Below are 256686 nucleotides of genomic sequence, written 5' to 3' on the forward strand. Positions count from 1 at the left end.
GCAGGACAGAGGCCAGCAGAAAGTCTTACCAAGGATAATGAACAATGGTGAGGAATACTGCTACTGACTCAGCAGCACTGCCAATATGCCCAGCGACAAGGGAGAGGTAGCAAAGACTGCATTACTGTAACAGGCTTAGTACAGCAGTAGTAAAAACAAATATGCAAACAAACAAAAAGGCCTAACAGTTTATTAAAACCTTGCTACTGGAGTCCACTGCTCAGCTGGGCTGAAGTTTGCAGGTCTAGTGCTCTATGAAGGATCATAACTTCTCACATCTGTTACTGCTAAAATCCTTTTTAATTACTAAAGTAAATTTCATGTCAGAAGTGCACATCAGAAGACAACCAGGAAAAAAAACAAACAAACCACAAATAAAAACAAACAAAGAAACAAACCCAAAACAACCAAGTAAGAAAAACACAAGGCATTTTCTAAGAAAGCTTCTTATACAAAAGTAGCAACTCATTTCACAGAGCTCTTAATTTATGTTTCTAATAGCCATGCAGGGGAGAAAGGAATACAAGTCTGATCTTTTAGCTTCTGGTGGCAAGTTCTTCAGAAAAGATTTTACTGACTCAACTGCATTTTCAAATGAAAACAGGAGGCTGAAAGCTGCCGGCCAATTGCATGGATTAAAAAAAAAAAGTTTTGAAAAAAGTTTTCACGAGCTACAAAACCAACATGAAACACACGTGCAAAGCCAGCTCTATTTATTCACATCTATCTTGCTTACGAAACTTAGAATATACTGTTTAAGAACCTCCGTCACAGAGACTCCTTGAAAATTCAAAACGTAGCCCCAAAGAAAGACCCCGTAGTTTCCAGGCAGAGCATTTCCCTCCTGCCTGTTACACCTTAGGCCAAACGTGGGAGCTTCAGGTACGGCTGGGACCCCCCCGCAGCCGCTCCCCGAGGCCGCCGTGGGTCCACCGTGATCGGAGGGATCCCAGCGCCAGCCCCGGCCGTGCGGGCGGCACAGGCCCGACGGGGCGAGGCGGCCCCTCGCTGCCCGGCTCCCAGGGCTGCTCCGGGCGGGCCCCGACACCGCCCGCCCCACAGCGCCCGGCCCCGCTCCCCGGCGGGTACCTTGATGGGCTTGGTGTCGGGGAGCAGGCTGCGGCCGTGCATCTCCTCCATGGCCCGGCAGGCCTGCGAGCTGCGGGCGAACTTGATGAAGGCGATGCCGCGGGACTCATTGGTGCGCCTGTCCCGCAGGAGCCAGATGTTCTGGATGTCCCCGAAGGGGGAGAAGCGCTCCCGGATCAGCGTCTCCTCGGTGTCCTTGCCCAGCACCACGAAAATGCGGCTGTTGGGCGGCTCGTCCAGGCACTCGGCCGAGAGGCGGACGCCGCTGCTCTCCTCCATGACGAGTTTCCCTGGAGGGCCGACAGGGAAGTGCCGCTGCGCCCTTTCCGCCGGGGAGACAACGCGCCCGCCCCTTCCGCCACCTCTTCCTCCGCGGCAGCCGCGCCCCTCCCACCCCCAGCGCCGCTCCTCGGGCTCTGCGCTGTTACCGGGGGGCGGCTCCATCACCCAGGGCCGGCCCCGCTACCGAGCGGCGGCCCTGCGCCGGGTCCTCGCTGCTTTGCAGTGTCGTTAGGGATAGAGACTCCACAACAGCTCTGGGCGGCCTGTGCCAGTGCTCGGTTGCCCTCACTGTAAAAAAAGTGTTTCCTGATATGCAGAGGGAACCCCCTGTGTTTCAGTGCATGCCCATTGCCTCTGGTTCTGTCACTGGGCACCGCTGGGAAGAGTCTGGATCCTTCATTCTCTCCCTTCAGCTATTCCTATATATTGATAACATCCACCCTGAGCCTTTGCTTCTCTGGGCTACGCAGTCCCAGCTCTTGGCCTTTCTTCATGTAAGAGAGGTTCTAGTCCCTGACTCACTTTTGTGGCCCTTCACTGGACTCTCTCCAGTAGGTCTTAAGGTGCCTCAGCAGTCCTGAGTAGAGAGGAAGGGCCTTCTCCCTTGTCCTGCTGGTAGCACTCCTAATGCAGCCCAGGATACTGGTCACCCTCCTTGCTGCACATTGCTGGCTCATGTTCACCTTGGTGTCCACCACAAGACCTTTCTGCAAAGCTACTTTCAGCCAGTCACCTCCCTCCTCTGGTTGTACTGGGTCGTGCGGTTGTTCCTCCTCTGGTGCAGGCGTCTTGCACCTTGTTGAACTTCTGGGTGCTCCTGTCAGACCATTCTCAGGTCTGTCAGGTTCATATGGATGGTATCTGGTAGGACCACTCCTCCCAGGTTTGTTAGCATTGTAAATAAACAGCATTGTAGAAGATACTTTACAGAGTGTGACTCCATTCTTACTGGGATCATAATGGACAAACATCTCCTGGTGCAAAATGAAGCTCAAAGAAGAAATCAGGGGATCAGGCTGTACACATTCTGTTACTTTTCACAAGCAAATTAAATATGCAGAAATGCCCCTTTCACGGAAGCTGATGTAGTTGTCAAGAGGAAGAACGTGATAACTGTGACCAACATTTTAGATTTTTTCCATAGATCAAAATGGATGATGTTGAAAAACGTAAAAATATCTTTATCCAGAAATGTTCTTAGTGCCACAATGTTGAAAAAGATGGAACGCATAAGACAGGACCAAACCTTTGGCGTTTATTTGGCTGTAGAACAGGACAAGCTGCAGTATTTTCTTACTTCGATGCAAACAAAAACAAAGGAGAAACTAACAGATGGCATGGATAAGCTGCAGTGTTGGAGGGGATATATTTGCAAAAAACCTTTTTCTTTAGAGCTATGACAGAAAGCCTTACTCGCAAGGAGTTACTCTCACAACCTTGCATTACTGCAGGCAAATTTCAACTAGTTTTGGAAACAAAAATCCTCATTCCCTGTATTAAAATATTAGTAAGATTTCCAATACTCAGTACACCAAATTAGGTTTATAGCTTTCCCAGAATTTCCTAGTACCAACGGGCAGATTTTAATTTCTGTTCCCGGAGTGTTTTTAAATTTTGTTTGCTGGTAACTACCCTCTACTGGCATCATGGTATGCTACAGTTGTTTTGCTTGACTAAATACTGTCTCCTACTAGTATGTTATGACTTTTGGTTTTTCTTGTGTTTTTCATACAGTCTTGAAAAGCAGTGGAACAACTCCAGTGGAAAGTATTCTGTGAGAGTTTCACTGTTTTTATTTCTATTATTTGAATATAAATTATATTATTTGAATCGAACTATTAACTACAAATACAGTCCTGGTTTGGTTTTTTTTCTGGTTACTAAAGTGCTTTAGAATTGGCTGACTTCTTTATTTTTCTGTGATTTCTAGGAAACATTTTGTGACATTCACTTTATACTAGGACTTCCTTCATACAAAACATTGTCAGCACATATTGACTGTTTTTCCCATTAAAATTGTGTGAAAACATCATACAACTTTTAAAAGAAAGTCAACAAAGCAATATCTAAATCCACTTTAGACAATGGGAAGTCAGCTCTGGAGGACAGAAGAAAAACGTGGACATGTCATTTATAGGTCTTGCAGTAGTTTTAAGTACAACAGCAGGCTTCTGTTGACAGAGACAGGTTTTAGCAGGTTTGGAAGGAAACACTAATGGCTTTTCAACTTGTCAAGAGATTCCAGGAACTGACCATTGACAACCCTTTTTCTAATGCCCCTCAGTGGAGCAGAGCTTGATGAATTTCATGTCAATCTGCAAGATCTTCATTTTCAAAAACTGTATGAAATTAGGTTGGATCCTCTGGATATTGGAATTACAAAGATACTGACATACTCTAAAAGTAGTAAGTAGTTGTATGTGAAATAGTGCAAAGAACTGCAACTTCCCATGATGCAAAAAGGACTTATATTTTACTTAATAAAGTGACATGAAGACAATGTATACTTTGTGCATTTTATATTATCATTTATCATTTATGCTCACATTCTCTTGGATTCTACATGGACAACGTTCAAAAGCATCATACCTTTGATTTGAAACCATTGATATTTTCATACATATATGATGTTGTGCCAGCCTTGTACTTTATTATATTTTTTTTTCGTGAGTTGTTTGAAGTGAGAATACACTGACAAGAGTATTTAGAAAACCCTAAGAAATACCTTCCTGGTTCAAAAATTATTTTTGCTGCAATTAAAAAGCAGAATGAAAGAGCTGATGTTATTTGCATACCTGAAAAAAAAGCAACTTCACTGAACATTGCTTCAGCAGCTGCAATGTTAGTGAAAGACGGTTTTAATTTTGACTAGCTCCTGTGTCAAGTTTTAGTATTTTGATGTTAATTATTCATTAGGGACTGGCCTTAGCAAAATCAAATAAGGATATGTTTTAAGATGTTGTGTCCTAGTAACATTGTGAGGTGGGCATTATTTATATGGTGTTATACACTTCATATAGAGATGTCTATAGAAATAGAATACAAATAGTGTTCCTTTCTATAAAGACGTGAGAACCTGATTCTGCAACTAGTTATTCAAACACCCACTGAAACTATTAGTCAATTATGGCTATGTAAAGCTACAGTGTCTATTCCCAGGTGCTCATTTTATCGGTACTGCTTCAATGCTTACCCACCAGGGGCTTTAACTGGTTGTCTTCTGCACTCCACAGAACTGAACTGATGGTTTGAAGGAAGGGAATAAGCAAGCATCAGGTAACAACTTCTCTGACACAACTGGGTGAGCACTTGCTTCTCTTTTCTTTTGTGCTGTAGTTTTAAGATAGTTCCCCCTTTCAGTTTAATAGTCAGGATCTCTTCTGTTGACTGTTTAAACAATTAAAGCATCTGCCTGAATAACAAAAACTTTCTCAAGTGCTTTTCTCATTTTCATTTTGAGGAGCATTCTATCACTGCCCTTCTGAACAGAGAAACACACTCTGCCTGAAAAATGCACTGATATTTCTGCTTGTGATTCTTTTAGGGCACCTCTGTATGTCTGTACCCAAGGAAACCAGGTGAGACTGGCTAAAGCTTTTCTTGCTGTTTGAGTTGGCATTGTGCATCCCTGCTAACTAAAGGTGCATCATATGTAAGATGCACCAGATGTAAGCTGCCTGTACCTCAGTACAGCATACTTGTAGAATTACGAAGGCAGCACAATCTCATGGCATTGAAAAATCCATTTTTCTTTTGGCCCTCCCACAAAAGGCTTAAACTAATTATCTCAGGCCCACACATGAAGCTGCAGCCCAGTATACAGTGTGCTTGGTTTACTCATCATACAAACAGATGTGTAGTTTGATGTGTGCCAGACAGACCTCAGTTTTCTCCTAACATCCACCAATGCACAGGACACCAGGCTGGGCTTCTGAATCAGGTTTTATCCTGACACCACATCCAAAGAACAGTCAAGCCACTGTGATCATCTTTGTCACATTTCATCCTGAAGAGCTTCTAGTTTATACACAGATTTAAGGTTGCAAACTTCTTTACAATTAAGGTGTTACAGTAAGGCATTCACTATGTATTTTATGCAATGGAAATAACTGCAGTTTTACTTTCTTCAGTCTTGACTCTGCTATTTTGAGAGATTATCAATATCCAGATTTTTAATGTAATGAATCCCATGCATAAAGTCCCAGAAAATAAACTATGCCACTTGAAGAAACGGTAAGGGAAGACACTGTTTATAACTAGGCTTACAGAAACACTAAATTGCTTTAAGTGTTTACATACAGAACTGCTACACAGTAACCACTTCGTAGTAAACACGGGTATGAGTGCTCAGACCAAACCTTACTGCAGCGAGATAGTAAAAATTATTTCCATACAATTATTTCGCACCCAAAGCAAGGTCCTTGCTTGAGAGCTGGGGGTACGCGCCAGACTGACCTCCAACAGCTCATACGATTTCTTTGTGTAAGGGGAGTGTTTGTGCCAGCGCTGCAAAACCGCAAATGCGGTTCGGGGCGTGTGGCAGCGGCGCCCTTGGCGGGGACGGCTCAGCGGCGGCCCCGGCAGCGCGGGGGGCGAGGGCGGCCCCTCGGCTGCGTCCTCCCGAAAGCGGGGCCTCCGCGGACGATGTGACGGTCGCGGCGCAGTCTGGAGGGCTGCGCCCGCTGCCGCGTGTGGAACCCCTTTGCGTCACAGCTCCGGCGGCGCGTCGGCAGCGCGCTCGGAAACGCTTCAAGAGAGCAGTGTTTCAGCCGCCCTTGCCCCCGCGGAGATGCGCTGCCATTTCATACCCAAGCCGCCTGCATGGAAAGAGCTTCATGAGAGGTGCGAGCAGCTCGGGGACGACCCCCTAGAGCGTGTCCTCCGACCCCCGCGCTTGCCGCCCCTCGCCCCGCACGCCGCGCACCCCGCAGCCCCCTCGCCGCGGGTTCTGCAGCCGGGTGCGCCCCTTCCCACCGCCACGGCAGCCCGGGGCCAGCCCGGCTCCCTCCGCTCCCCAGCGGCTGGGGCTGCTGGCGGGGACGGCCCTCGGCGCCCCCCGCCTGCCCCATTGCCGAGGGGGTGCCATGGGCGGCGGGGTTTCTCAATAGAGAGCCCGTCCTCCTGCGGCAGCATCCCTGTGCGCCGGGGAGAGACGGAGGGTTGCACAGAACCCCGTCGAAGGCGGGGGGCAGGCACGGAGCCCTGCCGCCACAGCGGCCCGGGACCGGCGGCAGGGAGGGGACGGCTGCTCAGCCTGCAACAGTGCGGGCATACCGAGACTGGGAGCCAAAATCCTTTGTCTGTGGCTTCCTAAGCAGTCTCCTAGCTGCGGAAGCCGCAGCATCTGCACAGAGTCCCTTGTCACCCCCGACTGCTGCGGGAGACACGGCAATCCTTCGGGACACACACGTAGCCGTTCCTCTCCGGCTGACACCCGCGAACCCCCCTGAGCTACCGACACCTGTCCCAAAAGCGCTCCCTCCCCTTGCACTGCCCGGACTCCGCGCCGTAAGGGGCTGCTGCAGGAACAGGGTCCTCGGCAGGTCGGAATCCCGTTTGGGCGAAGATTTGCCCGTGTGTTTTCCCAGCCACCCAAACTCCCATTCATGAATTTCTGAAGCAGCCTTCATTCAGTCTTTGGTGAGCGCATGAAAGGCATTTTTCACGTGTTAAGATCCATGACTCCTGGTTTTTTTCAATCGCTTACGCGTAGGCATTGATTAAGCAATGAAACGTGCTCCACGTGCGCATAAAAATAACCCCGGTCCGTCTGCCGGCGATGGATGCGGTCGGATTCCGTCTGGCAGCCGGTGATGCCGGAGCGGACACTCAGGAGCGCCTCGGCGGGCCCGCTCCCGCCGGGCTGCCCTGCGGGAAAGCAGCTTTCGGCAGAAAGCCCTGGGCGGCTCCTGGCAGGCAGAGCCCGCTGTGCTGCCCGCACGCCGCGCCAGGAGGGAAGCGCCGCGGGTGCAGTGCGCACCGGGCAGAGCTGGGTCTCCGCACGGGTGAGGCTGTAGGCAAATCAACTCAGAGATTCAAGAAACGGAATTCATTCGGGATTCTTGAATGGGCTCCGTTTTTCCGCCTGTCTCCTGAAGTACTGAATCAGCTCAGATAATGCTATAAATTAGAGCTCTTTAATGTGACCGCTCGCATTACCTCCCGCCGCCTTTCCCGCGGCCCACAGCCCGGTTCGTCTCTCTTCCCCAAACACGCATCACAGACAAAAGGCCCCTCCCTCTCCCCCCGATGTTGTTGAATGAAGCTCCCTAGCGCAGCTCCCCACTGCCGGGGGTCCTCCTGCTGGGGGACCCTGCGCGCCCCGCCCGCTCTGCTGAGGCTGCTCTGGCCAGGCGGGCGACGGTACCCCCTCGTACCCGCAGCGGGGCTTGCCAGCCCTCCCTCCCCCCCGCCTGCCCCCCCGCCTGCCCCCCCGCTCGGCTCACGCGTCCTCCCCTCCCTCCTTCTCAGTGGTCTGCCGCCTGGCTTACGCAGCAGCCGCCGCCAGCACTGACAGCACTTGGCAGAAGGGGTTTGCCCGAGCGCTCCCGGAGCATCTCCAGAGGCGCGGCGGCAGCGCCTGCCCGACTCACCAGGGGAGCGGCCCGAAACCGAGGACCGGGGCCAGAGCCGGAGAAGGACTGAAATCCGAGAAGCAGAAAAATATATAGAAAAATACGAATAATACTACTACTAATAAAAAGTGGTGGGCAGGAAAAGGAGGTCGCGGGGGGAAAGTAGGTGGCGAGAAGAAGGCGCGGCTCTGAGCAAGGGCCCGGGCAAGGGGCAGGAGCGGCCCTTCGCCGGGGCTGCCAGCAGTCCCCCCGGGCCCCGGGGCGGCCGTCGGGGCGGCGGCAGCACGTGGCGACGGCAGGGCATGGCCTGAGCCACCCCCGCCGCTGGCACCATGGCCACCGCCGGCGATGCCGGCCTCGACGTGGCAGCCGTGGAAAGTTTCCTAGAGAGGCACCCGGAGCTGGTGGAGAAGTGGCTGAAGAGGAAGAACTCGCTCCCTGGAGCGCCTGCCCAACCCGCCGCCCCCGCTGCCGGCCCGTCGGAGGAGCGACGGAGCAGCGACGGCCCCGGCGGCGGCTGCGGTAGCGCGGGCGGTCCCGGCGGTCCCGGCCCCGGCGGTCCCGGCCCCGGCGGCGGGGGACTGCAGCGCCGAGCGTCCCAGAAGGAGCTGCGGAAGAGCTTCGCCCGCTCTAAGGCCATCCACGTCAACCTCACCTACGACGAGCATGTGCACGCCCGGGCGCAGGAGCCGCTGAGCAGCGTGCGGCGGCGGGCGCTGCTGCGGAAGGCCAGCTCCTTGCCCCCCACCACCGCCCACATCCTCAGTGCCCTGCTGGAGTCCCGCGTCAGCCTGCCTCAGTATCCCCCCACCGCCCTGGACTACAAGCGCTACCTCAAGGAGCACAACGAGCGCCAGTTCTTCCTGGAGCTGGTCAAGGACATCTCCAATGACCTGGACCTCACCAGCCTCAGCTACAAGATTCTCATCTTCGTCTGCCTCATGGTGGACGCGGACCGGGGCTCCCTTTTCCTTGTGGAAGGAGCCGCCGCCGGCAAGAAGACCCTGGTCTCCAAGTTCTTCGACGTGCACGCCGGCACCCCCCTGCTGCCCTGCGGCTCCACCGAGAACAGCAACGAGGTGCAGGTGCCCTGGGGTAAGGGCATCATCGGCTACGTGGCGGAGCACGGAGAGACGGTCAACATTCCCGACGCTTACCAGGTACGAGCCGGGCAAACTCCCCCCGCACCCCGGCAGTGGAGGTGTCTGCTGAGAAGCCCCGCCATCGCCCGGCCCCGCCGCCCCCCGGGGCGTCCCTCCCCCGCCCAGTCTCCCCCGGGGTGTCCGTCCCCGCCGCCCAGCCTCCCCTGGGGTGTCCCAGCCGGGGCGTCCCAGCCGGGGCGGCGGGGATTCCACGGAGCAGCCGCGGGGATGCTCGGGGCAACTGTTGACGGGGCGAGAGGGGGCTCCGGTAAAGGCGAGAGAGAAAGCCCCTCCCAGTTGGCCGATGAGGCTAAAGTAGCCCTGAAATCGGTACAGCAGTGCTTCTCAATTTCGCAGGAACGATAGGTGGCTTCATGTGTTTTGAAAACATGCTTTGGAGTCGGCTGAAGAAAAGTTTCAAAACATGCTCATGACAGTCCCAGTGATAGTGTTAAATCTGTCTCAATGTTCCCTGCCTGTCCACTGCTGAAAAAAAATCTCATTGCTTTCAAAAGGGCATGTATTTTCACCTTTGCATATGCCCACTCAGCCCACGTGGCGTGTGTTTTCAAACCTATTCCTAGGAGTGGTATAACCAGTCCTGTTATTCTCCAACAAAGACTGTTCCCACTTTTTACTCTTTTAGAGGCTTCAGTGTAAATTGTGAAAATGTAGCTTTGGCTTGAAGGCAAACATTACCTTTGACTTCAGCAGGGACAGATGAGCCCTTGCCTGAGTGTGTTATTGCAGACAGAGCCTTCAGTTTCCTTGCTTGAAATGTACCTCTTTTTCCAGGGGTCTATTTCCAGTGTTTATTTGTGTGAGTCACTATCAGCAATTTGAGGTTCTTGAGAAAATTAAGAACCACAGAGTGACAGATCGTCTCAATTAGGATCATGGAAAGCATTAGAAAGGTGGGAGATGTATGTCTTTAAGAATTTTAGTAACAATCATTGCCCATTGTCTTATTTTGCTCTACAGTAATAACAAAAATAATAAACATTAAAAAACTGGTGATGCTTTGTAGCAAACTACAAGGAAGAAACTTGAAAAACAAGATTTTTTTTAAATACAGATATTTGAAGCTGAATATTTATTTATTTGTCAAGCAGTATTTGAAAAATACTGGACACCTCACAGATCCAGACTGACAGATGTTCCCAACCCACAGAGTTCAAAGGGAATGAAAAGAGCTTGGTAAAAATGTTCAGACTAAAATGAGTATTGGATTACTTTTGAAAGAAAAACATCAACTGGCTTTCTTCCGTTGTTTTTCCCTTTCTCCATTATACACTTTCTCTTGCAATCTGTTTTCATCTTCACTACTAAAAACTCTGCAGTTCCCAGAATATCTGCTGCTGCAGGTGAAGCAGTATGTTCTCAGTAGTGTCAACTCACTAAACAGATAAAGGATGTCTGAGTTTGGCTGGGAAAGAGCTTGATCCCTCTTTTTAACTCGGGATAACTCCAGCTATCTTTTTTTGGAGGTGAAAATTCCACTAGAAAGGCAGTGTGTTTTCTGGTCCTAGGGAACTGTATTATTTTTTATTCAACATTTGTTCACGTTGTGTTCATTTCCCTGTGAAAAAGTCCAGCTACTTTAAACAGTTTATTGTCTGTTTCATTCGCAGAGGAAAGTGAAAAACAATCCATCCAATTGTCATTCCCAGTGCTATTTATGTTATACTTTTGTCTGGCTCTTATTAAAGTCAATTTAAATATTATAAATAATAAAATTCATTGTGTATTTAAGCCATAAGTACTTTAGTTGCAGTAGATGAGCAAGTTCTAATTCAAGTCCATCTTGTAATTACATCAATTGCAACTTCCCTGCTTTCAGTGGAGCTACTTCTGATTGACTTTAGTGCAAATGAAACTTAAGATCTTGCAACATTTATGAAAGTTTTGCTTGATAATAACATGGGGGATCTGCTTTCTGTTACATTTCTGAGTTAGTAACAGTTTATCTTCTCTTACATGGCAAGTGTATGTATCCATTGTGCATCATTAAAAGAAGACCTTTCCAATTAAATAGTAAAAAGAGCTCTATGGAAGCCCAGGTACGTGTGTGTGAAGAAGAGACAGCTGTTCCGTTTCAGGTCATTGTAGTGCTCACAATAGAACACTTAAAAAATTAATAAATATGATGATAGGATTTTTGCCAGTATTGCCACCGATGATGAAAGTGTTAATCAACTGTCAGGTAAAAAACAGCACCACCAGGAAACTCTGTCAGGTGGAGTTGGAGAAAAAGTGGTGACAGCACAGCACCATTTTTTGTCCATTGAAGAGGGTTTCTACATTAATGCTACTCATTTGGTAAGAAAAGGCCTTACATTAGGTCAGAGGAACACTTTTAGATTAAAGTTCTTTTGCTTGCTTTTTAAATTAACGACCTTGTTTAAAAAGAGGTAAATATACTTCTATGTCATCAATTAGCTAGTTTACAGTATTGGGTAATTTATTTTATTATCATCCAACCATCTCCGTTTTCTCAGAGCCTGATCAAACACCAGTTGGAATTCTACCACTGAGTGGAAAGTCCGTTGCCTGCTTGTATTGTCAGCTACTACTGGCATTAATGGTACTTCAGTGCAATCAGCATTAAGTCCTGTCATGTCTTGCAGTTTGTTTCATGCAGGAAGTCAGTCCCTTATCCCCATACACACAATGACTGCTTTAGGAAGTATTTGTAAATGCCTGGCTGTGTAATTTTCGGAGACAGTGTAGTTTTTCAGCTGCACATTTATTTTTCTAAAAAGAAAAAATACTAAAAAATTAAATCAGTAATAGACTGGGGTTTTCCCACAATCCAGGTGATTGTTAGTGTTGTTGAGTCTGACTTTCTAAATCTGCTCATGTAAACAATCTTTCTTAATTCAATAAACATACACATATGTAAGGGTTAGAATTAATATTATGTATTGAGGACTGTATAATAATCACTTCTTTTAATACTAAACAATGACTATATAATATCTCACAGTAATTTAATTTGTAAAGTTTAGCTGTAACTGAACAAACTTCTTGGAAGCTCACAGCAAAAAAGAATTTGACAAGTAGTTTATGGAAAGGTTTAGATTAATGTTATATGACTGATTCAAAAGTTGCACAATTTCATTCATGTCATTAAAAGCTTTATTTATTACATTTCAAAGTCATGTGATGAAAGAGCGTTTATAATTAGTAACATATACGATCTGATCTGCAAGAGTTAGCACTACAGAGGATTTGAGAACAAGAAAGCAATTAGATACTTTCTTTGCATTTTGGAGCCAGTCTAGAACTCTTTCTCCTAAAATTAATCCAGTTGATTTATAAATTGAACTTTTAGTCATTTTAAGTTCTGTTATAGGGCCTTTGGTCTTGCCATATGTTAATTTTGGGAAGCATTTCTGACTCCTTATTCTTATGTGAATAATGCACTATGTCTTGAGCACTCATTTGGAAGAATTTGGTTATACTGGCAAGGAAATTTGTGGCCTAAATGTCCATTGAGGCTCCCCTTAGGAGAGAATAGATGTAGGTTCTGTAGTCATATGTGAATACTATTAAACATACTGTAATATACAGGCAGAGAGGCCATTATCTGTAGTTCTTAGGAATTGTTTAAATTTTTTTTTCCTATTTAAAGCTATGGATTTTTTCATGTCATCCCTCCTTCTCACAGGATATCTATGATGTTTGGCCAAAATTACTGATAATTTCAATTTTTTTCCATCTTTTAGAGCAGTATTTAAATAATAAACATTTAAAATCACAAGTAACGTTTGGTTATTGCTATACTTTTAGCTGTGCAAAAGTTGGGAAATAATTTAATAGCATCCCAAATTCTTCTAACTAGTGGAAAAAATATTACCCTCTAGAATAGTAAGCATATATCAGAAAGGGGTGAAAAATACGATCTGCCATTTTCTAATGTCAGCTGAATAAAGTTTCTGTACATCTTACGTTAAATTTGGAATTTAAAAAGTAGCTTTAAAAGACAGAAGACAAAAATGTCTTACCAGATGGATGTTTTAATAAAATGTGTAGCAAAGAGAGGAAAAATCTTAAATGGAGTCGTGCTAAGAGATGGGTTTTGTAAGTTGGAGAAAGTGCTATAAAATACGATCAGAATTATCTTTCAGTACAGCTCAAGTCTTCAAAAAGAAAATGTAACCACATTACTGGAACTAAAATGAAGCAAAATAAGAGACAAATTGAGCTCTCTTTGTGCTGGACTCTCCTGTTACCTCTTTCAAGCTTATGCCAAACGTGTTACGCACACACATCCCTTTACAGTAAGTTTTAAACATCCTTGAATACCTAGGTACAGGAATGGATGTTGTCTTTTTCATGCCCTCCTGGTGAGCTCTGAGCATTCACTGGCTCCTGCTGTGCCAGGACAGCATCACAAAGCTACAGCTCAGGGATGCAAACCTTTCAGCCTGGGAGTACCCGTGTGGGACTGGCTGTTAGTGTAAAGGTCAGGAAGAGGCATGAGCCACATTTTGTTAGGCAGGGTAGCTGTTTGTCATCATCAATATTAAGTGTGTCTCTTTCAATTTGAAAGAGCAGTTAAAGCATTAAAACCCTGGGCCCTGGGAAGTTCAGCTCTGCGAATGAGAAGCATTTGAGCACTGTTTTATTCAGCAGCACTGGGCAGCTGGCACCGACAACAGCCCTATTCATTTCAGTGCTGACTCTTAACAAGGACAGAGGTTGCTCTTTAGAGAGCAAAGAGAATGAGACCTGGCAAGCAAAATAAACAGCGGTTTAAAAAATTCCTTGTAATAAAGAAAAAACTGTTAAAACAAATTTTTTGCTCTGCATTAAACATGACTAGGAAGTACCATGGGGAATGCAGGAGATAATTGCAACAGTAAAGAACTAAGCTGCCCTGATGTGCTTTGCACGAAAGGGCACTCCAGCCCATCATGCAAAATTTGGGAAAGCTTGAAATTCTAAGTGCAAGTCAGTAAATTGGTGAAGGGCTGTTTAATTATTCCTGAATCTGTATAATTATTCCTGAATCTGTAACCCAGTGGCCATGAACACATCCTTTGTGTCACAGTGCAGGACAGCAGCTGTGGAGGTCTCCTCATCTTCTGTCACTTCCCTCACACCATAAGTCTTTGTCTTAGGGAGCAGTTTCTGACTGATGTGTAAAACATCCTAAGACCTTTTCAGGTCACACCACCATCACTGTCCCCTTAGAGATCCTGACAGGGGCAGGAGCTCCAGGGACACATAGACTGGCATGTGTCCAAAGCCACCCAAAGGCTCAGTTGTTTCATGTCTCCATGCTGCAGCTCAGGTGGATCACCAGGACAGGCAGGGCTGCACAATGCAGTGTACACTGCTGGTGACAGCCCTCTGGTATCATGAGGAATCACACCTGACCCTCCATGCTTGTGTGGGGCAGGCAAGCTCACCCACCATGCAGGCAGTGGCCTGTCCTCCTGGGTTGCTCAGCCATTACTCCATAGATCCTCACCTCCTGCTTGCTGCCCGGGTGTGCCCACCATGGATGTGATGCCTCCTCTGTTTGGGATGAGCAGCAGGTGAGCTCAGGGTGCTGAGGTGGGGCTTGTTTGCTTCGAGTCTCTGCACCGAGAGCAGCAGGGTGGCAAGGGCTGGGGTAGAATGAGCCTGACCAGACTCACGTGTAATGAGTTTTCTCTACTTCCCACGGGGGCTGTTGGGTAATTCTCAGCCATCTTGTGGGGCTTGCACACTTAAAATCAGTGCTGAAGGAGAGTAGGATGTTTTGTTTTGGTATTGGTGCAATAGGATGCTAAAGGTGGGCATGGGCTCCCATGCAAACAGAAGCATTACTAGGTTAGTAATTTTGTGGGAGTTAAAAACAAAAAAAATCTGTCTCCCTTTCTTAGTTGCCCTACTCTATAGAACAACTACTCAGTACTCGGTGTCTGTGACCTCTCCAAAGGGGCAGTGATAAGGCCTGGCTCCCCAGCTCTCCCTGCACTGCTGGTCTTGCAGAGTTTGTGCAGGAAAAGCCTTTTGAAGAGCTGCAGTGGTTTTCCTTTTGGTAAGCTGACAGACATTAACTAGTGTATTGCTCAGCCAGTCTGTCTGAAGAGTACAGACATTTTAAGGGTTTTTTTCCCTCAGACACTAAAGAACTTCCTTGTGGAATAGATGTGAAACTGGTCAAACTCTGCCTAGAGCTTCCTCATGAGAAAGTAATACTGTATATTTCATTATAGTGTGTCAGTGACTGTGAGAAGGGACTGCAGAATTTGGTTGTTCTGATTTTAGCTGAAATCCTGTTGCAAGCACAAGACTAAGTAAAGTTGTAGTTTCGTTTGGTAAATGATTTTGTTGTTCTGCTTGATTGGTTTTCGATTTTTCAAAACAAATGGATATTTCATTTTGGTTATTTACAGTCATGTGTGCTGTTGTATAGCTTTTCCATAGGATAACTAAGGTAATAAACAGGCCTATATGCATCATTACATGAGTTAATTTGTTTTACGTTTCTAAAATAACCCTATTGACAAACTATGAAAAATAAATGACTTGAGCTACTGGGTCAGCAGAGTTGTGTGTTAACAGGGTAACAGCAACAGTGTGCAGTCTGAGCTTCATGTCTCTACAGTGAGCACTTAAAAATGAGTGTTGTTTTGTTGATAACACTACTGCTTTGTTACAATAAAATATTTTTAATTTATTATTCAAGAATCCTATTATACTGGTTCTGTAGTACTTGAAACCATCTGTTGCCCACCTGAGTAATCTCCTGCAGGTGCTGGGGTTAAACCCATACATAGATTTCTGTTGTGAAACACCCAGGAGTCTTTGCTCAAAGGAGTATCAGCTTTTTAAAGCCACCCTCCATGTGTCTATGTTTCATATGAGGAATCATAAATATTTAGGAGCTCAGCATTAAGCCTTGTCTCAAAGCAAGTTTGAAACAAGATAAGAGCATGGACATGGTTGCAGTTGGTTCTCAGTGGGGCTTCAGTCAGGTCCAGTATATGATGGGAGAGCTGTGATGGAGCAAACAGGTGTTGATCTCAAAATACTTAAAATTAGAGAAAAAAAAATTTTTCTTTGTAAATAGCTTCTTTAATAGTGATACATGCAAAATAGAAGTGCACAGAATCTGCTGTACATAAGACCACAGCTTGGCTTATTGTTGTACTATTGGTGATCTAACAGGAGTTTGTTTTGAAGGAAGAAAAAAAACCCTTATGTGATGGATCTGGGTAGTGTCCTACAGGAATATTTTCTGATCCCTGCTGTTGATCATCTCAGACTATGAAGCATGAACTGGTTTTATGCTTATTAGCTAGGCAGTTATGTCTGCAAACTTACTAGTGCTTGTATACCAATATACTGTTTCTTCGTGTCAATTTTGTGCCAGTTTTAAGTTGACAAGATGCATTGTTATTTATATCCATTGTCTAACTAATAAGTGAAACAGTGGTCAGAAAAAGGATCATATGAGACACTCCCACCAATCAAACTCAACAAAGCCCCAAGCTACTGACATGTGGGGAAGAAAAAGGAAACACTAAAACTTTAGTATTGCATTGTTGTGAATGAACACCTTTTTTTGTTGTTGTTGGTTTTGTTTTGGTTTGGTTTTTTTCTTTTGTTTTTTGGTTTGGTTTTTTTTCAAAGTAAGCTATCTTAGAAGTTCAAACTACATATTCTTAGTTTTAAATCTGGAAATTGAAAATTTTTTGAGCATCAGTGTTCCCTACTTTAAGAATTGTTTTGGGAAGGACAGAGAGTTCTGAGCTGTTTTGTGTGTTCTTATCTATTTTATTTATTTTATCTTGTAAGAAATATTGTTGTCACTATATAAATAGTCACAATATAACTGGACTGTGCTTATTTACTTGTGAAAATTAGGTTTGAGATGATGCTGCCTGGTACTAGTTTGTTCTCCTGCTGCCTCTGGGGCTTTAGGGATTTTGGGGGAGATAACAGGAATAGCTGCAGCAATCCCTATATGGAAGTCTCCATAGAGATTTATTACTTGTGTTTTGTGTGTGAATTTCTTCTCTACAAGGTTTCTCCATTACTGTAGAGGTTTGCTGCTTGGTTTCTGTTTCCTGTTTATGCACAGTGTAGTTTGTACCATATGTGATTTTTAGAAAAATGCATCTAGAACAGACTGCAGGCCCTAATTTTTTTTTATTTGTATTTAACTTTTTTAATGTTATGCTTTGAATCTAGATAACTTGCTGTCTTTTGGATTGCTCTTTCTGTTTTCTATAAAAGTTTGTCATAGGAAGCATGATTAAGAAATTGAATTGGTATGAACTCTTCCAACTTCAGTTTCTTTATTTCTGTAAGTATAAAGGTTCTTGCAGGATGGCTTCCTATAAATCCAATCATTCAAGTACATTAAATCAACTTGTCTATCCCATGCAGTTTGGTAGTACAGTAATACTCAGGTTAACAATGTTGTCAAACATACTACTGATATTACTTATTTTTTATGCAACTTTGCAACTCAATCAGTAATTTAAATACAGTATATTCATGGAAATTTTGATGCAAGCTTATTGTGCATTCGTTTTAATAAAGACCTTTCTAAAGAAAAAAACTACAAAAAAATGGTGCAGTGAATGGTAAAATATAGTAGGCCAGACCTGTTAATTGAACACCTTTGGTAGTGTTCTCTTCGGTGTGATTAAAAAGTAGTGTTTTCAAATCATTAAATAAAATCAGAAATTACTTTTTCTTGTAGCTGTTAGCTTTGGCTGAGGCACTTAGTGGGTTTCACTGGATTCAATGCTTTCTCCTTGGACATTGGAGAAGGAAAACAGTGTCTTTGTCATGAAGACTTAATTCCTGGGAATATATTCAGGCAGGTTTCATCCTCCATTAGATTATTTGATTTTTAGCTAACTTGGGTTAGGATTATATTTTTTCTTCTTTGTTCTAAATCATGCTAATAACGCTTACATAAAATGTACCTAGTTTTCTTAAGGCTGTAAAAAGACTTACTTTCTTTCCAAGTTCAAAGAGCTGTCCTATGTTAGGGGAAACAAACAAACAAACAAAAAAAAAACAAAACAGAAAACCCCAATGAAACTCATACCTTTACTAAAAATGTATGAAGTACCTTCTTAAACTGAAAATCAACACTGAAATGCAGTTGGTGAAACTTCCTTCAGGAGCCAAAACTTTTTGATTTCTAACATAATCTACTACCTCAAATGTCTTGGGAAAAGAAGAAATGTAGACTTTAAGTAAGGTATAAAAAACCCAAAATACTTGTTTTGGTTCTTTCATGGGAGTTTCAGAGACCCTCCATAGTCTCCTGTGAAATAGTGCATATCTTTCAGAATTATTTGGTTGGAAATGTTAAAATTATTTTAGTAAATGACAGAAATAGTGACCTTTTTAAATGAGGTTTGTCTCTTCTTCCTGGTCACCATGGATTATTTTTTGTAGGCCTTTAAGTGTAGCTGTTCAGGTTTAATCGTGATCAATGAATGTTCTTTAGTGAATTCAGATACATGGTGAATTTGCTACTGACATCAAAGAAAACAGGGATGGGCCCTAATGGATTTTTTTCATTTACCACTTCTATCAATAATACAGCTGATTTGACTTTTAACTGCTTACCCAATAATTTGTGTAACTTTCATAGTCAAATTTATGGACTAATTTTATGAATACAGTAGTCAATCCAGAGGACTCAAGATACAAAAGATAGGCATCATTTGGTTAGATCCTGATTCAAATTGACTGAAATCCTGGGTACATCAAGCTAATGAGTATCATATGGAATCAGAGCTTGCAAGCACAGTCAATATTTTGAGTTTTCATCTCATACGTTGAATGTACAGCATCTAAAAAAGTGAATTTGAATATACCAGCTCAATGATGAGAATTCATGCTGCTCACAACTGCTGTTCCAAGGTCTAGCATTTCTGATCCCTCTGTTACTGATTACTTTCAGATCATACTTAATGTTATCCTCACAGTTACAGGAACTAGATTTTATTTTTTTTTAAGAAACTTGAGATTCTGATAATGTTATATAATTCCAGAACTTAATCTGGTCTTCTATAAAATAAAACCATGAAGATGTTTGTCTGTTCTCATTTATTGATAGTCTTTAAATATGCCTAAAACAAACTGGACTAGTGTCCCTGTACAGGCAGCTGAAATACCAGCACTTGGATTGATCAATCAAGACTTCTCTCTTCTGTGTCTTTACTTGACTGAGTATCACATTTTACAGGGTAATATTTCCCTAATAAGAATTTACAATCAATAAATATCCTTGAGACAAGGATAGGGTTTCTCCTATTGAATAACTTTTCCTTGTTGGCAGTTCTGAAATTCCAGTTAAAACTGTCTCAGTCTTCACATTTTTCATGTCTCTGCTATGTAGAATTCTTACTATATAGAACCAAAGCAGTAAAAACAGCTATGTTTGGGTTTAGTAATGTTTACCACCGCCTGTTTAAAACTTTAGTTCATGAATGTTCTTGCATGAAAATACTGTCATACAATTAAAATTACGGTGAAATCTCTCTCAAATGTATCTAGTCTGTCCCTCATTTCTTGATGTCCCTCATATGTCTTGATGTAAAAAAAATGAAAGCAAGTGCTTCATTGGTATCATAAACACTGATACTCCTTACTGCCCAGGAGCCTGGTCAAATGAGGACCCTGTTGTGCTGCAGGCTGTTCTAACATGTGGGATAACACAGTTTGTGTCTCAAAATGTTCACAGTCTGACATAACCCATCTCTCTGACTTACCAGCTTCGTTATCAGCTGCTAAACAGGCCTCCTTGCTCAGGGTTACTACCCTGTGAGGAGAGGTAGGCATGAATTTTTGTCCAAACTTTTTGACCATCACAGCTCAACTGATGATCTCCATTAGATCCTGCCATGGACATTTTGACAATAAGTGAATAAAAGAAGAGTATGGGGATAACAGGTTTGGAACATAATGCAGGTTATTGGGTCTTTCTGTGTGTATTGCATGGTTTAACAATATCAATGTTGCCAGAAACAGTATTTTATTTTATTTGCTTTTATCTCTCCTCATCACTTTCCCAAATGTCACCAAATTTAAATTCCTGCTTGCTTTTCTACAAAAGATTAGGGATAGTTTCACTTCACATCCTGATGATTCTCAATTTTTTCCAATTAACTGCATTAACTTTCTTATACTACTGTACCTTTAATTTCTGCTCTGAAGATGTAATACCCTTCTGCAAAAGTTAATCCAGTTCTCCAGCATAAGTGGATAATCTGATATCAGATGGTAGGGAAGACCAAAACCTGTTGGTGCATCTCTGGAATGGCACCCTTCTGTCTGCTTCATGGTGCTCTGTGATTGCCATCTCCTGGTATGGAGGTCCCAGGGGGAGATACAAACTTCCAGAATTTACTTGAAAGGAGAAGCAATAGAGCAGGAATGAGCTGTACATTAAAGAAAACACCAGCACTTTTCAGACTGCTAATCCCTCCTGTGTCTGCCGCTCTGTAGCGTCTGTTAAGGAACACAGGCTTGATAGCTCATCATTAAATCTGTTACTGACGCTGGCACCTGTACTGTATATATCTAATTTGGACAGGTTCACAAGCCCCTGTCCCATGTGCCACTGTGCACTGCAGATCAAACAGCACTTCTTAGGTTAATCTTGAGGCCTGTTGAAAAGGCAATGACTGCATATGCCACCCGTATCACTTAATGGAATGTATTCAGATAAGAAAATCACAACTCATGGTCTTTTTTCAGTTAAACTCCCTGTCCAAGGTTTACTTTTTTATAAGACGAATCAGATGTAAATCAACAACAGCATTACTGCTCAAGGCATTCTGTAGTTTCAGTGTTCTCTCCATGTACTCTGTTTTGCTTGCAACAAAATTAGTAGAGCAGGAATTGTTTCTTCAATAGCACAAGGCATATTTTCAATATTTCAGCAACAATAGCTAATTCCAAATAGTTGTTCAGACATTACCAACAAGTAGTTGAAGAAATAATATTTAATTTATTAATTAGTGAAGCCTAATTGCACTGCATTTCCCTTTCTTCTGTTGTAGAAGAACCATAACTTTCTAAACAGGATTCTCTACTCTGCAGAACAGTTCAGCTTCTGTTAAAGTTGATATAAGTGTTTAAAAGCCTGTGGAAAGATCACAAGATCACACAGATCTGGGTCCTTGATGCTGTTATTAAAAAACTTTCTCAGTAGGGGTTCTGGTTCTCCTAAAGAAGTTGTTAGGTACAAATAGTTCAAGAGAATGTTATCAAAGACTGTATATTAGTAATCTGGTCTTTATGGAAGCAAAGACTGTTTAATACACTCCAGAGGCAGAAACAAGTCTAAGGAGGAACAACTCCTAATGAAGTTGTAGAATTGAAACAGAACAAAATAAAATAGCGTGATGAAAAAAGAACCAAGAACTTGATATCCTCTGGCAGAAGAGGGCCATAAACTGTTTATAAATACCATGGTTGGTATTGTTTCCTTGTGGTTGAAATGTATGAAAATGTGCAATAAGTAATAAAGTAGCTAAATGTATGTTAATTTTTATGATGGATGAGTGTAGAGCACTTCTAAATTACATCTTAAGGTGACTAGAACAGTCTATACCATCTGGAATTTACAATGGAAATAAAAATAGATATAAAATTGTCAGGAAAAAAACTTTGTCAGTTTTTAGCATCATTAAAAATTTAATGAATTCTCTTCCTCATCACAATCAACTCTTAGATTAAAGACTATGGATTGTTTTCATCACTTGAGACAAATATGGGTATTAATTCACAACCAATGTTTTCTAAACTTTTGAGAACTAAAGTTGCACTTAGTTTTGTACAACAGCTCAGTTCCCTCGGGGGGTCTGAACTGGCTGTAACTGTTGTCTGTAGCGTAAATGCTCACTTCACCCTGGAGGAACAGAGCTTATGCCAGTAAACAGCATTATTTCCCTTTCTGGATTGTAGAAGAGCTGTTGAAGAGTATTCTCTAGCAAGATGAACAAAAGTGCTGTTAGCAATCTCTCTTCTCAACTTTTTAGCCTTCTTTGAGTTACTTTATGATCTGCAGTTTGAGTTTTACAGTTCAAGAGAATGGTTTGCTGCACAGTGCTTTTTTTGAACAGAGACATTCCTGTACTTTGTTTTCCAGAAAGACCTGAGGTTTCTGTTGGTTTTGTTTGTTTGTTTGTTTTAAAAGTGTACTGCGTTGGAATACTAGTCCACATAACCAATCTTATTTCTGCAACAGATAGAAATAGGGCCAAAAATAGTCTCCGTTTACTTGACAGAAAAATTGTGAGCATCTACAAAATATGGATGTGAAGTGGCAGCATGGCCTAACATAAGTGTTTGTGTATGACCATACCAATCTTCACTGGGTGTTATTCACAAGTGTTCTATGAAGTGATGGCATTATTTCTTAAGCAGTGACCAAATGTAATTTGATCTCAAGATGTAATATTGTCACCCTGTGCATATTTTATGCAATATAAATTTGTTTTTGAAAATGGTAATTTATAGTATTTTACATTGCATTATTGCCTTAGGAAATTCTACAAGTATTATAGTATCTGTTCTCACCAAGACATAAGATGCTACCTTTAGTGCTTTATTGTGAAATGTGTTATGGCAGTTGTCCCTAAACCGTGTTTCAGATCTGAGGAAAGAAATGTCTAAATGAAATTTAAGTAACTTTTTTAATGCATTGGGGTTTGCAGTACTATGACTAAGACTTTAATAATTTTGTAGTTTTGGGTGTAGAAATATACTCTGTGCAGCACTGTGGCCTCACACAGAGTAGGAATGACAAGGAGTATGAAGCAATTCTAGTTTTATTTATGATTTAGATTGTACTGACAAGTGAAGTCATCTTTGACTGTGTTGGAAGTATTTATTTCTTATGTACGTTCCTCAATAAATGTGTAACCTCAGGCACATTAATTGCCTTAGAAAACAAATAACAAAATACTTGCTGATGTTACTTCAAAGAGAATCTTTTAATTAGTATATTTATTCTTCAGCATACATGATCCATATTTTCCAGTATTTGGTTGTACAAGATTGATTTCTGTCATTCTGTTGTAAGAGGGGTCCTATGCTCACAGTACACATTCTGTATTTTTTTGAGCAAGAGTATGCTTTATGATAAATAGGATTACATTGCAAGCTTATTCAATCATGATTTAGGGACTTTATATAAGAACTAATTAAAATAAATCAAAATCTTTGTAGTTAATTATGCATTAACACTGCTCAAAAAACCTAAATATAAGCGGATGCATAAGCATATGAAATAATCATGCCTAAAAAATGTTAAGTAATAATAAAAAACCCTGTTGATTATGCTAGATGAAATTCCTGACCAGCAGAATTTGAAAATAACCAAAACTACAAGAAGTTGTACTTGAAAAATTCTTGAATAAATGATTGCTACTTGTCAGGGAAAGCTTAAGGGTAAACATCTGTTGTGGGGATTCAATTGCTCTGTTCTGTTATCACTAATGAGAGTTGTGGTACATTTGCCCCTTAGAGCACCGCAGATTAATGAAAAAATACTCTAGTTCATGTATACTACATTTTAGGAACTTACAGACTACCCAGATATTTGCCCATACCATTTCAGCCTACTTAACAGTGGTTTTGTTGAATGTTAATATTGTGAGACAGTCTCCATGAAATCTTTCATTTCATCTTTATTTAGTGTTAGTATAGTGACTTCACAAACATAAATTTAAAGCATCACAACTTCATAAAGCACTTCTGTCTGAAATTGATTCTTCCTGGTATTTCTCATGTACTCATTATAAGATTGTATAACATAATATATCCCTGGTGACTTCCCAGCCAGGGATAATCTAGAAATTAGTACATACCAGACCTGCTCATTCTCCTCCACTGCGTTCTCCATTAAGGTAGCACAGCATTCCTTCCAGCTTGTTATCCTTTTGTACAAACCCCAGCATGGGCATGCTTCACACACTCTGTGAAAATACATCTGGTGAACTGCAGACAGCTCTTTCAGTGCCTTGGAGGGCTACAGTGTGTGCACAGAGGAGCTCCGGGACCTCACCAGTGTCTGCAAGGGCCGTGTGGTTACCCACAGCTTGACTGGTAGGAAAATTTATTGGCAGTAATATAGAGATAGTAAAGCAAGCAGTATTGGTTAAGGTTGAAGAAACTGAACACTGCCTGTAGCCACATGGTAAGCAGGAACTCGATGACCACTTTAGCTGCTGGTGGTTTGCTTATCTGTGTTAAAACATGTGAAAGCTGTGGGCAAAGTGACTCTGACCGTCTGCGGCCAGGACCAAGGACTATGACCCACCTCTCAAGCCTGTCACAGTCCCTCTGGATGGCATTCCTTCCCTCCAGTGTGTCAACTGCACCACACAGCTTGGTGTCCTCAGTAAACTTGCTGAGAGTGCTCTCAATCCCACTGTCCATGTTCCTGACAAAGATGTTACAGCGCCAGTCCAAATACCAACTTCCAAGCAATGTCATTTGTCACTGGTCTCCTTGGATATTTAGCTGTTGACTGCAACTATTTGAGTGTGACTGTCCAGCCAATTTGTTATCCCCTGAGTGGTCTATCTGTCAAATCCACGTGCCTCCCATATAGAGACAAGGATGTTGTGTGGCACAGATGTGGTGCTGAATTGTGTGTGTCTGTAAGGAGTCTGTGCTTTGTCAAGGTCCACAGCGTGTTATGCAGATTCCCTTTTCTCATATTTATGTTCCTCGTACATTTATCTTCATTTTCCATGTTCTCCTGGTAGCTGCTTCGGTAGTGATTCTTTAGTTATGTCATTCTTCTAATTGAGGCATAAATGTGGGACTTCAGTGAATGCAATTATGTAATGGTAAACCTTGTACTGATTTTCTGAGTGAGGAAAAACAGCTAATAAAGAAGGGGGTAGTAATAACAGAGAAACAACAGCATAATACTACTGAGAAATACTATATCAGACACTGAGAAAATAACTTTGCTGCCTGAAGAAAGCTTAGACATATGAAATGTGTGTTAATATTTCTTTATTTTCTTTTGCAGGATCGACGCTTTAATGATGAGATTGACAAACTGACTGGATACAAGACAAAGTCACTCTTGTGCATGCCCATAAGAAACAGTGATGGAGAGATTATTGGTGTTGCCCAAGCAATAAATAAAACTCCAGGAGGTGCCCCTTTTTCTGATGATGATGAAAAAGTAAGATTATATATACTATATATACTTTTGTATAGTTTTTTCATTCTTTTCTGTAATTAAGTAGACTTGTCTAAAGACGCTTAATCCAAATAAGTAAATAGCACAGCACTTGTGTTCATGATGTTTTTGGAGATGCATAACATAAAATGTACATTTTTTTTTTTTGTTCTCAGTAAGAAATGTATATCTGTGCTGTAAATGTGTGAGTTCTTGTGGCTGAAACGTCAACTTAATCTTATGTAGACTTTTTTCATGTAGTAGACCTTAATGGGAAGACTTTTATTTTTTGAAAACTCTACCTGTAAGAATTAGTTTGGGGTGAAGGCTATCACAGAGATGTTTCTAAGCTTGTTGACTTTAAAAATCAACATATTCTCTTAGTGCTTCCTGTTGGATAAATGCCTGTAGCATATGTAAAAGAAATTTTATTTTAGAGGAAATTATGCATATACAATTCTGTGTTATTCTAAAATATTGCAGACTTTTAAATACCCATGAAAGGAGAAAGAGGGAAGAATATATTGAATGAGTTCTGACATGTTGCTTTTATGGAAAGGTAAATGAGAACATAACCATCATTGTGGCCTGTAATAGATCTCAGATTTAATGAGGACTGGCAGTCCATGTGCTGTTGTTTCCAGATTTGTGCTTTTAAGTTTCTTCACTCGCTTGATAACCTAGAAAGCATGATATACCTCTGGGAAGCAAGAGAGTACAAACTTTCATGAGAACTGCCTAGCAGGATTAGCAAATAGGTCTCTTATCGTAATATCAGCAAAAGTGGTTGTGAGGAAAGGGAGCAAGTGAAAACTGGGAAACCCTCTTCAAAATAAGAAAAGAGCTGCCTGGGTATTAAAGTAGTTTGTGCAGAAAAGCTTGATGAGTAAGTGGTAGAAGGTATACTTTCAGCTTTATGTTGGTGTTACAGTTTCTGACAACCAGCAACTTCAGAATGGTTAGAAGATGAAAATCTAAATTACTTGTGTTTTTCCTCCCCTCCAAGCCCTCTCAAAGAAATGTCAGTATCATTTAAGTCTGGCTCTTGTTTGCAAGTGTCTATCCTTTTTTAGTATTGTGTGAAGCAATTAAAATAATGTGTGGGGATTTTTTTACAAAACAAGAAGACTATATTGTATAATAAAATGTCTCTTGGGGACACTGCTGTCTTGACTCACTAGGAAACAAAGAATTATGTTTTCAATTAGAATTAAGTAGCTGCTAGCATCATTTTTATGTACTCTTAGTTATTTTCAGGAAGTTAATAGCAAATAAAATATTTAAGATTTGAGGAGGTTTTAGTGTTCCCGAGCTGTAACCAAGTTTATATTTTGCAATATCTAAAATGGAGTATTATATTTCAAAGTTTTTCTAGTTTTGTTTTTCATGGCAAATTCACAGGGTTTTCTTTACATCTCTGACCACAGTGTTAAAAGCACAGTGCTAATAACGAATATAAGAGAAGTTTCCACGTTTAATAATTACTTCCTACTGCCAAATTTCTTTTCTCCTGTAAGGGATGTTTCAGCCAATTCATTCTTTAAGTGCAGAATTAGATGACAGCCACGGGCATGAAGGAAAGATGTTCAGTGTCACAGTGTGTATTGTCACCCCAACATTAGTGGCTCAGTTGCACAGACTGATTTTGGAGATTTCCACTTGATACAAACAATAGTGGAATACCTTACTTAGAGCCATCACTATTGCACTATGTTGTGTAGTTGGTAACTCTTTAGAAAAATAGACAGGTGATGTACTCGTACATGTATTTTGCAAGTGAAGAGACCAGTTCATTTGCACAGACACAGAGTAGAAAGATAAAGCCTCAAACCCTTGAAAAGAACTGTCTACTGTACATGCATTGCCAGCGCTGTGCTTAAGATTCATTTGAGTATATGTGCTGTTTGTTGGTGAGTCATACTTGTTCCAGGACTGGAGAGAAACTCAGCCTAACCAGAGTTTGACAGTCTGTGGTTTAGATTATTGTATGCCCTTTAGAGTCTTCTGAAGTGCGGTGCCAAAACAAATCTAATACTCCATCAGAGAGGCTTAACGAACAGCAGCAGCAGCTCCACGGTCACTTAAATTGGCATCCTGTTTCTCTCAGCCTCTGACGTCCTCCTAGACGGAAAGAAGTGAATTAACTGAGGGGAGAATACCCAGGGCAGCCATCTTGAACTAAACCCTGTTTGTTTTACTGAAAACCAGTAGTTTGAATGCAATGAGATCTCTCTGGGGTAAGGGGGGGGGGGAAGGGGAGAACTATATTTGGTTGTCTGTGCTCTGTGGGTAGTTTTATTAAAAAATATATCTATATATTCCAGGCTTCATCAGATGTATATATGGGTTGTGGGGGCTTGAAGATTGCAGTGTTCTCATGCTCCAACATCTGAATTTCTTATATTCCTAATAGAAGCCCTGTGATTCTAAATTGGCCAATTTTTTGTACTCTTCTTGGTCCATATTAGTTAAAGCTTAAATATATTCTATACCAGATCTACTATAGATTTTGCTATGCCGATTTTCAGGGATTTTGCTATACCTACTAATTCATTTTCTGTGAGTTTTTGCATGATGAGCTTAGAACCATGCTGGCAGTAAGGACCATATCTTGATCTTAAGGAAGTAATCAACTGTAAATAAAACTACTAGGAAAGGAAGTGATCCATAACAGGCAAGCATCTCTGGCTGTTGTGAAAATGATGACCCCAGCTCTGCGAATGTGTGGAATTTACAAAAAAAAAAAAAAAGTCACCTGAAAATAATTGGTGGTTTCACTAGAAAGGAACATGAGAAACAGATAAAGATTTATTTATTTTTTAATGTTTCATATATTGCAGTATATGATGACCTCTTGCTAATACTTACCTTGGTTCTTTGGCATGGCAGTGAGACTACAAAACCTATTATTTAAAATTGGCATAATCCTCAAAGGTATCATGTGGCCTATATGTCATTTACATCCCAACACAAGAGACAAATTTGGTGAAAGAAGACAGAAAATAACAAAGACGTTTGAAGGATGAAGGTGCTGAAGCACTGCAACTATCTGGGAAAACTCTAATGGTCTATTAGGCACAGTTCTCAAAAAGTACTTGTTAAAGAAATCTAAATTAAAATAAATCACAGTAAATGAACCGTCTTGCTGGAGGAATTTAAAGCAACTTGCCGTTGGAATATTTGCTTTATCAAGGAAGCTTCATATTACTGGTTTGCAACCAACAGCACAAAATGACTGCCATGGCTGCTATTTGCATGGACTTCTTTCTGTCTTACATACATTCAGTCATGCTTTCAAGTTAAGATGAAAGTGCAGATTTCTTTTTAATTACAGAACTTTAAATGTACTTGAAACTTATGAAAAGCATAACTGTATCAATACCTCTGTTTTGAGACTGGTATTTAATATTTGAATCAGATATCTTTCTTTCTGAGGTATGAAAACATGTCTTAAGATGTTTCACAGTGATATTTCAATGAACTATTTTATTTTTTTCAAATATAAATATATATATTTTCCTAGATTCAGGGAAACCCTGTAGCTGGGTGTTTGTGTTTATATTACATTAAATCCTTGATACCTGTTTGATACCTCTAGATGCTATCATAAAAGAAGCACACTGTCAGGTTTGGTATCAGGAAGGGATTCCTGCAATTGCCAGCAGGAATTGGAACCTATTGGTTCTTCCCATATTTCCTGTGCTTGTATCTTCTTAATTATTATGGAGAGACTTAAGCAAATAAGAGCTCCTGCCTATAAACCTAGACTGTCATTTGGCTAAGGTTTGTAGTATGACTCAAAGCTCAATAAACTAAATGGAAGGATCTCTGCTTCCTTCGTCTGCTTTAAAGATCTCTGTTAACTTCTACCATAGGAACATTTAATTAAATGTAGACCCCCAAGTCTACTTTATGAAGTTTTAAGTTCATTCATCTGGGTCAGAGCATTGTAAAGAGATCAGTTTTGGCTTCTGTTGCCTCTACTGGGTGCAAACAGGCTCCCAGAGTCTGAGCACAGTAGACTGTGCTGCTTTCCTTCATGCTTAGTTCAGTCATGCTATCAAAACCTATTTTTATTAATTACATTTTGTTAATTACATCCCCATTCCCCAATTCCAGAGGAGTTATGGGGATAAGTGATCCATCAGAGATGTGAATTATGAAGCATTCAGTAGTACCTAGGGTCTAAGTCTTATTAAGAGAACTCTGGGTCTTCCTGCAAATTCCTTTCATTAGTATTCACAAAGCATTGCAGCAGGCCTGGAGAAAGAAACCCAGATCTCTACTGGTCAAACACAAGAACAAACTTCACAGGAATACTGGTAAGGCAACAAAATGTCATGATCATGGAAGCCTTTGTGCAACCATACTATGTTATTCAGTGAGAAGCAGAATAAATTTTTCAACAGGAAGCCTGGAAGCCAAGAACTCTGCAGTTCTGATGATAATTTTCAGACACCTCAGGAACTTGAAACAGTGATACTAATATTACTTTTTTTTAATTAAAACTATATTAATAGAATTTTTGCTTAAATGCTTTGAATGCTAAAACAACAATAATGAAAGATCTCAGGAGGATTAGAATTTTGTTTGATTCATCTGTCAGCAGAAAGATCTCCCCATCTGAGAGCTGTAATGTGTATTTGTGTTACAATAAAACTCTTAGGTACTGCCTATATAAGGAATTGATTAGAAAAGCTTGTTTTTGTTGGATTTTTTTCTGGAGAAACCGCTGCTCTTACATTACCTAAAGAATAAAGTTTTTACTTTCAGCTGTCTTTTCTTGGTGAAACTCCCTTAAACCACGTAAATTATTTTGATCAAATGTCTTATTAGGAAAATCTTGATTGCTTGAAGTGAAATCTGCCCTGGGGCCTTATTACAGAAGCATGTAAGAGAGAACCTTTGTGGTCAACAGCTGGTGAAGCCTTTATTTCTGACAGTTACTGGAGATGAGCCCTGTGGGCTGGATGGGAGGACTTTGTCCCTAGTGAAGTGTTTTCTGAACTTCTGTCAGTCTATTCAGTTCTCCCTAGCTGTTCTTCATAATAACTTCAAGGCTTGATATACTTTTAGAAAATAGCATTTTGCATCTCCTGTGAATTGCTTATCTTTCCTGAAGCAGAATGAAATGTTCATACAGCAGTTTCTGCCATCAAAAGTATTTCCCCCTGGAATAGTGATGCTGAGCCTATCTGTAGCTACAGGTTACAAGATGAGATATTGAAAACTGCTTAGCAAATAATTTTGCTAAAAATTAAGTCAAGCTCTGACCTTCAGCATATTTATATGGGCTTCCTAAGAAACTGTAATTAAAAATCCATATGTGCTTTCAGACTTTCACTTCTATGTATTCTTACTTTATAATAAGGAATTTACTCTCCTTTTTGAGCTCAGCCTGAGCTTTTGAAGCCTTGTGGAATGCTTTCTTTGCATGTAGCATACATTATTTGAACAGATCTGGTTAGAAAACACCAAAACAATTTTGCAAAAATCACTTTCAGCTTTTTTTTTTTTTTTTTAATAGTCCCAACTTTACATATAGTATTTCTCATCTCTATCCCAGCTTTACCTATAGTGTTTCTTATCCCCATGAAAATTGTGCCACCCTGCTGTCCTTGATTGGTTTGTAAAAGTGTAGCTGGTCTGTAATTGGCAAACTCCTGATTGTACGTTAGAAGGAATTCAGTTCTCCTCCGTGTTATCTTTCCAGCTGTCAATCTGAGAAATTCCCGCCTTTGGCCCAGCAGCTGGAGTAGCATGTAAGCAGCAATGTAGCTGTAATGCCTGCTAGGAGTATACAGGAATGTGTTTCCCCTGTATCTGGGAAAGGGCTGTTTAAATCTGTGGCCAGAAATGAGTAAAACCCTTGTCCTTGTCTTTTGTAGGACCTTTCTCTGTCAGCAGCTGAAAGCAAATGCCTGGGATGAGGCAAGCACAGGATGGTATTTCTCTCATATGGTCCACCAGTTTAGTCTTATTTGCAGCTCAGGCCCTGACATGGTATTTTTGTATTTAATACAGCCCCAGGGATTTTCTACTTAAGAATTTATTCAGGCATTTCTTGAGGCAAAATAAACTTATAGCTTTCACAACATCCTGCATGTTGTGTGAAGAACTGCCATGTGACTTCAATTAATTTAATGCTATTCCCTCTTGTTTTGCTTTTAGTGAACACAGTGAAAAGTCAGTCCCTATTGTTTTTCACCCCAGTTGTTTTGTCCTAAGAATCTTCAGCAGTTTCCACCTGGCGCAACAGTTTTTTCTGCAGTCATCTGTCTGCTTTTTTAGGAGAGGTGCCTGCTCCCCAGAGCCCCTGGGCAGTGCCTCAACACTGCTGTGACAGTTGGTACTTTCCATGTCTGGAGAAGTAGAAGGCATTTGAAACAATTTTTTTATACACTCGAACTTGGAAAACCAAACGTGCTTTTCTTAGTGTTTTAAAACTACCTCTTAGTTATGCCAAAAACTGTTTTTGAAAGCCTGGGCAGGTCTACATTGCTTGTTGTCATCTTGATGTTATTTACTGCATTACCATGAAAAAAAAAAAGTTTTGTTCTTCATTTAACTGAGCTAGCCCACTTTGCTGCTGAGCTAGCCCACTTTGCTGATTGTTAATTTTAGCAAAAACTCTTTGTATTCTTATGAAAGATTCCAGAGCTCCCCGAATTGCTGTGGACGTTGTTTTGTGTTTTTAATAAAAACCCCTCTGAACTAAAAGCATGTAAAACAAGTCAGGTTACCAGTGAGGGTTAGTCAAAAAGATTAACAGTTACTGTGCTGCCAGATTATGTGTTCCAGAGTAGAGCTGACTAAATTGTGAAAGCTAAAGTAGTTTAACCAAGTAATGATAGCAATTTCACATCTCTTGCATAGCTGCCAATCACTAAACTGGGGTTAAGGCAATCAATATTATGATGACTTTTGTAGTTGAAATGTTGTTGGAGCTGTAAGAGATAATTGAGCCACGTTGGTCCTAATAGTGAATGGTGGCCAGAAGTTTCAGGCAGGAAATTATGCAGTGCAGTTCAAGTAGCTCTTAACAGGGTTATCAAACTGTGTTTAGAAAAATATTTCCTGTGAGCATCATAGTGATACAGGCAGGGGCACCAGGAAGAATACTTCATGTAACAGTGCTTTGTGAAAGCTGTGAGTAGGATCCTTAATTGCTAATTAGGTCTATGTGGAATGCTATTACTTAGCATAATTATCCACATACATTTTTAGTGAAACAAGAAAATATTTATACTGGCAGCTATGTAAGGCTACAGGCTTTGGACTGAACTTGGCATGAATTTAACCTTAGTATTAATTTACTGGCAACTTGCTGTCCATGTAGTAGAATGGATAAAAACAAATCTTGGTTTTTTCTTTTCTATTTAAAAAAAGCAAAAGGTTTTGCTGTATAAAAACAGACTGGCATTTTGTGATGCTGGTGTCATGGTTACAAAGCAAATTCAATGATAATAGCTATGCAGTGTTGTTGCAGGTTTTAAACTGGGACGTGAGTGGAAATACCCTGGAGCTGTCGTGGACAGGGCCCCATGTGTGTGATGAACTTGTGGAGATCCAAGAGCTGAGGCTGTCCTAGCTGCCATGTGGTGAGGTGTTAGTGGGATTTTTTGAAGGACAGTGGGCCATATGTTGTGGTCTGAGCTGGAGCAGCCCTTGCAGACTTGTCCTACTGAGCAGAATAGTTATGAATACAGTACTGCTTCCTGGAGTAGTAGAAGAGGAGGCTTTGAAGGGAAGAAGCTTGCCAAGACACATTACCATAAGCACAATCTGAATTTTCTTTTTCTGTCACCCAAAGCGGAAAATGTGGTTAGTGGGGCCTCTGTACTTGCTTCTGTGATTGAATTACAAAGGCTGATAATCTGCACTAGCCTAGAGTTTTAGGGCTTCTCATTCAACTCAAGGTGTAAAGTCATGGGCTTTTAATCCTGTGTGGCCAGAAATTTTGATTCTTGGTGATGGAAAAGATTGTTGCTACCCTAGTGGACATGCATAACAGCTGAAATGTCACCTCTGTAATACAGCTCTCCCAAAGGTAAACTCTGATATCTAGTCTCTTAAACAATATCAAATAATGCCAAATTTCAAGAAGTTGGTAAAAGTGGACAGAGCAGTGAAGGTGTGGGTGACTTACAAAAGCTGAAGTCTGCCTGCAGAAGTGTTAAACCAGCAGATTAACAAGAAGCTTCTTACAAACAAATTAAAGCAACAAGATACTGCATTTAATCTAAGTTCTGAAAAAACATATAATGTAGAGACTGTAATTTGCCTTATAAATGGAGAGAATATATCTGGTTTTCTGTCATGAACATCTGACAAAATGTGACCACTGGGTGATAAACTCAGTAGTTGCTGCCAGACCAAGGAGTTCATATACAAATCGAAAGCATTTTAGTTTTCTGAAGTGGGTTTTGGGAAATCACTGTACATAGGAAGCAGAAGGCATTCCAGTGAGATATGAAAAGCCACCATAAGAACCTATAGGAATGAGCTTGAGCTTTTTATGTGGTCAGCTATCAGTGTAAAGTTTTTGCATTAATGCTTACTTTTGGAAGAATAAAAAAATGGGGATTGTTCATTGGTTGTTTTTTTCCCCCTCAACTATTACAACTTTTAACATATTCTTTACTAATTAGGATCCATTTTCAGAGTAGAAATGGTGGGAAACTTATTTTATAAGCCTCTGTGTTCTGTGTACAAGGAGGATTCAATAAAATGAATTCTTCCACTGAGTAGCTACAGTGATCATGTTTCTGACCTATTCATACTAAGATAGTATGTCCTGAACATTAAAACAAAATACTTCAATTATTGTTTCATCAGGTACTTTTAATGAAAACTGAACTGGAGATGAATAATCTGAATATATTCTAATTTAATTTATTATAATTTGCATGGGCTTCTGTTTTGCTTCTGCTGTCAGTTTTTTGAATTCTGTTAGAATAGATATGTCAAGTCAGATACTAAAATCTATTTTTGCTTATATAAAAAGATTAAATGTTAGATATTTGTAGTGGAATGTGATGTTGAAGCAGGAAATATCTGTTAAAAATATCCAGGAGGTAGTGTTTTAAATGGAACCTGCTTTTCTTGGATGACTGCTGTTCTTCTGATGTGAAGTCAAGCAGACAGTGTGATTTTTATGTCAATATGATTGTGAAAGCGATGAAAGTATAGGAACAATAACCAGAATTTTGTGTATCTGGGTGCATCTTTTACAATGGCAGAGTTCTAGTACCAGAACTGTGTTGGTTTTTTTTTTTTTTCTTTAATGGAATTATTTTGCATTTCCTTTTCTCTCAATATTTTAATTTCAGGAGTTGATCCTCCTTTTTCTGGAGGACAGAGGTTCTGCTGCTGTATATGCTGCCCTGCCTAATGGCATGGTTATCATTTTCCTGTTGTCTGGCAGTGGGGCTACTAAATTGATACTCAGATTTGTAGTCTTGTGATTGGTACTGTTGCATTAACCAGAGCTGTGTGCTGATAACTTTTCACTTTCATTTGTCACATAAAAACTCCTCTCGAGAATAGGCTGATCGTTAAATGTCATTTAGAAGCACACATAGGGATATAGAGACTCTTGTCTCTAAGGCAGGTTTTTGCAGCAGGGAGAGGGGAAGTGGAGGCAGGAAAGGGCAGGGCCAGGGGGTGAAAAGCTGTGGCAGACCCAGGCTGAGGGCACAGCCACAAAGTGATGGAGAAAGCATCCTGCACTCCTGCGTTTGAGGCTCGCGCTCGTGTGCCACCAGAAGAGGGTCTCACCCCCTCTAGTGGCTTGCATTCCTGCCTGGTTGTGATAGTACAAACTTGTATAGCTAGAATAGTGCATCCCAACGATAAATGGTGACCCTCCTATAGCTTAATGTCTCTGCTATTTTTTGTACGTTTTTAGCACTGAAAGATGGCAGCATGTTTTGCAAATGTTAATTAAATAGAAATCAAGTTAGCAATCCTCATGCTGCTTCTGTGCTTCGTGATAGACATTTACTCCGTATGAGCGCAGCCCAACTAGGCTAGGAAGGCTGCCGGTGTTTGCAGCTCTCCGTGTCAAACCAGCGCTTTACCCCTCGGGACGCGGGTTGAGCCCGTTCGGCGCTGTCCCCTTATGTAAGTGAAGTCGCCTGTTCACACTGCCATCAAGTGGATGCAAGGCACTATGGCACCAGCCTGGCACTTGGAAGTTTAGTATCCCCTTTATAATACTTCAAAATCTTATTTTTGCTTACTTGCATGTCTGACTCTGACACCTGCCTGGGAGAGGCCTCTCCTATTTGCTTTAAATACAGAAGAAGCAAAGTCAGTTCCCTAAAACTATGTGTTTATATGGAAAGATGAATCAAGATTTTATTGCTCCATAGTTTGTCTGCGATTGACTTGTCATTTGAGGGTGATTTTGATATTGTTAGCCTTATCAAGTGTTCATAAGTACTTCTTTTGATGTAGACTGAAGTACTTGAACATTAATTACCAGAATCAAAGTCGTGTTCAGCACTGCATTCAGATATTTCCGTGGGTCACATTTGCTTTATAAGAAATTTTTTTGCTATTTCTTTTCCTGTGACTTTATTGCATAGCCTCAGACCTTATTTGCCTGCCACTTTTCAGTGTTTTTCCAAAGACAAAAAGATAAGGAGATAATCAGATCCAAAAATGGGAGACACCAAAAGCAAGACTTTAAGTGTACTTCAGACATCTTCACTCAAAAATAGTCTTTTGACTACTCGATCCAAGACATACCTTGCAGTCTATAGCTGCCTCCCTGTTCATCCATAAAAGTATCCAGTGTGTCTGCATATGTTGGTGCTTCAGTCTGCCATCTCATGTCCTGCAGAGGACTGCTACAAAGAGATCCTGAATTTAACTCCATGCTTAGATGTAATCACTGTGTCTAAATGGGATTCTTAGCTGGCTTTTGGATGCCAGAGAGTGCTCCAAGTAAAACAGACTGGATAAAATGCACTAGTCAACTAATAACTTGAATTCAGGATTCAAGCCTAGGTGTTGAGCTGTGGCAGCAGTGAGAGTGGGGTCTGGTGTAGGAGGCATAGGGGGCAAGGTTTCATTTCTGGGCAATGCAGCTCCTTCTCAGGTGGCCACAGTACACAAGTTCCAAGCCAAACCTGTTAGTAAAGATATTGTGTGTTTTGCATCATCATTAATATGTGCTGCTCTTGAACAGTTCTGAACTAAATTCTGTTATATGTTGTGGTTTCTCTTTAGGAAATCATATATAATACATTGAATGACTTAGTTGATTATTTACTTTCTCTGAATAGAATAGTAGGAGTGGTAAATCTAATGAGAAATTTTTTCAGTACGATTGTTATGGAGATAATAAATCCTCTACTTTTTTAGGTACATTATAGGTTTATCTTACTTGAAAGTGTGCCCTTATTTCATGTGTCCATAATCCAAATTTTTTTTTTTTTTTTTTAACTTAGAAGCCCAACTCAAGGGTCCAAGACTCCAGTACAGTAGGTGCTGGACAGACAGTGAGCAGGAGGCAGCTTCTCCAAAAAGATGGTAGGAAGTATTACAGAAATGACAAATGGGTTGTCATAAGTACTTATCTGATGATCTTTTAGTAGGTTTCTGTAGACCTCTTGGATGCTTTGAGGGAATTTAATTTTTGTGCCTTATAAATTTTTTATCTGAAAGTATGCTATAAAAAGGAAAGTCAAGGGAAGAAGAAAAATCATATAATAGTAGTCATAGTCGAAAAACTGTAGAAGTGGCAAACTCTTCACCTCTAGGAACTAGACTAGGGTTACTTATCAGGCCAGTTCAGGTGGGTAGAAGCATTAGCCAAAAGTTGTTTCTAGTCTTTTCAGGGACAGAATGATAAATAGATACCCTTGTTTGCCACATTTTCATTAATGCAGTTGTATGTTAGGGATTACAGTAAAGTAGAAGGGTACTGATACAATGCTCAAGATTTTTTTTATATCAAAACCGTGCTTTGTGTTTTCCTATTTTTTTTTTCCTAATTTTTAACATTAGTGAAGGGAATGGGTATGTAGGTATACCTCTCTCACATTGCTAATAAAGACATAATAAATAACCAATATTAAAATTATGTTCAAGGTATCATGCAACTGAGAGAGAGTTATACAAAACACTAGACTCTTGGAGGACAAGGTTTTACAGGTGGTTTTAAGCCTTGAGTATAAGCAGCCTGTTTACTTCTAAACTCTACTGACTTCAGAGCATACCAAGCACAGAGTTTTGTTCAAACCTCTTGTCCTTGGCTGAAAATCTGTTGTACCTGACAGAAGCATCATAAAGAGAGCTCAGCCTGGAGGTAGAAAAACGATGTGTTGTTTCAAATTTTCAAAATAATTTTGAAAAACCTTGTCTCTAAGAACTAGACTAGGGTTGCTGATCAGGCTAGTTTAGGTAGCTCCAAATGCCATCTTGCACTTTGTGCTGCTGTCCGATCTGTCTCTTCCATGAATTAAAGAGAAGAGGACATGTCATTGGTCTCCCAAGCTGGGACTGAAGAAGGAAAGGTCAGAATTAATCCCCTTTAACTACAACTCCATCTTTTAATTTCCAGGGAGCACTACATTATTCTCTGTTAGAAATTCAATTAGTTTTCCACATGAGGTTTTAATTCTCTGTGTAGTCTTTTAATGCTATTGAATTAGGACCCCAATTGTATTTTGTATTATACAGGATAACAGAAATAATTGGGTCTAATACCGTTAGCCAGTTGTATTAGCAACTGTATGAATGGGCAGCAGCTCATGCCCAAGGAGTTATCACTGAGATTATAGACTTCCACGCAGCTGGAAGTAAATGAATGTGGTGTTCTGCAGTACAGTTCAATCAAAGGACTATTTATGCAAGATGACTCACCTTAAAACACATGGAGATGATCACAACACTCTTTTTCGTGTCTAAACCAAGGAGAATTACAGAATCACAGAATGGATAAGGTTGGAAAGGACCACAGTGGGTCATCTGTCCAACTTCCCTGCTGAAACAGTCATCCCAGAGCACATGGCACAGGATTGCATCCAGACAGTTCTTGAATATCTCCAGTGAGGGAGACACCACAACCTCTCTGGGCAGTCTGTTCCAGTGCTCAAACACCTGCACAGTAAAGAATTTCTTCCTCATATTCAGATAGAACTTCCTGTGCATCAGTTTCTGCCCATTGCTTCTTGTCCTGTTGTTTGGCACCGCCAAGAAGAGCCTGAATCCATCCTCTTAACACACCACCTTCAAATACTTATAGACCTTAATGAGGTCCCCTCTCCATCGTCTCTGCTGAACAGGCCCAGCTCCCTCAACCTCTCCTCCTGAGAGAGATACTCCAGTCCCTTAATCATCTTTGTAGCCCTCTGCTAAGCTCTAGAAAGCTTCATGTCTCTCTTCTACTAAGGAGCCCAGAAGCAGACACAAGAAGAGAGTGCTCTTCGTTTCATTGTTCAATGGCATAGTAAGTGTGTTATAACCGTGTGTATTGGTATTGTCAAGCATCGGGCTAAACCTTAAAGTCAGTAGCAAGGGCTTGCAGTAACCTTTCAGGTCAGTGACAGACCTGAGAAGGAAACCACAATGCTCTGACTGTTTGCTTCTGTGTGTCCTGGCTACTGGACCTAGTCTTCTCTTCCATTTACAGAGAGAAAATAATTTATGCCGATTGTATTGTGAGTGAGATGGTGATGAAGGCAGCATAAGTGCTGCTATCATGAGGAAAACTGAATTGTTGAATTTAGTTAAAGGAAATTAAGAACTTAGTGTAATTGTGAGCAGACAACTGAATATTTGGAGGAGAAGTAAAGCAACTCTACACAGATGATTAAGGACAAGTCTCTTAGAGCAGTGAGGGATTGTGATCTGGCCAGGTCAGTCTGGGGAGAGGGAATAAAGGCATCTCCACACAGGCTTTTAGGCTGGATTTGTTTTGCAGTTCATGTTGCAGGCCAGCAGGAATATGCCCTGTAGTCCATGTGTGCTGCCCTGCATAGCTTGTCAACTGCTCTACTACCAGCGAGACTGTGTGGTTCTGCTGGTGGGTGCAGTGATTGCCTGCTAGACATATGGATGAAAGCAGATAAAGCCAGAAATACTCCAATCTCTGGAGCCTCATAACTCCTATCAGTATGGATGCAGTCTTTGGCTTTCCATGAATCTGCCCAGGGTAAAAATGGAGAGATGGGAAGGAAGGAGTGGCAATACCAGTGCAAGAAAAGGCTAATTCTTTCCATGTTAGACCAGCAACTGTGAGAAATAGGAGATTGAATAAGTGTGCATAGTTTCTTTGGTTGGTTTTCTTTCAGTGTTTTTTTTTTTTGGTTGGTTGATTGGGTTTTGTTTGGTTTTGGTGGGGGTTTTTTGTTTTGTTCTTGGTTTTTTCCCAGCATATGAAATCAGATTTACAGTTACAAATTAAAAATTAACTGTTTTCAGAATCGATAAACTCTTTGTACAGAAAAAGGAACAGTAAGCCCTTTATTTTTAAACTGCCTCAGGCAATTTGTATAAGTATATAGAGCTCTTTGATACTTTGGATTTGATAGTACTGGCACCACCTATTGGTCTTTTGCACTGAAATCAATTTACACTTTGTGTTCAGTTTCTGAAAAACACCATAAAATTCACTGTCACATATAGGTACTGGTAAAAAATTTTGTCATGAAAAAGTAGCAATAATAAATCCTGTTTATGTGACCATGTAGTATTTCAGGACAATTGACAGGCAAACCTGCAGAATTCAGTCATTTTTCTTCGGTTGTTCCAGTCCATGATTAAGAAAATACTTTATGTATGGGAAGCAGTGAATTTCTTACTATTAAAAAAAATCACGTCAAATGAACTAAAACAAAGTAAGAAGACTTTTTTTTTATTTTAAAGTTCAATAGATAAATTAAAATTGGTTTGGTCCATAAGCAGAGGTGAAGTAGGAATAATAACTTTGAGAAGAGAATGAACTAAAAATAGGTAGAAAGATGGAGAAATGAGTGGGCTGCAAGGACTGCAACAAGACTGAATACATATCACAAGATAATCTACGCTAAGAATATTTTTTTGCGCAGATAAGATAAAAACACTGGGCATTGAGAAAATATTTAAACTCATAATAAAGGAATAAAAGCAGAAGGAGAGCAAATGTGGACAAATGTGCAGTGAGATGAATTTGAATTTTTCTGTTGTGCTTCTACTCAGCTGTAAGAAGCCAGGATGTATGACCCAGGGCACTGCCCTGATCATTCAGCCTTGCCTTGGTTAGTATTCATTGCTTGACTTATGGCAACTTTTGCAGTCCAAAATTATGGAGGTAAAAAAAGAACAAGCCTACTCAATCCTAATCAAATCAAAGAACACTGTTCTATTCTCGGACTTTTAATAAAATATCTATGAGGGGAGGATAGCCTATGTGATGAAAGGAGAGCCTGTTTTCCTGTTATTTCAGTAGCTTAAAGACCAGATATCCTTACTGAGTTTCTGAAGTGTTTTACCGCCTGGTACTACAGAATCAAGCTGAATTAACTGTGATACTGCTTAAAGGCTGCAACTGCAAGCGAAGGCTTGTTTTGGTGAGCACCCTGTAAAAGTTTAAATAATTTGGCCCTGTTATTGAACTGTTAATAACGTAGGCAGAAGCAAGCTCTTAATGTCAGTAAATTTGCACCAAGGAAGACAGCAGCATATTGATTTTGAACACAGCTCAGCTACCTGAAATCAAATGCTCTCCAGTGTGCAGTTCAACTGCCATATTAATACCTTACAGTTTTTCTTCTGAGGCATGCAATGAGAAATATACATAAGTATATGCCTGGAAGAACCTTGTTTTGCTGGAAGCAAAATGTATGTCTGTATAAGTAACTGTAACAGGCTTGCTTATATACCTGATTTTCTGTATAGAGGCTTAGGGTTGGTTTTTGGTTTTTTTTTCATTTAAATAGAACTTTGTTTAGATACACGATCACTTCAGTCTGAGATTCAAAACACTGTGTGATTTTCAGTATTAAGGGGCAGGATGCTGTGTGCTTAGTAGGTGTAAGGTTAATATCTTTGAACATTTACAGTGCAGCAGATCACTGTTTTATCTCTCAGGACATAACCCATTGTATGGTTCATAATGCTGTTTTCACTGAAAGGTCGTTTAGACAGTTGTTCTGAACTGGATTTTTTTCTGTGCCCTTCACCAAATTACCCCAAAGAAAGACAAATGGCCTCATTTGAAGCTGTAGTAAAAACACTTCATGGCCAGTTGCAGAGGAAGGAGAAAGAGATACATAATTGATACCAAACACTGATGGTTCTGCAACCATAGCTAGTAAAAGACTGAGCACTGAGGAAGAACGTCTGAAAGCAGAGACTGTAATGTGAAGGTTCGAATACTTCCTTGGACCAGTGAGTGAGACACTGCAGGCAAGATTGTAATCATAAGCTTGGGACAACAGTATTTTTGGTTGAATAAAATATCTTTTGTCTGCAGTGGCCTGCAACATATAAGTCTTCAAATATAAACAACCCATATAGCAAATAATTCCCATACCTGCTGTGAGAGAAGATAGGATTTTTTTCTGTGTGCAGAGGACCTCAGAAGCCTGTGATTGTATTTATCTGGCAGCCATGTGAAAGGTAGTGTGTTAACACGTCGGATCCGTAGAAATCTGCAAGATAAAATTGCAATGTGGGTTTTACTGGGGAGAACCTGCATCCGGTTTTCATGGCTCCTCAAAGAAAAATGAATTCACTGTCCCCAAATTACCTGGGCTTTGCAGACAAGTACTTTAGGTAAATAATAATGGATATAGTTATACCACCAGAATTTGGCACTGCTGTTCCAGTTTATAAATAACTTTGCCTAGAAATCAGATAGCAGCATGTGCAGGTGTGAGTCATTAGTGCAGGAGACACAATGATGTGTGGAAAAAGAATGGCTCACATCCAAACCAGCCCACACACTTTCATCAGCCCCTTGAAGTCTGCAGCACGGAAAATAAATTTTTCAAGTCAGGCTGCTAAAGCCCACCCAATCTTAAAGCTCAAAGGTGCAATAATATGGAATGCAATGCTTCTCCCAGTGCTTTGTCAATCAGCCATGCTCAAAAGGCAGTTTTGTAAGACACTAGTTTCTGAGTTAATTATCACAATGTCAGCTGAATAAATTAATATCCCCCACATACGCACACAAAAAATGTGTGTCAGAGCTGCTTTCTGTAAATCATTGTTTTAGAACGTGGTTTTTTAAGTTCTAAGGAGTTAAGAAGATAACAAAATTATTACTTGATTTTATTTTTAAGATTTCATGAGCTGAAACTGGAAACAGCTAATTATACTGACCTCCCTGCTTCCAGAGTTAATGGAGGGTGTAATGAAGAATCAACAAGCACCAAATAGCACTTATGATAAGGTGCTGGTTTTGGAGAGAATTCAGGGAAAGAAAAAATGGTACTTTTAGTTCAGGAATATGCCTGACTTAATTCTAACTGGTCTGGCAAAGTTTGTCCTTTCAAGGCTTAAGTTAAGCTGAAGGGGGATAGACAACTTTGGTATCAGGTGAAGGTTCTCGGCAGAACAAATTGAATTCAAACAGGATTCAAGTTATTTTTTAACTGAAGATTAAAGACAGAAGCAAGTGGGTTCTTTTTCATATGAAAGCACATTTGCATTCTAGATCTGGTATGTTTTCAATATTGCAGATTGAATCCTTGTTTATTTTAATAAGGTGCACATTTCACTATTTGCTGAACAATCCTTTTTTGCCATATGTCTTCTTTTTCCTATTTTTGCAGTGAAATAAAGATAGGAAATTGAAGCACAAGTTTAGATCACTTTCGCTAAAATTTTGGCTTCAGATCTTATCAAAAGATACTCTATGGTTTTTCTTGCTTAGTGTTTTGAAATTATGATTAGGATTCAAAGTTCTGTGCAGAGATGATCATCTCCTTTCCTGCTTCCATTGGCATATTCTTGTGCATGGATTGAACAGTCAAGTATGAGAATTGGACATCCTAATAGACATAGAATAACATACAGAAAGAGCAGAGGATATCAAACTATTCAGGCTCTATTACAAATTACATGGTTCTGCAGGAATTGTGTAAATATTTATGCTCAGCCTCTCCTGACTGGCATCTGCTTGGAAAGGGTAAAAAAAAATTTTAATGTCAGTCTGCCTTCTGTGATGTTAATACAGCTAGAGCTGATGAAAATGGCCCGAGGCATCAACCACCTTTCCACATTTTTAAAGACAACAAAATTCTGTAAATTACAAGCACATAAATCCAAATTAAGATGTCAGAGGTATTACTGCAGGCTCACAGTGACGCAGATCAGAGCACTATTTGGCTCAGCTGCTTTTCTGCTCGTTTCTTTCCACTGTGCTCATAATGAAGGAGAGGTAATATATAATTGCTGAACGCACTTTTCTGTAAATAGTTTTATTAAGAAAGCAGTTAAGGAATTTTTCTATACTTTGTGATGGTTTGAAAATCTCATTTCATTTAAAACTAATAAGAATTAGCCTTTTTGTTCCTTCTCGTGGTTTAAGAAGTTATTCTATTGCCTTGTGTTACTTTTCATTTGTCCCTAGTTTAATAGTTACCAACCTCAAACCACTAAGAACAACACTATCTAGATGTATAGATAAGTTTTCCTCCAGCAACTTCTCTGTCACTTACACAGAAACCGTTCTAAAGATGATATTATTACTATACACTACTTTCTTTTTTCTCTCAGATATGTATTTAACATGAGGGTTTGAGCTGTTTTCTTAAAGACAAAGGTTTGTAGAGTTTATTCCCCTACTTCCTTATGTAAAACATTAACACAGTGTAATAGGTAGAAATTACAATGTATGTTAGAAGTGCTTTTAGCCAGGTTTGAAAATACTATAACAGATACTAATTCGATTCCTAATTGGTATAATCAGGTTCAAATAACAGTATTGTTAAGTGGTCCACTGTATAATCAATTCTGCTAGAATAAGATTCTGCACTCCTGCAGAAATATTGTATTTCTAAGGAAAATATATGGGTAAAATGATACATTAAAAACACACTGCATGCCTTATCATTATTTTCATCTTAAAAACTGGAAAAAAAGGATAAGAGCAACTTCTCAGGAGAAATATATGAAGAGTAGACAAATGTCACCAGCATAAAGTGCTCTGACATCCAGTAACAATTATATTAGTCACTAGGTATACATAAACTCAAAATAGGCAAATGTAGAACACCCAGGGCAAATTTCCCAATGTTGAGGAGAAATTCAACAAATTGACATAAGAGTATATGTCAAAAATATGATGTGATTATGTTGTGTTGTGATGCTTCTATGTATTATGGAACAAAAGGTCACAGTACAATGTATTCTGGTTGGAAGAAGATACATAAAATGGTGTGGTGAAAGGAAGGGTCACTTATGCTGTGGATCTCACTTGCATAAGAAAACTTGCATCACTTTTTTTTTTCTAGTTGAACAGAACCAACCCTTTTCATCCCCTTGGGACTGATGCTGCAGACAGGGGGAAGTCAGGGGAACTAAACTTATTCACACCAGGCACAGTGTAACCTGACTGGTTTATGTGTCAGATTCAGGATTTTGTGTTCCAGTTGGAGTTTCAGTTAGCAGGAAAGATTCTTGGTGACATTGGCTCTACTCAGGCAAAAACACCCACCTTGCTGAAGGAGAAGCTCAGCATGGCAAAGGATCAGGCTTCAGCAGCAGTAAGCTCTGCCAGAAACATTCTCTCTCTGTTAAACAAAGTCCAATATGAAAAAAGGCTACTGTTCAAGTAATTTCTCCTTCAGAAATCACAAAACACTTTTCGAAGTATGTGACATAAGAACCTGAATAGAAACTTCTTAATGTCACAGTAATCTTCAGTGCAGACTGCTGTATGTAAATGTGCTAACTTCTTTCTTGTTAAAACTGCAACAGCAGTATTCAGGCAACAGCAGGATTAATTTTCACTCATGACTCATAACAACATGTCCAGATTTCACTTCCCAGTACAAGGGAGACATGGATGTACCTGGATAGAGTCCAACAAAGGTGTCAGAAAGAGGATTAAGGGAATGAAACATCTCCTCTACAAGGAAAGGCTGAGGGATCTGGGACTGTTTATCAAAGGAAGGAATGCCGTCATGGGGGGATTTAGTCACTGTTGTATAAATAGAGGAGGTACGGTTACAAAGAGGACATAGCCAGACTCTTTGCAGTGGTGCCCACTGATAGAACAGGAGGGCAAGTGGACATACACTTCAACAAAGGAAGCTCTGAACAGTCAAGAAACACTTTTTAACTGTGAGAGAGGCTGACATGTTGCTTCAGAAGAGGGTTGTGAAGTCATCCTAGGAGATATTTAAAAGCTGTCTAGACACAGTACTGAGCAAACAGCTTTAGGTGGTCCTGCTTGAGGGCAGGGGGTTGGACTAGGTGACCTCCAAAGGCCCCAACCAATCTCAACCAGTTTGTGATTCTGGTCCTGTGCCTGCACTCTGGCTCTAAAGACAAAATTTAATTTGTACTAAAAGTGAAAGAAGACATCTTCATTCAGTTATGGCTAAATCAAGAATTAGTAGAAGTAGTTTGTGTACTCTAATACTTAAAATCTGCAGCACTGTGTAAATGAATAAATCTATTTCTCATCATTAACAAGAATTGGGAGTTGGTAAGTAGAATAGCATAACAGTTGTAGGTAGAATTGTGACTTGAAGATGACATTCTCAGTGTACAGATGCATATGGAATTTATTCTTGGTTTCAATACCACTCAATTAGCATGATCAGTTATTATGGATAGTATCTGCCGGAGGTCAGATATGTGGAAGTTGAAATGATAAAACCAAAGTCTGCAACTGTGTTTCAGGAAAAATCAACTTTGAGGTGATAATTATTAATTTTCCTATGCCAGTTTAAAGTTCTGATCTGCAACTCTTGTTTTTAGCATTGGTATTATCAGTCTTCACAGCTCTCACTCTGCAGTGCCAATACCAAGATCTTCCCATCTCATACAGTGACATTTATAAAGCTTTAACAGTGTCTTTGGACTGGCTGGCTCCACTGATTTAAGCACAGTAGGAACCAGGAGCTTTTCCAAAATTTTGACAAAATTTTTCTTTGTGACCTTCTTTCTCCCCTCAGATAAATCAGTTAATCTTTCTTTGGCTCAGTTTTGCTGTCTCTAGACAAAAATTATGACATGATGTTGCTGCTGTAAAACTTTGTTCATGGTCTGCCAAAGTGCTTTGATATAGTGAGGTTTAGGCACTGCAGAACTGCCTGCCTTACACAACAGCTACAGGCTCCCTGCAGGCTGGGGACTGGACTTTAGTGGCTCTTCTTTAAACAGGGGAGAGCACCCAGGCAGTAACAGCCCCTCTTGGTCTTTCTGGAAAGCATTACACAGGTAAAATGTCCTCCGTGAACCATCTCAGCTTGATTTTTTTTTTTTTTTTTTAAGGTGATGATATAATTTTGATGTGTCAAAGATGACCAGCGCTCAACCTTTGAAGGAAAGTTTATCCGTGGGTAGAGTTGTGGTTTTGAGGATTCATGACCTTTTGTAATGTTGCTTATCCATATTATTTCAGATGAACTAGTAAAAGCTGCCTAGCACTTCTCTGTAAGACTTTGCTACAAAGGATGGAGTCCTGCCAACTTTCCAAATCAATGGATGGAAACTCTAGAGTTGGTAAAGTAAAATCATCTGTAATTGTTGGGTTGATTTAATGGCCTTCTGGCTGCAGGTGGTCACACAGATATAGTCAGTACCTTCACCGTCCAGATTTGAGAGCCCTCAGTAGCCCTTGCAATGAGGAGTCTCCATGACTTTCAGCTTTTTTACAATATAGAAACATGTTGGTTTACTGGTTGATCACATTACTTTAACTTTGCAGCCCTCATTTGGGCTGCCTGCAGGGTGAGTTCTTCCTTGCTTTCAAGCTTGATATGTGTTTGCTGAATGCCCAGGATGAAGTGCTGATGCCAGACGTTGGCCTTACAGCTGCTTACACTGGCATGGTGATGCTCCTTGTCTGCTACCTCTACTCTTCTTCTGTTTATACACTTCTGATTTTAATAAAACCACTGTTGTTCCTTGTGTAATTTTTCTCCTCTTGTTCTAATTTTTCCTGCTAGAAATCCTGGCTTAATATCACATGTTGAATAACGGAGTGGCAGTTTGAAGTGTTTGCTGGGACAGGGCTTATTAGTGGCTGTCACTGATTCAGGTTTGGGTAAAATATAGAGAAGTTTGCAGTGAAAATAACTGGATTTTGCATGTAGGAGATCAGGCAATTGGATCATAGAATAGTAGCCTTTTTTTCTTTTACATATATTTAAATTATTTTTGGCTTTCTAGTCTTTAGCAGAATTTTTTCCTATTTCAGATTCATTTGGAGCAACAGCATTTAAAATTAGATGCTCTATGGAAATTTACGGTACAATTTATTGTCCTTTCTACTTTATACTGAGTGCTAAATTTAATCCAATGTTAAAATGTTTAAATATGTCTTACCGAATATTTTTAAAAATAGATTTAATAGACACTACCAATGTTTTCGTTTGTGTAACAGAATAATTCAGCATGGCTTGTTTAGATTTTTTTGGGCTTCACCCTTTGCTAGTGAGGGGAGTTATGAATAAGAAACCTTCAAATACCTGCCATAAAAAAAGATATGATTGGTAGATGTGTATAGTTCTGACTGTATAAACAGTTTTACAAGTGTATTATTGTAAATCAAATTCAATTTGTTCATTTGTTTTCCCAGTTTAAAGATCTTGGGTGCACAGCAGAAAAGAAAGATGGGGTTTGTGTTGAGCAACCAGAGGGCAGTGATGGGGCCTGCAGAAAGATGAGAGGCTGAGACTGAACACATTTAAGCTGCACTCCTGCCCTTTCCTGCCCCTTGGTCCTGCATGTGATAGTCTCCCTGTGCCATGGTTTGTGAGGACAGTGACCTACATAGGATTCAGGTTTTAAAACTGTAACGGGTCTGCTTCTACCTGAGACATGTTTTGTAATCTGTCTGGTGACGCAGTTATCTAGTTTGAATGTGTGCCAGTGTTTATCCGAGACAGGCAAGTACAGAGTCAGTGCTGAAGGATTGCTCCCGTGGTCCTTTTCAGCTGTTTGCAGACACCAAAAGCTTCCATAGTTAGATAGTGAGCTTTATAGGTCAGAGATGATGCTGTATGTTTGCGAGCATTAGCACTCTGTTTTGGTACTGCATAAATAACACATGCAAATGACAACTAATAAATAAATAAAAATAAACTCAGAGGCAGTAGAAGATTGGCCCGGGAACCTCTGCAGGTTCACTGATAAAGATAGAGCTATGCACCCTGTTTGGGTGCCCAGAATTCAAGGGGTGTCTCTACCAACCATATTCTTTCCATGCTTGAGATGGAAAAATAATTATGGAGAATATTTCTTGAGAATTGCAAACTTAAATGACAATTAGGTTTTATCAGGTGTGTGGATAGCCAGACCCTGCACAGCTGGCAGAAGGTAAAGGAATTTGGATGAATGCTTGTGCTTAACCATTTTGCGATTGAATTTGGTTTATCCTTCTCAGAATTCAGTAGAATATTTCATTCTCTGAATCTATTTTGAACACCTTAGGAAACGTTTCAAAGGGCAGCTGGCTTCCCTGACTGCGTTTAAAGTATGTCCACAAAACATTTATCATTTTAAACTATAGCAACAACATTTACTTTGAAAGGGCTTCTTTTCTCTTTCTAGGAAGGCTGTTCTAGCTTCTTTTCCCCCCAGGCTTCCCGAGCAAGCTGTGTAAAGAGAAGTGGCTCCTGTGGCCGCTAAAGAAAACAACTGAACCAGACAGGCCTTTGCTGAGAGCTTAACCTGGAGTTTGTGCCAGAGTGAGTACACAAGCATTACTGAGAGGCTTCTTTCTTCCATCAGACATCAGAATTGTTTTCCTTTGTGACCACGGGCAAGCAGGTGCTTGGAGTAAGCCAGAATCCGTGAGTTAGACTGTATTGGATAGTTATAGCAGCGTGTACTCCTGGAGAGTGCTCGGTGAGGGCAAAACTGCAGGAGGGGAGGCAGGGTAAATGTCATTGCACTTATCTGAAGTTGCTTTCCAGCCAGCAAGCGTGAAGCTAACATCCTCTGCCTCTGCAGTGTGCTGCCATTGCAGCACTGGCTGTTTTTCATGATTAGCATTGCAGATCTGCGTGCATGCAGCTTTGTTGCTTTTACACCTTCTTCTCATGAAGGGAAATTTTCAAACTTGCTTCCCATGAGGTACACAATTCTAGAAAATAGCCTTCTTTTGAACTTTTTTAAGTTGTAACCAGTAAGGGCTTTTCTTGTGCAAGGGAGAGTTTGCAGGTTCCATAAGGACCTTCATCCCCAGACTGTGTGGTGAAGGGAAAGGTGGTATCCCTTGAGGACAGGCATTGGCCAAGGTCTACTCCTTCCTGTTTCTGATGATAAAAAAAAAATTATATAATGTATGAAGTTACTGTGAAACTTAAGACCAGATCATGAGAAGAAACCCTTAACTTATTTTTAGCAGTTCAGAGGAACACTAATAAGCATTTTTATTAACTTATGTATTCTATGTCCATCATCTATGAAAAGCCAGATGAAAGGAAATGATGTCACACCTCAAGACACTGTGATGCTCTAGTGTAGGTGTCCAGATGCTGATGTGCCCAGACAACTCTGCAATCAGGTATGAAACTTTTGGCCTGTAAACTGTGATTATGAAGAGGAAACATACAGAAACCTGCACTTTAAAATTCTGAGAGAGAACTGTTTTGTTTCCTATGGATTTCAGAACTGATGCCATTAAAACAAACAACAACAAACTCAGTGAAACATGGACACAGTTTTGTAGCTTTCTTGTCTGAGCAGTTAATACTGCAGAATCTATAAATCTTTATAACTTCCAAATTTTAGACTATACTGCTTTAGGTAGTTTCTTATTCATAGTCTATCTTAGGCGTACAGTTTGGAGATGTGTGGAGATCTAAAGCAATGGGAGTATATCCTTCTGTGGGAAGGACAAAGTAACTATCATCAGGCATTCATTGATCAAACTGGTGTAGTTTTGCAGTAAAGATACTCATCTTCAAGACATAGCTGGAAATAAAGGTACTACATAACTGATACGAAAACTTCTTCCAGTAATTATAACTATTTGTTTCCTTGGTAGTTATGTTTTAATACTCCTACCATAAAATAACTCCATAATGAAATAATAGAATTTAGAAGAGAGTGAGATATTGAAGCAGTGCCCATTACTTCATCTTCTTTTCATCAAAGTTTCCTGCCCTGATAAAATATTGAACAGTTTGTGAGAACAGCTTTTTAGCTTTTGTGTGCTGCTGTGAATTTGTGACGTGAGTGTAGTTGCTGCCCAAGGACATAGTACTTACTGGAGGGTTAGGTATGAGAATCTTGTTAACCTGCAGTGACTGTATCTGAATACCTTATAGTTGGCACAAAAAAAAAAAAAAAGGAGTAGTATCTTTCAACATCTCATGAGATTCATGAGATTGTTATTCAGCCTGAACATAAATTATAAAATATACTTTTACATACTTATCTATATTTATATTGTTTTTCAATATGTGAAATAGTACTTTGATGAATCATTACAACTAGCCTTATTAGACAAAATAAATGAGCTATATCTGCTAAAACTGTGCTTTTGATTTTTTTTTTTTATTCTGTCTATTTGCTTTCTCAGAAAATTGCTTAGTTTGATAAAATTGGAGGCTCTTTTCCTGTAATTAGTTTAAAATAGATGTGGAAGGAAATTTTCTTTCAGATATATTCCATTTTGCTTCAAAACTATTTTTTAATGACCTTCAGTGTAACAAAGGGAAATTACTTTATGTACTTCCGAAGGTTATATTGGGTGTTTTTCCATGAGTTTCACACTAATATTTTGTGCGTTGATGTAAAGGAAACATGTTGCATATTCAACCTTTGGACCCAGTGTCAGAACACAGTTGCTGCATCTGGTCAGCCTCACTTTAATAAACTGTTTTGTAAAACCTGTACAGATGTTGGTTGGTAGAGACAAGCTGTCGTGGCCTGTTCAGTGCTACAGGAAGAACAGCAGATAGAGAAAAACCCAGCTCCTTCTTAATGAGGTCTTGTCTCACCAAGACAATTTGAAATAACCATGTCATTTATAATTGTCATTTCCCGTCATGTGATGCTTAACAGTGTGTCTATGGCCAACCATTCAATACTCTCTCCTTACTATACATTTTAGTCTTTTGTTCAATTTATTTGCTGTTACCAAAAGTCATTATTATATTATTGAAGCATATCCATGCTGAAGAATTAAGATAGTAAAATATGGACTGTGCTTTATGCTCATTACAAGTTACATTCTTCTATATAAGGAGAAATAGTAGTAGTCACCAGGAATGGAAATAGAATTACAGTGCATTATGGTTTAGTGACACAGTACGTTTTTACCTTGGAGCACCAGAGAATTAGTAATTATGTACCTGTCACTTAAAAGGAGGGAAAGAGGCTGTGACCAGTTTATGGTGTTATGTGCCATTTCCTCAACTTTTTACATTCTCTTTGGAGGGAAAATCCTTGAAGTGTGAATCTGGCATAACAATACCAGCTCCTTACAGTATGTGGCTCAGACAGATAAAAGTTGAATATTACATTATTCTATGTTTGTATGGAGTGTCAACAGCCATAACATCAACATGTTGGAGGTGCTTGTAAGTATTAGTACTGCAGATTTAAATCTGTAATCCGAAATCAGGACAGGAAAACTGCTTTCTACTCCATTCTACAATTTTGATTAAAAAAATCTTATTTAAAATGCAGTTAAGTGTCTTCATTCTTTGTTTACTTGGTGCTGTATTACAGTTTGCCAAAAGTGGTTTAGGTAGCAGTCACCCTCAGAGTTCAGAAAGTACGAAAGAGGAATAACAGTGGGTGTTTGTTTTTCCAGTTGTTCTTAGGTAAACAGGGATAATTGATGTATCTTATCACAGGGTGGTTTCTCTCTACCTGACAGGAGTGTTTTTCTTGGGTTTTTTTCCTTCACAGATGTTGACTGATTATCTTAAACAGCTTTGTGTCTCTTTTCTTAGTTACACTACGCCTTACACAATTAGTTTGAGTGATGAAAAGAATGATGTTATGTCAGTGGCTTTCCAGACTCTTGCCAATTCATAAAGCAGTGGGTTTTGGATGTTAATTTCTGTATAGAGCCAGTGCCTTGGAGTTTGCGTTCCAGGGAGCAGTGTTTTTAAATATTGCAAAATTATATTTTCTTATTGATAAAAAGACTTTTTTGCTAGATGTTTTTGCGATGGTTGAAGGTTCATAAACTTCTTGTATGCTTTCCATTGTCACAGGGTCACATTAATGGTTGGGAATAGAGGTTCCAATGGGAGGTCAATAAATAGTAGTATTCACTTATTTTTAGTAAGTAAAAATGTATCCTGTCTCACTATGAGATTCAAAATTGCACTAAATGTCAGATTTTTCTCAAGTTAACTTTTTGGTTCTGCATCTCTTATTTGGATGTGTTTTTAGTATCATTACAAGAAAATATGGATAGGTTTTCTGTTTTATTTTGGAAATAAAAACTAAATTGAAAGATGCAAAATTCTCTCGGAGAAGTTCTGACCACCAAAAAATTAATCCCACTTGTCAGTTTGTTACAGTCTAACGTTTTCTTTCATTTTGTGTATTCTTTCCTGAAGATCTGGTTGTTTTTAGAGTCCAGAATATATAATTTTCCTTTAGAGGCAATCATGATGGAAAGAAGTTGAACGTAAAATGTTCCCAAATTAGCAGCATAGGTGTGCACCTTAAAATCTGCAGTTATTCTGACAGAATGCTAGCTGTGAAGGCACAAAATTCAGAGGATCTGAAAATCCTTTTCAAAACCTTGTCATTACTTAAACACAGACTAGATGGGTATACAACCAGTGGAGTGTTTAAAGCAGATCAAGTATAGCAGCAGTTGCTGCTGTTTCTGTTCTTCTGGGTTCTTTCCTCAAATAGCCTCAATAGCCCCTTTTCCTGGGTTAACAGTATTTTTCTAATTAAATATGATTTCAAAGACAAATGCCCTCTTAATGCCAAAGCTTGCTACAGAAAGGATTCCTTAGAGTAAACAGACAACAGACCAAAGAGAAGAAAAGTTAGCTGCTGCAGCATTCTTTTGGCTGTGCCTCAACTCCCACTGGCTTTGCAAATGTTAAGGCTATTCAGCACCTGCAAAATTTACTAAGTGTCTCAGACCTAAGCTTGGGAACCACTCAGCAGTGGCAGTATGTTACAGACTTGTTACCCAGTATGTGGCTTAAAAATGCTGGGTTTGGACTTTGATCCATTGTCATCCTCATGAAAGTGCCGGTCCTACAGATATTTAAAGTCATTTCGTGCATCTCAAAATATGTTCCCAGTCCCTCTTTTCCAATCTTTCTTCATGTGTGATGATGCATTAAGGCCCAGTTTTTCAAGCACGTTCTTTAACTATTTCTTTTTTAGCCTTCATTGAGAAGACAATCAGCTTTCTGACTAATAGTTTTGGATCAATGTGCTGTGTTCCACTGTGATGGTATTCTCCAAAATCTACGTCCCCTAGAAATCAACAGGAATGTGATTCAAGCTTGCTTCTTGAGCTTAGAACAAAAAATGGTCCAAAAATAAAGAATATTTTTCTCGGGAAGCTGTAATATCTACAGAAGTTTAATGTAGTCTTCAGCAGACGTTTTATGGAGTTGAGGATCTGCAGTTTTCCAGAGAAATTACAGAGGACACTCACTGCTGGGACCCATGAACTCAATTGCTTTTGTTCTTTCCTAGACATTTGATCTCTCTTCCACCCATTTTATGTGCCTTGCCCATGACAATTTTGTTTTGTGTTCAGAGTTCTGCTGAAGAGTGAGTGAGCTGAGACTCTCCTGGGACATGTCCCCTAAGTTTAGGTCTCTTTCCTATAAACAGTTGCAGTTGTTTTTAATAACTGTGAGTTTCTTTTCATACTAGGTGATGCAGATGTACCTCCCGTTCTGTGGGATTGCCATATCCAATGCCCAGCTATTTGCAGCTTCAAGAAAGGAATATGACAGAAGCAGGGTAAGTAAAAAACGTATAGTGGACCAATATCAAACTTTGGTGTTTTGTTCCTTCAGGGTCCAGCTACGTGTACGTGTTTGCTAAGCAGACAGTTTTAACTACATTTCGTTTCAAAAACTGTGTTTTCAACAGATCTCTGTCTTGATTGAAGCAGCAAGCAGAGAGCGTGGGAGGGAAATACACTCGTGGGGGTGGCTGTTGTTTCCTGATGTCAGTTCCATGTTTTGTAGTGCTGAAACAATTGCATTTGTGGCATAGACAGTGCAGGAGAGAGTGTTGCTTTGGCAGAGATTCAAGTTCTCATAAAATTCTAGTAATATCAAGACTTTTCCATCCTGAATTTTTAATATTCAATTCATGTGCAAATAATGTGGATATATCTTTCTAAAAGTAAGCAGGAAAGAAACCCCTATATATGAAGGGTTTTGACAGCACGTGTCTGCAAAGATGCATTACTCATGATTGCTAGTGCCGTGCATGAGTTGGGACAGGAGGTTCTGAAGTGAAAATAATGCTGAGCTCTCATGTCATTTACTTGTCAGAGAGGTTTTTTAATTTTTTTAATTACCTCAGAGAGGTAATTTAATTTTTTCAAGAAATAAAATGGTAATTTCGAGGGGTTTTTTTTAAATCGCCCTTCCTGCAATGATGACAGGAAGTTATACTTTTGTTAGCATGGATCACAGCTCCAAAGCTTCAGTAAAAATACACCTGACAGTGTTGAACCTATTCTTCCTTCACAAAATAGGGGAAAAACAGTGGTCTGGGCCTGTATATTGAGCTCTGACATTTTTATATTCATGATTTTGGTGCTTTCCATATGCGAAAACTAATGCTTTGCAATACTTTGAAAACTAATAATAGCCCTTTCTAATATTTAAGGGTTGTGAGGAATCTGAGCTTGTCTTCGGTTCAGATCTGACAAGAGACCATTATATTTTGGGGTGGAGATGCGGAGGAGACTTGGGGAATAAAAAAGATTGTATGCCAGAGTTCTTTTCTTTGTTTGATGTTCAAATAAAATAATTGTTTGACTACACAGAGGCTTAAAATTTGCTGCAGATTGCCAGACTGCAGGGAACTACACAGAATTTTGAGAAATCAATGTTTAATCTTCCGAGAGAGACATTCAGCAGAAAAGCGTTAGAGACATCCTCATTCTTTATTAGAAAAGGGTAAATTCTGGTGGTTGGATGTATCAGGAAGTTGGGTTAGAGATACAGATTCTTTGTTTCTTGTTGCTGCTCAGCCATGCGAAGCAAAAATGTCATTGCCATTTGACAGCTACATGGTGACCCGTACATGATTGCATTCTAGCCTATTGGGGGTCTTTAGCTTTGCCTAGTCCAAGGCTGAAGTTAGTTGGCAAGTACCAAGTGGTGGCTTTGCCTTTCTCATCACACTGGCCCTCAATGGTGGCAACTTCCAATTTTGCTGAGGACCACCTCGTTAGAAGAGCTAAGACCACTCCAGTTTATAAGCTTGCCTGTATCGATGTTCTTTATCTTTATCGATGTCCGTGCCCAAAATGAAAATAAAGGAAAAAGCACACTTCTTTTGACCCATGGTAAGAAAGGACAGGGCTTATTTTTTTTAAAGTTGATGAAATGAGAGGGGAAGCCCTCAGTTTTAAAACACTATATTTTACAGACATGTTGGTGGTAAAGGCTGGATCAGAGTGCTGTTAGAATGTGAAGTATTGATGTGGGTTTTTTTCCTTTCCAGCTTTGAACATGAAAATTGGGTAATAAAAGAATAAAATGGAGTTTAAATGCCCTAGCAAATTTGATATAGAAAATCAAGTAACTCAATCCATACTTCATTGCATTATAGCCATTTTTTCTGGACCAAAGAGAAATAGTTTGAAAGATTGCCACTGTTTGCTAGGAGTTGGATTGCACCTAGTTATGAACTGAGAAATACTTCTTTCTTTCTTCAGTTACCCCCATGCCAATACTATTGCCATAACCATTAAGAACATTTTTGAATGAAGATTTCAATGGATCATTCATATTAAAATCAATCCCAGGGATGATACCTCCTTTGCAATGCTCCGTGTACTTATTAATTCTACAGCCAATATAAGAGTTTTCTGTCCCTGTATGCAGGCATTACTGGAAGTAGTGAATGATCTCTTTGAGGAACAGACTGACTTGGAGAAAATTGTCAAGAAAATTATGCATCGGGCCCAGACTCTGCTGAAGTGTGAACGGTGCTCAGTATTACTTCTGGAAGATATCGAATCGCCTGTAAGTGTAGCTGCACATTCTGTAGAAAGACTAATATTTGAGTGATGGAGCACTTTTTTATTGTAGTGGAGCTGTTGCCAGTCATATAAGTACTGGACAGCAAGAATTCTTCCAGCATGTTGTTCCTAAATGTGAGTTAGGTACAGGTCAAATCTTTATCAATAACCACTGTTATGTTTTAATCCCAGTAGGCAGCTAAGTCCCACACAGCCCAGTAGGATGGGGAAGGGAGTTGGAAGTCTAGAAGTGTGAAAGCTTGTGGATTGAGGTACAGACAGTTCAGTGATAGTCCCACTGGGAAAGAAGGGTTTGCTACTCAGGGAGTTTGGTACAAAATGGCCTCTTTATTAACATGGCTCCTGCCTTATATAGGGCAGGAGCAGAACTTGCCAGAAAAGTGGTGTAACCGGGAAGGAGCAAGGGCGGAACATACTAAAAAAAGCATGTTCTCCAAATAGGGAAGGGATGGCCGTATAAGGAAAATACTGCAATGCAGCAATAACTGACCAATAAGATAACAGGACATAAGAACATATGGGCTAAAGGGGATTTTTAGGGAAAATAGGGTACAATAAGTGGGAAAATACAATAAACCGTGAACACAAATTCATAACCCAAAGTGCAACAGTTTAATTAGTTTAAGTCATCATAAAGGGGTTTTGTTTTCACATGGTCTCCTCTTCCTCAAAATTCCTCCTCCAGTCCTCGTAGTTTTCGTCGTTCCCACCTCCAACGGTTCAGTAGGTAAAGCAAGAGCTATATACACAAGCAAAGCAAAATAAAGAATTGATGATCCTTCCAGTCACAAGCAGGTGATGTGTCATTTCCAGGAAAGCAGGGCTTCATGTGCGGTGGAAAACTCCCTCAGATTTATTGCTGAGCATGACGTTGTATGGTATCATAGTACAGGATACCCCTTTAATTAGCTGGAATCAGCCCAATCTATTGTGCACCCATCAAGGTATTCCCCAGGGTGGCAGAATGAGAAACAGAGAAGGCCTTGACACTATGTAAGTACTGTTGAACAGTAAAACATCTCTGTTATAAATGTTTTAACATCTGTTATAAATGCTGTTTTCATCACATAACTTAAACGTATCATCACTACAGGCTACTATGAAGAAAATCAATGCCACCTGAGCCAAAACCAGTATAGGTACTTTTTTCAGATGAAAACTGAAGATACCATTGTGATTCCTTATGGCCACTTGAAGGCATTTAATGGATGTCTGTAAGCTGCTGATGGATCAAACTATCACTGGTGTGTGATCCAGCTGATATTCTGTGATTCTCAGTAGTCTGTGTGATGGAATTAGTGCTTACTACAGAGCAACTATGACTTAGCTTAGAAGCAAACTGCTCTTGTGGTCTGCTTAAAAAGGAAAAATTACCTAATTTGTTATCAAATATTTATTTGCTCAGTTCCTTTCTTTTATGATACAGCCACAAGAAAGAAAGAAAAATCCTGTCTATAGCTTCATTTACATTTATAACCTTGCTAACATTGTCAGGCCATTGACTTATCAAATGGGTGGTGCTTGCAAGCAGTTTCAGAACCAGAAACAGTTGCATCATCAACCAAATCTTTAATGCTCATTTTTACAGCTAACCTTTTCTGCATAACATCCAGTAAGTAATTATCAGGTATCTTTGTTGATATTGCTATGGTGTTCATAATTTTGCATCTGTTGTTGAAGTGTTGAAAACTGAAATAAGTAATTTCTATTCTAGTATGTAAACATGTTATATCTTCAGTCAGACTACTGACCACTCAGAAATCACAGCTAAAAATAAACTCATCAAGACTTTGTTAACTGAGATACTGTGTATTCAGCAACTCAGCAGGATTTACAGCAGTCTAATAAGTGTCTTCACAGTAATCAGCTTCTGAACTTGTCTCATTAATATAATTTTGTGGAATCTAATTCTTTAGTGTGGAAGAACAGCAAGACGGTGAGGGCTGAACCTGCAACACAGGGAGTTTTCTCAGCTACTTTTGGTGACCACTGGGATTTTTTCCTTCCTGAAACTTTTCTGATCACTTTAGGTTGGCAGGAGTCTGTTTGGAAATAGCTGTGTTTGCCCCTTTTAACAAGTTTCTTTACTACTTTGCAAAATAAATAATGAGAACCAGTTTCAATTCCTAAATAATGAAAATGCTGTTTAAAGATAAGTCCTCTTGTAACACAAAATCCATTGGAAAAGACACATTTGTATACAAATGCTGAGATAGTCATGTTCTAGTGATAGGAATAAGCTTTTACATTGAGCAGATGAAATGAAAACACAAATTTCAGCATTACTGAAGTAGGTTTGGTTTTTTGCAATTGCTCTGTCCACTTGACCAGTGAATAATTATTTCATTGCAGAGCTCTGTTAATTTGAACAGATAGATGTTTTGACAGGGGCTTTCACTGAGACTTTGCAGTACTGATATTTATAGGGTACGAAAGCCTCTTTAAAAATGCTTAACTTTTTTATGAGTATTGTTAGTAGTAAAATAAGTGGCTGCCTTCATATTGGTAGCTCCCTCCAGTGTTTTCAAACTATTCGGCACAAACTGTCCTCCTTTCTACTGATTTGAGAAGTAGTTGAAGGATAAAAACGTTGTTCGTAATATAATTTTTTTTCTACCCAAGTATTACTGGATTCACTGACTCTGCATTTGATTATTTGTTGCTAGGCTGTGACAAGTCTAAATGATTATCAGAGACAGACTCATAAGTTTGTTTGTATGGCAGAAAAAAACCCCATTCCTTTTCCTTGGAGGAAAGATATGATTCTCATTTCATTTAAGTTAACAGAAATGAAGTCATTTCAGTGGAGCTTGCCCTAAATTTTACTAGCTTTCATAAAAGCAAGATCAAGGTTTGTATTTCACTTATGTATTCTCTGCTATAGAATTTTAACGTTTCTAGTTTATTTTTTCTTTCAAAATTCTCCTGCCCCTCCACCCCCAATCTTATAATTGCAGTAGACAGTTCTACTCCATTCCTATGAAATGTCACTGTGTTTACAAGTATAATATGATTTTTATTTTCCACTGAACAGTGCATTGTGTTAGTGACTTCTGAGTGGCTTTGTTCAGTTCATTTTTCTGCTCTTGGTACTATTTCTGCCTTTGACCTTGGAGGGTTTTTTCCTCAAACCATAAGCAATGAGTTCTCATTCGTCTAGACCAAATTATGAAATGTGGCCAAAAAGTCTAAACTTTTTCTAAATGGTCATAAATCTTAGGTTAATTTGGAGTAGGAGAATAGCATCTTGCCACCCATTTGGTAATTTTTGCAAGTACCAAAACTGTTATTTTCCTGATTTTCCCCCATTTTGGAGGCTTAACCTATATATCAAAATAAATCTCCGTAGAGTAACTCAATATTAAACCATGTCTAAAATGTTGTCATTTGTACATTGTGCAAAAAGCTTTTACAATACAGAACCGAAGCAAAGTTGGGGACTCATCCAAAACAGTGACCTCTGTTCTGTGCCACATTAGCCACTCTTAAAAATGTTTAATATAGGTGCTGTTGGCACATACATTCAAGTGCAATTGGTTGCAATTAGTAATGCAAATGGGTCTTTCTGTATATTTTCCTATATAAAACAAGTGAATTTTGGGTAAAGCTCCATAACTCACATTCTGAAAGCCTTTAAAGGGAAGCATATCCTGTTTTAGAAGATAGTTTCCTGGAATTGAAAGATATGATTTGGTTTTATATTGTTTGTTAGTGAACTGTGCACAGTGTGTATTTTGAACATGAATTCTCCGTTGGAGGAATACAGATTGTATTTTTATTCTAAGACCATTTGATAAAAATACTGTTTAAATATAGGAACCTCACATTACTGTTTTCTTAGATATTAATCTTAATAACAATCTTAAGTTACTTTTTTTGTGACAGGTGGTGAAATTTACAAAATCCTTTGAGTTGTTATCTCCAAAATGCAGCGCTGATACTGACAACAGGTTAGTGCTCATGTCTTCTGTGGTTATAGATTACTTTCTTTTTTGCAAAGTTTTAAATTTTTCTTCACCAAGCTTTTATTTGCTTATGGAACTTTAGGTAGATTTGATTGAAGATTGTGAGCCTACAGTTTTTACTCAGATGAGACTCCTGCTTGCTTCAAGTGGAGAATTGCTTGAATAAATATTTATATATATATTTTATATATGTGCATATCTCAGGCAAGAAGCCAGGAAAAAACTGACTTTTTATTGTTGAACTTGTGGATAACACACATATTGTTTTGCATGGTTAATACTGAATTAAAAATTACAAAATTATTTTAGATCTCTTACAAAATGCCTCTGTACAATGTGTTGAAAAGCTTCCAGTAAAATTTTATTTCTGCTCTTGTCACGTTGGAAAGCCTAGAAGCCTCAGAGCATATACATTTCCTAGAAACTGTGTTCCTGTGACTGAATCTCATTTGGGAGCCCGGACAAAACGGAAGTATATGTTTTGCTTACTAGGATCTGTGTAAACATTTATAAAAGGCTAATTTTAAGTAGTTAGAGAGAAAGCTTTTTCTTCATGTGGGGTTGCTATATTAATTCCTATGAGATTATACCAGTGGTAACAGTTCACATAAAATGCCCTACATACCTGATGAGGGGAGGAAGATTGAGGACTCTAATGAGCTTTGTTCCATCTTTCAGGGCTCAGTGTTTATCATATTTTGCAAATATGATAATCATATAATGTAAAATATAATACATTTTATGCAGATTAATTCATACTGATTCTCAATGAGAATTCTCCATATCAAATGGTTGTCATAAACCTTCTCATGGATTGATCTTGCATTAAAAAGATGGGTAGTGTTGTTTTTAAGATCTGCAAACTGACAGCAGAGTCGAGGGCCACACAGAAAGATGGGTAGAGGCTAGATCTCTCTCATGTCCTGTCCACTACTTCAGATATGGGAATGGTGAGGCAAATCGAAAACAAGTGATAAGAAACAGGAAGATTTAAATATGAATAAATAATCTGTGATTCATCTGAGAATCACAAGTTGCTGCTTTTGAAAGAGTTTCAGAGTAGCAGTTGGTCTTTCCTAGGGGGTGAAAATACATTTCTTTTGTTCAGGGACAGGAGTATGAATCAAGGGATGTGGCTGTTATTCCTGTTTTTCTCAAACTTGATCTGTAGCCAGATTAGTCAAAACAATGTAGAGTGGTGTCAAGATAACCAAGCTGGCTCGTTTCTTGTTACCATAGTTATATTAGCATGTTTCCACAAAGCAGTTTGTAGTAGCCTGCTCCACATGTAGTCAAGATTATTTTAACTTTAGTCCAAGACACGAATAAACACATGCAACCTAGTAGCTACTGTTTATAAGACTTATAAAGGTATATTTCTGTTTATCTTAATATAAAGAGGTATTGCTTTTTCTTGGTTTTGTTTTTTTTTTCAATCCAGTGAAGAGTGAAGTTGATTTTACAATGACCAAGGTTAGACTGGAAGATATGATGTCACATTTGGATCTAGCACAGGCACAGCTTGAGTTACTGGCACTGTAGTGGGAAAATAAAGGTTATTTAGGATACAGAACAATGCCGTGAGCTCTTGACATTTGAGTATTTTTCTAGTGAGTTTTGCCCTTTTCATTCTACATTCTGCAGCTGTAACTGAATATAGTCATGAGACTTTACATGTGGAAAAAAAAATGGCAAGATGAATTTCTTCATCATTACAGCAGTTAGGATAAATATTTTCATTTGAAATTTGATGGAAATTCAAAGAAACTAGGCTGAGAACAGTTCTAGTTATAAGTTTTACCTGAATGAGAGAGAAACTCCTAGGACAATATGACTTTGCATGCCCTAACGTACTTTCTCACAGAGTTGGAAAAGAAGTTGGCTTTTCTTTTGCACTTCTTACATGTGTCTGATAGCATCTCACCTGTTTAATGCGTAAATATTAAATACTCATAGCTTTTTTCTTTGCTGTTAGTTGTAAAGAAATACCTTGCAATACCACACTTGAATTTACCTGTTCAGTTTGCAATTTTCCATCATACCATAATCAAGTTTGTTTATTATGTGTGCACACTGATGGCACACTGATGCCTGTTTTTGACAGTGATTTTGTTCTTGAATACAGATTTGCCAAGTCTCCTAAATTTCCTCTCCCTTTGAAAAAATAATACATAAAACTTAGATGTCTTGAGGTTTAAGTTCTGATATATTCTAGATGAAGATGAACCTGATGGAATGTGCTGTGGGTTGTGTTTTCCCTGCACAGAAGCAGCCATTTTCACAGATGGGATTACATTTTAGCAGGTAGCTGAGATTACAGTTCTCTAACCTGAGTTCCACTGGTAGTGGACACGTCAGCTGCCTGGGCCAGAGTATGTGTTGTGTGGGCAAAAATATCTGTGCTCCTTCCCATTTGGGCTGGTACAGAGGAATTGCTGAAATCCCTCTACTGATATTTCACCACCACTGTCCCTGGAATGTTGTGCTCTCTTCCAAAGTATAGGTGTAAAGCACTTGTTAGGAATGGAGACAACAAAATAGAACCTACTTTTAAAACTTTTTCATGGATTTTATCTTGTTTATTTTACTTGAATTCATTTGCTGCTTAAAGTGCTTGACACCCATAAGACAGTCCTGACTTATGTGTCTTATATTATATGATAATACCATTCAGATTTTTAAGTTATGAACTGGGAACTACGCATTTGAAATTAGATTCTTATACTTAAAGATTTTTGCTTCTCATGTATTGATGTCCTGAAATAAATTTTGAGTTATGAATGTGACTCTTCTACTTAGCTCAAGACCCCTTATATTATATGTAAAAGCTCATGTCAAAGTACACACGTAGCATTTATTATAGTCACTCAAAATTCTTATCCCAAATGAAAGTTGATACGCTTAGATTTGTGTAAATCATTATTATTACCTTTATTTATAGTCTTTTAAGTATATTAAGTTTTCTTTCAGATGAGTGACATAGTTGAATTAGTCTCCAGAAAATCAATGCAGTTGACAAAGTCAATCCTTTCACTTTGATTGAGTCTTTCAAGGATTTTACTGTGCATTCTTCTTTCATTCATGAGCATTACTTTGAAGCTTCAAGCTATTGTACTCTTCTCCGTAGCTTCTTCATTGCTTTTTTTCTAAGTAATATTTCTCAGGTGTTGAAAATTAATCAGTTTTCTTCTCAAAACTAAGACAACATGCATTTGTTTACTCATACATGAATAGCTAGACCTTACCAATGTCAAAAACCTGCCTGCAATAGGTCAGTGAGAACTTTCCTGCTGATTGGATGGGGTATAGGGAGAGGACTTTAAGGTCTGTGTAGATACTGAGTTTTCTGGAGAAGCTGTAGTGGGGTGTGGTGAGTTGAGCCCATAATTTGTGTCTTATGCTCATTTAGTGATAGCTCTCTAGCCCCTCTGTAATTGTGGCAGAAGCTGAACCAGGTAAAAAAAAAAACGGAAACCTTCACATATTGTGTGACTGCTTGGATCCACCTGCTGTAACATACCTGAAATATTGATTTTAAGACTTATTTCGTGATTCCTTCTTCAGCCATTCAGGTGTGTCATTTCAGACCAAAAGAAAAAAAAAAAAGGCATTTTGACAGGAAAATTATTAGAACTAAGAAATAAAAATACCCTGATATTGTTTAGAACTGTTCTAAATATTATTTAGAGCTTTAGGTGGGCAGGCCTATATCCCACAGAAACCTGGAACGTAATCCACACTGAATTCATAGGTAAATGCATATATTTATCATATATTTTACTTACTTGGGATGCTGATGCTGTTTTCAGTAGAAAGAGTTACTTAAAGGAGGGAATTTTTGAGGTACTGTTTCAATAAATACCAAATTACTGTTCCACAGTTAATTCTTGGTAACTATTAAAAATTGTGAGTGGTTCTGCCTTTCCTATGAATATGCATGTAAGACATGCTGGACTTGCAAGTAACACTGATTGTATTCTTTTTTTCCCTTGCTCTGCATTTTGATAGTTTCAAAGACAGTGTGGAAAAATCATCTTATTCTGACTGGCTAATAATAATAGCATTGCTGAACTCGTCGCTTCCACAGGTCTCCCAGTGAATATCAGTGATGCCTATCAGGATCCTCGCTTTGATGCTGAAGTAAGAGATTTTTAGAAATGTAAATATTGTTATCTTTTTGGCATTGCAACTAATATAAAAATTTTGTCATTATATCCAAGTAGCTCTAAAACATGTGAATATTATTTTGAATTTTTTTTCTAACCAGTATGTGCTCCTGATGGTCTTTCTGGTATTGACATGGCTTTACACAGTAGACACAGATCACTGAATTATTGTATGACTTTAGGCAGTTACTTTGTCCATCATTCTTTTATTCCTATTTATAAGTGATAACTTCATCTGTCATGTGCTTTGATATTTATGCAAACTGATTTTATTGCTGAAAATTTATTGATGTTCAGTGTAGCACCACCATCAGTGTTAGCTGTTGGGGCCACAGGGGCTGTACACACACTGCTTGTAAATAGAACTGATATCAAGGCAGAAATGTTGTTTGTGATTTAACTTAACCAATTAACCTTTTAATTTACTCAAATACACATTGGATTAGTTACGTCTTCACGATACATATCGCTTTCAATAAGAGTTGTTTGTGTATCTTAAGGTATCTTATTGTGTTGTTTGTGTGTTTTATTCATTCCAACCTCAGTTAGAAAGCTGTAGATGCAAATAAAAGTCTGTGTGTATACTTAACATCTAAATAAATGTTAGAGGCATACAGAAGGACAAAATCTTCACTGAATTCTGTCCAGTGAAACAGTATTACTATGGAGGACTTAGCCAGCAGTTGGGCAGCACATTAATCAGTGGACAGCCTTGGTCAGAAAGCTTCCCAAACTATATTACTACAATAAGTGTGCTTGGAAGTGTTTCATGTTGAGAGTTGGCTTGGTTCGAGTTTTATTCCATGCATCATTAAAGGGATTATCTCTCAAACCCACAGAGTTTTTTGAAATAAGAAAAATAAAAGGGACCTGCTGTAAAAAACTACAAAAAACTATGTTGATGCTAACATGTTCAGAATTTCTAAAAATACAATTAATGCCTGGGTTTTTTAGACACTCTAGCATAAAGCATGCCAATCCTTGATGTTTGCAATTGTACTTTTATTATATCACATCCTGAATAATTCAACTGTCTCTTATTTGTTTCACAGTCCTTTCCAAGCTAGTGACACTGCCCAATTTATGTAGAGAAAAAGAAAACCATACAAAGGGCAACAATTATTCTTTTGATGGGTTCCTGTGAAAATTTAATTCTTAAAGTCAGGTTTTGCATTCAATTATTTCTATAGTCAAGTGTAGTAGGAGGAAAATACTATCCCTTCTGACTTAGATGGAATCATACATACGAACATTTGTAGTTATGAACAGGTATTCTGTTCTCTGCTTCTGTTGAAAACACTATTTTTTTCAGAACACTAATTGTCATTTTCAAATGTTTATGCTCAACTTTCAACTCATTCACCAGGAACTTAATGCCAAAGTATTTTTGAGTTCATTTTAAGGCATATATCTGTAACAATTGTTCCCCTGCTTCTATGGATTTTAAGTGTCACTGATTTCAGTGATGAGTTCTGAGTATGCAGAATAAGCAGAAATCCTGTTAAAACCTGAGTTATATCTTTTGCTAGCTAGGAGATCACAGTGATCCCCTCATGCTTCCGGTATATGAATTATTGCTGGTCTTTTACTTTCCTTTTATTACAGATTGCCTGTAGCACTGGCAGTTTTAGTAAGAGAACATCTCCTGATCTTCTGTGGGAGGGTTCATGCCACTCTTACTCTAATCTCGTAAAAAAATATTTTCGATTCATCGGATTTTGCAGCAATGACACTAAGGAATAAAGCTTATTAACTGTAGAAAAGAGGGAATCAGTGACACTTATGATAAATTGTGAAGTCGTCTACTATTAGATAGAAAACAATAAATAAGGCAGTAAATTGTCATCAGAACAAAAGGAGCAGTTATCTCAAATATTGGTTTTTACTCCATCCTTCCATTCTTATTAACTTCACTTTGCAATTCCTCCTTTACAGCTGCATTACTAAGTCCAATTTCAGTTTGACACTTGGGAACAGTATTTCTAAGGCACACTTGTTCAGTGGAAGTTGTCTCCATTAAACCACCGGTGTAAGTAATCCAGGATTTGTCTGGATATTGCCTCAATTGCAATTTGTCTTCAGTGCCAAATCACACTCAAATAGTATAAGCTTTGTGTGTCAAAGATGCCAATGTTTATATTTTCTTTGGCAATTTTTAGAATAACCCTTATGACCTTTTGTTACTGTGAATGAGGTTTCAGCAGAATTTTTTCTGAGTGAGGGCCAATCCATACGGAATGACATTTTTAAACACATACTTACTCCTTGACATTTCTATTACTATAATTTAAAAGGCTGCAAATGGTACCTACCACTAATGGAAGCTCTCATTTCTACATTTCAGGCTGACCAAATTTCTGGCTTTCACATAAGATCTGTTCTGTGTGTTCCTATATGGAACAGCACCCACCAAATAATTGGTAAGACCTTCCTCGTAGATGCATAACTTTTGTGCTAATGTAAATTTAGTTCTGTCTTTTTAATTCTGTGTTCCTTCTCTTCTTTTTCACAGCTGAATATTGTTAAGTTATGTTATCTAGAATGCATGCTGAGGGTACATCCAAGAAGGGATGTTTTGTCTTGGATACTGCATGGACTTTTTCAGCTTTCCAGTTGTGTCACTGTTAAGTTATATATTGAACTGAAACATTAAAACTAATGCGATGAAAACAAAAGTTCTAACAACCCTAGTAAAAAATGTTTGTCTTTCTTGGGCCTCTCTCTTTAGTACACAACTCAGGCAACTGTTTCTGCAGTCAAGCAAAATGGTCATTTCCCTCTAATGATACACAGTCAGGGAAGACTTACTGGAGGGGCTGTGGCAGCTGTCAGAGTTGCCTGTTGCAGTGGTGTTTGCCGGATCAGGATATGAAAGGGTTTTATTGGATGTTTGGTAGGAGACTTCCCAGCTATGCTACACCTGGTTGGCGCGTTATTACCTACTCTTGGCACAAAAAAAAGGTTCTGTTTGTAAATAACAATGCCAGATTCCTCTGCTAACTTTCCACAGTAGAACTGACGTCAAAGCCATAGCAATTTAAATTATCAGGGCAAGAGTTAGATCCCTGTGTTGTGGCTGTCAGTAGTGCGTCGGTGAAGGCACTGGATATCATGCAGGATATTTGAGCTTCTTTAGTAGAGATGAGGTGGGAATTGAGTCTTAAAAATACAGCTTGTTGCTGCTGTGAAGTGTGTATTATCTTAAAGAAGTAGAAAGAATCTGATTCCTTGCTGCTGACGACTCTTAAAGGATTTTTCTAAGGGCATGTTGTAGCTAAATGAAATAGAAATGGTTTGTTGCAGTAGAAATCAGTATTACTTCAGATACAGACAAGAGCTTTGAACACTTTTTCAAGTGGTTTAAGGAAAATGCTTTTTTTTCATTGGTCCAGTTAATTAATGGATCAGTCATGAGTTAAAAAGGACTTATATACCCAGGTGATGCTAAACCAACCAAGATTTTAAGAATGAAAGTACTAATTCAGCACATTCTATTGCTGACTCCAAATTGCTAGGACAACTTACGTGATTGTTGTTAGCAAAGTGCTCAAGTTCTTACTCAAGCAGATCTTTGACCTTTTGTGAAAAGCACTGTGAGTGACTTATAGATTTGCAGTATTATAACATAGGGGGTAAAGAATAACAATTCAAAGTAAACTGAGTACTGGTATCAGTACAATCAGACTTTTGCGTGTTTATGTCTGTTTAATGATTTTCAGAAGAAATATTTGCAATTTTGCTTTTCAGTTTGAAATATGTATTTACTTTTTACCAATGAATAAAACACTCTGGGAATTAATTCATATTAACTCTTTCTAAAGGGGTAGCTCAAGTGTTGAACAGGCTCGATGGGAAATCCTTTGACGATGCTGACCAGCGACTGTTTGAAGTAAGAGGCATTTAGTTTCTTAGCATTAACATACTTTTCAGCAGGATTTGGTATTTCTGAGTAATGCTAGGGAGGGAGGAAAGAATATGTTGTCTATATTTGCAGTTTGATATTAATTCTCAGAACTCCTCACTTAATAAGGTTGTATCCTAATTTTTGGTATCTGATCTCTCTTATCTGGAGGCCAGTCACTTACCTGCATTCTTAAGATAACCTGTCTAAGCATGATTATTCCTAATATTTTCATACAATTTCTTTTAATGATTAAGCCAGCACTCATCTTTGTGTTTGTATTATAACTGATTTTAATTTACTTTCTTTTTTTTTTTCCTCTTTTTTAATTTTAGGCTTTTGTTATTTTTTGTGGCCTGGGTATCAACAACACAATTATGTATGACCAAGTGAAGAAATCCTGGGCGAAACAGTCTGTGGCTCTTGACGTACGTGTACATCTTCATGACACCTGTTCTTACTCCTAAGTATCACATGTAAAGGAGCCTACTGCTTCTGAACTTATTCAGTTATTTATTTATATATTTATTCAGTAGGTAGAATAATCTTGTGTATCTACCTCCCTGCACTTCGGTTTGTCTTATTAAGGTAATGCTGAAAGGAAAGTTTCTCGAGGTACACTTAGCTGTAGAGCGCATGCATAGCTTCAGTAATTTTGAACCTGGATATCTCATTGGATGCCTGTGCTTTTTACATCAGAAGGTGCAACAGTGGTGGTGGAGAATCTAGTTTCTTAGAGATGTAAGTGTAGGAATTAAGTTACGTGTTACGTGTATTTCCTTGTCAGTAGGATTTTTAGTATCAAAAGTAACATCTGCTGATCCCTTATCAGATGTATGTCTTGCTAGAACAGAGTCAAAGCAGGATGGGTGACTGCTCAGTAAGAACTCTGCTGTGGGCCAAGGCCAATACATAATGCAAGGTCCTGGCATTCCAACACATTATGTCTTTCTGTAAAATACTTATAGAGGAGCTAAATGGATGGAAAGCTTTCTATTTTTTGCTTATTGCTCTTCCTGTTTCAGCTCCCCCCAGTTAATGATACCTACCAGCTCCTGTGAAGTAAATTCTAAAATGCAGAACATTTAAAAAAAGCCATGATTATTTCAACTTCTATAAGCAGATTCAACAATACAGCACTATTCTCTGTCATGTGTCTGGAGATTTTAATTGTAATCATATTAATAATAATCTTGGCAAGAACAAAGCTTGGAGTTTTGAGGATAGCTTTACAAATTTGCATTACTTCTACTAAAATAATAATTAAGAACAGCTTGAATTAAATTTCATATCTTTTAAAAAGCATCAGGCAAGACCAATTAATCTTAAAACGTTCCCTGAAGAAAGGGTAACTTTGCTAAGACTTCAGTATCGTTTCAAATTCCACATGTGCTAAGTGAAGAAAATCATCTAGTGACTCTTGGGGATGATCCTGTGCAGGCTTAAAAGCTGGACTCAGCATATTCTGTAATCCCTGATGTGTGCACCCTTTAACTGTGTACCTCCTTTTTATTTATACAGTACCCACCATTACAATAAGAACCACAAAAATAGATTTGAGTATTTCTCCAGTAAAACAAAAACTAAACTGGATTGCTATGAAGAGTCTTTTTTTTCCTCTGCTTTAGGGTTGGAAATATTAATCTGTGTTCTATCATGTGGTCGACACAGGCATATTAAAGCTTTTTGAAGTCAGTAAGACTGTTTGTGTTAGAAAACTTTATAAGCATAAGTGGCTTTATTTATTATTCCTCTGTATGTATTCATTTAGGAGGAAAAGAGACCTTGTCAGACCTCCTACAAGATCTCTCATTCTTTAAATTATACAGTCATGAATTAGTATAAGCCCTCATATGTCCCAGATATTTGTGCAATATGACACCTTAGAATGAATACTCCTCCTGGCGAGAAAAACAAGCAGTGCCAGATATCGCACTCAGATACATAGGGATGAAAGTTAACATAGACACTTGTTATTTATTTGCTACTGAAAGAAAAGAAAATTAAATTTTTTTTGTTTAAAATACAGCTTCTTTCTTAGATCTAAAAAAAACTAGTAACCAAATAGTTTCCATGGAGAGTAGAGGTTTGATAAATGGCCACTATTCCTTAATAAAGAGTAATTCTTTCTATAATGAGCAACAGTGCTGGATAATTTGTATAAAGTGATGGAAGAGAGCAGAAAAGTGTTTAACAGTAGAATGGTATGAGCTGAAGGACTGTGAATCCATTTTTCTGGAATAGAATACTTCATTAGTATTTATGTATTTAGCGAGAATGGCAATGAATGGCACTTGAAAATGACATTGATATCAGATGAAAAATAAATCAATTTGATATATACCATAGTAAGATTCTTATCCAGATATACTGATACAGGTTTTTATATAGTATTCTCATAAGACTGACTAATAAATAGAAGACCAAAACTTAAATAAATGATGGGGACAGTTTAGAGGAGTATACCGTATAATTCAAAACCAGGCTAAATGGGTTTTTTGTATTAAGGATACAAAATTTGCAAATGATTAGAAGATTAGAATAATAAATATTAAGGAAGAGTGTAAAAATCTAGAGGGATATAATGAATGCAGATAAAGGAGAAACTTGACGAGAATTTTGGTATTAAGTGTAATCTGTCGTAGCAGAAGACATAATTTTACTAATTTTAACAATTTCTGAGCATAGTTACAATACAATTGGAGAGAAAAATAGATACTACTTGAGAAAGGACATGATGTGTAGTTATAGAAAGTAAAATGTGGGACAGAAAAAATGAATTGGTGTTTGTTATTTATTCTTTTATAGTGCAGGAATGAATTCCTGTTACTGTAAAAGGTGACATCTCTAAAATTGATAAGAGTAACTACATCTTGGGACTTATTGCCACAAGCTATTGTAAGTCAAAGGACTTTGACATTCATAGATGAAAATTATTTCAAAATGAGAAGCATACATCAAAGCTTTGGCACATAAAGCAGATTGGGTGTTGCTGTGTGGTGAGGAGGACCTGTCCTGGCTGGGAGTGCTCTGGCTCTGTGAGGTCCCCCATGGACCAGCACCTTGTCCCATGCACAGTCAGGACTGGTGAGTCCAGTACACAGGCTGGCTCTTCCACCTTCTGGAGTGCTTGTTCAGTGCTAGTGTTGTCACATAAGATAGAACATATTCCATATAAATGGATGAATACTAATAGGTAATGAGAGGAGGTTTGTGATACTTTGTGCATTTTGTTTGATGCTGTCATCTCCAGAAGGGTATTGAAAAGAATGTCAGGTGTAGCATAGAGGTGCAGTGATGTGCACAGGCATTACAGCAAAAGACATTTACGTTCTGTGAGTCTACTGTGATTTTACATTAAATTTTTCTTTTGATTGTAGAACTCCAGGAGAACAATGTAGGAATCCTTGTAATATTGAATTACTTATTGTCCATGATTCTCTATAAAATTCCCTGCAACATAAATGCCAAAAGCATGCCTGATAACCTGCAATTAGCTATTATGTGCTGCCATTCGGAACTGAATTACTACGTACAAATATTAATTAAATTTGCTTTAAACATAATTGATTAGACTGTAGTACAAAGCCCTGATAGTTCTATTTGTCAAGTGTACAAAACTGCTTTTTATCTTTTCTTCTGGGGCAGGTGTTGTCTTACCATGCAACATGTTCGAAGGCAGAAGTTGATAAATTTAAGGTAAGATTTGAGTTTTTAGATATTTCTGAAAATATAAAAATAAATTAAAATGGATGTGGATTATCTGAGAGAAAATTTTTACATCAAAAGCAGAAAATCTTAATTAACAGTGATTTATAAAGGATGTATCACGTGTTAGGCTGTTAAGCAGGGAAGGTGGAAAAAAAAAAATCTTTCCAAGGATAAAGACCTGCAGTGGTGGGTGCAGAGTGGCCCACCAAAGTTCCATTGAACTGGTTGAACTGCTGCTGGAACTGCATGTCAGTGTGGTTTGGTGGCCTCCTCAGCATGGACCACTATAGGGAAGTCAGACCATGTAGGAGATAAGGAAGAGACTAGAGAAAATAAGAGGGACTTGAGACTTTATGTGCTTATAGTGTGGAAGCTGTTCTGTGTTTACTGAAAAAGCAGAGCATTGACTGTCAAGATTGTGTGTAGGCTCACAAGGCTGGGTGGGAAGGTGAGGAATCCCTTAACTTCTGTAAGCGCCCTGGGCAGAATGTTAAAGTGATGTGTTCTGAATGTAGCATTGCTAGGGACCAATAATTACATGCTCTCTCTGAATCCTACCTTCCCATAGGATAGAAAGTAGGGGGAGCAGTGACCTTGCTCTTCCATTGCTGGCAGCACTGCGGAGCTGCTTTTGTGATAGACTTAGTTTGTCTTTTTCTGCTTGAGGAAACACGTGGGGTTGACACTTCCCTTGGCTATGAGGAGGCAATGTTGTAGAGAGCTCCTCAAAACTGTTTGGGAGGCTCTTGTGGAGTGTATCAGCGTTGGTTTCCTGTACATAAAGTGCATCAGAGACTGTAGCGAGGTCTGGGCAGGAGATCTGGGCTATTGTGACCCTGCACTGCTGGCATTCCCTGCTCTAGCACCCTGGCACCTGTCTGACTGAAAAATAGCTGTTGGGTCATTATTTTCACACTTGGCTGTCAGGCTGGAACCTGCTCTCTGCACCATGGGGATGATTGTGGTGGAAGGGGAAAGACATGGGTGACTTCACAGAGCTGATACTGATGAGTTACCTGGGCTGAGGAAGGGCAGCTCTTGCTAGTTAATTAGTTTGTAAATTATTACCCAAATGATGGCTGTGCCTTAAGACTGTATCGACACCTGGTGATAAGGGTGTAATATTCGCCCTCCATTGTAGTTACTGGTGCAATTACCCACGCTTTTGTAAACTGAAGATTAGATTACTGAATTATTACTGGAACCCAACACTGCAGCCAGGGGAAAATACTTTTGTGTGCATAAGTTGTATTCTGTGTTTGGCAAAAAGAACACTGAACACTGTTGAGAGAGAGAGGAAAGAAAGGGATAGAGGACCATTCAGGTTTTTTATTTTGTTTTGTATTTTCATTTACCTTAGAGTAAGCACCTGTAATAGAGTTTCTATGACTGTCAGGATTCCACCAGTATCTTTGTACACACCAGAAGGCCATCCTTCTTGATTGCTGTCAGCCATTGAAAGACGTTCTCCTTCATGGTCTATGTAGTTGAAATAACAGCCTGCTATATTACTCTTTGGACTTAGATGCTAGTGTGATGAAAAGCTATTCTACTTGTTTTCCCAAGTGACTTCATTAATAGATATGCCAGTCTCCAACTAAGAAATGTCTTGTCATTATCCATTTACCTTGAAGGCATGCAACTATCCATTTAATGGTAATGATAAGGTAAAAGGAAGTGAAAAGCATTTATTCATTAATAACTCCAAAAGATACAATTTTAAATAAAGAACATAGATGAGAAAAGAAGGAATATAACCAAGCTATCCTTAAACTAAGCTAAGCTATTTTTTCAGAAAAATTTTCCCTTTCCTATATCGTTGTCTCAGTTTCAGCTCCTGACAAAATGAGACCCAGGTAGTCTTTGTTAATGCTTCACACCACTGGATCTAAACAAATAAAAAGAACAAAAACCCAGAGATGACCAGCACATCTTGTGGGCCTGTGACAAGCTCATCCCCAGAGAGGGCCATCCATCTGTGGGATGAAATTACTCCCATCTCCCTGCTTGCAGAGCTCTGGCAGCCAGTCTCCCTGCTGAGATCTCCCGAGGCATCCTACCCTAAAATCATTGCTCTTTTCTCTGTTTGTTGCATTGTTATATTTTGTATAAGCCCTTTGTTATATTAGGGTCATCTTCTAGACTTGACTGGCTAATAAACCATCCCTCCCTCTGGGGGTGTTTGGGGCTAAAACTGTCCCCTCTCTCCTTGGTGATTTATTGGCAGATGTCAGAGGAAATGTCTGTTACGATTTACCTGATGTTCTAGTTCAGGCAGAGCAGTAACACACAATGATAGAAACATCTAAATGAGAGTGATGCCAGTAGTTCACTATTGGCTCCTGACTGACATGAGACCCAACAGTAATTAATGACTTTGGAGTGACAACACATTTGAGTTGACAACTTTTCAGCATCTTGCCCCACACATACTGTAACTGGACCCCAGCAGCTTGGAAGTAATTACATATTCCTGTAGTACAAGTTGTTTATTTTCCTCTTTGTAATCTTATTTTTTATGGTCTTAATAAAATACTTTTCCACTAATATTTTATTTTCCTAAGATCTTAAGAATATTCTGATAAAAACTGAAAAATTGCAAATGTACTTTAAGTTTATTTTTCCTCTGGCCAGGAGGATTATACCAGTAAGTTATTTTATTGCATTATAGAAAGCCCAGCAAGACTAGTTAAAGTTGATTTTTTTACTTGAAATTCTTTCAATAATCTCTTGTTAGTGGATGGATTCACAAATATACAAATTCACAAATATACAAATTCACAAATACCTATCTTTTTAAGAATTAAACATAATCACTGTGACCAGGTTCTGTAAACTAAGTAGCATTTATTTCTGTTTCTTCTAATTCCATCTAAGAATTAATTAAAAAAAAAATAAAAATAAAACAATAAGAAACCTTTACCAGAAAAATACCTTTCTCCAGATGCTCGACTGGGAAAAAGTGCAAAGCACTGTTGGTTGTGAAGCTGGAAAATACATAGGGAAGTTCACAGTATGGAACAATGAAACATGAATGTATGAAAATGAGCCATGTCATGCAATTGGCCAATTCCATATCTGATTTCCACAATTGTCTAAAAACAAAGCAGCAACGTAGATTCACACGGAACATTGAAATGATTTTGCACATTTTTGAAGGGATTCCATTTCTGCTGTTTCTAAAATATAGCTTTCATAATAAAAATCTGAAAGCCAAGTTTAAAAATGCTTATATGATTAGAAATTGTTCTATTAATGAATGGATGGAGTTTTTTTCTCAAAAGAGAATCCAGTTTTGTGAGTCATTGCTGTAAAAATCCGTGTCACCAATCCTTTCCATTATTTGGGGATTCATTAGCGCTTGGGATTGCAGGCACACACTTCTCTGGAGGGCATTGCGAGCAGGACCAGTGTGAGCTCAGACACAGTGAGGGCAAGTGCTGCTCTGCTGACCTGGGTGGGGCCACTCAGTCTGCTTCCCACGCCCAGGGCGAGTGGGAATGGAAAATTCAAGGCCTTAACCCAGTGTGAGCTTGTTTTAGTGATAAGAGGGGGCTTAGCTCTCCGGGTAGATGCAAGACTGCAAAGACCTGGATTCAGAGCCTGAGCAAATCCTTGAGTCTCTGTAGGTGATAATCTGGCCCCAGGGGAGGTAATGGGAGGTTTGCCACTGATTTCAGCAGGATGCTGCTGGTTTTGGCTTTGTTTGGCATTTGTAAAACTGCGTAGTAATGTTTCCTCTGCCACCTTGCCTCTGTTTATTCTTGGTAGCCAGTCTTTTGCAATGTGTTTTCTGACAGAACAACATCTCTGAAAAAAAAAAAAAAGGTAAAATTTTAAGATCTAGTCCTCTTTTAATGCTAGTTTAAAATACAGGCTAAGTGAAAACTTGAGTTGTCATGCAGTAGAAAACGGGTTGCTTTTCCTGATAATGTGTAGGTTTTTAAAGTGGGGGAAAACATGGAAGCTAAATTGATAGAGTTTCAGTAACAGGCAGTTGGATCTGAATTAATGATTAATCAGAATTACTTTTCTGGTATCTATGGTTATTCTTGTATTTAGAATATGCACTTTACTTCCAGGTTCTAAGAAAGAGGGTGAGACTTTTGTGAATGTTTTGTGGGATTAAAACAAGAGCAATGAAAACATAAAATTTGTAGCAAGTATTATACATAGACTATCTGTTGCCAGATTATTTTACATTTCTTTGCTTCTAAAGATTTTTCAACTTTCATTTTTTACTTTTGGATTTGGATTATTATGACTTCAAAAAAATTATTTAAATCCAATATTCTGTTAAGTTCATACAAACTGCATAATATTTTTTAGGTTTTATGATAAGTGCTGCATTACTGTGATAGGGAGATTTCTGATACTAGTCCTCCAGATACAGGAAAAAAAAAAACTACTTTACATGGGCAGATGCAAGTAAAACAAAAAAATCCACCCTGAGTGCAGACTTTTCTTGTATATCTGAGAATGTGTGAAGTCTTCATCCTGATTTGTCACAATGCTTCTCCTCATTTGAATCTACGTAACTATGCTAAATTCAAACTGAATTTTGGCAGGATAAGCTAAAGTAACGTACCAATGAATCATACCTGTATCAATAGTATTCTTATTCAAAATAAGAACTGAAAAAATTCTTATTTTTCAAGAAGTTAGAAAGGTATGATTTTAAAAACTCTGGCAACTCAGTTCTCCCTTGTATTTTAGCCTTAAAAGACCGTTCTGTTATTTCTGTTGTGTACTACACTTAGTGCTTAGCTATAAATAGTTGTATGATTGGAATAGAAAGATTTAAGACTAGGGAAGTCTGATTAATCTAAAATTGATGCTATCCTATGACATTGACCTGTAGTGCCAGGTTTCTTCTTCCTGAAATTCAGGCTTTCCAAGCCTAAATATAGTTGTGTGAATGTAGAAAGCCAAGATACATGAGTAAAGAATGCAGAATTATGTCCAGGGCAGAACATTTATAGCAAGAGTTACTGACTTCTGAGACAGTAGCGAACAAGTCCTGTGACTTAGCAAGCAATCCCACAAACACATATCACCTTTAAATTTAACTAATGTAGTTTCCAAAGGGAATATGTAAACACTGTGCTATTATGGGTAATGTACAAGAAGCTATTTTTAAGAAGCAAACCTAATTGTGCAGCTGTGACTGGTGTAAGCCAGATCAATATTTAATGACTGTGATGCATTATTTATAGCCCTTTGAGAGATTCCCTTTTTTAGGTCAAACAGCACACAGGAGAGATACACAATGAAAAATAATGTATCACCTGCTTTACACAATCTTCAATTCAAAATGTAGCATGAATAACAATTCCTGCATTTCTCAGTTTTGTAGCCCGAGGTGTGACTATTTAAGTCCTACTTTGACATAGGGAGGCTTTTGTGTCTCTCTTGAAAACACTGTTAACTGAAAAACAGTGGAATGAGTTGATCCAAAAAAGAAACAACTTTGACTGCTACAGTATATGACAATGTAAACAGTTGAATTAATGAAAAATGATGGATCTAAGTGAATTTGATACTTGAAGTGAGTTACATGTGATTGAAAATGAACTTGTTACTCATGTCTTATGCACCCTTAAATTCCTAAGAGTGCACAGCACAATGAAAAAATTGAATTTTTTTTATACTAATTTTATCTCCAATCTCTGAAAGGATTGGGAAAGCATTCCGTGGCTATGTTATTCTCTGCTGTGACGCCATCTTTCAATTTAGAACTATTTTAGTTACTTTTATATCCTTGTAATCAAATCATTTGTAGTGGTTTATAATAATTACTTTATAGTCTTCCTTAGTAATTAAATTTCAGAAAGGCAATCTGGCCTTTGTGTTTCAGACCATTTATGAAATATTGTCATAGAATATGAGGTTTTTGCATTGCTGACTGCTGTTTCAATCTGTTTGGTAACCTGTGTTTACCAAAAACCAAAGGCGTGTAGTCACACTGCCAAGTCAGTATTGCAAGCCACGGTCCCAGCCACGTGTGAGGTGAAACATGCACAGTTCTATAGAGACTTGCAGTTCTGTGTGAGTGTGAAGCTCTTCACACGCTTCAGTAATTTCCAGATTGTCCTCCAAGGCTAATCATACAGACTCCTCTTTGGCTGTCACAGAAGGGTGTGGGCTGGCACTGAGCTTTTCCCCAGTGCTATTCCAGCTGCTCAAGTTCCACTGAGAATAGAAACAATTAAAAAAAAAAAAAGGGAAAAAAAAATACGAAAAAAACATTGAGAGTAAACAGGGCTTAAGTGTTAATATGTTCCCTTTTTCCCTTTTGAGAAGGCTCAGGATCACAAGATGTAAAACACAGTTTATTTCTCTGCTTTTCCACGTCCACTGCCCACATATAAGACAAGACCTAAAGCACCATGTTAAGAGTTTCATAATTCATGACATTGAGGTCTTTATTGTATTACATAATTTTTTACACTTTGACATGTGCCTATGTCTTCAGTTGTCATGGTAATAAGAAGTCAGGAACACATTGCATACACTGAAAATTATTACAGATAATAAATAATTAAAAATAAAATACTGAGGGTTTATACTAGTTTCTGAAATGTGAGGCTGTCATCTATTGACTTCAGACTAGTGCTCTGTAGTTCAATTTTTTTCAATTTCAGTGAACAAGGAAATGGCATTTAGGAGTAGGGAAAGATTGCTCATGGTCTTTTCTCATGCAATGTTTACATTTAGAGACATAAAATGAAATTATCAGGGTGCAGATTTTAATCTGATTAAAGATCTCTCTTCAGCAAGCATGTAGCTAAACTATATGACCTATCACTGTAGATGTTAATGAGTTGAAGTGCTTAATTAACAGAAGGAAAAGGCAAATGGAGACCGATGTTCTCTGGGTCAGGAAATCTCCAAAGTGCAGCTGGCCAAAGCAGAGAAGAGTGCACCAAGGGAGTATGTTTTCTCAGTTCAAATAATATTCCCTAAGGTTTTTTGCTTTAATTTCTTCCATGAAATAAAGAAAGTGGGATGTCAGACACAAGAGGCACCTGTTCAGGAATTACTTTTGAAGCTGTCCTGCTGGGCTAGTGTCATACTACAGTATGACATAGTACGTACTACTGCCCTAATTGTAGGGATAGTTAATAGAAAAAACTAGTGGGAATTCTGAATTGGGTTTCAAAAATTTAAACATTCCGTTTTATTGAAATCAAGATGAGATTAAATTGCTGCAAAAGGTCACAGAAATTATTCCTCTTGTATTTCTAAAATTACCATATTTATTATTTCAGGTGAAAACTTAAAGCTCCCAGAGTAAAATGCTCCCTTCACTACAAAGCAAATGAAATATGAGTTTTCCAGGATATTGTGGAGGGAAGGCTTACAAAGAGTACTTTAAACTGGTGGGGCTCAAGCACTGAGCTGCCTGCTGGAAGGGGCCAGCCATCCCTGCTTGTTGGCTATGTAGGAGTTAAAGGGAGGTCACACTGGTCATGAGGAGACATCCACCCACCTCTGAATATTTATGGTCTGACTGGGCACCTTTCTTGCCCTTGTCGTATCATGCAAGCAGGGCAGGACACTTCTTCATGTTTTGCCTTCCCATTTGCAAAGAGGGTACAGAAATATTAAGACATCTGTGAAAAATTTCAACAATTCTGCTTTCTGACTACAAAAGATTTGTGTGACACAACTATGTTGCATTTTTATGATAAACCTGCACAAAACCGGTTTATTTTCTAGTGTAGGAGATAAGTAAATCCTGTTTTAAAATAAATTTTTCTCTTGAGGAAACACTATCTATGATTAGAGATTTAAGACAAAAGAAAGAAGCCTGTGCCTGAAAGCTAAATAAAGCCCACAATTTAGTCATATACCAATGCCCAGACAATTTTTTCTGTTAACTTAAGAGTTTAGCACAGGTCATTAAGTGAATTTTTGAAAGGGATAGGCTTCTTTCAGCAAGGAATAGATTCTGGTCTGTGGATTACATCAGGACAAGGGCATAATGCAGAAGTCAATAAGTAACTTCATGAGGAATTTTTTGAATATGTAAAGGCAAAATGTATTTGTTCTTAAGTGTTAATGCTATACGTAATAATCCTTGAGTACATTTACATTGTAGGTCAAAAAGAAGGATCTTAAGGGTTATTATTAAAAAAAAGTGAAAAAACAGCATTAGTATTCTGACTGCAAAATGAAGACATACAGTAACTAGAAATATTAAATAATAAATGACTGCTTCTAAGATCAGCTCCTTCATAGTAGAGATTCAACCAGAGCTTGAATCTCCTGGTTAAAGACCTTAGCAAGTAATAAACTCCAATCAATTAAAATAACAGAAAACTAAAATGTATGCATGGGCAAAACATAGTCTTTGTACTAGTTGTTTTAAAAAGTCTTTTTCTTTAAAGCTGAAATAGATTTCAATTGAATTAGATAAATTGAAGGATTTCTGCTGTACTCTAATATTTACAGTACTAAAAAAATAACATTCTAAGTAATTTAAAATACTACTGACTTATTGCCCTTAATAGTGACTGCTTTTCAGTTTCTTAGTAATCAAGCACAGTAATGTTGTGGTTCTTAAACAATAGACATTTTCATCAGAGGAGTAATTAAACACAATTATTAAGTTATCCATACTAAAAAAAGTGGGCTGCTACTTTGCTGCTCTCAAATGCTGCATTTTGTTATTTACATGGGAAATTTTGTTTCTTGCATCTGTTTTCATATACAAAACCACAATTGGGCAGGTCTTGAGAATGCTTAGAAAATCAAGTTAGAAATAGCAATTGTTGGGGACATAGTATTACCCACAAGTGAAGGTGAAATGATTTATTATCCAACAGACCTATTGTCTGTCCTTCAATCCGATCAGCCGTCATACTCCATAAGAATCTCTTGTCAGCTGGAAAACATTGGGGAATAAACACAGTTCAGCATTGCTACACCACTTAGCCAATGACCATGCAAAAAAGTGATAAGGCATAGAATACGTTTAATATGCCATGCAAGCCAGAGGGATGTCTGATGAATGGTAATAAATCCAAATTATAAGAAATCCATAAGAATGGCGTAATATTTCACATTTAAAATTATTTTTTATTTACCTGTGCTTGGATTTCTTTGTAGTCCCAGCAGACTGACAGTTAAAACTAGGAATTTTCTGGTCAAAAAGATCAAGTTGTTTTTCAACAAACTATTTAGATAGAAACTTTCTAGTTGGCATTAATATTATAAATCTTAATTTTAAAATAAACAAGTTCCCTGGTTGTTGTACTGGCTTTGAAACTAGGAGAAAATTTTTTTTCCCTTGGCACGTATGCTACAAGAAGAAAAACATCTTTCTCTGTTTATTTCTTCCTCTATACAATGTTCCAGCTGCAAACAGTTGTTTGTCATAAATATTTACTTGTGTTGATTTAAATTACTAATGGAAATATTTCTTTAGGCTTTTTGAAACAATATTTTTATAGAAAGAAGCATAAATGTTCTCCAAAGGAAGAAGGCAGTGTTCTTTATAGGCTTTTCACATTTCCAACAAGTTGATATTAGAGCTAGAACCTTTTTATAACTAAAACTCCCAAAAGTGAAGAGTGGGAAATAGACATGTTTTTCTGAGATGAATCTCTTTGGCCACTGGGTGCCATCCTTGCTCCACTTTAAGGCTGGTAGCCTAGCAGCATTTCTGTTAAGCTGTAAAATCCTGAAAAAAAATGTAATGCCAGTGCAATTTCACACCATCATAATGTTTGTGGATGTGCATGTGGTAGAATATGTTAGCAGCATAGGCAGCGTGTTCTTCCTGCATGAGTCGCTGAGAGACTTGGGAGAAATATCCTCACAGGTTCAGCCATGTTACATCCAGTCTCATATCCAGCAATTTTTTAATTTTTCTTTTGCATCCCTCCATCAGCTGATGAGAAGGAGGTTGTGCTGAAAGAGCTGTTTCCCCACAAGTGTGTGAGCTACCATGCTCCTGTGCAGTATTAATTTAGGCTCTGGGATTATTTGAAAGAAAAAATCACATGCACACTTGTTTTCTAGATCAGTTTGGGATGTGTGGGCCTGTGCCATCCGAAGAAAACATTATCTAGCATATATTATGTAAAATATATTTGTGATTGCAATCTTCTACAGATTATTTATTACGTCGTTTCATTGTCTGCCTAGGGGGGGTTCTGTTGGTTTTAGTCTGGGAAAAATCCCAGGCAGACTGAATATGGTTTCTAACAGAGAAATTATGTCAGTAGTTCTGTGTTTTTAGTCTGTCAAATCTAAAGTGTAATCCCTTCACATGTATGAGAAATATACTGTAGCACACACACACGCCATCAGAATCTGCCTGCCCATAGAGCATTCTGTTTGGTTAAACATAGCTCAACTAACACTGCTTTCTGTGCTGCCATGTGGCAGTGTGCCTTTTGTCCCTGCAACAAGCTTATGGGCACACAAAAAAACTCCACCCCAAAAATAACAAAGAACCAATTTCTATTTATAGCCTTCATAAACTCCGCTGTTAAGCTGATTCCAGGTATCTACTTGTGTTACTTGTACTTTCCCTGAAGGAAACCTGTTGCTGTGAGGAGTGGTAACAGAAAGTTATAAGCAGCATAATAGATACATATATTCAAAACATGACAGGAAACAAGTATTTATGGCTATGTTGCAGCCTTCCACCCCAAGGTAGTGACATATGAAAGCAACTTTTCTTTAGAGAAAATGTATAAAAATATAGGTAGTAAGTAAGGAGCTAAATAAATTTGTTATTTGTTATTGTTAAAAGAATGGGATCTGTAGATTTTATTTTTTTGTCAGAAAGCACGTGGTGGTGAGGCTGTGAGCTGTGTATGAACTAGAGCTCTGTGCTGCTGTGCAGTTGGGTGCTCAGGCTTTCTCTGCTGGTGTGCTTTGTGAGATGAAGGGTGCCGTGTACATTCTGCCACTGGGAGAGGAGCTGGGCTCAGTGTTCAGCCTACCCTGCAGAAGCCTCACACAGGTTAAGCCTTGGCTTGTTAAACTGTAGTAAGATGAACCTCTGGTTTTGGGAGAAAGCTCTTTTGGACAGTCCAGAATGCTCCTAGGGAGTGATTTATGGGTTCAGAATAGGATGGTTGGATTTCTTTTAAACCTGCAATCGGAACTTGATAAAAACTAAGGAGAAAAAGACGAAGATAAAATATGCATTAAGGATAATCACTGAAATTTTCTCTGTGGCTTTTCTGTAAATGTATGTTGGTAAGTTTGAGGGTATTGTCAGTATTATTTATTGTCTACCTGACAGGCTTCTGCTATAGCTGTCACTCTAGCAGATCTGAAATAGGACTTTCTCCCCAGTGGAGCAGTAACCCACTCATACATTTGCATAACTTGAACCACCAGTCACTGTACTGCCAGCCTGATTTGTCACAGCTGCTCAGAAAGAAAATTTCAGTGGCTCACAGGAGTCCTGTTCCAGTGCCATTGTTGTGCACTCCAGCAGCACTGCCACAGCGCCAGGATGGCACAAGACTAGTGGTCCTGCAGGTTGGCTTGAGTGCAGTGAATGCTGCTGGAATATACTGGGATTGAAAAAATAGTGTAATACCATTGGATGTACCATTGTGGCAGTGGTGGGGTTTTTGTGGTTCTGTTTTGGGGTTTTTCTTAGTGTGTGTTCTTGGCAACACCCTTGCTTTTTTCATATGCTCTCTTGCACCATGTGTCCAACTGAGAATTGCAGGGCGTGGTTTGGGCTGTTTGCCACCAAAAGAGCAAGTTCTTCCTTGTGCCTTCACACCATGTTCTCTGTGAGAAGAACTTGTCCCCGTACCTTCCACCCTTAATTAGGTTTTTCTTCTTCTAAGTCTTCAAGGAAGGAACCGGAACCTTTCCTTCCCTTTCTGGGTAGGAAAAGGCTACATTGTATCCCTCTTTTCTCACCCTCCAAAATTTACAGGCGTGAGGGGGGGTCAGTCCACATTACCCATTCTAATCTTCATCAGAGCAACAAAGCTGACTTTCTGCTACCAAAACCAAGTGAAGCTGTTGTGGGAAATGGCAGCCTGCATGCTTGACACTTTTGTATTACAGAGAAATACTTGCCCTAGGTTTGCTGCTTGTGTTTGTTTGAAATTCTGGAACAGAGACTGAATAGACCCTTTTGTACCAACTTCTCATCTGCACTAATGGTCATAAAAATTCGACAGTTGCTAGCCTGCAGTATGTGACACACTGGTTATTTCCCAATCACCAAAAGCCAAAAGGACGTGAACACTCCCCTGCGCGCCTCGGGAGATCATTGTGTCGAATGTGCATGCCCTGTAAAACTCCAGTCCTAGGCTGCTGTGGTTATGGACTTTGGCCTTAAGAATAATAGATGCTCAGACCATTAATTGCTTCTATTTTATGTCTCTGTTCTTTTAAAATCAAAATTTCTTGTTCCTTTTATAGGCTGCCATATATTTTGTTTCTGTGTACTAGGAAACGACTTTAGCATCAAGGATTGATTCTTAGCAACATAAAAAACATATTTTGTGTCTTTTCTATGAGTTTGTAAAAAAAACATAGTATTTTTATCTTGGAAATGTATTTTTCCTTTTTGATGGGTCCCAATTTCATAAAGTGACATGTTCAGACAGGATTGATTGACTTGTTAGAAAAATTCAGTATGCTTTCTGCTTTTTAGCTATAATTCTGGGCCTACCATTCTATGTAATACTGTAATGTACCTTCCCTTGCCCTTTTAAAATGAAAATTATAGGAAGACAAATCCTTTCCTTAGGCACATACAGGTTTATCCCAAAAGCAGAAAGTAAATACCATATTTTTGTCCTAAGCCCATGGTACATGATAATAATAATAATAAAAAAATCCTAAATACTATATTTGATAGTGCTGTACTGCTTAATGGCTATTGTTTTGTTCTAATAGAAGGAGGAGAATAAATAGCTTTCTTAATGCCATGAAATTTCTCTTTTAATTAAAATAAATACCAGTATTCATACTAAGTAGTTATGTTGGTAAATGATCAAACCAAATACAACTTTCTGAAACGAGACTAAATTCAACTTTCTTTGTTCCACATTTCATGTCTTAATTACATGTTACGCTATTAATTTGCCAGTTGAAGATGGAGCAGTTGCACCACATATACGTGCTTTGACTGCAGATTTTGAAGCTGGGTACAAGAACAGCATTATTCTTGGTTTACACGTGTAAAACCTTGACTAAAGCAAGGAATGACCTTTTCCAGCAAATGGCTCAGACATCTACTGTGGGACTTTGGGCAGAGTTTGGGCATTTGATTTCACAATTGCAACCCTCTGTTTATCTGTTGGGTTACTCTGAAGAGGCTTAAAATACACAAAACCTGTTCCAGGATGTCTTTTATCCAACAGCCGTTCAGATGTAAAACATTCACAGAGACTGGAATATAGAAGCAAGGAGTCATCTGGTAGATCTGAGTGGCAGAGAATGTTTATATGGCAGCGTGAGGTCTCCTTATGTCATGTTTACATCCAACTGCCTTCAGAGGACTCCGAAGCCCCACTTCTGTCTCATTCAGAGAATTGGAATTTGGTGCAAGTTGTTGAAGGGTAAATTAACCTGGGGTTTTGACCTGTCTTGAGCAAGGGCATAGGACGGGCTGGTCTCAAAAGCTCCTTTCCAACGTAAATGAGTCTGCGTTTCCGGGCGATTTCACTATTGAAGTCAGCAGCAATGCTACTGTGATGATCACATTAGAGAACTATTAGAATCAAAATCAAGAGGACAATATGCACGCACACTTTGTCTCTTCCACGCCCACTCCTTTTTACTGTAAATACTGTAAAGTTCCCTTTAAATGCTACTGTCTTGCTTCTGCTTCAGTTGGTCATTGGAAAAGAGGTACTAACTCATCATTGTGAAGGGCAGAGAGACACCATCCACAGTCTGCAGTAACAGATGGAGGCCTTTAAAAGCTGGTTTGCTCTGGGCATTAAACATGCCTAGATGCAACATTTGATTCTTTCCTTTTTGGAGAGAGTAGATGTCTCAGACTGGAATATAACAGGCTTTGGTCTTCCATGACTATGAAGAAGTGCAAAATTTGTCCACTACTGCTGATAACTGACTCTAGAGATACGTTTTAAAAGATGCCTGCAGCTATAAATATAAGCAAGTATTTTAGAGGCCTTTATATATGAAAACCCTTTGCAAATAAAAATCTTTGTCATCAGAAAATACTGTCTCTGGAATGGCCTCATAGAACATTAAGTGAGTGATAAAGCATCACGTTTAAATATTCTTCACTTTGATGCTTTCTATGCAGGTTTTGATGATCATCCTTTAAGGTTTTTCAGTTCCTAGTCTTCTGAGAGATTCTAGGTGAAGAGATACTTGAAAGGGCAGTCTAATTTTTTTTTCGTCTATGTCACATTGTCTGGAGCTCCAGTTTCACTATAGTGTAAATGAGGTCAGATCCCAACCTGCTATTCAAATAGTACATGGACTCTGGACTCTGAGTGCCTCTGGGATTTAGGATATAGTGTTGTGCCATTCTTTTGCTATATTGGGATATATATTTCATGGGAAATATGTATATGTGTTATATTTAATCAAATTTCTTGTTACTTTTTTCCATCAGTCTGGCAGTATTTTATGATGAGGAAACCTTACTAACCACTTCACGTGTCATTGTAAACAAGGCTATACAAAAAGTGGAGTACATTCAGTAAGTGGAAGTTACTGTTACAGAACAGTTCTGTTATCACATAGAAAGGAAACTGAGTATATCAAATGGCAGAATGTGCCTTTTTCTTAAACAAAGCCATACAAATATACTTAGCAGTATGTTTCAAAATACTTCCCTTGCATAATAAGCACTGATGTCTTATCCACACAGGTACTAAAACTGAAGTAGAAAGTTTAAGATGACACAGCAAAGTGGGATTTCAGTGTTTAATGTGTTTACTGCGACTGCCCCATGGTAGTGAACATTTTATGAGGATAAAGAATGCTTTATAAAGAACTTTCCAGTTTCTTTACATTTGATTTTATCACATTATCAAATATCGGTGTAGGAGATTGTGAGGAATACGCTATTAGACCAGTTAGTGCAAAATCATTTAAATAAGCCTTCCCTGTCAATCTGTGAAATCACTTTTTTTTCCTGTGTTCTTAGTATCAAGTGTGATCTAAAAACTGTTTCATATAACATGCCGAATAAGTTAATTGTGATCAGACCCTTGAGCTGTAGGTATCTTCTATTTAAGAAACAACTTAAGCTGTCTATCAGTGTGTGCCAGTTTGTAGGAATAAGGATTGAATAAGAGTGTTATAGCAAGACGAGACAAAATAATTATTGCCTTAAAATTGCCCTCTTCCCACCACTGACCCAGACTGCCTCATAATCAAATTCTGCTATAGGAGGTTATTAAATATCCTGATTGTGATTTCGTATTTATTCCTGAACATGATACAATTTTTCCCTACCTAAGGAGTTATCTCCCTCTGACTGTTTTTATGCTGGCAGCATGTGACCTGTCCACGGGTCTCCACTGGCAATACATCTCACTAGCTGAACAAGAAGGTTTTAGGTTAATATAGCTTCACATAGTGAAAACTAGTGTTTCAACTCTCACAAGAAGTTTGGTTGCAAAACTGTGTGGATCACTAGGGAAATCCATAAAGTTTCTTCCCTGTTTGGAAGGACTGGTAATGTAAGACACCTGTCATGAGTTTATAGCAGCTATTACACCTGGAAGTTACTCAGGATAGGAAGTTTGTCCCCTTTACTTTCACCCATCTCCAAGGGATCGTTCTTTTACTGTTTATAACTATAAACCAATTTGAAGTTAACATGTAAGAGAACATTTAATGGTATGGTTGCATATGTTTTCTCATATTGGTATTGGCCATTATTAAGGTACTTGTGTGTTACATGTCAGAAACTGAAAGCAGGATTAAAAGGAAAGCAATTTGCAGTAACCATTAACCAAGCTGAATGTAAAATCTCTGTCTCGTTCAGGAAATTTGTTTAGTAAGAACAGCAGAAGACTCCACTTTTGCTTCTGCTGATTGATTGCAGTCACTTTATTCACTCTTACAGCGAGAATGTTGTTTAACACTCTGTGTGTGTCTGTGTGCATATTATGCTGCATTTTTTTGACATACATTTAAACACCGAAGAAAAAAATGAGTATTAATGAATACTTGTCTTTGTTATGTAGTTGCATGCTAAAAATATAAAGAACCTGTTCTATAGAACATGTTTTATACATAATTCTAAAACTGTGAAATAATTGTCTTCAGCAGCACTAAGGTGTAAGCATCAACTAGTAGCATCTTTTTTTTTTCAAGTATTCAGCCTTTCAAAGTTTCCCTAAAAATTTGACTTTAGTTTCCTTACATTTTCCTTCTTAGGATTTATTCATCCACAGCAGCCCAAACGTGAATTAATACGGAACCAGAAATGTTATTTTTCTGTTCCCATGGGCTGTCTTTTTTAGTGGCCAGAATTGTGACTTTAAGGTGGAAGCCACTTTGGTGTTCCATGTATTTTGAAGTAAAATGCTCATTAATGACATATGGCCCTTTTGCAATGGCTGATATAAGGTAAGGCTCAACCAGTTGCTTGTCTCCTACCTGTTTATATGTACTGAGCAGGCTGTGATACAATTTACATGATAGCAAAGAGCAGTGGGGCAAGAAGAATCTGTCTCCAGTCTGAATTGAGTACAAAGGCTCTTTTCCTCCTTCCCCTATTCATTCCACCCTATACCATGCACTTCTGAGTATGGTACATGAAACCTTATGTTTATGGTCTCATTTGGAGGAACGACATCCTCTTTTTAAGCTGCCTACAAGTGATGATAGCTTCCCAGTGTGGCAGCTGCTGAGTTTGCACCTCATCAGGCAAGACCATTTGCCTTCCGTGTGTTCAGCCAAACTTGTGTTCTCAATTCCTTTGAAGACAAATTTTTGGTTTAATACTGGAATATGGAAATGTGACCAGAGGAGGCACACCCAGTTTTAATTTACTGTAAGCTCACAGAAGAGTCATGTGAATTTTTCTCAAGGACGAAGAGCACTGAAATTGCTTGATTCTCAGCGTAAAAAGATTTCAGGGTATAATGTTCTTAATTGTTTTTAGAAAGGGGAAATTGAGCTTCAAGATGCTCAAAAGGAAGTAAACCTTTTAAGTGATTCTAAAACACTGGGGTGCTTTAAAAAATAATTTCACTGTAACTTGGAATTTTAATTGCCTGCCCCTTTCTCTTGCTGTCATGGTACTTTCATCCTCTCTGTTCTCCTGAAAGAGAGTGTTGTTATTGCTGTTTATTTTAAGAAATCCACTGGAATTTTTCCTGCAGTACAGCAAAATTTCAGGGGTGAATATGTTTTAATATGCTGTATTATTAATATTTTTTATATCTCTGTAATTAAAATAATGAAGTTTTAATGACTGCTCTCCTATAAACCCAGACTTCTGCATTTCTGGCCTAAGAAGTGAGGGTAATCAATGCCAGGTGCAGCCAGAATATTGCTGCAGCCCCACAATATATTTTTTTTAACATTATTCAAATTAGTCTCTACACTCATAATTCTGTTGTTTCCTTTATTGCTCTTTTAAAGCAAATGGTTCTTTTTTACAATTGTTATCTCCTGGCTATTAATTCAGCCGTTATTTTGGATTATGGTACTCCTGATAAATTTAGGAATGTAAAACCTCATAAATACATAAAGTTTCAGACTGACATGGGAAGAAATTGGTTTGACTTGTTTTATTAATATCCTGTTGTTCAGTTTTGCAATAGGTTTGGAATATATTGTTATTTCTCCAGTGTTTGACAAATGGAAAAACAATTTTAGTTGAGCAACTGCTTCAGGTGTTCTCTCTTGAATTGTAACAGGCTGGTAACAGTGTTGGTTTCCAGTAAAAAAAATTGCAAGGAAAAGATCTATTTTCCTTTAAGATGCCAAAAAAGTGAAAATTTTGATCAGACCCCACTTCAAAGTTAATGAAAATGCAGCAGTAGATTTGTAAAGATAGTTTTGATAAAACAATTTCAAGAAGGTCTGCTGACAATCAAGTGCTTCTGTTTTAGAATTTTTGTTATTTAAACTTTTCACTAAGGAACAAAAACTGTAAGGTGTAAAAATGTGTTTCTTCCCTCAAAGACATTTTATAGAGAGTCTATTTTTATGCAGTGAGTGTATTCATAGACTAAATATTATTGTGCATCTTGAGTATCCCCCACAGCTCTGAAGAATACTGAATGATAAAAGTCACAATTTTTGTAAGCCTGCTGAAGGTCTGGACAGCACAGTCTCCGGGTCAGCTTTCCTGCTTCACACCTAACCATACTTTCTTTCTTTCTTTACCTCAGAAGTATATACACAGTTTTTCAGACAAATCTTAAAAGAGTATTAAGGTGTAACTCCTGTTAGGATCATCTAGGAGTATTTCAGATTTTTCAGTAATTCTTAAAAAAAGATGCTGAACTGATTCAACCAGGATAATTATGCTAGCAGATGAAGAAGTGTGTGGTTAACAGAACTGACATCTCTGCCTGCATGCTCCAGTGGTTCTTCAGCTGTGTCCTGGGATGACACTTGACTTGCTGGGTTTGTTGTATTTCCTATATCAGTTAAACACACTGGTACAGTGTCATGACTTTTTGTGGTACTGGCATGTTTTACTGGGTACTGAACTAAAAAGACTTTTCTTCTAGCTAGCAAATAAGTTAAACCCACGATGTTAATACTATTTTATGACAGGCTTACACCATCTTCTCTTGTGTAGTGTAGCTAAAGCATCTCAATTTCTGCATAAAGTAATTATTGAAGTGGCACTTTCTCTTCAGCCAGAAGAAGCTTTTTACATGTCAGCAATTGCTGTACTTAGGGTGCACTATTTCAAAACACAAGTTTTCAAGAAGGAAGCCATAAGATGGTCATGCAGAATCTGTAACTGTGAAGGTGAACTTAGAGTTGCATGAACTAATTGATATTTTATGCAAGTGAGTAGCTGAATGTGCCATACCAGCTGAGTCCATGTGATTTTAACTAATTCAGCATTGTCCAGCTCATAGCCTGTGGGCTGGATCTAGTGCCTTTGTGAGGCTTCTACCTGACCCATCACCTTCTCACTGTGGGAGACAGGGAACAGATGCTCCTTCAGCAAATGCATCCTCCTCCACCTGCCCTCTCTAGGGAGATGAATGGCAAGTCTGAAGGGGTGTAAAGAAGGGCAAGGAAGCCCGTGAGGGTTGTCAGCACCTCTGCCTGGCTCACGCAGGTGCTGTATGCATTAGCCAGTCCAGCACACTTGTCTGTATGTTTGTGTGTTAATGAGAAGCTCATTCCTCTCTTACAAACAGAATAGAAGTCCCTGTTACATAGACAGCAAAATGTAAGGGTTTTGCTGTTGCTATATTGACTTACTACATAATCAACATGTTGAAAATTGTTTCATTTTACTGTGGAAAGTATTTCTGCTAGACATATTTTGTATTGCTCTTCTTTCAGTTCTATGTACGTGTAGTGAAGAGTATAAAGCATAGGGCACATGTATACTTATGGTTGTAAAGACATTTGGATGAAGAAATTCTGCAGAGCAGTATATTTGCTTTGCAATTCTAAATGGTAGCAATTAAAATTCCCAGCTGCTGGCTGTCCAGATGTTTCTTGCATTACAGCACTGTAATTTGCATTGGAATATATTGTGTTACTGCAGTAGCTGTAAAGTGGTCAGCTTTCAGTCTAAGCCCTGTATCTGGGCTCCAGTTGTGATGGTGAACATATTTTCTGCTCATACCAGGTTCTTCTCCTTCCCACTCTTTCCACACTGTTAGCTTGACACGTTTGTATTTCTCAGATGAAGACTTTTACTGCTCAGCATTTGAATCAAGCAGATCTGACAGGTCAGAACTGATGTACGGATTGTTTCTTGTAAGAGTGACACGGGAAAAAAGACCGAAGTTTTGAATCAGAAATTTCCCTTTGGCATTTTCAGGCAGCAAACATCCCTCTGGTGTCAGAGCTTGGCATCGACAATATCCATTTTGATGACTTCTCACTTGATGTGGATGCCATGATTACTGCAGCCCTGCGGATGTTCATGGAACTTGGAATGGTTCAGAAATTTAAAATTGACTACGAGGTAACCATCTGCGCTGCAGATATCTGCTGCTTTTGTTCTGGCACTGCTCTGTCCATTTGTACACATTTAGTAGCCCTGATACAAATTGTACTTTTAATTTCAGACGCTGTGTAGGTGGCTTTTGACGGTTAGGAAGAATTATCGGATGGTTTTGTATCACAACTGGAGGCATGCTTTCAATGTCTGCCAGCTAATGTTCGCCATGTTAACCGTAAGTATCCAGCTCCAGACGCAATCCCGTAAGAGCTTTTACTGCCGCATTGCCTTACGTGTCTAAACATTTTCCAGCATTCAGTTCTTTCCTGGTTATTATGCTACTCATTTCCAATAGCAAAGCACACAGGACTTGTTCAACTTAAGGCATCGCATATTTGGCAAAACCCTATAGTGTTTTAGTGACAGTGGTATCATAAGCACATTAAAGTGACTGAAAACAGATGGCATTCTTGGAGTGAGCTTGTTATTATACATCTTGATCTTACAAAATGTTTTCCTTTTGGAACCCTTTGATTTGACATTTATTTCAGACTCTTAAATTGGAAAGTACAAAACCAAGGAAGATTAGAATCCCAAAGTATTTATGATGTTGATATTTATTACCTCCTTATCCAGCTTCATCTAAGTAGTTGTAGAAGGTATTGCCTAAAAGCATTTCAAAGTTAACTTCCAACACAGTGATCTAAGTGAATCTCATGTCTCCACTGGACACCATCAACGCTTAGGGGTTTTATTAACATGTATCTCCATCAGTACCTGTAGCTCTTTTCAGCATACAAGTAAATTCTGTTGAAAGTACCGCTGCTAGTATACTAGAACAAGTATAATTGCTCTCTCCCTACCCCACAGCAATGTCACTGTGTGAAATAACCCATGCTTGGCTAGTTAATTCTTGTAAATGCGTCAGTAAAAACCTCAGTGATCCTGGATGTTTAATATTCTGGTTAATATGGTGAAAGAGAAGCAACATGTCTGTGAGCACAAAACACTTTTTTGCTGTACTTTACATTTTGGGTTTGCCTTATTTTCCGATAAACATTCAAGTTTTTAAAATTTTTTTCTTCATGTTCAGTTTTAATGCCTAATCTTGTGAACATTAACTTGGCCATATTTGTAGCATTTGTGCAAGTATTTATCTGGGATGTTTTGTGCTTGCTCCCTAATTTTTGTTCCATGAATAACTGTGTTCTTGTTGCTGACTGGTCTCTGCAGTGCACTTAGGATTTGAACTCTGTAGAGAGGGAAACTCCACAGCCTGTGCCATTCCCAGCACAGATCAGTGCACTATTACATGGATTTGAGTCAGTCAGTGGCCTTTTTCCTACTCACAAGGCACAACTGTCCTGTGTGTGGGTTCCTGGCTGTCCTCCTCTGTTTGGCATTGTCTGTGTGCCAGAACTTTGTCGGGCAAGAAAAAACCCAAGTCTGACGTCCCCTAGCAGGTAGATGTTGGTCTAGTGCTTGGTCCAAACCCATCTGTGTGGCTTTGTTTCTGTGAGTGCTTACGGAGGTGTAGCAAAGCTGTACCGTACACCACGAGACAAAGGAAACGGAGACGTTCAGCAAGGGAGAACGGTCAGCTCTTCTTCTGGGCGCGGGGCTGTTCAGCTGAGCAGAACTAACGTTGTTTCAGCAGGCACTTTCTGACGCTCTCTAATGAAATCTGGTCGGAAGGCACGGGTGTCGGTTGTTTTTAGAGTTCTGTAAATTTGACATGCACCTATTTTTTTTTTTTTTCAGTTTTAGAAAAATGAAAAGCGCCTTACTCTGATGAGTAAGGCAAAGGCGGGCAGTTACTGTAACTCGGTGTGAGTTACAGTAATCTCTGCCAGACGCTGCCCGGGGTGAGGAGCCCCCCCAGCCTCACCGGTGAGACCCCTAGGTGGAGCTCCAAGGCCAGGTTTGCGGCACGCTGCTCTTTCGCTGGGAAACGCGCGCTCTCACCAGGCACCTCCATCTCGCCTCGAGGTGTCCGCATTGGCAGCCAGCAGGGAGAGAGCGCATCCCTGCTGCTCCAGCAGCCTACCAGGCTTCCACTCTAAACTGCTTCGATTGTGGTTCTCACAGCATAATTTCAGGATCCTTTTAGCAGTCAGCACAGGGATGCAACTGTACGTGGAATGTGATCTGGCATTTTCAAGCCCAGTTCATTTCATTGCTCTCACTCCTGGTAATAAACTGAGCAATTCAGATGCATGTGCTCACAACATTGGACTAGCCACACGTCCCACCCCACTTTGCTCTGGCTCTGGCTGAGGACAGAATAAGTTCAGGTGTGTGTTCTGTTTGGTCTGACTGATCTTGTAAAAAAAAAAAAAAAAAGACACAAAAGAGAGTCAAGAGACCAGTAACAGCACAAGGCTTGCTCCTACTGCATTTGTCTTGGGGATACCATCCAAGTTAGTATGTGTCTTCTTTTTTCGCTGTAAAAAAGGGAAAATACATTGACAAGCCCTTTAAAGGGCTTTAGAGGCCGCCTCTGATGGTCAAGAAAGCACTGCTTTGTGCAGTTATTGCACCTTATTTCTGATGTCTCCATGAGAGTCAGCAATATAGACTGCACCACAAATATAATCCAACAGGTCTATTTAGGTAGAATTTACCATAGCATAGTACTGTCTAATCTGTAATACAGTAGCCTCTAATGGCCCGACCATACTCTTACTGAATGCAGAAGGAAAATTCATCTGGGTTGAACAAGCCAAACAGCAGAAGTCTAACAAAGAGTAAACCAGTTGTTTCACTCCTACTGAACTCAGCCTTTTGCATATCTAAAGTATGTTCCTACCCATTTTATCTCTAACTGAACAATTATAAGCACAGTTCTGCGAGCCATAGTTCTGTATTTCAGATGTCCAAATATTCTGAAGAGAAGCACTGCATCAAGGCTGCTCCCACAATTTAAGACATTGCATGAGAGTAAACCACAGGATCAAGCCCAAGCTTTGTTATCAATGCCTTTACCAGCACAGTTCACATTGATACTTATTTCAAAGGGTAAAAATGAACAAGTAAGCAATACAAAATTAAAATCCCATCTGGTGTGCTAATAACAAAACATATAGATGTGGGGCAAGGTATAATGAATGCAATTCATTTCCTCACATGAAAGAATGACCTCCATAACTCACTGGAGACTGTGCCACTCATGAGTTATGGGTCATTCCTTTTCTGGTGAAAATAAATTTTACTACACCATCGTCTATAGCCATGTTTTTTTTTCTCTCTGTGTAAATTCAGAAAATGGGGAAATGTAATCCCCTGTTTTCTTGCATTATGTTCAAAGAAGATATCCCCTTACTGTAACATTGTTTTAAATTAAATGGTATTTTTACTAAGTGACATATGCTATATTTCTTTCATATATTCAATGACTAGACTTTATATTAAATAAAATGTGGCATTTATTTTTGAGATATTGCTACTGTTAATAAATTCCTTAATCAGCTTTCCTGCATTTGCAATACAGATTGAATCCTTGAGTTTAATCAAAGCTTGTGTTATGCTAAAGAATATTTATTACGACATCAATTTTATATTATAGAACTTCTTTTTTAAGTTGTTTTAACTTAGCTATGAATATTTTTTCTAAACTGAAATGACATGTGGCATGTCATCAGTTAAAAACCTATTTTTCAATCCCTTTTTAAGATAGACCTTTATTACTATTTGTTATACAAGAGCAATGTTTAAAAAAATAAAAAGATAAACTACTATTTTTTTAGAGAATTTCCTCTGCCTGGGTACATGTTAATGGAACTAAAAAAAAAGTAATGCTGCTAGAAATCAGGAGAATCTCTTTCCTAATATTCAAGTTATTCTGTACACCAGTGGATTCTACACAAAATTAATCTTTTTTCCTCATACTTCATCATCTTTTCTGATGTGTAAACTTCAAGCAATTATAAAGCTTTTGTAGCACTTTTGTCCTTTTTGTTCTGCACTTCCTCATTTCCCACTGAAATGCATTCCTGAGCAGCTGGGGGAGCTTGGCTCCCTGTTCTGCCTAAGTATTAACTGCAGCTACATTTCAGACTATCTAAAAGAGGGTACTTGGATTTGAATGTGCATTTCTTTAAGCAGAATTCGTGGTCTTCGAGATGAATAGAAGAGTTTTCAGAGTATTGCTGCAATTGACTGGCATTTCTGAGTGGGTCGTAAGTTCCTACCATGGAAGGACAACAAGTCTCACTGTATCACATAAACCCTTTTCTTGCCAGTGGGTGAAATTATGCCCCAATGAAAATCAGTGGTATTTGGGATTTCTCAGATGGTGTTAGTGTTCAGCCTTGATTTGGTACTCCAATATAAATGTATTTTATATTTCTTGAATATAATTTCCTTTCATACTGACTAGGTGATATGGCTAACTGAAAAATGTCTTTGGAGACTGGCACTGTGGAAAGACAAATGTTATGATTTTCCAGCTCAGCCAGTACTTTGTGCAGGCAATATGCCCTTCTGCTTCTGAAGAGTTGAAGAACCAGGTTGTTTCTGCCATGGGTAAGATGCACAGCACCAACAGGGTGGTGTCCTACACAGGCTCTAGCACCTCCTCCGGACAGGATCTGTTCAGGATGCATGAGGTTAGCAATACCAGTAGTGTTTCCTTTCTGACATGAGTCAGTTCAGGCAGGAAAACTGCTATGGCAAGCATCCATGAGGAGAAGTATAGTGGCAAAAAAATGTTTCTAGAATCAGCTCCCCCATTCACACAGACATGTCTGAGCTGCTTGTAGGCAATTTCATTACATCTGTTTTCAAAAATCTCTCCCAAATTCAAGTGGGTATCTGCAGCAGAAAAAAGCCATTTGAGACATTTCCTCTTTAAGTCATGCCACTTTGTTTCATTGTCCCAGGTAAAAAAAAAATCTTTTAATAGTTCATAACAGTTTCATAGAGTATATTGTATGTGGGTTCTTTTATAGGTCTTCTGATTTAATGTCTCAGCTATCTCGGACAGTGGGGACTGACCTAGGTGGTCATCTCAGAATTGAAGAAATCTTACTAAATACTTCTCAGAACAATAATTTAAAAATGGAATCAGTTTAGTTTGGGGGTTTTTTATTTCTCTGATCAGAAAATCCAGTTTTAGTCTGCAGTTACTGATGTTTGTTTTCAGCTCTTTTTGCCTTCAGTGCCTTCTGGGTAGCAGAGAAATGGCATGCTGAAAATGCAACAAAGAGATAATAACAGATCACTCCAAGGACGTTATCTATTCTGCTAACCATCTAACATACAGCAGGGAATAGAATATGACAATAAAGCATTTATCTTCTCCTTACTGAAACATTCATGGTATCAAAACAAAGTTGACTGTTGCTCGATGGACTAACATTACTTATCCCTTTTGCTACTGATAGTTACAGCTGCTATTTTTTTTCTGCTCTCAGACTGCAGGATTCCAGGAGATTCTAAGTGAAATTGAAATTTTAGCTTTGATTGTGGGATGCTTATGTCACGACCTTGACCACAGGGGAACCAACAATGCCTTCCAAGCCAAGTAAGCTTTCTAATTCTTACTATTTTAATTTGGTTTTCTTCCATGGGAGAGCAAAAGGTGACCAGGATAAAGAATGAAGCATTAATTTCAAGCCTCCTAGGCCAAGGCCAAGTATTCTTATTCCTGTATGCAGTGAGGGACAATCCATCTTTATCATTCTCTGTTCCTTTAGGTAATTACTGGCCTGTCCTTTGTAGCAGGCTGTTGAACTGACACCACATATTAAAATGTGGTGCCAAAACTTGATGTTCCTTTCAGGCTCAGCTATTATTGATTCTGGTATTCAACCCAGGAAACATCTAAATTGTCTATCTGGGTTGTTCTTACTGACTAGAATGCATGATATTGAGTAAAACCTTGTTCCCTTATTGAGAAGAAAAGAAATAAAGGTGAAATAATGCTTTCACAAAAACTTTCACACCAGTATAAGCAAGCATACTGAAAGTAATTCCTAGCTTATGAAGTATGATTCATACTTCACTGATGTGAAATCTTACTCTACAGACTGTTTTCAACTCTGAAAATGAATTTTATTTTATTCAAAGTTCTTATGACCTGATTTAGCAGCCCTGACTTGCATGTATTTTTACTGTCCATGCTGCTGTCATCAGGCACAGTGAAGTAGAAGCAGGTTTAGGAAGTTTTGAGGGTGGTACTTCTTACTGTGGTAATAAGGAAACTCCTTTGACCATGGTCAAATTAATTCCAAAATCAGTGTTCCCTGAGAAGAGGCAGGACAACAGAAAATGTCCCCTGGCAACATCCTGGCCAAGCTGTGAAATAAAGCTGTCAGACGCAGAGACTCCTTCAAATCCCATGTGGTTTTCTTCACTCCCTAGGTCCTCTACAGTCAGCATATGTCCTGCAGATCCCAGTGTGCATTTGCAGCTTTTTCTGTTCTGCTTTACTGCTAATCCTCCAGTGTGATGGGTTAGTGGTCAAATGGTTGTCCAAAGATATTTGAAAGACAGCATAATGCTTCATTAGCCTATTTTGTCCTACCTTTTGCAGAAATACTCTGCTGCAATGTGTGTATGTACACACTGCTGCATTTCGGGGGGCAAGTTGCCTCAGTGAACATCACTCAAACTGATGTTTCTGATGTTCGCTAAGCTGCCATTTCCTGAGGTATTGGTGTTGCCATACAGTCTCAATGAAACAATGACACTGTCTGGATCTTCAATCACCATAGCAAGGAAAATCAATTGCAGTGCTCAAAAGACAGAGCTCTGGTGCAAAGGTTACCAAGCACTGCTAGATGCCTTTTTGCAGCGGAGACTTGAAGAGAATCAAAATAGACGAGACAAATGGGAAGGAAGCTCAGCTGATTGATGTTTACGTTCCTAATTTACGAGATCTAAAATTTACATCTTAGCCATTTTAGGCTCTGATTAAGTTAACCAATTTTCCACTGTAACATTACACAACAGCATCATTTGTGCAGAGGGATGGCTCAGTTAAAGGTGTAGGGTTTCAGCGCTAGGCTGCTATCACTTATACTTGTTGTTTGACAATAGAGTACAAAGAGGAGGCTACCATTTTATGACTCCATAAAGAAACTGCTGAAGACATTTAATGAAAGACAAACATTACCACACATGCATAAAACATCCCTGAAAACAGAAGCTGTAGTTTTCATAACAGCAACTATGATTTATTCCTCTAACCTGACATAAATTTAAGCATCACTTTTTCCTGTTTTATCTTCAGTATTCAATACTGCTGTTCTGTATGATGAAAGTTCAAGAGGTATATGATGGAGGCAATATCACAGTTGTTTGAAATGGCTCTGTTATATATCTCAGCATCACATTCTCTAGGGACAATGTTTCCTGGACATCCTTCTCTCTAATATAGCTGCTTCTGATAATTAAGTATCAGTATGGTGCAGTTTTATAGCATATGCTCCTAGGAGACTTCCTGTCTCTAGCATAATCTCTTATTCTCATTTCTTTGGAAAGAAAACCCATCTTGTTGCTTTAGGCTGGATCCCAGAAGTGTGAACAGCGACTATTCTGACAATCCAGTCCCTTTCTCTGCACCTCCCAATGATTCGCAATTGTATAATTGTATTCTGTAGATTTTAATCCTTAGAAAAACTTAGAAATTAGAAAACCCACCTGCTCTGTGCATTTTTAATCTGATTTTGGTTTAGACAATAAACATGATGAGAAAATACCTTCTGAAGTAATGCTGAACTTTGCTTTTATATTCACTGCTCTCACTTGTGGTTTTTTGTTTACCTTAGTATTTTTTTAAATGTGTGATTTTACATTTGTAGTTGTTTTTTTGTTGTTGTGTTTTGGGGATTTATTTTAAGAGTTTGTAATTGCCCATCGTAAGCCATTGTGTTTATGTCTATTAAGGATTAAAAAAAACAAAGTAGTGGAAGAGCCAATCCTAGATCAAGGATGGGTTACAAAATTTCTTGTAGTTCAAGAGAAATTGTTAGTCAGCTGATGATATTTAGCAAAGTCTGGAACATAAATGTTTTGTATCTGGCTTTAAATTAGTATTTTTGATCTTGTCAACTGTCTTAGGTGTGGTTGCTGAAATGGAGGTGAAGTGTGGTTATGTGCTTTTGTTACTAAATTGTTTCTGAAACCTGCTTCGTAAGCAGATGAGCAGTATTTGTTGACTCCCCATGTTCTGTTTCAGGAGTGGATCAGCCTTAGCTCAGCTCTATGGCACCTCTGCTACCTTGGAGCATCACCATTTCAATCATGCTGTCATGATTCTCCAAAGTGAGGTACAAAAGCATTACTATTAATCTCACTGTAAGCTGTTGGGCAGTTTCAGCAGGAGAAAGGAAATACCACACACGGTACCTTTTTAATGTCCTCTCCTTGAGGAATTATTTATTGGTTACCACAAAGGTCACAACTAGCACAAAATTAAACAACTACAAATGCTGATCATAGAGCCCAGAGATTATATTTGTCTCAATCAGCGAGGGGCAAGGAGAACATATCCTAATAATACTGTCAGCTTTTCTCAGTCTTCTTACATATATCCTGCTCGATGGTTTATAGGTAGCTGAAACAACTCTTACCTTTCCCCACAGGTATCATATTCAGAATATCACAGTCATCCTTTACTGCACCAATTTAATTTCTTTGACAGTCTTCTGTAATCAGTATTTTTGTGATGGTTTTTCATATTTTTAATAAATTATTTTTAAAAATTAATATCAGTAATATCATGCTGTCCAAAGTACAGCAATTGCTTTGCAGATACATATGAAGACATAATTATTGCCTGGAATATCTTGTGTGTAACTGTATCTACAGCATGCACTACCCCAGAGATGCAGTGAAAAAAGGAGAAGGATGGACATGCAGTCCTTACGAAACAGTGGATTTACACAGCTAGGTTGTTTCAAAATGCATTCAGTAAATATAAAACCAAAATTTGTTGTTCATGCGGCACAATTGAAGACCATATGCTGATCTGCAGTAACTTCTGAAGAGCGTCTGGGAATGCCCTGTGATCACCGACAAATGGGAGCAGGCCGATGGCTTTACCTCTGTGTACACTGCCAGAGAGATTTGTCATGGGACTGTGGCTTTAGTGTTCAGTTTCTTGACATTATATTTAAAAAGTAAACATAGGAAAGGAGAGCACCAGCATGAGATTTAAACAGCTCAATTTGTTTAGCCTAGGCTAGCTTATCTAAAAGGTGATATTAGGAATTAAATGGCTCCTTATAATACCAGGGAAAGGTGTAAGAAAAAGCAGCGTTTGAATGATAAACAGACTAGTTCAGAATAAGAAAAAATGATAGGTTTTTTGGATTTGGGTTTTTTTTTTCCCTAAACTAGTGACTCTGTTCAGCCTCTGGAATAAGTTTTTCTGGAAAACAGTGAGTTCTCTAGTTCCTGAAATCTTCATCGTAATTGAATGTCTCAAACTCAAGGCATGGACAATTCTGTGTCAGTCTAGATGTTTTTCTTTATCTTTTCCAGCTTAAAAATCAATAAATTTATGAAACAAAAAAATTTTTGGACTCTAGTCCAGCTTCTTCAGAGATGTAAAGTATTACTTGAAATGCAAGCCCTCACCTTTGATCATTCAGACAGCTTCTTTTCCAGTTCTTCATTTCTAGTCCAGAAAATTAATCCTACAGGATTTTTGTCCAATTGATACTGTTTGCTAATGGAACACACCACCACTTAGTTTGGAACAAATGCAGATGTGGATCCCCCAATCTACTTAAAGATACACCATCTTTTGCCAGCTGAGCAGCCAGTCTCTCTCAAACAAGCCGAAATGTTCTAGTCTGGTTTTGCTGACTACAAGGAAACATAGTATGTTGTATTATTTCTTCAGGTTTTTGGCATGTTGGTCAAAGGAGGTATTTATCCCTTACTTTTGACATGTTAACCTCAATATAGTGATCTTGGGCTTAGCAGTGACATGGTTTTCTAGACAATAAAACAGGTCAGAAAGGCAATAGATATTAGAGAATAACAGACAACTTGGTAAATTACCCCTGTTGTAAGAACTCTTTTTCTGGTACATTTTGCTTTACTTTCTTCTAAGTACTTTGATTGTGATTTTTTTTTCCTAAATAAGCTTTAAATTCTCAAAACCTCGATATCTAGCTGAAAAGAAATAATTTTATGCATGGTAAATTATTTTTTCAGTCCAACAGTTATCTGCTCTAATAAAAAATGCCGTCTCTACCTCTGGACCTTATCTCATATATGTCCTCATACCATCATGGTTATAGCAATCCTGTTACTGGAAAATTCTTGGTTTTAAGAGCATTTTAATCTTCCTAGGCAGTAGATGGCAGTGCATACTGAATGTGGGCACTACAGGACTAAATACCACCAAAATAAGACTGTTTTAGCAAGAACTTCAGCATTTCTATTGGTGATTAGAAAAAAAAGAACAAACAACCTGTAGTTCTTTTATTTATGTTAATATAGTTATATGTGACTATTGTCACAAAGATAATTTCTTAAGTTTACATTTAGAATTTTCCATTACTTTTGTTTTCTTTCAGCTTATTTTTTCTGGGATTTCATAGAGGAATTACAGTGTCTCTGTCCCTCTTCTTGTTTTCAGAAATTCAGTTACAAAAGGACCTTCCTACTCTTAAAAAGCAGTGTAAAATAATTTCTTTCCTATCATTCTGGCCATAGAGCACCTTTCAAATTCTTAATCTACAATTCCTTAAAAAGGCACCAATTGGGCCCACAAAGGGTGTTTAAACTGCATATAAGTATGTGGTTCTTTAGCCTGTGTAGGCAATGGCTGTAAGACAAGCCAGTAATGGGCAGAGTGAGCAAATGGGCTGTTTTGAATGAAAAACTGATTTAGTGTCCTTGACTGCTCTTACAGCAGCTTATGTGCCTGCAAGCAGCAGTGCAGATAAATCTATTAGGAGCACAACTCAAAAGCTCCAATGCACAGCTCCCCAAAACATTTAATAAGACGAAAGATTGAGATGTATCCATAGTTTTCCCCCATAAACTGAGTCTGTGCAGGGTCAGAGCAAAGAGTAAATCTTTACTCAAGAGGCTATAATTTCAGCAGAGTTTAGAAAAACATACCAGGTGCTGGATTACAATCATCAACTCTTCCACCTCAATGTAATCTCAGCAGTATTAACATTATTATTTTGTAGTTTTGCCATGAATCAGAAAAGGCTTGTGTTACAGAGAAACAGTAGACTAAAGAGTTATAAAACCTTTTCAAAACCTATATTGATTGCCAGTCTTTTACCTCTTTTATCTCTTTCATTATAGGGTCACAACATCTTTGCTAACTTGTCCTCTAAGGACTACAGTGACCTTATGCAGCTTCTAAAGCAATCGATATTGGCAACAGACCTCACTCTGTATTTTGAGTAAGTATTGGCATTTCTTGTATTTGACAAATGAAAATTCAGAGAACTTATTCTAATGACCTGTTAAATACCAATAAGGGTATATAATATGGGAAATTAGTGTTTAGCTACGGTTGAAGAGCTTTAGTTTAATACTTAGTGTATCTTAGGCTAATAGAAATATCTCAACTGTCCAAGTAAGTTTTGCTTTAACATGTAACATGTCTGTATCCACCAAAAGCAAGTGAAATCCTAGACTTATACTTCAAAGCAATCCCAGGAATCAGTTACAGCTCAGTCTTTTAATTCTTCTGTCCCTTCTGTGATCATTTCTTCAGGCATGTAGAAAATCAACAACATCTGAGAATTCGTTTCCACCATTTTAGTGTTTCTAAACATGTATGTTAAGAAATATTGTATTTAGTTACAGATCCAGTTGCAGAGGTAACAAAAGCATATACTTTGCTTCTTTGAAGACAAATTATGCCAATTTGCATCACATGATGAGAATAGATCTTAAAAAGCTGAAGTGAAGTACAATAGAACCTCTCTCATCCAGTTTTCTTCCTTTTCCCTGTTTTCAAATCAAATCTCTAAGCAGATTTCAAGTTGGCGCTACTTTATGTTTTTCAAATACTGGTAATTATTACCAAGCTCTTCCCAGTGAGAATGTTTGGGAGCATGCATGGTGTTGGAAGGGTTGTGGTGTCACCATCACACTGCATTTCTGACATCCCCCTCTCTGGTACGTGCCTGCACCTGACTTAGAGGAAGAAGTGCTGTTCGGATGTGCAGTTTCAGTGTACTACCTTTGCAGTCTTGACAATAATTCATCCTTGGGAATTTTCACAGAATCACAGAATATTCTGAGTTGGAAGGGACCCACAAGGATCATCAGTTCCAACTCTTAAGTGAATGGTCCACAACCTTGGCGTTATTAGCACCATGCTCCAAACAACTGAGCTAATCTCAGGGTCATTTTTATTTGATGTCCACTGGGATCCTATCCCATACAGTTCTGGGTATCATTTAGTAATGTTTTTCTTAGGGTGGTATACCTGGATCCTACTCCTCTTATGTGCTGGTGGATGACACCAAACCAAGTTTCCAGAAAACTTCAGGCAGAGTCTTTATTCTGAAATTGTTCAAGTATCTCTATGAACGTTGTATCCTTAACTGTCAAATGTAAAAATACTACTTGGGATGCTGCAGTGTTTGCTTTGTCTGTTTTTCTCAGTATTTGGTTCCTGTGCCAAGGGCTGTTTCTAAACACTGCTGGCAGTAGACACACTGATACTCTATGTTTCCTGCAAGTCTATTCCCCGAGAAGTATTCTTAAGAAAGAATTTTAGCAAGTACTTTTATTATAAATAACTTCTAAACATAAGTCTGTGAAGGAATTTCTGCTTGCTGACATGAATATCTTGAGCAGGACAAAGCAGTGCTTTGAGGTTGGTATGACATGATTTGCTGACAGCTTCAAATGAAGTGGGCAGAAGTGATGGGCTGAGGACAACTGCATGAGGTTCAATGAGGTGAAGTGCCAGGTCCTGCACTTGGGTCACAACAGCCCCGGGCAGCACCACAGGCTGGGGGAAGAGTGGCTTGAGAGCTGCTCAGCAGAAAGAGACTTGGGGGTGTTGGTTGACAGCCAGCTGAAGATGATCCAGCAGTGCGCCCAGGTGGCCAAGAAGGCCAGTGGCATCTCTGCCTGTATCAATAATAGTGTGGCCAGCAAGACTAGGAAAGTGATTGTCCCTCTGTACTCGACACTGGTGAGGCCACGCCTTGAGTACTGTGTTCTGTTTTGGGCTTCTCACTAAAAGAAAGACATTGAGGTGCTGGAGCATGTCCAGAGAATGGCACCAGAGCTGGTGAAGAGTCTAGAAAACATGTCTTATGAGAAATGAGAGGCTGAGGGAGTTTAGTCTGGAGAAGGCTCAGGAGGGACTTCATTATTCCCTATAACTACCTGAAAGGAGGTTTTAGAGACATGAGGGTCAGTTTTTCTGCTGTATTTCAAGTGAAAGGATGAGAAGACATGGTCTAAAGTTGCACCAGAGGAGGTTCAGATTATATATTAGAAAAAACTTTTTCACTGGAAGATTGGTTAGACATTGAAATAAGTTGTCCAGGGAGGTGGTGGCGTCACCATCCCTGGGAGTGTTCAAGAGATGTCTTGATATTGCACTTGGGGAGTCTTGCAGTGATTATGGTGGTGCTATGTTGACAGTTGGACTAGATGATCTTGAAGGTCTCTTCCAACGTTGATGATTCTGTGAGATACAAGGACCACAGGGATGTGCCAGTACAGGTTCTCCTGTCTCACCACAAATAACAAATGCTGCAGAAATGTTTTGTGCTGTCAAGGAACAGATGAGCGGCAGGGACTGAGAGGGCAGCTGCCCTGGTACAGCTCCATGTGTTCCCCCTGGCCGAGATCCTGCAGCCCTTGGAAGAGCCAGGGAGGGCCCGTGACAGTGCCTTGGGATGGAACCCTGTTCAGAGCTAGACGTTATGGAGCTCTCTTCCCTGACTGCCTCAGGTTGAAAACCTACGTGATCAAGTTGTCTTTCTAGCTTTAATACAGAAAAATAACGTCCAAAAGGGTCATAAGCCAAGTTTCAAGATTATTCTTCCTTACTTGCATAATTTATTTTTATATGCTACATGAATCAAAAGACTTTTAGCAAATGAGGCCTCTTTACTTAAAACCCTGCAGACAAGTTATTTTTTCCTCTTGTGTTATTATGATTTATTAATAAGGTGGTAGTTATGCTACTTTACTTCCAAAAGTGCCTGAAAATCTCTCCACCATTGGTGGTTTATGCTTCTTAAAGCCAACCAATGTGAACAGATGTTTCTACACAAGTACCTAGCTTGTTTTTTCAGTTTGCTACATCTTCAGTATTTTTATAGAGAAGGATATTCTCATATTGGTATTCTTAAAATGCCTAAACCTAATGATCACAACCTCCAGCTAGCAGAACAGCAACAAAACTCCAGGCAGAGCAAGGCATTATGACCTTCTTAAGGCACTACTTTTATACAAACAAACAAAAAGATGAATTTCAGTGAAAGATCAGATGGAAAATATACTTGATTTTAGTAAATAATTCTAGATAATGATGCTTGTAGATAATAGAACAAGCAAAAGCATGGAACCAAAATGAAGTTTATGGAAATTCACTCAAATGATATCTTGAACTGCTGGGTGTAGAGCAACTGGATTTGTCATATGTAGCAAGACAACCTTCCCTTCCAGACAAAACAAAACCAGAGTCAATGTTACTCAAAGACACTGCAAAATTGTTATAGTTCAGTTTATTTCTGAAATCCTGATGTATTATATTTACTTATTAATAGCAAACCTCATAATTTTGGATACCAGTCATAAGAAACCTGTAGGAAACACTAAATAGTTTCATTATACATGGCTACTTTTCTCAGGTTGATTCCTTGCTACACTAGAAATTCTCTGTGGAGTTGGACTTCTACTTCTGTATCCATTTAAATGGATTTCAAAGAAAATTCTTAAAGTTTTCAGCTTAACATACAGCCTTGAGACTCACATTTTCAGTTACTGTTTATGGATCTCTACATTTTAAATTTGCATATTTGAGGTTTCTGGGATGTCATCTTCCTGAGATCTCAGTTTTAAACATTCTTTCCTAATTTTTATCCAGTAACCTCTTAATTTCTCAGAATATCCAATACTTCAAAATGAAATAATTTCCAAATTTTACATTGTTAGACTGGGCACTGAAATACAAGATGCAAAAATATACTGCTCACTCTCTTAATAGAGTGTGTAGTTGTTGATGCTCAGCGTAGCGTTGTTCTGCTCAGGGTTAGACTGGTTTGAGGTTTATGTGACAACTACGCTTGGCCATTAAAATTTTCATTGTTGAAATATTTATTTCCTTAGGGACCACGATGCATGAGGCTTTATGTGAGAGAATTGAGTTTTGTTTTCTTCATATGTGTGACTTTGCATTGTCCTAGAAAATTTTGTAACATGAAACTCTTTCACATCTTACTTCGCGAAGCATAAGGGATTAGATATCATCATGCAGTCCTTGTATCTCCCTGTTCTAGCTCCTGTCATGAAATCAATTATAGAAAGACCCTATAGTAGGAGTGACTGGTCAAATAACCACAACAGTCAGGGACAAGAATAATGCAACGTGCTCCACATAACATTCTGTCCGCTCATCAGAGGTAGTGTTCCTGGAACTGTGAATCTCCTTTTGTGCAAAACATGTACTGGGTGCCATCAGGCTGTGCTTTCATTAATCACTGTTCAAACTTTCAGTCTAGTTTAAGTAAATGTAGAAAATACAAGACTTTGCAAACTCTCTCCTGTTGAGGAATCTTAACTACAGTTCCATTTGACAGAGACAGCCCAGTCTCATATGAGATGGGACATTGGACTGTCACTCAGAACACAGGTATTTACTTTCCAACTTTGATGCTCATATGCTGTGTCATTGTGGACAAGGTGCTCTAAGTGTTTGTGTCTCAACTACCACTGTATCTTGGGCAGGATCTATTACATAGTCACACTGCATGCAGGAAGAGCTGCTTGGAGACTCAGTGCCATAAAAGATTATAGACTATAATGAGTCAGAATTTTGATTCTTAAGGGCAACCATCAGGTATTAACATGTTCTGTCCATTTCACATTTTGTCCATCTTTGAGGATCCAGGGCAGATATTCCAGAAGACAAAGCATGGGACGAGGCAGGGAGATGTAGTTTCTAGTCAATGAGAACTACCAACTCAAGACAGCTGCAGCTTGTGTGTCTCTCTGTTCTTTTCTGTGTGCTGGAAAAAGACTGGAGTTGCATGTCCCTGAAAAACCCTTCAGGATACAGAAGTAAAAACCATTTTGCAAGGACAAATAAAGAGAAGCATGTGTATATTTCAGTGGTGCTTCTATTGTCTGTCTGTCCATTGCTGTAGGTGAACATTTCATGCTTCCATGGAAGACTGAACATTTCAGTGCCATTAATTTCCTTATCTGTGGAGACCATAAATACAATATTGCTTTTACTAGGCAACTCTGACATTGATAACAGACATTTATAGAACATGTTCGGAAATTAGTATGTTTCGCTTAAATGGACTGTCAGTGTAATGACTTTAACAATAATACATGAGGTGCAGTGATTTTGTCTCATAAAGAGAACTGTGTTTCTACTGCAGTGCTGCTCTGGAAGTGTCTTGTTTCTTTCTCTGATAATCTGGTTTTTTGCAGGAGAAGGACCGAGTTTTTTGAACTTGTCAGTAGAGGTGGTTATGACTGGAATATAAAAAAACACCGAGAAATATTTCGGTGAGCACTATTATTTCTTGCTTTCTGATAATTTCAACGTGTAGCCATATTTGTTGAAGGAATTACATACATTGTGGAGTTAAGGCTTAGAATAACAAGAGAAGGTACCTTGTTTTAAAAATATGATCCATGAAATTAAATATATGGTATGATTTCTAAATACTGGCAAACAGCTGCAATTAATTGGCATGACTTCACCTTCTGCATTCCTGTTTCTGCCTTCACACTCTGTCATATTTTCTTCCCTTTCTCGCAGCCTCACCAGTTACTGTTCAGCCCTTCTGCTCTTTTTCCAGAAAGCATCAATATTCAGCCTTAGGACACAAGGATCTTTCTTGTCCATTTCCCCGCTCCCTCCTCCTCTCAGCTGTTTTCTTTCACTGGCCATGCTTTTCTCTGCTCTTCCAGTCTGTACCTGAGAATTTGCATATACACAGTACTCTTCTAGCCCTCAAGAATGCCCTGAATGTGCATCCTATGGAAAACCCCAGACTTTGTGGATAGTTTAAGTGCATCGTGCTTTTTAGACAATAAAATGTGTGTATCTGTGTATGCATGCCTAATTATGTCTCATTTTATCTGAAATTTCATTAAAATTCTGCTTTGTTTTGGTCTTTTGACCAAAATATTGGCCATTTTCTATTTTCCGTACCATTTCACCCACTCCTAATTTTAGATTCAGACAATATATTTGATGCTTCATTTTCAGTGCCCTTGTTCTTCATTTAAACTTTCTTAGACTTTTATCTGCATCATGTACTGTACATAAACGCTTTCTACAGCTGAATGGTTTCTTTCTCCTAATGCATATAAAACATGGTTGTAGCTAGGTATTAAACTACAGTGGAACCATATACCTCATAGTAAATCTTAAATTTTTATTGTAGATGAGCAGTAGAAACTGCTTAAACAGTGTCTGGAATGCCTCTTGTGATTATAGGCTCTCTTGCTACAGCAGTCACTAACAAATAGGCATATAAATTAATCCAGTTGTAGGTGTTATTATGTAATAATACCCTTACTTATATCATGTGAAGCACATGCTTTCTAATATATTATAGGTATTAATGTAAGTAGTGTTAGAAGTATTGCAAAATTAGCAGTTACTCCCTTGCAATATCATTTCTTTTCTAGTGTGCAATGCACAATACCAAAATTCATCATCTTATGACCTGCAACACATTAGACTTCCGAGGCACAATTGTGATGTAAAAGCCATGCTGATGGCTGAGATTTCAAACATCATTCTTTTCTGGAGGAAAAGAAGGTGCCAGGGCTGACATTTTATATACGTATTATTTATTTATGCATCCAGAGCACAGTTGTTTAGAAATCCAACAAAGGTTGATTCAGCTTGTATTGTTCATTTCTGTTTTTCAGATCAATGCTAATGACAGCCTGTGACCTTGGAGCTGTGACCAAACCGTGGGAGATTTCAAGACAGGCAAGTCATGATTAATAGCAGGGCTGAGAGGAGGCGGGACTGGCAGGACAATATTCCCAGGGCCCTGGCTTACAAGGGACCAAAACTGGAATCAATTTACAGTGGTATTAGTGCTATAAAAAAAATAGCAGGGGGTTTCTGCAAAAAATGGTTTATTGCATAATCTTTACCTGTACACATGCTGGTGTGTACATCTGGCTTTACAGCGTCTCCTCTTATTAACCTTTCAAATCCATATCCAAAAATGGATGGATTAAACAAAATAGTCGTTACCCACACGTAGCTGGGCTTACTTGTTTTATTCCGAAGTTTTCCTTAACAGTGACAGAATCTTCCCTAAATCAAAAATACCAACAGATGAGCTGCAAACTGCAATTAACATAAAACTTCAGTACATATGATAAGAGAAATGTGTTCATTTTCTTAACAATGTTGAAAAAACTGCTAATATAGAGCTTTTTTTTAGCATCCTCTACTTAGAAACAAACAAATAAAAATTCATGGTTCTGCTATTGAGTAGGCTCTTTAGCAATATACAAAAATAGGGGTCCAGCATTGGCAAGCAAGTACAATATAAGAAAGCAACATGTCCCAAAAGTCTCATCCTTTGCTCCAATATTTTCCCCTCTTCTAGGCATCCTCCCTTACCCAGCATCCATCCTTAATATTTCCAGTGTCCATGCTAATCATTCTCTGTCCTTTACTGAGGTCCAGAACAAGCTAGTAGAAGGCAGACTGTGTCAGCTTCTGGAGGGATATACAGCATCAAGAAGCAGATAGAAAATATACCAGTTCAGCTGGGTGTGGGTACACAGCTGGAGGGAGTTTGGTGTAATAGCAAAGTAATAGTTATAAAGATGGGCTGAAAAAGAGTAAGCTAGACCAGGTAACTACTGATACAGGAGCAGCCAGACTTCTTGGAGAAGGATGAGGAAGTAACAGAAGCTGAAAGGGATCTACAAAAGTTACATACACATCAACTAAGAAAAAAAAAACATTTATGGGGGGAGGGCCCAGCTCAACTTGCAGTTTTGTCAGGTGAGTCTTTTTTGCTTTTATAAGCAGACCGTGACAACAGTTCTTCTAAGGCCGTTGCTCTACTTGGCCAGAATAATGGCCACCTCACATGGAAATCAGGAAAGCTGCTTATATCCTGCAGTGGGAAAACAAGTCACAAGATTTTTCAGTGCCACCTGGCCACAGCTGCAGTGCATGCAATCCCTCCTCATTTTTCCTCCTTAACCCTTCTGCATTTTCTTTGACAGCCAAAATATCGGGTAGGGGCTGCTTTCCATGTTGTTAGTCTTTGTGCTGAATTAGTGCTGAAGTCTCTGGAAAACTGGGGGTTTTTGTGCTTATCACTTTTGAGGTCTGTGGATGAAAATTCCCCTGCAGCCTAGTGTACAGGTTTACTTTGTATTGAAAAATCCAGTCTGGGATTGATTGAAACATTACCTCGTTGAGCAGAGGTGCTAATAAGTCCACAGAGGCAAGACAGGAAATAGTTGGACCTCAACTGTGCCAAAAGGGAAAAAAAACCATAAAAAGCGAGGGAGAAAAAGATTAAAATACGTGAATCAAAGGGAATAAAAGCCACATGTAGGAAGGAAAATTCAGGAAGAAAAGATCAAAACAGATAAAAGAAGAGGGAAAGAGACATAAGGAAAACAGGATCAGAATAGCACTGAGACACAGGCATGATACTATGTTTTGATTATTTTTATACAATACACTTGGCAAACCCTTAATTGCTGCTAAGTCGTTAAATTATTCCTCTATCTGGAATATTGATCCAGAGTTTTATTAATGCAGTGGGATTACATACATTATAAAGTTCCAAACTATGTTAGCCTGGCTCAAGATTTAAGAGTATTTTATAACATCACTTCACCTACTTCCAATTTATTTTGGTACTCTTATTTCAACTATAACAATCTTAGGATTTGGGAATGTTACCTACCATGCAGTTGGTAGAGCAAGAAATTTTGAGATTTTTGAAGTGCAGGTTCTCTGCTTAGTCTACCCTCTCATGGCTTGGCTTTATGAAATATTATTTCCTGACTTGAAAACAATACGCAGGCATGACAAGAGCTTTAGGATCTGAATGCCATCTTCAGTAGATTAGTTTCCAGTTTTTTTGCATCTCAAATATTGCACATGCTTACCTTCAGAGCCCCACACGTGACAAGAGTACAGTACTATATCAGAATTACTCACTGTTTGACTTCCTAAAATCCCTCTTGTTTCCATAACCAAATTTGTTTTTAAATCTCAACTTCTCCTAAGAAGCACAGATCTCTGCTGTGAATAGAACATCTTCATTCACAAAAGTCAGAAAGACACATTCCAACTTCCAACCTGCCAGTTCTTGATTTTAAATCAATATTATCATCACAGTCTGAGTTTATATTTAGATATCCAGATCCTATAGTGATAACAGTCACAGGGGAAAAAGCCCCTTTATGAATTCACATTAGTTTAAGATAACAGAGGGTATTGGTTAATTAAGTTTCTTTGATAAGTGAAGTTGTGTGTAGAGGGCAATGGCCTGTAAATACCCAGAGAGTTCTTGCATGTTTTAAAAAGCATCTTTACAGACATAATTGTGGATGCCAACAAGAAGCTATAATTTTCCATTCTGTTCTCAGTGCTTCAGTAAGTTGCACATAACAGCATTGAGTGCCACCTGGACATTGCAGTGTAATTCCCCCAGTCAGTTCCCTATCAAAAGGGGTAAATAACTGTGCCTGTCAGTGAATATGGCTCTTTATACCCCCTGTATGCCCAGTCCTGAAAACTATATGAACATGTGCCTGACATCAGTCATGTAATGGGGCTTTACAGTTAAGCATGGGCTGAAGTCATGGTCTAAGCAGAAACTCATTATGCTAAAAATTATTTAACAAGGACTCTAATCTTTATCATGATTTATGTTTTAGGCAGCTGAGCTGGTAACCAGTGAGTTCTTTGAACAAGGAGACAGAGAAAGATCTGAACTAAAACTCACCCCTTCAGTAAGTTTTTATCACTTGTGTAATAGTTACTAACTGGAATAGAGTAAGAAAATATTATTGGCCTCATTCAGAAAAATGAACTGTATTTTGTACACAAAGAAAAGTCTTGGAGTGAATTGAACCTCTGTCCAAGAAGGATATGCATTTATAACCATATATAAAATCTCTCCTGTCAACGCAGTCACTTGTGCATTGAGCCCTTTTACCCATTTTCCATACCTGTTCCCAAAATTATCTTGTCACTGACTTTTCTAAGCAGTAGGTATTGGCTTTAATACACAGAATTCAAATCAAAAATCACCAGTTACCTATGGAAATCAAAATTTTCAGATTTACTTTATATTGCAGCTGTTTATCTGTGTTATTTGATGTATCAAATGCTGAAATGCATTTCTGTGGGTATACAGCTAAATGTAACATTGTGAATAAAAGAGTAAATCAGTATTGAGTGAATTATAGGCAGATGGGTATAAAGTGTCAAATGAGAATTAGGAATGTTTCATAAAGTTTTTCATTGAATGATCAGAAGAGAAAGCCTTATCCAAGTCAAATAACTCAAAATGTTCTGAAGCCATTACCTGGAGGCAACAGGTAACAGAAAGTATTCTAAAGAATTTAACCTACGAGCCATTTACAAATATGCTTCCAAAATTTTATGCTTCCAAATATGAAAAGGCCACTCCAGTATCTCAAACTCGTTCTCACTACATTAATGTTCACACATAAGCCTGTGGTGATGTAATGAAGTCAATAAAGCTTAAAAGTTGGTAGTAAATAATGCTCAGCTACAATAAATGGTTTTTCACTTTGTATACTGTCAGAGTTTGGGGCACAAATGGATTTCTTCCCTATAGTAGTTCTGTGCATACATCTTCTCAGAAAAAGTGGGAACTATAGTCCAGGAGAACAGTAATCACAGTCGTGATGTTCACAATTCTGAGACTAAATCTAGGCACCATGATAACTGAAAGCACCATTCCATACAGTATGGATGTAAGTGCCTTTTCTGCCCTTTACATAAAATTTGTGAAGTGTGTTTCTCATACTAAGGAAACATAATAGGAAGTAGTTTTATTTTAACACGCATGTTAATGTTACTGTCTTCAAGTAGCAATGAATGCCAGTGCAAATGCCCCAGGTCCAGTAACAGTAAGAATTATTTAAAGTATGTTATTACATGTACATTTTGGGCATACCTTGGTAGAATCACAGAGAAAGGCAAAAGCCAGAGCTTTCTTCTGGACTCATGTCTTCTGAAAATCTGCATCCAACAGCCTAGACAGGTGGGAAAGAAATGTATTGCTTTAAATAGCTTTAGTATTTTCTCCATAATAGGGAGACTTCTCACTCTTCCTTTGGGCTCTACGGTCTGTACCAAGGATACAGTCATTTGTGGGCCACATGTAGGATGTTCTGAAGCCTCACTGCTTGAAGGAATATTATCCTCTTTTTTGGCCCTTCACCACTTAAAAAAAAATTCAGTAAACTGATGTATTAAGTGTTTTAGGTTGGGAGGTAAGGCCATCAGTTCTAACAGTTATGGCTAAGGATCAAAAGCATGTAGAGTTTTACTACATTAATGAGGAATTTTTAAACAAGATCAACTGCTGACCTATTCCATGACATATCACTGAGGGAGAGCAGTGAGCTGTGAATTAGGCTGATTCCAGAGGAACAAATTGATAACTGCTCCCAAAATGAATCTGTTGATTTCCTACCCTTTGGATTCACAGTCACAGCTGGTTCTGCAGAAAGGCTCTGTAACTGGGAGGGAGAGAGCCAGCCCAGATCCATCACTGTTCATTTTGCTGAGCTGGAAAACCCTATGTGAGAGAAGGGAAATTTCTACTCAAAGGTATCTACTTTACATTTGCACAGGAGGTTACTTACCAGCTCAGCTCCAACTGTGGAGCATTTATTTTACATCACAGAATTATAAAATACGAACAGATTCAGCCTAAAAATTTCAAAACAGAATTGAAAATAAACAGTTTATTTTTTATGCCATGCAAAGCAGTAGGAAGTCTGCTGCAAAGATTGATTATGGTTTACAAAGTGTTCTAGTTGAGAGAATTTGATCATAGCTGAAAAGTGCTGGATGATGTGTCTGTAAAATACTGCAATGTAATAAAGCATGACAGTTTTGTTCCCTTCTCAATTCAGGCCATTTTTGATCGGAACAGGAAACATGAACTACCCAGGTTGCAGCTCGAGTGGATTGATAGCATCTGCATGCCATTGTATGAGGTAATTTTTACTTACTGCTCCTGTAGAGTTCAGAGAATATTGTTCTTGCCTCCATAGGGAAAAAGAATTAGTTTTCAGAGAAGCTTTGAAGGCTATTTGAACCCTTCTCTTTCTTTGACTTTACCAAAAGTCTGAATTCTATGCAGAAATCTTCAGATTCTCTGAAGGTGGTAATGTCTGCAAATAAAATTCCTCTCTGAGTTATAGAAGCTGATAGGGTAACTGTTTATTTTATTATGTTTGAGACAAACTGCTTCTCATCATGATAAGGTGTGGAGTACTGTGGACAGATATGCCAGCGGGACAATCTCAGTAGGTGCTGCCGTCAAACCTGTCCCAGTCTGTGTGACCCTAAGGCAAGCTCAAGGCTGAGCCTTTGCACTTCCTTCTTGCACATTTTTAAGCTGTTAAGAGGCACTCTAGGCCAAGCCTTTAAGATCAGTGACAAATGATTTGTGGTTTAACCTGTGTGCTGTTTAACTCAGAGTTTACTCTTTTAATTATACTTCTGCACAGACTGCCTGGGTATTTGACATACAGTGTGCAAACTCTCAAGTACTCCTCTGTTAAGGCTATAGATGACTTCAGAATCATTAGGTTTGGAAAAGACCTCTAAGATCATTGAGTACAACCATTAAACTAACACTGGCAGGTCCACCACTAAACCATGTCCCCAAGCACCACATTTACATGGTTTTTTAACACTTCCAGGGATGGTGATTCTATCACTTCCCTGTTCCAGTGCTTTACCAGCCTTTCAGTGAAGATTTTTTTTTCCTACCAGAACAATGCTTCTGTCTTTTTGGATTAAACCAGCTTCAGGATTTTACTTGTGTAACAAGTAAATGGCTTCACAATGGCTTCACCATTGTAACTTTTTCTCTCTTATCTGTATAGAAAGCAGAGCTTCAAGAGCAGGATGATAAATGCAGGGTAACACTGTAGAAACTTAATCATCAATTACTGTGTCAGTCAGTCTTCCCCCTACTCACTGAAACCACACAGACCACCTTATACCAGCAAAGACTGACAGTTTGGCCAGTGGTATCTGAGAAGACATGAGGATGTTCTCACTAGGTGTCTTTGGGGAACTGTAACAAGGTCTTCTCCATGTTACTACTGCACCCTAGACTGCCTAACACCTTGAAGAAATGAATGGGTCAGTGATGATAGATGGGAGCTGGGAAGCAGATACAGCTCCCATGTTAACATTAAAATTATTAACTTGACCCTGATTGTAGCTTCCCTAAACAAAAATAAAAATAGAGTGGCAGTTCCTTTTCATTTTATAGACCAGATATATCACCAATATCATACAAGATAAGAAGGATGATGTGCCCTCTGCCCTCCATACCTTGTGGCATCTGAGGCTGCCACTGTGGCAATAATGAAGTGACTGCCCAGCAGCAACAGCAACTCCTGTTGTGTGACATGGACAACAGACACTTGTGTAAACAGCAAGGTGGGCTGCTGCTTTGCCAGCAGATCCTGTCCATTCCTTAGGTTAGCCTTTGTCCTGATGAAATAAACTACAGCTACGGCTTTTGAACAACTGAGGCAAAACAAGGACAGAAGAATATAAACCTGTATTTTTTAGATTACCAAGATCATTTTGAACAACATAGGGAAGAGACAATGACACTGGCCTTGGACAAAAACTCTTTAAAAATAATGTTCCTTTTAATATAATAGTTCACATTACACTAGAATGCATATTATAACAGAATTCATTATGTATAATAACATTTGTAATCCAAAAATGTACAGTAAAGCAGGAAGAGCTGATAATCAGCCCATCCTCTGCATGAGAAGACTACATCTGAGCAGTAAAACTCTGGTTAGTTAGCTCCATCTTAGCAGGAGATCTCTGGGGAATATATTCACATCTGATTTCCCTGCTTTCTACTGTCTTTGCATCACGCTGTGCAGCCATTAGCCTGCTGCTCAACAACTTAAAGAAGAGACATCAACAAACCTGGAAGTCATAGCAGCAGCAGCCTTAGGGGTAAACAGAAAACTGGATGCCATAGTATCACACTGCAGGAGATTCTCTCTTCAGTGTGGAGCCAAGTTTTAATTTTCATATCCAGCTTAATCAAACTTCAATACACATATCACATCAGCACAGTATTCAGGCATTGCCAGTCCTCTGTTTAGGGCTGGCTGAACACAACTGTGGCCAAGTCCTAGATTCCTTTTCTTTTTTTTTTCTAACATGCTCTAAAATTCTTGACATTGTAATACATTGTAGGATCTGCATGTGTGGAGAGAACAGGTTACATCATTGCAAATGCAATATAAAGAGGTGGAGTGGCAGCTGACAAATCAGTAAAATCTTAGTGATACCTATATAGCTCACTACCACAGTACTTATAAAAAACGTGTTTGAAAAAAAAAAAAACCAAACAAACATTTGACACTCATTTTCATGCCAAAATTACAACATTAAGCCATTGAGAACAAAATCAAGGCTGTTGCATGTATTTTTTCCCCTGTTAGTGAGTAGAAGTCCTGAATCTCTGTGGGCAGATCCCCAAAGGAAATGCTGTGGGGAATGCGATCCCCTACAGTTGCTACAGCAGGACCTAATGCTGTGGTCTTTGTTGTTTGACACCCACACAGCAGAGATGATCCCAGCAACCACTGAATGCTGGCAACTCCCATTAGTCCCATGTGAGATCAGCAGAGCCCCCTGAAATTGTCTTTGCTCTAAGTAGTTCCCAAGAGGAGGCTGTTCTTGGCAGCTGTGGATGTCTGAAGCATGCAGTACTGAAGGAGCTTCACAGCCCAAACTTCCAGGAGTGGTCTGATACCACCCCAGTGCCTTTGACGGTACTAGAACAAACCATATCTTCTCTGCAGTCCAAGCTTATGAGCTAGGCTGTGTACCAGAGTGCCCATGAGGAATGTTTCATACTCAAAACAGTATATAAACTTTGCAGCACATTTTAGAGAGTTATGGCTTTCCTATGGCTTTATCTTTTTTCTTCTAAATGTTCCGAAACATTCTTTGGGAAGATTTGGTTCTACCTACTCTTTATGTATCTGCTCTGCTTTCTGCATTTCCTTAACATGGCTTAAGACAACCCGCTTGGAGGTGTAGTAGTTCTCCCAGGTAAAGGATAATGATGTCTCCTTTGTTGGGGAACTTGTATCACATCCCTCTGCTTACCTGGCTGTTCCCTGAGTTTGGGCCCTTTTTGTGAGAAGGTTTACAAGTGATTAGTAAATCAACAAGAACTATGCAACTTCCATTAGCAGTCCTGTTTGACTGCCCCTTGGAATGCCCATCCCATCCAGAAGAAAAAACATCAGTGATACAGAAAACTGTGCTACATTGTAAGCTAATGCGAAGCCTGAAGGTGAATATAGATATATAGTGATGGCTGGGGATACATATATTAAAAAAATTAATATCTGGAATTATGCACAGAGAGATTTCCCATATCCAAGTGCCTAAATCCAAAATCTTTTTGTGCTTGCTCTGTAAGCCTGACTCTGGTCCTGGCACAAGGTAAGCCAGCTCTGCTCCCTTTCTTTCTCACCTATCTGCTGCTCAGTGTAGGAATCAAGCCACCTCCAATTTCAAAATACCTTAGTAATCAAATCCATTTCCTTCACACTGTGGATCAAAGGTCTGTAAAGATAAAAGCATCCCATTTTTTTTTCATTGCATTTTATTACACTTGGGACATTATAATTTTATTGAATTTACTTTTTTGTTACTGTGGTGATCACTGATCAGAGTATTTTTATGTGACAGTGGGAGTTTTTGCCTTGAGTAGCAGAACAGTCATCCATTTACATTGAAGCTCAGATTTTAGAGGCTTTGGTTATGCTTTACTGCATCACATTTGCTCTTCATTCAAAAATGACAGTAAGAAAAGCATTTATCAGTACAGATGAGAAACAAGGCTTATTAGAATAATAATTTATAAAGAAAATGCTTTTTTTTGAACTGTAGAGCATTTCAAATCCACTAATGTAGCTTTAGTATGAAGTAATCACCCTCTTGTTTTGTAAGAATAACCTATAAAGGGGAAGCATGTGTAACTAAAGCAGAAATCTAAGGCATCCCACTGAAAATAAAGCACTATGGCTACACTGGCAGATGTGTTCACCACACAAAGAAAGTATTCTATACCTATTTGAACATAGATGTTTGTGTAACAGGAAACAGAATTTTGATCATTAAGACAAATTACCTCTCTGACCCTCCAGTAAGGAGATGCTGAGACTTTCAACACTAACAGATTTCTCTCCTGGACTCCATCGTTTGTGTCTACCTAAGACGGGATCAGTCACAGATTTTTCCCAACTCAGATTAGATTTCTCTGTGGGGAGCAGACAGTGGGAGAGTGAAGATCTTATTCTTTTTAATCGTTATATTTCTCACAAACAACATCAAAGCTTCAGCGATTCCCATCAAACAAAAGATGCTAACAGCAGCCCAGCTCTGTTCACGGCATTGTTAGGCAGAAACAGTAACCCCATGAATAGCAGGGCCAAAGGCCATGCACTCTGCTTCTGGGCAGATAAATACATAGTCAGGTAGTCAGTGACAATGACAGCAGCTATTTAAATTTAAGGGAGATGTCTTTGTGGCAGATAAAGAAGCTCATGACTTTTACAACTTATGCGTGCCTGAGATTGCCCTGCTCACCTCTACCTTGGTGCTCCTTGAACTGCTCCATTTTAGTGCTGTTTTTAGAGCTATTCAAGATTTTCTTGGGTATTGAGAGCTTTAAACATATAATAGTATCTACAAAATTGGATTTGCATTGCTCCATCCAGGATTATAGGGGGAACCTGGGAAGAGTAGAAACATTTATGTTTAGCCTAGCAAATACTTTAAATGTTTTGAATGGAATGTGGGGGGACAGATCCTTCTCTATCACATTGTTTGACATACTTAGAAAGAAATGTTATCTCTCTGTCTGTAACTCTAAGAGCTCTGATATGCCTGTCTTCCTACAGAAGATAATGTCTGACCTTGTAATTAAATCTATCTGTAGAGTATGATGATGTAGCTGCAAAAGCATCCATTCTGCTTGTAAACTTAGATTAAATGCACAAGGTATCATAAATGGTAGAGCCACAGAAATATTCAAGAATCATGGCTACCTTTGTGCTTTAACTTCTCTGGTTCAAGAGTTGACTTTGATACTTGAATTGGAAGTGCATATACACACAGTGATTTTTTTTTTTCAAAGGTGCATATTCTACTAAAAATTGTAAGGCAGGAGATTAACATTTTAATATTCCTTCGCAGAGAATATGAAAAAAGTGTGCTTTAACAATCATGCTCACACTGTTATATCCTGATGCGGCCCTTCCTCAGTTATCACTTCTCTCCCTTTCCCTCTGTTCTTCAGTTACAATTTTGCATGAGGAAATATTGTATAAGAAATTCAGGCTTTGGATCACTCCTTTAAGTTCTGCTTGTCCAGAATGGATTGTATGGCATGGCTTTGTCTTTACCCAGGCAAGAGTCACTGGATTCAATTAAAACAATTACTTTTTCCTTCAGATGTTTCTGTCCTGTCTATACAGTCAGAACTGAAAAATTTTTTAAATTATTTAGTCATGAAGACACTATGAACATTTTGGAAGTGGCTTTCCACCTTTCTCCTATAATTAGGAATGATGATACAAAAGTCAGGGCACTTGTGTTCTAAGTTAGCAACTAGTCAGGGGGCAGGGAGTTCACTAGCTGTTCACCCTGAGCAATATTAGACATTCCATGAAATGTGTTCCCAAGTTGTTAAGAAGTGTTTTAACAAAACAAACAAACAAACAAAAAAACCCAAAGAACCAAACCAACCAACCAAAGAAACAAAATCCCCACGAAACAAAAATCAGGACTTAGCAATTTGGAAAGATGTGTTCACAGAAAGCAATTTGATCAATTCTGTGTGATTCTCATTGAAACCAGCTTTTCCTTTGTAGCATGTTGAGGGAAGAGAAGGATAACTTTTAATAGATCCTAAAGAATACCATAAAGATGCACACTTTTGGCAGGGCTTATTTCTGACATTTGATTTGGACACAGAGAGATAATGCGTTTACGCTTCCTGAAGCTGCCTGGCTGACAAGGCGGATAGGCTTGGGATGCAGTGTGTGATACGCCATGGACTGAGGCTGTACAGATGTTGGCAGATCAAATTAGTCTCACTTTCTGTTGAAATCCAGGGGGTAATATTATCCAAGGAAGAGCAGGTGCAACATATTCTGCTGTGTTTGTAAGAAATTTGCTTCAGAGGAAACTTAATCAGGCCAAATGCCAGTGCTGGGGGGAAGTTGGTAGCTGAGGATTATGTTAGGAATAAGTGTTTGGCCCAGAGAAAGATGATTTTGGCACTGTAGAAGGATCTCTCTCTAGCCTTGAAATGGGAACTTAACTATAGGTTCAGCACTTTTGTTGCCTTGTTGCTGGTCTACTAATGATGAATCTAAACGAGGCCACCCTGAATGAATTCTCTTGAGCTTTCAGAAAACTCAGATACTCAGTAGTTATTCCAGTAATGGAATAAGCATTAGCAAACTGTTTTTCTTACCTCTTGCCCTTAATCTGAGTCTTTTTTTTCTGCTACTTTTTTACTAATACAAAAGGTTAAAAAGAGCTATACAAGAAAGAAAAAACAGGAAAAGAAGAAAGAATGTTTTTATTTGCAATTTTTGTCTAAATCCATCATTATTTCACAGTGTAATATGAAAAGGCATAGTTTTGGTTTCAGAGCAAGAATTTTTCTGTCTGTGAGTATTATGAACACCTTTTTAAAATAGGCACAAAGATTCCGATCCTTTCTTTTTCCTTCCCGAGAGCAAGGGGTGTTTTGTTTTGCTTTTGAAAATCAGGAGAATATCACTTTTGCTAGGATTTTGGTAATTTGGTGAGGTTATTGATGAAACATTGTATTTCTATCAATAATTTTAGGAATTTACAAGTTTCTCCAAAATGTTTAGAAGAAGAGACAGCAGAAAGGAGTACTTTTTCCCTTCAAACAAGAGTACTTCAACTTACTTCCAAACAGTCTCAACTGAAAGGGCAGTTCATTGACAAAGATATTTGGGAGAAGATAGAAAAACCAAAATTTGCCATTGACTTCAGTGAAGCTAAGCTAAGCTTCACTGAAGGCTTTCACCCTGACCTGTGAGAAAAATTGAATAATTCATAATACTGCAATTTCTGTTGTTGTTGTACTTAGAATTATCTGCCCAATATATAGCGAAGGACATGCAGTCATGTATGGAAACACGTATAAAGATCTGAGGAAGTAGATTGAAAAGTTGGCAGATAAGGTAGAAGAGACAGCCAATAGAGGGAACTCAAATTGTACAGCAAATCTGAAAGAAGATGAATGGATAATTTAACAGCCATTCAGTTTTCAAGAAAGACAAAGCACAAACTACATTGCATCAGAAAAGGACTAGAAATGATGATGGATGAAACGCTTCAAGTGTTTAACACAACAGAATCACAGTTGCCTGCAGAATTCCCAGCTGAGGGTAAATTCAAAGAACTAAATCAGCATATGAGACTGATATGGTTTGAAGAATTTTTCAAAATTCATTTAATAGCAAGGAAGAAGACATTGATTGGCTGCTTGGCTAAAATCTCAAAAGGAAAAGAGTTTGAAACATTCTATCTCTTGCATGCTTGACATGGAATCTAAACCATAAACAGCACAGCTAAATAAGAAGTTGTTTATGAAATAATAACTCTTCTTTTCTGAGCAAACCCTTGGTCTCATGACATTATTATGAACAGATTAATCCTTTGCAACTATAGCAACACATCAGTTGAGCTACCCGGTCCTTCAGAATTACTCTCCCTTTGGCAGCATAACGTGCTTGATACTGGACAGAGCACATTTGGCTACCAGGAGCTGTGTACATACTTTCCTCCCTGAAGTACCTGGCACATTTTTACCAATGGTGAATCTTACTTATAATCATCTTTCTCTAGTATGCATGTTTACTTACAAAGGAGTACAGTATTATTCTTGCTAGCATACCTTCACCAGAAAGAAGCTTAACACTAATTCATAGTGGAAGAGCTGAACACTGGTGCATATGTTAGATCCCTTTCCAGTCACAACTGGCTTCCTTCCACTAACAATTTTTAGAGAGAAGCTAAAAAACCTCCTGTTTTCTATCAGGAAAATTAGTAATATATTCATTTCATCTAATTACATTTTTAGGCATCAGAAAAAAATTCCCTGACAGAAATGAAAAAATAATGCACTCATGCATTATGTACTTGATGACCTGGACCCTTCCTCAGTAAGCCATAGAAGGAATAAACAAACTTCAACCATGAGAAGATTGCAATAATTTTATTTTTATTTTTTCATTAACTCAACCCCCTCACAAATACCGTATTTTTTTCTGGAACATAATGATTAAATACAGTTCTGAATTGGTAGGGCAAATAATTAATTCATATACACACACAGTCAAGGGTTCATAGAGGTTAATCCTTATATCTTCTCTGTATCACTTTATCTTCTGCATTCTACCTACAGAAAGTAGAAATTTACCAGTCTTTTTGGGTTTAGTATATGGGCATGTATACAGAAATACTTTTAGGTTTTCAAAACAACTTCCATCAAGTATTAGTATTATGAAGATCAGATCTGTGGATGTCTGCAACACCAGTTCCCTTTTATCTGAACTAATCTGAAGTTCAAGGACATTCAGATAGATGGCTCACCTTTGGCCTATGTATTCTCACGTGAAAGCCACTTCAGCAAAACTCAGGAGTTCAATTCAGCTCTGCTGTAACTGGTCATGACTCTCTTGACTTCAACAATGCTTCATATGCTTACACCGAGTCTGAATTTATCCCTATGGCTTCTCGGTCACTGGTCCTCCCTTCCAACTCAGAAACTGCCTATATAATAAAAGTGATTCATTAGAAACCACTGGGTTCCAAAGTAGAGTGAACACTGAGACCTATAACTTTTTTATATGTGCTCAGTCATAAAAATGAATTTATATGGTAAATATTAGCCCTGCAACCATACTTTCATGAGCTGTAATCTTGTCAAAGCTCGTAAGTTAAGCAAGGTCAGAATTGGTCAATATTTGGATGAGAATCTCTGGTGGGGAGGGGAAGAAAAGTATATACGCTGGAGGTCCTGCAGTGTTTGTAAGTTAGGACATACTGTGCCCCTCTTTAAAAATATTTGGTATCGGTCTTAGAATACAACAAAATGTTGCATTTGCTTTAGCAATAGTTTAGCCTCTGGCCACATCAACGTCCTTCCCCAGAGAGGAGCAGGATGTAGCAAATTAAGTCTTCTGCCCCCCACACCCCACTTCAACTCAGCAGGCTGGTACTCAGAGTACCAACAAATGCCTCCGCTGCTACCCATTCCCCTCTCCCTGAAGGAGTTTGTTGCTATTGCTACTATTTCTGCATTCTCTATGCTTTATCTAGCAAAACATGCTTAAGAAATACATCTCTATACACAAGAAAAAAAACCCAACACTACTCTCCCCTCCTTACCTTCTCCCATAAATAGCTTTCTCTGAGTACCTCATGCTCTTCTCCCCTTTGAGCTCTTCCTTCAGGCAGCCCTGCCCCTCTCCCAGATGCACATAATGTATTGATGAAGTGTCTTTAACTTGTGCTCCTCTTGTGCTGGCGGAGCTTTCATATAAGTGGAGCTACACCTTGTGAAAGGATGCTGTGGGCAGAGCAGTACATAGTCCCAAAAGACACGTAAATAATTAAAGATGGTAAGGAAAAGTCACTGCTATGCAGTAACTTTCTGACAAACAGCTTAGTAATATATGGATGCAGAAGGGAACTGGAAACCCATCTTGGTTTTTCCTAAGGCTGGAGTGCACAGTGCCAGCATGACTGCTCCTCCCCCACGCTTTATCACTGCTGCTAAGAACAGCTTTTACAGTAAAGGGGATAAAATGGGAAAGGTCACCAATCCTGTACCTATGGCTGTGTAGCAAGGCAGCTGCATTGCAGTGGAAGGACTGCAAGTGGACATTGAGGTCCTAGGCCTCGGGAGACGGGAACTCTCCCAAGCTGGGGTTCCCTCACCACAGAGCCCAGCTGCCTGCCAGCCCACAGCCTGCCTGCTGCACCAAGGAGACACAAGGAAAAAGGGTGTTTCTGGAACTATTGAGTTTATGGGGGGATATCCCCTGTCAGACTGTTGAAGACCAAGCCTCTGCCTAGTAAGGCAAATAATAAATTAGGCATTAGGAACCTGGATACCAGATTAGACAGATCGCTTGCAAAGCTGTTCATAAGAGGCATGCATCAAAAATAGTAGCGTGGAAGAGCAATACATCAAGGGGTTCTCCTGCAATAAAATGGAAAGTAAAAACTGCAGCCAGGAGGTAGAAAACCCTGACAAGGCTACAGTCAAATAAACTTAAATAGCTTTGGGAATAAATTGGTGGTTTAATCCGGATCAGGAACAGGTGCTATGAATGTAATTCAGTGAATGGTTGAGAGCCTGCCAGAAGGGAGAAAAATGTGTTGCTTTTGAGATAATTTCCCAGAAGCTTCATAAAAGCAAATTGATTACTGGAGTTTAATAATTAAAACAGGGCCAGATATATAGTAATCAAATGAGTTTTTAATTACATCTCAAGAAGAAATAAAATCCAATTTGTGCACTTGGTATCAGAGAAATCCTACTGAAATGCTTTGGTAGCTGGAAAAAATAAAATAAAAGCTAATTTCCATAGGAATTATAGTAGTCAGTTTAATTAAAAGACTAGATCAGAATGAAAAAGTCCCAAAGTGAAAGGATACTAAATACAGAAGCAGTGGTTCAAACATCAAATCAATGTCTGAATAAAGACATTTTATAGACCCAATGCAAAATCTGCACTGTCAAGTCTTCCTAATCTAAATTAAAGTGTAACAAAATAAAGTTTCTAAAAATTAGACTATATATTTTGTAGGTATTCCATTGAATTAATTGCTGGTTCTATGGTAAAAATTAATATCAAAGACATGGTTTATTCTTTCTTAAATACTCCTTTTAATAAATTTCATCAAAGTTAATGTCAGTAGTTAACCATTCTTGTTATTTACCTGGTGGCCTCTCTTGCATTTGGTTTATTAGACTCTAATGTGCACTTAAGTCTGTATTGCTAAGAAATATATGTGTATTTACTTTTGGATTTAAAATATGTTTACAGCTCATAAGACAACAGTGATTACTGTAGAACTGTGGGGTCCTGTATACATTCCCAACCTACTCAGGCTTCTGTTCTCTGCTGTATTGATGCAAAGCTAATTGATGTAAGCACCTCGAGCACTCACAATCCCCTTGGCACTGTACGTGACAGGGCTGTCTCCTAGCACAAGAGTATGGCATATGCCGAGGCCTGGAGGGCCAGGCACAGCAGTAGGTCATGCCCAGACCTCTGTGTTTGCTCCCTGGCACTGGTCTTGAAAACATCATGGTCTTGTGGTCAGTCATGGCAAAAAAAAGGGTACAAAAAGGACACAGACATAGCTGAGAGCTGCAGAGCCACACTGAGACAGAGTCTGCTGTCCCAGTGAGCTCCATCTCCTCTCTGTTGCCTGTAGCTGGTATAGGTTCCTGGTATAGCATTTATGACAGGAACAGCTGTCATAAATACAGCAGGTTGTGCTTACAGATCCTGGGGCTGACAGGGTGTGAGTGCAGAACACCATCCTTGTGCTTAGAGAGATTTGAAATACACTGATTTTTAAACACTGATTTAACCACCAGAGATGTTTATATATATATATATATATATATTTACTTTTTTTAATTTAAAGTGTATATTGGAAAAATACTTCACGAAAACTCTTTCAAGATTTAGAAAATACCTGTGAGCTTAACTGACAAGGGATGGATACTGGCTTTGCACAGAAAGGATCTGATAAGTTGCTGTCAAGAGTTGGGTGCCTAATGTGCTACCTCTCCACACCGAGCTGGCAGTGGTAATGCAGGTGCTAATGGTAACAGGAGTGAGCTTTTCAGGTATTTTCAGCTGTTTATAATGTATTACTGCTCCTCTGTTTTGGACTCCATCACAACAGATTTAAGGACTTCACACTGGTCTGAAATAAAGAGAGAAAAATTGAGAGTTCTGAGGCATGGTGATGGGAATGTTAAAAATTCACATCCATTCTGTCAAATGAATGACCATCACAGTGAGCAATACTGTATGGGGCAGGCAGTGCAGTGAACTCTGCCTCTTACCCCAGGGCCAAGATTGCAAAATAATTTGCCCAGTTTGTGCCATATTCTGAAGAAATAATTTCAAATGGATTTGCTTTGAGTTCCACACAAATCAGCTTCTTATTCATGGTATGATTTTGCAGAAGTGCTGAGCATTCATATTTTCTACTGAAGTCAACTGAAATTGCAAGTTTTCAGCACATCTTAAAATCAGGCCATTAACCCTTAATTACCATATAATAGCTCAATTAAAAATCTACCAAGACTTACTTCGGTAGCAAGCCAAGCTCCCATGGCTTGCAGACTAGCTATAAAAAAAATCCAGTCCTTTAGTGGTGTTTGGGCTCTGGAGACCATTTAAAACAGTTGCTGTTAACCTTGCTGTTTAAAACAAAAGATTATCAACTGCAAAGGTACCTACTTCCCCTTTCCTTTCTTTTCTGTATAATTTTCTGCACTTTTAGAAATGCAGAAGGAACTGTTGCTGTCTTCTTTGTTTTTTTTTTTTATCTTTTAATCTTGCACCAACCCTTTCTTTCAAATGACAAATACTACTTTCCATGCTGTCAGAGTAAACATGCTGCCCAGCTCTCAGCAAACCCCACTTCTTGCTAGTCAGAAAAGCTGAAAAAGAATACTCCTCTGTCCTGAAAGGACACATTACATGACTGCTTGGGAGGTAACTGGTTAACCCTTTCTTCACATGCAGTGCTGCTGTTAATGAGGTTCTCTCTCTCTTTAATGTAGATACAACCAAGTGAAGCACTTGTGGTCTTTTCACATAAGCATTTGATATTAAAGGGGAAGGTAAAATAAACTTCTAGCAAAGGTATGCAGGAATTACATAATTTTGGGACTGTATCAAAGCCAGATGAAACCAGATAAAAGATTCTTACTGGCCTCTGTGAACTTCGGACTGAGTATATAGAAAGGTGATTTCAGTGCAATCTCAAAGGAAAACTCATTTATTTTTCTTTATTTTGAGCACACACACTCTTTTTTTTTTTTTTTGCCAGTTTGGCAAAGCACAGTGCTGTTGTGGTTTACTCATCTGTAGGAAAAAATAATCTAGCACTAGGGAGATTATTTCAGCTTCGTCCAATTTATCCAACCAGTGGAACTCCTGCTTCTAGATGCCAGCAATCAGATAGCCTCAGGCACAGGGATTCCTCAAACGGACTATCTTTACAGATACAGATTACCAGAAAGCTAAAGTAGTTGAGCAGCAACTCTGCCATCTTATGTGATTTTTTTTACATTTTTGATGGCTTACTTAAAGCCTCAGGTGAAATGAGTGAGATAGATGAAAAGATCTCAATGAGAACAATAACCTTTACCTACACAGGTATGTAGACACCTGGGGGCAAGGAGGGTAGGGGCATGGTGCAGATTAAACTCTTTTTTTACCCTGTTACTCCATGTACTGTCCATCAAAGGAGTTGATACAGTGTCAATATTTTTTCATTCATCTTCTTTTTAATCTTCTTTCAGTGTCTAGTGAAGCTGAATGTGAAACTGAAGCCTATGCTGGACTCTGTGGCAGTAAATAGAGGTAAATGGGAGGAGCTGCACCAAAAAAGACTTCCTTCTCAGGTGACATCCTCATCCTCCTTTTCCTCTACCTTTACAATGTCTCTCAAAGACATAAATTAAGCCTGCAAATATCAGTGTCACTTTACAATAAGAGCTGTCTGAAAGGTTTACATAAGCTTAGACCCGACATTTTTTAAGAAACGCTTTAGCAGACATGCTTAATTGATTGGATATTATCTTGATGGCAGCATAGTTTGTTTTTACTGTGAGGCTTAGTGGGACTGAAAGGAAGGTCTGCAGTGAGATTGCGCTGGTGTCTGGAGAGACACGGAAGACTTAACATAAGAAGCGTTCATTCAGCTCCACTACATTTCAACTGCTGCTGTAAAAATCTGTAAAGCTGACAACAGACTGAAATATAAGAACTCACATCTTAATAAAATTAATAATACAGAGCAGAACTGGGATGCAAGCTGGCCAATTCATATGCAAGGAGCTGCACAAAACAGAATAGTATGTAATTACATTGTTGTTTTGCATCTCTTCAGTACATGTTATGAATCAATTATGCCTGCTTTTGTGATGTTCCTCTCCTACTCTCCCTCCTCTTTTAAGCCTGAACATTCTGAAAAGCCTGCTTTGTATTCTAAAGAAGTATTTTTTTACAACAAAGCTTCTTAGTGATTGATCAGGGCTTTTAGAATTGCCTACCTTTGCTACATTTAAAAACAAACTTTATTATCTTTAAAAGCACCAAGCTGTCCCTTCTTCCCAGAGAAATTCATATTAACAGAGCAGCAAATTTCTCAGCAAGGGGAAGTTTGCACAAGGGCAAAATATTGCATGGTAATTTTAGAGTGGGTTTTTTTTCTTTTAAAAAATGCTCTTTTAACACATTCATTTTTTTAAAATTACAGTGTCCCCTAAGGAAAAGATTAATGGGCTTTTATGAAAATAGAGTACAAATAAAAAAGGAAATCTGTTGCCTTGTGCTTCAGGTTTATATTACATTAAAAAGTGGACCACGGATAAACCTTCCTAGTATAATTTTCAGTTGAAATTAATATTTTGAAATGGTGGAGAGGAAGAATATCATCACACTGGACTGACTACCTCTTACTCTCTTGCAGGTCTTTCAGTACAATTTCAGATGCTATTACTACAGCTAGCACTGCTCTAGTCAAGGCTCACATGTAGCCATCAGTGGTAAAGGTGTCCATAAAAATATAATCAAACATGATAGGTCACAAAACGAAACATATCCAGTTCTGTGTGATGACCCTGGTATTACCTGAAAGTTGATCACTTTTTATTAGTGCAAGGATCACTAGTGTAGCAAACCTGTGATCTATGATTTGAGAGTGCTTTCTCTGCTGCATGACCGGACACAAAAGGAGTCATGTTGTAGCGCTAACGACTGCCCATTCATGGGGGGGGAGAAAGCCTTTGTACTCCATGAAAAATGGGATTCTAAATATAGGGTTGTCTGGCAGCAGAAATTAAAGCTGAATTCAGCTTAGTTTTACACCTGTGCCAAATTTCATTTACTTCAGTGGAATTACCTTGAACTGGCACCAACTTAATGGAAATCAGAACCTGGCCCAGCTGACCAGATGCTAAAAGAGCTTTCCTCCTTTCCAAGGAAAGTCAGTCGTTAGCGCCTTAGAAAAGCTGACTACATCTGTCTCACAATCAAACAGAAACAACAAATCTGCTGATCACTTCTTTAAAAGAAACACAACAAAACAAAAAGGCTCTGTGCTTCTAACCACAGTGTGTAGGACAATAGCTGGAAATTCAGTAGCATTGTGAGCCAATCTGTCAGTGCACAACAGAACCACATCACTTTCTCTAGCAGAAAGAAGCAGGAAGGACCAGAAATGCAGACTGCACAGCAGTGAGTACATGCATCAAATGGAAATGTTTCTGCTATTCTTTTACCACTTCTTTCTTCTCTGAATAAGGACAGACACAGTATAGTAAGCAGCAAGCCATACAAACTTAGAATACATACGTTATGGGAGAAACAGATACTAGGAACCAACAGTACTGCTGGCAGGTACACACAGATTTCCTGAATTTTGGTATTGCATATTGTTAAGCATAACATAATTTATAATGCATACCCTACAGCCTCCCCGAAGGTTGAGTCTCCCCTCATTTCCTCTCCTTTTTATTGGCTTCAGTGCACTGTTGCCCATGGCAACACCCACCGGCAGGGATGGGGATTCGGCACCACCGCAAGCTGACACACAGCTGAAGCTCTAACAATGTCAACCATCAATCAAGTGACTGTTTGTAATTGCCTCCATCTATTTCTCCTGTCTTTTGGTATCTTTGCCATTGTGGGTCAAAATTCAGAAACTGCTGACTAATGTTATGGTTCTGCTCCTCCATCACAAGGAAGAAAATGAGAGCACACAGCTCGATCTTATCAAATTGTTCTCAGGCGAAACGAAGCAACCCTGATGAAACCGGGGGGCCCAGTAGTGCATCTCAGAACAGCATTTGATCTCTGAAACTAAACAAACAAAAATCTTATATTATTTTTTAAAACAAAAACTGTTGGAGAGAAAAAGAAGATTCTTTGTGGAAGCATGCAGTACAGTTAAGAAATGTATTCCAAGCCTATTATATTTTAAGATGGTGGAAACCACTTTTTAGCTACTGCTCATAAGCTGTCTCTAGACAGAAATTGTATCTGGTTTTCAGTATTTCGCAGTATTTCAGTCAGTTTTGCCAAACTCTTCCAAGATATGCACAGGAGAGATGACTGTGTAGATCATTTAATCTCATTCTACATCTTTTACTTGCTTCCCTGCCTGCTGAACAAGGAGACATTAAAAAAACCATTGAAATCGGCTTAATTCTGTGAGTGCATATAAAACATGGGTCCACAAGAGGTGAGGACAAATTAGAGGGCATGTGCTTGGTCTTCCCCTGCAGATGCCCAACACATCAGCGACAGACAGAGAACCACTTACTTGCTCCAGCAGTTAGTGAAAATTTGGCCTTAAATGAGGCCTCTAGAATTTACAATTCCAGTGCTAAAATGTGATGAGCACGTAGATTATCCATAGGATCACACAGGCTTTGTTGTCCCCCAAAGGTGCTTTAAGCTGGTTCAATAGCAATGCTTTTTTTCTAGGTGTCCTACTGAATTGTGCTAACTGCAGCCTGAATTCAGTCAGGTTTTTAGTCCCATGAATTAGGCAGCCAGGCAGCAGCCCTCACTTTTTCACCAGAAAAATGCTCAGGAGAAGATCTGGATCTTCCTCCCTATCCTCAAAGATGGTTCAGACCAAACAGTAATTCCATTCAGGATCCCCACCTGTGAGACCACTTACTGAAATCAACCTTTCCTTGCAAAAAAACCAACCCAAAACAACAAAACAAATACAGAATTGCATAGGGTAATCAGGGAAAAGCCTGACACTCACATCCTCCTTGATTTGCAGCAGGCTTTTGAACTGCAGGGGCATCTTCCCCACCAGCCTGTGGGGAGTCACATTGGTGGTCTTGTCTCCTGCCCTGCTGCCAAAGCCCCTTATATGTGCTTAGCACAGAGACAAGGATGCCTGCTGGGTACAGCCCCAATTTCTGCATCACTCCTGGGAGATGCACAGAGCAGACAGGCTTTGGTGGAAGAGCTCAGGAGAGGCTCATATGTACACCATTCTGGATTAAAGTGCTCCCCTACAACACGACACTGTGACCCCACCAGAAAACCGAACACTGTTCCAGGCAAGGAGCACGTGGGTAGAAGCTCTGCTGTGGCTCAGGCAGAAGGGTTTCCCACCTCCCAGGAATGAGATTCCCAAAAGGTGTCTTTGGCCATAGTTCAAGTAGTAAAATCAGACAATTCTCTCCCAGCCTGGGACCTACAGACAAATGACAACAGCTTTATAACATGATGAAGATGTAGACATCTGCTTCTGTCAGGACATGGTTTTGCTCCTGCTCCAAAGTCTCACAGGGTCAGGCAGCAGTAGCTCCCAGAAGTTTAAACTGGATGTCTCATGTGGCGGTGGACACAGCTCTCCATGGAGCCAACCCTATTTACAGGGCCGGGGTCTTGCCCAGAAGGTCAATTGTATATTTTGTAATCACAGAGCAGACAAGGATGTTTCATTTTAGCTCAGGTATTTCTTCAGATGGTGTCCTTGGTACAGCAGCTGCATTTTTCTGGTCTGGTGACCTTGCTAATTGCTCCTTCTTAGAGTGCACTGCAATCTTATAATGTGCCTGTAGTTACCAACAAAGCCAATACTAGTACTCACAAATTATTTTTGAAAACTGCAACCAGCAGTGCCTAAGGTCAGTTGTAGTATTTAGATGAAGTAATCCTAGTCGAAAAATAGGAGTGTTTCAGTCTACAGGCCAAATACTTATTTTCCCTTAAAACAATTTAGTTACTGATAGGTCACTTATGCATTGAGTGAAATTTTAAAACAGGTTTATTTCAAGGTTATGTAAAATACATTAACAGACACTTCCAATGCTGAATGTTCGGGGCAAGAAAATGTAGAGCAAGAAGGTTTTTCTTATTGGCTTTGTCAAAGGAATGAAAGATTTAAAGAGTAAAGTCACATAAATGGTTTCTAACATAGCAATGAAGTGGGAGGTATAAATCAGCTGAAATGAGATACTCCAGAGATTTCCATCATTTGAATGTGCCAGTATTGGAATACATACTGTATATTGCTTGTTACCTTTTCTTTCTTGGATTAATTTGTATTTAATTACAAATTTATAAGCATGTTGCCACTGCATCTTACAGTTGTATGGGGAATACCATTATAACCCCTGAACCTTTGCCTGTGGGAAACAACTGACACATGCAGAGAAGTACCGTGTGTACATTCTAATGCGAATCCCACATACTTGCAAAATGTGTAACTTTTTAACAAGACTTCTGCATCCTTTTCCTTTTTTTTTGCATTTTAAGACCATTACTCTTATTGTTTGCTTTAGTAGATCAAACTATGCTTATTCAGTTTTTTAAAGCATGTTTTTGAAATTAACAACTTGGTTTTATTGGTCTCTCTAAAAAAAAAATAAAACAATTTTAATGGCTTGCTGTGATTTTCTTTCTTTATTATTGCTTTTTTGCTTTGAAACTGCCTTGTTGGGATGAATCAGAGCTGTATCTATTGATAATTGAATCACACATATAGAAGGTCATGGAAACACGTGAGACTGAGTGGCCCAGATAGGATTTTTAACACACTACCTTGCAAGCAAACCAAACTTCTTCACTGAGTATGATTGGCATCAGTTTGGAGTGACCAGAAACCAGATCTGGACAGTGACTCTTCCAGAGCTGTTCACATGTAATTACACAGATTATACAGTCTGTGATCTGGATGCATCACTGTTCAGTAGAAATACCATGGGGTAAAAAGTCCCTCCAAAGCACAGTTACATTGTTGAAATAGTTTTGGAAAAGTTGGAAATAATTTCTTCTACTTTTTAAAGCTGCAGGAAAGTCGGTGGATTGTGCCAAGGTACAAACACACTTCCTGCCTTCCACCAGCAATAATATACTTCCTGCACTCCCGGACTGCTTTAGCTTAAGACGTGCTTTTACACCACGTACTGTTTAAGGGAACTGTCACAGAACATTTAGAAATACAGTTGATTTTTACTCTTTATTGTTTCCAGCTGCATGAGATCCCGAAAGGAGGGGAAAGTCCCGGTCTAGGCGGCGACTTCAAGAGGCTCGAGCTCTTTTGAGCCAGTTTGGAATCTGCCCGGGAGACAGGAGGGGAACACAAGAGGGCGGGCAAACGCAGAGCACACGGTTCCTCTCCAGGGTACCAGCCCCCACCGGCACCAGGGCGGCCGGACAAGCCTGGGCACGCGGCCGCCGCCATTCCCCTGCCGGAGGGGCGGCCCCGATCCCGGTATCCCGGGCCGCGCTCACACCGCCTCGCAACGCCCGGAACGTGACAGCGGAACCCGCCGCCAGCACGGGGAGTACTTCCGGCCCGACATGTCGTTGCCATGGCAACGGGGAAACTACCGGCTTCCGGCCCGGCGGCGCCGTTGCCATGGCAGCGAGGGCTCCGCTTCCGCCCCCGTCGCGGCGGTGCCGGTGCCGGTGCCGGCCATGGAAGCCGCGCCGGTGCCCGACGGGCAGCACACGGCCGTGGTGTACGGGCTGATCGGAGGCGGGCGCTACGCGGAGGCGGTGTCGCTGCTGAGCCGCGGGCTGCAGAAGAGCAGCCGCTCCCGCGGCTGCCTCTCGCTGCTGGGCTACTGCCACTACCAGCTGCAGGAGTTCGCGGCGGCGGCCGAGTGCTACGAGCAGCTGTCGGCGCTGCACCCGCAGCTGGCCCCGTACCGCCTGTGCCACGCGCAGGCCCTCTACAAGGCCGGGCTGTTCGCCGAGGCCCTGCGCGCCGCCAGCCCGCTGCTGGACGTGCCCGCCTTCCAGCGCCGGGCCCTGCGGCTCCAGGCCGCTGTGCACTACGCCCAGGGCGACCTCTCGGCGGCACAGAGCCTGGTGGAGGAGGAGCTGGCCGCCGCCGCTGATGGCGGCCCCAGCGCAGCCGAGGAGCCCTCGGAGCGGGCCGATGCCGAGGTGAACCTGGGCTGCCTGCTGTACCGGCAGGGCCGGCACGAGGAGGCCAGCGGCAAGTTCAGCAGCGCCATGCAGGTGCTGGGGTACTGCCCGGAGCTGTCCTACAACATGGCGCTGTGCTCCTACGCCGCCAAGCAGTACCCGGCCGCCCTCAAGTACATCTCCGACATCATCAAGCACGGCATCAACCAGCACCCCGAGCTCAGCGTGGGCATGACCACCGAGGGCATCGACGTCCGCAGCGTGGGCAACACGCTGCTCCTGCACCGCACGGCCCTGGTGGAGGCCTTCAACCTCAAGGCAGCCATCGAGTACCAGCTGCGCAACCTGCGGGCGGCCCAGGAGGCACTCACCGACATGCCCCCGAGGGCCGAAGAGGAGCTGGATCCCGTCACGCTGCACAACCAAGCGCTGATGAACATGGACAGCCAGCCCACTGAAGGGTTTGGGAAGCTGCAGTTTCTCCTCCTGCAGAACCCCTGTCCACCAGAAACTTTTGGTAACTTGCTACTCCTCTATTGCAAGCATCAGTACTACGACCTGGCAGCTGATGTGCTGGCAGAGAATACCCATCTGACTTACAAACTGCTCACACCTTACTTGTACAACTTCTTGGATGCCATTATCACTTGTCAAACTGCCCCTGAGGAGGCTTTCCACAAGCTAGATGATTTAGCAGGGACAATGACTGAGCAGCTGAGAAAACTCACAAAGCAGGTACAGGAAGCTAGGCAAAACTGGGATGATGAAGCTCTAAAAAAGGCAGTTAATGAGTATGATGAGACTCTGGATAAATATGTACCTGTCTTGATGGCCCAAGCAAAGATTTACTGGGACATGAAGAACTACACAATGGTAGAAAAGATCTTCCGCAAATCAGTGGAGTTCTGCAAGGAACATGAGGTGTGGAAGCTCAACGTGGCTCATGTGCTCTTCATGCAAGAGAACAAGTACAAAGAGGCTATCAGCTTCTATGAGCCAATAGTTAAGAAGCACTATGACAACATCCTCAATGTCAGTGCCATTGTGTTAGCCAACCTCTGTGTTTCCTACATCCTGACGAGCCAGAATGAAGACGCAGAGGAACTAATGAGGAAGATCGAGAAGGCAGAAGAGCAGCTGTCCTATGACAATCCTGATAAAAACACCTACCATCTTTGTATTGTCAATCTGGTCATTGGTACCCTCTACTGTGTGAAGGGAAATTACGACTTTGGTATTTCAAGGATCATTAAAAGTCTGGAGCCGTATAACAAAAAGCTGAGCACTGACACGTGGTACTACGCCAAGCGGTGTTTCCTGTCCCTGCTGGAGAACATGTCCAAGCACATGATCATGCTGCGCGACAGCGTCATCCAGGAGTGCGTCCAGTTCCTGAAGCAGTGTGAGCTGTATGGGAGAAACATCCCAGCTGTCATTGAGCACCCCCTGGAAGAGAGTAGGATGCACAGTGGGAAAAACACGGTCACCTACGAAGCCCGGCTTTTGAGGGCTCTGATGTATAAGATCATTGGGTGGGCTGAGTAAATGGTGTTAACCGGACAGCAGAAATGAGAGCTTTGTTCTTTTCTTACACTTGTGAGGTGATGCTCACGCTTGCAAAAATCTTTAAAGATTTCATGCTGTATTTTAACAGCATTCAGTGGAAAATAGAATATTTTCATTAAATTAACCTGCATCAAATAACGAGGGGCATTCTCAGTAACCTGTCATGTTAAATGCAGCTTAAGATGTGTTGACCAAGAATGTCATTATAGAAATATCATAGAGTTTTCACCTGTAAGACAATATTTTATACTCCTGAAATTTTGACCAAGTTTCTTTTCATTGGTTGATGGTTAAAAAAAAAAAAAGTGTTATCTGTCTCTTCTAGCACAGAGTTTGAAGAAACAATTGTTTTCATTCTGTAATTTGTGTGTATGTGTGAAATGTTTCTTTATTCTGCTTTTTCCAAGGTATTTTTAATATGTTGCAGACCACGTTGATTGTATATTTGAACACAAGACATGGCTTTATATTAAAAAATCAGTTCTACAAACATGAACAGTGTCTTTTGCTAACTCAGTAATAATGCAGGAGTATTCTGGCAAATTCTGTACCTAATACAGGGATCAGGAATATAATCCAAGAAGGCTCTATTAGGATGGTACCTCAGTTTAGATCTACCCTTGCAGTAAAGTTTGTTATCGCTGGACATAACTGACTTAGGAGACTGCTCAGTGCTGCCCCTCGGCTTCTGAGACCCCCAGAGTCCTGTGCCTGCACCATCTGGGTGGCAGCTGTTGCCTTGCAAACCTGCTTGGTAGGAACTGCTTACTTAGTAATTCAGTAATCCATGTGCAGCCCCTCTAATCCAAATACCATTCTTAGAATATACCAGTCTCTAGTAAGAAACCCTGTGAATGTGAAATTATGTTATTTTCCAGATTTCTCAAAAACCCACCTAACTTCCATCACATAACTTCCATTTCATGCAAGGCTTACAATTCTACCCTTAGGTGGTAGAAATCTGCTTCTTAGTTTTCTCCTTGTGTTCCTGCATCTCTCAATTCCTCTCTGAAACTCTGTTTATTTGCTTAATTCCCTTACTTGGCATTTCCATCACACTGCCATCAGTCAGTGTGTTTTCTCAACAGTCTTCCCATCCCTTTTCAACCATATTGTATGTTCCACAGTGAAGTGAGACCAAAACACCTTCCAGTGGTTTTATGCAGACTGTTTCTGTGCCCCATGGCTGCTCTCCTTTTTGTGTATTCTGCCTTCTGAAGAAATGTGTGAGATGAAGTTTTTAAAATAAGGATCAAAGATCTGTGGCTTTAACTCATTTTGTTGCTTTTGACACTGGTTTCCTGAAGAACTGTCAGGGGAGAATTTTGGAATCATGCTGCATGTCCCTCAAAATCCAGTTTCTGTGGTGTGGTTTACCCGGAAGGAAAGATAACAGCCTTTTTCGAAGTTTTGAAGCTACTACAGAGGAATAGAATACTTAATCCTTCCAGAGAGTTTATATATATAGTAACTCAACAGGCCTGCAGCCATTTCAACATAGAGAAAGTTTCTCTGTTGGGAGAGAAACCTGTCAGGGCTGAGCATATTGTGTGCAGCTAAAGGAAATGGCTACAATTTACACAAAACTTCCTAGAACAGTAAAGCAAAATCAAATTTAACAGTGTCAAGAATGGGAAAATATTCTAGAGAGGAGGCAGGAGATGTGGCAAGGTGTCCTAGAGAGGCCTCCATAGCTCATCACTAGGCCATTAAGCCCCTGATTATTTTGACATTAAATATTTCCCACAACTGCATCCCCACGAGGAGGAGACCTGTGATTTCAAATTTTGTTCACCTCCATGAAGCACAGCAGCAGGCTGTAAAGCATTTTTCTAATTTACAGTGCAATTGTATTAGATATTATGCAGCATAAACAGCATGACCTTTAAAAAAAAGGTTTTAAAAGCCACACCACCTAACAGCATCTGAAGTGCAATAACAGCCAATGCCCTTTATTTAATATTCATTTCTGTAAAAGTCACTGGACTTCTAAAAAAAAATTCACTTTTCAGATTCGTGCCCCTGCAAAGGTTGAAATCCCTCTAACTGAGAGCAATTTAGACTTTTCCATGGCTGTTTAGTGATGCTTACATGCTCTCAGGTTTCCATACAGCCAGTGTGTGACTTCCATGAGGGCGCTGCTGTCAGGATTCACAGCCCCAAGTGCTTCATCTCTTCCTTGCCTTCCATGGCCACACAAGGATCCACCACAAATAGGTGGAGGCGACAGGGCCAGCCGGCTCTGGCACACACTCCCTGATTCATTCTAGCCTCCAGGGAAGGCACTGGGCCCTTGCACACTCCCTGATTCATTCTAGCCTCCAGGAAAGGCACCGGGCCCTCGGCTGCAGGGTGGGAAGGGAGAACAGCCATGCTCCCAGTGGAAAAAACGTCCCCATAAATGGCTGTGGAATTGTGCAAGCTGTGGCTATTTCAGAAGATACGGCTAGAGGGCAGCCGGTATGCTTGGAATTTGCTTCATCCTATTGCAACACAACAGAGTTAAAAAAAAAAGCCAGGAGAAAATGTCAATAGCAGCATTTTCCCCGTTCTTCCCTTTTCCTTCTGCTTTTATGTGCTTTTCCTCACCGAGTACACTGCACACCCAGACAACCCATGGTTTCTGAGCAAGTTGGGTGATGCTGAACACTATGACTGCAATGTGGAGAGGCCTCTGCTGCTGAAAGGAGAGGGAGAACAGGCTCTTTCTCCTCTGCTGCATTAACAGATGCTTCTGCGTGGACTGTCCTCTCCATTCCAGCAGTATTTCCACCCTGTCCACCACAGCCTCTTCCTCAGCAACATCCACCCAACCTTCCCACCTCAGTGACATGCCAGGGCAGACGCCCCAGCCCTCATTTGTCCTGCCTGCCTGCCTGTCCTGTGCCCAACAGAACTGGGCTCTGCAGTCATGCAGCTGACATCTTTTGCAGCATAAGTGTGTTGCCTACTCCAGTGGCAAGCAGGCATTTATAGCATCTCCCACTGCAGAGCACTTCAGTCATGAAAAATATATAGATGTTACAACCACTTTTATTACCGTCTTTATACCACATTTAGTGTTATCACTATCTGACTTACACTCAAAATATATTTTTAAAGGAAAGCACATACATTTTTAGAGAGAAGGGAAAACAGCAAATAACAGTTTATGTGTCTTATACATATAGTAAAATCCACCTAAATTAATGCACTAAGCTAGCACAGTCCTTCTTTTGTCCCAACCAAAAATCACTGTTTTCATTTAAAAGAATGCAAACAAAAAACACTACACAGAAGTGGCTGACCGCATTTCCAGGACCTGCAGCAGGCAAACAGCTGCAGATAAGCATGGATTACTAAGCAAGAGCATCCGGAGTTTTTTATTGGGAGCAAAGGGAAAGAAGCCCTCAGCCCTCTGTTAGGGCATCAGTATCTGAAAGGTGAGCAGCCCCAGATGCCTCCCATGTACATCACCGCCATATAGAGGCCAATCTCCAGGATTTTATTTGCACTCTTTTGCATCTTGTCCTTACAGGGCATCTTAGGGAAAGTATCCTCAAACCTTGCAAGGGCTTGCCACCCGTGTTGCAGGTGACAAGCTGTATTGTACTGCAGTAGTCACATTTTTTTTCACAATTACCCCTGCAGTAATCACAGCACACGTTGCACAAGCAAAGGCCTCAAACCACCATTCTGCCAGCAGCCCACCTGTGCTGGCAGGTGGAACGGGGGGGCATGGAGGGCCTGAGATGTGATTTACTTTGTGCCTCACCTTGAATCCCCTTGGTGCTCAAACTTCTGTAGTTAATCAAATGTCTGCTGACATCATCATCGTCATCAGAACACAGGTAGTGGATACCACAATCTGCTAGAATTATCTAGCAGATGTTTCTACTGGGTAAACAAGCCCTATTAGAAGATGAACAAGGAGAGGAATGTTATTTCTCTAGAAATGGTGAGGTTACATAAAAGAATAAAAACTGATTTCAACAGCCTGTTCCACAGTATCTTCCTTACAACATCCTATTTTAGAAGCCTGAGTTCAAAATTTCCACACATCCATATTGGCTTTAGTCTCCAGCAAAGGCAGAAGAGTCTGACCCTGACTAATTCAGATTCAGAACACTGATGTGATAATGTGGCTGTGTGGGCTGAAAGATAAGCACTGAAAGATCCGTCCTGTCATCCCCCCCAAGTCTTCTCTTCCTTTATCTCCTTTTAACCTTTCAGCAAGTAAAGCCACCTCTATATTTTGGGACTCTGCTAAATCCTGCTTCTTCTTAGGGGTGAACATGCCTGAGACAATGCACATCTTCATGTTTTTGCAGGAAGTGTGTTTTGTGGACTAGTTCTTGGTACACCAGATGGTATTCACATTTGTCTTTCTCCATGAACTACATGCCGTGATGTGAAAAAGATGTGCATTGTCCTTTCCAGCCTTGCCTGCTGAACCTCTGATGCACTGGGCCAGGGCCTGCAGCGCTGATGCTCATGTGGTGTCCACCTTTGTTGGTGACTGCACGAGGTGCTGCATCAGCTTTCACAAGACACAGGCTGGTCTTTCTGACAAGGCACATGTGGCTTAGTCGCTCTGTGCTGATGTGGGAACATGGACAATGAATGCCAGTAGCAGCAGAAAGGAACCTGTCCAGTGTCCTAAGGGGTGGCAGGACGGATTTACACAGGTGTGGAAACAGTGAAAAGTAAATTAGTGTTAAAATCCTCCCAGCTTCAATCACTGTGCTGCTAAAGAGTAATATAAGGAATATATAAACAGCAGTGTAAATATGCACACAGGCTGGGAGAAACTACAGAGAAATGTTGAGACGTAACTGGTAAAACAAACAGCTGCTTTTCAGTCCTCTGCACCTCATTTGGACAACGTGACCTACAAAAAGAAACAGTTTCTAAAAGAAGTAAAAGAGGCTTTAAGTACTGACAAACTTTTTGGCTCTATTTTCAGCAAAGCATCTCTTGTTCTTTGGCAAACGCTTTTCCATTAAGTAGAAAAATAGAGACATTTGGACTCATTTTCCAAAGAACCTTTTAATCAGCATAATTTTCCTAGACCTTGCCTGAATTTAACTAATAAAGCCCAGTCATAAAGCAGATCTCACCAAACCCAACATTCAGTCCAGAATGCTTCTATGTTTGGGGATCTTCCCCTAAATTAACTATAGTTTATAGCCCAAACTGAAGCCCAGGAAACCAAATTAAAAAGTTCCCATTGACTTCAATGAGTCTTAAACTGGCACCTTAGAAAATATCCATTTTCACAGACTGCCATTTCAAGCCATCCAAGAGCATCTTCTTGAAAGTACTGGAAAAGCTACAACCCAAAAAAAATTCAGTAACAAACCCCCTTGTCTCTACCCACTTAAAATGCTGCCTAGAAAACAGCTAACCCCATGTTTCCCATGGTGCAACTGCTGCCCATTAAGAAAGTGTCTCTGTTGCACAATGAGAGGTAAAAGTCAGCAGGGGATCCTGATCCTGCACCTGGACCTGGCAAGGCACAGCCTCCACCAGCAACCACACAGCCCACCCTGGCTCTGAGCATAGGGCTGAGGACTCCCGTCCACACAGCACAGGATTACTCCTGCAGCACAGCCCCAGCCATGGAGATACCCATGTCCCAACAGCCACTCCACTGGGAACGGCTTGGAGAGGGAAATCAAAAACACAGGTGCCAGATTTTCTTCTGGAACATGGGAATCATCAGTCAGCATCACAAACTTTTAAACTTCATAGCGTGAATGTACACACTGGCTCTGAACAGTCTGAACTTCTCCTGGCTTTTTTGTCTTCTACTGTGCACAATCGCCCACTTCTCCGAATTTCAGCATTTCTTGCTGCTTACCTTCTCCACAATTCTGCCCCTAGGACCCTTGCCATCCTGTGTCACAAGCAGGGAACAGGTTGACTAACAGCTTTTTATGAGTCGGTTTTATTTTATAGCCCTCTTTCCCGTGGGAGAGGGCAGAGGGAGTTGGCTAACTCTCAGATCCTGTTGGGTTGAACTGTTTACTAACAGCCGTTTTCCAAATTAAAATTAACACCGCTCGGATTTTTCTGAGCTGCACTTCTCCAGTGCCTCAGAGAGCTCTTTGTGTGCCCCTCAGCTGATTCACGGCCGCTCACACGGCCGGCAAAGAGGAACGGGAGAGCTCTGACATGGCGTGTCTGATTTTCTCGCTCTGTCAACAGTATTTATCACTGCGGCTCCCACGCGGAGCAGGAGGGATGGAGAAGCACCATCAGCGCTGAGGGACGGGAGATTCACAGGGCACATAAATCCTTGGCTCTTCCCCTGCGGAGCAGCTCAGCGCACATCGCGCTTTTACAGCGCAGAGCGCCACGTCTGATGGCCGGCGCGGTAGCAAAGGGACAGTCACCGCACCGACATCACCCCCGCAGCTGTCCGCGGGCGCGGGGACACCGCTTTCCCACGAGGAGACAGGGCCCAGTTCCCGTGGGCGGCGTCCCCCCTTCCCGGGAGCTCCGGCCCGGTGTGACCCGCGGGGCCCCGGCCGCGCTGCAGAGGGCAGCGCCCGCCCCGCGGGGACCCCCGGGACAGCCGGGATGGCCGGGAGCCGGGAAATGCCGCCGCTCATAGTCGCTCCTGACACAAAGGGTAACGGCCCCCCCTTCTGCATAGCCCACGGGAGAGCTCGCTGCGCCTCGTGGTTGGACAGAAGGAAAGGAAAAGGGAAGCCCGAACCGAACGGTGAAAGGCAATATCGCTGCTCGCTCGGGCCTGGCCCTGGCCAGCCCTTGGCTCTGCAGGAGCTCCCTGCTGCCGCTTTCCCCGTGTTCCGGAGGAGCGAGGCCGTGCACGGACCCGCGCAGAGGCGTTTGTGCTGCCCCTCAGCAGTTTTGGGTACCAGTGCCTTCACCCCAGAGATGCAGCAATGCCACGCCCCCCCGCAGCCTCCTGCACCCCTCTGTAGCACCCTTACACAGACTGCACATTGGAGGAGAACCTGCCCTTAAGGAGCGTAGGTCTGATCTAGGGGTGTTGTTCACAGGCCTGAGAGCACCTCCCCATCAGCCTTCTGAATGCTTGCAATCGCGTGCAAGGCAGGAATCACCTTTCCTGCAGAGATGGGGAGCAGCCACAGCTTTGCCCAGCGTAACCAGTGGCACCTCCTTTTCTGCCTCTTAGCCTGCACAGGAATCATATCAGGGCTTGGGAACACATGAAATGCTGGTAACAAGACTTAATAGCAATGAAAGAGTCAACAGGAAAGCTATTAGAGGAGGATGGCGTCTCTGGAAAGGGAGATGCAGGAGCCCTGCCCTCTGCCTTTGTGCTCAATCCAGGGCAAAACCGTAGGGATGCCTCCCCGGTCTTGCGAAATGCACGCCAGTGAGCGTGTGTAATGTACTGTGAAATCTTTGTGACTTGCTAGGTTATAAAGCTGGTTACAGGAGAATTTAATAATAAAAAAAAGGAAATCAGTTTATTTCTTTCTGATAATTTCTCTATGGCTTTAGGGTCTCATTCTAGCTTCCTTTCTATGCCTGGAGAGGTGATCCTAACATTCAGCATAAAATGTACAGATTCCCTAAAGGGAACTTGAAAGAAATTCTCTGCTTCAAATTCAAACCTGACAGTACATATCACATCAGGGGTTCCCTTTTATCAGCAGGATATTCAGACGGGATGAATGATTTACTCACATAATCTCTTAAAACTTTCACTTGCAGAGTCTAAGATAGAATTTATAGCATTTTATCATTTGGATCTGAAAAAAAAAAACACCCAAACCAGTAAAATTCCTCAATAAATCCCAAACCCTACTCATTGATTTTCTAGCTGATGAAATTTCAAAGGAACATGTTTTTCTGTGATGGAGTAACAGCAGGCCTCTCCCTCGGTTTTGGTGTTCTCTCGTGTTAGAAATCAGATTATTCCTCCCTAGGGAGACACATTAAATACATACCTCCTATCTTTTGCATTTGAAAACACTGAGGATGTGTATTAGTCTCCAGCAATTTAAGACTGGACCAAGTTTTGCAGAATTTATTTCTCTAATTTCCATTTTTCAAATAGATGTATATTTACACAAGAAACCTAAAAAACTAATGCTTTCATTCTGAGTTTTAACCTACGTAATCAGCCTTGGCTCAGGATGATGAGGAAGGCAACCTATGTGACAATGCTTGCCTAATATTTCTGCGATGAAATTACTGAAGAAAAGTAAACCAAAAGTGGGCTGTGACATTTTGTTTCTCTTCCTAAAGTCTTTTTCCTGTCTGATGTTCTCCCTTTTCCCGATGAAAATATAAGCTGATCTGAGTCCAGGGTTTTTGTCCTGTTCTAGTGATAGAGTGCTACAATATTTTTTATTCTTCTAAAGTTATTCTTGAATTAAACTAGGGGAAATGAGCCCAGAATGAGAATGCAAAACAGATTATTTGCTGGCACTCATTTTGGTTTTTGTTGGAACCTAGTACCATCAGGTGTTAATCTGGGGTGAGAACTCCTACAAAGAAATATGTAATAATGCTAATAACTGTTTCTTCATTTGAACATAAGGAGATGTCAGAAGCAGGATGCAAACAGCATGACTGGATTGGTAATCAACACATTGGAAACATCCAGAAGTACAAACCAGAGCTACAAAACCTGAGATTTCATTTTAGCTTTTGATGAATATGCGCTCAGCCCTTCAGAAGGGGGTCGCTATCTCCAGTAGGTTGTCTGCAGACCGTGATGAGATTCTGGTTAGGACTGTGTCGTGCCCAAGTGTCACCTCAGACCACACTTCAAGAAAGCCCCATCCCATGTTCCCAGGATGGCACAGGGATAACTTTATGCCTCACCACTACTTTTCTGCTTTACTGTGCTCCTGTGCGAGCTCCACGCGAGCTGGTGATTTGCTCAGTTGGGATATCACTGACCTCCCGAGGCCGCTGTCCTTACCAAGTGCTAAATTATGCTCACACTTACCCAGAGCAAACAAGCCCCAGTACTTCCATGCAGTTCAACAAAATACAGTCTGATTTACACCAATGTAAGTGACAGCAGGATTTGGCCCTGTGGAGCAGGGGCAGGGTCTGTAAGTCCAGATCCTCCATAGGTGTAGGTTACTGTGTCTCAGTTTGCATTCGTAATGCCAAATTTCCTTCTTTCCATTTAGTATGCGGCCCAAGGTCAAGTTAAGAAGATATTTCACTGTCATAATTATTCCCATGAAATCCAGAGCAGTTTGTATTTGGCAACAAATGTCATTTCCCATGCCTTAAGAAGCTGGCCTTAATTTCCTGACACTGAACAAAGACAGATTCATTTACACATTTTCCTGACTGCCATTTTCTTCACCTCCTGCATTTGAATCCCTGCAATCTGATGCAATCCTGTAGGAGCCTTCCTGGGTGCTACTGTAGCACTAACAATAAGTGCATCTCCATTTAATGAGGATTTGTGACAGATTTCAGTCAGTGGGAATTTTACTTTAAACCTGTGGAGTAAGCCTGGCACTGCCCTCAGGAGGACTCTTGGCTTCTGCATTTGCTCCCTGAGAGCCTGCCTGTCCTCATTAGAGAGCAGAGGCGGGGATCTCACAGGAGGGTTATTCTCTGTGTGTCAGTAACCCTGCAGCTGGATAATGCTGTGTGGTTGTGTAGCCCTCAGGACAGCTTAGTGCTTCTGATACAGACCCTCCAGCACCTTCCCTCTCTGAGCATCCTGCATATACAGCGGAGCCCAGGGCAGAGCTCCCCAGGGAGAAACACTGTGCCATTTCTCCCATCTGAAATGAAGCTCAGACTGGGAGCAGCCAAGCAGGAGCACTGGCGACAGCAAGGGCATTGGGATGGGATAAAGTCTTTAAGGGCTGCGGGGGACCTAGGGTGCCCTTCTGTGCCTCCAGGGGACCAAGTCTTGGCTCTGCCCACAAATGCAGCTGCTAACAGCCACCTCCTTTCTTTTTCACAGAAATATTCCAGTCCATGACATGTAGCTAATATCCTCAGCTGATACTGGCTTGCCTGGCTTCCCTGAAGCAATGAATATTTATACTAGCTAAGAACTGGCATACATTTCATACCCTTCTCATTATTGCTTACAGCTATTCCTGTATGTTTTCCCATAGTACTCAGAAGGCTGAATACCTTTTTCATGCAACATGTTTTCATCATAATTTTTCCCCACAGGTTTTTTCAGATTTACACATCTTGAGTTCTCATCACAAGTTTGCACTAATTTTAACTGGGCAGTGGCAAAATTACCTAAAGGGCATTTGCCCCACCCATGCTGATACACAAAAATGACATCACCTCTTTCCACCCCTTCCTCCCCCCCCAAAAAAAAAAAATTCAAGCCGAATAATTTTGCACATCCATGGCAACAACACAGGCATGGAAACAGCAGGATGGACCCTCCCACACCCTGGCCAGTTCTGCAGGATTTCAGTAAAATTTCCCATTTCTCAGGATATTAAGTTTGACTGCAAGGAAATCTAGACATCATGTAATCTCACTCCATCTTTGGAGCTAATAAAGACACATAAAATATACCACAGCCTGGAAGCTTGCTCAGAGGTGCGTGTTCAGGATTTGAAATGAGGACAAGTACAGCATGGGTGTGACAGGAAAGAAAGAGCAAAGGAGGAAGATTGAACTATAAATAGCATAAGGAAGCACAGCCTGTTGGAAAAATAGAAACTTTCATAAGCAGGGAAGGCCAAATGCAGCGCAGATTTAGATTACACACTTGCCACACTGGTGCTTGGCTGCTGCTGCACATGTGCTCCCCTCCACTCCTTCAGCCCCCAGCAGGGATTGCTCAGGGACACCCACAGGGATGCCCTGAGTAGGGGGATGGCCCCCAGTGCAGGAGGCAGCAGCTCTTCTCCCATCCCTGGGGATAGGGAAGTCAGACCTGACCCATGCAGACACTGAGGCCATGTTCTGCACGCAGAAGTGGCTTTCAATGATCATCACGCCGCCTCTGCCATTTCCCTCTCTAGCCCAAGGACAGAGGTGAAGCAACTGCAGATGAAGCAACAAAACCCTTGGGCCGAGATCTGCATGGCATGTAGGCACCTGAGCCTCACCATTTCAGCAAGAGGTTCCCAAATATCTTTGGGAATCTGTGCCTTAGGATATGGCATGCTGAGACACCACCTGAAAGCACACAGCTGCACAGGGGGTACATAGTGCCACTGCAAGGCTGCTTACCCCTTGCAGGGCGAGGAGCTGCCTAGGCTACGGCTCCGAGGGCCAGACAACAGAATCCCAATGCCTGCTGAGCAGACCTTCACCTCCTGCTTTGGGCCTCGGAAATGAGATGCTGAGCTTACTGGGCTGTTGGCAATACATTTTAAATAGCTTAGTTGAGCTTAGTCTATTGCCCATCTTAAACCCCCTCTTCTTCAATCCTTGGATTGTGGGTTTGAAAAGAGGTGCTGTCATGAAACACAGATTGGGATTTGTTTATTCCTATGCCTGTTGTGCTGCTACACGCAATGCTAGAGAGCTCATCTCACCAAATGCATGACCATCAGTTGTGGCAGCAGAGCACTGAGGCAAAATGCATGGGGATGAGGAGGGGAACCGTGGCTTCCAGTACACAGCCTAAGCTCATGACACACAAGGAGAGCCCTTCATTACATACTCAGGAAGCACACAGTGGTCTCATCACACACATTGTGTGGACATCTGAATCGGAGATGGGACTGTACATGAGAAAACAACACCAGCTGGGCACAGGACAGTGGGACAGACAGAGGGATGAGAGGAGAGCAAGCCTCACAAGCTAGTTGGATAAAGTCCAGAGCAAGGTACAGCCACTCCGGGTGGACACTGGAGTAATGGGATTTCCCTTGATTTTGGCAATGCCCGTACAGCTCGCCACGTCAGGACAGCCTCCCATACATATCTGGTCTCAGCAACCTTTTAGTTGCTTTTGAGGGCTTATCTTCTTAGTTGAGATAGCTTTCATCATGCAGCAATGACATCCACCTCGGTTTTTATAGGGCTATTACAGCAGAAGCTGACAGAGGTGTTGAGAAACCTCATGATTTTAGCAAAGTTTTGCAAGTTTTGTACCCCAGAGCAGATTTTACATTTTCTGTGCTCATTTACAGTAAATAAATTTGTTATCCCTTGGTTCACCCTTTTCTGTGCTGTTCCCTTTGAAGTTGCACCCCTGCATTTGGTCACTGCTTGAGTCTCCCTCACCAGGAGGAAATTCCCAGCTGGACACAGGCAATGATATGCTGGTTTAGATGAGAAAAATGGGTGTGGAGTGTATAATTCAGCTCTAAATCATGATGTCTTAAGGATTTATCGAGGAAATCTAATCAACACATATGAGCATTCAGGAGTTAAAACCCTGTGGTGGGGGCTGCCTGGTGATTTTGAAGAGCTGCTGGAGAGAGCTGGGGTTAGGGAAATCCCCCTGGTGATTTGTAGTATTGGAGAAGGAGGACCAGAGCTGCTGAACTGCCAGGAATTTTATTTCTGGCCACAGCTGTTTATTCCATCTAGCACTGTTCCCTCTCACAAGGCAAACCCACACCTTCTGAAAAGGCTATAACATGCACTGCTTATTTTTACCACATTACAGAAACATCTGACTTGGCTCTCCCCCTGTATTTTTAATGCTTGCCAGTTCTAACACCTCAGACATAAAACTTTCAGATCATCCTCTGCCTAGCTTTTGGTTTCTAATTTGATTTTTCCCTAGCAATGGGACACGTCCCAAACTATTTCTGACAAGAGCAACTCTCATCTTAACAAATGAGAAGTCCTTGGCTCTGTATGATATATGCCCTAGTTAAAGTAAACAGTAACATTCATATTTTCCTGTAGGCTGCACCAGAGCACTGGTCAACCATTCAGTAAGTAGATCATATTTCTTATTGCAATTTACTGCCTGGAGATGGACAGGAGCTAATGCAAATGTCCTGAGCTTTTGTGAAGGATGTTGCAGGGTATATAATGGCTTTGTAGTTACCTATGCTGAGCAGATACACAGTTCACTGATCTGTTAAGCACTTCTGAGATCATGCAGTGTGTAAAAAAAATACTATGTACTTGTAAACGTCAAGAGGATTTACTGGTATTTATAGAAAAGAAACTGTTTTACTATTTCCAGTTCTGTGGAGCAAATATGCTGTATACTTTAGGGTTCAGCTCCGTCTGCTCAGTAGTTTCTATGTGGATCAGATTTTTAAGGTCATAAATTGATTGAGATGACCCCAGCAATTCAGCCCCATACCTGGGTCATTTAGAGCCCCAGGAAAGGCAAGTGACATTTAACAGTGGGAAACCAAGTAAAGCAAAGGGAATATAGCAGTTTGTAATATGACAGTAAAAACAAGGCATGTGCATTTCATCAGCTGGATTTCATAAAGCTTGATCTTGCAAGCTCTCTTTTGCAAAATATACCTGGGCGTATGAATTTATATGTTAGCCCAGAACACCAAACAACTCTCTAACAGGACTTGCCAAACACAAAATCAAGTCAAGCAAAAAAAGAAAGAATCAAGTCTAACAATAAACACGTGCTCTGGAAATTGCAACTCTCTAATTTAATGCACCACATGGAAGGGTTTGCATTTTAATTTATCAGTTTCTTTTTAATTGACCAGATTAATTATTTCCACCTTGCCATTTGGCAGGTAGGTCACTGCTCTTTTTCACAGCATTAATGAACTAATTCCATTTTTCCCTTTGTAATTAAAAGTGCCAGTTACAGAGATCAAGTTTGTGAATTGGCTTGGTGCACAATAAAATTTACTCTTTATTAAAGAAAATATAACATCATTTCCCAGGTCAAGAGGGATTTCTTTCCTTTATATTTCTCCACCAGCAAAAACATGACTAAAAAAAAAAATCCTCTCAACCCTGCACTTTTCAGTCAGTAATAAAAATGAGTAAAATAAGATTATCAGCGAACTCCTGAACACCCGCAAGTCTCCCTCGGGCACACCATGCTCAAATAGAAATGTGGAAGCAATTGAAGGTTCATATTATCAATGTTTTGTATTTGAATCAAGGACTCCCACAATCAGATCAAAAAGCAAGACTTCACAGTATCCCACTGCTGGCCCATCAGCCCCAGTTGCTTGCCTTAAGAGACACTGGAGACTTGTTCATTGCTACCAATACAAGTCAAATTCACTGGGATGAGCTGATTTGGGGGCTGCTGTGCTTTCTAAAGCTCATCTTAATTCTTAACTTACCCTCTCAAATCACTGTGCTTTTCCATCTTTAATGCCATCACCCAGTGAACTTTCCTAAAGGCACTCAAGTCAGGCAGAGGCTGGATCTCACTGGTTGTACTGGCTAAAGATACACAGGATAAGATATTGAAATGGGAGGAAGAGGAAGAAGCAGAGGGCTCTGTACAGAAAACAGGGCTGGACAGATACTACAAACGATGGTCTGAAAACATTATTTTTTGTTTCTAATGAATGCACTACTGTCATGCTGAAAGCTCTGTTCTGATGTTAGGCCCTTGTGAGTAGCAAATTTAGCTGTCTAAAAGACAGAAATTACATTTCAGAGTCAAGTGCACATGTATACATCATATCAACACCTTCCACCACCATTTTGACATCTGCTCATGTAGGTGCTGGCACTGAACATACCCGCATTTGTCCAGTCAGAGACTGAACAAAAATCCAACTGTCTTTTTTAAAGATGTATATGGTCTAGCTGCAAGGTAAAAAAAAAAATATTTGATATGTTAAATATGCTTCAGGAATACGTCTACCTGTGAATTCCTGTGCATGTGAGAAAGCATGCATATTTTCTAACCCCCTGCCTTTCTCTACTGATTAGGGTGGCTATCACAGGGCTTGGAAAGAGGATGCAGAGTGAAAGAGAATTGTAAGGGTGGCAGAGAAAAAAGAGGGGAAACCAAAGGGATAGAAGAAGGTCAGGGAGTGCTGGAGGGAGTTAGAAACTTATGTACTAGTGCTGGCCTGGGAAAATAAGTATCCCAGTCACCAGAATTGCAGCTGCCCAAGGACAAATGTGGCTGACAGCCCTTGGCCCTTTCTGCTCTGGTGTGTGCATCTGAACCCCAGCTGTTACAAAACATTTGTTTTCTCTCTGCAGACTGCATTTTTTTCCCCAAAAAAACAAATAAGCAAATATTTAAACCCGTAAAACAGCCTTAGGACTCCTTCTCTGTGCATCTGGGAGACTGAGATGAATTCAACAAGATTGTGAATAAAAATACAGCAACTGGTATTTCTAATTCCATTTCTCAGTGGAAAGCTTCTAGTAACAGCTAATAACTAAGTCATACCAATCAATTCAGTGACAAAACCTCTAAAGTATGTAATATAACATAGTTTTGGAATTTTTTTTTAATCAAACCTACATGTTGCAATCTCCTACTCCACAGTCATAAAACTTTATAGTCTTCTCTTTTGTCTACTGAGATTTCAGGTGTTTAACCACTGACTTCCACCCAAACAAAGTCTGAAATAGCAATAATGCTATCCATGTGCTGCAGTAAACGAGCATTTCAGCATGGCTGGGAGTGACAGCTTTCACATACACAGGCAGGCAGAGCACTCCAGATTCTGCCCTCAGTCGCTGTAAGTTCACTGCGACGTTCATGGCTGTCAGTGGAATTACTTCTGATTTACTCCAACGCCACTGAGGAGAGAGCTTGGCCCAGTTTGTATGTATTTGTGGAGGGAAGCCTAGAGAACAGTGTCTGTTCTTGTTTAAAGTACAGCAGGAATTACAGTGTTGGTGAAGAAAAGCATGCAAGCCGAGCTTGCAGCCAGCAGTGCTGTTGCTGTGGCACGCCATCCTCAGGCTGTTCTGAAAATGCCTGGAAGTTTGGTACTTTGCCCACTGCCCGTGGAACTGAGGCATGCTGAAGTATTTATGTTAAATGACTTTTCAATTCAACTTCGACCCAGAGGCACCTCTGGAGGGACAGAGGCGGTGGAGGAGGAGGGACAACATATGGGAATCTGAAACAATTAAAGCTGTTCCATGCTCTCCTAGCACACTGCTCTCCATGATCTGCCTCGTATCATGTTGAAGCCGCAAAGTTTGGTAATAAAAACACAGCAGTTCAATTAAATAAACTCTCCAGGCGTAGGAATGTAACAAAACTAGGGAGCTTAGGACACCTAAACTCATTACCAGTCCTGACTGGCCACAGATTTGCTGCAACAATAAAGAGTCATTACAAATAACTATAATTTATTTTCCATGTCTTATCTTGCAAGAACAGTCAAGGGATCCTTCTAGCAAACACATTGGCCATGGGGAAATTGTCACTTCCTAAAGTTCTCTTCTCCTACACTCTGTATTCCCTTTGGGTAGTAAAAGAGAACACTCACAGCACTTGGTGCCATTATGCATTATTGCAGCTCCTGGTAGCATGTATCCAGTCAAAGGCTTAATAGTACTTTCAGTCCAATAACTTATGTGAGGGGTTTGGAACCTGTTTATAAAAATTTGTTTAGGCTGAAACTTTGTGCTCTGGCACTAGAGAATGGCAAAAAAATAAATTAAGAACTAAAACTAGAGCTAGATATTTTCAAGGTAACAATGCAGAGAGAAGAAAAACAGAGCCAAGCTAGAACTGCACAATTCAGATTCAGTTCTGAGGAGCTCAGACATCTGTTTCCTTCATTCAGTCCTTGATAGGAAAGACTCAAAGTCTAGAAAAGAGCTGCCTTAAAACCTGAGAAATATATACTTTGCAATCTTTGTTTAGATTTTACCACCACCCTACCAAGTTCACGAGCTTTCTGAATTTCCTGGAGTTATACCACTAAAATTTAAGAATAGCTTGTTTCTTCCACCAGAAGTCTCTCGGCATTTTGAGGAGGAGAAACCAGTGTCCTCCTTCCACTACATTACATTTGCACATTCTACCTCCAAGTATCAGTTCTTCCTATTCACCAAACATCAGCAACATGAAAAACGAGGGCTTGAAAGGAGCAGCATAAAACTCTTCCATGCAGATGCACATATTCCAAAGTGGCTTTTCCCATTCTTTTAGTCCCTGCTGACTTCTTTTACACCACTGAAGCTCAAAGCCTGCAGCACACCACCACCATCACAGACTCAAGCAACCCCACCTGAATTCTTACACACTTTCATGACTGAGCCAGTCTTGGACAACTAAAAAATCCACCCACAGCTTTTCCCTCCAAAATAGTTTCTCCTGACAGTAGTTATCCATTTCTCACGTGTCACCACCCATTTAATTCCTGAGCTGGGGCCAGGTGGAGTCACCAAACCTGGTGGCAAAAGAGAAATGTCTACTCCAGAGAAATAAGGGAGATTTCCCTGTTAATCCCAGATAGTGGTGAGATCCCTGCAGACCAGCTTGAAGTCGCTCCTGCCAGCTCAGAGTTTTTCATAGCATCTCCTATCCCAAGACCTTCCACTTCTCTTCAAAGCAACAGTCAAACCGCAGCTCTTACAGAGGAATGAGGATTTTGGCTAAAAAGGTTTTGTTCTGCTTCCAAGTACATCAGATGATCCCACACCTTTTCATTCAATTTCTAGTACTGTGCGGGTACAGGCGGGACCTGAAACCAAATCCAGCTCTGTCTGAGGAGTCAGGCAAGAAACACTGAGCTACTTCAAGTCCCACACCAGGTGCTGAAGCTCAGGACCTTCTACCAAGACTGTCAGAAAACTCCCTCTCCTTTCTTTTTTTTCCCAGGGCAGTTTTCCACCAGATTCATTAATCCAAGCACTGGGCCAGGCTGGAGCAGAGGGAAGAGGCGACCAGGAAGAGGTCAGGGAGGACCCAGCCATTGTGGCTGAGGCCACTCTAACTCAGTATCCCAGGGAGGAGCTCATTGCATCAACAAGCACCACAGAAGAGAAACTTTGGGCTTAATACAGTAGATACTAAAAAGACTTTAAAGTAAGGAAATTAAAATCTTTAGACTCAGCATGGAAGCTATTTAAGAAACTTGAATGTAATCATGGAGAGCACAAAAAAAGAGGTGTGCATTGCAGAGAGGAGGCAGGAAAGTATGTGGGAAAGTAATAAAATAGCTAAATGGCAAGATATTATTCAAGCCAAACAGGTGCCTTTCAAAAAAAAAAAAAAGAAAGGAAAAGAAAACCCAAAGACTCAGCCCAACTGAAGCCAAAAGAAAGGGAATATGAACTAGAGCAAATAAAATGTTAGGGCATGAAAGTTAGGAAGCCTGAGAGTGATTATGAACAACCAATAATGAAAGACATAAAAATAAATAACTAGAAATTCTTTTAGCAAATCAGCTGGTTTACTGGGGAATAGAAGCAGCATTTCATAGTAAGGAGGCAGCAGGCGAGCTGCACAATTTCTTCACATCAGGAAGAATTTCACAGACACCTTCTGCAGCTGCAGCCTTACCATTGCTAAGCTGAGAAGCTGTCAAAAGAGTGCTTAATGAAGCAGGCTGAAACACTAAACCACATGGGTGCAGGCAGAGAGGCAGGGACTTATGAAAATATGCTCTGGCACAAAAGGCTAAGTTTTCTCCCCTGTGGTTGTTAATGCTGCCATAGTAAGTATGAGCAGGTTTACTGGTGTGAACTGGAAAGGTTTGAGTGGTGATAACAGGGCGAGATGATTTGTATTAGCAGTCTCTCAACAGCACTTCTATCCAGAGAAAATAATTACTATACAAGATTGCTTTTGTTGTCCAGAAGTACATAAGTCTCTTTTCAAGAGTAAAGCACAGAGTCCTTCAATAGACAATCCACTGACCACTAAAAATCAACTAAAAACGTGTCTAGAACACCATTGTAAGTAGTGCATCTTAACACCAGTCACACTACTTCTCACCTACTTTAGATAACAAATAAATAACTGATCTCAACATTCAGTCTGGAAAAGAAACCTGGTTACAAGTTATCTTATGTTTTGGTTTTTCCTAATACTCTTCATATATCTGGCAACATTAGTTTATTAGTAAATTCATGTGAACATGAGCTTGGCCACTGCATTGATTATACTTTGTAATACACCCTCTGTATCCCCTAGATGGTCTAGAAATAAAACTATCACTTATCAACAATACTAAAAAAGCAATATAAATTCATAGACGACTGAAATCTTGCCAGACATAGGCAGGCAGGCAGGCATGCTCTATATATATTGTCTCTCTAATTTCAAATAAGGTGAACTGAAGAAAAAGTGAAACAGACACAGAACATTTGGTCTGTATATCTGACGACAAAAAGAATTTCTGCATAATAACTTAAGGTCCTCATACTTGCAGCATTTGGATTGAGTTGAGGTGGCCATGAGGTGTGATTCAATTTTTTTAAATTCTATTTTGCTATGCTTTAAATGTAGTGATTGCCACAGATCTCTGTAAAAATCAAAGGTTGGTGTGGGTAGGCAGACGTGGGTAAAATATATCCTTTGGATCTATAAATGTAGGGACTGGATCCAAAAAGCACTAAACAAGAAGGCCATCAAAAAGAAGTAAGGGGATGGGAAGAGAGAGGAAAAAACTACCCAATAAAACGTAGGTAGCTTGTAACTTCTATTTAGTTTCACTGACATTAAAGGTCTGAAAATTTCAGTGGTGGAGAGCACAGTTGGACCCACTCACATTCAGCTCTGAAAAGGAGCTGAAGAGGGTTCAGCTGTGGGCCAACATCTTCCTTCATTGCTATGTGATCCAGTTATAACAGCAGGCAAGACCAAGCCAAAGGTGATTTTTTTTTTTTTTAATACCTTCATCTGTTCAGACACTTCAAACTTTTGAGGATGGGCCAGGCAGAGGAGGGGGCATGAGAAGGCTCCCATGAATTGCAAATACCATGACCAGCTTTAAGATCATGCTGAAATCAGAGCAAACAGGAGAGGACTGTCTGGGATTTTCCCATTTGTCTGAAAAGAAGAGCCAAAAGAGTAATACATCCCTCTAGGCTTGGAACTAACCCAAACGTTAAAGGATTTTACCTTATGTTGAAGATTGATGAGAATATTATCTTTACCAGTAGGATTTTTTTTTTTTTGATGGTTGAGGCCTCCCATATCCTTTAAGGTAACAGACTTGCCTGTTATGTTAAAGTGCCACTTCAAATTTCAAAAGCTCATTTTAAAAAGAAAGCATTGCCAACAGCAGCCCACCCAGTTTTTTAAGCACCAGTGTAGTGTGAACTTAATTTTCCTGTTTTCTGTCTGGGATATGCATTCATCAGCTTACACAGAATAAGTCAAATGTTTGTCATCACTTAAAAAATGCTTGTATAGTGAAATAAGGGGAGGGCAGAATTTAGTCACGTGTCTGTCAAAGCATAGCCCTATACTGAAACTGTAGATCCTATATAGCCCTTTATATATATAACACACCCTATATAGCCCTACACCAAGTTTTCAGTGCTGTTATTGTGCCAGAGGAAAAAGCAACCATCCAGTAACAGGAACAGATTCTTCAGAGAAACAACCCACTGTGAAAATACCAAGTCTCATGACAGAAGCGCATTCTGATGCAGTGTAGGTGCTTTACATGAAGGCCACACCAGATGGGATGTAAATCCAGCACTCCAGCTGTAAATATCCTCAAACTGATTGCTCTGGGAAATCAAACCACAGAACCAGGTATGGGACCAAAGGTGACAAAAATCCTCATGTTTACTGTCACCCAGTGAAGAAAGTACAGCACAGCAGCAAATCCCACACAGTCTGCACTCTGAAATAATTCATGAACAATATGAGAAAAATAGGTTTAGCTTGTGCTAATAATCCATTTTGAAGTTATTTTAGATCTTTTAGTTCATGCACGATTTTAGAATCAAATTAAAAAAACCCCAAGCAGACGTAGGTTACACGTACTGCAGCCTTTGAGCTCAGAATAAATCACCTCCAGGTGGGTTTTTATTATCTTCAGTGAAGGACTCGTCTACCAAAGGGCACTATCATAACAAATCTGGCTTGAAAATCAACTGCTGCAACTGTATTTACATTTAAAAGAGTTGCATTAAGGAGATGTTGGCAACATCACACAATTCCTGACTGACTTCCCACCTTTACAGGCTGGTAACTGGAGTCAACCGCAGTTTAAAACTTGATGCTGGAATGCAGCAAGCTGAAGGAAGCTGCTTGTTAGTCAGTCTCTGCTCACTGGTTGTTTAATCTGAGACAGAGCATTTGCACGATACATACATGCAAATTAAGAAATTCTAGGGGCAGCATGTGAAATTATAGCATGCTGCTACTTCTGAAACACCTAAGCATCAAAGACTGAATTCAGCTGGCATTGCCTATTGAAGGAGCAGTTATAAATAGCACTAGAAAAATGTTTGTGAAACACCAATCCTCCTGATTTGTGGGGTAGTTGGCCAAAATTACCACCAGAGAAGGGAGGGCCAAAATGGGGGATGGAGAATTCACTACTTAATGACAGACTGCTCTAAATCATAGTGCTCTGTCATTGCAGTTCTCACTTCAAAATATACAAAACTGACAATTCTGATACATCCAACTCCACGCTGCTGTTCCCAAGCTTGACATTCTCAGCAGAAATTGCTACCACTCAAGATAGACATATCACTGAGGGGAAAACTACCTACTTCACATTGCAACTTCATGAAAAATATTAACTATGAATCCTGCTGATTTGTTGAGCAATGCTGTGTTTTCATTAGCTAATCAAATCAGGCACAGCCTTCTGTATTAAAATAAGCCAAATCATTACAATTGTATTTCAAATGCACACAATGTGTTTATAACTCCCAGGAGACACGCTGTCCACTCCATTAAAAATAACAACCTTTGTAGTTATGCATGCTAAAGTATCAGTAATCAAATCTCATGCTTCATGGTGTAAGATGATCACTACAAGTGTCAGGAAGAAATTATTCCCTAAGAGATGGCACAGCAAGGTGTGTTTGTTGCCTTTGAATCATCACATGTTGTCAGTAACAGCATATTAGCGTGTTAGATCATCGATCCAGCGGTTTGTTATAGCAAATTCTATCATCTGATGTTCAGCAAATCAGTCACTTCCAGACCAGCAAGATATAAATCTGCTTTCACTGCAAGGTAACCACCACTAAATTTTGAGATGCTGAGGAATGCAAGCCTGGCCTCTGTGCAGGTTTTGAAGTACTTCTAAAACTGACTAAATCAAATCTCCAGATATAAGAATCTCCTCAAGTTTTTGGGCATCAAGATTTGGCTCTGAAGTTTGCTGCTTGGGGCTGACCTCTCTTAGCATACCTTTAAGTTTTCTGAAACCCTTTGAAGTTGCGAAAGTTAAACAGCAAACATGCAAGGGCAACTGTGCTGGAGCAATCTCTATAACTGAATTAATGTCCCTCTGTCTCCTACTTTTATGATGATTTCTGGGGAAATTAAATGTAGCAGAACTGTCACTCGCATACCAGAGAACATCATGTAACAGCTGGAATTAGGCAGGGGGGGGATTGCGGTCTCAGTGGTGTACTTCTTCACACCTCACGTTAGCCTCATTTGTGACTGATGGGCTTTTGGTAACTATAGGAACCTAGAGAGAATCTGTAGCTGATGGGAATCCTTCCCAATAGAAGAAGATATCAATAACAAAGATGCATGATTTTTGTTGCTGTAATAGAGATGTTATTAATCCTACTGTAATTCTGGTATTTTAAATTAATTAATGAATATTTCTAGAAGAGAATCAGAGCATTTGCTGTTCGGTAGATTTATGCCAGCAGTCTAGAAATTATCCTTACAAAACTGTCAGATTTCTTAAAATTAAAATGGATTGCTAATTCCTGGAAGTGCCTTCAGAAGCAGTGTTTTATGATCACCCTGGCACTTCTTGCTCATGCTGGCTGCTATTCAAAACCACCTTGGCACTGTGGTTCTGGCCTGGCTACAACTTCACATCACCTGACATCAGTAGCCAGGAAACAGTCCTTTGAGATAAATTACTACTGCACCAAATAGTGGCATAAAACTGGACAATAAAATGTTTTCTTTTCAAGAAATAACTCTGATGCTGTGAAGCTTTTCTATCCTTTCCTGCCAGCTCCCCAGAAGCTGTCCCTGCACGGTCTACTCACAGGCACCCCCCGCAGAGCCTGAAAACCTTCCAGAGAAAGGTGCTCAAGCATCCCTTCAGCAGCATGGCCCCTGGGGCTATTCCTCTCCCACAGGCTCACATGAGGTGGAAAGTACCTGTGGCTTGGTTTTCATGAAAAGGCTTCCAGCCCAGCACTTTCCTTCCAGCTCACTGCCAGTGGGCACTTCACTGCCAGAACATTGTACCCGCCTCCACAGCCAGCACTTGGCTCATGTCACTCCCCACCCCCTGCACCAAGGGAAAGCCCTCTTAGCATTTCTACTTGCCTGCCCTATTTTGGGTTGTAGGCAAGAAGCTGCCTAATAACGTGTGCTGAGCTGTCCTGTCTGCAGTTTTACATTCTTTGGCACAACTAAGAAAAGAAAAATCACAGGCTTGGTGTCATGGCAAAATGAGCAGTCATAACCCAGCCTATAACCCATGAAGACAAAGAGCCCAGACATATGCAAGAGGGTTTGCCTTTGCTGAAACACTGCTATTCCCAGTCCTTAGCAGTGTTTCCCTGGGCTAGCCAGAAACACAGCTCTGCCCACCCCTGCCAGCACTGAGGCGGGAGCCCGGTGTGCAGCCCTGCACACCCACCCACACTGGCGTATGGTCCTTACAGCTGCTGTTGGCTACCAGGGCCAGTGTCTGGGGAAGATTATCTGCGCTGTAGAGAACTGCAAAGACTTTCTGTCAGCCCACCCACGCTGGCCAGAGCTGGCAATTACCTTGTTTATACAAAATACCTTCTGATTAATGGTTAGAGAAATAAAAGCTGTAGCATATGTTGCTCTCCGTATAAAATCAGAAGTCTGTCAGGCTTATGGTGCATCTGGCCAGGAGGGGGGGGACGACAAAGATTTATTCCTCCTGTTATACCCTGTACCCACCTCGTTTAGGTCTGACCTCTCTCTATCATTCCACCTATTACATCCTCGATCAATTCAGCAAAGAAATCTAAGCGTGGTCTCTGCAGCAAACCTCACCAGGGTGTCAGAAAACATGAAGAAGGTGGGATGTTTTCATGGTGACAGGCCAAGCGGTAAATCTTCAGTAGAGCCTGACCCTGGCACAGCTGGGACATCTGCCAGCAGTGGCTGATGAGAATCCCAGGCAAGGCATTGGTTTCACTTGCTCTTTGGGAAACTGAGGAAGTGGTTTCCTTGCTCGAAGAGGTTTATGAAATTCCTGCTGTATATATAGGACTCTGAACACTTGGTGCACACAAGCATTGAAAGGCAGCATTGCCATCTCTGCTTCATGGGCGTCTGTCACACCAGTTGTACTTGCAGCCAAAAAAAAAATCACACCGCTACACCTGGTGTTCACACACACTGACCTGGCAGCTCTGTCTGACTGGAGAAAACAGATAGCAGCCCTCACCTCACTGTGCCCTCACAGAAAGCTCTCTGTGGTGCCACCACCACTGAACCCAGGCCCACAGAGGAGGACCCGGCACTGCCCACTCGTTCAAACAGTCTTGGCCATCTGCTCAAGTCCCCTTTGCAGAGGTCATGAATTAATAGTTCCAAGAGTACATCCAAATTTACATTTTCTAATTGCATCTGATTACCTGTGAGGTGCAAACAGCAGTGCTTGAGGGGTGACAGCTCAGCAAACCAACACTTGTCCTAGGACCATGTGGAGGGGGTGAAGTCCCAGGTCCCAGTCTACCTATGTAAGTCTAGTGAGATGGTTTTGTGGACTCCCTTCTTTCAAAGGAAGGGAGAAGAAGCAATCCCATGGAGGCATGGCCAGTTACCACACCAACCCTAGAAATAGGGTCAGCTGCATGGGAGACTGCCAGATCTGGGGAGAGATGACCACAAGTATTCTTTTCCCCAGGTGAGACAGCAAGGACAAAAGGGGAGGGTTCAGTGTGGCGAAGAGAGCAGGACCCATGCTACATCATCATTTACACTTTTTTTCCATGTAGCTCTTTGCTGCAGATAGACTGTTAGTAACAATTCGTGTGGTATCCTCGGAAGATGAGGATACTAAAGATACTTCTCCCTGAAAAGAAACTTGCATGCCCAAAATCTCATCTTTTACATGTTTTTTACCTTCCCTCAAATAAATCAAGGGGATCTAATAGAAGATCTCACCTCTCTCTGCAAATTTAGTCTCAGTTATAAATAAGACATTGGGACAGATTCTCAGCTGGCATAAATTTTGGGTCACTGAATGAAAGCTCAGTGGCATTGCACTGATCTGGCCTATTGTCTGCAGTGCAGATTAATAGAGGGATAGGGCTCTAAACCAGTATCTGTAGCCAAACCATAATTTCAAGCACTTCCTTCTCGGTTCCTTGTGCTGCGGGCCATAGATCACAGAAAGTTACAATACAGATCAGAACAAAGTGCAAACACTTTGGTATGGGCACCCCAAGCATGTTAATATTTGACCAAATCCTTGTAATAAGTAGAACAAGCCCAAGAAAGGAAACAGTAAAATCTACTGGCATTAACAACTCAAACAGACAACAAAGTTAGGACCAGAGCAATTCTACCCATTCCCTGGTGAAACAAGCCACTGGAAACGCTGCTTCAAGACTCCACGTGGCCACATTTCTGCATGGAAGAAGTCCCGCTAAACTTAGCCTGGCAGAACAGAAACAAAAGCCAGTGAAAGCAATGGGACAGAGGCAAAACCAATCAGCAAATGAACAGATATTCAAGTTGTAGCATAGAGACAATGAAATAAAGTCCCAAGGCAAACCCTAACATGCTCCAGAACATGTGATTGCTCTGCCAGGGCCCATTAACACCTCATAACTGTAACCCAGCGCCCACAGAGTTATGCTTTTATATAAAACAACACAAAACCCCATTTAAGCTCAACAAACCACCAAAATCGGTTAAATAATAAGATTAGCTAATAGAATTTGGACTCAATTATTTTACAAAAAAGAGATGTAACATGAAGCAAGGAAAGAATCCCAAAACTTTGGAAGGGTCAGGCTGGAAAAACTGATGGATAGTCCTTGATTCAGAGCCAATTATTGTCATAGCTGCACAATTTGGACCTCTGCTTTTGTATGGCAAGGGAAATATCCCACAACAGAAAATCTCTTGGGGACTGCATGCCTTGTTGGCAGAAGGCCACAGTATGGAAGAGACCAGGAGAACAGAACTAGAAGTGACTGTAGTGAAACCGAAGGACTCATCAACAGAGGTGACATCCTCTGTCACTAGAGACAGGGGGGGCAACCCAACAGGCTACTTCTCCTTTTCAACTGAAACCATTCTCCAGGGGTTTTCTATCATCATCCCTTCTGATGGGACAGCTTTGCCTCTTGTGATTGCACCTCTAATTCTCCTCTCAGCTGGTGGTCATTAAGAGATGGTCCTGAACTGCAGCGTTTCTATGGAGACTTTGAGTGTGTTGTAGTTTGGGATCTTTGGAGCAGATCCTTTGGCTCAGTATACAAGAGAGATAAAGATACCTGTCAAAAGGGAAGCCAGTGAATTTGTGTTTATAGCAAACTGCCCTGTGCGGGCTGACTTCACATCAGAGTTTGTCAAGGACAGTTCATTACTCATGACTGGGCTAGGGGCCCACCAACCATTTGAGGAGTTGCTGGCTTTTAGTAAGGCCATTAAAAGCAAAGAACAGTAATAAATACTCCTCTTATGCCTCCAGAAAGCCCAAAGGTTAAATGAACTGGGAATCTTCCTCCTTTCTCTGACTACAGTTCCTCCTGATCCCAACAGGCACCATAAAAGAACAGACAGAAGAAGATTGCCAACTGGTACTTTTTAGGGTGCACTGACAGAAGCAGTGATCAGGTTGCTCAGTTTTTCCTGTGAGATATTATAATTGCTATATAGTATGCAAGAAAAAACAAGGACTGAAAGGCATTTACTTAAAAAAAAACCAAACCAAAAAACCAAGAAAACCAACCAACCAAACCCCAAAGGAAAACAAAATGGCTTGCTAATTGTCTTTAAAATTTTTGTGTTAATCTTAAGCACCTTAAACTCATTTCATAAAATCAAAACACCGAACTGATCTTTGACTGCTGCATGGTGGAAACAGCAAATGCTTTTTAAGACCAGGGACGTCCATCAATTCTAAGTAAATACTCCATCAACCATTTGTTTTTCAACATCTTTTGTCTTACCATTCAAACCTGTACTACCCAGCTTAAAGTGAGATTTAATTTTCCCTGAAGTTATAAGATGATCTTTGATATAGAGTTAAATAAAGATTTACTGTATTTTCAGATTGCTTTTGGCCAGCACTGTAAAAGACAGAGGAGACAGACTCGCTTGTCGAGTATGTCATTCCAGCATGGCTGGTAGGAGACAGCTGCAGCTTTGTCTGTCAGAGAGTGCTCAAGTGCTGGGAAATGGGATTGCTTGCTCTGCCAGTGAACACATAGCTTTTCCTATAGCTCCAAGTGATAAAAAAGCTGGAGTTTTTCTAAAAGCAGCTCAGGAAGCAAACAGACCAAATTGCACTTATAGGAAAGGGGACGCCTGAAAAAGGGACCAGAAACAGCCACTTTAGGCAAGGATGACCAGTTAGGAGATAGACAGATGCATGTGAAGGAGCGGAAGAACCAAAAGGCTCAGATGCCACCCTGAACACCTGTTGTATGGACTTATAGGAGCCCACCAGGCAGGACTCTGCTCCAGACACTGCTCACTGCATTGACTTGAAATATGCTGAGGTATTTTGTTGTCATTCTGGTTTATATAATTTGTTTGTTTGAGGCAGGGTTTTTTAAAGGGAAGAAAAGAAGTTAAAAAAATGAATAGCAGTAAGATATAAGCATTGCCAGTCTTTTCACATTAGATTAGAACAGCTAACAGAGCTTGCACCTTTTATTCTTGCTGAGCTCTGATCAGCACTCTTCTCTGAAAGCAATCATTTTGCACAGTAGTTAATCTCAGTCACACATGGCTACTTAGATATTTTCAAATATGATATAAAAAAACCCAACAAAATCCAGCTACAGATCTCCCATGGGCAGAAATATGTTAGGCAGTTTTTTAGCCTGTTTTTAGCCTGTTTTACAGGCTAGTTTGCAGGTCTGAATTAAAATTAAAAAAAAGCTGGGAAAAATAATTATCCTTCTCAGAAATACTCATCCGAGATATAAATGAGATGTAGGGTTCTTTCCCAGCCAGATTCAGAGAACTTAGATTCAGAGAAGTTCCGGAGAGCTGAGATGTGCTTGCTCCTGGTTACACTACTAAGAGAAGGTTAGCTCATTCAAAGTTCAAGTTCAGCTCCAGGTCATATGTGATGTTTCTCAGTGGTGTTAAGATCACCACTGTCATATCATGAATTACTCCACCCCTGGGCAATTGTCCAGCTCCTTCATGTTGCCCAGACCACATTCTCTCCCATTTTTATGTGTACGTTTTTAGTATTTGCACATCATGTATTCACTTCTGTGGGAGATCAAGTTCAAGGGAAAAAGTAAATATTTTAAAACAGTCTCTTAATGCACCATCAGTTTGCCATCCAGGAAAAAAAGGCAGAAGGCCAGTGCTATATGACTGCAGGACTTAGCAAGTCCTCAGCAAGGATGTGGAAGAATGCCAAAGCCACTGAGAATTGTTGTCTTTTGGAAATTCATTACTTATTTGGAGTGGTCTATGGGAGAAAGGCTAACACAGTGCAAGGCAAGGTGCATGCTTATGTGGTAGTCAGAACCACAAATGTGTTGAGTTGGTTATTTTTAGATATATCTGTATGTCTTCTGTACTATTCCATCCTCAAAACAAAAAAACTTTCCCTCCTTGGTACCGTCTACCAGATGGTCCATTTTTTGCTCACACCTGTATGTTTGCACACACACCTGAGCTCTGCCCTGCTTAGCTACCCTGAGCCCTCACCAGCCTCGTCACTGAGCTCACTGGGGGCAGTGTGGGCAGCTGCTCTATGGACAAAACCTGTGTGTTTCCATTATGGAGCCACCTGTGTGGTACATTTTGATTCCAAAGTTTCCTACTATTAGAGGTACCAGTCTGTTTTTCAGCAGAGGATGAAAATCACAGCAGAAGTGCATCTCTGTGCCAAAAGTACTTCCCATCTAAGAAACACATTACAACCTAAACTAGTTGTTTACGGCATGCAGCATGGACTTCATGACTTTTTCCAGATTAGGGCAACAGAGCTGGTAAAGGGATTGGAGCACAAGTCCTTTGAGGAGTGGCTGAGGGAGCTGAGGTTGTTTAGCCTAGAGAAGAGGAGGCTCAGGGGTGACCTTATCACTCCTTTCAACAACCTGAAAAGAGGTTGCAGCCAGGTGGCAGTCGGCCTCTTCTCCCAGGCAACTAGCAGTAGGACAAGAGAACATAGTCTTAAGCTGCACCAGCAGAGGTTTAGGTTGGACATTATGAAGAAATTCTTCACAGAAAGGGTGATTATACATAGGAATGGACTGCTCAGGTAGGCGGTGGAGTCACTGTCCATGGAGGTGTTTAAAGAAAGACACTCAGTGCCATGGTCTAGTTGACATGGTAGTGTTCAGTCATGGGTTGGATTCAATCTCAGAGGTCTTTCCAACCTAATTGATTTTGTGATTCTATGTTAGGTAGAGGATTTGCTGATATCCCCAATTTTCCTAGACATTTATACTTCCTGGGCGAACACTTCAACACTTAAATGTACCTATACTCGCCATAGCATTCAGCTCCATTCAGCTAGGTTCACATGCTTGTTTTGCAAGTGCCCTGCCTTTTGGTGACCTTACTTTAGCAGCCACTGGTATCTCAGATGTGTCTTTAAAAAAATAACTGTGCAGATCAAAACAGCCTTATTGCAAACTTAGTTGCATTCCCAAACTCCATATTCTGATCCAAAATCTTACCCAGTGTACATTTGTACCATTTTTATTCAGCTATCTCTAGGGACTTGCCAAATGCATACCAAAATTTCTTGGTCTTAGAAGAGAATCAAGTATACATTGCACTTAGAGACCAATATATTTAAATCAGATTTGGTGAGCTTAAATTTGACATAATTGTGTTTTCCTTAATTGTTTTGGGGTTTTTTTTCCATATAGGATGATCATTGGCATCTGTCTTTGTTTTTAATCTGTTTAAAACTTCATTGGTATGGTCATATGAGGCAAGTAAATATTTTTTTCATGAGCCTATAAAACATCATTAGTTTATTTTTTCATCATGTCAGATTGGATAAGTATCTCACAGTGCCTGCACATCTTCATGAGGCTTTTATTATTTATTTTGATTTAGACTAAACTAAAATGAAGACCTGTCCCAAAGCTCTGGGCTTTTTGACAGTCTTTAAAATATACAGTAATAAAATAGAATTAGCAGGTTCCCTCAGTGATTTCCCAATGGCAATACACTGGTAACAGCAGAGAAACCACAAGATCATTAGTCCTTTCTGTTCTGCCCCAGCATTGCTGCAGACACATCCTTTGCATCTCTCCCATCCCAAAGTGCAAGGGCCAGAGGGCAATGGAGCAAGTAAGGATGGGATCCAATTGTCAAAACAATAACCTTGCCCAATTCCAAATGTCAAAGGGCAACATGAGTTTTGCAGGCTCGTTTCTGGACTTTGCAATTTTTGACAAAAAAATAGCTCCAGAATAGATAGTTTAGCATTTTATCCACACAGAGAATTAATATAGATTAACTTTAGTAATGCAACCATTGTATTGCTAAGTCATTCTCTATTTTACTTATACAGAGTTAATGTCTCTCTGTAAACTACCCTCTTGTGAATTAACAATACCACAAAGTAGGCAGTTTATTCCAAATCTGACAAGAGAAGGGTCTACACTGGGAGCATCAGGAAGCTCAGGCACAGATCTGCCATAGATTCATTTTCCAACTGATGAATCTTGAGTGCTTCAGTGCAGATAGTTCTGGCTTGGACACTTTATAATAAATCTCATCTTTTGTCCATTTGAAATAATCTAAACCATTTCTCTCCAGCTTTATAAACTGGTTGAAATAGACAAATTGTTTTCTTTGAATTTATTAAATGCCAGGAGAAGTAACAACAGAGGAAAACATTGTCCTGCATGGAAACATCTGCGCAACTTTGCCTTTGTACACCCAGTTAATGCCACTATCATCCAGAGAAGAAAGCCACCACCAGAAGCACAGAAATTGTTTCTGCTGATGTAGCCTGCACAAGAAACTCCGAAGAGTGCAGTAATGTATCCACACTGAGCAAACCTGATATGAGGTCTTAAAATGCATTGCCCCTGCAGTCTTTGCTAGCCAACACTTCACAGAAATAGGGAAATTTTCAGTTGCAAATAGGTAAAAAATTGATTTTTGTCTTTGAAAGCAACTATTGTATGAAAGAGGTGACTAACCTTGCCAGAGCAGCCTTCTGGACTGAATTGGACTGGTGATCTGTGGGCTTGAACCATTACAATTAGTGAGTCCTGACCAACAATAGTAATTGTAAGGGCTCGGTAGCTGCAGGACTGAGGCCACAGTTCTACAAATAAATGGGGTGCTGACAGAGAATGACCAAATTAAGCAAGCAGAGTTAAATACTTTTACTCAAGTCATTTTTCTGTTCCACCCAGGTGATTCCTCCTTTTGCGTCCATGGCAAACACAAGATCCTTTTTGGGTATGAGATGCACCTTGCTCACTTACATGCCTGCTCCTCCCTGTCCTCCAGCCTTCCTCACAGAGCACACTGGAATGCTCTTTTACAGGAATTACAGTTTCTTCAATGCAAAGATGATATATTCAGAAGCATCCAGAAATGAAATGAGGGTTCTCCCTCCTTACCTCAGCAGATCTTGAAGCCAGAGGAAAGACCCTCTATTTTATCTTCTGTGAAGTTAAGCAATACACATCAAAGATATCAACAGGTAAAGCAATTCAATACAATCAAAATGCTTCACTCCTGCTACCATTGCTCTTGAAGTACAGAGAAACAGTGCTCTGGACACTATCATTACTTAACTAAGGAGGCTTAATAATCTAACAGATGCCCGCAGACAGCATCCTTGACCGTGCAAGTTTTCCTCTTGACCCTGTGCCACACTGGAGGGGAGTGGGTCCCCACCAATATACAAGACAGAGATGGAGAGTTCACAGCTGGGGCAGCTGCCTCCTCATGAGGGCTGGGGAGACCTAGGAGCTGTGGCACACTCTGGGGTGGGGAAGAGGCCTGAGAGTTCCTCCCCTGTGGTAAAATAAGGAGACCTCTGGGTTACCCTGCACTGCGTTGGTGCCAGATGGTGGTGGATCAAGGAGCTGTAATGAGTTCTCTGTGGTTTCCCTTTTCCACTATATTCCCCTTCTTTCTCCATGGCATCCCAAAAGTGAAAGTCAAGCACATGAGCCACCGTCGCAGTTGGAAAAACGCTGGTATGCAACTTCAGTAAATATAACTCAGTTGTACCAATAAAATTGAAAACAGAGAAATGACATTAAAAGAAAGTACATTATTTTAAATTACAATTTTTATATGTTCACTTTTATTGCCTCACTCTTTAAAATAAATCCAGGACCTGATTTACTTTAATAAAAGTTTAATTTCACATCTTGGTTTCAGTTCTGTACTCTTAATTTATTCTATGGCCAGCCTTCCAACAGGAAAAGAGCTAGAGCAGCTGTGGAGTTTTACAGGCAGGTTATACCCAAGTCACTGTAGTACAGTGGTTAAAAGCAAATTCAGTTGTAGCTTCCACTGTAGAGGAATGGTTTCTGTCTTTTGTCATATGTATTGTTTTGGAAAAGTAGCAAAGACTGAAATGGAGCCATTCTTCACATCCAGAACTGTTAAGCAAGTGCATCGACACTTCTCAGTCACATTTCAAAGCCAACAGCAATGGCAGACAAATAGGGGTGTTTTAAAGCTCAAACCCAGAGTATATAATACACAAATGACCCACAGCAGCACCAGAGAAGCCTCCTGCTTTTGGAAGCCCCAGCATACCAAGCAAAATTTGAATTAAGCTTCTTTTAACTGAAAATTGTCAACTAATTTCAGAGTACAAAGGCAAATAACAATTACTCGCCTTGCTCCACAGCTGAGCAGTTGCTAACCTCAAGATCAGTCAACACACAAAAAAATGGATCCATTAGCAAAGTCAGCTTGGATATATGTGGGCTGGCTGCTTATAAACAAGGGCAGAACATGAATTGAAGAAAGATTGTCAGAAGCAACTAATATAACTACACGGAAGTGAAACTGCCTCTTTAAGCTACTGAGGATTCATAGGTTTCATATTTAAAACCTGCCTCAACACATCTGAAATGCAAGCAAAAGCCAAGAGATCCCCATGGACACACAGATGCACCTTGAAAGAGGCTGAACTCCACACAGCTATGCTCAGGGCTCCACATTTTCTCAGTGAGGACCTGGCAATCCCAGGCTGGAGCAAGGACTCCTCTCAGCCCCTCCCCAAGGGAGCACTTCATGCAGCTTCACTTTGGCCCAGGGAGGAAATGCCTTTCTGCTCTGCTGCCACCTCCAAGCCCCTTTGACCACAGGGTCTCCTCAGGGCACCCTGTCCAGCCAAGGGCAGCCCCCCACACACTTCTCCCTCCCCGACCCACACTGGCTCCAAGCCCCATGTTACTATCAGCAAGTGGCCAGGAAACAACAAAATCACCAGCATCCTCACAAGTATGCACTCTTACCTCAAGGAGGAGTGTCCTGCTAACCTCTGCCTGCTGTGGTCAGCACCACTGCTCTGTGGAGCCCCTGCTCCAGGGACTGCAGCTCCCCAAGCAAAGGCAGCTCCCCAAGCAAAGACAACTCCCTTCCAAACACCCCTCCAAACTGCCATGGCTGGGGAAGCTCAGGTGACAGCCAACCTCCACCTCCCACCTGGTGCACCAATCTCCCCCTCACCTGACACAGAAACACAGCTGAGACCTATTATTATCATTGGGGATGGGGGAGAACTAGGTGGTGTCAGAAATAGGTGGGGAAAGGGCCAAATAGTCTTTCAAATGGGCAGCCGTTGGCAGAGATTCCTGAGTTCTTTCTCCTTTGTTTAACTATCCCCTCCCCAGAGGTTAAGACCTATCCCCCAGTGGCTGCCAGGATAGGGCATCCGTGTGTGCCCACGTGTGATGTGACTGAAGCAGGTGAAATTTGCTCAGGCAGGGCTGGAAATCACATGAAGGACAAAGGTTCCTCTCTCAGGACCAGAATACACACAACCAGAGCAGGAAAAATACATCTGGAATAAAATGGCAGGAGTTTGCAGATGCAAAGAATGAAAACAGCCCTTGTGAGACAGCTAAGCTCTTCATGTGTCAAACACCCACACAGCCCAGCCTGGCAGGAGACCAGCAAACCTCTGCCATCTTGGCGTGTGGCTCCCCAGCCAGCTTCATGAGAAGTCAGCACGCATAAACATCTTGTTTCTGAAGGGCTGATGTTCAAGCAATGAGCAAATCCCATCCTCCAGACTCATGGTAGAAGAGTAACATCACAGATATGACTTCAGATGCCAAATATCAACATGGAACACATGGCTCTGCATGCATAGAGGAACAGATGCAAGCACAGCTACTCCTGGACACTAGTCCCTGTGTTTATAAACCTGCTCAGCTCTCAGTTCAGGGAATCTGAATTTAACTCCAGGGGTGAGTACTTGTGCTCTGGCTGCTGACGATCTTGCTCATTACCACAGTGTCTCTGTACTTGTGTAACTCATCGCTAATGTATCATTCACAACAAGGTTCCCTATCCAACCACTCACAGCTGGTTTAGCTTTGCTGTCTCCTGACTGGTCTGCAGCTGTAGCATGTCAGCACATGATTTTAAAACAAACAAAAGAAAACTAAAGCAACCCTTTTGCTCTTCTTTCTTCATGTTTGTTTTTTTTTTTTTTTGAAGGAGTGGATGACAATCAGCCTATTCTTTCTGCAACAGCAGCAAGGATAATTTTGGTTTTAGTAATGTAAATCATGCAGCAATAGAGGTCAGGCAGAAGCACCCAAAGCACTGTAGCACGGCTGTGCAGGCAGCCCAAAGACTCAGCTGTAAACACCTACTCGAGCCCAGATATGTAGTGGAGTCTTACATGAGCTACTGAAAAGAACAGGAAATAACATTATGTTTTATTTGTGTTTGCAGAGCAGCCCACAGCTCTACAAATGAAGAGATAGTGATTTCCTCTCATCAGCCTTAAAAAAGTACTAAATTGTAACCAAGGCAGCAGATTTGTTACCATCTGAAAGTTATCATTTCTCTATAGCAACCAGGTCCCTGCTGTCTGGCTGTTGCTGCCAGATGTTCATTTCATTGTAATTTAGCCATACACACAAGACACTGGCTTGCACTGCCCTTGCTCTTGTTTCCCCGTTAGCAATTCTCTTTGCTTCCTGGTCATGATTTCATTAGCAGTAAGTCATACAGCAGACAAGTGAAGTTGTGCAAAGCAGTTTTTATTAAGCTGATGGGCTGTGCTGCCTGCTGAAGCTTTGCAGATGGACAGCCTCCGTGTCCTAGGTTGCAATGCTAACCTCTGCACTGGAGTAGGAGCCTTCTTGAAAGCTTTTTTCCACTGCCCCTTGGGCAGCTGTCACTCATCTCCTCCATCTAAAGCAGTAAACCCTGCTTCCCCAGCCACACCCTGGGTAACAACATGGACAGACTCCACGCTTGTAAAGCTAGAGCAACATCTTCTTCCAACATCTTTTGTCTTTGGCCTTCTCTCTCCCCAACCCCTTTTCACACCTTGTTCTTGTTCCCTGCAGACTGTTTTTAATGCTATGCTTTAGAAGGATCTCACCTCTTAAGGAGAAGGCTGGCAATTACAATCCATTTGAGGCACTTCTGCATGTATAAACTGAGCTCTGATACCATCCCAAAGAAGCCAGCAGTTTCTATTCCCCATGTTCCTGCACTAGAATATGCTAACCTGTAAAGCTGAGCACAGCTTCGAATTTAGGCATTACACAGTTACAAGCACGAACAGAGAAAGACAAATCCTTCATTTATTACTAAAATCCTAATTAAAAAAAAAAAAAAAAAGACTGGAAAAATAGTCTTGCCCTGTACTTCCAGAAGCAACAGTGCTAAGAAGATCAGTTTGCATTATGGCTTACCGACTTATCAAAGTATTCCATTCAGCTCACCCACATCTTGCTTTCTAACATTAGCCAGATTTACTTTCCTTAATGACCAGCTTTTATGGCCTCATCTCTACGTGTATTTACCCAGCTGCTCTGTATTTGCTAGGTGAGCATGTGTGTCACTTCATGTTTCAGAAGGGCTTTTAACCCTCGCCTCTGGGCAGTCAGGATTTCCTGCTCTGCAGCAGCAGGAACAAGGCGAGACAGGAAACACTGCCGGCTGCTGCCACAGGCTGGGAGGGAGAAAGGTCAGCGGCTGGGTTTGTGCCTTCTCATTACTCCCACATCCTCAGGATTGCACCTAGTCAAGAACTGAACTTAGCAAAGCGCCCTTTTATGTTTTCAGTATTTGCCAAACTTAATTTGAGTACACAACATCAGTGATATTCCTTGTCTTTGAACTTCTTTGAATACCGTATTGCTGAGACAGCACTGACTGATGCAACAGCAATGCCAGATATCCACATGCTCAGAGCGTCCGTGTCACTCATGGGAATAGAGCCAACCCTTCCAGCTCCTGAAAGGGAGCAGCTTTATCACAGCCCTGTCTTGAGACCATCCATTTTATATTTTGCTATGTAGAAGTAATGTGGGAAGTCAGCCACTCAGACAAGCCCCATGATATCGAACAGCAGTTGAGACAATCATTTGACATTCTTCATAACTTAAAAATAGTTTTAAAATATTATTTTTAAACAAAACATTTTTCACCTATTTCCTACTTTGATCTGAAGTTCTAGAAGCATTGACTTGAACTTTACTTCATTACAGTCCCATCATCAAGTTTTGTCCATCATCTGTCTGCACACACACAACTCCATTGCTGTTTTATCCTTTAGAAGGCTGCTATGATACCTTATAGCACTACAACAAATACATTAATGTAGAAGCTGCTATGTCCCAATAAGGGGGTGGGACACTATTGCATACTACCATGAGGGCAGAAAAGGGAGACTAGGAATGTTGCACTGAAATTTATGAACAGCCGATTGAAATAAATTTAGCTTCATTCTGAATCAAAATGAAACATTCATAAAGTTTCCCATAAAAAGATCAATGCTTTGTTTTTCTAAAGTGCAAAACAAATTCATATATGAAACATTTCACAGCATTTCAGTAAAGGTATGTATTATTGCAACTTGTATTGGTAAAAAACTGCAAGTAACGGTACAATAGCCCCCATATTTTTAAAAAGGAATATTCTTCTTTTAAAATTTATTTAAAAACTGACAGCGCTAGTATTTTTCAGAGACAGCACGGCAAACATCTTTGAGCAATACCCTCTCTGCCCTTTGAGCAGAGCAGACCTTAAAGATGAACATGAAAAAAGCAGCCACCTGCCAATTCTGATCCCAACAGAGAGCCTAAAGAAAGACATCGATTTATGGTAAAGGTAATATGAATTCAAAGTCAGTGCTGGGACTATAAGATCATAAACAGTGAAGCCTATAGTATTTACACAGCTGCAAGTTCAGATCCAACTTTTTATAAAATTTATGTATTAAAAACAAAGAGAAGTCTGGTGGAGTCTGGCTGTCATCCCGAGACAAGTATATCATCATCTAAGATCTTCAAATTGAGACTTGCTGTATCTAAGTAAAAATACTGCCTTTTAATGCTGTTAATAGAAGGGAAACACAAATAAAATGCTTGGCTGTCAGATAGTTTTCTCCCTCCTGTGAGCAAGCACACAAAAAAATTTGGATCATATTGAGAAACTGTGATAGTTCTACAAGGTGAACTCATCATTAGCTCTTCTGTCCCCTGCATACTATGACTTCTGCAGTTTTTGTGCAATATGTTTTAAGACTGAATTACAAGACAGTTCAACAGCTCTTTCAGGCATTGTGTGATTTCAGCCATTTTGGCTTAAAAGGCACAAAGACTTTATAGCAATAATGCAGATAACAGAAATACTTCTGCTCACAATGGTGCATTAGTGCACGCAGAACTTTCAAGCAGATTCCAGGACCTTAACACGGAGGTTTTACGTAAGACATGAGCACAACAGCAAGAAATTAGATGCCTGTTGCAATAACTCAATACAACAGGTCTTTGAAATATGGGGGAGCTGAGTAAGACAAGGTATGCTCCTGTGTTATATTAAGAGAACTTTCCAAGAGCAGTTGAATATGGTCACTGTGCTGCCCAAACAGGGAGTACTGAGGAGGTGAAATTTCTGAACCAGGTAGCCTTGGTGTTCAGGTGTGGTTTTGCTCTTCCTTCAGTGAAATTCTCTCACTTTCCTGTTTTGCAGATGAGACAAAAAACCAGAGCTCCTATTAGCATACATTTTCAATCTCTTTTCAATTAGCATACAAATTCAATCTCTTCTCTCTCTCTCTCCAAGTGCCAAAGCTTTCCTAATAGTTTTCCTTAGGTAAGAGTTCATCACCAAATTAAAGTGAAGCAATATGACAAGTTGGTAGAATGTATTTGTTTAGTTTCATCACAAAAACCACATACTTGTTTAGGCCAATTTTCTTTTTATTAATAATATAAGGTTCTGTAATCTCTTAACATTACAACTGAAGTTTTACAGTTAATCTCACACTAAAATGACAAACACTGTTTGGCTTTATTTGCAGAAAATTAAATTACAACCTTGATAAACATACAGTTCCAAGATTGAGAAGCAATTTGTGTTTTCTGGATTTCAGTGCTAATGTATCCCTGCCTTTGAGATTTGTTTCAGTTAATTAACATTACTACGGAAGAACTATTTGGCCTGGCCTCTGTTCACAGCTGTAAGGCGAAGATGACATCTCTAATTTAACCAATATACTGTAAGTCAAATCAAGACATGTTTTTCTTTGACTGCAAGATTTAGATCCTGGATCAACTTCTAACAGATTTGCTTCTTTCCCCTCAAAACTTTTATAAAGGTCTCTCTAATGCAAACATATTTTACAGTCAAGCCATAGTCACTCTGCACCTTTCCTCCTTCAAAGGGAGAAGAAGCTATGTAATTGGAAGTAATTACAAGCTTAATTAAAACCGCTTGTAACTTACATATGGCCAAAATAGTCGAGCAAATACAAAAGTCATGTGTTAGGCATCAACACCTCTGATCTGCACAGATCAAACTCCATCTCTGAACAGGCTGCAGCTACGGGAAGTGAAGTCTGTAGAAAGAAAGTAGAGATACAGAAGGAAGAGTGGTGGAAGACTGTAGTATCAGAGAAAGTAGGATTTCATCTAAATGGTGAATGATCTGTGTGTATCTAGGTCTTCTGAAATTGCATTACATTTTTTTCTACTCTCACTAGGAATTTAAAAGTGAAGTTAAAGACAGTAATACGTATGTTTCAACCGTAGTTTCACTAAGCTCTGACTGGTTCATAAGACAGAGAAATACTTAGGAAGACAGTAATAGGGCAGCCAGTAGAAAAAAATATCCATTACATTTGTAGTTAATCTTTTCCTCAGAGCTATCCAGTGACAGTGCTTTGGGACTCTTATAGCCTGTTATTTCACTTTCCCATATGACAACTGACATATAGTAAAAATCTTTACTGCGTTTTAAATCACTTCAGAAGTCGTGGCTATTTAAAGGTTAGAGAGTATAAGGAGTTTTTACCTGTGTACATTCAATACAAAAAAGGGATGAGCAAACCATAGCGAGAAAATTAAAAAATGGGAAGGATGTTGTAGAGCTGTGTTGTACTTTAGTCAAAATCTTAAGAGACCAGTATTAACTATGCTATGAGTACTTGTTCTAATTCTCTTTGTGCTGTCATTCTGCAAAAAAGCTTCACATACTTTCCTTCAAAATTAATTCTTCATAGTTAGACCTAAACTTTCACTGAGGCACATAAACACCCTTCATATTTACCAACTCCTAGAAAGGTCTCCACTTCAGAGAGATACAAGTCATCAGCAAGACACCAGCTGTGGCCCTGTGGTCACCACCATGCAGCAGGTGAGATGAGGGAGTGCCCTGCACAAAAATGTGCAGATTCACTTTGCTGAGACACCTTTGTTTACTTAAGGAACACTTAACTACAGTGTGAAGGCTCAGTTTCCTAAAAGAGACTACACCTATTGTTTTGGTTACTGCTGAAATATGAACTCTGGGGGAGAGAAAAAATAATATATTTTTATGCTGAAATGTTGTGAGACAAAGAGCATTCCACATAAATGTAGCTGCATTGCAAGTATCACATGAACATTCTGCCTTATGACCTGCAGATCATAAAAAAGTTTAAATACCTTGACAGCATGCATTTTTAAAGTGATGATTTGAGTGTTCATGTTTTTCAGTAATTTTAATTATAGCATTGAAATTAGTCTTTGAACGAGTTCAGAGTTGTCTCGTATGCAGTATTTTTTCAAGCACTTTAAGCTCTTCTTGGTATATTACCAAAACTGAGAGCTAATTAGACAGTATTCTAAAATAGTTTAAAAACAAAAATGCGATTTATCTTTTTCTCCTCATTAAGGGCACTACCAATACAAAAGGTGTCCAAACTGACACTACAGAGCTGTGAAGCACTTGGCTAGAGAGACAGTGTCCTCAAAGGATAGTCTGTATTTCTTCTATTCTATGCATTTACATTAATTATCAAAAAGTTGGATAATTTGCTTTAAGAAAGAACCCACCTTAAAAATGGATCATGACTACTGACAAATTCTTTTAGTTTATTTTACTGATTAATATTCAAGTTTCAATGTAAAAATGCTTACTCTCACATGATACTGATCAAGAAAATATTTAATTTTCATAAAGTTCAATGGACAATTAAAATTGTTGCTACTTGTGAAGTAAATAAATGATTCATAAAGGCCATAGGAAACTGTACAAAACTTAAATGGGAAATCTCACTTCCAGGATAACATTAGGTTGTCCACTTAAGTGTTTTATTAAACTGTTGAGACTGTTTCAAAAGACAGTGCTGGGCAGTTTCATTTGAATAGCCAAAACTTTTTTTTAGTTGATAAAGATATTTTGCATCTGTGCAAAACAAACAAAACAGGATCAAAACCCATACACACTAGGACTGAAGTACAGATGAAGGCAAAATTTTGTTACAAACCTGTTTTCAACATACAGTGAGAAATGTCCATTGTACAAAACTTAGTGACTGACCTACAATTAATTTAAGATTATCCCAGCAATGCAAATACAACTCAGAACAGTTCAATTGTGTATAATTTTCAAGTAGTACTACAGTGAGAGACTACTGAGTTTTTAGTAATTTGACTTACACTGTCTCTTTTGATCAAAGCCTACATTTGTACTCTAAGTATTTGCTGGTTACAAGTCTGTTACATACTTAATCCTTCAGTACAGTGAGGTACTCCTTGGTGTTCTCTCATCTGTCTCTTAGCAGCTTTCCTTTAGCAAGAGGCTGGGTTGAGCAGCTGCTTCTGTAGAAAACACAGTTGTCAGTCTTTGTCCTCCTTGCAGGGGATTCTTTAAGTAAGAAACATCTGGCAGTATCCAGCATTGAAAATACTGTCAGCTGTGTTACACCAAACTTGGAAAACAAATTTGCATTTCCTGGTTGGTACTTGTGCCCAGTGGGTTGTTTAAGAGCATTGTAAGTAAAAGTCCATAAACATTAACAGTGATGTTTACACTTTATTGGGGGGAGGGGGAAGGGAGTAGCAAAAAATCAATGTAAGTTACTAGTTTTTAAAGTTTAATCTATGTTATATTTGATTACTGGGATATCAATACAATGAAAGTGGAGGAATTTCAACAGTAATTTTTAATTTTTAGTACATCATTTGTGCAGGGCTTTATAAAAGATTTTTGTTTCCAAAGATATTATTGGGGTCCACATATTCTTTAACAGATCTCAGCATTCCCAAGCCAACATCAGAGATGCTCTCCTTCATCCAGCGCTTCCGCAATTTGCCTACTGGAAAAACAAAAACAAAGTGTTTCAATATATGGCAGGATTCAAGGAGCCAATCAATCTTGCAAACATGAATGAATAAACACTGTGTGATAAATGCTTTTATTCAAAAATGAGAAATGTTTTGCTTTATTTGATTTATTGAGCCCACCAGACTATCAAGCTCATTAAGCTCAGCATACTCCCAGAGGAAGACTGTGTTCCACAGTCTACTTTCTTTAGAAACCATGAAATTTAGATGAAGCTTAGGCTGCAATCACATGTTCTATTAAGACAGAGAATCAATCAGTATAAGTTTTAAAAAGCCAGAAACTAATTTTAACTAGGAAACTGCAGAGGAGATTACTAAAAAGCAGAACCCTGCATTTCTTGATCTCTTTAAACTGAAAACAAAACTCAACAATCAAGCTTAAACCAGTATAGGTTTAAATAGCAAAAAATCGTTTCCTACAAAGCAGGCTTAATATTTAATTCAAAAACTTCTGTGCTGGCTGGTAATTGCTCAATACCATTACACAAGAGCTTAGTTTTTCATGTAAAAATATTCACTACCTATAACAAATAAAAAGCAAAGCTGAAACAGTCTTTTAAGAAGTCCTTTCACTGAATTCTCACAATGGTCCTATTAAATAGCCGAGTGTTCACATGCTAATTAACAAAATCATCAACTCTGATTAGCAGATCATTCAAAACTAAGGACATTTTTCCATTAAACACAGTCTAGCATTTAACTTGTCAGCCTGAAACACAATTCATTTGTCAGTCTGATACAATATAGTAAAGGTTTGAGAGACAGAGGCTTTAAGAGTATCTGAAGCTAAATTCAAGCCATCTTTTGTGCCCTGTTTTCAGGGTAACCATCAAACTGTCATCAGAATAATAAATTACAGGGACACCTCTGGAGAACAGAGTATATTTGTTTATACCTTAAGGAATATAAGCCAGTCACAATGCCAACAGAAAAAGCAAATAATGTGAGACAGAATGAAATGTGCATTTTGCTAGAAAACAACTATTAGCAGCATGTGTGTCAAGAGCAAAGACCATAACTGAAGGACAAAAGAATTTGTTATGTGCTGTATTTGTTATGTGCTAGGAACTGTGCTATATTTTGTGGACCCAGCTCAGGAAAAAATCCCCATCTGTAAATATACTATCACTACAATGTGACTGCCTGAGTGAGCTGATGTGGTTGAATTTTACCTCGGAAAACTTTAATACTTCTACAAAAAAACCCAAATCACGGATGTGGCTTGACCATCACCTTAAGTCACTCACACTGGCTATTACACAAGCAGCTGAAGAACAGTCATTACTATTCTCAACTGTTATCTGTAATATAGTTTCAGTGAATGTGTTCTGTGGTTATGGATGTAATTGTCCTGAAAAGACTGCAAACAACTGCTCCAACAAGATGGAGCACATTAGAATCACAGCAGGATGCCCAACAGCTAGCATGCCTGCCTCTTTTACACCTCCAGTAATAATGTAATTCCACAAGGAACTGAACTACTGTCTGAGCAGCACCAAACAGTCGTTGCATATTTAATGAAGTCGCTCACCAAGTGCTGGAAAACAGAAGGTGCTTGGAGTGCATCATTAGTTCTGTCAAAGTGATAATTTACACATCTATCTTGTCAAATTTTCTATGGTTTATACTTTTGAGATAATAAATCTAACATACATCTGATTAGTGAACTGGAAAGAAAAAAAGCTGTAGTACAGTTACCAGCAGTCCTTCACAAACATGCTCAACGCAAAGATTTTAACCCTTTATAACAGCAAAGTTGATCCTCTGCTTCTACTGTTCATGTCAATAAGATATATACATGGATTTTTCAACTACTCGAATTTTCATATTAGAGTTAAAAAGCATTGAAGCAACCTCTCAGAACTCTAAGCCGGTCCATCAGATAAAATGGAAAGTAGACCAAGAGAAGGAAAGGCTCTACGCAGATGAGAGCAGCCCTCAAAAAAGTCATTTATATATTGTTTCACTTCAGGTTAGTTCTGCATTATAAACATTCTGTTCCTCCTCCTCCTCCACAGGACAATCCAATTAGCTTCAAGGATGAGAAGGGAAAAGGAGGAAGAAAATGCCATACTAGTAAAAGGTGTTACTGTGAACATAAAAGTAATTCCAAGTGACCAAGTTGCTTACCTCCACTCTAAGACTGGCCAAAGAACAGCTTTGAGCCAAGGAAGCCTTAACTTCCCTAACAAGTGGCAAGTGGCCTGTTCCTGAGGTGTGCTGAGCAGTCGAATAATGCCTTAAAACATTCACTGCCAGGAAGCCAGAAATCTCCAATCTGAACTGCAGTCTATTACATACAGTACAAACACCCTGGCATGGCAGAGAGCCTACTTCACACAAGGTACTTTGGATCAGAAAGCCAAGAAGCTTGTTCAGTAGCAACTCTAGACAGTCCAACATCAATTTTATTTTTAAGTTTTACCTATCATTCTAGTCCATGTATGAAAGAGAAACACGTGAACTGGCTAAGTAACTTTTTCCCAGCTCTGATACATGCTGGTCCAGCCCTTAGCTGGTTTCACTGGCAAAGTTGTTCAAGCTTCCATTGCCCTTTTCACTTGATCATTTTGGAAAATGCATCTGGATGGCTATAAAAGTCCGGCTGCTAAAAATGGAGGTAGCAAAGAGCAGGCAGCAATTGTTTTTCTCATTTTTGGAATATGAAGTACTAGGGCACACATGAACAGCCTTGTAAGGAAAGTTTTCATGTAGCTGACTGAGTCTAGGAATAAGTCTACACCTATGCAGAGTATAAATTTATAGCATTGTGTGGTCCCAGTGGAAATAGGCTCTAGTGGCACTGCACTTGGCTCTAGACTTCCTCTGCTCCAGTCCTTTCAACTTGAAGAGGCAGTTACTGCATAACAATAGCTTTGCAAAAGGAGCAGCAGTGACAGGTCCTAAGAAGGATGGGGCTCTCCAGCTGTTGCATGCTCTTCCTGAAGCTAGTAGTCTCTACAGGAAACAGCTCTCTGCTCTTAGAAATTAACATGTTAGTACTCTTTCAGAGAGAACTCTGCAATACTGAGAAAGGTCAGTGCACTAATCTAATGCACGGTAGCACTGGAGTATATTGGACCAGTGTATGTCAAGTCTACTACTTCATTAACACCATCACCACACCATCTTGCACATTTTTGCTTGGTATCTTAGTTTAAATACTTTCAAGTTCTCTGTTGATGAGTCAGGAAGTCCTTTGCTTTTTTGTTTTTTTTGAAAAGGCACCGAAGATGACTATTCTATTAAGACTTTCAACAGACCAAGGAGGAAAATACAACTGTGTTATTATATTATTTCACATAAAGTTACTCCATGTCTAACAATGTCACAGTTTCAACTAATTCTAATGCTAGCAAGCTTTAGCATGATCAGTCTGCAGTGCCTAACCTAAGGGCAGAAATACTTGTCCTGTTTAGAAAAGAACGTGTTCAACTCCCCCCAAAAAGGAATTTTATAATTTCAGATTTTGCAGTTTGTGTGGGTTAGTTACTGGAGTGTATAACTTAAACCACAGCTTCTTACTGATGCCAAAGAACTGCAGTGTCAAACATGCACCTGAATGCAAATAAAGTGTAGGGTTGTTTGGTTTTTCCTTTGTTTTCTTTTCAGGGTTTTTTGGGTCTGTTTGGATTTCACTGGGGTTTTTTTAGTGTTGTGGGGTTTTTTTCCTTTTTTTTTTTTTTTTTTCCCCTGTATAAACTGCTATTGATACTATAGCTAAACCTATGCAGCATGGGCTACATGGTTAACCTTTACTCTAGTCAATCTGTCTGGAAAGGAGGAGAAAATTAGTTCTATTATTTTAAGTGGCTAAATGGGGCTATTTTCCTCCAACCCACAGTCTGATAATTGTTTCCTTAAGTAACCACTTTTAATTAACACAGTCCCTGAAAGGGAATCAATGTATCATTAATTTTTACCCTGTTCTTTAGTTTTACACGGGTCCTTAGCTTGGTAATACGAAAGGGATTGGGTCCAAATGCAACCATCTCCCTTCTGGTGCTGTACCCCAAAGGGGTTATAGTTGTCTTTATATACCAGTCATACCTACTCAGCACATGTTATTTCACACATACAAAACTAGGCATGTTTAATGAAACAAGAATTCAAGAATGAAAGGTGTGACATCCTATGGGTGTTTTTAGGGCTTGCCATAAATGACTGGAGTAATTATTTATCTATAGTTAAACTTGTATCTACAAGAAATTATTCCTAGGGGTGCTTTTTAAATGCTAAGTTTCTAAACACTAACCATGGCTCTCTAGCAACCCTTACTTATATGACTCAAATCTGAAGATGCACAGTGTCCAGAAAGGCAGAAGGATCAAAGCTGTGCTTGAAAATGTCCACTATTCCTTTCTAAGTGTAGGACACAGGCAAGGCAAGGTGAAAACCAAAATGGGGAGGAAGGAAGATATTTCCAAAGTTAAGTCCTTCTGAAGCTACTCTTTGTAAAGTTGAGAGTATCATGATTTCAGTACTCAACTGTGGATTGTAGCCACATGTCTACCTGTAGTTCGTCCTTCCCCAGATGTAAAGTAATGTAGAGCTTTACACCACCCAGACTGTCATATATGGCCACTTCTTCACTAAAGGAGTATATGAAGATTGACGTAAGCAGGCTTTGTATTTCCTATAGCCTCAAGTCCCAGACTACATCTGTTTTCTTCGATACACAAACCCAGAGCTAAAATAGCTCCATTTATCACAGTATGATTGTAGGCAGACAAACCAGCCTGTCTGTTTCCAGATAGTGAAAACAACTGTTATTAATCACAATTACAAGATAAATACCAAAAGGAATTGCACCAGTATTTTCTTATACCCCACACAATAGACCAGTCTTAGTGCTAAGAGTGACAAGGTCAGTAAATAAAACTGATACTATGAGGCTAATTCTCAGCATCACATCTACTAAGCATTGGAAAAACTTAATCTTGAATATTGTACACAATGAACTGCCAGACAAAAACATTCAAGGCAGAAAATAATTATCAGTATCAAAGGCAGTCATGCATACAACAGAAGCATAAGAAGTTGAACAGAAATCCAGTTTTCCATAGCTGTGAAGTTACAAAGTTCAAGTGTGCAAGAATTTGAAAATGCTACATAGAATTTTTTTTCTTGTTCAACACATGCTGTAAGCAAGGTTTTATACATTGAGTGCAAATACATCCAAATGTGTGACAAGCTCCAGCTGCATGTGAGTTAGTGGATGAAATGCTAGTCACAGTAAAATACAGCTGCCACAGCAGGGAGAGCACAATGGCACATCAAGTGGGTAATTCCACATCACACGTGCAAGAACTGACAGGTCCACTACACCACCATATTAAAGATTTAATTAGAGGACAATAAGAGCATATCAAACAAAAAATACTGAAACTGTTTCCACTCATGTTATCACCTACACATCCTGATACTGCTAAAGCAGACTCCTTTGTGTGCTTCCATCACAAAGCAAGACGCCTGAAAACAGCCACACCTAAAAGTTTCAAGTCTAGGAAGTCACCAACATGTTTTAAAGCACAGCTTCTGCCCTTCATATTTTTCCCCATAGAGAGCTTTGAGAATTACAAAGGTTTTGTCTAGTTTTAAACCATCCTCTTTGCTCTTATATCTGTGGCCAGGCAATACCCCAAGAGAACAGAGAGAAGAAACACAGCAAGTTAACCAGTTTCAAGAAGCTAGGGGCACAAATCAAACTGACTTCACAACAAGTCTTCCTGACATCCAAGGTTACAGCATTACAAAGGACACATATAGTTAAATTAGGCTATCAAATTTTGTGGGAAAAGCATATGTAAAGCATCAAGTACATGAAGTATCACTTATACATGACTTTGATTCTTAATACTGAAGCACAAAATACCTTGTGAAGATGCTAGCAACACAGGACAAGTAATCCCCAAACTCCATGAGAAGAAACTGAATAACTAGAACTTACCAGACAACAAGCCAGTAATATCAACACTTACATAACATCAATTATGCAATAATGTTAGATTGCAACATAGCCCAGTTTAAAGTCACTAGCTCTTTTATGCAGATACTTTGCCTAAGTGCTCTGGAATTTGGGCTAACAGCATTCAGTGAGCCACAAGGGACTCTAAACTGTCTTAAAACTGTGGAACTCCCACTTGAAGTCTTTATAACTGAATATATATCTGCACAAAGATAAACAGAAGTTGCTTAAGACAAACTGATCAAACTAGCAAAGGAGTGAGAAGTTTCTAGAAAGAATCCCAAGAGATGTCCTTCCCCCTTGACCCTCCCCCAGTAATTTCACTTAATGCTTGTGAAATATTTTTCAAAGTTCTACTATAAACTATTTTACATACTCAGGAATATTTAGCAATATCAAGGAAACTAATATTAGACTGAGAATATTACCTCCATGGTGATGTGAAAGACTTCCTCCATTGGCAAGTATTTCTTCTCTAGCAGCCCTCTAAATTTGAAAGATATGGTATTTATTCAACAGAAAATGCACAAAATTTTTTTGATTTTCTGAAATGCTTGCTATTGCAGTCATACACACAGGTGTATGGAAAGTTTCAGAAGTAATTAGGGCACACAATACAGGCAAACATCAAGTTTGCAGATAAATGTAAGTAAGAATTTTCTAAATACACGTTATCAAAGCCACAATATCTCAAGTTGCATCGCTTACAACAAATATATTACTCCCAAATAGAATATTCTTTGCTAAAACTAAAGTAGTCCAGTGGCTGGGATGCTCATTTGAAAGACAATTAACTTTCAGCAAAGAAGCCTGAAAACACACCAGAATGATTCAAGATCCTTATTCAGATCAATATTTAAAGCCAGATCTCCAAGATTCCAGTTGAGGCAGTAAGGTACTTTACAACTGACAACCCTTTCATGGGTGTAGTTTACGGCAGAAAACAAAATTTAGTTTTTTATTGTGAGAATTATACAAACACTTTAGCGTTCTAGAATCTTCTTTGCCATCCACCTCTGATTATGAATGGTTAGAGAGATCAGAAGCTGTAACAATGAAAGCCTTTCTAAGCACAAGCACTACATGTTTTTTTCAAATAAGTGTACTTTTTTTAGGAATAACATATATAACTGCACATATGCAGTTAGAGATTTTTTCAGTCTGCCATAGAACACATATACTTGGTCATAAACTCATTTTGTTAGGTTAAATTTAGTTACTATAATGGAAGACATGCATCCAGGTAATCACACTGCTAACTAATTCTAATAAAAAGTAGTATCTAGGTTCCCGTGGATTTGGGTTTTAAGGTTTAAAGTTTCTGTCATGCAAGAAACTCCAGGTCAAGCTTTCCTATACTTCAGCCAGAAGTACTCATCTACTGATGTCTAAAATAGTCACTTGGTAGTCTTTTCTCTACTTGATGTACTATACCTCTTTTCCTAGCTGCTAATGATCAAAGCTTTATGAACAGACTTTTGAGCTCTTTCCTGCAAAATTCCATTAGCTTGGCCAATTGGTTCAGCATATATTACAGGACATCAGCTTCTCTCCTGTACTACTGTTCTTTTATACATTACCTCAATTTGTTCATAGACATGAATAGGATCACTAATTCCTCTGTAGTTAAAGGCAAAGTAGAAGTAGACACATGCACCTGCATCATAAGTCTGTGTCACCCTGTTGAAGAAAACTGTATTACAAACAAAGCTTTATGATATTAAGCCAACCACTGTGTGACATTACACAATTCATCAGGTTACTTATCTTATTCAAAAGGGTAGCATCTTTTTTTTTTTTTTTTTTTAACATTTTTACCCTTTTTGGTCATAATTCATGAGCAACTCAATGCTATGACTTTGAAAGTTGACGCTCTTAAGTCATTACACTTGACTCTTGTACATATAAGCAAAGGTTTAATCAAGTGCTACTAATCACTTGAATTCCCCACTCTTACATGTAATCCACTTGCAGTTTCAAGAGGAAGGTCAAAATTACTAATATTTGTAATATCATTACTAGATCTACTTGACCTGCTAGCTAGCAAGTTTAATGACCTCTTCCTTAGTTCTCTTACTAATCAAAGATTCAAGAAAAATTGTTGAGATTGTTGGCTTACCTACAGGTGGAAAGAGGAGCAAACTGAACACCCTTTTCTTTGCATTCTCTTACTATCCTTTCCTTCACATTTCTACAAAGGTCCAAAACCCTGTAACAGGAAACACATTAAACCATAACATTTTAGTATGTGATTTTATACAACTTCTAGAAAAAAGAACCTTAGCAATCTTTTAAAAATCATAATCTAATACAACATAAGACTACCTTCTAAAGTCAGAGTGAACTAGCTCTGTTCTAAGAATAGTCTTCATGAAGACCACTGGTACTGCTTTTTCTGCACTTCTGAAGAGCAAGTTTACTTTGAAACAGAGTACCTAAAAGTTCTTTTTCACATAACAAAGAGGTGGTAAAAGTGTTCAAAAAAAAGGAGCTTACCTACTTCTGTATGTTTTCACTAAGTTTCTTAGCAAAATAGCCTCAAATTTTTGGCAAAGTAGTTGACAAATACAGTAGAAAACTTGAGAACTCGGAGGCCTTTTAATGCTGCGAGGCCAAACCTGGAGATTCTTCAGCTGTACACTAGTCTGCCAGCTTGAAATGTTATAATTCTAATATGGCAATGAGCTATTAAACCTTGTCATAAGCCATACTTGTTCTGTTGGGTTTTTTTTAAATCTTCTAGGACAGACCCAGGTGCAACCAAAGATGCAACTAAAAGAAATCCCTGTTTTTCAAATAACCATTTCTTCAGCAATATGCTCTCCCACAAAGGTCTGTAGTGCTATACTGTACAATTCAGGTTAAGACATTTTACACAGATTTAAAACTACTTTAAAGATTAACAGAATACAAGAGAAACTTAAACCATTTAATGAATAAGGAATTCAGCTAAATATTTTATTCAAATATCTGCTATCTGTAAGGAACAAGTTAATCAGTTTATGGAAAGTTACATGGTTCTTACGAGTCAAAGTCGAGAAAGGTTTTCAAAGCATTTCCTTTGGTGAGGATAATTTTAAATATTTTCTTACGTTTTAGATAAAAATTAGGTTCTCTTCTGAAACGTGGGAGACGCAAAACAAATTGGTGACTAAGCAGTTAGCATGCTTCAAAATCTATAAAGCTAAACTAAAATGAAGAGCACTTTTGCTTTAAAATTGCCCTCAAACTTCTTCCACTCACTTAATATAACTTTGCCAATTTTCAAACAGGGTCTGGAATTTATCACTACCACTAAATTCAACAGCAAGGATACAAGCTTGCCAGTTTAAGTCATCAGACTTTGCACTGAATGCTATAAAGCTTTGATTCAAATCACCTTAGATCCTGCTTAAGAGACTTCCAGCTTACCAAACGGACAGAAGCATCCAAAATGATTTTGTATATTAAACTCCGTTGCAGTCAAATGTTCCTCAACCACAGCTAACACATAAAATAAGCTTAGGAAAAAGATCTTAATCTTGGGCAAAAGTTACCTTTTCAGTTTTCATTTCCCTACATTACTGGAGAAAGAAAAAACTTATTTAAATACACTTGAAAGGTTTTTTTTATCTTCACTACAGACTTCTCTCTTTGAAATATGCAGCTGATCCCACACACATGGCTGCTCATCACCCATTGCAGTTATTGTCACCAATTGCAATTTCAATTGGCAAATTCAATGTGCAATTTCAAGTTCTAAATTTGTTACAATAAGCTAACCTATGTAGAAATATTACTGAATGCTTGACACATTGCATTTATAAAATCCTGATAGGTAATTTACTAGCAACTTTAGCAAGGACACAGAGGTGCAAGACTTGAGGCACATCAGGGAGCATTAAATAGACACAAGGCCTAAACTAAGTATCCCCATGAGTAAACATGAGTTAGGAATAATTTGAATGAAATCAAGTTTTAAGAAATTCTAAAGAGTAATCACAGTTTACCTATCCCAAGGAACAGACGTCTCAAATGATTCTCCTATTACATAGTAATCCAGGCCCAAGTCCTAATAAATAGAGTGAGGAAATTATCAGTAACATTCAGCATCAACATCCAGTGTATGCTACACAGTTAACAATTGAACAACTTTTTAGTTTCTATGAGAAAAACAGAAATCCTAATTTAGCAAAACCACCCATCTGTCCCAGAGACATAAGTTTATTATTATGGAAATAGGGAAGCTCTTTAAAGACAAAGACAACAAATATTTGATGTCAAGGCTACAGTGAGACAACTTGTCAGACTGTCAGTATGGCTACACTAATGAAACACTTGTATAACTATAGTATCAAGCCAAGAGCTTCACTGTGCTAACCATCACAACACCTAGTAGAAATATTTATTTAGAATGTAGTTACTATCTAGGTAGAATAAAGACAAATATCTTCCCATTTTACATACAGCCTGCTGCAATAGAGGAAAATTCAGTGATTTGTCCCTGACTACAAAAGACAAAATCAAACACTTGGGATATGCATATTATTCTGAAAAATAAAAAATCTCAAATAGTAAGACTAAAATTCATAAGAACAGATGCAGCAGTTTAGACAAAAGGTCCATTATGTTGGAATTCTCATTCAAACCACGGTCATAAGCAGATCTCCTAAAAGTAAAAAGCCAAGTGAGCATATGAGTATTTCAAGTACTCTCCAAGACTGATTCCATTCAACCTGTGGATCTTCAATCTAATTTTCTCTATCCATTATGAGAAACTATTTCTTTAACAAGAATATAAATTAATGTCTTTATGGTATTTTGCAGATGAAGTTCTATGAATAATCACTAGTCAGAAATGGAAGAGATACAATCTCTAAGAGAAGTCTGAGATATCATCCAAGGCAACCTGCACTTTGATTTCAGAGAAAGCATCTTCAAAAAGACATCTCTACATTTTGTTATATTAATTAACAGAAGTTTCAGCAGACAAACAAAAGGTGACCTACCCGAAGGTACGCGATGACAAATGTCAGCATGTATCCTCTCTGTCCATTATCTTCTCCTGCTGCCAAGCCACTGTAATTTACAAGAATTAAATTTCCAGCAAAGTAGTCAGCAATTTACAAAAATATTTGTAAAATAACTTTGATTATTAAACACTTGTGCTAGTTTAGCTGCCTAAGATGTGTTACGATAGTTGAAAATAGTAGGGTCTCTTCACTAAAAAAACAGAACTTACTTCAGACCAGACTTTTAACTCTTTGCATTTGTCTTTTCATTCAATAACCAGAAGAAAGATGAACATAACAAAACATTTGATGTGATCTTAAAATAACAGTCTTCAAAACTCACAAAAGAGCAGAGAAACACAAGCTGACATAGTATATCCAGGTTATTAATTTACAGGAACATGTGTAACTACATTTCTAAGCATGTTGAATTTGTGCACTTGTATGCTCCCAGGTCATGAGAGCAAGACTCCTGACTTAAGATTCCAAAAGTGTAAGAGATGTGAATGAATTAAAAAAAAACCCCAAACACAAAAGCCATAGCACTAAAGAAAAAGGAAGCCTTGCTTTCACTATTCTATCAAGGATCATTATGAAAGCCTTTGTTTTTAACTATTGGTTTCTAAGAACAAGAAAGTGCTATGTATCCTAATCAGTCTTTCTAGAAGCTCCCATAAATCCCAAAAAAGTGTGTGTGTGGGAAATCAGACATCCAGAAGGATAGAACATCCTGAAGAAGGATAGACACATTAGACTATAAAAGCATTAAATGGTTTAGCATTTTAAACCAGGTTAAACCATTAAACACTTAACTAATATCCTTAACTAAGCAGCACAGACAGTGTCATCTTCTAACAGATCTAATACAGACAAGCATCCCTTATCAATACACCATCATCTTGAAATACCAAAATACAAAAGGATTCATGGTTGAAGTGACAGAAAAAAAGCACAATGAAAACACAAATTTCAGAAAGGATAGCCTTGAAATGGATAAAACAATACTTATACGTACATTTGTATAGCTGAGACCAATATTAGCAAAAACTTTCTTAAAAATAAAAAGTACATTCTGCCACTTCAATGAGTGTTTTCTGTTCCTTTGTAAGGACATAAAACAGCCTATGGGACAGAAAGTCACTGCACTCCTTTAACCAAACAAGCTTCTTGTATTCATATGCTCACATCAATTCTCCAAAAATTTAATATTACCCTTATGATTTTGCCTCCCCCTTCTGTAGTCAAAATGTAGAGTCTAGTATTGCAAAACAAGCCACTTCCATGCCAATAAGCAATTAAAAGGGCTAGTTTCTATTTTTATAACATCAATTCTATATTTAGTAAAATACTGTATTGCAATACACAGAGAGCTGAAGTTTTTCAGTGAAGTTACCTAAGAGTCACTGCAAGCCTTATTTAACAAAGAGAACATTCAATAGCTAATTGATTGATGCCACTTCAAACTAGTAAACTGAGAACATATCCATACAGTAATCACTACAAAAATACAGTAGACCTATTTCTTCCTGGATAGTTAATTCCCAGCTTCACACTGAAAAAGTTCTTTGAAAAGCATACCCAAACTTGGTGGCAATATCATAGACTTGCTTTTCATGTTGAAGAACCTTCTCTCTGTCACCCTCAAAGAGCAAGGTAGCTACACAGAGTATGTTGGGATCAAATCCTTTAAACTGCAAAGAGAGACAAACTTTGCATTATTCATAGTCTGTGTGGTAGAATACAAGCAACAGGTTTTTAATTTCAAATACATGGCATATGCCCTGGCCAGTAAGTGTTGCTGCAACAAACAGGAAAGATTGGGAAAAAAAACAAAACCCATCTTTCAAAAATTTACTCCCAAAACATTTAAGTTTTTCCTTTACAGGACACACTGAAGTAAAAGAAATTATCTGTCACCTTTTTCCTCCTGTTAAAAAGCAGGATAGACATAACGGCTGTCTACCTATGCTGTAGAAAAAACAGGTCTTAAAAGCTTTGAGCAATAGAGACATTTATATTCTATCAACTATTCATGTATTAAAGCAGGAAGATGACTATGACCACCATAAATGTCACAGCTCTAAAAACAGTTGTATCAGCCACGTGCCACAGAAAATCCCAGTACCCCAATAAAACATCATGAAAACTGCTGCAAAGCTGCATATACCTCACCAGGCAAAGGATGTGTCTTACCCACTAGTCCTACAAAAACAGCATAGCTAAGAAACAGAAAGAAATACTTTTACTACAATGATAATAGACCTTTATTTCTGTCCTTGGAGTTTAAGATGCTATTTACAGTCCCTTCTTGTCCTAGAACCACTTGTATTTCATTTTGTATGAATCCTTTCATCTATTCTGCCATCTTTTGGTTGTAATGCTCAGTTAACACCTTATAGTTGTCTTTAAGAGGCACTGGAGGAACTACAGTTCCTAGCAATACCTAGCATTCTTCTATCAGTGAACATTCCCAAATTCACAGATGAAATAAGGTATAAGATGGATTTCAGTATATTGGTCCCAATAACACCTGCAATAGCAGTCTCAGGATCATTAAAATTATTCCTTTTGTCTACTCCTACCTCCCAACCCAGCTGGGAATTTCTCTGAAGCAGCAGTTGCTCATACGCACCAGGGTAGTGAGCCCTAACATAAGAGCCAAGGATTGGTCACCAGCCTGGGATCTGTGCATCAGTATTACATAGCATTTCTCTTGTTGCTCCACAGGTTTTTTTCTCCTACTGAGCTGAAAGAATTGTAATTGGCATACAACATCCCTTTGTGATACAATATCGCAAGAAGCAGTGATGTTTGTTGCTGACTGCAGAAGCAGTAGATACTGCTGGCTTAGGATTGCTTCAACCTGACAACAATCTTGCTGCCAAAACCTTTACTACTTAAGACATTCTTGCATTACAGTAGGTCAGGGTGGAAGGCAAAATTTCTGGGCCATCTCAAAACCTAACAGGTATTCCCTAACAACAGAAGTCCCAAGACACGTGTTATTTCCCACTTCAGTAGTCCAAGAAAAAGCTGCAGAATCAACACTAGCCACTGTATTTCAAAAGTAGAGCCCACTTTTGAAGACACTTGGTATTATCATATTGCTTCATATGAATATCTGTTCCTGTTATATGAATGGAATGTTTACCTCCTCTTATCTAACAGTCATCCAAATCCATCATAATGCAATTTTCTACATTTGAATACCCATATTTGTAGGAACTCTCTAGTTAGCTAATTTGGAGGAAAACTCAACATTAAGACAAATTATCTAATACAAAAGCCTAAGTGGTATTTTCGCATCAAATTCCAGGTTAAAAAGGGATGAATTCCAGAAAGACAAAAAGCCAGTTGATATGGGCAAATCAAGACAAATATCTTGAGATTCTCACAAAATTCTAGTTTCATTTTAATAACATGGTAGATCATGCCTTGACAAAACCTGTGAAGTGAAAAATAAACTATAGTGTTAGCCCCACTTCATCAGTATTAACTGATGATCACTGGTCTGCAAGCTGGATAAATTAGTTCCAGTCTCCCACTGTCACCGATTTTCTGCCAAACAAAGGCACACTAATCTCAGGTACAGGTATGACCAGTGACAACAGCTCTCATGTAATAACTCCTCAAACAGATTATCTCAGTTTGAATTAAACCACCTTTAGAACATCAGGTTAATATATCTTACATTGCAGTATGAGTTACAACAAACTCAGCTGCATTAGAAGCAGTTAGGCAAAAAATCTTGAATTTTATGAACAGCACGCAAAGTTTGAAACAGTATTAAACCCCCAAATTACCTTTGTGATGTAGAATTTTTTCAGTCCATCCAAAAATGATGTAAAAATGGAAGCAACTTGTGGTTTAAGAGCATGACCTTTGGCAAAAAGCAGAGAAAGACGCGTTAAGGTAAACAGTGCTCTTAAGATTCCTACTTCAATGGGCAAATAAAAAATGGCTTGGCAGTCAAAATTGCTAGAAGTGCTTGGAGCATTTTGATTATCAAAATCAAAGAGAACTGTCTTAATCATTTAGAAAATGATTTAGGAAAAGGTTTCATTACTTTTTTGAAGACATATGTTCAACTGTGCACAAATATTTGACACTTTAATTAAGGCTGTCCTAGATTAGATTTCACAAGCCTATGGCACATGGAAAATTTTTAAAAGAGTACTTAATTAGTTTTTACACTGCAAAACTCAGCAAAAATCAGTGACCTGTTTTTAAAGTTATGCCAAAACCACTGAAACAAGCAGCCAAAAATGGTTCAAGTTAGAAGTTAAGCAACTTTTTCCTTAACAGTTATGTCACTTGTGTGAAGTTTTCTACATAAAGCTAGTAATTGCTTCCTTAATGACAAACGGGGAACTAAAATTACCAGGATATATAAATGGTGTCTTGGAGCCTGTTAAATTAACATCCATGCCTCAGGACTGGGTTTAATTGAGATGAAAGTCTTTTACTGTTTGTTCCATTGTTTTCAGTCACAAACAACTTCTGAATTCCCATTACTGCTTCACTCTAGCAGCCTGGCATCTGGCCTACATGCTGTGAGCCCAATTCATAAAAAGTTATGCATCATTTACATGATACTTTCTTCTATAATACTTCACGAAGTATTTCCTCCTGAATAACACTTGAACTTCAGCAACTGATTCCTCCACTTTCCTCTTCAGTAAAGAGGAACTCTCTCTGCTGATAGAAACCAAGGAATATACCTCCAAGCACACTTAACTAAGCACACAAAAAAGCACCAGATAATAAAAGGACATGAATTTGTTAAATCACAATCTAAAAAATTAATTAATAGTGACTACAAGAAAAATCTATATTGACACACCTGAAACTATGTTTAAAGCCTGTAATTGGTCAAACTGTGTTTCCCAATGAAAAAGAAAAAAAAAAATGCATCTGCCTTCTGTTGGAAATGTCTGAGTGAAATAGTGTAACACAAAAGAGTGAGCAAAGCAAGCAGCAAGGCTTGCTGGGCTCTTGGGTCTAACAAATCCCCATTTCCTTGGTTTGAAAAACGAAATTCAGCTTTCTCAACATCATCATATTAATGCCATTTGAAGCTGAGATTCATTACTGAGGCTTCTGTCTAAAAGAAGTTTCAGAAATTCCGATTTGTTGAAGTGGTATTAAAACGGGGGTTTTCAAGATCAGTCACACTTCACATTTTCATCTTCTGGGTACAATCAAAATAGCATGGTCTCAGCAAGACCTTCAAGTTCTGCAAGCTATTAGCTTTCAGGTAGTGGAATTTAAGGTCACCATGAAAGCGTCTTGAGCCAGAACACATCTTTTGTCAAATTTACTAGAGTTAAAATAACAAGTTTTCCTAAGAAATGCTAAAAAATTATTGTTCTACATGTCTGATATTGTCCTACTTAGGTGTTTGAACCACAGGAAATTTCACAAAATCTTTGTCTTGAGTAATCTTCTAGCAGCGTCATTGACTTAAAGCCCACAGCTTGGTTGTATTTGCACACAATTACAGCATTTACTACATCAGAACTTCTTTTGAAAACAGACAGCTCACTTTGGACAAGCATGTCATTGCTTCTCTCCCACCCAGTCAAACATTGCCACATCAGAATATTTACAAAAAACTGACTACTTCTAAGGAATCTGTGTACCAATTGTGATGCTTTCAAGAAATTCAAAGGCATCAACCCACTTACTTTCAAAGTAAGGTGCTGGCATTCTAATTTTTTTTCATATCCAACTTCTCATTAATACCCTTAGGAAGAAAATGTTTCAGCTACTGTACTTCAAAACTATAATCTCTTCTCCTTTACAGCAAAATAGAGGAAGTGACTCCAGAATTTCAAACTCACCAGGAGACTATGTCAAGAAAGAAAACGTAGCAAAAAACCCCATCTCATGTATTTATATGCAGATCATGGCTGTTTACTGACTCAACTAGTTGATACTGTTTCCCCAGAGACAAAGACAGGTTTCTGTTTCTTGAAACTACACATTATGGCACTATCTGGAGTTTGAACTTTGGATTTATTGCCTTCTTTATCTAGTTTTGAGCAAAAGAATTATGACTCAGAACAGACTTAAGCTACTAAAAACCCCTTGGAAACAGACACTCCTCCAAGATGATCTACACACTTACCAAACTGAAACTGTGCGTTGTCGACAAGGCGAATTGATGCAGGAGCACATCTCTTGGAGGCAAAGTTAGGGGAATAAGAGGGAGGAAGAATAAAATGATTGTTGGTTTTAAAATTCATTACAATAAAAATTTCACTTTAAAATAGCATACAAGAAAGCACACTTTGATACCAGAGACCTATGGCCATCATCATCATTGAAAAGGGGTGACAATAAGCTTGTTTTCACTTGAATAGCAACATCTCTTAGGTATGGCTGGATATAATGCATTGAGAATTTTCAGTTTAACCTCAAGCCAATATAGTAACAGTAAAAAACTTTGACCTTCAAGTTTTGAGTGTTTTTCTAAATTGGCATATGAACTAAAGATACTCATTTAATGTATAAAGCTTATGTTGCTGTGTAATTGGAGATACACATAAAATACAAATCCACTGGAAAAGTCTAATTGTTGAGGGTTAACCCTGGCACGCAGCTAAGTGCTACACAGCTGCTCACCCCTCTCCTCAGTGGGATGGGGGAGAAAAATCAGAAGAACAAAAGTGGGAAAATATGCAGGTTGATATAAAGACAGTTGGTTAAGCAAAATGGGAAAAAAACCCACAAAATCATAATGCAAAAAGCAATCAATTACCACCAGCTGACCTATATTTAGCCAGTCTTCAAGCAATGGCAACCCCTGGGAAACTCCCCCCTCCAGTTCTACTTATGATCATGATTTTTATGGTATGTGCTTTTGGTCAATTTGGGTTGTTTGTCTCAACTGTTTTCCCTTCCAGCCTCCTGTCTGCTCCCAATATACTTGCTGGTGGGAAGAGTAAGAAACAGAGAAAGCCTTGATACTGTGTACACACCGTTCAGCTATAGCTAAAACACTGGAGTGGTAACACTGTATTGGTCACAAATACAAGAGCTAACACCACACTGCTATGAAGAAAGTTAAATCCATCCTGGCTAGACCTAGTACATTAATGCTCTGCCATCAGACTGCAATTAAAATCCATACCTGGGTCTAATCTAGATTCTACACCGTGCAGAGATCAACAACAGTAAGAACAGCTGCCTTCAATTAGGTAAGCTTCATGCATATGCCTATATTGTATAATCTCTGATGGTCATGTCCAATCATACCGAAATGTATGACCAGAGGAATGCGACAAAGTCTGAATTTTAAGCTAGCCATCATCTAGTCACATGGATATGGAAATACTTATCTTTCACTTAACTTCACAAGTTCACCCTTCATAATATCGTTAATATATCTTTGGTCACATAATAGGAAGAAGGAACATGAAGAACTAAGATAGCTCACCAGGCAGGTTGACAGAAGAAGGCTGTAAGAGCAATTTTAAATGAGACCAACCCACCCACAACCTGCAGGTTGATTATTCTTACATTAAAGTGGACTGCTACATAAAAGAAACAGCTTTTCAGATAGCAATCACTGTAATATTTACTGAGATTAATGCAAGGGGCAACAGAAGAGAAGAATAAGTAGTTCAGGCTCAAATAAGTAGTGAAACAGCAGCAGCAGCAACAGAAGCTTAGAAATGGAGCAACATTAAGTGGCAAATCGTGCCTTTTTCCCCCCCCTCTTCTAACTAAGACAGGGAAAAGACACTAGTTCCCTAATTGACTTTAAATGTTAAGCATTCCCGAAAAGTCTGCTTAGGTACCTTTAACAGGAAGGACAAGCACTAGCAGTAGAAGCATGACAGAAAAACTGGCAAGTGCTGCTGACTAGCATATACATGTCATTCACATACCAGTTTGAACATCTGGCTTGGAACATTAAGCCATTAATTTAGACCAATCACTGGAAAAAATGTAAAGCTGTGTTTAGTTTGGCATTAATTAAAACATTTCTGAAATTACTTCCCCAATTCAGGGTACAATCTACCATATATACGACTTGATACATTTTGCAAAGAGCAAAGAAAAGTTAGTCAGTGGAGAAAGAGGCTTGCCAGTGTAAGATCTGTTTGGAAGCATAGTCTGGAGAAAAAGCTCTACAGAATTTGGGTACCGTGTATGAGTTTTGCTACCTGAAACCACCTGACTACACTATTCTCTGTTTAAATACTACAGTGTAAGCACAACTGCACCTCGAAATATCCCCCTCACCTGAACATGTCACTGTGCTCCAGGAAGTGATTTCTAAACTCATTGCATTCCTTTTGTTCCATTGCCACTTCAGAGCCGTAAATTTCACTGCCTTTTACCTGTATGCTGCAACTTAATTTCTTTAAATATTGGTCCCTTTTACACAGTCTTAATTAATCTGAGGGTAAAGTTCTCAGTTGAAAGAGACGCAAAGCCAAATTTTTTGTGCTGTAATACGCAAATGACTCCCACTAAAACAAGCCACTACAAGGCCTGTCCACATTTTGGCTCAGAATACCAAGCAAACTCATAAAATGCTCAATGCTTAACTGCATAATTTCCAAAAGCCTCATGTACCATATACTGTGTTTTCATATATGCTTACAAGATTCCTATCTCACATTCTTGGTTATCAAATGCCAGAAATACTAAAGCATCAACACACCCCTACTGCTAGAATCCATGTCCTTGAGGGAAGTGAACATCCAGCTTTTCTTTACCTGCTTTGCCACTTCCCTTAAGCAGGCCACTCCTCGTTCAAAGTTGGGGAAGACCACAGAGCCATACTTCTGGTATTCAGGGACTGGACGAATCTTTATCGTAACTTCAGTAACCACTCCAAGAGTTCCTTCAGGAGAAAAGAAAAACTGAGCAAAATTTTGCAGGATGAACTTCTTGCAAGTTACCCAACTTAACAACTGCTTATCAGGATGCTATAAGTTAACATAAATCTGAAATCCCAAAAATCCAGTTTGCAGTAGTAGGGGATTTATTCCTGACTATCTACATGGTGAATTCTTACAAAAAATCCTCTAAATCATGATGTTTGTTACTAGACTTGTAGGCTAACTCCACAGGTCTGTTTAAAGCACTGTTAAAAGCTGCTAAATTTCACAGTCCTAATTAAGGTCTCAGTGTATTATCCTAACACAAGAAATTCTGTCTGCACAATGCCACCCATCGACACACTGGAAGTCACAGCATTAAAGATGCTCAAACAATCAAGCCACTACAGAAGCTGAATTAAGATGCAGTAAGTGAAGATACTGTGTTTATACCTTCAGATCCCATAATGAAGTGATGGATATCAGGTCCTGTTGACATGCGAGGTACTTGACAGTTTTTTTCTACTACTCCTCTAGGAGTAACCATTTTTATATGAATCACCTGTTTAAACAATATGCAATGATTAGAAATACTAGCATTAACCACAGATTTTTATTATATTTCTTTTCTACAAAACATATTAAGCTTGATACAGTTCAGCTTTGCAGATTTTAGGCATTCTGTAGGCAATCCCAAGAACTTTTGGGTAACCCAAGGATTGTTACCAACAATTGTTTATAACACAGCATGGTTCCCCACACAACTGATCGTTTCCAGTTCTTTGGCAAATCATATCAGCTGTTGGCTACATGCAGGCAACACCAGTTAAAACTGTTTTGTTTCTCAGTGTAGACAGAACTTCAAAAATACCAGGATTTTAATGCAGAATATGTATAGTAGTTCAGAGAAAAAAAGTGAGGGTTTAAACTTTGCTTAAGTTTTGCTTTAGAACTGCTGCTTGTTCAGGCTAATATAATTCAGCCACTGATTGCTACAGAAATATTACCATTAGGAGGAAAGACAGAAGTAAGCTTTGTGAAACAGATTATCGATATAAAATCTGTCATAAGACTGACACATAATGTAGGGTGAGAATGTTGTTTTTTAAAAAATATTTTTCAATATTTTTGCTTCCAGCTTTTTTCAGGCACATGCAATAGAGCCCAGATGTGAGGGCTTTTTAATCCTCTATTCAATTATTTTATACCAAGGAAGGGTGGGGTTTCAGCTTTTTTTTTTTTTTAGTGATGCCTTTAAATGAAGCAAAACTACTGAATTTCAACTAACGGCTTTAAAACTTTCAAGCACAGGTAGCTAAGTAATTTTCATTATATGCAATTTATGAACCATTGATTCTGCAGTAAGTGGATTTTAGGCAGCTTATATAACACACTGTTTCAAGATATAAAAGTTTCCTCAGAAGGTAAACACTTCCCTGAAACATTCTCGCTGTGCCATTTTGAAACTCATGAACTGTTCTGAATCAATTTTCAATCCTATTTCCTCCTAATGAAAATTTCAGAAGCTGTTTTAGCCTGAAGTTATGCTTCCATAATAGAAAAGCCCTTTGCTTCACAACTCCCAGTACAAGCCAAACTATACCATTCAGTAACACTTCAGGCAGCAGGGGAACAATGACACCCTGTAAGCGCTACTAGTTTTAGTTCAGCCAGGTCTACTGAATAAAAACTGTGTAATTCCTGCCAAGCTCAGTCACTGACTGTGAAGTGTCACATCTGTGCACAGAACAAACAGGTCTGAACTATGAGCTGATGAAAAGGCCTGAGGTGACAGGGATACATTACCTAGAGTGTACTGCAGGAAAGGAGGAAAAAATTCACATGTGGAAGGGTTACTGTACAAACTACCACAGAAAGCTGGAAGTTTGAAGCAAAAACGCAGGCAAAGTCTCAACAGTGATGATTTAGCTTCAATATCTTCAATATATTTATTATAACAGAAAAGATGGACTTTAAAATCAAAAAGTGTGCTTAAAACCAAAAAAATTACCTAATATAAAGATGAACCATTTTAATGCTTAAAACAAATTCAAGAGTAGAATACGGCCATCCCCAGTGCATTGCTTCCTTCCTCTGGGTTCCTACAGACCCTGTGGTGGCATTAGATTTCACCATTGTGCATCCACATGGTCAATTAGATCAGCCTACTGATTTGAAAAAAACTACTAGCCTAGGGGGATCCAGAAAGGTGGAAAGAGCTAGCTTGCTGTCAGAGTTAGAGAGTCCAACTAGACATCTTCAGGTACACACAACAGGTAGGAGAAAACACGGGAATTCTGGAATCACCCCAAAAGCTTGACAGGATTGTTACAGTGGATTAACAGAGAGCACAAACTGGTAGAAGACAGTACCAGAGTCAGGACAGGATAACGATTCCTTAGGCTAGCCTGTGAGTACCCAAATGAAAATTACTTTTAGATCAGTGACAAGGATTATTACCATTAATACCAAAAGGAAGCAAACAAGCATTTCAGTCAATATTTGATGCCAAAACTGTATCACACAAAGAACCACAATTTACTCTTCCTTTCTCTTATTCTGAGTCATTATAAAAGTTAAATCTCTGAACAGAATAACTAGAAAAAGTATTAAAACTATTTACCAGATCTTCAATGTTTCCATAGATGTTTTTTTTCATGCCTGATGCTCGTGTTGCTACCCATCCTCCTAGTGAGCTGAACTCCATGGAGTCTGGTTCATGGCCTGTACAGAAGCCACTTTCAGCAAGCTAAAGAAAGGAAAAAACACATCCTACAGAGCCTGCATTGGCTTAGTATTCCAAAGTCAATACTCTGTATTTGTTTGGTTTGTTTTCCTTTTTTTTTAAAAAAGTAAGTATCCCAATCACACACCAATTTATTGAAGCATAAGTTTTATCTTTGATATGTACATAAAATGCAAATTGATTCTAATTCTGCTGTGCACATGCTGTGCCACATATCACCCTATAATACTCCTGTCCCATATTTTAAAGGACCTCTATTGTTCAAAAGAAGGTGCGAATTCAAATACCTATAAAAAAGTTATGACTAAGTAAGTGCCAACTTTGCACAAATGCTGCCAATAAATAAGACACTTAATCTCTTGTTCTTTCTATCCTAATTTCTATGCAGTGGGTCTGCAGAAAATGCGAGTAAATTGCCTGAACTTAATTCTCTCAAGGAGAGATGTGTTTTAATACACAGCCATCTGGTTGGGCTTCCCGTATGCAACGTTGTCAACTATTTGTGATGCAGATCACACATTCCTGTACATTAAGTAATCACTGGTTTCTCATTTTTCTGTATTAACTTGGCTTTGCCATCTGCACGGCACCTGAGGTTGACTGGATGCCCCCAGAATTACAACACTGAAGCTGTCGGACAGCAAGAATTAAAGACCAAGTAGTCTCACATTAAGTGATAACTGCATTAATGCATTTGAGATAATCAATCTGCACTGACCAACTGATAACAATCATGTTGGGCAGCTGTATTTAGGTATACCACATAATGTGGATCATGAACTATGTTCTGTTGTACAAAGTGGTTCTAACTTAAAGACTGAAAGTCACTTCTGTGTACTGTCTATGGTGATTCATCTAGCTCATGGTTCTCTCTCATATTAGAGGAACTTGTGGCTTTATATGTTTACTGGTCATATACTAGGGAAGGTTGGTTCATAGCCAATGCATGTAATTCTTACCACACCAGCTGCATGAAACACACAGGGATTAAGCTAGAATTCAATGCTTTGGAAAAGACATGAGAAACACCTAAGAAAAATATGAAAAAATACTAGCCAGTTAACCAGATGAAAATACCTGTTTCTCCAGATCTTGTCCAACAATGCCAGCTTCTACACAAGCTGTTAAGTTTTTCTCATCTATCCAGAGAATCCGATTCTGTTGAAAAGCCAATCAAAAGTAAGAACCAGTGTTCAAGATTTTTTTTTCTTTCCCTCCCTAATGCTAGGATCAACATGCTTGGTCATACAATTTACTACGAATACCACTCCAGTCATTACAGCAGTGGAAGCCGAGCCTCCTCACTCCCTCAAACAGATACACAACAGGTTTCAATCTATAAAGTCACCACTATAAGAGAGTAAGAGACTTAATAATTAATTTATACTAGGAACGTTTACAGAAACAAAGCAAGAAAGCCAGAAACAATTAAGTCAAAACTCTTAACAGGAGTTAAGTAATACAGCAATTTCCACAATTAACATGATTGAAGGTACCTGAATCTGACTATCTGGACATTAAGAATACACCAAAAAAAATATTCTTCAACATACTGCATGGATTAAACAGAGTACATTCAGTTATTCCAGTTCAGCTCTTGGATTTTGACACAGTACACCAGAATACCACAGTAGGTACATACTTCAGAAGTTTAAGATACTTGGAAGGATTACATCATGTTATCTGACAAGACACTCACTGTCCCATCAGCATATTCTACTAAACAGGAAAAGTAGCAAATACTGCAAGTTAAATGGTTCACTAAGCATGATTCTCCATGAGGACAATTCACATCAAGGAGAAACTTAATAAATATGGTTAAGGAACTTAACAACATACTAAGGACACTATAGAAGTTTCTGCTTCCCCTCTTATTCTTTAGTACACTTCTGGTGTACTTTGATAATTCTGTGTATTAACACTATATGGAAGGAGAACAGCTGTAACTTCCCTCTGCCTTGATTTTTCAAATTAAAGAAATGTGGACATCTTGTAGTCTAACTTAAACTAGGCTTTAAAAAAACTGTCACCCCTTCATGAAGTATGGGCTAATTATTCAAAGCCAACTACTTCAGCTCCCTCTAGACACCTTCAGTTCCAACATAAACTGTATAAATTATCTCTGATATTACATAAATCAGTTTTTATCTAATATAGACCCTACATATATATATACATATTAAAAAAGTAAAGTCCATGCAACCGTCTTAACTGCTCCGACATACACAGGTTTTAACTCTGACAATGCTTCTTTTCACCTTAATTTCCTTATTTGGCTGGCAGTCATTCAAGATGGTTGAAAAGTGGTCTATTTTCTAACTCAGTGCATACTTACATATCTAGCTCACAAAAAAACACGATAGTAAGAATTAACAACATTTCCTTCCCGCTCCCCAACAGAAGTCAAAGCTTTGGGCTATAAATCAATGAGTTCAAATGAAGGTCTGAGTCACTACTGTACTCTTTGGATTTCACTCCACACAGACACTCTAAGAGTTTCCTTCAATATGCAACTAACACCTCTGCAGAAAATACCACTTTGTAGCTAGAAACAGAGAGAAACAAGTTTAACTGAAGGACTGCTGACTAAGTGGGAAAAATGGAGCCAAACCCCAGGTCTTACCTTCAAGGCTAAAAGAATTAAGCTCAGCAGGTATTTGGAGGCAGTAGAGCCTTACACCAAAGATACAGAGCTCTATCTGAAGCACCTCGTTACCATGTAGCCATAAAGCTATCAGTTTAAAAGTATAAAGCTTCTTCATAATGGAAAGATGAAAACTAGCAATAAATTTTACAGAACTTCATTTCTAGACTGCCATAAAGCTATGAACTTCACGTTCTCAAGATGTTATCTACACAAAAACCCCAGAGTTTTTTCTTGAAAGTTTATCCTTCAAGTTGATTTATAGATATTAGGTCACCTTACTAATCTCTGCTTTAAGTAATTTAAAGTCTGCAAAAACTAGTGAAATTTGCAACAGCAACTTCCTCTTAGCCTTTCATATAACATCAGATGCAAGTTCCAATATAGAAGATGAGTGGCTTCCTCTGATTTTCACTTGAAGTTGCTATAAGAAGGCTTAGCAGTGACTTTTTTCTTATTAAATACATACAGGTCATATGAAGCACTACAGGGCTAACAACTGAGAAATATCCCTTAAGCTGAAGGAGTATCAATTTAATCATGCATGGTACAGATTAATATTTCCATCCCTACTTTATTTTGGCAAAGAAAGAAATGTACTAGTGATCACCAATGTAACTGTAGGATAATTTAAAAAAATTAAAACAAAACATTAAGAAGGGCATACCATTTGTGATGTATCCAGCGAGATAATTGTTCTTTTTTCTTCTTCAGGACATTCAAGGGCACTAGAGACACTTGTCCCTCCTGCAAATATGGGAATGATATTGTGATCATAAAATTCTCAGGTAGCTTTTCTTCCAATGCAATCCCTCTCTCCCTCCTTTCTGATATGGAACTTTATAATAAAGTAAGATCATTGAATGAACTGTTTGAGGCTAGTGATTAGCCTTTTAGGGCCATCCCTTCTCCCAAACTGGGTTTCACAAAATCAAGGCAGCAGTGGAGCTGGACAATGCTTTAATAGCACTACATAAAAAACCATAATATTCTGTGACCATCTCAGCTGCTTCTGTTAAGGCCAGCACAGCATTTTAAAACAAGGAGGGATAAGAATTTACAAAGCCTTGAAGAAACAGAGAGCTATGGTTTCTATATAGTGTTTAGATACCACTATGGAAGCCACTATACTTTCTAATCTACAAAGCTGGCTTAAGAAGTCTACCTAACACAGGAATTTAATACTTATGTAAAAGTAAAAAATAAACCAAAAGGGTGTAAGTATAAAAAAAAAATGGATGCAAATGTCAGACTTCTCTAGTTTTCTAATGTATCTTTACAGGATGCCAAGAAGTCTTTCATTTCTCTAAGACTGCAAAAGCCATTGGAAAAGAGAGAACAGGATGCTAAAGAGATCTACAGCAGGCTACAAGAAGAACAGTCAATGGCAAGTACAGAGACAGTGCCAGCTAATAAAACACTCTTCAAGAGCAATAAAGCCCATCACCTTTGTTTCCAGTGACATTTCCTTAAATACCAACCCCTATTGTAATAACTCCACAAGCTGACTGTAGTTTACTATAAACAAACCTGGAAAACATCCTGAACATCTTTCTGTATCCTGGTCAGTGAACAAGAAATAGTCAATATTGCTGCTTTCAGCTATACCAGTTTATCAGTACCAAGGGTGCCTTTTCACAGTCTTGCATCTCTCCAGATGCATCTGGCAAGAGTGAGCCTGTTTTATGGAGGAACCAGCTCCACAAATCTGGTATTGCCATCAAATGACCTGCTCATCTTCTCAAACAGTAAACATCCTTCCTACAATGGCTATACTCCTACAGCATAAGCAAGTACCAAGTAAAACACACAGATTTATACCACAGATTTAAGAGTTTTTGACAAAAACCTTCCCACAGACTGAGCTTACGAAAGCCAACATCCCATGTTCCCTGAGCTCTTTGTCAAAATAAGGTAGCTCACAACTCTATTTCAGCAGGCTTAGAGGAAAAAGCATCCACAATTAAAAACCTGAAGTCCTTTTAATTCTTTAGGCTGAGACAGACACAGATTGTACAGGCCTTTACCTGTACTCTGTCTGTGGAACACTTCCTGAAAACCCCTTGCCATAGGAGTCTCTACCTTTCAAAATGAAAAGTGTCTAAAGGGAAATTAGAATTATTTTGCAGTACAGTGTTTGACCACAATCCTCCCTGAAACTATGAGCTTCAAGAGTACAACAAAAAAACCCTAATTTATACATGTTGTGGGAATAGAGCACAAGTAATGCATCCAAAACCATGGTATATCTAATACAAATATTTGAATCTCCTGACTTCTAGGAAATTAAGATTTCCAAGGCACAGAGGAAGATTTCACCTTCATATAGTCATTCCTCTTGCATATTCAATGTCCAAGGCATTGACATACTTTTGATGACTTCCACTAAATTGAATACTGCTGCTTTTAATACCTCAAGGTCATAAAAAAAATTAAGAGCACATTTAAAATATTACTAAAAAAGTCAAACTATTGAATTATTGTTATACTGTATGACTAAGAACACATATTCAAATTGAAGTATAATACATTTTCACTAATGACCTTAAACAGATATGAGATTTCATAACACTTACCACCAAATGGTATTATGCAGAGATTGTGTTTGCAGGCTAATTCCACAATTTTAACTACATCTTCATGGCAAACTAAAAAAGTCCAAAGAGTTAACAAAAACAGGAGTTGTTGTTAGTACTATTATTTGCTTATCACAAAATACCACGGTCTGAATAAGCAGCAATTTCTTTTCTGACACCAGGAAGGAAGGCATTTCAAAGTTAGGCACTAGATCAGAGCTGAGTTCAGAACTACGGGAGTTACAGAGTAAAGTTTAGACTTCAAACAATTCTACATTTGAAAAACTAACCACAGTCTTAGTGTCTTGCTCTACTCATGGATTGAGACCTCCTACAAATTCTCAGGGCCTGATGGGCTACCAAACAGTTAACAATTCATCAAATCAAGATTAGAGCTTTTACTGAAAATAGGGTGTCCAATTTATTTTAAGTGAGAAATAAATCTCTTCTAAAAGCTGAACTTTTCTTCCTGGCTGACATTCAGTTTCAGAAGTGGAGTTGCTGGTGAAATTTAGTTCTTCAAAATGCATTCTGTAGCTGGACAAAGAGGGAAGCAGAAATGCTTGTGCACAGACAAATAAAAGGATCAAAAAAGAGCAAATACAGTTTGTACATGAGTTTGTAGAAATAGCAGAGAATGAGTGGGACTAAATAAATGGTTTTCAAACTCTAGCTACTTTGCTCTTGCCATGCAGAGCAGTTTTAAATAAAGTAGTTAATCATTTTGTTTCAGCTGCTTTTGGAGTTACACAAAACACAAGCTGTGGTAAGTACTGCTCATAGTCACCAGTGCTGTCATGCAAGTAGCTGTTCTCAAGTAATGAATTGCATCTTACAGTCCCTCTTTGTACGCTTCTCATATGTGATTTTTTTCCTCTAAATAAAGGAGATGAAACTGAGCTAGGATTAAGTTCTTATAAGAATCTTCTGGGTAATACAGTGCAGCTACCAAAGTTATAAAAGCTAAGGAAAGAACTGGATTCATGCAGCTGAACAGAAACTGACAGGTCCTTAGATCAAATGACCTTTTGGTTCTCTACTAAAGAATGGCACATGAAGCAGTTCCTAGTGACCAGAGGCACATGATTTAAGTAAAAAAAGTATTTGTCCCCTTCTACTAGACAGAAACAAGCACATTTTCTGCTACAGATTATCTGCAACAGTATTATTTATTACTCTGTTTAAAGTGGGTCTAGACTATACTCAGATTGCACTGCTCTGTCTTCAAGTCAATGATCCTCTGTAAAGTGCTCTGATAGGAGTTTTTACTGAAGTACAGCATGTCATAAAACAAAGTTCTTTAATACAAACATTTCACTACCCTTCTACCATCATGTATGCCTTTAAAAAAATCAAAATTTGGATTGCCATTTAGACAACTACTTTTGGTGAACATACAAGTTCACATTACACTGTGGTTACTTAAGTCATGAATTCATCTGTTAACAGAAGCCTCAGCTATATTTACTAGTAAATTTGACTTCCCCACAAAATGATGGGATTTCACAGACAACCTGCAGTCCAGATGTTAAATAACCATGATTATCATTCATGAGAAAATTCCTTCTCTGTAAAGATAAGTAAAGTCAGTGAACCAAGAGACAGCTTCCCCATGACTACAAAGCATCAGACTTTAGCAAACAATGGCCTCCCAGATCAGAAGGGAGAATAAGACAATTAAAGCTTACCAGGCCATACAACTATATCAGGAATTCGCTTAAACATTCCTTCCCTGAGTACAAATATCTCATGTAGGCAGTGACCTGAAACACAAACAGTAAGTTAACAAGTCCAAAGAAGGAAGAATCGAAAGCAGCAGTTACCTAAATCAAGTTCTCTTACCATGAGCTCTGAATACCCTATCTTCTGCATCCTGGGAATATGAGATTTTAGTGGCTATAAGATCCTGAAGAAATTCTTCATTTACAATGGATGGAGGTACATCATTAACATTTAAGGATGCCTACAATACAAAAAAATAAGTTCATTAAAGATAGGTTCACTCTTACAGCATTTCTATACAACAGAAATAAAAACAGGCTAACACTGATACCCTAACACAACTATTCCAATCAGAAAGAAATCATTTCTCCTCCAGATCTTCAACCACCAACTTATCCTACCCAGTACTCAGCTGACTATATGCACACAAGAAGTTTTATTTCAGTAGCACACTCTTACCTTTCTTCCTCCTGACAAATTCAGAGAAATACACTAGCTTATGAGTGCATACTGAACAAAAGACCTTTTTTAAGACTTCCCAAAACACTAAAATACATACTAAAGCCACCACAACTCCGCAAATTCTTTTACTTAAGTGTTCAGTTTTCACTAACCCACTTTCCCATCTCCTGTCATGTACTGGAAGTTAAATCCGAATTGGACCAAAGCCTAATCAGAAATCCAGTGCAAGGCCCAACTAAGTTTGATATCAGACACAACTGATACCACATAACTGGCATGCTTTAAATAGACTTCACCCATAAAAGTTCATAAAATCCATGCTGAGTCACAAACATGCAGGTATTTCCAGAAAGCCTCCAGGTAGAAGTCCTGATCAACACCTGGGAAAACAGTTTTTCTTTCAAAGAAGCTACACAGGACATTTTGACTTACCAACAGGCCTTGAATCAAGGTTCTGTAAGTCCAGGGGGAGAACCCCTGCTTAAGGTTAATGACCCATTCTCCCAGGTCCTTCTAAAAGATGTCTTATCTAGTACTCTTATGGCTTCTCAAAGTGCAAACCTAGCCACTTAACTCTTTTCTGAAGTCCACTTCAGTCTTTGCAGACATTAACTGTAACACTTTTATGTGCTACAAAGGTTCCAAAAAAGGAAAAAAAATCCCATGGGTTTTTTTCTCCTTCAAAATGGAGCAAATATGGGTAATCTCCCTAAAGGAATATGTCTTCTATTACAAATGGCCTCTAATTAAAGAGTTCTTTAATTAGATAAAAAGCTTGTCTTATGACTAAAATCTAACTTCTTCACTTCAAGTCCATTTCAAAAGAAAATGTTGGTCAAGAATCTTACTTCCCGTCAGCAAAGCCCCTCAAGTCTGAGAGCAGAAACGGAAGGTTTTTTACCACATCTCTTTAATTTTAAATACAGTTTCAAATATCTGGAGCTGCAGAGAAATTAGTTAAAAGAGTGCATTGCTCTCACATTTCTTTCATGAGAACCTTGCTGGCAAATCAACTGACATCAACCCAAAGAGAGGAACGCGCTCATGCTTTTTGTTATAGCGCTACCAGGACAGACTACAGGCTGCCTAGGGATGCCACGAAGAGCTGGCTTACAGCCCTACCACCAAAAAGTATTTTCCACTAATGTTCCACAGAGTCAAAGAATTTTTTTTTCTTTCCTGGAACAGAGTTTTGTTTCTCTTTGCTCTACATAACCTCCAGAACAGGTGATATTTTTTGCCACTACATGTCTTAAGATAAAATCTTAGAAGATAGTACCAGCTAACAAGCTAACAGCAAGGAAATTGGAGATTAGTAGTATCCCATGTCACAACAGCAGCAGTCTATTCTGAATGGGTTGAGTCTCAAAGTTGTGAAAGCTGAAGAAGGAAAGATTTAAACTTCCACAGGAAAGTCTTCAGATAGTTAAAAGATCCATGGTGATGGAACTTGCCTACCAGCGTCCACCTACAAGGAATTACGCAAGGTTATGTAGAAATTAAGGGTGCTCACAGTAATAATTCAGAAAGAAACAGCTGCATGAGATGTTCATTACTGACAGTTAACATAATTTACAGGTTCATAAGGATAGCCAAATGTTTGGTTTAGAATTTTCATATGGGACACATGATGTAATGAAAATAAAGTTTTAAGAAGGATTGGACTTCTGGAAGAGGATATGTGCCATCCTGACTTGCTTTAAGGCTAATGTAGTTATTGAAATAAGGTGTCATACAGATGAGAAAAAGGTTTGCCTCCAATATATTCACCTTGTCACCTAAAGACACAGAAGCTGAAATTAAGTGTTGTTAGGCGAGAGGCACACCACTACCGAGAGATCATGATTTTAGGAGCCAGTCACAATAAGCACAATGAAAGTCAAGTCTTGGATTGCTGCTCTTACTATTCTGCTATTAATGTACATTCACACAATGCTTTTTGCTAGCCCAAAGAACAGAGCTTCAATAGAAACTTGGAAAATATGAGAAACAAATAGGTACCGATTAAGACCTTTAAATCACTTCTTTTAAGAAAAATCCTTGCTAGCTGTGCTTACATTTTATATTTTTAACTTTTGTTTCTTCATGGATTTCCTCAGACAGAACTATTTTCTATCATTTCAAGTTGAATGTTAAGTGCTTGAAGATCTTTGTTCTCCATAAGTGGGACATAAACTACTTAAAGTTGTAGTAATTCCTTGCAGATAGTTTTAAGTATCTTGATTTTTAACTCTTCCACAAGTTTTTTAATCCTTTAGTTTTTATCTTCAAGATTAAAAAGTTAATATTTATTTATAAAAATCTTATGCATAATGACAAACAAAAATATCCCTTTATTTATTCTCACGGGAATGAGACATTTTAAGATTTGTGCACTGAAAGGCTAGACAAGAAGCCTATGTGAACTAGGTCTAAACTTCTGTCAGTGTTAAGTCTGGTCTGAAAAAAGAAAAAACATCAACAGCCCTGAGCATGACATTACTGTTGTTAATTAAACAGAAAAGTCACATGCAACAGGGAACTCTCCAATCTTATAGGATAGAAGCAGGACGAGAAAAAGACAAATGTACCAAGAGGTCCCTTTTCTACTGCTGTTCCTATATCAGAGTTTCTTCATGCTTGGATGATAGTAGAAGGCAAACACCCTACACAGCATGACAAACTGAAAAATAGACTAAGAGCTACAACAGACTAACTATGAGAAGTCCAGATAGATACTGGAGACTCCAAAGAGTCCTGTTCTGTGTCAAGACAGTCAACCTGTTCCAGATCACAAGACCATCAGAACCAGAGGGGTACAACAAAACAAAAATGCATTCAACATTGCTGGCAGAAATCCCATGAAGGTGGTTTGCAAAATGTACTATGGAATCAGGGCATTATTCAAAAATCTGTAGTTGTCCTTCAACTCTACTTTTTTCTATACTTTCTCTACATGTAGAAAGGGAACAACAGTTCTCAAGACCTCTGCTCACAGTAAGTTAAAGCAGCTGCCAGTTAAGACCAACTCTGGTCAACAAAAACACATCAAGATGAATTTTTTCAAAATACATTGGCAGATGGAGATCCTGTAAGTCACAGCAGATGAAAGAATGTCTTGATGCATAGAAGACTGAAGAAATATTCAAGTTTTCAGGCCCTAGGAGACTGCATTTTCTTTGAAGCAGGTAATCTTGAACTCAATCAAGAAATGGGTACAACTGTTACCCAAAGCAGCGTTGCTACAGTCACAGAACAAGCACAGCCTGCTTCCAATACTGCTTAAGCAACTGTCTAGTTTCTAGGAACCTGAAGCTTCTAGGAACCTGAAGCTTCAAAGGAATTCTAACAAGAAGGGAATCAGGTCTCCTGACACTAACATAAGATACTCTTTCTAAAAAGAAAAATATGCATGATTTACAAAAAACAGAACATTCCCAATGTGTTATTTTTCAAAAAATATTCAGTTCGATCCTGAGTATTCCAGTAGCTGGTTTTCAGCACCCAGACATGTAAAAAAGAATTATTGTCAAATAAGAACTTTAACACCTTTAATACACTGAAAACACATTGCAATTTAACTTCCCTGTATCTTCTGTCTTTGTTATCATGAACAAAATTGATGTTGCATAAACAACTCCCTCCAGGCTAACAGTTTCTACAGTTTGGAAATGCAAGTTACCAACAAGGACAAAAAACTTCTGTGTTGGAAACTTTAATTGCAATAAATGTACTACCAGTTATCCTGAAACCACAAGTCATGCTAAGGCATGAAAGGTTCCACATAGTAATTCTACATCAAGTATTTTTTAAAAAAAACGTGGAGGTATTAATACACTATATTTAAATCAATTGTGTGCAACAGCTGAATCATCTTTAACAGTGTGGTCTTGATTATCACCAAGACTAACGTTCAAAGGAACTGGTTCAGCTATTTACTTACTCTAGAGGTAGTTTTGTGCTCCAGACTTGCTCCAAAGGTTTTTTCTATCCATTCCTTAAAAGTTGGTAATATCATACCACCTAATCTGTACCTGAAAAGTCAATATTACATAGGGTCATTTTAAATTAAAATAAATGTATGTCAGATACACTTCTTTCAATTTTATGTACGCACAAACAAGTTTTAAATCAAATTCTTTACCTACAAGCCTGCAAATTTCTGCACGTTTACTTTTCAAGCAACTGCACATTTTATTGTATTTAACTATTCTGTACTTCACACAGAATCAAACTGGTTGTCAGCATCTTAGGTATCACTTTTCTTTCAGAATTGTGGCATAAGGCTTTATGGATATCCCACCCCACCACTCTTAAGAAAGGTCTCTCCCTTTCAGTAGTGTAGAAAGCAGTGACACAGTTTACATGCCATTTACAAGAGAGGACGTGTGCACGGACACACTGCAATGTCAGCAGCAGTCTCAGATACACAAACTCATTTCAGTATACCTTATGTTTTCAAGCAAAAAAAAGAACCAGTACTAGAGAGTCCTCCTTTATCACCAAAACGCATCAGAATCCATCAAGCAATGTGAAATTATTTCCAGCACAAAGTCTTTGGCAAGAGCTTAGCCATGTGACAAATGCAGACGTACAGACAAGAGACAGAGGAACTGCTTGTTGACCATATGCACCACATGTGAAAACACATAAAGGGACACACTTAAAACAGCTAGAAACTACTGCTATTAATCGTATACATATACACACTTTGTGCATATTTATGTATGCACAAGTATTCTCAGAGAAGAAAAAAAAACATCTTTCTTTGGGATTAAGAGCTTTCAGCAGCTGAGAATCTTTACCATAGTTTTCACCTGGGTCACTGCATTAGGCCTAATGGGTCTTCCCTCTAAGATTATTCAGTCACTGTTAATCCCATCATGACCCTGTCCTTCATGGCTGATGCAACCAACCCTACAGCTGAGTTACCTATTACACAGAAAGATCAATTCCTTTTGTTTCCTCATCTCAACTACCCCCCAGCTCTTCTACTGACAAAAACCCCTACTTTATTCCTAGATATAAAAGGCCACAACCTTAACTCAAGCTAGACTGTTCAGCATGGAAGACAGGGTTCAGTCATTCCTCCTGTGACAGCTGTTACTGTTTCATCATATCCACATGAAAGTTACGTGAATTCTAGGAAAAGGAAATGCAATAAGCAATGAAAGTTTAATGCATTTGCATCAAGAATTTGCAACAAAGGTAGAGACCCAAGTCAGCTTGGTGTGTTTTCTTCTCCAGACCTACTTTTTGGAATTGCCAACCTATCACTACAGCTAGATTGCCAGGGTAACCTTAGTCACTTACTCAAACGACAAACTAAAGCTATCAGAAACCCCAAAACTTTAAGTCAAGACAGAGACAGAAGTCACAGCATAGAAGGAATTACTGAGTTTACTGCACAGAGTGCAGAGCATGATTGAGCAGGAAGCAAGCTCTGTATATATATGTTGATGGTGCAAGAAGCCCCCCAAAAGACCTTCCTCCTGCCACAGACACACTCCAAAAATAGGTTTAGTTGCTCAGACTAGCAAGTAACCTCTATCCCCAGTGAAATGGCAGATCTGTAATAAAAAGATCCTTTGACACATGATAAATCAGTCTGTAGGGAAAGTCAACATGGCTTTCATAAATGGAAATCTTGTTTCACTGATCCTTGGAGTTCTATCAGGGTATAAAAACAGAAAGGGAAAAAAGGGGATACAATGAACATGAAATTCCACATTCCTTTATACTTCCACAAAGTATTTAAGAAAACTTATTTAAGAAAATACATTACTACAGTGCTGAAGAGGTTCTTCTCGAAGCTGAAGGATAAGATAAGGTTAAGCTAAGAAGGAAAGGGCACAGCTTATTGATCATTGGCCAAGACAGACTCAGGAGTGCAGTTTGCCACACACACTGGTACTGGGACCAGCTCTACTTAATGCCTTCATCAGCAATCTGGATTCATCAGTGGACTCTCCAATATTAAGCTCTTTGGGGGAGACAGATACTACACTGATAGGAACTCAGGATCTTAAAAAACCTAAGCAGACAAAAGAAGATGAAAGGTAAGATAATTGCAAAAGCCAAAAAAAAAAAAAAGGCATTATTTGGTAACTGGTAGTCAGTATAGAAAAAACCATGATATCTTCACTGACAACATACAACAGCAGCCAACAGTGCTGTGCATCTACTGGGCAGGTATAAGAAAGAAGACAGTTCATCTCTTTTCACTGCTCTGTAGAACATTGGTGTATCCTTGAGTTTTTGTCCCCATCTTCAGAAAGATTTAAAAAGATCTAATGAAGCTAGAGAGGGTGCAGAGAACAGCACCCTCTGGGCCTGGGACTTCTTAATCATGGAGAGAAATTGCAAGAGAGGATATGATTGAGTCTTATATAATCAATAACACAGTAGATAGGCTGAAGAACTATCATTCACCTACTCCTGCAACACAGTATGGGATACTTGGTTCAAAACACAAGTACTTTACAAATGCAACCTGGAACTTGCTGCCATGAGATGCTGTACAGGAAGACAGTATGAGCAGACTTGAGGTTATTAGAAAAATTTATGGACAACAGATCTGTAAGTGGGTACTGAAAGGACAAAGCATCTACAACACCTTTGCAGATGCCTATTCTCCTATTTTCACTTCAAACACTCTCCTTTTGCCACTGTGACAAACTATTCTATAGAAACTATACTGGTGTGGCCCAACAAGGCATTTCTAATACTATGTCTCAGTTAGAGAGAGAAGATGTAGATGAGGGGAAAAAAACCACCATTCTCCTCCCATTCTAGAACAGCGACTGGTAGCCTTGATGCTTTCTCCTTTATCTTTGTTTATTCTATGTAGCATGCTTTGATTTTCTGTGCAGCATCTCCCTAAATATTATACAGTAAACTGCCTAATAGAAGGCTTTGCATTTTAACTTGGCCCCGAAAATCAAGACATTAACAACTGAAGTGCTCAACATCCCCCTTAGGTTTCTGCAGCTTAGATACAAGCTAGTTCATGCTAGTTTACACAAATGCAAAGACCAGGAAGGAATTTTTATGAAGGAGAGTACTTATTTCAAACTTATTTCTCTTCCCCTTTCTTCTTTTTACTCTTATGGAAAATGTATTTTTTTAAACCAGGAAAGAGACTGCAAGATTACTTTCCACTCAGGTAGAAAAAAAACCCCCAAAAAACAGTAAGATGTCAAGTGACAGGTTTAAATTTCACTGGAACAAAATTAAGAGATCCCCAAGTAGACTTAATTATAATGTCATTTCTCAAAAAACATATTTCTCAGAAAAACAAGCTTGCTGTACAAAGGGTCAGTGGGTAATCAATCAGAAGTGAAGTCACTACAGAACGCTGAACCGAAGAGCAGTTTTTAAGTTCAGAGGATAAAGTAGCTCCATATATAATGGTTAAGAAACCCAAAACAAATCAGAAGTTTAATAAAGCAACTAGTTGATGCTCAAAAGATTCTCAAAACTGCACTGACCTGCTGTGTGTTATCTAAAGCTTTAAAACATGGGCATAAATTTTCAGTCTGATTTAATTCTCTAAGAAAAGTTTAATGCACAAGTATATCAAGTTACAGAGAAGACTCACATTGATTTGTCTTTATAAGACTTTTAATAAACCTTTTAATAAGCCACACATTCTATTTTACTACATTAGGTAACCGCGTATAGACTTCAACAAACCTGTTAAATGCGGAACTAATAATGTATTCTGTGAGATGAAGCAACTTTTTTGCCTTCTTTGGATTAACTGTACTGTGCAGCTTTTAAACTCTTTTCAATAAAACTACTACTGTAAGATACTTCAGTTACATAAAATTTCAACTTACCTTTTTCCTGTGAATTCTGCTTGACCCTTCTTATTGAAGATGAATTTGGAGTCATTATATCCCCATCCATTCCACTTCAAAAGTTCTTGCCTTAAAGGGAGAAAAATATGTGAGAATATTAGCACATTAGCATACTGCAGATCCAAAATGGTTTTTGAAAAAAGTTTTATCAGAGAGCAATTCAGGAAATTACGTACATATCAAAAGCGCACAGCTTAGAGCTAGAAGAAATTCTGAAGCCACAACCATTACTTCTTCAGATGGCATCCTATGACTTGAAAGACCAGATGCTCTTTAAAAACCACCACCAGTTTAAGTGAATGCACACTGTGTAGAATCATAGAATCATTAAGGTTGGAAAAGACCTCCAAGGTCATCAAGTCCAACCTCTAACCAAACACCACCAAGTCAACTAAACCATAGCACTAAATACCACATCCAGTCATTTCTTGAACACTTCCAGGGATGGTGCCTCCACCATCTCCCTGGGCAGCCTGTTGCAATGTCTGACTGTGCTTTCAGTGAAGAAATTCTCCCTGATGTCCAATCTGAATCTCCTCTCACATATCTTGAGGCCAGTTCCTCTTGTCCTCTCACTAGTTGTCTGGGAGAAGAGGCCAACCCCCGCCTGGCTATAACCTCTTTTCAGGTAGCTGTAGAGAGCGATAAGGTCCCCCCCTGAGCCTCCTTTTCTCCAGGCTAAACACCCCCAGTTCCCTCAGCAGCTCCTCATATGACTTTCTCTCCAGACCCTTCACCAGTTGCGCTGCCCTTCTCTGGACACACTCCAGCACCTCCCTGTCTTTCTCACCATGAGGGGCCCAGAACTGGACGTGGAACTTGAGGTGTGACCTCACCAGTGCTGAGTACAGGGGGACAATCACTTCCCTGGTCCTGCTGGCCACACTATTGCTGATACAGGCCAGGATGCCATCGGTCTTCTTGCCCACCTGGGCACGCTGCTGGCTCATGTTCAGCTGACTGTTGACCAGCACCTCCAGGTCCTTTTCCATTGGGCAGCTTTCCAGCCACTCTGCCCCAACCTGTAGTGCTGCATGGGGTTCTTGTGACTGAATTCTTTTTTGTTTGTTTGTTTGTTTTTCTTCTGGGCAGAGAGGAATAAACCACTGGTGACATGGTGATGTTCTCTAATTGGCAACAGTAATGTGTGAAAGATGCTTGTTTTTACATCTGTACATAAATACTAACACACAAATAGGTAACATCTAAATATTTACAGGATACAGAAGAAATTTAGCATTTCTTTTCTAGACAGAGAATAATGATTTTAGTTGTTTGCCATCACTACTGCAATGCCACAGCATTCTTAACATTCAGTTGATGAGGCACTTTGCGATACATTTGGATTGAAAACATATTTTGGAAAGCCAAAACCAAACAAACCCCAAGAACTGCAGGAATAACATATCAAATACAATCTCAATACGATACTGTAACAAAGCGAACATATAAAAACCAAACCCACAACTGTCAAAATACAAGCAGAAAACTGAAAAAACTGAAGCACAACCGTATCAGAGGAGCTCAATTATGATGAAGTCATCAGAAGTATATCAGTGTAAACATATTTAAGACTTAAGAAATACACTAAGAATAATTACACATTAATCTAACTTTGCTTTAAAAGCTTGCCATTTATTTACATTACAAATGAAGTTACTAACCTAAAAACTGAATTTTAGTTAATACAAAGTCTTTAGATAAAGAAATCTGACAACAGATCATTTACTTCCCTCCCCTATATACAGTGAATGCAGCTTTTGCTCTTTGACTGTATAATATAAGGGTAAGATGATCAGGGGTGACCACTTCAGAAAGACCTTGCGATTCAGAGAAAGCACTGCCTCAAGTCACTCCCAGCTCCAGCATTACACACAAGATAACTGTGTGATGATTTATTACCAAAGGCCTTCATTATAAAGGTAATATTAACACAGGCTGCTGACATACTATCAGTGATGTAATTAAATAGCCCTGGCTTAAATAAAATCCATTTTCTTCAAACTGCCTTCATGCAAGGTTTTAATTAATCAAATGGAAAAAAGGGTACGGTCATGTATTACAGTTGTTGGAATCAGACACTTCAACAAGCCTTTGACAAATCTAGCACTTAAAGCAAACTTTATCAGTTACTGAGTACTGAAGCTCTACACAGTTTTGTGAAATAGCCAGTCTATGTTGTTCTTCCATACTGAGGAATGGATTCTAAAATTTAAGCCAAAATTAACTGTTTGAGCAGACAGTTGTCCAGATAAAGAAGCCCCTCTGGCTGCCTCATCTCTCAAAAGACTTGATCTTTACACATGTAGAGTTCACTCTAGAAAGGGCAAGGATCCACCCATGTTCCACTGCCTGAGAATGCCTTGTGCTGTCATGCTGACATGACAGATTATCAAAAAGGGTTCTTAAAGCATGTTATGCAGTCTTATCTATTTTTACACTTATTTCTATATAGGTATATTTATAAATATTGCATATATTTATACCGAGTTCCACAAAGATATAAGTCATACACAGTGGAGCTGTTCCCAGCTGAGAACAAGCTGACCCAGAATTGGCCAACTCAAGTTGCATTTATTTTATTTTTTTTAAACTAAATGTTCCACTCAAATGCTCATCACTGCAGTCCTCCTCAAGGTAAGATTTCTCCCTCTGCTGACTAAATGTAGTATTTCTATATACCTGATTTCTGGAGTTGGTTGAATCCTGTAAAGTCAGAACAGACTTGATATTAATAAGCAAAATTTGAGGAAGGCTCAAACAGCTTTCCCCCTAATTTAGAGAGGGAAGTCCTCTTGCAAAGCAGTGCCAAAATAAATATGCCAAGTATGATGCCTGAAACAGGCTAGAGAAACTAGCTGCAAAGCTGGAGACACAAAAGGTCAGGCCCTAAAGAAACTGGTAACATGAGATAAACTGATAATGTACAGGTTTGAAACTAGCATTAGTCCTGATGTCAGTAGAGACAGACACCTCCCAAAAAATTATGGGGAGGTACTATTAATTAAGGGACCAAAGACAGACCCAGATATGAGGTCTTTCTGCTAAGCTGACTGCAATCCTGGTTGTTTGCCTTTTCTAAAGGCCGCATTTCCTAGGTTGATGTTAAACCACCTGGCACTTTCATTAGGCTTTAAAATACAGAAGAGAGTCTGAGTTTTAACTCCAAAGAGTTTATTTGCAGGTTGAACTATTTCTGAATAAAATAAGTGCACAAAGCTTTACTCTGCCAGACAACACAGCTCCTGCTATTGGTGTGATAAGAATAACTAAATTAAAATCGAAAATAACGGTTTGCATGTTTGTACAACAATAGCTCTAAAACGTCTTGGCTACCTCATAATGCAAAGTCAGGAGATTCCACACCACCACACACAATGGGCAGTATTATATCTTGTGACAGGTAAATACCAGAACAAAAAGCTTAAGCATTTAATTTTTATATTCAAAACTATACTGAGCAAGTCTGAGGTTTCTTTCTGGAGACAGGAAGGGTCGTTTTTGGAGTGAGTCATCTTACATTTATTCTTTTGTTCCACCATACCAGAGTACTGTCAGTTTAAGAACTGTGGCTTGATTTACTTACTGCAGTTTCTAGCACTTCAGGTGTACACACTAAGAACAAGTCAGAGGAAATACTGCATGTGGCTCCCTAAAATAAAGAAGCCTAAAAAGGCCAGATTTTAAATGAACGGCTGATGGGTCAGCTCTGATTTGTAACTGACACACCGCAGGAAGATCAAGCTGTTCAGATCTTCTCACATGCCATTTGAAAGGTATGCTCTTCACAGGCAAGAGCTGGTGAACCTCAAGACTCAAGAGAATTACCTTCAGCACAAAGGAAAGCACAAGACATCCAGAGGAGATCTGCAGGCCTCCATGACTACTGAGGCACTATCAGTGTCATACTCATCTAATTCAAAGACTGACCTTTTTGGAAGAGTGTTACATATTAGTTGATTCAGAAGAAGTGCAAGCAGCTCTGCAAGATGAAGCCAGGGGTGTAGGCTGCTCTTCCCCAGGTCTGTCTCACTACAACAGCTCCTTCAAATAAGGCAAATACACTGTAGCACCCACCTGCTCTACATTTTTTTGTCTTTCCACCTCACATTTGGAAATTAAAACTGTAATTTGACAACATAATAAGAAACAAAAGGCAAACAAGAAAACAAAGTCTTTTAAATATTGTAACAGCATTCTTCCCTTGGCATTTTCATACTGCCCTTATTCAGCATTATTTATACAGTTGCCATTCCTTAGAAAATGCTTTTCACAGCCCAGCTCCAGTGCAGCACTCCCACTGCCCTCTAATGCCCTAGTGCAGCAATCAGAGCTGCCTGTCAGATTAGCATCAGGCATCATGTTTACCTGGGCTCTCAAAAATGACCCAAGCTGCAACTGAGCAACCCACATAGCCTTCTACATTTCCCAAATTTTTCATTCCCAGTATCTCATTGTTAAATTCATATTCCAGACAAATATAAAGGGTAGAAAGAACTGCTGAGCACCTGCAGACTTAAGCACACATTAAAAGCTTCCTCCATGTCCAAGTACTCAAGGTATCCAGTGCTGTCTCTTGAGACCAAAGGACTTCAGCACATGCTGATTTGCAACCCATATGTGCCATCATTATACTTAAACTCTTACAAATTATGTGTCCTCTTACACATGAATATTTTGTACCATCTGAAACATCTTGCTGTAATAGTTTCTATCCACATTCTTCAAAAATTCAAGAACTTGATTGTTAAATGTTAAAGCAACAATGAAAGAAACCTAACCTGAACACCCCGCATAATATCTGAATACTCTGAACAATATCTGAATACATCAAAACATGTTAGGAAGTTTCATGCTCCAGCCTGGAAAAAGAAAGATGTTCAGTTTGACACAGTCAAGTGACATGCTCATGCTACACATGTTGTATATGTAGCAAGATATAATTTACACTTCCTTCTGTTTTTCTTCCCAAATTCCTTTCCAAGAATATATATATAGCAAAGACTTTTACCTACATTTGATATTATTCTCGTTTTAAACTAAATGTTACTCAGTATTGTACCCAAACTGTCTTATTTAAAGACAACACCTTTCCTGTTCAATACACTGGCTTCAACAAAATATCAAGCTCGCCAACTCTCTCATTTTTAATAGAAACGTGGAATATTTTAGCCAGAGATAGTAAAAAAATGACCAATTCTTTCTTGCCTTCTAACTTAAAAGACAGAAATTCACTACTGAAATGTATGAAGTAGTATAAATCAAACCTTGCTTAACTTTTTTAATGTGTATATATTTTTATATATACATACATATATTTATATTGTCTGAGGGAGAAAACCTGAAAGAAAACAAGTTACCATGGAAACAGTGATGATAAGAGATTAACACAGCATAACTAGTTTAAGTGAATTTAAAATTTCACTTGTGAAATTCACAAGTGAATTTCACTTTCATTACAATGCCCAACACTGAACTATTAGTTTGATTCAGTGTAATAAGGATTTTTACAGTCAGAGAGGCAGGAGGGTGTCCCCTGGCCCACCAGCTGAGCTAGTGCTCCTGGAGCATCCAGTTACACAGCTAAGCAGGAAGAAGCCCTCGGACCTTCACTATTTCAACACAACTGCACCTGCCAGCACAGTTCAAATCTCACACTTTAGTGACCGGCACAGCAACAGGATAAAAAAGTTCTTGTCTCTCTCTAGGAAACTAAAGGACAAGCCCAGGGTCTCTCCACAGGTATCCAATGCTTCTTCAGAGAAGCAAGATGAAACTGCAGTTCAACCCAGCTGGATAAATACAGCTCAGGCAGAGCAAAGTCAGGATGCTCACATCAGTTTCCTCAGGATAACTACCGACATTTTCAATTCAATCACCAGCACATGCTCAGCATTAAAATCATATATACCTGAAATACTCACAGGCACTTCTGCTGCATGATGCAAGAACCAGCAGATTCTAGGAAATTAGTTTAAAATGGCAGTTTTAAGGGCTACCACATGGGCTTAAGCACCAGTATTTGCCAACTGTAACAAAGTGTTCCAGGTTTTAGAGTTCTTGCAAAACTCAGTGCATGGGTGCAGTAATACTGAGGCAATATTATGGTGATAAGGCATTACAAGACATTACCCAAAGAGCAACTCCTCAAAGCCCACCTCAGCTGGAGTTTGGGTCACCAACTCAGACCCCCAGGTACAAATTCAGAATCTTTTCCACAGGTGATACCAGATCCCTCTCTCTCCCTCTTCTCTGGAGCACTCTCTTTGTTTGGATTATACAGTCACACTTCTCAACCAAGTAAGCAACACTACAGAGTGTTTCTGAAGCCAGCAGTAAATTAGGATCAGGTGCCTGGAATAAAGAAAGAGAATGCAACCCCAGGAATCCCTTCAAGAACTGCTTTGTGAAAGCACCATTTATCTGGAGAAGAACACCATGCTGCAGGCAGAGGGTACCTACTATGTTTGTCATTCTTATACTTTTTCCCTCTTGGAGGATCTTCCCTGAAGCAAATCTAATATAATCATTTTCAACTCTGAAGTCAAATAACATCTGTTTTATAACCTTAGACACATTCAGGTTCTGTAGCCCACACTTTGAGATAAGACTCTGCAGCTGCACATACACTGATTAAGTTGCTATTCTGTTTGCTGAACATCTGATATGACAACACAAACCTGCGTTGATATTCACAGTTTAAATTTACAGTAAGCAGAAAACACAGACAACAAGATTTTAGGCATAAGACTTCAGCGCTTAGGTACTCAAAAGCAGTGTGCTTTCTTTAAACTACTCTGACAAAACAAATGTTTGCTTTCCTTACATTCATTCCCAGCCTTGACTATTTCATTACTCTTCATTTCACCACATTGTAATAAACAAAGCCCCAAGGAATAAGGAAATTGGTGTTTCTCTAGTGTTCTTTCACAGAAAGCTTAAGTCAATTAGGGAAAATTAAAGATTGAGGAAAAGCAAGACATTATAACCACACTCCTCAGCACACACTTAGTCAAATGATGATTCTTATGCAACAGAATACTTTACTAGAAGTTCCATGTATTCCACCTACTACTTCAGTTGACACTAGCTTCATTTTTATCTTTGAAGAAACTGCTCTACTACAAAAATGCGTACACAGGGCTACTTCCAGGTAGTAAATGAATAAGCACTTAAAGATTTTTCAAACACCAGAGATCAGTCCTTTGAGAAGGATTTCCTGAAAGCTTGCAAAACAAGGATATCTGCTTTGCTACCTTAAAAGAAACAACTTAATGAAGGAATCAATTGTCTGCCATTAATCTGCAAAAGCAAAATATGTTCAGTTCCTGGGTAACATTGTTTTACCTATTCCACAGAGGATTTTTTAGCATGCTCTGTAGCATATATATGAGATAACTGCCAAAGAAAACTTTTTGGCCTTTACTATCAACCCTGAAGACTTGTACACAACAACCCAATTTTGGATATAACAACACTGCAGAGGCATTATGCTTGTCCATCACATTCTGCCTACAGTTCATTTTTAATACTCAACATTATTTGTTTTCTACAAAGAAGTACCCTAACAATTCAGGAAAGTCTAGTTGGCTGCAACTTCTTACACTACTGATCTCCTTACTTTACTTCAGCTCAAAGTAGCTTCTAGTCCAAGTAATTACTCTAGTCTATTGCATTAACAGATTATTCTAATTCTATTCAGTTTAAATAAACACATCAAGTTAAAGTAAACAACTATATATACACATTCATTTTCTTGTACATAACGGTTCAGATTTCAGTAGATATCAAGAAGCTGATCTAAAAAATTCTTTCAGGTTTCACCACAAACTGGTACTTGCTTTCATATAATAATCCATATTGAACTTTACATATTATACATACTTTACACTTTTATCTAGGTTTTTTTCTAATCAAATTTAACTAATGTATATATCCATTTTGGCTTACTTGGTATCAAATGATCTTACCATAAATATTGTATTACTTAAATTTTTACAGATTTCTTACATTTCATCTGCCTGACATGCAACTACTTGGACCTAGATGTCAGACAGGAATTGCTGTTGCATATGAAGACACATTTGCCATCAGATTATGACACTTTTTCATCAGAATAACGTCTCCATATGAGAGTCTTTACCTGTTCCTCTACTTCAAGTATTAACCTCAACTAACAATTAACTGCTTTGATGTAATCACAGAACCTCCTGTGAACTGCCACACCTTCCCCAATGCAACAGGCTCTTCTGATTTCTTACTCTTCTGATTTCTTAAGACTCTGTAGTGGCATCAGCCCTTTCCTTCCTTGCCCTAAGTTTCCACCACCTTAAGCTCAGAAATCAGCTGTACCAGGATACAGTTCAGCATCAAGTGTGGCTTAAACACTGCTGTCTAAAGAGTTATGTCTTTATAATAAAGATGGGTGTGAATTTTGGGAGTAAGAAATGAATGCTCTTTGATGTCACTTGTTAAATTCAAGTAGTACCAATTCTTTAGGAGTCAATTCATGTTGCTGCTTAATAAAGTCATAATCATTAGCAGCAACTACAGCAAGAACTGTAAGAGTCTACATGAAGGTATGGTGACATTAACACATTACCCTGAACAACCTGACTGTGAACTCAATACACAGCAGTCAGCTGCCTACACCTTAAACTAACTACCCTGGATAACAGTATGCCCATAATAATTAAAAGATATTCACGAGCCTCTCTTCATCCCACAGGAAAGCAGATTCTATGCAAAGAGACAGGATAATCACAAGATCCTGTCCTGCTTTTTTTTGCTCCAGGGCAGAAAAAAATTTTAAGCCTACAGGCTATTGAGTTAACATTTCAACTAAATCAATTATCTCTTTTAGCAAAGACCAAATTATTTAAAGTTTGACTTGAATAAGTTATAACACAAGCTATTTTGACAAGATCAACATCAGCGAACGCTCCATTTCTGCAGCACTCTTACTTTCCAGCATACCTAACAGTTACTCTGGTACAACTGTGTTCTAGGGAGTTGTAACACCTGTTTCCAAAGCAGTACAAGTTGAACACTTCATGTACATACAGTTATTTTGAAGATTAAATAAGTTTTTAACTCAAGTCTCACCAGCAAAGTGAGCTTACTAATAACCAGTCAACAAAAGTCAACAGCCTAATATGAAAGTTCAGGAAAAGTAATTTCAAGGAAGAGTTGTTTTCCACCTCAATTTTTTTACTAAGTGTTTTAGCATGCCTATTATCCTGTTAAGGCTTCAACGCACATTGTGTAACTATGATCCCCATGTTTCACTGCATCACTCAATTAAAATATAAAATTCAAGCCAGGAATGCCACTACAAAGTAACATCTCTACTCTTATAGTACCTAAGGTTTCTCTCAAGAAGATACTCAGACAAGTAGATATTTGCTTGTCTTTTGAGGAATTTTCCCATCTCGATAATCATAATTTTAAAGATTATAATACACTTTCTACTTTTTAAACACATCAATTTGCAAATGTATTGTTCAGAGGCATTTTTATCTGGAAACAGGAACAGTTTGATGAGACCCACAGACTTTCAGTTAATTACACATACTCTTCTTCCCCTTGCTGTTGACAAATAATGTCTGGATAAGATCCTTAGCACTTTGGTCTCTGAACCATCAACAAGAAAGCCATGTTACTAGAGGTCACTGTCTAGTGACTATTAGAAAAGCAGCCAGAAAAAAATGTCTGTGATCATGGACCTGAAATACTACAAAGGGTTTTTTTCATCAAAGAAAGCCATCTACCTTGCAGAAGAAACGCAACATGACAAGAGTGCACCTAAATCTGCTAAAGTAGCATCTGTAGCTTTGCCACTATTTCAAACACTACAGGAAAGCTGCAACAGGCATAATGAACAAAAATTTTGCTTAAGGTACTTTTGGCTGTAGCTTGGCTAAGGAAACAAAGTAATAGCTCAAAAGAGCTAGAAGAGCTGACTCAGCATGCAGAAGACTGCAAGAAAACAGCATCTGGGTTTGGATGGTCCTCACGCTGCTGATAAAAGCCATGCACTACCTCTACGTCAGTTATTTTTACTAGATTTTTCTATCAGCCTTCTAGGTCTCACAAACAAAAAACAACTCCAAATTAGCTGGTAGGCACTAGAACAGGTCTCAGGTGTTCATCACTTTTCAAATCAGTGTAGGCAACAGAATTCTTTATCCCCCATCACTCCAAAACCTTGATATTATCCTCAAACACAAACTCAACCAAGACCCTCACATTATAGCTATACTTAATGATCAGAATTTTCATATGCAACATCTTAAGCATATTTCAACCACATCTCAGATGTTCAGATGGAACCTCAAGACAGAGGTAAAACTCTCTTTTAGTTTTTCTTGTTTCTATACATAAAACAAGGCTGGGCTCTAAATATAACAAGACAGTTGTACCTACGGCACAGACCAAGCTTTCCAGCATCTCCCTTACACCCCCACAGCAAAGTATCCAGCAGTTGTACCATTTTGATCCTAAGTTCCTTGAAGCAACATAATTTTTCTTCTGAGTAAAAACAGTAATCCATTATGAACCTATAGAAAATCCTGCTGGGGAGAGCAATGTCAATATCTTGTAGAAGTACAAGTGTTAAATTCCCTAAGCCTGTGTTTCCATGGAGAAAGAACCCTTCCTTCAGGTTACATGCATACTCACAAAAGCTTGCCTCTCCTGCTCTTCATGGATGCAATAACTGGCCATAGAAATTACATAATAATCCATTTAAAATAAATCTCTGAAAACTAGCTAAACTGATATTTTTTCAGAAACAGTGATTTCTGAAAAACTCAATATGGAAGACATCATCTTTGGATTGACCCATTTGTCCCAGTAAGCAGCACTGTTTGACACACCTTCTGCAAGAGCATCAAATTCCCCTTAGTGCGAACTAAAAGCTTTCAAAACTGTTCAGATTTGACTACACGTGCATGACATCCCAGTCCTACCAAAGCAGGCAGATTCTGCTTGTGGCCCTGGGCCACAGATGGCCTGTTAGAATAACTCAGGCTGTTTCTTGTTCTTTTCTTGACAAGGTTGAGAGCAAAGCATGGCCTACATGGGTTTTCCTCAAAGGAGGAACAACTATCCTAATCAAATGCTTACCCAATCTGTCTCTGGACAGTCCCCATGCACTAACATACTAGTCCCTGTCCACAGCTCAAGGGAAAGCAATAGGTTGTGTACAACCTAAATCTTAAAATGCTCTTACAAGACAGCAAGCCAATGCCTACATAGAAAATCCACATCTGAGAAATGGGGAAAAAAAAAAAACCAGCCACAAAATTAATACAAGTCCACCCCAGAAGAAAGGAGGCCTCATAATAAGTTACACGAAACTATACCATGGTATTATAATTGTATAATTTAAAAACAATCTAGTAGAAAAATACATCCAAGAGCCAGTGAAACAGAGAATTAGAACTAGACAATTTGACTGTGTGTCTTCTCTTGGTCTCCCATGACCTCAGATTCCTTACTACTCCATATAGCAAAACCATGAAAAAGTTCATGTGTTTAAAATTATTCATATCTAAGAAACTTTAGCTAGAGCCTAATGTAGACTCTGACAGCACTCACATCAGCTGAAGGTTTCACACGTCTGAGAACAGGGCGGGACTGAGAACCCATACACAGACCTTGCTCTTCACACGTGCTTCAACATTCCTCATTAGAGCAGCCTCAAAAGTATTTCATAAAACCAAAACTTCTCCATCACATCTCCAGTTATTAAGGTGACCGTGGTGACTTTCCATTTTAACACAAACCCACTTACTACAGAAGCAGGTAAGGGGATGAAGACCACCTTCCTCCGGTTTCCACCAGTCCCTACAGCGGTGAACAGCGCTAACACTTCACCCGCGACTGGGATCAGCCTCGTCCCCCCCGGCCGCCGCCCCGACCCGTCCGAGCCCCGCTACCCCCGCACGGCCCACGCGGGGCCTCCCCGGGCCCCGCAGCCCGCGCCCGTCCCCGGGCGGGAGCGAGACCCCCGCTCGCAGCACGGGCTGCCCCGGTCCCGACCCGCACCCACCGCCGAGGGCTCCGGGAGCCCGCCCGGCCCGGCGCGGGGACCCCGCCCGCACCCACCGCTTCTTCGGGATGGAGCCGGAGGCCGGCCCGGCGGAGCCGCCCTGCGCCTTGCAGGGGTTCGGGGAGAGCGCTTCCTGCCCCGGGGCCCGCGGGGCGCCCCGCAGGTGCCCGGAGATGATGCGCAGCCGCCGCCGGGCGGAGGACGGGGAGCCGCCGCCGCCTCCCGCTGCCTCCCCGGCCGCGGCCGCCATCGCTTCCGTGTTGTGCCGCGACCGCCGCCGGGTGAGAGGGCGCGCGGGCGGAAGGCGCCGCCCGGCGCTCCCCGCGAGGGGCCCGGCGGGCACCGCCCGCACAGCCGGGCTGGACCGGGCCGGGCCGGGCGGGGTGAACCGGCACCGGGGGGGGGGGTGAGCCGGCACCGAGCGGCTCCGGCACCGCTCCGCTCTGCCGCGCTGCCTTCCTTCGCTCCTCTTTTCCTGCTTTCCTCCGTACTACCGGAGCTTCCTGCCTCAGCAGGGCAGGGCTTGCCTGAGGAAACCGGAGAGAGAGAGAGAAAAGGCGTTTATTAGAGCTATCTCGCGTCTCGTGGGGTAATTACAGCCCCGCTAGATCGCTGAATACACCGGAGAGAACACAAAGGTGTCCTTTAGAGATGAGGATTGCCTAAATTAATGATGAAATGCTAATTAATGGCAATAACATAGGTGGGTTACTTAAGAAATAGGTCGGTGAGGTGGCAGATAATCCTACAGGAGTTACAGATTTTATCGTAGCTGTTGACAGGGGCAGAAGGCCCTGGTGAGTGCAGGGCTGCTGAGCCAAGTGTCTCTGCCTGTATAACTTGCCTGCTCTTCCCACGCCATGGAGTCCTGGAAGGGATGCTCCAGGCTCACGATGATCTGCTTCCCCCAGTAAACCCACACCATGAAATGAATGCTGACTGACTGCTGGGAATATACCCCTTCTGTATCTGGGATAGCCATCACTGGGTCAATCCTCTCAAAAACTCAATCCTGACTGTATTTGGGCCCTGTGGGAACATCTGGGATTCACCTTGTAGCATCACTTTGAAGAGGGAAAAGGATTGGGATTTAAGGGGAGGTGCAGATTTCATACCAGCCTCGGGTGCTGTCTGCCACTAGGAATTTGCCTTCATGCACCAGAGTGCTTTAGGTTTCCACTCAAGAACAGATGTGGGAACTGGAAAAAATTTAAAGGAGAGCAGATGATAAGAGGGGTTTTTTTTTCCGTCAGGGAATGAAAAAAGGCTGAACAAACTGAGTCCCTTAAAAAAGACTAAGGAAGATAGGTTATCAGTCTTCAAATATGTAAAAGACTGCTATGAAGTGAAAGGAACCAATCAATCTGCCCTTCATGTCCCAGCTAGGTTGGTGAGAAATAATGAACTCAAACTGCAAGATGTAACTTCAGTATTAGCATTAGACTGCTTTCTAACGGCAATGAAAATGAAAAACTGTTGTCGTCTGCCTAAGTAGAGGCCGTGTTAGAAAGCGTTAAGAACAGACAACATACATCTACCAGAAATTATATCATTCTAAGCAGTTCAGCTCAGGGCACGGAGGTGGGCTAGATGACCTCAGATTAATTCCACCTTTTTCTCTGTGACATGAAGTAGGTCCTACTGGTGAAGCCTACTCAGTTGTCACACAGGACCTACTTTCATGATCAGCTTTTGCAGCTGACTGGCACCGGCCAGCTTTTTGGAAGTCTTGAATGGAATGCTAGTATCTATGGGATGACTGATATTTTCATAATGACATTTTGTCAATAATTGCTGATTTATTTGTTCATTCCTTCCTCATACATCTGTTATGTATATGAAATAAAATCACATGAAAATTCATAAAGCTCTTACCCTCTTTCGAACCTTGTTTAGAGACCTATTTCTCCCATGATACTTCAACGTGATATATTTCCATTCACTAGGCAACCAGCAGGAAGTTCTCCAGGGAGCAGTATGGAGTGCACAAGCAGTGAGACTTTGGTTCAGTTCCCTGCCTTGTGTGTAATATTGGTGCTTCTTGGAGTCATAGTTCCCCATATATAAACCAAGGATAACAGTATCTCCCTAGAGAGACTGGTCTGAAAATACACTAAGGACTGTGTGAGAATGTAGGACCAACCTCTGTAAGGCCTACCGATAAAAAGCAGTACATAAAAGCCACCCAGGTATTATTACTGTTTATTTTGCTTTTATTCTCACTATTGTTAATTGATTTTATGCCCTTTGTATACTTTGACTAGAAAATAGCTTGTAATTTTCCTAGGGCAGTGATTGCACTAGTCGCAATGGGATCTCAGCCTTAGGTTAGGTTTTTGGTATTACTACAACATAAACAGCTGTTCTGGCAGTTTGTTAGTTTGGTTATGGAGTTAAATTTCCCCCCTGTGAATAATTTGTATACAACTTTCTGGATTAACTGTTGCATATCCACATTTAGCTGTCTGGTGCTGTGGAGGCAGTCTGCAGGGAACAAACACGGATCTCGGCTGAGTTTCCATTCACACTGTTTACTGAAGTTCTGCATATAGCTGGGGGGACTTTAAATCACAGTTATCTAAAACTTTCCCCATTGCTGAATGCTGACAAATAAATACTAAATCCACTAAACTGGGCTTCAGATTTTCCTAGAATGTTTCTTTGTATCACAATCACTTGTACAGAACAATAACAAGACCATTGCTCATTTATTTGATCCTAGTCATAGAGGTTCCCAGTGAAAAACTGAATTCAACTAATATCTGATAAGCAATATTTGTCACCACCTCACAACTTAATTTCAAAAAAGTTCCCAATTAATTTTTAGGTATGTGTGTGGGTGGAGATTTAACTCGGAATGGTAGAGACATGGTGGTATGGTTTGGAAACCATAGAGAGCCCTTGTCTTACGCAAAGCAAAGGTGACACCTTGTTTTTGCGCAAGAGGGGTCTTTTCTTACGGTAAGAATGCTGAGTTCCTATCAGTGCTCTGCATGCAATCCCTGGCTCCCTTGGAATGATGGCAATCTTCACAAAAAGCAGCAGTAACATAGTGTGCTCTTGGATTGTGAGGTTGCTGTTTCTCACTCTCCTGAAGTGAACCACTGGCATATTTTCAAAAAATATGTCTAATTTAATCATATAAAGCCTATCTGATAAGTAAGAGTGCTGAGAAGAAAACTTAGGAAACACAATTTTAAAAGTAATATGGTTGTGACACCAAAGAGAACTAGATGATGTCAGTAAAATTACCAGCAGATCTATAAGGTGGTAGTTGGAAGTATTCTACGCATTGTTGAGCCAAAGCAGCAGCACTCATCATTCCATGAGCTGTCCTTCCCACATACCCAAGTGCATCTGCAAGAATGAGTGAGATGCCAGATCAATGTAATACTCCTCATGTCATCAAAGACACTCATTTCCAGAATTCTTAACACTGGCATCTTAGTTTAAAGACAGTTTACAGTATAATACAAAATAAAGTGGCCAAAGTACTTTAAACTTTCAGAGAGGTCTTCATAACAGTGTCTCAGAGCTCTATTATGCATTGGCCTCATGGGAGACTACAGAGGGAACTTGCTGCTCAAGACAAACACTACACTGCTGGGCAACCCGTACACAGGTTGTGGAAAGAAAAGACTCTTATGGTAAATCTTATTGACTTGAATGAAGTTCTGCAACAGATTTTGAGAATTACCTAATGTAGCATGAGAGCCCTTGAGATGTAGGTATCAGATGTGGAAAATTAATTGATGGGATAGCAACTTACAAGTGGCTGAAATAGGAACCATACATGCATCTAGAAGAGAAGGCAGAGTACTGTGTTCAGCTTAAACTGTAAAAAGAATTTTGAAACATTTCAAAGAAATTTTATTGAAACATGAGAAAGTTCCCAGTTCCAGCAGAAGCTGGCAGGAATTGCAGTGCTGTAGTAAACACCTGTGCTTTTTCTTTACTGAGTAAGTAGCAGAAAAAAAGTTGTAGGATTTTTTTTGTTTATTTTTCACTTTATAGTAGCACAGCTTTGAGTTATAATTCTTGCTTCACCTCACTGCTTCTGAGGACAACAGAAGAACAGTATTGTATGACTAGCAGCTGAGAAAATGGACATAAAAAATCCTTTGCTTCCTTGAAAAATGGAAAAGTAGAAACTATTTTTTTCAAGACTCTTCACTGAGTTGCAAGGTTTAAACAGAAGGAAACACCTGCTTGAATAAGGGGTGTTTCAGATGTTTTCGCTTTCTCCAGTTCAGCTGCTATTCAGATATGATTGACACTAATGTATTAGCACACCTTTTTGCTCTGTACCCCTGAACAAAAACCCCACCTACAGAAGAGGTGGGGTTTTGGCTACCCTAGGTAAAGGATGGGTGTGGGACATCCACAGCTGAATCATAAACTCAGAAGCAGCTGTTTAGGCAACAAAAGGGGGGGAAGGCATAAGCCCTTTCAATAACCTTTGGATTAGTCATTTTTTCACCAGAGGATAAAAAAAAAAAAAAGAAAGCCTACACACATTCATGAACATGTCATTCAACACCAAGTAATTCATGCTCTGGGAGGAGTTTTGTTGATATTTGAGTGGGCCAAGATGTTTTTCTGAAGTAGCCAATTTCTCTAAGGCCTACTTAGGCATTGTGCCATTTTTATAGTGTCAGACCATGGGGAAAAGGCACTGCATCCATTCATCAATTCATCCATACACTACCAGCTTATGAGCTCATCTTATAGGCAGCCTCAGTGCCATGCCACAGAAGAAGAAAGGCCCAGGTCTTAGAGCCAGGGAGAAACCTGTAGGACTTCAAGCCGTTGGCAGGGATCAGCCTGGATTTGAAAGATTACACAAAGATAGGAGTGAAACTAGGAAAAAGATGATAAAAGCCTTCAGAGCATAGATCACGACTGAAACCTCCTATTTAGAGATCTCCAACTAGAAGCTGACCTTTTTTATACGGAAAAGGTTAGTGGGCAGCATGTTCTCTCTTTAAACATACAAAAACTGCAGATGTTTTTGAACATGGTAGTCAGCTCTGCCCTGTTAAAGAGAGAAAGTATAAAAGATGATCAACTATTTCAGCTTTCAGTCAATAAGGTAACCTGAACGACTTAGAAAAGCTAGAGCTTAAAAGTGAGTCTGTAAACAAGAGCTGATTGCTGAGAATCAAGTATTAAATCTTTGTCCAGAATATATTTTAAAATGTGTATAGACTCCTCTGAGAAACTGCTGTGACTTCACTAAGCCTTCCACTGGTGTCCCAGGGCAGAGTTATTAGTAATATATTGCTATTATCTGTGTACTAGTAACTCCAGACCCGACTTTTCTGTATACCACATTTTGCATGAAAGAAAAATATTACTAAATTGTTATCTGTATGCATGGATAAGTTTTTGCATCTGTCAGTTCAAGGTTGGCCTTTGCAAACATAATGAGATGCACCTCTGTTAGTTTCTTCTGATTACTTCTGGTAGTAAAACCAATTATGCCCTATCACTGGTAGCAAGTGGCAGGTATGTTTATCAATGCACATATTTGTAGGTTCCCAGTGAACTCATTTCACCTTCTTCATTCTACTGTAATGACAGTCCTGCTGCATCCAAATAACTGAAGGGAAGAAAAGCAAGCTTCTTAGAAAACTCTGCATAGAAATGTATATCCCTGCCCAGTTTCCACTCTTCTGCAACATATGTTGAAAGCCTGTCAAGAGAAAAACTTTCATATTTATTTACTGAGGCAATTCTGTAAAACCAAACATAGTTACCACATATGGCTTCTCACAGCGTGGTCAGTGAAATTAAGCATAATGTGACATTTACAGACAGTTAGCTTCCAAGGTGCATGTCCCACAGGAGCTCAAGTGTGGACTGCACACTCTTTTATAGTGCCCCAAGTCTTTCTCTCTTTCCTCTTTTTTAAGAGAGCTGTCAATTAAAGTGAAATGTAGCTGCCCAGCATGACAAGGGAGCTTCTGTAGAAACTATTTGCCTCTACACTTTCCAGCTCCTCTATACCTTCATTTTGTCTTGGTGACTTCATCTCGTGACTATTCTCAGTTCTCTTCTTTACTTTCAGAAGCCCCATGTTTTCATTACAGCTTTATGCCCTCCTGTGGAAGAGTCTGGCAGGAAGTGTTGCAACACTGAAAATTCCCATTTGAGAAGGAGCATTGCCTTTCTTAGCCCAGTTTATGAATTTACGAATAGAATTGGTAGTTTCCTTTTGAGATATTTAATTCATATAATTATGTTACTCTCCTCATTTGGATAGTTACATATGGTTGGAAAGCTTCCCTTCCATATTTTCCCAAAATACATTGCTTTAATAGCCAGCAGACAGTAGAGAAACATTCTTTGGGGAATTGAGGTAGAAGAAGCTGGATGTAGTAAGCACTAATCAAGTTCAACAATTTCTGCTGATAATCCTATATCCTGGCAATCTCCTCTCCCCTGTGCTCTAATGTGTATGGAGTGTGAGATCAATTCAGGATCCTGCTAGGATCTCTATGTACATCCAATCCCCTGGGGAGATCTTAGAATCATAGAATCACAGAATAGTTGAGTTGAAAGGGACCTTAAAGGTCATCCAGTTCCAAAACCCCTGCTGTGGGCAGGGACACCTTTCACTAGACCAGGCTGCTCAAAGCCCCGTACAGCCTGGCCTTGAACACTTCCAGGGATGAGGCAGCTTCTCTGGGTAACCTGTTCCAATATCTCACCAGCCTGATAGTAAAGAATTTCTTCCTAGTATTTAATCTAAACCTACTCTCTTTAATTTCAAAGCCCTTGCCCTGTCACTACAAGCCCTTGAAAGAAGTCTCTCTCCATACTGGAAAATAGAATATATTACAGCATTTTGTTAAATAATCCAGTCTAATCATGTAGTTTGATGCACTAAAATTTTTATACTACAGTTCTCCCAATCTGCTGCAATTTCTCTGAATTTAGAGGAGGAAGAAGAAATTACCTAATAATAGCATTTGCTTAATTCTATATTTTCCTTGTTTATGTCCCTAGACATATTTGTTCTGATAACCACTGTTACTACTAAGGGTATATAACTTATAAACTGTATTGTGGAAGAGAATGCTACATGTGTTTTACTTAGAAACTCAATCCTTGTATATCCTTTTGAGAAGATTATAGGTATGACAAGAGCTCTACAACTTCTAGGTGAGAACAGCATCTCAGGAGGAGGAGAAATACAAGGCTGTGAAGAGTGCTTGAATGCAGTTTAATGCATTTGGATTTTTACTAGCTTAATTAAAATATGAAAAAGGCGGTGATGAAAAGCCAAGTGTATTTGTCCAGTTCTTGACTGAATCTTATTACGGAGTTCTTTACTGCTAGAAAAGGACATTTATCAGATAACTTGGCAGAAATGTTTGACATATCTCAGTTAAAACTGTAACACTTCAGTGTTGTGGCTAACTCACAAGAACCCTTTCCTGGATCAGATAGCAAGGCAGCTTAACAAACAAATCAGCTATTGCAAATCCTTCCTCAGAGTTTATTGAGAAGGAACAATTTCTTCTAGTGTTTATTACATTTTAAGACAATTCCCTAAGTATACTCTGGGGAATACCAAGGTATGCAACATCAGACACAAAATTAAGCAATATAATTGTGTAAACACCATGTTTGGGAGAGGCAGAGTGTTTGAATAGACCATGCAAAAACTGTTCCCAAATGGACAAATAACTATGTGACTCTTGAAAATTAACAAAACACACCTTAAATATGCATTGTATTTGACTGAGGTGTTTGATTCTACTTCTAGGGTCCCCTTCACAGTGCCATTGCTTTGGTCATTTTTTCATGTGAAACAATTTATTTTTCCTTTCTTAAGATTATAGGTTTTTCATGATCTTGAGGGAACTAGATGTCAAAGCAGAACAAAACATCTACAGCTTAGATTAACTCTATCTCAGTAATTGTTATATCATCTTATATTACTCCATAATTATCTCCCACACAATAGTACTATTGTCCTGTAAAGGTAGATAAAGGTAGTGGAAAGTTAGGATTTTATAACTAATAAGAGAGAATTTTATTAAACATCTGAATTTCCAGTGCTTCGTGAAAATGAAAGGCAGTTTACAACTACTCGGAGGCATCTGCATTTGTTGATATGCAGGCACCCATATCCCTTTATAATTCAGATCCATAGTCTTTCAACACACAGCTAAGAGTGAAGACTATTTCTGTCATTTAAGGTCTGATGGGGAAATAGGTTATGATCAGTCCTGATGTCCTGTAGCAGATTTGCAGTTTATGCACTAAGCTACATATAGTCTTACCCAAACAGCCACTTTCTCCCAATTTCCTCTACTTCTATCTTTTTTCAGCCCTCAGTGATATTCAGTCCTTTCTTAGGCTGTTCCCTCAAAGTTTCCTGCAATGCTGTATTATTCCTTGTAGTTTGGCCCAAATTCCTTCTGCACTGACAAATCAGAAGTGCTTTCTGACGAACCAAGATGCTTTCCTTGTATGTACTAAGGAGATAGAGTGGACAAACACAATTAATTTTTCAGAATGAAGACATTCAAGAATACATTCAAAGATGATGAGGAAAGATTAGATGAGAATCAGGCAGAGTGTAAACAAAACCACATAGTGATATTAGGCATTTAATGGTCTCTTCCTGTGCTGTGCCAAGGGGGGATTGAGCACCCAATTACATGGCACACAATGGAGGCAAACTGAACATTCAGCAGTGGCTTTTTTGAGCTTGTGCCACAGAAAGCTTCAACAGGAGACTGCCAATGCCGTGAACATAAGATGTTCTGTGTCCTTCTACCATGTTTGTGTTGTACCTCTGCTGTTCCTCAAGGAATGGAGAAACAGGAAGGAGGAATCACAGTCAGCGAAAGAGGAACCAGAGTCACAGAGCTGTGAACAGGGAATTTAACCACAGGCTGGTGAGCACCATCCACCGTGTAGTGTCGCACTGGTGGCCAGCCACAGCAGAAAGGGAGTGATTTAACAGTTTACATGCAGATAAACTATCATTATGCCAGTACTATACCATTTGCATTTTGTTTGGGGGAGAAGCACGCAGCTGACATATCTCATTCTCCTTTTCCTTGGAACTGAATCTAAGTCCTTCAGTTTTGCCCCGTCTGAGAAAGAAAAAACAGAAGGAAGAGACATACTGAAGTCTAAATAATGAGATCAGGTAGTAAATCAAGGAAGTTTGAACAAATGTAGCTAATTCTGTCATTATGTGAAACAAAACAAATGTCGATTCAACTCTAATTTAGGCTGGGGCAGTCAGAGGCAGCTGAACAGAATATTTGTATGAGTAAAAGCAATATTTCTGCTCAGATGCAAATCTGTTGCAGTTTTTAAAACACAGTTTTAGCACGAGAAATGCTAGTAAAAAGGGTTAATTTTCAGCATTTTTCAAATTACAGCACAGTATATTAAGAGAAATGAGTGGCAATTTATCTGAATATGCAAGGCTGTAAACTGGAGCAGTTCAGCAGCTGCTCCAGAGGCAGCTAAACTGTCTTTGTGAGGAGAGAGACCCTCCCGGAGAAGGGTAAAGTGGACAGTCATGTGTAGGAACCACTAAAAAGCAACCTTGCCTATAAGTAAGCAAGCACTGCTAGAGCAGACTGAATAGTGGGAGTCACTAGCAGGCAGCCTGGCAGTCTCTCTCCTTTTCATTTTCAGAAATACTGGTTATTTGTTGATTTTGACTTTTTAAAATGTTGTTTCCTTCCTGATGATGATGTGATTTGAATTCGTCTGCATATTTGATTTTCTCCTTGTACAAGTTTAATTAAGTATATACAACTAAAAACTGGCATCAGTTTATCCTGTGGAATTTGCACCAGCAGGACACCTTAAATGCTCCTACTGCCAGACCTGAGGACTCCAGTCCCGGGCACTGTCAGGCCAATGCTGTTCACCAGTGCTTTGTTTCAATAGAGAAATGTGGCGCATAAAAGGGACAACAAAGGCAGCTCCTTTTTTGAAGAACACAAAATAGATTAAGCTGGTCTCAGCTGAAAAGGATGCCATCAATTTAGACAGCAGCCTGCTCTTTCAGCTGAAAACACGGGAAATGGAGCAGCACAAATGGGTGAACTGCTTGATTCTCCAAAATATTTGTGAGATAATTAATCTCTGCTGCTTGCTTTGTTTGATAGGGGACCAGCTTACTGCTCCATTACATGCAATGATGTCACTGAGGAAGGTAGACATTTTCAAATGAGAGAGAAACAGAATTTATTTTCTGTTTAACACAACATTCTTTGTGTGTTGAGAAGTGAAAAAACAAGCTGTCCTTGTGTTCATGGCTCCTCAGCACTGCAGCACTGGAAGTTTAGAGGCAAAGGAACAGTTGTAAAATAGAAAGTGAGGGCAAAGAAAGCAGTGCCAGACTTTGATGGAGAAAGTACTACTGTAAATATACCTAATGACTAGGCATAAAAAGAGGTACTGAGTGATTCCTCATGCTCGTGCGAGCTGAAAGCAGCTTGGTGAGAAACCTCAGGGCAATCATTCCCAAGCTTGCTGGAACGTCAAGACTCTGGGATAATAGTGTTGGCTCCCCTGCTAGAGCACTCCCTCCTGGCCAGTGTATGCATTAGTTTTAAGAGGGCAGTTAAGGAAAATAGTACAACCTTGTGACTGAAGGAAGAATAAACCCACGATAATAAATTCAGCAGAGGGATTGTCAGGACAATTGTCTTGCTCTGACAATGGTAGCACTTACCTTGGACATTTTGGTACAAGGCAGCTCGGGCCAAGAGCATTAAAACTGCCTTACTCCTATTAGAATACCAACTTTCAGCTGGAATGGAGAGGATGAGACTCCTGGTACACAGGAAAGTAAGAAAGACAGAGCTAAAATGCCTGTTTTTGAGTCCATAATTTGAGTTTTTCTTCTGTGTTTGAATTTTTCCTTAAATGGCTAGAGATCATTTCTGTCTTATTCCCCCAGTAAGTTGTTTAAACTCCTCATTTATTGCTCAGTACATCATTCAAACTCTCCAACTCTCAGAGCAGAAATGGGTTTGGGTTTGGATCTTCAGTGGCTTTTACAGAAAGCTTTTTAGCAATTATTTTGTAGTCAACTAAAGTGTGTATTTATATATCAGCTGAGTATTTTCTAAACATTTTGTTATAGTTCTAAACAGACTTCATTGCAGCTTCTAACCAGCTTCTAAAAAGCATTAAAAATTAAAAAGGGAAAATTATTTGCCTGAGATACATTTTCCTTGTGATACCATGTATCCCAGAATTGCCAAGTGTTCCTGCCTTCCGTAGCTCTTACTTGACTTGTATGGCACTGTTGGCTGTGTTAAAACAGTCACACTTGATCCTTGTTAATCTTACTTGAGTTTTCAGTCAGTTATGTTTTGACTGGATTAAAAGAAAATATTTCCAATTTTTTATTTTTTTGCCCTGTCAACCCTTCATATCTCACTCCATCTTACCTTGTGCTTGCTCCTAGGACTCTTCAAAATGTACTAAGTGATGGAGCAAGACTCCAGAGGCAGCAGCCCAGCTGCTCAAGCATCTCTCAAACTTTTGGAGTGCTGACCTGTGATGAGCTGATTCAATTCAGTGCCTCTGTAGCAAGTTTTGTTGCAGTGTCCTCAGCCCTGCAAATCCCTGCAGGTAGTCCCAGCATAGGCCAGACAGGGTCAGCAGTGGGTCCTAGAGTCCTCACCTAATGCAGACATCCCTGCCTCATATCCTGGAACACAGAGGCTGAAGCTGTACCCTGAGACCTGGTGACATCATCTCATTTGACCTACCACATATGGGGATAGCAAAAATCTTACATCTCTATGTGAAAGCCATTTGAAATTGCACAATACTGAGTTCTAATCTAAGGAGAGCTGGTAAACTAAGCAGGGTGGATTAACAAGGCATTTCCTGATCTGACCCAGCCTAAACGTGTCATTGGCAAAGGACTAGAATGTGCTGTTTGTGACCTTTGCTTCCAAATGCACCTAAGCACAGCCTTTCTTTTACCCAGCAGATGGCCAACTGTTCTTGCTAACACAAAATAAACCTAAGCAGAGGCTTTCTCACCATCTTTTATAACCCTGCAGATGGACACTTTAAAGGAAAGGCAGCTTGGCTAAAACATAAACCAAAAGCCTATGAAACTTTAAATTTAAGGCTTGTTATTTTGTGCTCTGTGGTGGATCTTCTTTTTATTCAGACAAGTATCCTTGAGTAGTAAAATACATGCAAGGCCTCTGGGAAGTTTAGCCTGTGCTCCAGGGATTTTACTCCTCCTCCTCCAGGTAATTTACTTCTACCAGGAGTGCCAAAGGCTGCAGTAACAAAAGTGGTGGGCTTTGTATCTCTGGAAAAGCTTAGAAATATTGAGCTTAATTACAGGAGAAAACATGAATAAATGCTTTGAAGTTTTGTTCAGTGGAACTCTATCTGCCATTCCCTGATGCTTTCCTTTCTCTGAAAGTTCTTTGATATTCCCAAGGGCACTGGTGGTTTAGCTGGACCCAGCTGTGCCCAGTGGTTGCAATTTTGCCTAATGCCTGTGACTTTAGGTGATCAGAGGATACCCCTAGATGGGAATGTGAAAGTCTAAACTTGAGCTAGTACTTTCTCCAAAATTTACATTCAGGATTAACCCAGCAGCTCAGACATGGTGCTCCTGTAACATACTGTAACTCATCCAGAGGGGATAGGTGCAACTCATGTGCTTAGAACTATCCCTAATGGTTTGTCTCCCACCATTAACTTGTAGACAGTAGGTAGTTACCAGCATGGGCAGGCTGATATCAGGACAGGCATCTTCTAGCATCAGTAAAGGTCCCACAATGACCAAATGAACTAGCTAATGGAAAACAAACTGGGGATGGAAACAACAAACTTTCATCCATTGCTAGGACATTATGCAGTCTAACACGGTATGGCAACTGTTGGCAGATGTTCAAAAGCTGGAGCATGGGGTGATTGAGAGGCCTAGACTGATCAGTCACAGGCTTTGTCAGCTGACATCTCCAGGAACTGAGGACACAAAAGACATCAGTTCTCGTCCCAGACCTGCTCTGTTTGCAGTAGTTTTCCCTCTTCTGCTTTTGCTGTAACTATTACAGCCAGTGTTATTCAATCACCAGAGAGGTACATGTACACCCCCTCAGAGGTTACAGTAGAACACAGATTACAGAAAACAGTTTTCTGCTTTATTTTGCATAACTTCTATAATGATTTGAGTTACTGTTTTATTATTCCTCATATGTAGCCAGTTAGCTTTTTCTGTCTGAAAATCTCTTGGATAATAACACAGCGAAGAATATAAATTAAGAAAGTATCACTCTCTTCTAAAAAACTAAAAAAGCTGGCATGAACCTTAGGGTCAGATAAAGTAAATAAAATAGCATTAACAATCTTAGCAAAGCATTCCAGATTTTGAAATGACAAAGCCCTTTTTAAGTAAGCTTTTCACATTACTTAAACATTGACTGCAATGTGTTGTGCAAACAGTTTTAGTGTTCTCCTCTTACTGAACAGGAGGTTACGCAACCAGACCGCAATACACACGTTACTTTTTGAAGACAAGTTTAAAAAGCACTAAAGTATTATACAAGTATTGTTACAGAAGCAAAAGCCCTTTCAAATCATTCTAACTGCTCATTTCACAAGAAAGGGAGGTTGCTTAAACTCTGTGTCATGGTATATTATGCATGTAAGGCATTAAAAAAGAACCTTGGGAGACAGAAGGCCTCCCTGCACCGGACAATAATGGGTGCCACAAGTGTTTGCCTTTCAGAGACGGCAAATAATACTGTAAGTTCATGTACAAAAGTATGTGCAAGTGGGCTAACAAATGCCAAACAGGTGGAAAGAAAAGTTTCTGGCATGGAAAGCAACTAACCTGAGGGAAACTTCTGAAAGAGTAAGGCTGAGTGTGCTTCTCTCCCCTGCTAATGTTCTCTGCCATTCTACCTTGGCATCTGTTACCTTGATATGCTTTTACTATTTCCTGCCCTGCCCCAGGTGTCTCTAAGCTTAGTATTTGATTTTTGGCACCCTTTTCCCTATCTTGCTTATGCTTGTTTCAGGCAACAACAGCTGCATGGAATTAATCCTTTGGAGTTTTATAGAGCCATTGTTCCTAACTCCGTTTGAGAGTGCTCCTACACATTTGCAATATTAAACAATCAAAGAAAGAAGCTAAAATTAATAAAAACATAATAAAAAGGCAGAGCTAAATACTGATATACAGTGAAAGCAATTGGAAGTATGCGGGTAGAAAAATACTTCTTTGATTAGCATGTTAAGAAGGAATGATCATTTTTAGAGGAAGAACATGCGGTACTTATTTCATCCACCAAGATCAGCCATTGTTTGGGGTTTTTTAATCTAATTTTGAATAAACACTGTGGACCAGAGATGCTAGATTCACTTTCTTCATTTTGCATGTAAATACCACGTTAGGTCCTCTTGCAAGCAAGTGACCAATCCTCTGGTGTGTGCTGGAACAGCCTCAGTAATGATGTAGTTATGCTCAGCCTATAGTTGCTCCAAAGGGAGAGATTCCAGCTAAAAAACCAAGTCCTCACTCTTTGCTATCATACCCCCTTTTTGCAGAGGAGAAGCCTTTGGCATACAACTCCTCTGGCAACTCCACATCAGCTCAGAGGCTGCCTTGCAACAGAGCTATACCTTGGAGTCCATACTGGACCTTATTATTGGAAAAAAACAAAAGATAATGGCTTGGCTGTAGCAGAATTTTCTCTGTAGTCTTTTTTTTTTTTAATTATTATTAGTTGGGTTACCCACAAGTCACTAACTAAAAGGAACAGATTCTTAGAACAGATGAATTCCGAGTTACCAGTCAAACTTGTTATTTTAAATTTTATAAGAAAGAAAAGAAAATTACAGAAAACATCTTTTGATAACCTTGCAGATTCCACTCATAGCCAACTCCTATTTTGTGAAAAGCTGTATGTAGAGTGTGCATTTTTATATTATCTAGAACTTCAGAACACAAGATGGCAGTGTACATTCTAGTGATTCAGGCTTGGAGATGCTACTCAAACTGAGCACATAACATTTTATTCAGGTCTATATTAATCTGGTCATGTAATTTTGCTGTGAGAGATAAAAGTATTTTTCAACAGCAGACCTAAAAGTATTTGTCAACAGCAGAAACAAATGCAATTTGCCAGTAAATGAGTATTGCATGAACAAGTGTTAGGTAAAGCTTAATTCAAGATTTTATTGTATACAACAACACTCTGGAGACATTAAAAGTCTCTTATGGAACTCCTGAATTGCAATAACAAGAGGGTATCCCTTTATGAAGGAATGGAAGTTGGCTCAGTTGTAAGAGCTTCCGAGCAAAATTGGCTGCTGGGGAAAAGCACATAAGAGAGCTGGCATCCTGAAATATGTGAAAAGCTCAGGGCTCTCGGAGGGGTAGTGCAGACCACTGACGTGGAACAGGCTGAACAGTATCTAAAATTGAACAGGTGCCTTTCTGAGAAAAAACTAACACAGCAAACAACTGTTTGGCACGACAATTCAGAAAAAAAACCATCCACCGAGAGGCATCAAGTTACAGGGTAGGTCTGTGGCTGAGGAGAAAATTGCTTAAAGACCTACAAGGAGTTGGACCTTTCTGTGTGTAATTTCTGAGAAAGTTCACTCAGAGCCTCCCTGGGTACCAGTGGGCAAAGAAAACTGCAGTCTCTTTTGTTGGGTTGAGTTGAATATTGGAATAGTAAGTGTAGCTCAAAAGTTGTCTGTCTCTCTGTTATTGGTTATGCAAACATGGCCTTGCTACATAGTAAAAATAGCTCTAGGAAAAATAGTAATATTTCAGAGTATAAAATAATCCTAGAAGTCATTATCCCTGTGGGGTGCCTAATGCTGACAGAATTCTAGGCAGTCCTGCTTTCTCCCTGGGGAACGTTCAGGTGACATTGCCTCTCTGTACCTAAGCTCATGGCACTAATGGGCAAGTCAGACTGACCCAGGAGATCAAAACTCAACATCAGGGTTCATAATTTCTGGATACAGCTCTTGATTTGATATAGTTATTTGGAATTAGGTAATGAAAACATATATATTTCTCTCAGACAGGGGTGATAATAAGTATTTTCTCTTTTTATCTCCAAAATGGGAATATTTTTCATCCTCTGTTATACTGTGCAATGGAGATCCTCACATCAGTGTCAGTGAAGCATGGCATATAGACCTTGACCAGTGTTTCTCATAGAAGGTGGAATTCTGGGAATCCTGGTCCCTGAGTCTACTTTTCTTGTAGTCATTATCTCTGTGAAAAAATATCACCCTGTTCCCAACCCCTCAGTCACAGTAGCTCCAATGAAAAGTTGTCAAATTTTTCTTGGTGGTCCACTCCTGTCATTACAATTGGATCAATTGCTGCTTGTTATTGCTTTATGTTCCCACACATAAATCACTGGGTTAATACCAAGACTTCTTTTCCCTCTCTCTTTCTGAGTTTGCATAAGATTGAATTTGGCATTGATTCAAATCAAATAATTCAAATGCCTGGTATTTAAACTAAGGCTGGGTGTGTGTTCATGACTAAAATAAAGTGTATTACCTAGCAGTTTTAGTCATTTGGTCTATTTGTCACAGTAGATCACAGAAAGTGTGGCATGCACAGAATTATGCATGCACTTTTCAACCATCTGAAATGGAGGATAAATTGAACATGTCATAGTTCTAGGACAGTAATTTATATTGAGTACAAGCTGGGAAGGGACCAGAGCCAAGACCTCAAATCTAAATTACCTTGAGTTCCAGGGAAATTTTAATCCAAATAAAAGCTTCAGAGCTGTTCATTATATATTTAAGTGAACCAACAAGAGACCTTGTCTCAGAACTCACCCCCAAACTAAAGAATTTACACCATGCTTGAAGCGTTATAGCTAAATCCACAGATGCTCTGTACTGAGTATGATCACCAAAGTTCTCTGTATGAAATTATTGCCAACTATCTGTTGTAACCACCCCACATATCTCTTTTGGCTTTGCATATATCCCTGTTCATCATAAATTAACTTTTCCAGTCCTGTAATAGTTCCTTACTGAGAGTGTGTTACGAGAATTCACAAACTCAAGGTTTTTCATACAGGGACTATTGAAGTTGTGCTTATTCAATATTTGACTTGCAAAGTTTTCTCTTCCCTTTGGCTATCCTGGAAATTACCTGCATTTGAGATTTCTGTGAATGCAGATAACACTAGTAATGTCCAGGGCTGAGAGGAGAAAGGAAGATATTTTCTTTTCTTTTCATGGTCTTCCCTACAGTCTGTTCCATCTTCTTTTCCCTCTAATCAAAACCCAACTATTTGTTTTATGGCAGTAGTCAGCTCATATAAACATTAGTGAAATCTCTTCTTTAAGTAAAATAGTTCTTACTTTTCTATTCAGAATCATTCCTAATCCAATCCTCTTCTACCACGTATAACCAATTTCCCACAAATCAAAATAATCTACTGGTTTTTTGCAAGACAATGTAGCTGTAACAGGCCATCCCAAGATGAAGCCCTTCCGTATAACCAATTTCCCACAAATCAAAATAATCTACTGGTTTTTTGCAAGACAATGTAGCTGTAACAGGCCATCCCAAGATGAAGCCCTTCCTCCCCAGTGTTTTACAAAAGCACCTCTTTGACCTGACCCCACACAAATCAAAATTCATTTCTTTCCCATAGTCCAAAACAACTTCTTCTCCCCAAAATAAACTCTTCCCTTGACATTAAATTGTAATGACCCTTGCAAATTCAGAAAGTCACAGTGCAGCAGACTGATAGTAGTCCTAGAGACACTTTAACCTTTTCATTTGCTGCAAGCATCATCCCTCTGCCTGTCATCAACCCATAATGTAAAAGGTGAGGTCTGGACTATGGGGAGATGGAGCAGGAAATGTCAGCAGACTGGAGATTGCTACCTTGTGGTCCAGCAGAGGCACACAGGCTCCAGCTGGGGCTTCAGAGGTGTTCAGAGCGGGGAGTTACTGGGGAAAAGGATATTGGTGGTTATCACTACCACTGATACATGCCTCAAGCAAACACTGATGTTAATAATGAAAGCAAAATTTAAAATTGGCAAAAGTAGTACTCCTGTGAAACATGCTAGCAAATGGTATCTTTGAAGCCAAGCACTTAGCAGGATTCAGGAAAAGGTTATACATACATATTCATACATTTGTGCAGGGAATTAGATTGGACCCGATAAAAATTCATAATGGATATAAATGTTCACAGTTCAAGGCATAAATCAACCACCAGCCTGAGGTTAGAAAATAACTTCCCCTACAGTCGAGCTGTTACATAATTATCCATTATAGTTGCAGAGGGGTGAAAGGAGGTTGAAGAATAGGGCAATTTTTTCAGAGACATCTGGGAATTACTATTGGAAGACAACTAATTTAGATTTTATCTGGTAGGGAAGTTCTTATTACATCAAACAATGTAATTTAGAATTAAAACATGTGATTTATTTTGTATTTTTTACTATTAATGTAATCAAATTCATGCCTGGTGGTAACTACAGACCTTTCCATTATAAGCCAGCCAGAGTTAGTGACATTCACTGTGCTGTGTTTTCTCACTGAGTCTTCTTAAAAACAGCTTCAAATTTTGAAAAGAAGTCAGGCAGAGTCCCAGGAATTAAGTTTGTCAAAGCTAGCCAGCTAATGAAGCCAAGTAACTGTCTGTATTAGCAGAGAAAAAAAATGCATGTATGAACTGCAGCAAAAATCTTGTTCTGAAAAGTTCTCAGTTTTGTTAAGTTTGCATAATAACCTATTAAGACTTGCAGAGGTCCTGAACATCACTAATTGTAGGATGGGGGCTACTCCAGGCTACTGGAGTTATCAACTCACCTAAGCAAAACATACACATTCAGTGGACTTGTTTCCACCAAGCAACACACCTCCAGCTTTTGTTGCACTTGCAAACAGCCTGTGAGCTAATGTAACACACACTGCACACTAGGAAAAAAAGCTTTTGTGACCTTGCAAACAGAGAGCTTGATTGAAAATCAGATTCTTAATCAATTGATTAAGAAATTGCAAATGAATACAGGCAACCATTTATGTTTCCTGCACTGGTATAGTAGCTGCATTCTGCTATAGTTTCTGGAGCACATGTGATACGCTTACTGCAATTACAACAGAAATTATCATCACAATAGATGTGAGGAACTGAGAAACATCTATTAACCACATTTTCACAAGAAAAAGGAGTGGTTCTTGGCATCAGTCTCTCTTAAGCATAATTTCTGTTCCTAGTGAGCAGTACTAGAAATATTGCACAGTGATTGCTCAACATCTGGAAGGTTCTAGGGCTACAATCAACAAACACTAAGGTCTAATTAAAAAAATCTTACTGTGTAAACTTGAGTGATTTGTTCAGACAGATTTATAAAAGGAATGGTTGAAGAGAAGACAGCAGATGTAGTATATCTTTTTAAAGGTTTCAAGCCATATTTTGTAAAGATTTAACTTGAAAAATTAATTCAAGCTGGCTTTGCTGGGGAAGCCGTGAGTTGCTGTGGACACCCGTCCCCTGACAGCAGGCAGTGACTGCCCAGCCCCGTGCCCAGTGCTGTAGGTGTTGGAGGCAGGATGCTTTGCAGGTTCTGGTTACCAGGCTGCTCTCATGTAACACAGGGTCTGCAGAAGTAATGCCACGGTTTTATGGCTTTCTAGGAACAAACAGGGCGACTCCCTTAAGCACAATTACCTCTTAACAGTGGCAACGTTATCAGCCCTACAGCTGAATCCCAAATGAGGACTGGGATTGGTTGGGGTGGGTCATGTTAGGCCTATTTGACACCAGTCTTCTGCCGGTCACAAATGCAGTTCTGTCGTGTCTCCTGCTTCCTTATGTCCTGCTGCTGCTACTACTGACACACTGCCAACGGCAAACCATTTCCCTGGGAAGCTCTCTCAGGCTGCTTACAGCCCAGCTATCTCGTTCTGCCAGCTACCAAACTGCTGCTCCAGCTCCCATATAGGCTTCTCCCTCTCAAACACCCTTTACAGTATGCTGGAAACTCTGGTATATATTGGGAACCTCAATACAATGTTGTTGCAAAGACATATGATATATTGAACTGTGAGGAGATGTTTGGGGTGTGATCGATATGGGTGTGAGGGCTGATTTTTTTTTTAATTATTTTCATCAGGATAATAAAGTAAACTTCAGAATGCTGCTGACATTTACAATTGTACATCTCAAAAAGCTGCAAATACCAATGAAAAAAAGGATTATAGATGGGGTGTAAAGAAATGTTGCACTCGAAAGTAATGGGTTTGATTTAGAATAAGGCAAATTGATAAATAGTGAAAAAATAATCCAAATAATACTTCTATGGAAGAAATAGCCTGAAAAGTGTGAACTGGAGAAGAGAGTGATGGGATTGTCCTTCTCCTCCCCTGGCAACTAGATGCAGGATATGGCAAGGCAAAAGAGCAATGTCATTTTGGACTCCCCATGAGCTGTAACAGCATCAGGTTAAGTAATTTTCTTTTTCATTTTGACCTAAAATATTCAGTTCTATCCACAACACTGTCAAAAAGACAAAAAATAAATGAGAAAGAGTTCTGAAAAAAAAGCCAGGAAAACAATCAGTGACTGGAGGTCAGATTTATTTGGAAATATGTGTATATGTTTAACTTGTTCAAAACTTTAAGGGTGAATAAGGGGAACTCATAATGGATGACTTTTTCTGGAATAAGGTACTTAAAAATACAAAGTAGAAAAAAAGGGTTATCAGGTCATGGGCTGCCAGAGATACCAACACTGCTTTGTTAGCTGCTGCTGCTGCTGAGCAGGTCCCAGAAGAGTGCATAAAAATGAGAGTTGCATTTATATTCTGAGAATCCAACTTATGTTTTGTTTTCTCAGAAACTCACTCCCAGAGGTTTGTTTCTACCACATATGTAGATAAAAAGTAAGGACACGGTCCAGAGCAGGGCTGAGGATCACAGCAACTGTTTGACATTGCTTTCTATTCAAATACAGTCATTGTTCCTCCCTAGGCCTATATGTTAGCCTCTCACTATCACACATCAATGGGGATGAGGAATGAAGCTAATGGGTGGCAACACCATGTACATAATGATGTATTTAGAAGAGGAGAAAGAGATGCAAGATGGAAAAAAAAAAAAAAGAAAAAAAAAAACCAGGCAAAATACCAATAGAAACATGAGGACTTCAGGGTTTCTACATTGCTGACTCTTGCCTTCATACTGAGACACAGAGGACATGTTGACACTGGAAGCCAGGCTGTAAACTTGGCCAAGGTGTTGGCTCTGCTGCCTGGCCAGCAGTGAGGCTGCCCAAGCATTCTGACACAGCCTGGGTGTCTGCCCTCCTGCCTGATCCCATCCTCACAACCCTGATCACTCCTGAAGTTAGCACCCACCAGACAGATCAGGCCAGAGCTAGCAGGCTGCCTGCATGACAGCCCTGTGAAGGAGACGCAGAGCATCCCACCCACGAGTATGAACTCTCGCAGAACTGTGTGAATAGACACAGCAGGTTGCTTGGATTTTAAACATGGTAAGGACAAACTGCCTGCTGCAAAATACATGGGGCATGACAAGAGGCTGAAGGAGTAAACAACATATTATATTCTCATGTCATGGGACTACCAGGATAAAAATGTCAAAAAAAAAAAAAAAAAAGAAGGCAAGAAAAAATAAGGGGCAGTAAAGCAGCCATCTTGTCTCATTCACTTTGAAAATCAGAACAGTAAGTAACTTGGGGTCTCCCCTGTTTAGCAAACACTTTTGTTACAGCAGAGGACAAACAGAATGAGGAGTTAGAAGACAAGGAAGGTATTTCCTAGAAGAGATTATGAATGTACCATAGATTAAAAGCAGTTTCATCTATGAGTTCTATTTGTATAGATACTGCTAAAATACTTTGATAGGACAGGTGTTTAAGAACAGACTGGATGTGGCACTTAGTGCCATGGTCTAGTAAACAAAGATTGGACTCGATGATCTCAGAGGTCTTTTCTATCCTGGTTGATTCTGCGATTCTGTGATTCTAAAGCACATGATGCACTTTAGATTCTTTGTAGTATGTTTATAGTTAGTTTGGCTTCAGCAGAATCACAAAACTACATCTTTTAAAACTCTTCCCAATATATCCAGTGCAATGCAGGCTGCAAACATTTCTATTCACACAATTTAACCTGTAATTTAAACAGTTATATATACAGGGTCATTAATTCTGGAACAAGCTCTTTCATCTATTTGAAATTATTTTAATATTTAATTCTAGTTACTCTATTCTAGACTTATTCCGGTTTTGTCTTGGTTCCAGAAGGTCATAGAAGTGTGTTCCATCAGACATATAGATATTGTAGTATGCCCTGGGTAAAACAAGATTTAGGATTCTAGTTGGGTTAGGAGCACAGCTCGTATCATTTATTATCTGCAGATGCCAGGACATTAAAACTTTCAATTGTTTTCCCACCAAACTGAAAGGCAGGTTGTTAATACAATTACCTCTGTATAATTGGAAACTAAATCAATGATGACTGTGTGAGTCAAATGGTACTTTAAATAATTTCACTTTTATGATGCTATTTTGTTGCACATGTTATCACCAAATAGCTTATTCATTTTCTTGGCGACTGTGATTTGAGTTTGTGTCTTTTTCTGTGATGGAAGAACCAAATTTTCAACCTTTCTAGTTTTCTGGGACACAGTGTACATTGCTTTTAAGTATTTAGGCTGACACACATTAACACTAGAAGTCCATAGTCCGTAGTGAGTGAATCAAGAGGGAAGGACTGGGTGGATTGTAACTGCCTTAAAAAAGGAGTAGACACTAGAGGTCTTTGGCAAGGCCTTTAAAGGAAAGCAAGAATGTGGGGTAGACAAGCAACACAGAACTGTTGTGAAGAACTTCCCCTACTCCTTTCAGAAGAGCGTCCCTAGTCACTGCCCGTTTGCTTTTGGTTTTAAATATTTAGACAGGTAATAGAGAGAAGGGTCACAGACTACTGTTATCACATGGGAGTCACAAACATTAGTGTTTTATCAACACTGTTTTCATCACAAATCCAAAGCACAGCACCATAAAAGCTACTATGAAGAAAATAAACTCTACCCCAGCCAAAGCCAGTACAATCTCCACACCTTATTCCATAGCATTTACATCCTGCTCAGATCCCACTCTATCCAACAGATCCTCATTAAGCACTTTCCCCTTTCTTATCCTTTGATGTAGACACAGATATAATTTCCTCGGTCTATGAACCACCCCTGTAAAATGTCCATAAAATGTTCATGAAATGCCCATTGAGTTCATTAGTCCAAGACATTGGACTCCAACTGTTCTGGTGGTCACGCAGGACAGGAGAGGTGGTGTGTTGTGTGGAATTACTGGGCACCAAAGCCAGCTCAGGTTGGGTCACTGCTGCACATGCACCACTTCTTGTAAGCCTTGTTCTCCACTGGTAGTGGTTCCTGCTATAGCAATCCTATAACATGCAACTCAGATCATAGTTTACAACAATTTAGAGGGATATACATTATAGTCTCCGTCTCTGCTTCCTTTGGACATCACAGTATACTCCTACCCTTGCTTCTGCTCCAGTGTGAACTTATCCACAGACCCCAGTCCCTTAGGGGTGGATCTGCTCCAGTGTGGACTTACTCATGGGCCACAGTCTCTTCAGGGGTGTACCTGCTGTGTTGTGGACTTATCCATGGCTCCAGATGCTTCGAGGTGTTTCTTCTCTAGTGTGTCCTTATCCCCAGGCCACAATCACCACAGGGTACACCCTGCTGTGGTATAGACATATCCATGGCCACAGACACATCTGCTCTAACATGGTCTTATCCACAGCCATGAATACTACAGGTTGTCCTGCTCCTGCACTTATCCACAGGTCAAATCTCTTCAATTCAAACTGGCACTGGAGCTGCAACCTGTCCAGCCCAGCAGCACAGAAACAGCAGTGATGCCCAGGCCATGAACCAGCCTGGGCACATTGCCATGTCTGTTATCAAAATGCTCCCAGGCACAGCTGGGTAAGATGATAAGCCCTACAGCAAACAGCAAGAGCCAGAAAAAAAAGGCACTAACAAGCACTAGATTAATGCACAGCAGGGCAAGCCCCATGACAAGGACAGAACCTTGCAAATTAATAGCTAAATAGCACTAACAGATATAAATTCAGTCTAGCAAAGTCCAGTGAAACCTGTTGTTACCTCAAGTAACAAGTTGGGCACCAAAAAGGACTGTCAGGGTTTAACACCGGTGGGCAGCTCAGCCCCACACAGCCACATGTCCACGTACCCCGGTTGGGATCGGGGAGATAATTAGAAGGGTAAAAGTGAGAAAATTTGTGGGTTGAAATAGAGATGTTTTAATAGGGAAAGCAAAAGCTGTGCACACAAACAAATCAGAACAAAGAATTCGTTCACTGCTTCCCATCGGCAGGCAGCTGTTCAGCCATCTTCAGGAAAGCCGTGTTTCATTACATGTAATGGTGACTTGGGAACAGAAACACCATCACTCCAAATGTCCTCCCTTCCTTCCTTCTTCTCCCAGCTCCATATGCTGAGCACATCATATGGTCTGGAATATCCCTGTGGTCAGCTGGGACCAGCTGTCCAGCTGTGTCCCCTCCCAAGTCCTTGTGCACCCCCAGCCAGCTCCCTGTCAGGGAAGCCTGAGAAACAGAGAAGGCCGTGACACTGTGCAAGCACTGCTCAGCAATAGCTAAAACATCCCTGTGTTATCTTTTATATGTCTTAATCCATTGTTCTCAAGAATTTTTCAACTTGAAAGGAAATTAATTTCTGAGGTTAAGTCATTGAGCCAGAACAAGGTAGAAACTCTGACAATCATGCATTCAAAGCATATCAATGTCAGTTGACTCTACAGGATGAGACAAGTAGCAGCAGAAGATAAACTGTTCCTGATTCCTCTGAGTCAAATTTAAAATTTGAACTTTCCTCAGAAAGATTAAGGGTCTATATTTTACTTGTCCATGTTAATGTACAAAGTCTTACCACTTCTTATATTTCCACTGTTCCTGGGAATGAGATCATAACCAATACTTAACATCTGGGATGTGGGGAAAGGTTGTGGGTATTTGGTTACTAGTACTCTAGTACTAGAGACAGGGTTTTCTCCATGAAGAGAAGAAAGAACCATTTACTGTACTTTAGATTGTATGTTAATCTCATCTAACTTTTAGATGGTAAGGGTTAGAGAAGATGAATTCCAGCCATCACAGATGAGAACATACCACCTTATGCCAACAACTAAGCAAGGATCTCTCGTCCATCCTATGACTTTGAGATGTAAGAAGGGAACAGAGCTTGTGTCACATGTAATCCAGATTCTGGGGAGCTTGGTCTACATCTCCTGCAGAGCTCTCTGTAAAACAGAGGATGTCACCTTACCACTGAGTGAAAAATAAATTTTGTTTCACTAATTCCTTTCACCAGTGTTTTTCTAGTGACATCACAGAGATAAGTTTTAAAATTAAATTCCTTATTAAAAATGTAACATCAAAGAAACTTTAGTCAAAATCCCAGATCCTCAAAGTCGCTTCCCATTAGTCACTGGCTGAAAGTTCAAGAATTCAGTGACTGAAATTGACTTGGCAAGTCAGGACTTGTTTCTGACATTTTTCAGGAGCTGGAAAGTTGTTATTCCACAGATATTTTCTTCCATTGCCCTTTTATTTGAAGGTATCCAAACTAGCAAGGTTTTAAAAAAGTTTATTTTCAGCAGTAGGTGGCACTATGAAGTTTCATAGTTATCCCAATATAAAATAAAATGCTAAACACATATATTACTTTAAAAAGAACATGAAAATATATCAGAAAAAATTCTGATAATCAAATGAATACTTTTCTAAATATTACAATTAACAAAAAGTCTAAAGCAAGAATAAAAAGTTCTCTATACTCTTTGTAAAGTACCACTATAGGTTGTTATTGAATGTACTGTTTCATCTACTTTGAATTTCCTGAAAATTATATCTATCTCAATTGCATATAAGCTTTAATATTGCAATAATGACTGTCAATACATATAGACCAGGTATGCACATTTTATAAGGTAAATGAATGTATACCAACAGGAATACACCAAATTGAAATGCATTTTGGATTTTTCTTGCTTGGTCAAAAGTTTATATTTACAAGCAGAGACTAAAGCATTACCTGTGGGGCCATATTCCTCTACGTATATGATACGGAGATGTTACTATACCCCAAATAATCTCCAGGATTAGAAAGATGTTTCTTCAAACTTTTTCTTCAAAATTTTACTACACAAAAATCTATAAAGGGCAACTAACAAACAAACCTGTGTTTTCAGGTATTTCAGGTTGTCTACTGAAAAAAATTAACAATATTGCACAAGTATTGTGGGTACTTTGTTTCAGGAAGTTCTCAGCACAACACACCTCATTCCTCAGTGGCGTAGGGCAGGATAATGCAGTGAGATGCGGTATTCTTATTAAGCTGATTTTTGGATGACTGCCTTCTGATTAAAAATTAAGTGCTGGGCTGCCTGAGCATAAGGAAAGGAAAAAAAAATTAAGCAAGGAACACAAATGAAATATATAGTCAATGTTCTTTTATCTGGCCTGACCAGGAAGTGTCCTTGCTTTTTTTTTTTTTCACTCCAGGCTTCAAGGAAGCTACTTGGCTTTGCATACTATTTCTGCACTACGATACAACCTAACACCTCAGATTCATGCTTGCTTTTATTTTGCTTTTTAATAAATAAAGCATGTAGAAAATACACTTTTATAGCTTCAGGACAATTTTTCAGGAACTGACATTGTGTATTACTCATTTTGTGCTAATGTGGTCTGCTTACTGTTTGTTTTATAATACTGAAAAAGTCAAATGCCGGTACTTAATAAAAACATATTCTGCAAGGAGCTGGCAGCAAAAGGTTTTTTAACTTGTGACAGCCTGCTTCGGTTTCTCCAGAATCTCCAACAAGAGTCCTTTCATTTGGATTCAGTTGGGTTCACTTTTAGACCACAGAATAAAGTGGTACTACAAAAATAATACGCAGGAATATACTTTAAATTTTCCTGCTTGTTCGCCATTGCAAATGATTCATTGTTGCCATGCATTCTACCTCCATGGAATCAAAGCCATAGCATCATAACAGCTACTTCAATATACCTACCTCATTCAGCACATCTTCTGCT

At 39.5% G+C, this 256686-nt stretch overlaps 4 protein-coding genes across 5 annotated transcripts in view; 2 read left to right on the forward strand and 2 right to left on the reverse strand.

Annotated features, from left to right (window-relative positions):
• Nucleotides 1–1428, reverse strand: part of RBM45 (RNA binding motif protein 45) — a 13765-nt gene extending 12337 nt beyond the window's left edge. For both annotated transcript variants that reach the window (XM_032693600.1, XM_032693599.1), the window contains exon 1: nucleotides 1090–1428. In XM_032693600.1, coding sequence (XP_032549491.1) covers nucleotides 1090–1368 — 279 coding nt within the window. In that variant the 5' untranslated portion in view covers nucleotides 1369–1428. The remainder of the gene's footprint in view (nucleotides 1–1089) is intronic.
• A 6812-nt stretch (nucleotides 1429–8240) lies between these two features.
• On the forward strand, nucleotides 8241–134609 carry PDE11A (phosphodiesterase 11A). The gene is given in 22 exon segments (XM_032693770.1): nucleotides 8241–9106; nucleotides 25113–25271; nucleotides 54267–54356; nucleotides 56465–56605; nucleotides 60508–60572; nucleotides 64596–64636; nucleotides 64639–64727; nucleotides 67098–67173; nucleotides 68575–68642; nucleotides 68990–69082; nucleotides 72303–72353; nucleotides 92329–92475; nucleotides 92579–92686; nucleotides 97866–97975; nucleotides 100634–100724; nucleotides 103732–103832; nucleotides 109072–109149; nucleotides 110530–110593; nucleotides 113533–113607; nucleotides 115771–115854; nucleotides 129543–129644; nucleotides 129833–134609. Coding segments are annotated over 22 exon segments (2682 nt in total). The 5' UTR covers nucleotides 8241–8278; the 3' UTR covers nucleotides 129854–134609.
• Nucleotides 134610–135630: 1021 nt separating this feature from the next.
• LOC116789702 (tetratricopeptide repeat protein 30B-like) lies at nucleotides 135631–138214 on the forward strand. The gene has a single exon (XM_032693832.1). It carries the CDS (start codon nucleotides 135697–135699, stop codon nucleotides 137695–137697), a length of 2001 nt encoding a protein of 666 aa, XP_032549723.1. The 5' UTR covers nucleotides 135631–135696; the 3' UTR covers nucleotides 137698–138214.
• A 38015-nt stretch (nucleotides 138215–176229) lies between these two features.
• AGPS (alkylglycerone phosphate synthase) lies at nucleotides 176230–229750 on the reverse strand. Its single transcript, XM_032693116.1, has 20 exons — nucleotides 229557–229750; nucleotides 217425–217514; nucleotides 213527–213617; nucleotides 209263–209383; nucleotides 209109–209183; nucleotides 207421–207492; nucleotides 205512–205591; nucleotides 203278–203358; nucleotides 202078–202203; nucleotides 199908–200016; nucleotides 199350–199477; nucleotides 196748–196799; nucleotides 194421–194497; nucleotides 192196–192308; nucleotides 190615–190684; nucleotides 189616–189677; nucleotides 187746–187835; nucleotides 187207–187306; nucleotides 186055–186112; nucleotides 176230–179630 (listed from the first exon to the last, which is right to left on the reverse strand). Exons 1-20 carry the CDS (start codon nucleotides 229748–229750, stop codon nucleotides 179509–179511), a joined length of 1911 nt encoding a protein of 636 aa, XP_032549007.1. The 3' UTR covers nucleotides 176230–179508.
• Between the last annotated feature and the right edge of the window lie 26936 nt (nucleotides 229751–256686).

This window comes from Chiroxiphia lanceolata, chromosome 7 (assembly GCF_009829145.1).
Source record: "Chiroxiphia lanceolata isolate bChiLan1 chromosome 7, bChiLan1.pri, whole genome shotgun sequence".
In the NCBI taxonomy this organism is placed as follows: Eukaryota; Metazoa; Chordata; class Aves; order Passeriformes; family Pipridae; genus Chiroxiphia; species Chiroxiphia lanceolata.

Bases quoted from the DNA above. Each gene is read 5' to 3' on its own strand.
- LOC116789702 (XM_032693832.1), top strand. From the start codon at position 135,697: ATGGAAGCCGCGCCGGTGCCCGACGGGCAGCACACGGCCGTGGTGTAC.
- AGPS (XM_032693116.1), bottom strand. From the start codon at position 229,750: ATGGCGGCCGCGGCCGGGGAGGCAGCGGGAGGCGGCGGCGGCTCCCCG. The intron at 217,515-229,556 runs GTGGGTGCGGGC...TCTCCCTTTAAG, and splicing joins GGCTCCATCCCGAAGAAGCG to GCAAGAACTTTTGAAGTGGA. The intron at 186,113-187,206 runs GTAATGTATAAA...TTTCAAATTTAG, and splicing joins ATGTCTATGAACAAATTGAG to AGGGCTGCTAGAGAAGAAAT.